This window comes from Rhinatrema bivittatum, chromosome 6, assembly GCF_901001135.1.
Source record: "Rhinatrema bivittatum chromosome 6, aRhiBiv1.1, whole genome shotgun sequence".
In the NCBI taxonomy this organism is placed as follows: domain Eukaryota; kingdom Metazoa; phylum Chordata; class Amphibia; order Gymnophiona; family Rhinatrematidae; genus Rhinatrema; species Rhinatrema bivittatum.
In genome coordinates this window covers 198,199,270-198,487,627 of record NC_042620.1, presented here as the reverse complement: position 1 = coordinate 198,487,627, position 288,358 = coordinate 198,199,270, and the positions used below count along the sequence as shown (strand labels likewise).

The window sequence follows — 288,358 nt, the reverse complement described above, 5'->3', positions numbered from 1 at the left end:
CTAAGGCAAACAGTATCTCACAGAGATTTAAAAAAAAATGTAAAGACTTTCCTGTTCTCCATAGCCTTCAGCTCTCTCTCTACTTCTCAATAGATCCTATCTCACCTCTAATTCGCTGATTACCAATCTTCCTCCTGTGACTCTCTCTTCATCTTATTCTAATTTATATGGTTTATTATCTCTCTTCTTATTATGTTTTTCCTGTTAGGTTTTTAAGTTTCAGTTTTAATTATATATACTTTACATGTAAAACCATTTTTACCACATTCTATTTGTAATGGCATATAAACCCCTTAAAAATAAATAAATAAATAAATATTATTAACTGTTTGATATATTTTTGAAGGACATTGTTACAATGATTGTTCTTCTCTTCAAATCCTGAAGAAAAGAATATAAGGATCTCTCCGTTTAGAAAGATTTTTGTTTGTTTGAACAGAGGGTTATTATAAGTTGTTTGAGGGTGTGTGTAACTGTAGCCGATGGAGTGAGTGATGGCATAGTAATGCATAAGAAAAGACTATGGTTAGAATTACTTAAACAGTTGTAAAAGTAAAATATGCAATGGTAAAGTACTTGACTTTATTAATTAAAATTGTTAAGACATATCCTAATGGTACCAGATGCATGACACCCCAATTTTCCTAAGTGTTTGTAGTTAGAGTTATTCAAACAGGAAACTTTCCTGGGATATTTTAAATTTAAAGATTCAAAATTATAAATGATTTATAGTTTCATTATTCCTGTTGCAGTTTTCTATTTAAAATATTAACATATATTTAAGATTTTTAATAACTAAAAACATAGAATTCCCAAATTGTCTTTTGATCTGGTTTAAAAGCTGAAATTATTCCCAAACAGTCTTATAGAGATTTTTTTGACATTTGTTTATATTTCTGATTTTTGTGCTTTGTCTATCACTGTGTAATCAATCTCTGCCATAATTCCATTTCTGAACTGATTTCTGCAATAATACTACAATCTACATCCTTGCAGCTAACCTTACACAACACTGGATATACGCCAAAGTAATTTGCTCTGTCTACTGAAGTTATAGATGAGGCCTGTAAAGAAGGAGGCCAAAGACTTTGGGGTTTTTTTGCTTGCAACCTTGGAGCAAGCAAATCTGAAACCCTAGGCATATTGGGAGATTAGTGGTTTTGGAGCAAATGCAGTACTATAAGCTAATCTGACTGCTATGGAAAATATACTTGGATCTTCTTATGGTGAAGAGACAGACTAACAGGTTAGCAAAGAGATAAAATAATTTACTATTGTACCTCATTTTTCTTTAAAATTAAAAATATTTTTGAAAAAAATGAGACTGGTTTGAGAAGTTCTTTTTCTGAGAAAGCAGACTAAAGGAAAATTATAGTATCAAGATTAGATTGAGCAAATAAATACTCCAGATTCAGTCTAATTAAGTTTTAAAACAAAAATTACTGCTAAGTCAAATGTGTTTAAAATTTACTTCCTGAAAATAAGTGAAAAGAAAAGAGATTTCCAGAAATAGCTTACACATATGTGATGATTTATGTAAATTTTTATCAGAATTGCACAGATAGTACAAGAGTGAACACTGGCAAAATAAAAAACTTGTTCAATATAGTCAAATTTAGCTTATAATATTCTTTACTGATTTTTGCTATGCTTGCTATGAACACTATTTCAGATTATGTTAAGAGTGAAAGATATATAAATTAGTTTGCACAAGGCTATCCTATTAGACTTTTTGGCTCCATGGACACTAAAAAAGATAATTATAATTAGTAGAAAACAGATATACTGATTTGTGATCCTTTCTTATCATAGAACAAAATATAAGGGAGATAACTAGTATACAACAAACACCAGAAAATTTAACTAGTTAAGGATTATGTTTAGCACCCTATTGAATCTAAATTGTAAATGTTGCTATTTATAATAAAATTTAATTTTTATTGAATTATAAAATGTTTTTTACAAAACTTTTTATTATATAAACAATTTTTATCAGGGAGGAATAGACCTCAGCACTGGCCCAATGATTCTGTTAATTAACAGAAATGCATCCTTATAAGCCGTGTTGGTACAATCACAGGTCTATAAACCTATCCTATTTTTAAATTTATTCTTAAAATTATTGCTCAATAGTGAATCATTTTACGTTGGAGATTTCAATGCTATGAATTTTATCAATTGCCAAACAATCTTGGTTTAATCAGGCAATATATTTCAACAACGAATCCAAGAATCTTAATTGCACTGATGTGAAAAAACTGAATAATATGCCAAAGCTATATTGTTGTTGGTTTAACACATAATTCAAAATTCTTAATATCACTAGTATGAAAAAATATATAGCAAGGCTGTATTATTTAGGTTAAACATGCATCTGAACCTCCATTTTAACTTTTGCGTTGATATAACTTGAAGGCTTTCTGGTAAGAGATGAAAAACACCATTACTGGTTCTCAAGTATATTGACTTGAGCTCTATATCGCAAGCACTTCTGGTAAACAACAGTTCAATTGTGTAAAACATTTCTGATAAGCAACAGTTCAATTGTGTAGATTTGAACACAGAGTCCAACTGGCTTCTGGTAATCTGACTTCCATAAACTGCAATAGTTTTATATTGGTGCCACCCGACAGGAATTACAATAGAGAACCTGTTTATACGATGGCAAACAACCTTTCTTGTTCCGACAATAACTTATCTTGAAATCTTGTAGCCCAGATATCTTATGGGCAAAGATTCACTGAATCGCTCCCTGATGGCGATATCATGTTGTCCTTTGAAAGCCGTGATCCTCCAGCACAGACTGAGTATGTGAGTGGGTGGGGGTGAAGGAGATCTGTCTCCCATGAAGTTGCAGATTGATGACATCATAGCTATTTCCTCAGAGTTGCTCAAGTGCAGTGATATCTGTGTCATTGGCAACAGAGATATGAAAGGAAGTTTTGAGCAGCAAGTAAGGTTGGATTTGAGGTTGGTTCCCATTTTGAATGAGCCCCTCTCAGATCAACTTTCTGGGAATAAGTTATTTTCTTTGCAGGAGATTGTGTCTAGTTTATCTTTGGCTAAGCCCTCCATTGTTACTTTGGACACTATCTGGGAATTGTTGGCTATGCTCTCATTCCAATTAGGTCCGTATGCGTTTCAGCAGCAGAGACATTACAAAAGTGCCAGCAAGATGTTATCTAGGGTACTACAAAAGTTGAGGAATAAGAATATTGTTTGGAATTTAAGGACCAAAATAAAATGGAGTCTTTGGTTAACTTTCCTAGGAAGAATCAGTTCACGCTTTACAAATACTAAGGAGATATTTTTTTTAAAAAAAACTTGCAGAAAACTGGGTGCCTCCTATTGCTAAGGCTTCTTTTTTGTCTATTCTAAAAAAAAAATGCCTCATGGATTCTTCTTTGCAGGATTCCATGGATATTTTCAATTTAACAGATTATTTAGAAATAATCCTTCACAGAAGTTTTTCCTTCAACTTCTGTGGCTTTTGGGTGGACTCTGATAGAGACTTTGTGTTAAAATTATTCTTTCACAACAGACTAACTTCTTTTTTAGACTTAAAGGTTGATATTTCTCCTGATGTTGCTAAGGCAACACAATTTAGAAAGAAGATATTTCTTTTATTAAGATCTGGTGATTTACAATTGGGAGGTCTGTTTTTGCAAAACTTCCCTTGTAAATATGTTGTAAAGTTTAAGGGGGTTAGGTATATCTTTTTTGGTCCACAGTAGTTTGCCGACTTTATTATTTTGAGATAAAGCCAGATAGATTCACCTTCGCCCTTGACTCCAAGGAGCACATCATCTGCGGGAGAATGATGTAGGCACAGGAATTGTAGAACTCCATCTAGGTTTCTTCAACCATTAATTTTCTTAAATGTGAGTTTCCTCTATCTTTCCGTTAGTGGGCTAAATGACAATGTATTAGAGTGGGTTTATTTTGTAATAGTATGCTTTTTTTGTTTGTTGTATACATTGATATCTACAAGATTTTTCTTGGTGATATTTTGATATTCCTATAAATGGTAAGTTCAAAAGAATTTAAGAAATTATTAAGAAAGTTTGTTTAGCAGGCTACAAAAATAAATCTCAGCTTCTAAGTAAATGGTTTGCTAAAAAGAAACTAATGCTGGGCTTAATAGGCTGCTGGGAAGCAGTTCTGTATATTGGAAAAAGTCATTTTGAGATTGGAAACTAAAGTTTTGATCATTTTACAGGATTATTTATCTAGAAAAACCTTGTTTAATATTTAAAGTCAGTGTATTAAACCTTGTTATTTTTGATTACTTATATTGTGGTTTATTTTGACTAAATAGCTTTTGACTTAAGAAAATCTGGAAATACCCTTAAAGTGACAATGAAGAATAAAAGAGCTTATCTTGACAAATGTGCTAGAGTAACTTGAATGGTATGGACTATAACGGAATGGTCCATTCTACATACTCTTTCTCTTCTGCACTTGCATCCACTATTCTCCACTGGGGACAATATACTGGGCTACGAGGACCTTCAGTCGGATCTAGTATGCAAATCTTATTACTAACTTAACTTAACTTAGATTAGCCTTCTATCTGAAATCGGAGCTAACAAATCAACTCTTCAGTGGTTCTCCTCGAACCTATCACAAAGATGCTACCAAGTACTACATAATGATTCCCTCTCAAAGAAAATCAACCTAAACACCAGAGTTCCCCAAGGATCCGCTTTATCAGCGATGCTCTTTAATATCTACCTGTTCCCATTGTGCCACTTCCTTTCACATATGAATCTAACACACTTCATCTATGCTGATGATATTCAAATACTAATCCCTATAAAAAATCCCTATAAAAAAATTTCTAGAAGAAACATATAAATTAACATTCAATTACCTAAACAAAATAAAGGAAATACTAGCCAGACTAAAACTCATTTTCAACTTCGACAAGACTGAATTAATACTTCTAGACAGAAAGAACAACTCCACTCAAATATCACCCCTTAACCTCATGAACCAAAACACAATTATTTCTCCAATCAGTTCTGCCCGCAACCTCGGAGTAATTATTGACAAAGAACTCTCTTTCAAAAATCATATCTCAACTAAAATCAAAGACAGTTATCACAAACTACTTACACTCTGTCATCTAAAACCTTTTTTGTTCAACAACGACTTCAGATCAGTACTTCAATTACTAATTTTCACCAACATAGACTACTGCAACTCTCTCCTACTCAACTTACCTCTAAACACCATTCGCCCACTCCAGATCCTGCAGAACGCAGCTGCAAGAATCCTCACAGGATCAAAAAAGCATGACCACATCTCTCCAACACTCATTGCACTTCACTGGCTACCAATTAGATATAGGATTGAATACAAAGTCCTATCCATTTTACATAAAAGTATATACGAAAAACAAGAAAATTGGCTAAGTCCCTATACACAACTACATACACCTAGAAGAAACCTTAGATCAGCAAATAAGGGACTCCTAAAAACACCACCAATGCACTCAAATCAACTCACCTTAACCCAAAGTAGAGCAATCTCCCTTGCTAGCCCAAAACTTTGGAACTCACTACCAACTGAGCTTAGAACTCAAGAAAACCTAAAAACCTTCAAAAAAGATCTAAAAATTTGGTTGTTCAACAAAGCATACCAACTCACCCAATGAACAACAAAATTACTTCACATTCCAATCCTCCTTCAAGAAATGAAATTCATCACATCTATGTTTCTATAAATTTTCTGTAACATTACACATGTTATAACCTTTGCGTAACAGCAGTTTATATCTTGAAACCCTGTTTAACCCCCTCATCCCTGTAACCTTATATTTTGTAAACTGTTATGATGGCGTTATTTTGACGAATCCGAATGACGGTATATAAAACTCGTTAAATAAATTATAACTTAAAGATGCATACTAACTTTTATTTACTCCCCTGATAAGTAAAACAAATTAATCAATTATCTTATATATATTTTTAGCCTATTTTCTGAAGGGAGGAAAGCTTATGAGATCACCTAGGAGGGGCATCGTTAGCTCTGGGCACATGGGGCCTTTACCCCCAAGCCTTTTCCTTAGTGCACTGAGTCTTCATATCTTCAGCCACTGGCAAAATAAAAGAGGACCTGCAGGGCTATAGATGTTTCCCTGCAGCCAACAGCTGAAGAAGAGGCCTTTCCAAACTTTCGGCATTTTCCAGCAGTCAGAGGCCAAAGAATAGTCACTCTGGGGCCACTGGCATTTCCTGCTGCCTGCTGTGACTGTGTGTGAGTGAGAGAGAGTGCCTATGTGTGTGTGTATGTGTGTGAGAGAGAGGGAGAGAGAGAGAGTGCCTGTGTGATTTAAGAGTGAGATAGAGTACATGTGTGTGTGAATATGAGAATGTATTAATGAGAGAAAAGTTTTTGTGCTCCCCTCCAATCTACGTCAATCTCAGGGTGAATGGGAATGTACAGTTCCCAGGTATGGAGAGTGCGGGATAGCTAAAATCCTTATTACTTTTAATTATTGGATGTGATGTGTCTGCTGTTTTGAAATATTATATTACTGTTTTGAATTTTTTAAACATTTTTGTATTTGTTTTTAATTATTTGGTGTTCTCTTCATCAGCTGATTTGACATATTCTTTTTATTGGTATGGTTGATTTTTTTATATTTCTTGATTGTATTGGATGTTTAATGTGAAATGGTGATATTTCTTTTTTTCCATTGTTGCACTGCATACAGAATATGGCTTATTGTGGCTTCCGGTTCAGTTTTTGTCTGTGCATTTCTATTTATTCTTTATGGTCATTGCATTCTATATTTGCTGAGGTTCTGTCTGTGATCTTCATGTGACCGAGATGAGATATTTTGCTAGCATGTAGTTTCTGTGTAGAGATCTATAGCAGCCTGACTTGTACTGTTTTACTAGAAGGAAGTGTTGTATTGTTTTAGGACCTGATGTAATATTTATCTTTTCATGGGTAAGGTTATTACTGTTTGAGTCTGGCAGTTAGTGTGTATGGTATGGCAGGTTTGATATAGTTTCTAAGCATAATTACAGGGTTCATGATGGTACCTAGGTGTAATAATGTGTTGCTGTTACAGTGAGGTTACATCAGAGTTGGAATAGCATTTTTCTATGGTGAATGGTAAAGGAAAGTGTCCTAGTTCTGTTCTGTATCATTTGTTGAGAAAGGTTCTGTGAACACAGGGTATTGTAGAATTTGAGGTGCAGGTTTTATATTGGAATTCTGTTCTATCCTTTACAGATCCCAGAATTCACTCCCAAAAGAAGATCTTTACGAATGATGCTCTTGAATAACTGTAGTAGTAGTTTTACTAGCTGGTTGAAACTGGCCAGGGGATTCTTTGTTGTATAGAAGATTTTTCTGTCTAATGATGCCACTGACACACATGCCCAACACTTTGCAACAAATAGTGTAAAATGTTTGTAGCAATGCCTCCTATTTGTGAGCAGGGTGTCCCATCTCCATATGGATGGAGGTAAGAGGCAGGTGTGGAGAGAGCTATGGAACCCCTGCTAGGATCAAACTAACTGGGTGCTTTCACTGTCACAGGTCATATGGGATGATTACATGATGACAGCTGGGAACGTAGAACAAAGATCATTTAAAACTGAATATTTAAAAGTGTGAGGTCTGATTAAGTGTTTTTACAGGATTGTGCTGGGGAAAGGGGGAAGCTGTTGATCGTAATGATTTAATTATCAAAATCTCAGGAAGAGTGAAGTAGAGAACTTTTGGACTTGGTCCCTGGATCTTTTAGATTCCTAATAAGATCCCTGTCATCTGGTATGTGTGTGCATATCTTTGTCTGGCTGTAATCTAAGGAAATATTTCTTTACAGAGAGGGTAGGGTAGTGGATGCATGGCACAGTCTTCCCATGGAGGTGGTAGAGACAAGTACAGTATCTCAATTCAAGAAAGCATGAGACAAATTCAGAGGATCTCTAAAGGAGTGGTAGGGATTACAGAACTGATTAATTGGTGTGGATAGGCTGAAATAGTCTTTTTCTGCCAGATTTTTAGGATTTGTCAGAGGAGACTGAGTAGTGAGACTTAGGAATTTTTCCAGATCTACATATTTCATGTAGGTGTGCACAGCTGTAGTCCATAATGACTTTTTGGTTTTGCATCTAATCCACACCAAAATGATCACATACAAGAGAATCATGTCGGGCTATTTTAGTGGGATGCAAGTATTCCGTGAATACAGTATATGCACATAATTATGCCACCTAGTAATTTTCTTGAAGTACATCACCTAATGACTTCTTGACTTTCCATCTGATTGACACAAAATTTTCAGGATGTTGGTGAAGAAATTATGATTCTAATAAAGGTTTTTTTTATCCATATATTTCACAAACAAGTGCATGCTATTATTCCAATTAAAAGCTTTTTAGATTTGCATCTGATCCACACTCAATTTCTAGGAAATCTCAAGGGGAAACATAATTATGATGGTATTTGTTTGATCCACATGGGCAATTATTCCACCTAATAACTCTTTGGGTTTGTATCCAATCCATACCAAATTTTCTGTATCTATCTATCTATCTATCTATCCATCTATCTATCTACATATATATATTTAGAGAGAGAGAGAGAAATGGATACAATTGTAATATCTTGGAGATCACGTGATGCTGTGAGGTTGAGAAGATGATCTCGCTTAAACTCCAGGTGCCACTCCTGCAATCCCAACTATTTGACAGCATAAGTTGTTCAATCCCTGATCCAAACATATTGTGCAACCTCTCTGGAGGTAAATGATCAGACTTTTGGTGAAAGGAGTCTGTAATATGACCTCCAAAGCTCAGAAAAGAGGGATGGGAAAATGGCTGCTTTGAGATTCGCTAAGCCAAACCACTGTGGATGAATCTACCATCGTGCTGCTAACACAAGCGATAGTGACAGCCATAGAAATCAAGTTTGGTTCAGTCAGTCCAATGTGGTTAGTAGGATACAAGCAACAGAAGGTAGAATCTCGCTATTAGAAGATATCTTACTTAATTCGGTGGGTTCACTAAAGCGGCTAGAGAAATGGTTAGAGAAATCCATAGCAGAAGAAGAAGTGAAGCTTGCCAATTTAGAAAATCATTCCAGTAGGAACAAACTTTGCTTTGTTGGAATCCTGTACACTTATAGAGAGAACGGTGAAAAGCAAAAACCGCCAAATATGTCCCTGGATATATCACATATGATGTGATGTGTCCGGAGACATTTTTGTTAGTTTTTGCTTTTCAGCGTTCTCTAAGTGTTTCTTTACAGTAGGCAATTAATATCATTATACCAGTTGTCTTTACTGTTTTAATTGTAAAGAAAATTGTTTTCGGCAAAATTGAACTGTTGAGAGCTATGATTAAAGTTTGGAGCGTACCATGCTATGTGAATTCAGTGAAATTGCAGGCTAAATCACGAAGCGTTGTTGATTCACAAAGCTTCTTTTTATGATGGTCTCAATAAGAAATTTATATTTGATCGTTTTATTGCTTGGTGGTTCCTGTATTGCATTTTGAGAAAGATAAGTGGGCTTTTGAAAATTGCTACAATATATGCCATTGGGTTGTCCACAGAATTTACATGTGTAAGTGCACTTTACGCACGTAAATAGCTTTTGAAAATTGCTATGGTAGTATGCTATATTTACCCATGTAACTTCTTTGAAAATTCACCTGTTAATGAATATGATGTATCTCTTTCATCAGATCTTAAGATGGAATTCACATTTTCCACATATGAATAAATCATTAAAAAACATTTGAAACTTACAAGCACGGAAGGAGGTAGATATGACTTGCCACAATTCTGATCCTTTTCAAGTTGAAGCAACTGTCAAAAATCCAGGAACTTTTCAGTTGCATAAAATTTGCTGTTCTGTAAAAGTAAACATGAAAGAGGTTTTAGGGACTCGACTAAATGTTATAGAAATCTCCAGTATCCTGTTTATGGATAAATCTGGGCATCTAGCTGAACAGAGTCCCAGATGAACTAAGTCTCTTCTTAGTTTTTACATACAGAATGGCATCTGCAAAATAGTAAGATAAGCAAAACTGGGTTCCTTAATTGATTTACTTCTCCTCTCATGCATTAAGGGACCCTAACTCTTTTTTTGCAAATATTATGTCATTTATATAAAGTTGATAAAACATGCTGAAGCTATGCCTTGCTTGTATGCAAATCAACTGCCAGACCCTAGACCTCTGCTGCAGAGGTGCAGGCACAGCACATATCAGAAACAAGAAAGGTTATGCTAACGTTGACAACATCTGTTAATTCATAAAATCAAGATAATACTGCTTCCGGCTCTAATGAAAGCTGAACTGTGTAAGTGCTTCATAAGATAAATGATTTGATAAAGAAGCACATCTTGATATCTGTAGGCACTGCCACATCTCTAAAAATGTTAGCCTACCATCTGAAATTTATTATATTTCAAGCACTTTGGGGACCATGTCTCAGATGTTTAATTAAATGGCAATTAATTTATTTTTTTCCAGTCCACAGCTAGGATGCTAAAGAAAACACCAACATGTTGCGGATCCTGATTCCTTATTTTCCTTTGTTCAATGATAACATAGCACTATAACAGACTCATACAATATTGGCCATGATAGTACAGTATATTTCTATGACCAATACAATAAAAAATGTTCTCCAAAAGGTATAGTGGATGACAGTATAATGTGGTATCTTGGAGCAGTAGTGTTCAAATTGCTTTATTATGACTAAGATGTGCTCCAATATGGTAGAATAAATGGAAATTTTTGGGATCCATTTTCAAAGGGTGAAAGTTCCTAATTTTTGGAATTAGGCCCCTAAATTGACTCTTTTGAAAATTTTCTAGGGATGAATGCCTTTAGACTCCTAGTTTCTCTAACCTTCTAAATTTAGGTATCTAAAAAATAAATGGTTATAGTGGGGGCAGTCATCAACTTAAAGAGCCGCTGGCTCAAAAAACAAAATGGCGGGCAAACAAGGAGGTTGAGATGGGGGTCAGTGCTGATCCCTGTCTCAACCTGGGGCCTCCACTCAAGGCAGCCCCAACTTCCCCAAATTATAAAAAAAGTTAAAATGTTACCAAACGGCGATGATCCTGACCCCCCCTACCCCACCAACAAGGAATCAAGAAAGCATAGGATCCCAGCTGCCCTTCCCATATCCAACTCCCATCCCGAAGGCAAAAATAGGGTCCTAGCCCCCACCTTACTATACCCATCCCCTACCCACAAAGTAAAAATAGGGTCCTGGCTCCCTCTTTCCATACCCAATCCCCACCACTAAGGCTAAAATGCGGTCTCAGTTTCTCCTTCTCCTTCCCATACCCATCCTCTACCCCTTAATGAAAAAATAGGGTCCTGGCCCCCTCTTCCCATACCCATTCTCAATCCAGAACAAAAATAGGGTCCTGAAGACCCTTCCCATACCCACCCCCATCTCCATGACAAAAATAGAGCTCAGCCCCCCTTGTTATACTCACCCTCCAAAGCCCCCCAAAAAATTAGGGACTCAACCCCCACCCCACCCCCGACCCCCCTTGTAGCACCTCTTCCTACACCCTACCTCCTCCCAAACTGCCTGAACCTTCAAATTGAGTAGTGGATCCCTTATCAGGGCTGGGGTGCCCCTAGAACTCCACCTGGTCAGTGCTGTTTTCCAAAATGGTACCGATCTGACGCTGTCCCAGCTATGTGACTGGGTCAAGGTCTAGGAATCAGAACCAGACCACGTGGCTGACATCCTATCCCCGTACCTTGCCCCAATCACATAGCTGGGACAAGGTTAGATTGACATCATTTTCCAAAATGGCAACCCCCGGGTGGGGTGCCGGGGGCACCCCAGCCCTCACAAGGGATCCATTTCTAAATTTGAAGGTTTGGGCAATGTGGGAGGGGGGTCAAGGGTGGCGGAAGGTGCACAAGGAGGGATCATGGGTGGGAGCCAGGGCCCTATTTTATGGGGGCTTTCGGGGGGGGGGGGGCAAGGGAAGGAGGGACCGGGACCATATTTTTCCTTAGAGCATGGCTATGAGAAGGGAGGGCTGGGACCCTATTTTTGCCTTGGGAGTGGGGGGTGGGCATGGGATAGAAGGGCCAGAACACTATTTTGCCTTGGAGGGGTGGATGATGAGTATGGGAAGGTGGGGCCAGGACCCTATCTTTTACTGATGACTTGGGGTGAGGTTGGGTGGCCGTGAGCATTGCCACTTGGCTATATTTTAACTTTTTTTTACAATTTGACAGAGTGAGGGCTGCCTCGAATGATCCCTGCTCAACCTCCCTTTTTGCCAGCTAACTTTGGGGAGGGGTCAGCAGCTCTTTAAGGCGGTGGCTGTATCATGAGGTTGGGGCTGCTATTTCATTAAAGGGCCACTGAGTGCGTTTTCTTTTGCCTGTGATGTTTGGCCCGAGACAAAAGAATACACCATAGAGCTGCAATATTTTTTCATGGAGGGTTCCCACTATTGGCAGCGACACTGCCAATAGTGGGATGGACCCCTTCTGAAATAAAAGATTACTCTTGATGCATCTCGGGGTTAGGGTCCTAAACTTAGGACCTCTGCTTTTTATGAATATTGGCTTCATATATTCTCTAATGATCTAAACATCATAAGAACATAAGAACATAAGAAAATGCCATACTGGGTGAGACCAAGGGTCCATCAAGCCCAGCATCCTGTTTCCAACAGTGGCCAATCCAGGCCATAAGAACCTAGCAAGTACCCAAAAACTAAGTCTATTCCATGTTACCATTGCTAATGGCAGTGGCTATTCTCTAACGGGCGGATTTTAAAAGCCCTGCTCGTGTAAATCCGCCCGGATTTACGCGAGCAGGGCCTTGCGCGCCGGCGCGCCTATTTTCCATAGGCCGCCGGCGCGCGCAGAACCCCGGGACGTGCGTAGGTCCAGGGGTTTTTGGAAGGGGCGTGTCGGGGCCGGGGCCGAACGACGCAACGTTTTGGGGGCGGGACGCGGCATTTCGGGGGTGGGCACGGGGGCGTGGTTTCGGGCCGGGGCGTTCCGTGGGCATGGCCGCGCCCTCCATAGAAACATAGAAACATAGAAATGACGGCAGAAGAAGACCGAATGGCCCATCCAGTCTGCCCAGCAAGCCTCACACATTTTTTCTCTCATTCTTATCTGTTACTCTTAGCTCCTTGTTCTATTCCCCTTCCACCCCCACCATTAATGTAGAGAGCAGTGATGGAGCTGCATGCAAGTGAAATATCTAGCTTGATTAGTTAGGGGTAGTAGGGGCAGTAACTGCCGCGATAAGCAAGCTACACCCATGCTTATTTGTTTTACCTAGACTATGTTGTACAGCTCTTGTTGGTTTTTTTTTTCTTCTCCCCTGCTGTAGAAGCAGAGAGCCATGCTGGATATGCATTGAAAGTGAAGTATCAGGCACATTTGGTTGGGGTAGTAACCGCCGTAACAAGCCAGCTACTCCTCGCTTTGTGATTGCGAATCCTTTTTTTTCTTCACCCCTGTCGTTGAAGCTATGCAGGATATGCGTGAAGCATCAGTTTTTTGTTTTTGTTTTTTTTTTTTTTTTTCCCCCTGCCGTTGAAGCAGAGAGCTATGCTGGAAATGCGTGATGTATCAGTCTTTCTCCCATGCCGATGCAGCAGAGAACCATGCTGGATATGCATGGAAAGTGAAGTATCAGGCACATTTGGTTTGGGGTAGTAACTGCCGTAACAAGCCAGCTACTCCCCGCGTTTTGAGTGCGAACCCTTTTTCTTCTCCTTTGCCGTTGTAGCAGAGAGCTCTGCTGGATGTGTGAAGTATCAGTTATTCTTCTCCCCTGTCATTGAAGCAGAGAGCTATGCTGTATATGCATTGAAAGTGAAGTATCAGGCATATTTGGTTTGGGGTAGTAACCGCCGTAACAAGCCAGCTACTCCCCTCTTTATGAGTGCAAATCCTTTTTTCCATTACCTCTTGCTGTTGAAGCTTAGAGCGATGTAGGAGTCACAGTAAGCATGTGTATGTTTATTTAATAAGGGTATTGTGTCAATAGCCATCATTCTGGCGAGTCACCCACTCTTCATTGGTGGCCTCTTGACTTTATGGATCCGCAGTGTTTATCCCACGCCCCTTTGAAGTCTTTCACAGTTCTGGTCTTCACCACTTCCTCCGGAAGGGCATTCCAGGCATCCACCACCCTCTCCGTGAAGAAATACTTCCTGACATTGGTTCTGAATCTTCCTCCCTGGAGCCTCAAATCGTGACCCCTGGTTCTGCTGATTATTTTCCTACGGAAGAGGTTTGTCGTTGTTTTTGGATCATTAAAACCTTTCAAGTATCTGAAAGTCTGTATCATATCACCTCTGCTCCTCCTCTCCTCCAGGGTGTACATATTTAGATTCTTCAATCTCTCCTCGTACGTCATCCTATGAAGATCCTCCACCTTCCTGGTCGCCCTTCTCTGTACTGCTTCCATCTTGTCTTTGTCTTTTTGTAGATACGGTCTCCAGAACTGAACACAGTACTCCAGGTGAGGCCTCACCAAGGACCTGTACAAGGGAATAATCACTTCCCTTTTCTTACTTGATATTCCTCTCTCTATGCAGCCCAGCATTCTTCTGGCTTTTGCTATCGCCTTGTCGCATTGTTTCGCTGTCTTCACATCATTAGACACTATCACCCCAAGGTCCCTCTCCTGCTCCGTGCACATCAGCCTTTCCCCCCCCATCGAGTACAGTTCATTCGGATTTCCACTCCCCATATGCATGACTTTGCACTTCTTGGCATTGAATCTCAGCTGCCATATCTTCGACCACTCTTCCAGTTTCCTTAGATCCCGTCTCATTCTCTCCACTCCTTCCGGCGTGTCCACTCTGTTGCAGATCTTAGTGTCATCCGCAAAAAGACAAACCTTACCTTCTATCCCGTCTGCAATGTCGCTCACAAAGATATTGAACAGGACCGGTCCCAACACCGATCCTTGCGGCACACCACTTAAAACCGCTCTCTCTTCAGAGAAGGCTCCATTTACCATCACACATTGTTTTCTGTCCGTCAACCAATTTGCAATCCAGGTCACCACATCGGCACTCACTCCCAAGCTTCTCATTTTATTCACCAGTCTCCTGTGCGGAACCGTATCAAAAGCTTTGCTGAAATCCAAGTAGATGACATCTAGTGCTCTTCCTTGATCCAATTCCTTGGTTACCCAGTCAAAAAAGTCAATCAAATTTGTCTGACAGGATCTTCCCCTGGTGAATCCATGCTGCCTCTGGTCCATCAATTCTCCAGACTGTAGATAGTTGACTATTCTCTCTTTCAGCAGTGACTCCATTACTTTTCCCACCACTGAAGTGAGGCTAACCGGTCTGTAGTTGCCTGCCTCTTCCCTGTTCCCACTCTTGTGAAGCGGGACCACCACCGCTCTTCTCCAATCACTCGGCACCACTCCCGTTTCTAGGGATCTATTGAACAGGTCACACAGCGGACCCGCCAGAACATCTCTGAGCTCCCTCAATATCCTTGGATGAATCCCATCAGGCCCCATGGCTTTGTCCACTTTCAGGTTCTTTAGTTCTTCCCACACATTTTCTACTGTAAAAAGATTTTCATCTATTCCCCTTCCCTCCAGTTTCTTGTTGTTTAGAGATGGTCCTTCTCCAGAACCGCCCCTGGGTCGGGTCTCGGCGCACGTGGATTTACGTGGATAAAGGTAGGGGAGTGGTTTAGCTAGGGCCGGGGGGGTGGGTTAGGTAGGGGAAGGGAGGGGATGGTGAGGGGAGGGCGAAAGAGAGTTCCCTCCGAGGCCGCTCCAATTTCGGAGCGGCCTCGGAGGGAACGGAGACAGGCTGCGCGGCTCGGCGCGCCGGCTGCCCAAAATCAGCAGCCTTGCGCGCGCTGATCCAGGATTTTAGAAGATACACGCGGCTACGCGCGTATCTTATAAAATCCAGCGTACTTTTGTTTGCGCCTGGTGCGCGAACAAAAGTACGCGAACGCGCTTTTTTAAAAAATCTACCCCTAAGTGAACTTAATAGCAGGTAATGGACTTCTCCTCCAAGAACTTATCCAATCCTTTTTTAAACACAGCTATACTAACTGCACTAACCACATCCTCTGGCAACAAATTCCAGAGTTTAATTGTGCGTTGAGTAAAAAAGAACTTTCTCCAATTAGTTTTAAATGTGCCCCATGCTAACTTCATGGAGTGCCCCCTAGTCTTTGTACTATCCGAAAGAGTAAATAACCGATTCACATCTACCCGTTCGAGACCTCTCATGATTTTAAACACCTCTATCATATCCCCCCTCAGTCGTTTCTTCTCCAAGCTGAAAAGTCCTAACCTCTTTACTCTTTCCTAATAGGGGAGTTGTTCCATTCCCCTTATCATTTTGGTAGCCCTTCTCTGTACCTTCTCCATCGCAATTATATCTTTTTTGAGATGCGGCGACCAGAATTGTACACAGTATTCAAGGTGCGGTCTCACCATGGAGCGATACAGAGGCATTATGACATTTTCCGTTTTATTCACCATTCCCTTTCTAATAATTCCCAACATTCTGTTTGCTTTTTTGACTGCCGCAGCACACTGTACCGACAATTTCAATGTGTTATCCACTAAGACACCTAGACCTCTTTCTTGGGTTGTAGCCCCTAATATGGAACCCAACATTGTGTAATTATAGCATGGGTTATTTTTTCCTATATGCATCACCTTGCACTTATCCACATTAAATTTCATCTGCCATTTGGATGCCCAATTTTCCAGTCTCACAAGGTCTTCCTGCAATTTATCACAATCTGCTTGGGATTTAACTACTCTGAACAATTTTGTGTCATCTGCAAATTTGATTATCTCACTCATCGTATTTTTTTCCAGATCATTTATAAATATATTGAAAAGTAAGGGTCCCAATACAGATCCCTGAGGCAATCCACTGTCCATTCCCTTCTATTTAATCCTACTCTCTGTTTCCTGTCTTTTAGCCAGTTTGCAATCCACGAAAGGACGCCACCACCTATCCCATGACTTTTTACTTTTCCTAGAAGCCTCTCATGAGGAACTTTGTCAAACGCCTTCTGAAAATCCAAGTACACTACATCTACCGGTTCACCTTTATCCACATGTTTATTAACTCCTTCAAAAAAGTGAAGCAGATTTGTGAGGCAAGACTTGTCCTGGGTAAAGCCATGCTGACATTGTTCCATTAAACCATGTCTTTCTATATGTTCTGTGATTTTGATGTTTAGAACACTTTCCACTATTTTTCCTGGCACTGAAGTCAGGCTAACCGGTCTGTAGTTTCCCGGATCGCCCCTGGAGCCCTTTTTAAATATTGGGGTTACATTTGCTATCCTCCAGTCTTCAGGTACAATGGATGATTTTAATGATAAGTTACAAATTTTTACTAATAGGTCTGAAATTTCATTTTTTAGTTCCTTCAGAACTCTGGGGTGTATACCATCCGGTCCAGGTGATTTACTACTCTTCAGTTTGTCAATCAGGCCTACCACATCTTCTAGGTTCACCGTGATTTGATTCAGTCCATCTGAATCATTACCCATGAAAACCTTCTCCATTACGGGTACCTCCCCAACATCCTCTTCAGTAAACACCGAAGCAAAGAAATCATTTAATCTTTCCGCGATGGCCTTATCTTCTCTAAGTGCCCCTTTAACTCCTCGATCATCTAATGGTCCAACTGACTCCCTCACAGGCTTTCTGCTTCGGATATATTTTAAAAAGTTTTTATTGTGAGTTTTTGCCTCTACAGCCAACTTCTTTTCAAATTTTCTCTTAGCCTGTCTTATCAATGTCTCACATTTAACTTGTCAGTGTTTATGCTTTATCCTATTTTCTTCTGCTGGATCCTTCTTCCAATTTTTGAATGAAGATCTTTTGGCTAAAATAGCTTCTTTCACCTCCCCTTTTAACCATGCCGGTAATCGTTTTGCCTTCTTTCCACCTTTCTTAATGTGTGGAATACATCTGGACTGTGCTTCTAGAATGGTATTTTTTAACAATGACCGCGCCTCTTGAACATTTTTTACTTTTGTAGCTGCTCCTTTCAGTTTTTTTCTAACAATTTTTCTCATTTTATCAAAGTTTCCCTTTTGAAAGTTTAGCACGAGAGCCTTGGATTTGCACACTGTTCCTCTTCATATTGGTAGTAGATCATTAACAGAAACTGCCATCTAAGAATTATCTTTACCAACAAAACTACATTAAATAACCAAGATGAAACAGAAAACACTGGTATTCTGTAATTTTTAGTATGGTTTATGAATGAACCATGCCTATATTATCATACTTAGAAACTCTCTGGATTTGACCCAGAGACTTAGGATTTAGAGGCCCAGGATCTCCGGGATCCTAGAAATCACCACCTCAGCTCAGCTACAGCCTCTTTCCTCAGCTGTGCTGATGAGAGGGCAGACTCTAGGATGGAGTCTGAGGCAGAAGGAAGCTCTGCTGCCAATTCTCTGTCACTGGCTGCTAATTGGCTTTGGCTATCATGATGAACCAATCAGCAGTGAGAGGCAGGGAAGTACTGCCAGTCCTACATGGATCAGAGTGACCAGATGGAGAGACAGCAAAAGAATGTCATGGTTTCGCCTACAATGCCACAGATTTGAATGCTATGCAGCCTCCCCACCAGCAGAGGTCTTTAGTGAGCCTCACTCACAGCTTCCCTAGCCACCTCCTCACTGATCACCTGATGCAGCAGTTCCAGCCCTACTTAATAAGCCTGTCCAGTTCCTCCTTGCCTCTTCTTGGAATCACCTTGGCTCCTTGACTTGGCCAGCCTTGTCTTGCTACTTTGCCTTGTGTCCTACCCATGCCTCCTGCCTTGCTCTTCAGCCTCCTTTGACTTCCAGCCTTACTCTATAGACTACCTTGGCTTCCTGCCTTGCTCTGTGGCCTATCTTGGCCTCCTATCTTGCTCTGTAGCCTACCTTGGCTTCCTGCCTTACTCTCTAGACTACCTTGATTCCCTGCCTTGCTCTGCAGCCTTCAAGGCTCTCCTGCATTGCTCAGTGGCCTTCTGGGCATACCTGTCCTGCCTTGTGTCCTTCTGGCTCCTTTTTTTGGTGGGTGGGGGGTCTTGATATTGGATTTGGGGTGGTGGCGTGGCTTTTTGATGGTCTTAGAGGAAAGAGGGTGGGAAGGGGGGAGGCTGGAGCCTCAAGTTTAATGAATGGACTGGGAAGGGAGCTTCTTCATGGACTTGGGGGTAGGGGGTCAGGGGGCCATTGCCGCGTGCCTAAAGTTTTATATTTTTTAAATTTTCAGGAAGTCGGGGCTGGCTAAACCAGCAGCCCTGGGCTGAGATGGGGGTCAGCACTGACTCCTTCTCATCCTCCTCATTTTCCACTATTTTTTTTCTTGCCACTTTAAATGTGTGTCAGGATCCTTAGGATCTGCATTAAGGTCCCAGGCATCCCGCCACATGTCTAATATATTTCAATAAGCTGTTGTTATTTTATCGCAGCTGAACACCTTCTCGGTTAGCCGTGATAACATATTAACATCAAATTGACTATGCATGATCTTCTTTGCATGCATTTGCATTATTCATGCAAATGCATGCAAATTTCACCATCGCTAAAAAAAAACCCCCACCCGACCCTTTAAATTGACCCCACCCTCCCGACCCCTCCAAAACCTTTTAAAATTTACCTGGTGGTCCAGAGGGGCCTCGGGGAGAGATCCAGGGGGGCCTCGGGGAGAGGAGAGATCCAGGGGGGCCTCGGGGACAGATTTCCTGTTCCCAGGCATCACCTGTTCTAAAAATAAAAATGGTGCCGATGCCCCTTTGCCCTTACCACGTGACAGGGTATCCGTGCCATTGGCCGGCCCCTGTCACATGGTAGGAGCACTGGATGGCCGGTGCCATCTTTAAAGATGGCACCGGCCATCCAGCCCTATAGTATAATAAGGGCTAATGAGTAAAGATGGCCGGCGCCATCTTTAAAGATGGCGCCGGCCATCCAGTGCTCCTACCATGTGACAGGGGCCGGCCAATGGCACGGATACCCTGTCACATGGTAAGGGCAAAGGAGCATCGGCGCCATTTTTTTAAATCAGGTGGGGTCGATTTAAAGGGTCGGGTGGGGTTTTTTTTTTAGCGATGTGAAATTGGCGATGTGAATGTCACATGGTAGGACATATAGTATAATAGGGGCTAATGAGTAAAGATGGCCGGCGCCATCTTTAAAGATGGCGCCGGCCATCCAGTGCTCCTACCATGTGACAGGGGCCAGCCAATGGCACGAATATCCTGTCACATGGTAAGGGCAAAGGGGCATCGGCGCCATTTTTTTTTTATAACAGGTGATGCCTGGGAATGGGAAATCTGTCCCCGAGGCCCCCCTGGATCTCTCCTCTCCCCGAGGCCCCCCTCGATCTCTCCCCGAGGCCCGCCGAGGCTCCCCTGGACCACCAGGTAAATTTTAAAAGGTTTTGGGGGGGTTGGGAGGGGTTGATTTAAAGGGTCGGTGGGTTTTTTTTTTTTAGCGGCACGGGCCTCCCTAAAAAAAAGGGTCGGGAGGGTGGGGGAGGCTAAGGGGGGGTCGATTTAAAGGGTCGGGTGGGTTTTTTATTTTATCGGGCCATCGGCGCCATTTTAATTAGTGGCAGCCAAAATGGCGCTGATGGCCCGAGAGCGGGAGATCGCGCCGGGACACCCCCCCCCCCCACTGGACCACCAGGGAATTTAACATTTTGGGGGGGTTCAGGAGGGTGGGGGAGGGTAAGGAATTGGTTTTAAAGGGTCGGGGTGGGTTTAGGGGTTGTTTTGGTGTGCCGGTTTTCCCGCCCTCCCCCAAATAATTCCTGTGCCCTATTTAACGATACAATACAAATGCCACTGACAATAAATCGGGGGCATTTGTATTGTATCGTGCACTCTAACGATTTAGGACGATTTTAAAATTATCTGACGATAATTTTAATCGTTCAAAAACGATTAACATCCCTAGTGTATATTGTGCGATATCTCTACAGTAATGCTCTAGAATGGAGCCCTAATGCAGCTTGATTAATCATTCTGTAAGTAGATGCCTATTTCAGCCGAACCTAAGGGGTAGATTTTAAAAGCCCTGCGCGCCGGCACGCCTATTTTGCATAGGCTGCCGGCGCGTGCAAAGCCCCGGGACACGCGTACGTCCCGGGGCTTTGCTTGGGGGGCGTGTCGAGGGCGTGTCGGGGCAGCATGGCGTTCGGGGGCCTGTCTGGAGGCATGGCGGAGGTCCGGGGGCGGGGCCGGAGGTTTGACGGCGGTCCGGGGGAGGGGCCAAGTGCTCCAGCACAGTGGCCTATGCCGGGGCAGGGAGCCCGCGACGCGCGCAAGTTACGCCTGCCAGAGGCAGGCAAAACTCAACAAAATAAGGTAGGAGAGGGGGATTTAGTTAGGGCTGGGGGGTGGGTTAGTTAGGGGAAGGGAGGGAAAGGTGGGGGGGGACAAAAAAAAAAGTTCCCTCCGAGGCCGCTCTGTTTTCAGAGCGGCCTCGGAGGGAACGGAGGCAGGCTGTGCGGCTCGGCGCGCACAGGCTGCTGATTTTGCGCAGCCTTGCACGCGCCGACCCCGGATTTTAAAAGATACGGGTGGCTATGTGCACTGTGCATATCTTTTAAAATTCGGCATACTTTTTAAAAATCTGCCCCTAAGTTTTCAGCTGACAATTCACATCAATTTTGACTTCTAAAAGTTAGATCCCTATACGTGGACCTGTTATCCATTTGTCTACATTTAGGACCTAAGACCTAGATTCATCATTCCTCAATAAATATAGCGGAATGATGAGCTGCCGTGAAAAAAGGGGTGGGGGGATGAAAATGTGTAGCCGGCTGCATCACGGTGGTGCAGTTTCGCCCACCACGGGTGTAGCTGTGCCACACACTATCGCCCTCATAGCGCCATGGCAAAAGGTGGTGCCATTTCCTGCACTACTGCAGGTGAAAATGTCCAAAACATTATTGCCCGCAGCAGTGCTGCCACCTAATTAGCCTTAACCCCACCCAAACCCTTCCCTAATTTCACCCCTTCACCTAATTTAAATTTTACCACCACAATGTGCATTAGGTCCTAAAGTTAGCATGATAAACTTATCTGGCTAACTTTTGAATATCTGGGTACATTCAGCAGTGTTGTTGTGCCATTAAATATCCTGGTTAGATTTGTTTATCTGTCTAATAACTAGCTCTGCTAGATAGCAGTTTCTGGACCTCCAGGATCCTAAATTTAGAAAGTGAGCCCTAAGTCAATTTTCTAAAGGGCCAATTTAGGATCCTTATTAGAAATGTCAGATGACTAAACTCTTTGAAAATTGGCCCCCTAGTATTTAGGCATTGTTACTCCAAAAAAATGTCTTACATCTTTCAGTGACCCAGTCACCATGCAAAAATCTGTAAAGAGATTTTGATGAAACATGATGGATTGTCCTTTTTCATTGATCTTAACCTACCTAAGAATTTGCAAGTGGGCCCGATTAGCGTTTGGTACCTTATGAGGGTCTATGATTGCTGCAACTTGTTAGCACTACTGTACTTGAGGGGAATGGCACTTCTTTAACAGCCATGCTAGTTGTGGCATGCAATACTGATAGGGATATGGGGTTAGGGAAGAGCAGCAGGTGTATGTGAAGGGAACGGAAAAGATAAAATTTCTGTAAGAACTATGCTAATCATGCTGTGTAAAAGAAATGGGGCCAGAGAAGATTGTCATGTGTGTGCAAAGGCAGAGGACTGAATGAGTCACAACAGAAACAGGAAGTGTGGAATTTAGAGTAGAAACCTCCTTTTTCTTTTGGGTCTTCAGGTCTCCATTTTATAGTTCAGCTGTATAGAACAAAATAGTGGAACATACATATATTTTATATTTTTTGCAAAGCTTAACAAGTCTTCTGTTTACTAAGTTACTGTTATAGAAGCAGGCTTATTTTTGGATCTGCTCCTGGACACACAGTTATAACACAGTGCAAGCAGTTTTTATTGTGAAAAACATGATAATGCATTACAAAGTATTGCATCAGTATTGTAACAGATACACAGCCTAAAATGGCTGATGAAATCTAGAATGGAATATTTGGACTTAGGTACATGGGGTAATAAGTGATAAGATGCAGATCTCTGATTAATTCTGTTATTGGATAAATGATATGATAAAAATTAAGGTTGTGATGATAGGAAGCTTGTCATCAGAGAACAAGGCATTGATTATAAAATCTTTTAATTAGAAATCAGAAAGATATTATCCCCGATCTAATGCAGACAGTGACGCAGAGAGAGAGTGACTTGCCATTGCATGTAGCTTGTTTTATTTATTTAATTTTTCCTTTGAATAAAAACTATTAAGAAGAAGTGTTGTATAAATCTACCTGGCAACAAGCACCAAAGATCAGGCAAGATGCTCATGTGTCCAAAGCCCCACCTAAAGGGAGAGTTGCATCTTTACAGAGACACTGACAGCACAAAAGGAAAAAGGAACCAGTGTGTGTGCCAGCCTGTCAACAGTTATCAGAGAGCATGAAGTATTTTGCTTGGGTGCTGAGGTAAAATGCAGACCCAGAGATGGGACGTTGGTGGTCAGAAAGGGGGGCTATACTAGGGGTTAAGAAGGAAATGTATCTGAATGCCCTTTTTTTGGTTAATTGGAAATGACAAATTACAAGAGCTCTGGGTAACACACGGTGGGGGAGGGGGGAGGGAGGAGTATGGAGCCTATAGTAAGAATACTGTATATAAGAAAGAGATGCAATAGCTAGCTCTCTGAAGCAGTTTGGAGAGCAGTCAGACACTGCACTTTGTGTAACTGTTCTCTTTCCTTCCACCAATACCTTGTAAACCAAAGACAAATTTTCCTTACAATAAAAATGTCATACATACATTGTTTGTTTTTTTTTAAGTAGAACTGTTTTTATTTGCTAGATAAATTAGATGAACTTAAAGTTACTCCATGGAGATGAGGCATAAATCCGAGATCCTCTATTAAGAGGCTGAAGTCTTTTAAGACCATAAATCCAACAATTGGTGGCAAAACCCGGGCTGGACTGCACATTCTTGGAGCTCTTTTCAAGTCTTATCTCCATGTAAGTATGTTTTTACTTTTTCTCTTTGCTAGTGATTTTTTTTTCCTGCCACTAAAGTAATCCTTTCTCTCCTCGAGCCTCCAACTAATTCTTTTCCTCAGTCTCATTGCCTTTTTAAGGCTTCAGGACTGTCTAAGAGGTGGTGTGTTAATTCTTTAGACACAGATGCCAGAGTTTGTATTGCTTCAGTGATATGAAGTTCTTGGAATTTATGTGTTGGATGCTGAGGTGCACCAGATAAATAGTCGGATATTTAGGTATGAGTCCTAAATTTATGATTACAGTATGAAGTTTCTCTGATTTTTATTCTATGTATGAAGTCTTAGAATTGAAAGTTCTGTGATTTACAGGGGAATTAAGTCCCTCTGATTTATTTGCAATTATAATGATCATCATGGCTCAGGGACCATCAGGGCTCAGGGACCATGCCCGCCGACTGCCCAGAGGAAGCTGACTCTCGCGCCCCTACCATGCGGCCTTTCGACCTGCCCCTCAGCCATGTCATTGCCTCGACGCCAAAGTTATAAAAGCAGGCGCCGTCCTGCCTCCTACCTCTTCTCCTCCGCACCGGCCGCTCAGCACAACCAGCGTCTTGACCCATCAGGGTCCCTGAGTCCTGAGTCCTCGCCATGCCCACCAACTGCCCCGAGGACACGCGTAAGGCCACCTATGCATGTAAATCCCGGGCCTATTTCACTGGTAAACAAATTTCTGGGAACATTTTGTTTCCTCCACAACCTTCTGTGAAACAAGTAGATTTTAACAAACTGAACTCAAATATGCATTTATTATGTCTGTATCACATACCGTTTGCTAGAAAAGTGTGATATACATTAAGCATTGTTATGTGTCTGTAGCGGCATAAGCTATAATGGCAATGTTGGCGCCAGAAAACAAAACTAAAAATATGTTGCAGCAGATTTTCATTTGTAATCACTGTCCAATGCTTCACAGATGAGAGTCCAACAATAGTCATCCAGCATTGAGGGGTTCCACTTGCCTTGATACCATTTCTCCATTTTGACAATGTCTTGATGAAACCTTTCACCATGTTCATCACTCAGAGCGCCAAGGTTGTCTGGGAAGAAGTCCAAGTAGGAATGAAGAAAATGTATCTTCAATGACATGTTGCACTTCGTCAATTTGTATGCCTGAAGCAGATTTTCAACCTGTTCGACATAGTCTGCTGCCCAGTGCCTAGAAAGTTACAAATGACATTCTTGAAGGCTGTCCACGCAACACATTCTGTACCTTGCAGAAGACCATCAAAGTGGTGGTCCTTCATCACAGCTCGGATTTGTGGGCCAACAAAAACATATTCTTTTATCTTGGCGTCACTTATGCGTGGAAACATTTGCTGCAGATAATCAAAGGCTTTACTTTGCTTGTTCATTGCCTTAACAAAGTTTTTCATCAGCCCAATTTTGATGTGCAAAGGTGGAAGAAATATCTTACTTGGATCCACCAATGGGTTGTATGCAAATTTCTTCTGCCCTGGAACCAACTTCTTGTGGAGAGGCCAGACTTTTCTGACGTAATGCGAATCTCTTGCTCACCTGTCCCATTCACAAAGGAAGCAACATACTTGGTGTAACCAAGTTGCAGACCCAGTAGAATTGCAACTACCTTGAGATCACCACACAAATTCCAGTTGTACCTTGAGTATTTAATATGGTTCAGCAGTATGTACATAATTTCTGTACTCAGGGCCAGGGCAACAAGAACACTTAGACTCAGTAAAAGGTATAAAGTAAATTTTATTTGTCATTATAAGTGTTCCTGGGAGATGCTGTATACTGGGTGCCCTTTGTCTTTCAAAAATCACCAGCATCTCATCTAATACAGGAAGTGAACCTTCTTTTATAGTTAAACATACAGTATTGCCGAACCTTCTAGAATTACGTGACTGCCCAAAGACTCATTTACAGAGACACATCATGCTGTTCACATGACAACCTATCCCTGAACTGCCCTGACAGGTTTTTCAGGTGTAGCTCATTTGCCATCACTTTCCAGATACTCCTTCTGTCCTGTAGATGATCTTGTCCAGTGAGGGTTCAACAGAATAGTGCCTGAAGCTCTCGCTGTTGGTTTCTTCTGATCTTCCTTTGATCTTCTGTGTTGTGTAAACAGGTAGTAGGTCTGTGTTCTGAATAGACAGTAGGCCTGAATTCTGTTGCTGGTGCAAGAACTTTAATTAAAGCTGTCTTCGTTCACCTGGCTCCTGCAGATGAGATAGTCATCTATGAGACACAAGCTTGTCGTGAGAACCAAGCTTCCTTGTAGTATGAGTTAAACATTGCCATTGAATAGGCCTCCCTTGTTGGTGCCAGTATGTCTACCTGCTCAGAGACATTTTGCAAGTCATGCTCAAGTCACTCAGAGTTCATTCAGCTCTGACAGGCCACAGAACAGCAGAGGCATCTGGGTATTTTCCTTCTCAATATTGGTTGTCTGATCAAGCATATTCTTCAAGTAGCTGCATGATCTCATACATTTCATTCATATGAACGGCATGTCCGACAGGTATTGATGGATAGATATTGCCGTTGTACAGCAAAACAGCCTTCAAACTTAAGATTAATGAATCAATAAACAGCCGCCATTCTGTTGGGTCGTGGTCACATCCGAGAGCACAAAACAATCCATTGATGTCACAGCAAAAAGTCAGAGGGGCAGATTTCAAAAAAATATGCGAGCGCGTACATTTGTTCGCGTACCCGGCGCAAATAAGAGTACGCTGGATTTTAATAGATACGCGCGTAGCTGCATGTATCTTTTAAAATCTAGTGTCGGTGTGCGCAAGGGGGTGAACATTTGTGCACCTTACGCGCGCCAAGCCCTGCATGCGCTGCCCAATCCCTCCAAGACCGCTCCGAAATCGGAGCGGCCTCAGAGGGAACTTTCCTTCCACCTTCCCCCACCTTCCCCTCCCTTCCCCTACCTAACCCACCCCCCAGCCCTATATAACCCCCCTACCTTTATTATAAAAGTTACGCCTGCCGGCCAGGGAGCAGTTTCGAAGGCCTCGGCCATGCCCCCAAAATGCCCCTGGGCCATAACCATGCCCACGGCCCCGCCCCGGGTGACGTGCCACCGTGCCACGCCCCCGACACGCTCCCCAGGAAAGCCCCAGGACTTACGCGTATCCCAGGACTTGTGCGCGCCGCTGAACCTATTCAACATAGGCTCGGCACACGCAGGGGGAGCTTGGGGCAGGTTTTCGGGGGGTATGTGCGTATCTTATGCGTGTACCCCTTTGAAAATCTGCCTCAGACTGTCTACTTGGTTGAAACATTTTGTCAAATCTTCATGATAGCTGTGAAATACTGAAATTTTCATATCAGATGACAAAAGATTCCATCCTTGCAGCCTTAACCCAAGCAGCTCTGCCTGACTCTTTGATAAAGCCAAATCTCTGACCAGATCGTTTAGTTCTGTCTGAGATATTAAATGAGGATTGCTGGATGTTGATGGCACAAAGTCAGGATCAGCCGCAGCTTCCATCTGCATCGGCTCGCCATCATTGCCTACCTCCTCATCCTCAAGTGTCCACTCCTCTGGCGGTTTTGGAACAGGAAGACTGTCGTCATGCAGCACTGGTCTCATTGCCGATGCAAGGTTAGGATACTCAATAAACTTCCTGTTCTTTGATAAGTATCCTGACACATTCATCATGCAGAAGTAACAGTCAATTATATGATCTTTCTGTTCCCTCCTTATCATTGGGATGGCAAACAACATGGATTGTTGCACACCTTTCAGCCAATCTTGCAGACTACTGGCACAATATGTGCAACATATATGAGGAGCCCATGCTTTGTCCTGGTCACCAATTTTGCATACGAGTATAATTCGTATGCCTTCTTAATGAGTGCAGTCATACTCCTTTTCTGTGTTTTCAGAGTAAACTCTGTGCTTTCAGAGTAAACTCACCACAGATACAACAAAACGTGTCACGGCTATTATGTCATTGGCGCAATATTTCATATAGTATATGAAATTAAATCCATAAGCTTTAAACTCAACAGTTTTAGTGATACGATTTGCTCATTCACACAGACATTGCATAGGAGACTACTCATTGCCGCTGTTTATATAAGGCTGCGTCATCATGGAAACAAGTTGGAATCTTGCAGCTGAGCTGGGGCTTGCCCAAGCAAGTTCTGGCATAATCAGGCAGTGTTTCTTAGTGTATTTTAAAAAAAGTTAGTCTCTGTTACATGTTACGTTGCTTATGGCCATCAAAAATACGACATGAATTTTAAAAATCATAAAAACTACTGTCCAGCAAGAAAATATATGTACGTGAGATTCTGTTATAAAATTTCACAATTATTGTAACACAAAATTGTCCGTGTCTCAAAAACCTTACCTACTGTACAAATTTCGAAGTAATACCTGTGATCAGCATCAATCTATTTAGAACACCAAAAAGCCTGAAGGAAACAAAACCTTAGTTTACCAGTGGTTCAAAGGCCTGGCTGCGCGCATAAAGCCCCGGGACACGTGTAAGTCCCGGGGCCTCAAGAAAGGGGTGGGGAGGTGGAGAGGAGGGGGTGGGGTGGGACGGGGCTAGAGGCCCCTGGCACAGCGGCCATTTCTCACTGTGTTGGAGGATCGTGTGCCAGCAGGGTGCCGGTGCGTGCAAAAGGTAGGACAAACATTTGGGGGTTATTGGATGGAAAGGTTAGGGAAGGGGTAAGAAGGTTAGATTAAGGGGTTGGGAAGTTCCCTCCCAGACCGCTCCAAAATTGGAGCGGTCTGGGAGGGATTTTCTAACATGCGCGTACCTGCACGCGCATGTTAGAAAATCGGGCATCCATGTGTGCATGCCGGGTAGCGCGTGCACATGGGCATCCGCGCACATCTTAAAATCTACCCTTTAGAGTTTTGGTTTTAGGATTAAAAATAATGATGAATACCGTAGAGGAGGAGATACAAGATAAGGAGATTTTGTACAGGCATAGGTCTTAAATTGAGCTAGGTGGTATGGGATATACTTGTCTTTTAAGTACACTTGTGAAATGTTACAGTCACGAGTATGGTGAGTGTTTATTTTTTAACATGGGAGTGTTTCTGTAAAGAAATCTCCAGCCAGTTCAGTGGAAGCTTATATGTCTATTCACCAACAAATAGATAAAAGATATCTGAAAAAATTGCATGGCTTTGTAAAAGATAATGTTAATTTTCAATTTCCATTGGAAGGTACATTTAATTTGGTAGTTTGTCTTACTTGAAATTGAAGAAAAGAAAAAGAAAGATTAATCAGAAGCAGATAGCTACTTTTTCATCATGTTGGCAAAAAGCTGAGAAATGTAATAAAAAATCTATTAATGCTGGACTTAGAACATAAGAACATAAGGGATGCCATACTGGGTGAGACCAAGAGTCCATCAAGTAGGGATGGACTCTTGGTCCATCCCTACTTGGTCCATCCCTACTTGAGGGCAAAGGCGATCGGCGTCATTTTGAGCATTGGCGGGACGGCGATTTTGAGTCTCAAAATGGCGGCAATCGGCACCATTTTGATTATTGGGATCAGGCGGCCGGCATGAAAGGAGGTCGCTCCCGGACCCCTGCTGGACTTTTGGCAAGTCTTGTGGGGGTCAGGAGGCCCCCGCAAGCTGGCCAAAAGTCCCTGTGGGTCCAACGGGGGTCCCGGAGCGACCTGCCGTCCGACGCCAGGCCAGGACTCAAAATGGCGCCGATAGCATTTGCCCATACTATGTCACAGGGGCTACTGGTGCCATTGGTCAGCCCCTGTCACATGGTAGGAGCACAAGATGGCGCCGATGGCCATGTGACAGGGACTGACCAATGGCACCGTAGCCCCTGTGACAAAGGTTATCGGCACCATTATGAAACTAGCACCGAGGGTCTGAGTGAGTTCCCGGATCCCACCGCTGGACAACCAGGGAGTTTTGGTAAGTCTTGGGGGGGTCAGAAGGGTGGGGGGTTGTAGTTAATTTAGTAGTAACGTATTTACAGATCGACAACTTATTGAATTCTCCATACTTCCGCATGAAATGGAATTGACCCCCCACGAATACGGATCGCGTACGCAACGAAAACTTTTTGCCTGCACACCTCTACCATCAAGCCCAGTATCCTGTTTCCAACAGTGGCCAATCCAAGTCACATGCTGCAACCACACGCTGCAACCACGCTGCAACCACGCGCTGCAACCACACGCTGCAATCACACGCTGCAACCTGTCTGATTAAAAACCAAAAGGCTCCCTGTATCTTTTCCACCCTCCCGCTCGCTCCTACCTACCCTCCCCCTCTGCCTTCCTTTCTCGCCCTGCCCTGTGGCTCACTAACCTGTTTGTTTCTGTGTTTTCTATCCCTTCCCTCCTGCTTATTCTTCTTTTTTCTGCTTTTTTTTCTCCTGCAGCTGACGCTGATTGCAAAACCCAAGGAATCCAGAAGACCAGCAAACTCCTCCCCCTTGGCTGACGTCACCGATGCCGGAAGCGTGGCCAAGAGGGAGGATTTAAAGAGAAAAGAAGGACCGGAGGCACCGCACCGGCGCCGCACTCCGAAGGGGCGCTACAAAGGGGCATGCCCCTTTGTACGCCCACTTCGTACACCCATTCACACACCAAAGGAACTTCGATCAATCGTCCAAACCACACAACAAAGGAGAAGGAGAAGTCTCGAGTAAGCAACCAATATCAGTCTGCATGAACAAAGGTAAATATAACAAGAATTTTAAAATGTTCAGATCTAATCACAACAAAAGAGGTTTGCAGAAGTCATTAAAAAAAGAAAACAACTTGGTAGAGATAATAAGAACCACCAAATCAAACACCATAACTATAAATAACTTACTAATGTTAACATTCATCTTAGTAAATGCTCAATCAATCACTAAAAAATTCCCAATCATCTCTGACCTACTGTATGACAATAAACCCAACTTCATTGCAATTATTGAATCATGGTTAAAAAAAAATATTTATTTATTTTATTTATTAATTATTTTTATATACCAACATTCGATCACAATTGAGATATCACACCGGTTTACATTCAGGTACTGTAGGTATTTTTCTATCCCCAGAGGGCTTACAATCTAAGTTTTTGTACCTGAGGCAATGGAGGGTAAAGTGACATGCCCAAGGTCACAAGGAGCTACAGCTGGACTCGAAGTCTGATGTAGTCTTAAAAAATCAAATAGCACACAAAAATTGTGAGGTATTCTCAGTCCCAAGGATAAATAAACGTGGAGGCGGCCTACTACTAATTATCAAAAAAGCTTTTAAATGTAAACTAATCCCACCTCCACCTAACCATGAAATTGCCATCTTCAACACTAACAATGTACATATATGCCTTATATACTGCCCTCCCAGTTTACTAGAGCTAAATATGTCACCACTAATCGAGTTTCTGACAACACATCTAAACATCTCTAAACCTACCATAGTGTTAGGTGACTTTAATCTACACATGGACATCCACCCCCTTTCTAACACATGCCAGACACTAATGGATGCCATGACAGCACTAGGGTTTTCACTAATAACCGATAAACCAACACACAGAGCTGGACACTCACTTGATCTAACATTCATAAATAGCAACTATCTAGAATACTTAGCAACAAGCTACACACAAATTCCTTGGTCTGACCACCTCCTTATTCAGTCCAATATTAATATTCTCAATCCTCAGACCATACAAACTCATAATCCCATAGAATTTAAATATCGACCACCCTATTACAATGATGAACTAAAGGACAAATTAGAAGAAGAACTAAAAGACATAACACTTAATGATTGTAACTCAGCTACAGAACTCTGGTTAGACTCAACCAAAAAAATAGCTGATGAAATAAACCCCATCAAAACAATAACTATCAAAGAAAGAAAACAAAATAACCACTGGCATAATGCAAAAAGAAAAGATGCAAAAAGAAAGCTCAGAAAATTTGAAAAAAACTGGAGAAAACACAAAACAACTGAAAACCTAACCAAATTCAGGAAACATCTAGCTTTCTACAAACAACTGATCCTTAATACTAAAAAAGAATACTATTCCAATAAAATAGAAAAGTTTGCCAATAACCCAAGAACCTTATTCTCCATAGTAATGAATCTCACAAATGACAAACAAGAATCACCTCAAAGTCTTCCTGAACCAAAATGCAATGAATTAGCTAAATTTTTTAGTGACAAAATATGAAACCTAAGAAACAAACTCCCAAAAAACAGCAAACAAGCAATCATAATGCAAAAAAGAGATGTTAACATATGGTCCTCATTTATAGAAATATCAGAACAAGAAGTTGAATCAATGATAAAAAAATATAAACCCTGCTCCACACAAAATCGATACAATACCAACAACTGAGATAAAAAAGATTACCAATGTAGTAACCCCAACACTAACTAATATCATAAACCTATCCCTAACTGAAGAATTAATGCCAGATACACTAAAAGGTGCAATCATTAAACCAATCATCAAAAAGAAAAACAGTGACCCACTAATCCTCATTAACTACCGACCAGTCTCAAACCTCCCATTATTAGCTAAATTAATAGAGAAAACAGTACAGAAACAGTTAGCTGAACACCTAGACAATAATAACATACTGTACCCTTCACAACACGGCTTCCGAAAACACTACAGCACTGAGACATTACTTCTCTCACTAACAGACAACATCTCCCAAAAATTTATTTATATGTTGCCTAGTTCATCATATTATATTATGTTATCTGTTATATGTTATATGTATGGGCACTGCCCAATGGTTTTTTGTTCACTGTGAACCGATACGATGTGTGAACGGATATCGGTATAAAAGAAATGTTAAATAAATAAATAAATAAATAAATAAATAAACATACCAAGAGGTTTTGATAACAGTAAACATTACATCCTTATAATGCTCGACTTATCTGCAGCCTTTGATACAATAAACCACAAAATACTAGTAAAAAGACTTGAAGAAATTGGATTATGTGACAAAACAATAAACTAGTTCAGATCCTACCTAAACAACAGGTTCTTTTAAGTCCAGATAAAGAACACATTATCAGAAAAATTTAAACTTGAAGCAGGAGTACCTCAGGGTTCAGCGCTGTCTGCTACCCTCTTTAACATATATATGCTACCCTTATGTCATCTGCTGGCAGGCCTAGGAATAATACATTACATTTACACAGACGACATTCAATTAATTCTACCAATAGACGACACAATTGAAAAAACATTAAGTCTAGCTAACATGTACCTAGACATAATTAAACAACCACTAAACCAAATGGAACTGGTTATCAACATTGACAAAACTGAATTCCTTCACCTTGAGAGAAAACATACTGAAATCATTCAAACACCGATAACCCTAAGAAATAACCATAAAATTGAGCTAGCCGAAAAAGTAAGGATCTGGGAGTAATAATGGACCCAGAAATCAACCTGAAGCAACACATATCTATAAAAGTAAAAGAAGGCTACGCAAAACTTATGGTCCTCAGAAGATTGAAACCATTACTCACACCTGCCCACTTCAGAACAGTATTGCAAACACTTATCTTTTCCAGCACTGACTACTGCAATGCACTCTTACTAGGACTCCCAAGCACATCGATAAGACCACTCCAGATACTTCAAAATACTGCAGCCAGAATACTGATGGGAAAAAAGAGGAGGGACCATATAACCGAAACTCTAGCAGACTTACATTGGTTACCCATCGAATACAGGATAAAATACAAGGCCTTATGCACCATACACAAACTAATATATAATAAAGAAGCAGACTGGGTAAACACAGCCTTACGAGTACACGTTCCACAAAAAAACCTCCGCTCAGCAAACAAAGCACTACTAACAATCCCTTCAGTAAAGTCAGCAAAATTAACCCAAGTGAGAGAAAGGGCTTTAACATTGGCTGGGCCCATACTATGGAACACGATGCCCCCTGAACTCAGATTACAGAATAATCTCAAAACTTTTAAGAAAAATTAAAAAACATGGCTCTTTAATAAAGCCTTCACTAAAGAGTGTGGAGGGTAGAGAATGAAAGTACAGGGAGGGTAATGCAGATGAAAATGATTTTACTCAATCCTACATTTAAGAAGTAATATCTCAAAGAGATAGTAACTCAATAATATACTTGGACTTGACCAACATTACTCAAATAATGATTTTATTTATGAAATTGTAACCGAACTTTATTGGCACCTGTTAGAATGTACGATATCCTACATTTACTTACCTTAGTGTGTGTGCCTATTTGTAAACCGTTGCGATGGTATATAACTTAGCGACGGTATAGAAAAGTTTTTAAATGAATTAAATAAAAATAAATACTATCACTTATTAATTAATAACAGTTTATGGATTTGTCCTCTAGGAACTTATACAAATCTTTTTTAAACCCAGTTACACTAACTGCTCTAACCACATCCTCTGGCAATGAATTCCAGAGCTTAACTATGCGCTGAATGAAAAAGAAGTTTCTTCAATTTGTTTTAAATGAGCTATTTGCTAACTTCTTGGAGTGCCCCCTAGTCCTTCTATTATCTAAAATAGTAAATAATTGATTTACATTAAATTGCTCAAGTCCTTTCATGATTTTGTAGACCTCTATCATAACCCCCTTCAGTCATCTCTTCTCCAAACTCAACAGCCCTTACTTCCTTAGCCTTTCCAGATCATTTATAAATATATTAAAAAGCACTGGTCCAAATACAGATCCCTGAGGCACTCCACAGTTTATCTTTTTCCACCTTGAAAACAGACCATTGAATCCTACTCTCTATTTCCTGTCTTTTAACCAGTTTGCAATCCACAAAAGGACATCTCCTCCTATCCCATGACTTTTTTCATTTTCTTAGAAGCCTGTCATGTGGGACTTGTAGAATGCCTTCTGACTTAAGGACTTACAAAGAAATAATTAAATATTTTATGTACTAAAATGTATAAGCCATTAGATTATCCCAGAACTTCACTGTACTCAGAGAAAGCCTTGGAAGGGTTGGCAACGGATAATTCAGATTTTCAGGATGATCCTGCATATCTAGGGGGTTATTTAAAAACACCTGCTGCTCCTCCCTGTAGACGATAGCCAATGTTGAGAGGGTGTTGCTGAAGTGGGTTGACGCAACCCGTAGGCGAGGGCCTATGGATCCCCACCATCAGCAGGCAGAGTGGGCTGAAGCTGGAGGCCACTGGAGCTTCATCTATACCAGCCAAAATTCCCCTCAGGTTGAGCCTTTGGGTGCCAGGGCCGGCAGGACTTAGGCGGGCCTCAAGGTTGAGTATAGCTAGGAGATGGTCCAGCCCAGAGACAGCAGCCAGCAAGTGGCGTGGTCCTATCCTGGACGGGATGTGGAACAGGAACTCCAGCACCAAGGGACAAGAAAGAACTGTACGTGCCTGAGCAAAGGAAGGCCGAAGCCTTAATGGTCCACGTCCAGAGGATAGGGACAGAGGCGTCACTGTCAAGGTTGAATGGAAGCTGGTGGCACTTGGAAGGTGTAGCAAGCAACATGGAACTCTGGACTCAAGAAAGTCTGAGGCGAAGTCATTCGTAGCAATGGTCAAAGCACGGAGAAGGCATGTGTGGTCAGACGTAGCAGAGATTAGACTTGGAGAAGGCAGGCGAAGTCAGGCTTGGAGAAGGCAGGTAAAGTCAGGCGTAGCAGAGGTCAGGCTTGGAGAAGGCAGGCGAGGTCAGGCGTAGTGGAGGTCAGAACCAGGTAGTCGATCCTGTAGACCAGGGGTGGGCACTTCCGGTCCTCGAGGGCCACAAACCAGTCTGGTTTTCAGGATATCCCTAATGAATATGCATGAGAGAGATTTGCATGCACTCTGCCTCAGTTGTATGCAAATCTATGTCATGCATATTCATTAGGATATCCTAAAACCTAGACAGGTTTGTGGCCCTCGAGGACTGGAATTGCCCACCCCTGCTGTAGACAGACGAGACGAACACAAGGAACAGGAACCAGGAATTACAGGAACAAGACAAGCGCAAGGCAACTAGAACTCGGAAACTGGAACAGGAGACCAAGGTGACCTGTTGCAAAGGCAATGCTGAGGAGCGCTGCCTGAGCTTTTATATGTTGAGGGAACTGATGTCAACATCCGGGTCCACGACCAGGTTTCTGCCGCAAGCCCTTTGAAGGTTTAACTGGTGCATGCACCCTATGGAGGAGCGCAGCGCTGCCGGCGGTGTCTCTCCGCGAACCCCGCGGAGAGGCCAGATGGATGTAGGCATCCTGGCTGGAGAGCCAGGGAAGCGGAGCAGGACCAGAGGAGCTGGTGGAAGTCCAAGGTCGAGACTGGTGGCCCACCGCCGCCAGCGACAAGGAGCTGGAGCCTGAAGCTTGTGTAGAGAGGTGAGAGGGCCACACCGCAGGGCTGCCGCGGGCAGCAAGCATAACAGAGGGTACTGGAGGAGGGGCCTCCATTGTCAACCTACCTTTTTGGTGATCCTCATTTGTCAGAAGGACAGCATGATAAACAGGGGCCTGGCTCTGGGATACAAGCTTATAGTCAGCAAGTTAAAATTAGATCTTCAGACCCATCTCTGTCTGAAGAATTGCTATTATCCCCAATGATTGATTCTAAGACCCCTAAATCTTTAGGATCTTCAGGACCACATACTGATGACTCAGTAGAGATATTGAGGCAAACTTTAGCTGACCTACAAGGCCTCAAACATACAATAAAAATGTATACATGAGTGAGTTGTTTAAAGAGAATGGTCCAGAAGTTCACTCTACCCCTCAGATTAGATGCTGTATTGACTATCCAGACTGCTATCATATAAACATTTTTTATAATTTGAGGTCTACAGGTCCAGTGAAAGAAAAACAGCCATACTGTTTGTGACTGTACCCAGTGCTAATCCAAATAATAATTCTGCACAGCAAGTGTATGTGCCATGGCCACAAAATAATTTTATGGCAATTAAAAATTCCTTACCTAATTTCCAAAAAGAATCAAGGAAGGGGCAGAGGAAGTGAAAGTAATTATTGATGGGGTTTTTTTAAGCAGCCTTACAACTTTTCCCCCCAAAACAGATTGGACAAAATTTAAATTATGTAAAATGTTAGATAAAGAGCAACCAGCTGACTGCGTAGGCTGACTGATGTATTTATGGTCCATTCTGGGCTAGCAGATCCTACTAGTAAAGCAAATCAGGCAGCTTTGACAAGTTATTTTTATATGGGGTTGCCCCTCAAAATTAAAGAGAAGGTACAAAATGCATGCATTACTTGGGCAACTGAAATGCCAGCCAAAGTCTGTGTCATAGCTCCAGCATGTTATGTGCAGATGAATGTTGTCAAATCTGCACAATCTGATAAATTGATGGCCCTCCAAATAAATCAATTAGATCACTCATGGGGAAATAGTGGACAAGGTAGGGGTGGATAGAGAGGTAGAGGGAGAGCAAATGGAGGGATCGGAGTTCTAACAAGGAGTAAAAAGGAAATCATTTGTTTTTCCTGTCATAAACCAAGACCCATGTACAGAGAAAGTCCTAATGATCCAATGCATGCCCTACCTCCACCTCCACCCCAGCAGTATCTTTCACCTACTGCTCCTGAGTATACTCCCAAAATAGGAATTTGTAGAGACTGTCAGGGCCCTTCCCCTTGCTTGTATTCATCTCTCTCCCATGTCTGAGCCTCTGGTGTTCCTTACAGTCTCTGGTAACCCAATTCAGTGTTTGGTAGACTCTGGAGCTGCACCATTTACACTGCAAATAGCAGCTGCTCCCCACTTGCCAATTTCAACTGATAAACTTAAAGTTGTGGGAGTGACCAATGTTACAGAGATACTGCCAATATCAGAAACTGTACCATGCAATTAGGTCCTTTGCATACATCACATGCTTTTCTGCTTTCAGCATCCTCTCCTATGAATTTGCTAAGACTTTATTTATTAAACAAACTGCATTGCACTATATTTTGCACTCCAAATGGTATTTCTCTCTCTCTACCAGAACTATAACTGTGACTATGTATACATATTAAATATTCTTTTTAGGGTTCTTGTCTTTTCCAAGCCTAAGAAAGGAATTATATTGTCTATGAATGAATAAACATCTAGTTTTATTTTAAACATTAAACTATAAGATTATTTTAGAAAAAAATATGAGGAAAGATTTTGTTTATACTGTCTGTTTTTTATTTTGAAAACTATCTACAATTAGGGATGTGAATCGTTTTCCATATCGTCTTAACGATAGAAATCATGTGGCAGGGCAAGAAAATCGTCTTAGGCACGATTTTTTAGTTAAAAAATCGTTAAAAATCGTTTTTTTCCGATTAGTGCGCACTAACGGGAGTTAGTGCGCACTAACTGGAGTTAGTGCGCACTAACTGGGAGTTAGTGCGCACTAACTGAAAATGATACAATTTGACACTTTTCAGGTCAGTTAAGGTCAGTTTAGGAATGAATATGTATTCCTATTGGCTGCCCTCTTATTTATTCATGTTACCAAGTTTCCTACTGACAGTATATGGGGGATGGGAAATGGAAACAGTTGGTAGCTTGACAAAACAAGTAATGTGATCAGTCAATGTGACTAGAACTTGTGCCCTAACCCTGATACCAGGGGTATTGTGATCTTCCTGCACACAGTGCCCTATCCCTATTAATACCAGGAGTGTTGTGATCTTCCTGCACACAGTGCCCTATCCCTAATACCAGGGGTGTTGTGATCTTCCTGCACACAGTGCCCTATTCCTGATACTGGGGGTGTTGTGATCTTCCTGCACACAGTGCCCTATTCCTGATACCGGGGGTGTTGTGATCTTCTTGCACACATCCCGATATCAGGGATAGGGCACTGCATGCAGGAAGATCACAACACTCCTGGTATTAATAGGGATAGGGCACTGCATGCAGGAAGATCACAACACTCCTGGTATTAATAGGGATAGGGCACTGCATGCAGGAAGATCACAACACCCCTGGTATCAGGGATAGGGCACTGTGTGCAGGAAGATCACAATACCCCGGAGGAGTGAGGGTCAGGCAGCTCCCCCCTGTCTGTGAAGCCAGCCTCTCACTAGTAATGCAGGGAGGGAGCTGTCTCAGACTTCACCATCCTCCCCCCCCCCTCACCCACACACCATTCACTAGCTGGGACATGGGGGAAGTCAGGAGTGAGGGTCAGGCAGCTCCCCCCTGTCTGTGAAGCCAGCCTCTCACTAGTAATGCAGGGAGGGAGCTGTCTCAGACTTCACCATCCTCCCCCCCCCCCCCTCACCCACACACCATTCACTAGCTGGGACATGGGGGAAGTCAGGAGTGAGGGTCAGGCAGCTCCCCCCTGTCTGTGAAGCCAGCCTCTCACTAGTAATGCAGGGAGGGAGCTGTCTCAGACTTCACCATCCTCCCCCCCCCCCCCCTCACCCACACACCATTCACTAGCTGGGACATGGGGGAAGTCAGGAGTGAGGGTCAGGCAGCTCCCCCCTGTCTGTGAAGCCAGCCTCTCACTAGTAATGCAGGGAGGGAGCTGTCTCAGACTGGTATCAGGGTTAGGGCACTGTGTGCAGGAAGATCACAACACTCCTGGTATTAATAGGGATAGGGCACTGTAAGAGATGACTGTAGTAGATTGAATAAAGATCTGATGTTTCTGCTCTCCTCACACCAAACAAAAACAACACACAAGCAGAGAAGCCCTTCTTACAAAGCTGAGCTAGTGAGTTAAGTAGGAGGAAAAGTAAATACTTGTGCCAGTGTGGCTACTTAAAAAATACACTTACCAACAATCAATTACATATATTTGAACTGTGTACAGTTCCAGCCAGGACCACCTTTCTAAAATGCACAGTGATTGGCAAATTCAACATGCACTAGCATTTCAGGTGCCTGCTAACAAAAATAATAAACAAACAAGTTCTAGTCACGTGAGTGCTGATCATTACATTACTTTTTTTGTCAAGCTTCCAACTGTTTCCATTTCACATCCCCCCAACCATTACCTCAGTATTAGCCTTGGTAACATCAATAGATAAGAGCACAGCCAGCCAATAGGAATACATACATACATATTCATTCCTAAGTGACCTTTACTGACCTGGGAAGTGTGAACACTTTGTTTCATTTTCTGTTGGTGTTCGTTAGTTTCCAGTTCCATTTCCCATCCCCCCAACCATCACCTCAGTGGTAACCTTGGTAACATCAATAGATAAGAGGGCAGCCAGCCAATAGGAACACATATTCATTCCTAACTGACCTTCAGTGACCTGGAAAGTGTTTATTTGTATCATTTTCAGTTAGTGCGCACTAAATCGAGTTAGTGCACACTAACGGGGAGTTAGTGCGCACTAACTCGATTTAGTGCGCACTAACACGATTTAACGATTTTTAACGATAAATCGTTAGAATTTCTATTGTATCGTGTTCTATAACGATTTAAGACGATATAAACATTATCGGACGATAATTTTAATCGTTGAAAAACGATTCACATCCCTATCTACAATTGTACCTGCTGAACTATAGAAATTCCTTATCTAAACAATATCTTCCTTATCTAAACAATATGCTTGACTTACTCTGTGTATGCCACTGAATTGAAATTGCTAAATGCATTTCATTGGGGACTAATTCAAAATATACTCATCTGTCCATGACAGTAGCTATCGTTAAGAAAAGTTAAATCTTTTATTTTATTATCTGTCTTGTTTAGGCTTAGGAAGAAAAACATGAATAAGCAAAATGGCTTCTAAAAGCTAGAATGTTTATTTTTTTCCTTTCCTTCAGGAATGTGTAGTAGAGATGTGATTTGGCCGAACCTTTTGGTTCGGCCTACGTTAGCGGCCTGCTGTGGGAAATTTCTTTTCCCGAGGTTCGGGCTGATTTTATTTCATCAGTCCCCGAAACAAAGCCCGAAACCCGGGGAGGGGGCAGATTGGGGGTTGTAAAAAAACCAAAAACAAACCAACCCCAACCCTTCAAATTTAATTAATTGCAACCCCCACCCTCCTGACCCCCCAAGACTTGCCCGACTGACCCCTGGTGGTCCAGGGGGGTCCTGGGAGTGATCTCCCACTCTCGGGCCGTCGGCTGCCAGTAATCAAAATGGCACTGATGGCCCTTTGCCCTTACCATGTAACAGGGGCTATCAGTGCAATTGGCCAGCCTCTGTCACATGGTAGAAGCAATGGACAGCCGGCGCCATCTTAAAAAATGGTGCGGGCCATCCATTGCTCCTACCATGTGACAAGGGCCGACCAATGGCACCGATGTGAACCAGAGTGTTATTTTCTTTCAAGTTCTTTCACAGAACAAGAAATAAGTATAATAATGTCTGCGCAGGATTATCATACTCCTGTTTGGCAAATATTTATAATCCATTCCATGTTGTCGATTAGCTGTCTGAAGGTTCCTTTAAATTTATATCCCTGGTGTCAAATGATAGTTGAAATATTCATGTATTTGGAAAAAAAATCTTTCTTTATTTTCAGTTGTTTAGAAATATTCTTTAAGTTTATATGAGTCTGAATAGAAAATAGCCCCACCCTTAGGAATTCACTCCTGAGGCAAAGAAGAAAGAAAAAAAAAAGAACCTTGACACAGTGTCTATTTATTAACCATGTAAAATTTGTTTTGAGGAACAGGAATGAAGAAGAAACATTTTTTTATTTCTAGATTCATACATTTCTTCATACAAAGTATCTTTTGTGATCTATTAAATTAGAAATTATTCTTTACCTGTTTTTCCAAAAACTATAGAAATTTTAACATTAATGAAATATTGAGTTATTATGAAAAGGACATTGCTGAATCTTGTAGTTATTGAAAGTGCACTGATTCCTATAGAAAATAGCTCAGTTCAAATGGCTGAATTGGTAGCATTAACTCAAGCATATAATTTGGTGAAAGATTTTTGTGGCTGCTATTTACTAGGGATGTGCATTTGTTTAGAATGACTTAGGCAATTTGCCTACCTTTGGGTAAGCGCTAATTTCTTAAAGTAAAATGTGCACGTCTTACGCCCCTTACTGAATAAGGGGTAAAGGAAAATGCATGTCTTTACGATGGTGGTGGCCATCTTTAAAGATGGCGCCGGCCAGCCAGTGCTCCTACCATGTGACAGGGGCCGGCCAATGGCACGGATACCCTGTCACATGGTAAGGGCAAAGGGCCATCGGCGCCATCTTTATGATTGGCAGCCGACGGCCCGAGAACGGGAGATCGCTCCCGGGACCACCACTAGACCACCAGGTAATTTAAAAATGTTTTGGGGGGATTGAGAGGGTGGGAGAAGCTAAGGGGTCATCTTTAAAGGGTCGGGTGGGGGTTTTTTTAATCGGGCCATCGGCACCATTTTTGAGTGGCAGCCAAAATGACGCCAATGGCCCAAGAGCGGGAGATCGGTCCCTGCGCCCCCACTGGACCACCAGGTACTCGTAAAAGGTTTTGGGGGGGTGGGGGAAGGTAAGGGATTAGTTGTACAGGGTCGGGGTGGGTTTAGGGGTTGTTTTGGTGTGCCGGTTTTCCCGCCCTCCCCCAAATAACTACGTTAGTGGACACTAACGGGAGTAAAGATTTTTCACGATAAATCGTGAAAATTTCTATTGTATCGCGCACTGAACCGATTTTTGACGATTTAAAAAATATCGGACAATTTTTTTAAATCATCAAAAAATGATTCACATCCCTAGTACTGTATTGGCCTGTAAATGGTCTTAAATGTTGGTGTTGTATTGGGCTTTAATGTCACATGTACCAAACTCTTGATGTACAGAACATGGCAGCATTCAAACCAAGACCAAGATAATGCAGATTGCACTCTCCATATTAGGTATCTCCATGCTAACTGGTCCAAAATGAAAGGACAGAATACTGTAGAGAAACTATTCCCACTTTCCCAGGATACTATCAGACCTCTGAGCCTGTGATCCCACATCTCTGCCCACCCTCACACAAATGCTTTAGTACTTAATTTAGAGTTTAGTTGGAGCCATTTTGTATTTGTTTCTTTGGATGGAAGGAAGGAAACTGGCTTCCTCCTACTGAAGAAGTTTGGGATGTATGTCTGCTTTTGAGAAAGTATGGAGGGTAGGGGATTTATTTTTTTATTTTTTTTATTTAACACTTTTTTATACCGACCTTCATAGTAATAACCATATCGGATCGGTTTACATAGAACAAGGGTATAACTGAAGCAATAAATAAAGTAATTAACAATAGAAGTGAATAAGGCAAAGTTACATTTAACAAGGAGTAAAAACTTGGAAGCTTAAATAGCTGGAAGAAAGGTAAAGGCAGGAGGTAATTGTAACATAATACAATAAAGAATATGGGAATATGGGAATATGGGAATATGGGAATATTTTCTTCGTTTGAAGAGATGAGGAGGAGCTCCGTCTTCGAGGCATTAAGGACCAAGTTTAATCTATTGAGGAGGCTGGTGATAGATAAAAGGCAGTTATTCCAGTGGGTGAGCGCTTTTGAGATAGATTCTGTAATAGGGATTAGAATCTGCACGTCGTCTGCGTACAGATAATGAGGTCATTTATGGGCTGCAAAAGGCCTGAGCATCTTCTGGAGTAGGGTGTGAAGGCCCAATTGTTTTCCATGGGGAGGGGTGGAAGGAATCTGTGGATTGTCTTCCAAGGAGGAGTTGGGAAGGGAGGTGGTTGAGAGCTTATGGTCTGATTGCAAGTTGGGGGCTTGGGTGTGTGGGTGGGTGAGCTACTGGTACAGAGAACAGATCACATTCTCCTCAGGGGTGGAGACAGCTTGACTGTTCCAGGAAGGTCTTGGAATGTGAGTTAACAACATAGAACACCAGCATGCAAATTAACTACATCTCCTGAGGTTTAGTTAGCTTTTCTATGATAAGTGCCTGCAAGTATTATCCAGTGTCGATCCCTAATGAGGTCATTTGCATAAATTTAGATTTTAATAAGATCATTTTTATGTGTGTCCCAGTAACGCTGGCCTGAGAGAGCCTGCATTTGTTAAATATCAGAAACTAGGTAGGATCAAACCTAGCTAGTACCTGGATTGGGAATCTCAAATGAAGACTGGTGCTGTGGGCTGCAGAAAGCAATGGCAAACCTCTGCAGCATCCTGCCATAGTTCAAAGGCACTGTGATAGTATCATGGTCACCTAACCCTCAACATCCAGAGATTAGTAGAAAGAGGACAGGAAAAACAAACTAAGTAAACATTTGTATGTTACATTATCATGTAGTGATCCTAACAAACATGCAAATAATACACATTCTACATGGCTGTTAGGTAACACCTACATAAACATATAGGGGTAGATTTTATAAATTTACGCACGAGCGTACTTTTGTTCGTGCACCAGGCGTGAACAAAAGTACGCTGGATTTTATAAGATACGCGCATAGCCACGCGTATCTTATAAAATCTGGGGTCGGCGCGCGCAAGGGGGTGCACATTTGTGCAACCTGCGCGCACCGAGCCCGGCACGCGCTGCCTGTTCCCTCCAAGGCCGCTCCGAAATCGGAGCGGCCTCGGAGGAAACTTTCCTTCCACCTCCCCTCACCTTCCCCTCCCTTCCCCTACCTAACCAACCCCCCCGGTCCTATCTAAAACCCTCCCTACCTTTGTTGGCAGATTTACGCCTGCCGAAAGCAGGCGTAAATCTGCGCATGCCAGCGGGCTGCTGGCGCGCCATTACCCGACCCGGGGGTAGTCCGGAGGCCTCAACTACGCCCCCGGGCCAGCGTCACGCCCCGACACGCCTCCCGCCCCGCCCCAAAATTTGTGCTGCCCACCCGACACGCCCCCTTTGCAAAGCCCCGGGACTTACGCGCGTCCCAGGGCTTGCGCTCGCCACCGAGCCTATGCAAAATAGGCTCAGCATGCGCAGTGGGGGTTTGGGGTAGGTTTTCAGGGGGTTGCGCGTATCTTTCTCGCGTACCCCTTTGAAAATCTACCCCACGTTGCATATATTTATTTATTTATTTATTTTGAAGGTTTTTTTAGACCGACATTCATGTGGCAAGATACATATCATATCAGTTTACAGTGGAACACAATTTTGCAACAAGCATTACATAGAACCAGGGTTTTATATATATATATATATATATATATATATCGATATCTGGTGTAAGTGATCGTAAACATCTCAAAAGTGAAAAGAAATGACTGGGTGGGAGGTCTAGGTGAAATGGGGGACTTCAGGCTGAAGAGCCAGGAGGGTCTTCATGAGCTGCAGATGGATTGGATGACTAATTGGTAAAACTGGTAATTTCATTGCTGTCTGCATGTTATAAAATCTCCTGACTTGCCTGTGTAAAATATTTACTCGCGTCTAAATAATGCGATTCAATTTGAAAGACATTCACAAATAAATTTTAAGTATAAATACATGGGTGTATTATTTTTGCACACTTATCCTGCTAAATTCAGATTTAGACAAAAGGACTTATCCGGATAAATAGTGCTTTTTTTTTTTTAAGACATCCAAATATTTTACATTCCCAGTTAAGTTTGAAAAGTGCTAATTAGACAGGTAAGTAGTGCTTTCAGATTTCTCTGGCCAAGTGCCACTACTTAGCTGCATAAATTGGAATTTATCTGGACAAGTGCCACTACATTTCCAGATAAGCCCTAGCTTACTCGGCTTGCAATTTTTACATACACATGCATGTATGCGCTCATATGCACTCATATTTTATCATCTGCACATATCATTTGTGTGCAGGTTATAAAATACAGTAGTAAATTATCATGCGTCTATATACACGTGTATATGATCGCATGAGAGCAGTTTTGGAAAGTTATCCTCCCTGCGAACCAGTCCCTTTATGCAGTTCAAAATATTTTTTATAATGATGACATTTCCAGCACTAGAAGAAGTTTGAAATTGAGATAATTAAGAATTATCCAAGGTAAATATTTCCCAAAAGGATAAATCTCTAGTGCCTTAACAATAATGGATGTAAATTGTTTTGATCATTATTAAGTTTGTTTTTTAAAAACAAACATCAGCTGTATGTGTAAATTAGCTACAAAAGGCATTATTAACTTTAGTCTATTTTAGACATAATTATATGACTTCTAAATAGATGAAATGGAGGTCATTAAAAAGTTTGTATAATCAAAATAAACAATAAATTCATTACACGTTTTATATCTATGACTAATTGCATCATACTTATTTCTAATAATTAACAAAAATTGTGTTTCACTTTATAGCAAGAGTTTTGGTAATAGATCATTAGCAGCAGAAGTCAATTGGTTGGCCAACTCATTCAAATAATCCTTGTCATTAGATTATATAAATTGAAATATCAATTTTATGTTTGAAAAATTATCAGGCCTTAATCTTCTGTATATATGTCATAGAGGTAATGCAAAAAAATCGGTATATGTGCACTTCTAACCCTCTGAATATTCTCTTACCATGCACAAAGGCTAAATATGCATATATATATTTATCTCAATTTTATGCTGTTGCACGCCCCGTCCGCATCCGGCCTACGCAAGGGCCTGCTCACCTTGCTAGCTCCTCTGTAGGTCATGGGTCGGCCTCCCCAGTGGCAGCCGCGAGCTCTTACAGGCCTCAGCGTCCCGTGGCGGCGGTTGCCAGGGCTTCGACTGCGCCTCAGGCCTCACGCCGGAGTTCAGCATCCCCAGTGCCATTGGCCACACACCTACACGCGTGCACGCATGAGGACCACCCGGCCTCTTGTAGGGCCAGGGGCAGGTCCTAGCTTCGCGGCGCGCCCTGTTTGAACATATGATATAAGGAAGTCCCTGCCTGCTCTTCCTTGCCTTGGCAATCGGATCGGCACTGCATGTGTTCTAGTTTGCCTCCGCGTTCACACTCTTGTTCCAGTCTTGTTCCAGCCTTGTTCCAGCATCCTACTGTTCCAGCGTCCTACCGTTCCAGCATCCTACTGTTACAACCTTGTAGGGATGTGAATCTTTTTTTGACGATTTAAAAAAATCGTCAGATATTTTTTAAATCGTCAAAAATCGTTAGAGTTGCGATATAATCGAAATTCTCCCGATTTATCGTAAAAAATCGTAAATCGGGGGAGGAGGGGAGGGCGGGAAAACCGGCACACCAAAACAACCCTTAAACCCACCCCAACCCTTTAAAACAAATCCCCCACCCTCCCGAACCCCCCCAAAATTTTTAAATTACCTGGTGGTCCAGTGGGGGGGTCACGGCGCAATCTCCCGCTCTCGGGCCAGCGGCGCCATTTTGGCTGCCACTAATATAAATGGCGCCGATGGCCCGATAAAAAAAGCCCCACCCGACCCTTTAAAATTACCCCCTTAGCCTCCCCCACTCTCCCGACCCCCCCAAAAAAAACTTTTTACACATACCTGGTGGTCCAGGGGGGCCGCAGGGACCGATCGCCCGTTCCCACGCTATCAGCTGCACTAAAAAAAATGGCGCCGATGGCCCTTTGCCCTTACCATGTGACAGGGCAAAGGTAGCGCCGGCGCCATTTTGAATATTGGCAATACGGCCCGAGTGAGGGGATCGCTTCCGGACCCCCGCTGGACTTTTGGCAAGTCTTGTGGGGGTCAGGAGGCCCCCCTAAGCTGGCCAAAAGTCCCTGGGGGTCCAGCGGGGGTCCTGAAGCGATCCCCTCACTCGGGCCATATTGCCAATATTCAAAATGGCGCCGGCGCTACCTTTGCCCTGTTACATGGTAAGGGCAAAGGGCCATCGGCACCATTTTTTTTAGCGCAGTTGATAGTGTGGGAACAGGAGATCGGTCCCTACGGCCCCCCTGCACCACCAGGTATGTGTAAAACGTTTTGGGGGAGGGGGGGTCAGGAGAGTGGGGGAGGCTAAGGGGGTAATTTTAAAGGGTCGGGGTGGGGGTTTTTTTTATCGGCGCGGGCCTCACTAAAAATTTAGTGATGTGAATTGGAATCGGAACGGATTCCAATTCACATCTCGTAACGATCAGATTTCCTGCCCCCCCCCCTCCAGCCAAACCCGATCGTTAAAACGATCGGGCACACGATTCACATCTCTACAACCTTGTCCAGCGTCCTTCTGCTCCAGCATCCTTCTGTTCCAGCATCTGCCTGTCCTGTCTCCCCAAGTAGTACCCTCAGACTGTCTCTCTGGTACTGACCTCGGCCTGCTCCTTGACTATTCTGTTTGCTGCCTGGATCCTGACCTCTGCCTGCCTTGTGACCTCGTCTGACCTCTGGAACCTGACCCCTGCTTCGTTGACTACTCCTCGGACTGATCCTCGGATTATGACCTCTGCTGCCATTGACCACGTCTCCTGATTCTGGCTTTGTCCCTTGCCTTGTCATTGCCTATGCTGTACTGGCCTTCCTTGCTCCTCCAGACCTACAGCCTAGAGTCCGACCACGCTCCCTTGCTGCTCGTGGGCATGTCTCTCTACTACCTCTCCGGCAGACCCTGCGAGGCCCACTAAGGTCCAAGCAGCCTGGGTCCCTACGGGCTCCACCCGGGGGGACTGCGGGCTTCCAGTGGTGAAGCTCATCCTAGACTCTGTCTCCTCCTGAGCTCTGCCCCCTGGGGCAGGTGCTTCTGGGTCCCTACCAGGGAGCCGTTCTCCATTGTTCCAGGACAAGGGTCCACCTCCAAGCACAACATATGCACACAATTCACACATAATGTTTTCAAAATTGACCCCAAAACCTTTTCTGAGTACTTCAAAAGCAAGAAGTCTGTGAGGGCATAAATTGCACTACCAGGAATCTGATATGCAAAGAGGATTCACTACTTGATTCAGGGCACCTTTCCATTTTTTACCCCTCTACCCCCGCCCCCCGCCCCCCACCCCTCCAACTCCCCCCTCCCTTTTTCTTCCCCACCCCCATATTGAACAGAGTATGTTAAGCATACTGAGCCAAGCTCTTAACAAGTGAGCATTTATAATCTAGCTGTGTGTTGCATATCATATAACAAAATATTTCCAGATAGATATATATTGTGGTACTAAGTCTTTTTGCATGACAGTTAACTTGCTCATAGATGTTGAACAAGAGAAGATAAAGATCGTACTACAGAGTCCTTTTTCCAGTAGAATGCTATATCACCTCTCACTGCAAATATTATTTGGGTTATAAGCTTCATTTTTTTGGCAGCCAAAAGAGAAGAGACGACTGAGGGGGGATATGATAGAGGTGTTTAAAATCATGAGAGGTCTAGAACGGGTAGATGTGAATCGGTTATTTACTCTTTCGGATAGTAGAAAGACTAAGGGACACTCCATGAAGTTAGCATGGGGCACATTTAAAACTAATCGGAGAAAGTTCTTTTTTACTCAACGCACAATTAAACTCTGGAATTTGTTGCCAGAGAATGTGGTTCGTGCAGTTAGTATAGCTGTGTTTAAAAAAGGATTGGATAAGTTCTTGGAGGAGAAGTCCATTACCTGCTATTAAGTTCACTTAGGGGCGGATTTTCAGAGCCCTGCTCGCGTAAATCCGCCCAAAACCGGGCGGATTTACGCGAGCAGGGCCCTGCGCGCCGGTGAGCCTATTTTACATAGGCTCACCGGCGCGCGCAGAACCCCGGGACTCGCGTAAGTCCCGGGGTTTTCGGAGTGGGCGTGTCGGGAGGCGTGTCGGGGGGCGGGGCCGGAGCGCGCGGCATTGCGGGGGCGTGTCGGCAGCGTTTTGGGGGCGGGTACGGGGCGTGGCTACGGCCCGGGGGCGTGGCCGCGCCCTCCGTACCCGCCCCCAGGTCGCGGCCCGGCGCGCAGGAGGCCCGCTGGCGCGCGGGGATTTACGCCTCCCTCCGGGAGGCGTAAATCCCCCGACAAAGGTAGGATGGGGGTTTAGACAGGGCCAGGCGGGTGGGTTAGGTAGGGGAAGGGAGGGGAAGGTGAGGGGAGGGCAAAGGAAAGTTCCCTTCTAGGCCGCTCCGATTTCGGAGCGGCCTAGGAGGGAACGGGGGTAGGCTGCGCGGCTCGGCGCGCGCAGGCTATACGAAATCGATAGCCTTGCGCGCGCCGATCCAGGATTTTAGCCGATACGCGCGACTACGCGCGTATCTACTAAAATCCAGCGTACTTTTGTTTGCGCCTGGAGCGCAAACAAAAGTAGGCTGTTCGCGCTCGTCTGAAAATCTACCCCTTAGAGAATAGCCACTGCCATTAGCAATGGTTACATGGAATAGACTTAGTTTTTGGGTACTTGCCAGGTTCTTATGGCCTGGATTGGCCACTGTTGGAAACAGGATGCTGGGCTTGATGGACCCTTGGTCTGACCCAGTATGGCATTTTCTTATGTTCTTATGTTCTTAATCATCTAGGAATAACAACAAACAAATCTTAGGGTCCTGTAGTATCTTTATGTTAGTAACAGCCATAATCAAATCCTTGGATCTTAGTACACTCCCACCAAATACGGAAAAATGTTCCCTGCACCCCACAGTGACGCCAACATAAGTCAGAGGTGGAGTGATAAATCCTATGTGGTTTAACAGGAGCCATATAACACCTATATAAAATCTTATTACTATTTTCCACAATAAGGAGAGACAAGGAACATATAGCAGCCCACCAAAAAATGTGTCCCACAAGTGTTCATCGAGCTCAGATCCCAAATCTTTTTGCCATGCAACTAGATGCTTAGCTTTACCTACTAGTGGAGGAGAAAGAAAAGGTATAGTTTAAAAATAAGTCCTTCACTTTTGTGGATGTGGAGCAAAGGGCCTCAAAAGCTGTTAAATTTTAGGAAATCTCCTTACCAAGTGATCTCTGAGAGAGAAAATTTCATATTTGTAAATATCCGAATCTATCTTTGTTCAATAAACCAAATTTGTCCCACAAGTCATCAAAACCAAGCATTTTGCCATCATGAAAAAGCTGCCCATGAAGGGGGGGGGGGGTCATGTGATGTTCAGAAATCTGAAGCAGCATGATCGGTGAGCTCCCACTACAATATTGGGACATGATCCTATAAATTGCTGGTAAGCCAACATTTCTTTCAAAATGAGAACTAAAAGCTTGCCAAAATGTTCCATACCAAAATTATGGGCAGAAAAAGCGGCTAAGAAGCAAAATGCCATTGTTAAACTTATCTCATATCATAAACTCCCCAGTGTATACTATTCTAAAAAAGTTTTAATTGAATAATATTACCATATATTTATGTGATTTTCATGCTTTTTTATAATGCTAAAAATAGCACAAAACAATATTTTTGGAATGAGGTGGCAGTTTCATATATTATAAAGTGGACACCATCCAGGTTGTTGAACTTATGGCAGAGAAAGACACCGACAATTCCAGGAATGATGATGCCACCTCTAGAGAGGAGGATTCCGCTTATTCACCACATATCATGGCCTCTGGTGACGCTTTTAAAAAGTACTTTGAAAAATTCTCTGACAAAATAGCTAAAAGTATCGACATGAAGATGTCTATTGCCAAGGAGAAAGTGGCTAATTTAGTCTCCTCAGTATGGGAGAAGGAGGAATACTTGAATATTATAGCTACAAAGGTGTTTGACTTGGAAACTGGGTATGATGTATATGGGCAAAGAATGGATAAAATCAAGAAAAAAATAAAACTTCTGTAAGAACGTGCTGAAGATTTGGAAAATCGCAGCCGCAGAAATAATTTAAGAATAGTGGGCTTTCCAGGGTTAGTAGAAGGCAACAATGCAGCCAAGTTTCTTTCAAAATGGCTGCTGGAGCTTCTTGAACTGACAACAAAAGGCGGCCATTTAAAATCAATAGACCTCATTGTATTCTGGCCCATCCACCAGGCCCTAGTGGTGGACCATGGGCCTTGATAATGCGACTCCACAATTTTTATGAAAGCAACACATTTTGGACAGTTCATGGAAGAAATTGGAGCTGAATTATCAAGGAAAGCGGAAATATATTTTCCACGATTTTTCAGAGGGAGACCAAAAACACCACCAGGAGTTCGCTATCATGAAAAACAAGTATAGGGACAAAGACCTTCTATACATATGAACCCAACAGACTTGCCATAGCTGTTGCTAAATGAACCTTGTCTAATTGGATTACAAATTGCATCCAACATTGCTATGCTGCAGCTGGACTCTCAAATCCGGTTTGAGCTCATAAGTTTTGAGCCATGTGCTCTTCAATCATGCATCTACAAGAAATGCCCATTGAAGACATTTGTAAGACTACAACCTGGTCTTTGGTACATACGTTTATGTTTATTTACTGCCTGGATAGCCTGGCATCTTCTGACAGTGACTTTGGGCGGGAAGTACTGCATCACTTAATCCAGCAATACTCTGCTCTCCACAGTGGAGTCCAGATACTTAGTAAGATAGTAATGATGGCAGAAAATGAACAAATGGTCCATCCAGTCTGCCCAGCAAGCTTCTTATGGTAGTACCTGCCACACTGTGTAGATTATCCCCCATGCTTCTCTTTTACTGGGTAATGAGCCTTCTTGAAAATTCAGACAGTGCTGCTTGTTGTGCATTTCTTATGGACTTGACTGTTGAAGCAGTCCTGTGCTTTTTGCCTTATGTCTGCCTATCAGTACTCCAGCCCAGAAAAGTCAGGACTTATAAGTACATGCTCCATTGCATGCTCCTCAGCTTGGGAGTCCCCACAGATTATAGTTAATTCAGCCTGCTTATCGATGGAAAAAGTAAGTTTGCTTACCGTAAATGGTGTTTTACGTAGATAGTAGGATGAAATAGCCATGAGATGCCCACCCTTCTCCCTAGAGAATAGACTATATACACCTACTAGCTTTGACATGGACTGAGGAGCTTCTGAGGCAACACTCACATGGGAAATCCTGCATGATAAGCAAACTTGCTTTTTGTGGTGGAGATGGGGTGCCTAGAAATGGTACATTGTTGCATGCATGCATGCAATATTGTACATGCTGATTATACAGGTGCACAGCCAAGATTTTGCTAGCATTTAGAACCAGCACTATAAATGACCCAAAAATAGCTGGAACCAAGCACATAGATCTTTTTCCACACCTGCATACAGTTATGAACATATTTATGTGTTTTATATAGCATTGTTCCAAAATGAGATCACAATGGTTTACAAAATCAGTGTTTGGATTCAGGGTCAGTATTCCCATAATTGGTCAACATTCATATTCTGGGTCAATACAACGGCAGATACATATTCAAGATAATATTTTTACATAATCTAGTTCATCACAATATCAAATACATATTCTAGGACGACATATTAATATCGAGGACAAGTTAACTAGGGTGCTATGATGGAGGATTGAAACCTATAATTTTCAATACATTATCCTTCATGCATGAACATATAAGAAGTGCTAAGCTAGGTCAGACTAATTATCCATTGAGTCTAGCATTCTGCCTCTGACAGTGGCCAGTCTGAGTCACGTAGAAGTGCCTGTCAAATCCCAGATAGGAAAGCCCATTTATATTCATCACTCTCAGAAGAGGGCAGTGGAGGTACCTAAGGCTATATGACTAAATAATGGTTAATGTTTTTCTGATTACTTCATATTGTCTGGTTTTTATGTCCATGTCAGACAAATATATTACAATAAATGATTGCGAATTTACTTATTCAACTTTAATAAACAGAATCTTTTATCTGTTTGACAGTGTTTTATATGCAATGCCTATGGTTTCCTGTGGTAGCTCCTGTTGGAGTTAGGAAATATTGCAGTATTTGTATATATTTGTATAATTTATATTACTAATATGCAGAAAGTATAATTTTAATCACAAATTTGTCTATTAAAAGTTTTCATTTTAAAATAAAATATTTTCCAATGATTTTGTGGTTATCTCTGGTTAATTTATTTTATTTCTTTCTCCACTTCACTTGACTCATTTTTATTTCATCTTTCTTTTCCTTTCTTATTTCTTATTTCTTCCCTTCCTTTCTTATTTCTTCCCTTCCTTTCTTATTTCTTATTTCTTCCCTTCACTTTCTACAACCTCTCTCTCCTCTCTCAAATATGACCCTTTACTCTTATTCTCTTCCTCCCATCTATTCTTTTCCAGGAGACGACATAATTGGGAGGTGCCATGGCCCTTTAAATGCGGGGTTGTGGTGCACAAGTGCACTTAGAAAGAACACTGGCAGGAGAGAGACTGAACAGGAAGCAAACCATAGTGTCAGAAGTGCTCCAGGCTGCAGAGGCAAGGTGGCATCCAGCTGGCATCAGAAGCCAGTGCAGGAGACAAGAGTGGCAGCACAAGGCCACGTTGGGAGGTGAGTGAACTGCTTGCAAGTGCCTCCCATAGGCGGAATTGCCCCAATATATCTCTGTAACATCTACTACATTCAAATCAGCTTCTTCCATGACTACCTCTAGATTCAGGTCTTTATGTCCTTTACAATATGTATTATTGTATATCACTTTCTAGATGCTCCCTTTTTTCACATTTTTATACAAGTATTTAATGTTTTAGTGGGTTTTGTTCATCCATCTTTGATGATCCTAGTTTAATGCTTTCCTCAGTAGGCTTGCCAATCTGTGTTGAAAGATGATGCACCTCTTCTTTGTCAGATGGACCCATCTCTGCTCAGCAGTCCTTGACAAATAGTTCAGTTTGGTGTTCACTAAGGAAAACCCTGAGAAAGAATTGTCGCTGGTTAATAAGGCTAATGATGGGGGTGGATTTGATGAAACCACATTTATGGAAGAGAATGTATGGAAAGAGCTAGGAAAACTGAAAGTGGACAAAGCCATGGGGCCTGATGAGATTCATCCGAGGATACTCAGGGAGCTCAGAGATGTGCTAGGGGGTCCGCTGAGTGACCTGTTCAATAGAGTGACTGGAGAAGAGCAGTGGTGGTCCTGCTTCACAAGAGTGGGAGCTAAGAGCAGGCTGGAAATTACAGGCTGGATAGCCTCACCTCAGTGGCAGGAAAATGAATGGAGACTGCTGAAAGAAAGGATAGTAAACTGCCTACAATATGGTGGCTTGCCCGATCCACATCAGCACGGGTTCACCAGGGGTAGGTCCTGTCAGACAAATCTCATTGATTTCTTTGATTGGATAACTAGAGAACTGGATCTGGGAAGAGCGCTTGATGTGATTTATTTGGATTTTAGTAAAGCCTTTGATATGGTCCTGCATAGAAGACTCGTGAACAAAATGAGAAGCTTAGGAGTGAGTGCATTACAAACTGGTTGACAGATAGAAGACAGAGTGTGATAATAAATAAAACCTACTCTGAAGAAAGAACGGTGTTAAATGGAGTGCTGCAGGGATCAGTGTTGGGACCGGTTCTGTTCATCTCTTTATGAGTGACACTGCAGAAGGGATAGAAGGTAAAGTTTGTCTATTTGAGGTTAATACTTAGATCTGCAACAGAATGGACACACTGGAAGGAGTAGAGAGAATGAGACGTGATTTAAGTAAGCTTGAAGAGTGGTCGAAGTCGAAGATATGGCATCTGGGATTTAATGCCAAGGAGTGTAGAGTCATGTATCTGGGATGTGGTAATCTCAAAGAACTGTATGCGATAGGGGGTGAAGCGCTGCTGTGCATAGAACAGGAGAGAGACCTTGGGGTGGTAGTGTCTAGCAATCTAAAGATGGCGAAGCAATGTGACAAGGTGATAGCTAAAGCTAGAAGAATGCTGGGCTGCATAGAAAGAGGAATATCTAGTAAAAAAAAAAAAAAAAAAAGGAAGTGATAATCCCCTTTTACAGGTCCTTGGTGAGGCCTCACCTGAAGTACTGTGTTCAGTTCTGGAGACCATATCTCAAAAGGGATCTGTCCAGGTTGGAGGCGGTCTAGAGAAGGATGACCAAAATGGTAACAGATCTTCATCAAATGACTTACGAGGAGAGCTTGAAAGACCTAAATATGTATACCCTGGAGGAGAAGAGGAGCAGAGGAGATATGATACATACTTTCAGATACCTGAAAGGTTTTAATGATGCACGATCAAAAACAAACCTTTTCTACTGGAATGAATTCAATAGAACTAGGGGTCACGAAATGAAACTCTGGGGAGGAAGACTCAGAAGCAATGTCAGGAAATATTTCTTCATGGAGAGGGTGGTAGATGCATAGAATGCCCTGCCAGAGGAGGTGGTAAAGATAAAAATGATGCAAGATTTCAAAAGGGCATGGGATAAACACTGTGGATCCCTAAAGGTAAGGGGGAGGGGAATGAAGTAAGGCAAGGGGGGTATCTTGCTGGTGTGGTGGATACTATCCTTAGCAAATAAGTTGACACATGGGGGTAACTTACTAGTGTTGCAGATAGACTTCAAAATGTTATGCAACTCCATCATTGCTCACTGCTTCAATGGCAGGAGGAAAAGAAGAAAGGAGGAATTGGATTCAGACAACAACCAACAAAGACACTGAACTATATGGTCTGGGAAACACATGAGCAAGGGGGTAACTTGCTTGGTGGGGGTAACTTGCTTGATGCAGCCGTTACTACCCTTAACCAAAAGCCTGATACTATACTTCTGATGCAACTCTAATATTGCACATTGCTCTCTGATTTAAAGGCGGGGGGAGGGAAATTGGTCTCAAACAGTAACCAACAAGAACCCTGACCTTGGTGGTCTGAGTAACTGATAAGTATGGGAAACTGATAACTATGGGAGCTAGCTGGGTAGACTGGATGGGCCATAAGATCCTTTTCTGCCGTAACTTTCTGTGTTTCTATGTTTCTATGGTCTAGGATGCTGAAATGCTCTTGTTGACACCATCCATACAGCCATCCATTTATCTCCAGAATGCAAGGTTCCCTGATTGGGACTTTATCCTTGACTGGGATGATGAAGGAGAATACTACCTATGCACATATTTGCTTTAAGCTATCTCCCAGAGTCAAGAATTCACTTTTGATATGATCTGTGCAGTATCTAGAAGTATCACTCATGCCAACATGGATGAGCAGCAGTGGATAGTAGTCAGTAGACTTGAGGATTTCTGCAATCTCTACATAATATCTTGGACATGGATGAAGGTCAACATGTTTGGTTGACAGATGGATGCGTCTGTGCCGCTCAGAAGAGAGTCACCAACCACCCCTATATCTTCCACCTCCTATTCCCTGTGGTTGTTGAGTCTGCATCTTTGGGTTTTACATATTTTTGTCCCTTCTCATCCTTGAGATGGTTTCTCCTCCTCCACTGGCAGGACTGCATACCAGTTCTTCAGCTCAAAGGAAATTGAAGGAATGATGTAGGGTCAATTTTCACCTTCCTTTCTGCTTGGCTTCTCCATATTGGACACCTCAATTTGCCTATCATTAATAAAGTTCCCATTCTTCTGAATGCTTCTCAGTCTTGCTATCTTCTCTCTGAGTTCTGCCACTTGTTTCCTGAGGAAGTCAATCTTCAGACATCTTTCACATTGAACCAATCCTCACTGTGGATCAGGACACCTGTCTATACCAATGATTCTCAACCTTTTTTTGGCCGGGACACACCTGACAAATGGTTCTCACATAGAAACATCATGGGGCTAAATGTAAACATGCACTCTGCATCCACAGAAATCCCCTCAACCCCCAGCAATGAGTGCAGAGCAGATCTAGGGCATTACCCGTACAGCTCACCATACAAAAAAGATATTCTGGTTCTGATGACATCTCAGTAAAAGCAAAACAAACTCGCTTTACTACCAGGCACAATAGCCATCCTTATGAAAAGACAGTAATTTACCACTAATGCATATCCTATTGAGAAAACACAACAAATAAGATTGATACAAATGCCTACATGCTAGTAAAATACCTCATCTCGGTCACACACCCAGAACTGACCTTCACCAAGTACAGAAAAAAACACAAATTATAAATATAGAGACAGAAACTGGAATGGAAAACCAAAAAAATCCACTCTGCGTGCAGTGCGAACCTGGAGAAATGGAAAGAGAAATATAGCACCTAACATAATCCCAGGATCTGCAATAATGCACACAAACTAACCCGCACAAAGTTACACCTGTATTATGGAACACACGCAAACAGTAACAACCCTATCTAAGAAACACAACTATTAAACCAGGCCCTAAACACTAATATATTTCCTATTGGGAAAACAGAATAAGCCAAGCTGCTACAGAGCCCCACACAGAAATAATTGTAAAGTTATACCAAAAATGTTACAAAACAGCTGCTGAACAGAATAATATTCAATTAAACACTCATAAAAATTATTAAAACATGTCCAAATAACAATAAAATATTTCAAAACAGAAGACATCGCATAATACCCAATAATTAAAATGGCAGTCAATCAAGAAAAATAAATTTAAAAAGCCACCTTTACTTACCATCTCCGGCAACTCTCCTACTCCTTTCCCTTCCAGGCCAATAGCACTCACCAGAAGCAGCAAGGGCTGCTGAAGCTCTGTCCTCAATCTTCTTCCTTAGCGCCCACAACCAGTCACTCACAACACACACACATCCAATTAGACCCCACGACCAGTCTCGGTCTCTTTCACACTAGTCATCTTCCTGACCAGTCTCTCTCTCTCTCACACACAAACACATCACCTTCCTGACCAGTCTCGCTCTCTCACACAGAAACACATCACCTTCCTGACAAGTCTCGCTCTCTCACACACAAAAGCTCTCACACCCCCACACACAAGCTCTCACCCAAGCACCCATTCATACCCGCACACACAAGCTCTCACCAATTCACACCCCCACACACAAGCTCTCACCCATTCACACCCACACACACAAGCTCTCACCCATTCACACCCACATACACAAGCTTTCACCCAGGCTTCCATTTGCACCTACAGACACAAGCTCTCACCAAGGCTTCCATTCACACCTACAGACACAAGCTCTCACCCAGGCTTCCATTCACACCCACACACACAAGCTCTCACCCAAGCAACCATTCACATCAGCTCTCATCCAGGCTTCCATTCACACCCACACAAGCTCTCATCCATTCACATCCACAGACACAAGCTCTCACCCATACACCCATTCACAACCTCAGATATAAGCTCTCACCCAGGCACCCATTCACACCAACTCTCATCCAGGCTTCCATTCACACCCACACACACACACTAGCTCTCACCCAAGCACCCATTCACACCCACAAGCTCTCACCCATACTTCCATTCACACCTACCAACACAAGCTCTCACCCAAGCACCCATTCACACCAGCTCTCATCCAGGCTTCCATTCACACCCGCACACACAAGCTCTCATCCATTCACACCCACAGACACAAGCTCTCACCCATTCACAACCTCAGACACAAGCTCTCAACCATGCATCCATTCACAGACACAAGCTCTCATCCATGCATCCATTCACACCCACAGACTAAAGCTCTCACCCAGGCACCCATTCACACCCTCAGACACAAGTTCTCACCCATGCATCCATTGACACCTACAGACTAAAGCTCTCACCCAGGCACCCATTCACACACTCAGACACAAGCTCTCACCCATGCATCCATTGACACCCACAGACTAAAGCTCTCACCCAGGCACCCATTCACACCCTCAGACACAAGCTCTCACCCTTGCATCCATTCACACCCACAGACAAAAGCTCTCACCCATGCATCCATTCACACACAGACACACCAGCTCTCACCAAAAACAACTTCTTCCTTCACTGCAGGGATGGGCTCCAGTTCCATGGCAGCTTTAATCGGGCGGGCCTTCTTTTTTTGGTGCCACGGGAATGGGCGCCTCAGTCAGGGTTCGGGGTTCGGGTTTCCTCTTCACTGCTAGGGGTCGGGTTTTCCTCTTCACCGCTTCGGGGATGGGCTCCCGTAGTGGCCTTGCACCGTCGGGGTCGGGTTTTCTCCTTCACCGCTATGGGGATGGGCTCCCATAGTGGTCTTGTACCATTGGGGTCAGGTTTTCCTCTTCACCGCTACGGGGATGGGCTCCCGTAGCGGCCTTGCTTCGACGGGGTTCTACATTCCCATTCCTCCCACCCCACTCCCGGGCTATGCCGTGCCTGCCTCACCAGCCAATCAAAGGCTTCCTCCCGTCTTCCTACTCCCACTGGCAGGTAGAAGGGAGGAGGCTTCTGATTGGCCTGTGCGGGGGAAGGCAGAATGAAGGAGGCTTCCCATTGGGCAGTGGGGGTTGGAAGAAAGGAGGCTTTCAATTAGCCCACGGGGGCTGGAAAAAGGGAGAAGGAAAGTACAACAAGGCAGTGGGACACCTGGAGACGCGACACACCTGCCGGTGTTTGGCGACACACTGGTGGGTCACGACACACCGGTTGAGAAGTGCTGGTCTATACAGCAGTAAAAGTGGTAACAGCAGTGATAGCTTTGGTGATATGTTTCCCAGCCATCCTTCAGTTTGAAGCTTCTGGTACTTGTTAAAAAAAAATAAAACCTACCAAAGACCCTGTTATTTCCTCAGTTGTCCTGCAAATAAAATTAGCTAGCCTGTGGAATCTAACTTCTAACTCTACATTGAACATCTCTGCTTGTAATCATGTTTGCTTGTTTACTTAATGCTTGGAAGTATGAAGTGTTTTATATTATTCTTTCTGACTAAAAATACAATTATAAATCTATACATTATATAGTTTTGTGTTGCTCCCTTTGTAGAATCTTGTTGCTAAAGATATAAAAGTAAACCATAGCAACTCAAAATTATTACCATAAAGATCAAATATGATGCTACCAATTAATCTCACAAGACATTTACACAATTTGTTGACACAAAATTGTTGCGGGAGCATGCCCTCAAATCCTGTTAGGAGCTCAGAGACGTGGTCCTATCTAAAGTAGGAAGTGAGCCTTGGGCAACGGCATGGCTCAGGGAGGAGCCCCAAGACATACCATGGGAGGTGAGCTGGTACGAGCATGGGTGGAGCAGGAGCGAAGCTGGAGTGAAGACAAGGCGAGGATTCCGGAACAGGAACTAGGCAGGCTGAGCCCTCCACTGGACCTACATGCACCAATGAGATCCAGCAATGCAATGCTGATCTCGAGAGTAGCCCTCCGGCCACTTGATAGCCCTTCCGGACCTGTTGCTGGGGAACGACGAGTGCGTGAGGCCAGACGGAGACTGAGGGCAGGAACATGAAGACTCAGACGAAGACTCAGGATACTTGGAGGATTCAGACAAAGACTTGGATACTCAGACTCAGACTTGGATACTCAAGAGACTTGAACGAAGACTTGTATACTCAGGAGACTTGGATGAAGACTTGGATAGTCAGGAGACTCAGACGAAGACTCGAATAGTCAAGAGACTCAGACAAGGATTCAAGAGATTCAGAAGACTCGGACAAGGATCCAAGTTGCTCAGAAGTTTCAGGCAAGGATTCAAGAGGCAGGCAAAAGTACTGGGTGAGAACGGCATTGCAGCGTGCCTTACACAGCCACCCCTGCCTGAATGCGGACCAAGCTGAATGCGAAGCAGACTCCAGATGAGGACGTGGAACTTGAGACTGGAAATTGACGAAGATTCAGTAGAGGCCTGCACCAGGGTGCTCCCTACACAGCCGCCTTTGCCTGGTTACAGACCATGCTGGAGCTGAGCAGGTTCTGGCAGAGTCTTAGGCATGGACGGAAGCAGGCACAAGGGGACTCCGTAGACCAGGAACAAGATACTGAGCAACAAGGCTTTAAAACAGAAGTCTCCCAGAGGCTAGTGCTGCAGATGAGAAGAAGGCCTTGTACCATGAGGCGGCCTATACAGCCATCCCTCGGGCTGGTCACGGACCACAACATGACATGCCAAGAGAAATGGACAAATGAGGGACCTGGGAATTAGACGAAGAGCTGAAGATGAGATGGACGGAGTCAAGACAGGAACATCGGACATCAGGAACAAGAAACATGGCACATCAGGAGATGGGACATCTAGACATGGAACATCTGGAACATCAGGAACAGAAGACAGGTGATGAGGGAGCTCTGACGAGGGACGAGACCAGGAACATCAAGGAGACGAGGTTCAGGAACACAAAGAACATGGAACAAAGATCCATCAAGGCACAGGAGACCACAGAGGACCTGGATCAGAAAGAAGATAACAGACAGTGTGCAAACCTGATCTGAAGGCACTGAAGAATTGCAGCAAAGTCCTTTTATAGGGCTGAAGCAGGAACTGGATGACATCATCTCAGAGGGCCACAGGTCTTTTCCTGCCGCTAGCCCTTTAAAAGTCAGGTTGATGTGTGTGCCCGTGCCTATGGAGAAGCCAGGAAGAGAAGACATGACGGTGGCATCCCAGCCGCGTGGAAAGCGGAGCAGAAAGCGGCTCCCTGCTGCAAAAATGGAGGAAGAGGCAGGCACTGGCAGGGATGGCTTCCCTGCCACGTGAGGACCTCGGCAGCAGCACCAGCCGTGAGAAGGAATCATATGGTTCAGTTCTGCCGCACAGAGCAGGAGGCAGCTGCGGCCTTCGTGCCATGGAGGACGGTGTCAGCGGGCTGCCACGTTCAGAAAGGAAGGAAGGTAGGGGGACTGTCCGTGCCTGTCATGGGTAGGCCCACAACAGTACCACCCCCTCAAAGACCCCCTCCCCAAGCCTCCTAACAACAACTTGGAAGGGTGGAGGATCACTCCATGGCATCAGGGGATGATCAAGGGTCCAAGGAGAGAAGTTGGAATTTCATGGCGAGGAACTGTAGCTATGGAGATACTTATGGCTGAAGACATGGTAGCAGGTCAAAGATCCAGGCAAGACGTAGACAAAACACTGAAGACATGAAACTAGCAAAGGTACAGGATTTGCAGGACAGCAAGGCTTGCATCTCACATTCTCGAGGTCAAGGTGGCAAAGATCAAAGACAAGGAGTCTAGGATAAACAGAAGGTTCAGACAAATGGCAGCATCTAGGAGTAGGACCGGTTCTTGCTTAATGGTGGTCAGAATAAGAGTAGCAAGTAGACAAGCAACATCTTCGCGGAGGTAGCATGGTAAAGACGGATTAGGCTTCAAGCTAGATTCTATGGCTGTGAAGATGGAACTCCAGGAGAGTAAGTAGACAAACGTACAAGCTCCAGCTGCTTTTGGATAGGCAGTGGTACCAGGAGGACACAGATGAAATCCAATGAACATAGTTCAGTCGATGGAGAGTTGATCTTGGAGGCAACCTTTATCTTAAGAAGATGGTTGATTCAAGGCTGAAGAAGGCAAGTATGAAGAAGCTCAGGATTGCGGCTTCCAGGCTTGCAAGGCCAGGTGAGAGAAGTTTCTACAGATTGGTAAAGAGAGAGTTGCATCTTGGCAAATCCAGGAGTTACTACAGGCTTTCACAAGGTGGTGAAGATGTTCTCAGAGGAACTTGATGGTCAGTAGGTGTCACTGGGGCACTTATGCAGTTGACTGTCTTGTTGAAGGGGATTACCCAGATGACTGTGGATATGAAGTTCCCTTTAGGACTGAGTCAAAGAGCCACTTAAGGTGGATGAAGTTTCAAGATGCAGGCTTGAAGACAGCAGAAAATGTCAATGGATACTCAGTAAATCCCCACAGAAGGATTTTATTTTATGTATTTATTTAAAAACATTTCTATACCATCTTTCACAATGAGTATTGACCAAAACAGTACACAAATCATCACAGAACTATAGGGTATCTTAATAAAATTAATATAACAGTTATTAAAAGAAATAAAAATAAAATAAAAGTAAAAAAAAAAAAAAGAGATAAAATAACTGAAAATAAGTAACAAAAAAACAGTAACAGTTAGAGAGAAATACAATTCAAGGTTTAATCCCTATTCTCAAACGTCTCGGTATATATCTCCCATGCTTAAAATTTACAAAAACAAGAAATAGTCAAGAAAGCAAATAAAATAATAATAGAGTTCAATTGTTTAAGGTAATGGCAATAATTGTTTGTTACATGAAGATGTTTATTATTTTATTATTGTTTGTTCTGTTGCCCAAAGCCTGCAAATGCTTCTTTGGATGGTCAAGTGCAGCTGATGGTGAACATCCTTGCAGAAGTAAGTCACTGGTGGAAAACACAGGAGTTGGTGAAAACTCAGTGACCTCGCAGAGCTTTACGGAAAGCTTCCTGGGGTGATGGACTGAAGATAACTGCATGGGATCCAAGGATAGTAAAGTTGAATCGCCATGTGGTCTCAAGGAAGACAGGGTCCCTTCAGGAAGATCAGCAACACAGCAGTGGACAAGCTGGAAGGTGGTAGTGCAGTCCTTAGCTAGGGCGCGAGATAGTATCGAAGAGCAGATGACAGGGAATCAGGACCTTCCAAATCCTGATTCTAGTGGCTTGGAACTCTGGTGCAGAACACTGGAGGAAACATGGCTGCAAGTTCTCTGGATACAAGATGGCTCGTTATGATGATACTGGGTGGAATCCACTTGCACAGAGCAAGGGCTGGATTGAAGCTGTGGACTCAAAGCGACTCTTGGTGTTGACGCCATGAAGGAGAAGCACAGGAAGGTGACATCTGTGAAGAACTGGCTTGGAATCCGTGGCTGGAGTCACCACTTGCAGATGTGGAGAGAAGCTTCAGGCTGAAGATGACCCCAGAGCAAGCACCAGGACATGCAAGCAGGGACTGAGTTGGGATCGCAGAGACGAAGACAAATCTAGGTTGCAGGCGCCTCCTGCAGGTCATAGGAACCCAACGACCTGGAGAGTTGATGTGGAGTACACTTTAATGTGACATACTCCCTAATGCTTGAGGATTCTTGACGTTGAAGATACTGGATGCTGGATGTGGAACCTGGGTGCAGGCACCTCCTGCAGGTCGTAGGGAGCCCAGGGAGATGAACCAACATCATAGTGGGAAGAACGGAGATGGTCTCTGGAACAATGGTAGGCGCCTCCTGCTGGTCATGTAGGTTCCAGGACAGATTGAACTCAGAGATGATCTGGATGAAGGTGACTCCTGCAGGTCGTGGGATCCAGATAGCTGTAGAGGAGAGACAAGGAGTAAAAGAAAAAAAAATTGACTAAAGCAAGGAATTAAATGTCCAGGAAACTGGGAGCAAACATTCTGGACTAGGAACAAGTTTCATGCCTATGGAGAAGCCAGGAAAAGAAAGCTTGACGGTGGCATCCCAGCCGTGTGGAGAGCAGAGCAGAAGGTGACTCCCTGCTGCGAAAATGGAGGAAAAGGCAGGCACCGGCAGGGATGGCTTCTCTGCCAAGTGAGGACCCCGGCAGCAGCACCAGCCGCGAGAAGGAAGCTGACGGCTCAGTCCTGCCGCACAGAGCAGGAGGCAGCCGTGGCCTCTGGGCCACGGAGAACGGCATTGGTGGCGGCCTGCCACGTTCGAAAAGGAAGAAAGATAGGGGGACTGCCTGCACCTGTGGTGGGTAGGCCTACAACAAAAATGACCTTAATCCCTAGCTATCCTTCCTCTTTTTCATACAAACAGTACTTTCTCCAGATGAGGACTAGTAATTTATTCTAATTTATGTTCTTCTCTGTTTATCTATGATCTCTAATAGATCTAGTTCTTATAATTTTGGTTTGGGTTAATTTCACACTTGTTTATCTAAGGTCACTAATAGCTAGTTATACACAATTTTACAAAAATAATTTTTATCTATTTAAGAACCTTTTGCCTTACAGGTTGATTTTAAAATTGTTGCTCACACAAAAATGCCCACATATGTGAAGATGTGGGCCGTGCATGGGTAACATGGATTTTAAAAAGCTGCAGATTGCATGTGTATGTACTCGTGCATGTGTGAAAAATAAGGGGGCAGAAAAGGAGTAGAGCATGAGCAGGACTGTGTAACTCCATATTTTAAAACCAAAAGCCATGGTGCATACCCTAGATATCTGCGTATCTTTACTGCTGCTGCTGATGAGGAGCAAGTCAGTAGATCTCAAGTTTTAGAGCTTACAGGATAGGGTGATGAGTCCAGGTCAAGTGGGCAGCGTGCAGCATGAAGAACCAAGGTAATCTGAAAGACTTGATATTAATTGGATAAACTGGAAGACTAATTGGAAAATTGGGAATGTGCCTCATGCGAGCATGTTTTACAATCTGCTGACATATATGGTAAAAGCCGACCAACTTCTATGGAAGACAGGCGTGTTAGCTGTGCTCGAGTAACCTCTTGAAATTAGGAGCAAACTTACGCATGGTTGCTGCATTTTAAAACACATGCATGCACGATTTAAAATTCCAGCGTATCTTCACTTGCATGCTGATACACTCATGCATGGGTGCACACACCCTAACTTTAAAATTACCGTCTTAGCTACTAAAGAACAAGCCAACTAAAAATAATTATCTGAAGTAATAACTATGGTATTACTAATTAAGCTCTCCCTGAACTTTCCTTAAGTGTTCTGATTTTACAAATGAGAAAATTTATCTCAATTACTTCTTTGTGTTTCTCTGCAAACCAATGTCAAATTATTCTGTGTAGTTCAACCCCCTAATTAGTGGGTTAATATATAAAGTTACAATGGAAGGTAGGGGTGGGTGTAGGAGCTAGGGAGGAGAGGGAACCCTTTCCCTTCTACTATTTCTTAATAAAACTAAACAGTAATAACATCCAACAAACACAAAAGCAATGAAGGAAAAACATATCCCCCTTCAAAATAAGGTCTCCCCAGTTGAATTCAAGCCACCAAAATTAACTCTGTTTGCAGTTGAGCTCCTCCAGAAATGGCAAATCATTCTTAGTTTGGCTGACCTACATAACAGAACTCAAGCCCTGGTACAATTAATATAGGTAATGAGCTGTATTGTTGGAACTGAATTAATTCCAGCTCCCAGGGCTTCAAACAAAACTTTCCCTTTGAACTACTAAATCTAAAGGCAGAAGGAAAATAATAACTACAGCAAGGTAACCTTTCCCTTCTACTATTTTTTTCAAAGTTAAGCAGTAATAATACCTAACAAACACAAAAACAATGCAAAATATTGCTTTTTCAAAAATAAATCAAATAAAAATAATGATGGAAAAAATATCCCCTTAAAAATAAGAGGTCAATTTAAAAAACTTTGCTCACGCTAAAATGCTCACATATGCATGTAAATGGGCCACTTGTGATCAATGCAGATTTTAAAATCTGCAATTTATGCAGATGTGTAAGCAAAAAATAAGGGAGCACAAAATGGGTGGGGAATTGGCGGGGCATGGGCACTCCATGGTGGGGCTAACTATTACACGCTTAACTCAGTATTTTAAAACAGAGGCCGTAGCAAGAGTTGGCTTGTTAGCCTTGTAATTCTACTGCTGCTCCTGATGAGGAGCAAGTCTGCAGATCTCACATCTTTGGGCTTACATGACAGGATGAGGGGTACAGATCAACTGGGGAGTGTGTCTAGATGACCTTGAGATTGACTGGGCAAACTGGTGCACTAACTGAAAAAAGTGGGAATGTCCTTTGTGCGTGCATGGAATTCCATGCCCCCTGATCTGCGCCAGGAACACTGTATTCACAAATTAAAAAAAAAGCTAAAAACCTGGCTTTTTAAACAAGCCTTCCCTTAACTCCCATGAAAGTGTAAATAATACGACTACCTTATTTGTACATAAGTTCCACCATGTTGTATATATTGGCTGTTACATTCCTTGACTTTCGACCTTTCCTCTTTTGGAAGTTCACCGGTTAAATGTATTTCTCTTCCTTGTTAATCTGTTCTGTGTAAACCGATATGATGTGAAAACAAATACCGGCATATAAAATCTTGTAATAAATAAATAAATAAAATCTGCTTGCATACACAGGTTAAAGCTGGTAAACTTCTATAGGAGATACATGAAGTAGGTTTGCTTGAGTAACCTCTTGAAACTAGGAGCATATTTATGCCCAGTATGGGGCAGATTATAAAAAAGTACGCTGGATTTTAAAAGATACGTGCATAGCCGCACGTATCTTTTAAAATCCGGGGTCGGCGTGTGCAAGGCTGCGCAAAACGGCAGCCTGCGTGTGCCGAGCCGTGCAGCCTGCCTCCGTTCCCTCCGAGGCCTCTCCGAAATCGAAGCGGCCTCGGAGGGAACTTTTTTTTTGTCCCCCCCACCTTTCCCTCCCTTCCCCTATCTAACCCACCCCCCAGCCCTAACTAAATCCCCCTCCCCTACCTTGCGCATGTCACCAGCTCCCTGCTCCGGCACAGGCCGCTGTGCCGGAGCACTCGGCTCCATCCCGGACCGCCGTCACGCCTCCGGCCCCGCCCCCAAACTGCCGTCCCGCTCCGGACACACACCCCGACATGCCCCTATGCAAAGCCCCAGGACTTACATGCGTCCCGGGGCTTTGCGCGTGCCGGCGGCCTATGCAAAATAGGCACACCAGCGTGCAGAGCTTTTAAAATCTACCCCACTGTGTATTTTAAATCATAGGTATGCAAGTGTGTGCATGATTTTTAATTCAAGCCTATCTCTGTTTGTATACCAATATGTGCATGAATGGACACATGCACTCGTTTTAAAATTAGCCTGAAGGTTTCTCCAGTTGAATTTAAGCCAGAAAAACTCTCTGTTTGTAGTTCAGCTCCTTCAAGAATGGAAGATCTTTCTTAGGGGGTAATTTACTAAGCATTTTTCCCATAGATACAGAAAGGTAGAAATCCTTTAGTAAATAGGGATCTTAGACCTAGATTTATCATTTTGCTCTAAATTTCACATGAATAGCTCCTGCAATAAAAGGGGTATGGTAATTTTTGAGATACCACAAACCACACTATTTTACTGCAATGCACATTAAATATATGTGTGTGAGAGAGAGAGAGAGAGAGAGAGAGAGTCTTTATATAGCTCTCAGATAAAATCAACTATTTATACCACTGTAGGAGGGTGAATTAGTAACTCGAGGTGAGGTTTTGGTGGTGGTCTAGGGTTTGGGGGGCAGTTTTACATGCATAGTCTAATATACGAAAGGCACAGTTCACATCAGTGAAGATTTGATGTGATTTGGAGTGAGGAAAGATACACAAAGATAAGATTTGTGCAATGTACTCTCACCCTAGCTAGATAACAGCTAGGTAGAGAGTGCATCAAACTAAGTTGAGAGTACATTGCACAAATCTCATCTTTGTGTACCTTTCCTCACTCCAAATCACAGCAAAACTTCACTGATGTGTACTGTGCTGTTCGCACATCTGACTGTGCATGTAAACTGCCCCCAAACCTAGATCACCACCAAAACCTCACATCGAGTTACTAGTTCACCCTCCTACAGGGGTATAAATAATTGACTAGTATGTGTACTACTGCGGAAGTGCTTTCTCTCTTTCTTTCTTTCTTTCTCTCTTTCTCTCTTTCTCTCTCTCTTCTCCTGCCCAAAATGGGATGCAAATCTTGTTTCATGCATACCACCAGGAAAAAAGGTGTAATCATTTCTGGCGATAACATGCATTACGCTATCACACACAATGTTAAAAACCCCTCATTTGAACAAACTCCTCCCTTTTGACGAAATTTTAAAAATTTTCATACGCATCTCACGATGCGATAAATAACGCATGTATTATGATGTTATTGTTAAGGCCCTAATGCATTTTGATGAATGACCCTGTTAGTCTGGCTGATCTATATACAGAACTCTTGTCCTGATACAATTAACACAGGTAACGAGCTCCTTCCAGCTTCCAAGGTTTCAAATAAAACTTTCTCTTTGAACTACTAAATCTAAAGACAGAAGAAAAATATAACTACAGCAAGGTAACCCGTTCCCTTCTATAATTTCTTTCTCAAGATAAGCAGTAATAATACCTATGAAATACAAAAGCAATGAAAAATATCCCTTTTTCAAAAATGAACAAAACAAAAGCAATGAATACAAAAATATTTCCCCTTTCAAAATAAAGTCTCAGCAGTTGAAAGGGAAGAGTAGCCTAGAGGGTGGAGCAGTGGGCTGAAAAACCAGAAAGCCAGTATTCAAATCCCATTGTCATGCCTTGTGAATTTAAGCAAATCACTTTCTCCTATACTGTCTCAGGTACAAAACTTAGATTGAGAGCACTCTGGGGACAAGGAAATACCTACAGTCCCTGATTGTAATTTATTTTCAAGTGGCTGAAAGAATGTATATAAATTAAAATTTGAATTTTGATTCTTGAACTTCAAAAATACGGACTTTGTTGAAATGGGGAAGTAGCTGGAGATAGAACTAGAAGAATGGGAAAAAACGAGAGAGGTGGAACAAAGGTGGGCCAAACTAAAAGGAGCTATTAAAAAGGCAACAAATCTATATGTTAGAAAAGTAAACAAAGGCAAGAGAAGTAAGCAACATGTCTGGTTCTCAAAGGAGGTGGCTGATAAAATAAAAGCAAAAGGAACAGTGATCAAGAAATATAAAGAATCCCAGAAACAGGTACACAGGGAAGAATATCTGGTGAAACTGAGGGAGACTAAGAAAGTAATCAAGAAAGCAAAAAGTCAGGTGGAAGAAAGGATTGCCAAAGAAGTAAAGTGAGGTGACAAAACATTTTCTGAAACATCAGAGAAAGGAGAAAGGTCTGAAGTGGTATAATGAAACTGAAAGGTGAAAAGGATCAATATGTGGAGAGAGATGAAGAAATGGCAGAAATATTAAACAAATACTTCAGTTCGGTGTTCACTAAAGAAGGCCATGTAGAAAGACAGTTGCTAGTTAACAAGACAGTGTATGGGGGTGGAGTAACCAAAACTCCATTTACAGAGGAGAATGTATGGGAAGAGCTAGGAAAACTGAAAGTAGACAAAGCCATGGGGCCTCATGAGGTTCATCCCAGGATACTGAGGGAACTCAGAGATGTGCTGGTGGTTCCGCTGTACAACCTGTTCAATAGATCTCTGGAAATGGGAGTGGTGCCGAGTGATTGAAGAAGAGTGGTGGTGGTCCTGCTTCACAAGAGTGCGAGCAGAGAGGAGACTGAAAACTACAGGCTGATTAGCCTCACCTCGGTGGTGGAAAAATTAATGGAGACTCTGCTGAAGGAAAGGATAGTGAACTATCTACAGTCGGGAGGATTGCTAGATCCAAGACAGCATGGATAAACCAGGGGAAGGTCCTGCCAGTCAAACCTGATTGATTTTTTTGATTGGGTGACTAAAGAATTGGATCATGGAAGACTGCTCGATGTCATCTACTTGGATTTCAGCAAAGCTTTTGATATAGTCCTGCATAAGAGACTTGTGAATAAAATGAGAAGCCTGAGAGTGAGCACCAAGGTGGTGGCTTGGATTACAAACTGGTTGATGGATAGAAGACAGCGTGTGATGGTAAATGGAATCTACTGTGAAAAGAGTATGGTGTTAAGTGGGGTGCCACAAGGATCGGTGTTGGGACAGGTCCTGTTCAATATCTTTGTGAGTGACATTGTGGAAGGGATAGAAGGTAAAGTTTGTCTTTTTGCAGATGATACTAAGATCTGCAACAGAGTAGACATGCTGGAAAGAGTAGAGAGGAGATGTGATTTAAGGAAGACTGAACAGTGGTCGAAAATATGACAACTGGGATTCAGTGCCAAGAAGTGCAGATTCATGCATTTAGGGTGTGGTAATCCAATGGAGTTGTATAGGATAGGAGGTGAAGGGCTATTGTGCACGGTGCAAGAAAGGGACCTTGGGGTGATAGTGTCTAGCGATCTGAAACTGCGAAGCAATGTGACAAGCTGAAGCCAGAAGAATGCTGGGTTGCATAGAGAGAGGAATAACCAATAAGAAAAAGGAGATGATAATCCCCTTGTATAGGTCCTTGGTAAAGCCTCACCTGGAGTATTGTGTTTAGTTCTGGAGATCGTATTTAAAAAGGACAGAGACAGGATGGAGGCGGTCCAGAGAAGGGCAACAAAAATGGTGGGGGGTCTCCATCAAATGACTTATGAGGAGAGGTAGAAGGACCTAAATATGTATACCCTAGAGGAGAGGAGGTGCAGGGAAGATATGATACAGACCTTGAGGTACCTGAAAGGTTTTAATGATGCACAATCTACAAACCTTCTCCAGTGGAAAGAAATCAGTAGAACTAGGGGTCACAAAATGAAAATCCAGGGAGGACAACTCAGAACCAACGTCAGGAAATATTTCTTCATGGAGAAGGTGATGGATGCTTGGAATGCTCTCCTGGAGGTGGTGGTGAAGACAAAAACGGTGAAAGATTTCAAAGTGGCATAGGATAAACACTGTGGATCCCTAAAGGTTAGAGGCTGGAAATGAGGAAAAGAGTGCATGGGGGTAAGTTGCTGGTGTGGCGGTAACTACCCTTAAACAATAAGACTTCATACTCTTGATGAAACTCCATCATTGTTCTCTGCTTTAACAGCAGGGGGAAAAGAGGAAAAAGAGAATTAGTTTCAGACAGCAACCAACAAAGACATTGCATTTTATGGTCAAATAAGCATGAGGGGAACTTGCTGGTCTGTTGCTACCCTTAACCAATAAGCCTTATTTAACGCTTAAAATTGGGTTTTACATGTATAAATGCACTTTACTCTTGTAAATGGGCTTTTGAAAATTGCTACAATATATGCCATTGAATTGTGCATAGGATATTCAGGTTTAAGTGCATGTTACATGTCTAAATGGCTTTTTAAAATTGCTACAATAGTATGTTACATTTACACGTGTAACTCCATTTAAAATTACTTCCTATCGGGCCGATACAATAAAAATCGCGGGAGACCGGGTGAGCACCCGCTCCCCAGCGCACGCACAGGACACTCTCCTGTGTGCGCAATACAGTAATTTAATTTATTTAAATTAGGGCCGGCGGTAAAAAGAGGCCCTAGGGACACTAGCGTGTCCCTAGCGCCTCTTTTCAGACAGGAGCGGCGGTTGTCAGCAGGTTTGATAGCCGATGCTCAATTTTGCCGGTGTCGGTTCTCGAGCCCACTGACAGCCACAGGTTTGGAAACTGGACGCCGGCAAAATTGGGCGTCCGGTTTTCAACCTGCGAGCCGCGGGCCTATTTCAAATTTTTTTTTCTTTTTTCTTTTTACTTTTTTTAACTTTCGGGACCTCCGATTTAATATCGCCTTAATATTAAGTCGAAGGGTGCACAGAAAAGCAGTTTTTACTGCTTTTCTGTGCACTTCCCCGGCGCTGGCAGAAATTAACGCCTACCTTTGGGTAGGCGCTAATTTCTTAAAGTAAAATGTGCGGCTTGGCTACACATTTTACTTACTGAATCACGCGGGAATACCTAATAGGGCCATCAACATGCATTTGCATGTTGCGGGCGCTATTAGGTTCGGGGGGGGGGGGGGTTGGACGCGCGTTTTCGACGCGCTATTACCCCTTACTGAATAAGGGGTAAAGCTAGAGTGTCGAAAACGCACGTCCAATCGCGGGTTAACAGTGCGCTCCGGCAGAGCGCACTGTACTGTATTGGCCTGTAAGTTGGGAGAGTTAGAGTGTATAACACAGAATGAAGTGGTGGATATAATTGGCATCTCAGAGATCTGGTGGAAGGAGGATAGCGAATGGGTTACTGTGATACCAGTGCACAAATTATATTGTAATGATAGGATAGATTACATTTTTTGAGAGGTGGCTCTTTAAAGTAAAGAGAGCACTGAGTCAAACAGGATAAAAGTTTACTCCTGGGGAATTCTGCGCAAAAAAATTAAAAATTCTACACGCACATTCTCTAAATTCTGCAAAATTCTGCACATTTATTTGTCAAAATAACACAATATTTTTTGCAAGTCATCATTCTACATTTCAGAGCAATTTAGTATTTTCATTTAAATAATAGTATAGAAAACAAAGAGCCTTCACATTTTTCTCACTTATGGCCAGATTTATTAAGGCTTTACTGCCATTTTATATCTATTGGAATAAACCTTAGGGTTTGATACTAAAAGCAGCGCGCACACGCTGCTTTTAGTATCATGCATGTAGGGTGGCCAGAGAATCGTGCACACGGGGGGTGGGGGGGATTTTTTAATTAAGCGCGGTGACACGATCAGCCTTTTTCCCAGTTCCCTACCCCCCTATCTACCTTTCTCTCTTCCCCTCTCCTTCCCGCCCCCTAAACCTAACCTAATTATCCCCCAATTGTTTTTTAATTTTTTATTTATCATCTTTTACAATCACAAAGATTACTTTCCTTTGAAACACAAGAGATTACATTGTAAGAAATATATTATCCTTAAAATAATATTCTAATCATAAAAATATTCTCTTATTCTAAATAAATAAGGTGGGGAGGGGGACAAGATGGCTCCCTGAACGGCCCCAATACTGAAACGCTCCCGCAATTCTCGAGTAATTCTTTGAAAAAAAAAAATTATCCTTTCCTCATGCCGCATAAGAGAAAGGGGAGAACTAGGGTTTTCCCATCTGAACCCCAGATCCCCGCAGGACAGCGAACAATACCGCAGTTTGCATCATCCATATTGGAGATGAGGGCACCGAGCCCTGCTGGTGGGACGGGGGAGAGGAGCCCCAATGCCACCTGGGGAGATATTGTTGAGCCCTCCAGAGCCCCGATTGCAGCCGAAAATGTCTCCTCCTAACAGCGTCGAACAAGTTGAGTCGCCAGTGAGTGACCTCACCTAGCAAACGCATTCAGGTGGGCTGCTTGGCACTGCTGTGGACCGGGAGAGGTCTTCAAATGCCTCCAACTTTCCAGAGGACTCAGTGAGCAGTGGAGAGAGAGGAGAACTGCTACCACAGCTGAATACAACAGGTGTAGGAGAAGTGGAGGTAAAAAGAAGCCCTTTACTGAAGCCCCTAGAGATTAAGAAGCCGGCTATATTAATAACACTGGAATCTCTATGGGATTTAATTGTGAGGATGGCTACTGGGCACAATGAACAGGCTCAGCGAATGGAGATAGCCTCCATGAAAACTGACTATGTAGAAAAAGAATGTATACTAAGGAAAGAAGAACAAACGCGGGCCTTAATGGAGGTTAAAAACGATTTAAAAATGGTGACTGATTCAAATGTTGTGCTTATGTGGGAGCAGTCATCTTCAATGTGTAGGCTGGAATCAGTAGAAAACTACCTAAGGCAATTGAATTTGAGATTACTAAACTTCCCCAGAGTGGTGGGAGAGACCCCCCTAATAAATTTTAAAAGGTATCTTAAAGAAATATTGAAAATACCTGAAGACCAGATTCCAGCGGTGAAAAAGATACAATACCTACAACAGAGACAGAGTCAAATACAGATATCACCAACTGGTGACCTGGGGAACTTTAACAACTTAAAAAGAATATTTAGAAAGCTCAGGTTGTGAAATAGCAGAAAGAACTGTTCTTCTTGTTTCCCTATTTTCTGAATATGGCAGGGGTCAAATAATGAAAAATTACTTTAAAAATATTAATGTTACATATCTTGGAGGCTTGATCCGAATTTTTCCTGACTTGTCCAGAGTGACACAATTACTTTGTAAAGCATTTTTGGTAATGCGCCCAGAAGCTATTGTAATGGCTGCAAATTTCTTATTACATTATCCTGCAAAATGTGTAATTAAGTACTCTGGAAACACTTACATATTTTATAATCCTGAACAGCTAAGGGAGTTCGTGATCCCCCAATTTTTTATTTTGGTACTTACTGCTCCTCTGGAGCAGAAGTGATCTCCACGCACCGACCAGCTGCCAGTGCGTGCTTCCACGGGACAGCGTCAAATGGCGCTGACCCGGCCCGCCCCCTCCCCACCCAGACCCTGCCCCCAGGCCCGCCTATTTGGAGATGCCCGGCACTTCGGCGTGTACTGGGATTTACGTGAGTGGCTGGGCCCGTTGTAAAACGCGCATGGCGCGCACAAGGCCGAGCCATGCGAGTAAACCCCCAAAATTTACGCGCATAGCCCATTTCAAATTTACTTGTTAGTGATTTTCTTCTGGCAAAACGTTTCTCCCTGACATGCAATCCCTCTCACAAACACACTCTCTCCCTCCCCTCCACATGTAATCACACAGACACACAAACAGGCTCCCAGGCAGATACCTACCCACCCACACCGGCTCACAGCCAACACACGGGCTCACACATACACTCTTAGGGCCTGAGCCTCTTCTTCAACCACCAGTGGGACGAGGTCCCTGGTGGCCCTTGGGTCCTCTCTCTCTTTCAGCGCAGAGGGGGGTAGAGTGACAGGAGGTAAACAGGGATCAGAAGCAGAGGTCAAAGGATGATTCATACTTCCATTTGTTCTAGGCCAGAAGTTGGCAACCTATGGCATGGCACAGCACGGCACTGGACAGCTGAGCAGACAACGAGCACTGTGGCTAGTGAATCAGGAAGCTAGCTCCAAGCCTCAGTAGTATCGCGTTTAACCAAACATCGTCTCCTGCTGCTGTGGAGCCAGCCTCGCACAGCAGGAGATGACATTTGGTTGAACGCGACTTCCGCTGCAACATATGAGGCTTGGGGCTAACTTCCTGATTCAGTAATGGTGGAAGTTAAGTTTCTGCTCAGCTGTCCAATGCCATGGCACACATGCCATAGACCTCTGCTACTGTCTCTGTTTACCTCCTCACCCCACACCACCACCTACTATTTATTCCCCCTTCTCCCTTTGAGCATCATTATCTAATACATTTACAGCCCATGATCCTCTTTCTCAGACAGTGCAGTAATAATATGTTGCACTCCACTGTCACTTTGTTCTTGAGTCTTCAAGCTGCCTGGTTATGGTTAGTGGATATCCTGAAGGCCCCTGCCCAAGTCTTCAGACAGGCTTGCAGAGTTTGGCTGTAATCACATCTGTGCTGCCTCCCGCGAGCCTGACCAGTGCCACCCTGCCTGCCGCGAGCCTGACCCCTGCAGCGCTGCCTCCTGTGAGCCTGACCCCTGCCGCGTCATCTCCTGTGAGCCTTCCACGTGCTTCCGGGGATCGTGGGGTCCTTCGGTTTATGCCGCTTCCTCTTCCAGCAGGCTCACTGAGTCATTATTGCCGCTATCCTTCCTGCGATGGTGATCAGAGCAATGGTAGAGCATGAATTCTGCAAGGTGAAGGGGGGAAATCTGCGGGAAGGGGGAATGATGCGGAGATTCTGCATTAGCACAGAATTCCCCCCGGGGAGTAAAAGTTCTGCAGGAAACAAAATGCTCTGTAGAATCCTTATGGATTGAAATTCCTTGTGAAAAAAAGAATAAAACTGCACTGGAGCGTATTACCATTTGCTGGGCCAGATTGAACAGACAGACAATGAAATGTTAGCCGAAATTAGGGAAGCTAACAAAATTAGCAGCACAGTGATGATGGATGATTTCAATTACCCCAGTATATGTAAAATAGGGCTTACATGCGAATGCTTCATATACATGCATATGTGCCATTTTTGTATGCATAACTCCTTTGAAAATTCACTCCTCAGTGTTAGAGAGGGTGCCCCACACCTCACTCAGGAAATTAAAAACTGTCCTACTACTTGCTGAGCTAGACCTTGGCAGTGAAAAAGCAGGAGGGAGCATCAAGTCAGCAGCAGAGCAGGAGGATGGCAGATATTTGGGTCATCTCCTATGATAACATGGCACAGCTCAGATTATGCAGCAAAAGGCAGATTCTGCATTTGTTTCCGCAAATCACAGGAAACTGGGGACCCTCATTATATATTATAATGTAGTTTATAATTGGGTGTGGCTAATAGGTGTGACATCTTTACGGGTGCACTTTAATTAAGCAGTTTAGGAGAGTATGAGAATCTGCAATACAATAAGCTACGGTAAAGCTAGAACTGCATTTTTCAGACTGTATTTGCCATCTGAGAGGAGCAGGATAAGTCAAGGCAAGCTGCCAGCACTGCAGCGAGCTGAGATCATCCCATCTCCAGAACAACCAGAGAGATGCCGGCAGAGCTGAAACATTCATTAATTCCTTTTTGCTCCCTCTTTCCCCCTCCAATCAGCTTCTTGACAGCAGCATGTGTGTTGGGATAGAGATGGGAATGAGACATGCTCTGTGATTAAAGGCAAATGATTGGAGAGCCAGATGGAAGAAAAAAAAAGGGGTGGACATTCAATTACTAAGCCTCAGGTCTTCTTACTAGCACAGAGAAAGTTATAAAGGTAGCATCTTGCCTCCAAGTTATCGAGGCATTACATCCCTATTTGGACTTATAACTTAACACTCTGCACAAAGCAGTTTTAAACTGTAATCCAGCTGCGAAGTTGATTGTTCCCTTCAAACCTGTTTCTGCTGCTTTTTTTGTTGTTGTTGTTGTTTCTGTTTTCTGAGCCCCAGGAAAGAAGGAAAACAAAAAGGATAAATAAAACAAAGCACAACACAAGAAAACATTAAATAAAACATGGTAAGACGCTGGCTATGTTACATCTGGAAAATGCTGCTGGCAATAAATGGATGCATGCAGGTGACTGCTCAGGTAAGAACATACTGCTTTCCAAATTATTTTACAAAGAATACATTTTCCTTTTTGTCTATCAGATGCAAGATTTTTCTGTTATAATATTTTTTCAATGCATTTCCCTGTTAATAGGCTTAAATGTATAGAGAAAATTCAAGTTACTATTGGAATAAAACCACTTCACCTCCCATCCAGATCAAAATATCATTTTTATGATTTGCTTGCAAAGCATGATTTTTATGATAACTCTGAGAAGAGCAGGAGGACGCCTTTTTAGATGAAAACAAGATACTGTTTTTTTTTTTCCTTTGACCAAAAGCTCCACTTTAGGAATTAAAAAAGATACATACATCAGAATATTTCTAGGAAGGTAAAGTGTAAAGGAGACATGTATTTAAAGTCTTTCTAATATATTATAATGTCTTTCTGCATGCTGTATATTTTGTTTGTGAAGCAATTGCATCTTGCAGTTTGCAGGTCACAGTAGAACTAGATTGCTGGAATGTTTATTTATTAATGTATGGGTTACTGTATTATTAAGAAAATTCAAGACTATGCATCACTAGTTTGCCACTGTAGCATTTGACGTCAAACAAGTTGATGGTTTATAGAGAACTGAATGTCCTAAAGGCTATAGTGTGTCAGGGAGAAATGCTAGCATTGGATTTTAAAGTATGTCCTTAGGGTAAAATATACATTTCACCTCGGTAAATATCCATGAGCAATACAAGTACAGTGATCTTTTTACAATGGATGCCAAAACTCAGGAAATGTATTCTCAAAAGCTTACACTAGAGGGTGCACCTTTACCTCAGTATGGAAGCAGTTTATATTTTCTGACCCAGTCAATGCTCTAGTGACAGTTGTTTCTGCTTACACTCTCCATAAACTTCTTTAGGTGATTATTTTCATCAGGAAGGGAACAATATGTTTGCAGTCTTCACTGTCTTGATTAGAGCTCAGAGTACTGAAATCTGGTGACATTAGTTCAATTCTCCATTAAGGAACCTTGGGCAAATTCTTTATCCTCCCTCTGCTCAAGCTTAGATGGTGAATGGTCTAGGATCACAATCCCATGCAGTATGTTATGCAGCAGTGAACATGAATTGCTCTCACCGTGAAATCCTTTGCAAGCCACTATAGATTTTAGATTTTGTTTTTTATATCCTGCTTTTCGGGCATTTCAAAGTGGATGACATACAGGTATGTAGGTGTTTCATTAAACAGCAAGTGCAAGAATAAATTCAATTCCTGGTCAGGATTTCAGCAGAAGCAATTGTATTTTTATTCAGGCAACTCCTCAATTTAAACACAGTATCTTGCAACAAGTCCCCCAACACGGACCCGTGTTTCGCCAGTCCGGCTGCTTCGGGGGGGGGGGGGGTGTTTAATTTTAACAACAGCAATCTGTGTCAAGAACAGCCCCCCCCCCCCCCCCCGAAGCAGCCGGACTGGCGAAACACGGGTCCGTGTTGGGGGACTTGTTGCAAGATACTGTGTTTAAATTGAGGAGTTGCCTGAATAAAAATACAATTGCTTCTGCTGAAATCCTGACCAGGAATTGAATTTATTCTTGCACTTGTTGTGGATGTTGGACATATATTGAGTGCAAATGGTGCGCCAGTGTTTTTCTGGTGTTTCATTAAAACAATTTTCATTATGTCAGGAGTTTCACTTTACTAGGAGATATTTCTCAACCAATGTATGTCAGAAACATGAAGGAAAAGTCATCACTTGCTTCACAGAAGGACAAATCATAGCTGTGCCTTTGCATTGCTTCTACTTGATTATATTGGAATACAATTGTGAATACAATTTTTGTCATTTCTAGTTTGAACAAGAGATTAAAGATATATTATAACTTAGTTTTTCCACTAAAGTAAAAGGCTCAGTTGAACTTGTATTAAGAGGAGCTCCATTCCTTCTTCAAGCATTTTGCTTAATTTTAATTATAGCCCCCTAGGGCTGAATTGGTACAAGGAATACACTCAGTTCTGGGGTTAAGTCACAGTCCTTTCAACCACAGGGCATGGATTCTCTCAATGGGGTGGAGGTTTAGCCTCCTGGGCACAAGGCGTGCAGGGGAAAGGGGAATCCACTTGTGATCTAGTCACACTTCCTCTTTCTGCTTTGTACTCAAGGTCCATTTGCTTACAGGGATGGTACCTTTCTTTTTTTGGAGGGGGGGGACGGGGACAGGTAAGACAATGGAGGTGGTGTTCAAATAAAATCTACTGTATCAAAATAAACTTCATAGTTCATTCAAAAATATAAAATCAATGACTATAAGTTTCCCCAAAAATTCAGACACAAAAATTCACAGTACCTGTTCTCTGTTCAATGTTCTCTGAGCCATTAATGCCTGTGGGGTAGGGAGTTTTTTCAAAATCCACACTCCTGAGTGACTGATAGTGGGTTCTTGGCAAAAAGGCCAGGTCTAAGTCTCTCTAAAAATTCTCAGCTCTGAACCATGGATGGCAAAGTCCCAAAACTTCCAAAAATACAACCAAACTGCTTCTCTCAGAAAACATCTCTTCTCTTCTCTCAAGCAATGCACTCAGACTCTCTTTTCCTCAGGCAGTGGGATTCCATCCTGAAGCTGGGATCAAGTCCAAAGATCCCAGAAAAACTTCTATTCACTAAAATCATTCTGTCCAGCAACCTTATCCCTCTCTTCTCTAGACCAGAGGGACCGAGCCAACATCTAACTACTCAACTCCAACACCCTCTGCCTTTTGCAGGTGATCAGCCTCAATAAATAGTGCTGGGCTGACCAATCCCAGCCTTCTGAGAACGATACTTCCGGGTATGGTCTAATAAGTGTTGGTTAACCATGAGTGAAAATATTGTTAGGGATTAGGTGCATTCTTACATACTATTTTGTACATTGGAACTAAACATCACTGGATGAAAAAATACTTTATCAGGGAATTTACTAGAATGATTAAAAAAAAATATCTACTATATTTAGTGACTGCCCTAAAAATAAGATTACTGTGGTATAGGGCTTCCTTCCTGCCTTTAATGCTTTTGTAATTGTGATGCACTATGGGCCTGATTTTAATATCTACGCGCGGGCGTAGATTTATGCGCGCAACCCGGTGCACACAAATCTACGCCCGATTTTATAACATGCGCGCACAACTGTGCGCATGTTATAAAATCCGGGGTCGGTGCGCACAAGGGGGTGCACACTTGTGCACCTTGCGTGCACCGAGCCCTAGGGGAGCCCCGATGGCTTTCCCCCATTCCCTCCGAGGCTGCCCTCGTTAAACCATCAGAAATATGACCACTTTACTTAGCTTTGAAATGTTCATCTGTTGACAAAGTCCTGCTTCGAAAACTCCCACTTCAAACCATCCCATAAAATCCAAAGCAATGTTTTTCCGTTGCCACCTCAGCTTCATAGGTGCTCAAAAAGCCTCCATGTAACGCCATATTTCTGATGGTTTAACGAATTAATAAGAAGAGCGTTTCACATGGGGAAATACATGAATAAAAGTTAAAAACATATAAAAAAAAGTTTAAAGAAAACAGGGGTTTCCCTGTTGTCTAGCTCTTGAAGTTTTTAAATAGCATATTTGCAATAAAAGAAATGGAGGTTGGAGGGTGAGTTAATGATTAAACAGCAAGACACCGAGGGGGTTGCCCATAGACAAAGGTATGAAACCATCCTCTTCCTCCCATTAGATTTACTGGGAATATACCCGGTTTATTGAGAAAGTATTTGAGCAAGGCAACAGAGAATAACCAAAAAAGTTAGTGCCAGGTGAGTTTTAGGAGTGATCTTACATACATTTGGGGGTGATCTCTATTTGGATTTAGTAGTGTTATATAAAATAGGTAGAGCACGCATTTTCATGCATCGGAAATTTACAACCACACTGAAATATATGTGTGTACAGTTTATAAAATTATAGTATTAATTTCTGAATGTTCAATTGCACATGCAAATGTTTGAAAGATGGGATCCCTGTGATTACTGTGTTAAATCTTTATCATGGCTCATAACACATGTATGATACCAGTTGTGGCAATACTGCTATGTTACTAGTGGCAGTAATTCCATGCTAGTGATCAGTGATTAAAGAACTGTCCATGGCCATCATCCCCTCCCAACATTTTCAGAGTCAGCAGAGCAGCAGTGAGTGGAGACTCCTCTTGCCCTGAAAAGCCTGTTGGCAGATGGGGTAGGTGGGGATGGGGAAATTTGGGAAAACCTGGGTAGTGAATAAAAGGGCATTCCTTGGGACTCAGAGCCTCATATGTCTTGAGGCATGGAATATCTTCAATGATCCTTGGGGTGGGGGTGGGTGAATGACATTGGGGAATGAAACCCCTTCAAAGGACTTGGGGGATGCAAAATCAAAGCATGGAGACCCCTTTAAAACAGGCTAATGAGGCTTAAGCATGTGTAAGACATATAGCAGGGCATGCTCTTTCCACATGCTATTTAGCGATTGCTTGTTAAGCTGAAATTTAACACTTGCCTCAGACCAAGTGTAAACTTGCAGCATGCATACCTTGGCATGGGCTCAGCTGAATGCAAACAGAGCACCATATAGAGAAGATGAGACAGGCCCTTGAGGATGGATTTTTTTTTATCACATTTCTCTTTGCCACACACTGTTTTTCTGGAATTAATGCACATACACTTTCACACTACAAATATGTCTTCTCAGACAAAATATTTGCACATCACAGAGGCTTTTTAAGTATTGCTCCACACCACACAATGTACAAGACACAGGAAGATGAATTTTAAAATTCCAGCACACGCATTAATCAGGGGGATGTGAGAATAAGCTGGGCTCGCGTGCACCGAGTGGATTTTAAAAGCCACCTAGATGCGCATGTATCTCCCGCAGCACGCTCATCTCAAAAAGCTGCGGGGCTTCAGCGGGGCCTGGCTGGGACATGGGTGGTTTGGGGCCTGGCCACGAGACACGTGCGTACATACTTATGTTTCCTGGTGCGTGATGAGGTCTCCTACTGAGTAACTTCTGCTATGGATGGCGGGTAAGTTAAAAAAAATAAGATTGAGCCATTTCAGAGGAGTTTCAAAAGTCTGGAATATGTTGGAGAGTACAGGCTAGCAAACCAGGGGATCTGGGGGGGGGGGCTAGCTGTTAACTGGGTGAACTGCTGGACTAACTGATAATCTGGTAATGGCGTCGGTGCGCACCCCTTTTAAAATCCCCCGACTTATGCATTAAAAGAGGGATTTGTGCGTCCATGCATGTGCCTACTTAAAATTTGAAGCACATGTGTGCGCGGCCAGGCTATTTTATAACTTGCGTGCATATACGCACGCAAGTTATAAAATAGCTGCATATTTCAGCTGAGCCCATGCCAAAGTATGCATGCTGCAAGTTAACACTTGGTCTGAGGCAAGTGTTAAATTTCAGCTTAACAAGCACTCGCTAAATAGCATGTGAAAGAGCATGCCATGCTATATGTCTTACACATGCTTAAGCCTCATTTGCCTGTTTTAAAGAGGTCTCCATGCTTTGATTTTGCTGACGCATGTGCGCCTGCGCACTGGTTTGAAAGTTACCGACAAAGGTTTCATTGTAGTGTGCAAATGGACAGTTTCCATGGTATTGTCTTGATTGTCCAGATCATTGCTATCACATCTGTGGTTATTTTGACCAATTTTATTTTGTAACGTGTACTGATGACTTTGACGATGTGAAATTAAATTTCACAAATAAATAAATAAATAAATACATAAGCAAGCACTGCTGGCAATAAGAATCTTGACTATGAATAGAAGTTTCTAAGGTCCCCTGACTAGTACAAAAGCAATGAGCCTTCTCCCAGTTGGCTGCTCCAGAAGCAAGTGACTAGCTACTGGGCTCCCATAGGCCTTCCTCCTCTCCTCAACAGTATAAAAAGATTTCACAGAATACAAAGCAGGACGGGGAAACATGGAGAAAAGGACAATAATGACAGAGAATTAGAAGGAAGTAATAGAAGAAACACTCTGACACATATTTGAATATGTCAAAAATACTTCCACCTTTATTTACATAAGACAAAGTAATAAGTTACCAGAGAATGAAGATTTTTGCTATTATTGACATTGCTAATGTGGCCAAAGACAATTGTAGACATTTAGGAGCTTGAGACTGAACACCAATTTTGATCGTAAATGCTTCTATGAGCTTACCAGTTTTGGCTTGAGTGCAATATTCTTTTCTGTCAGGTTTAAGACACTCTAAATTGGAGGGAATGTCTGTGTATAGTGTCCTGATAGTCCTCTAAGTTCTGTATGGAATTGCTGGTGGAGTCCATAAATTTCAAGAATAGTAGAGACCCCAAGCAATAAATATGAGGGGGCTACATAATTACTGGTTGAAAGTATTTATTTCTGGATTATGGATTTAACAAGTATATTCTGTGCCAAGTCATTGTTCAATAAGTGCTTTAGTAAAGACTTTTAAGTTGGAACACTAGACAAATGACTTTCTGATTCTTTTATTGAGATTAGAGATTGACACACCTAATACCCAGGTTCTTGGGTGATAATCTCCTCCTGTAAAGGAGTGGCCCTACAAACCCGCCTTAACCTGTACAGGATCAGGCATCTAGCCTAGTCCACTTTAAAAGCCATAGAGAGAGAGAGAGAGTTCTGTGGGTGGGTCCCCATGGAGGAGGAATAAAAATGTGAGCCCAGCTAGGAACAATAATATAATTGTACTTTAAAAGATATTTAGCTTATTTGTATTTCTAAAAAGAATGAAGGTGGAATGGTAAAAATACTCATATTACATACTGCATTAAGCAGAAAGGAATCACCCTAAGTCTTCTGGTGACCTTTAGTCAATCACTGTATTTCTATCCACCTACCCTTCATCAAGTTTATTAATTTTAAACTAAACTCTTCAAATTGTATTTTTACCTTATGTCTTTATTTCTTTTACATTTTTCCTTTTCTATGGAATATATTTTTCCTATGTACACCCTTATCAATATATTCCCTGTACTCAATGCAATCCCTGTTCATTGAATATATTTCCTACTATATAATGCAATCCCATCAAAGGGCCCTTTGTTTTATCATTATAGCTTCCTCGGCAGTTGTTATCAGTTGCTATTATAAGAATTAAATTGCTTGTATGTTCAGGGAATGAATAAACTAACAGAGAATTTTTCTTATTATAAGAGTGAACTAAACACTTTTTCAACTCTTTAGGGCATAGATAAAGCAACAGTGACACTTATTTGACTTTCATTTGCCCATCTTATTTCAACATTTCTCTCATCTCAACGTTTATATTCCATAGTTGTTCTCATCATCAATTAATGCATTATATGAACCGCATGTAGTGCTGGTGTTTAGGCTCTGTCTCTTTACCCTGGGTGGTCTTCTGGTTTCTGAACACCTGATTTAACGTTTGTGGGGCCCTAGGGACGAATAGTATCATTTTTTAGCTGCCTTGACTATTTCACATTGCTCGGAAACGCCAAGCTTTGTTAATATTTTGTTACATGGTTATTCACTAGTTTTGGGCTCTTGTCCCTGCCCATGCAGCCAGAGTGATGAAACACGGTCCGTGTCGGGGGACCGATGTTTGTTTCATTTCTAATCTACTGCCTATTAAAGAATAGCAGCAGTGCTTGGCACCTATTGCAATGAATGAAATTTCATTTGAAGTCTAAGGATCCTCAAGTGTGTCTTTGCTACACTTGATTTATTTTGTTTGTACCATTGTGTGCACTGCTCCTCATCTCCATCTTCAGTTTTGCCATATGGTAAATACCTGGATCAGCTTCCCTATATCTCCTCATTTATACTTCTTATCATAATACCTCTGCAAAAATGAATCCTGCTCCAGACTCCAGTGCTGCAACACTTTTGTCAGGTAATTATCCTCCCTCCTCTCTGCACCTTAAAATTTGAGGAATGCCTGACTGGTTAGAAGCCTGTTTATATATAACTGCTCAGCCTGAGAGATTATTAATTCTTGCACAAAGTGGCTGACACAACCACAGGGGGATAGTGCAAGGCATCCAGGGCAAGGAGAGAGTGAAAAGACAAGTGATACAGTGTAGCCAGAAATTAAAGGGTTTTGTGCTAGGATAGGGGGGCTAGCACAGTGCCCCTACAAAAATATAGTTCTGTAACCCTTTCACAAGGTTATCGCATGGAAAGGTGTTCCATTTATATTCACAGTTCTATTTTTTACTGAGAAAGTAAAGATGCTGATTTTAGTCTCCTTTACGACTGAAGATGCTTTGCAGTGGTACTTCATAAGTACTCTCAGGATCTAAAGTAAATGCTCAGGGAGCTTGCCAACCACTCATTCTGCCATGAGATCAGGAATTAACACTCTCAAGTCACCACTGCTTTTTACACACAATCAACACGCCAGGAAAACTGAACAAGTTCCTCTGGAGCATGCTCACATTTATCTTTGGGCTCTAGCACTGGGATTCACACACTCTGGGATATACCACGTGACACAGGAGATACACATACAACCTGGGCCATCGAAAATTGCCCTCCCAGTCTCAGATATAGAAGATTTTAACTTTCTTACTGCATTAGAGCATAAACACAGTGGGGGTAATTTTCAAAAGGAGTTACATGCGTAAATGTAGCTACTATTGTAGCAATTTTCAAAAGCCATTTACTCAAGTAAAGTGCACTTATGTGAGTAAATCCTATAGACAAGTCTATGGCATATATTATAGCAATTTTCAAAAACCCACTTACTCAAGTAAAGTGAATTTACTCCAGTAAACCTGGTTTTTACTCGAGTAAATGCTTTTTAAAATCAGGCCCAGTGAGTATAAGAAAGTTCATGCAACTATGGGCGGGGCTTATTTATAATTATTTATTAATTACGTCATCTTACTTTTATTCAGTATTAAATTGAGATCTTCATTGGATACATTAATTAATATTACTATTGTAAGCCCTCTGGGGATAGGGAAATACCTACAGTACTTGAATGTAATCTGCTTTGAAGTGCCAAAAAGCAAAATATAAAAATAAGCTAAATAAAATAAATATCCCTTTCCCTTCATTCTCCATCCTCCAGGAAGTTCTGCTTCTGAATACATCCTTCCTCAAATAATATGTGATATTAAACTAGGCTAAATTCCTGAATCCAGACATCCATCAAGGCAGAGCATATGGTTATCACTGAGCTCTTGAAACCCATCGTATCTGTGTTTGAATATTTGTTGAGATTTTAATTTAAAATAATCATTTTCACAATAAAACTAGATATCCGAAAGGACATCATTTAGAAAGACTCAGAAGAATAATTGCTGAGCTTTAGAGGCCTACTCATTTTGAGAGCAATATTAAAAAATGTTTGCATGTAAAACACATTTACTTCTGTGAAAACACAGTTTGAATATTCCCTCCTCCAACCATGAAATAACCATACTTTTTTTAAAATTATTATTATTTTATTTTCTGTTTATTCATTTTACATAATTTTCAAGTAACATACTTGAAAGAGTAGGCATATATCATACATTTAACACTTACCAATCAAATTAAGCTTTACACTTAGCTTTACAACAAAAACAAGAATATCACGAATAAGTGCTCTTTTTTTTTTTTTTTTAAAGATATAAACATTGCCCAAGCCCACAATAAGATCCAAGAATTCCACAATCCCAGGAAAAGAAATTAACAAAGTAAATTGGCAGTAAATGGGAAACTACATACTGTATTTAAAGGTTTAGTAGGTACAGCTTATGGAGTTACTGGGCTCGCAATTACAGATGAACTTGAAATACATGAAATATTCTTTTTATTAGTTAAGAATGATGTTAACTGGGAAGGTTGATAGAATAGATAAGACAGACCTTGATGTTTTATAAGATGGATATTTTAATATAAATAAAGAGCCTAACTCAAGCACTTGTGGCTTCAACAGTAAGAACTGTTGTCTTCTTCTCTGAGTATTCTTAGATAGATCTGGGAAGATCTGTACTTTGTGCTTCAAGAAAGGCTCATTACGATATTGAAAATAACGCTTTAAAATCCATTCTCTATCTGTTTCAAGAAACAGAGTTATTACTAATGTCGATGTCTCTACCACTTCTTCATCAGGTTTTTCTAAAATAGCAGATAAGTCCAATTTAGGAGATTCTCATTGTGTCAAAACTTGGAAGTTGTTATTATCTATTTGGCCTTTTTTCTTAGGTGGTATAAGCTTTCAAGACTATAGGTAGCATATCCTCAGTTATTTTCAAGATTTCCACCATATATCTTCTCCAAAGATCTTTAGATGTTCCATATGGGAGCTTAGGAAAATTGATACATCTCAAATTCCTTGCATGTAGCTGGTTTTCTAAGTTCTCTCTTTAAATTGCAAACTTTGATTTTCTATTATTAGTTCTTGCTTGACATCTATACTACTTTGAATTTAACCTCTGTAGCTTGCAAAAGCTGTTCATTCTCCACCAGCCCCTGTTCTACTTGAGCTACCCAACTGTCCAGTTGTGTTACTGCTCCAGAAAGGATGGTCACTTTTGTGGCAATATTCATGTTTAAGTTTTGAATAGCCTCCCAGATCGTTTCAAGTGAAATGGTCTGAGGCCTTACCAGTTCTTGATATGATTCAAAGTTCTATCTCAAGGTATCCTTTCATTGCGGCTGGAATCACCATACTTATTTTCAGGTGAATACTTTTCTCCTGCTTTGATGCAGGTACACAGTTCACAGACACCTTTCACCCGTAGCATATACCGTAGCCTAGATTTCAAAGGGAAACTTCCTCATAGACTATACATTTCTTGCTAGGAAAACTAAAATTTTTATATCATTGTATTATTTTACAACATAGTCTATGTAGGAATACCAATCTCACTCTGTCTGTGTGGATGTTCTGCTAGGGTACTTCCCATTGTCTGAACATATATGATAGAGGTACCCTTAGAAACTGGAAATATATAATATTTCCAAAAAATTGTAGGGCGGATTTTCAGAAGGCTGTGACCTTAGAAAATCCAGGCCTAAGTCCTATTGTCAAAATGTCATCAGCACTCCTGAATTCACTCCAGTGTTAATTTGTTGTACGGCCATACAACATACAGGCCTAAAACAGAATGGTACTTGCTTCAGGGCTAGAAAACACTAGGGATGTGTGTTCATTTTGGATGAATTACGCACTAACATTTAAATGTTGGTGCACACTAGTGAGGAGTTAGTGTGCACTAACCCGAAATTTCGGCTTACCCAAAGAAAAAAAGCCCGAACCGCGGGAAAAATGACATTTCCTGTGACGGGCCGAAACCAAAGTCCGAACCAATAGATTCGGGCTTTGCACATCTCTAGAAAACACTGTTTTGACAGCAGGACCCGGTGGGGTAGGGGCACCTGGGGATCACCAGCTGAAAGTGATTTGGTATAATCACAAATAGTGTAAAAAAAATGTCAAACTGGCAAAAATAGCTGGAGAAGAGCACAGCTGGATCAACATCATGCAAGTGTAGCCCTGAGTGTAGTTCTCCAAGGGTTTTATTCACAGGTAGAAGGTTTTCTGCTTATAGAAAGCTGAAGGCACCTAGCTGAGAAGGAAGCTGAATAGGTGGGCGGATTATGAAAGTAAGACTGGATTACATTATTTGTACTTATATTTGTATTTGTCTGACTGGAATGCCTGCAGCCCTATGCCAATGAGTTGAAAAGTGAACTATAAAGTTTGGATTTTTTCGTGAGAACAAAGAGCTGACGTGTCACGTCTCATGTCTGAGGAAAGGAGTCACATTAAGATCCTACTCAAAAAAGCTTACTTGGAAGGAGCACTGAATTATAGATTCATACCTCAGTTGCTCTCTTTCCCTCACAGAATTTACTGTCTCTCTGAAGCATGGCTTAACTTGAAAAACATTTCCAAAGCCAAGTTTCTGCATGCTTTTCTTACCTTTTTTTTTTTAATTCTATTTTCCAAGTTGATTCCAGGTTCCTTTCCTCCAAAGAAATATTTGAATTCTGCAGAGAGATTGTAATAGGGAGAGGTAAATCTTAATATTTATAAATTATTTCATGCAATTTCTGTGGGTAACTTTTGATTATTATCAATGACTCTACATTAGGAATGTACTTCCATTTTTTTTTTAACAAACATAATTTCAGCAATATGACAAAAATGATTGCGATATTGGGTTGTATGTGGAGCTCTTTGTGTGTAGTAGTGAGTGGTGTGGGAATATAAGTGTTGGGGGTTAGAGGGTATAGAAGGAGGGGAGATAGTGGCTAGGGCCATGCCTCTATAGCAGACAGCAAGGGGGGAGATATCAGGCCCAGGGATTGGGCCTTGATGTATTCACGGGCTGGAATGCGACAGAGGAGGGCCTCTTGGTAGGCCTGCAGCATGGTGGCATACGCGGGGCTGGTCCTGGGCCCATTTCCCTATCACACCTGTTGGGGGCTCGTGGGAGCAAGACCCCAGAACATTCCGCTTGGGCGGATGCGCAAGTACATAGCTAGTGGTACCTGCTCTCACAGAGAAGTGTAGGTAGGCATGCAGGACTCTGCACCCTAATTAGATTTCCATGTTAAGGCATCTAATAAACAGCTGCAGCCATTTGCATCCAATTCAGCTTGAGGTGTGCTATTTATTTATTTGAAGAGTTTTGTATACCGTTATTCGGAAAAGCCATCATAACGGTTTACATAGTGAACAAATATAGTCAAGGAAATTTGAGATATTATTATAACATAGTGAACATTACAGAAAAACATAATATAACAGTTCTAGGAAGTAATGTAAGGTTGGAAGAGGAGGGAAATATGTTAGATTGTATATTATAGTTATTAGTTCATTTGAGAGTTGGTATGAGCAGATGGTTGGGGATCCGTGAAGAATTTGCGAAACAGTAAAGTTTTTAGGTTTTTTTGAAGGTTTTTGTGTTGTGTTGAGTTCTCAGGTCTTCAGGTAGAGTGTTCCAAAGATTGGGGGAGGCGATGGAGAAGGCTCTCTCTCTTGTTGATGTTAGATGAGCATCTTTGATGGTGGGGATTAATAAGTAGTTTGATTTATTGGATCGTAGATTTCTTGAGGAGTTTTGAAGAGTTATGTTAAGGGTGTTTAGCCCTTGATGATCGTTGTTAAGAATTTTGTGGATGATAGTCATGGATTTGTATGCAATTCGTGCAGTAATAGGGAGCCAGTGAAGAAAGGACAAAATGGGTGTAATATGGTCATTTCTTTTTGTTCCAGTTAGGACTCTAGCAGCGGAGTTCTGAAGTATTTGGAGTGGTTTGAGGGAAGAGAAGGGTATTCCCATTAGTAGGGAGTTACAATAGTCGAAGGTGGAGAAGATAAGAAGCTGAAAGACAGTTCTGAAATCATCAGTGTTGAGAAATGGTTTAAGATGTCTTAGGGTTAGGAGTCTGTGGTATCCTTCTTTAGTTTTATTTGAGATGTGGTTCTTAAACGATAGGTCTTTGTCAATGATAATTCCAAGGTTCCTGGTGTGGGTGGTAGGAGTTATATATGTCATATGTTTGTCTGTGTTATTTATTTGCATTCTGTGTTATGGTTAGGGATACGGGAAGGGGGAAAAGGGGGGGGGGGGAGGGAGACCCTGCTGTCCAGACTGCCCAGTTACAGGACCTGTACCCCCTTTTTGGGTGATTTCTCCTTCTTGTCTGCTGCCTCTGCCACTGAGTCTATCTCCTTCACTGCCACTGGTGCCACCACCACAAAATTGGAAGCATGCTGCATCTTTGAAAACCTGCCAGCAGCTATGTGACCACAGCCATATAAAATGTTATCTGGACAATGTTATGTGGGTATTTTGAAAGGTCCACACCTGTAGAAGTCTAAATAGCTGTCCTGGGTGTAGCTGGATATATGTCATCATTTGTGCAGCAATATGCTGCTGAAAATTTGACTTATCCAGCTAGGTTTGGACCATGTCCTTGATACAACATGCCCAAAATGCCTTTTATTTTGTTGGCTAAATGCCGCCGTTCTGCACCAATATTCAGCTATGCTGCCACTGTTGAAAATCCACTTCAGCCAGATAAGACCTATGTAGCCAGCTGGTTTTTTTTAACCAGATAAATGATACCTAACTTTTTTTTAATATGGACCTCTTAATTACTTAAAGTTTGTGTCAATGTTTATAAATTTACGAGTCACTTTATCAGCTGTGAGGCTTTCTTTTCCCTATAAGTAATCATGAGAAAGTTTTGTGCAGGGATATGCATTTGCTGGAAATGAAGCAGGAATGGATGAAAGAATGAAAAAAAACAAACAAAAATTCATTCATTTTTGTTTGCTTCATTAAAAATAAAATAAAGACATCACTAGCAACAAGGGGAAAACCTCTGTTCCCAGAATCTCCCCGTAACCTCCCCAATACAGCCTCCAGACCCTTTTATCCTCTTTTTGAAAACGTCACCATGCAGGAAAGACCCCGATCGCTCCTGCCTTACAGCGGGTACTATGACAAATGGCGCCAATAGACTGATGCCAGCGCCATTGTAAACTTTTGGCATACAACATGGCACCAGCCAGGCTCAGGGTCAGGCTCAGGCCAGTGCCGTTTTATATGGCAACATTTTACAATGGTGCCAGTTTGGATCTGCCAGCACCACTTGCAACAGCAGCAGCTGCATGGCAGGAGTGACTGGGGATCCCCCGCTATTCAGTGAAGAAATTTTCAACAAAGGGGAAGGAAGCTGGGGAAGGCTTGCAAGTAAGATTTTCTTTTGCAACAGACCTTATATTATTTTTTGTCTCGTTTTTCAATTTTCCTTTTTTTTTATGTGATAAAGTATGATCATAGAAAAGGCGTTCATACTTTACACCTCCTATTTATGCAGGCAGCTGAGCAGGGATAAATAGCAGGCATACTTGTGAAACATAAATGATGATGCACTATTTTCCTCTCCTGATCTAGACTCTCCCCTCCCACCCCAAGAATGCATCTTTTTAATCCGTCTAAAAGTACATGTTCTTTTAGCTGGGCAGAGGAAGGCAATTTAAGACAGGCCAGTTTACCTGGGTAAGCGGCTTTGAAAATTACCATTCTCAGTGCTGGGCTCTATTGGTGAGAATGTGAAACTTGTAGGCATTGGGATGCTATAGAGTGAGAGGCATATGATTATTTACACTGATTTGGGGGCTGTCATGGACATGCAGGATAATCCATTTAGCTTTCCCTTATTATCTAGCTATGGATTAACTGGGATTTACGGGTTTATTTTGTTATTGCCCCTTTCTCTCTGTTATGTTTCAATGCTAACTGTACTCCAGCAGCAAATGGAAATGGATGATGTAAGCAATGATGGTCTAAAACACTCTTCAGCTGCACTGTTCATGTTGGAAGGAACTGATGAGTAAGCTTTCCTTTTGTGTCAGTATTTCCAGCTCTGGGCAATATGGCAATTTGTAAATGCCTATGAGACCTCCTTGTTGCAGTTTCTGTATAAGCTAAAGAAATTTATTGAGCTGCAGGCTGAGTGGGATTCATTAACATCCATTCTTTATGAGTGTTTTGTTATATGAAGATGGGAACTAAAATTAATAGTTGAAAACTAGTCCGAATCTACATGGGTAGAACATGGAGGGCTTAGATTTGCACGGATTAGTCCCAGATGTCATGTCCATATCTCCACTCCTTAATTAGAGTGGACTGGGAGGGAACTGGGGAAGGCTGCAATGCGACGCCGTACGAAACTAGCAAAGGTCTACCCCCCTTCCCTGCGCTGCGTGCAGATTAGGCCCGCTGATTTTATAACATGTACGCATGCATCCATGTGCGTGCACTACCCGCCGCGCACGTTATAAAATTGTCACGTGCGCATCGGGTAGTGCACACAGATGTACGCACACGCATACCTATTCAAATTTATCTCTAAGAGGGTAACTTTCAAACAACTCTACACAGTCCCATAAACATGCATATATGGCTGTGTGATCTACTACAGTTTGTTATAACCCGCACATATCAGGTATACACAGATTATAAAATACACAAATGTGTGCCCCTAACATACACACTAATGTTTCCTTATGCACAAATGACTGCAATGCATTGAAAGAGCAAACTGTTCCTACCTATTTTTAAAATGTATATTTTATGCATGAAAAAAAATTGTGACTTGCTCCCTTAAAGCCCTGTTTTATTTGTGGAAGTCAACATATTTTAAAGCATGCACAGGTAATTGAAAACAATAGTTTGCTAAAACCTCTAACAGTTCACCCAGTATTTCTCCAGGTCATTGAGACCCTCCTAGTCTTCAGTCTGAACTTTTCCCAGTTCACCCAGATCTTCCACCCAACTAACAGTACACAATAGATGAATCTGATATCAATTGCATAAGATATTTAGCAGGCATAAAATTACATGAATAACTTGCCAAATGTACACACACTTAAGCCTCTTATGAAATAACAACTTGCATGCATAACTCTTGGTTCCACCCCAGAAAGTCCCTCGACCAACTCATTTTTGCACATGTAAATGTGCGCACAAGACCGAAAATATGCGCATCCTTTTGATGTTTATAAAATATAGTTTATGTGAGTACAAGCTACTTATGTGCATATATGCTAATTTTACACACTTAAATCTTTTGAAAATTCCTTTCATCATTTTTAGCCATTTTGAGGAGGACAGTTTTCAGAAAGACCAACTTAGGGCCTCATTTTCCAAGCACTTTACCGCGTGCGATAAATTCGCAAATCGCGTTAACATGATTTGCGAATTAGTCATTTGGTATTCAGGGGGCGGAGTATATGTAAAGCAGGAACCTGTGTATTGTGTGCGGCGAAACAGCCGCAGTGTTAGCGCTGCTGCTAACTACAACTCCAACCTCGCATTATGGACTGCGTTACGGGCCTGAAAAGGATTACAGAGAGAGAGAGAGAGAGAGAGAGAGAGAGAGAGAGAGTGAGAGAGAGAGAGAACCTTACTATAGTGCCTATGCCCTACATAGGTATTTTAACCCCTATGGGAGGGCCACCTTCTAACTCGGGGTGGGGATTAGGTATGAGCGTCGGGGGTTGGGGGCCACTTTCGCATTCCACATGAGACCTACGGACTGAACAGTGGTCTCTAGTGCAGATTTGCTGGCCGTCGGAGTGAGGACGCTCACTCCAAGCGGAGATTTGGCCAACATTCTCTCCACCTAGCATGTTGTTGCCCAGGTAGAGTGTCCATCAAGCTAGGTAGAGAGAACGTTGCCCAAACCACTTCTTGGAGTGAGCTTCCTCACTCCGACGGCCAGCAAATCTGCACTAGAGACCACTGTTCTGTCCGTAGGTCTCATGTGGAATGCGAAAGTGGCCCCCAACCCCCGACGCTCATATCTAATCCCCACCCCGAGTTAGAAGGTGGCCCTCCCATAGGGGTTAAAATACCTATGTAGGGCATAGGCACTATAGTAAGGTGCTCTCTCTCTCTCTCTCTCTCTCTCTCTCTCTCTCTCTCTCTCTCTCTCTCTCTCTCTCTCTCTCTCTCTCTCTCTCTCTCTCTCTCTCTCTCTCTCTCTCTCTCTGACTATCGTGCACCGTGATAAAAGAAACCAGCAAATATCATGCACTGCAATAAAAGACTGAAAGAATTATTGTGCGGTGCTAATGTTTTCGTGAATGGCGAAAACATCGCCGCACACAATTTTTCCCCACTGCACGAAAGAAGCCTCATTTGCATTGGTAACGCCCCCTAATGCGTTACCAATGCGATATTGGAAAATAAGGCCCTTACTTAGGTAAATTTCTGTTTGTTTACTGTATCCAAAAATTGTCTTCCCAATGTTTCTGATCTGGTGGCTGGGTACCACATGCGTTGCTGCTGTCTCCAAGGCTTATATGGAGATCTTCCTGTTCATTCTTTTATGGGAAGGTTTTATTATTTTATTTTTCTCTGTCAGCTTTAGTACGTATGCATCTCTTATATCTTTGTATTTACTGACTGTTAAATTGCTTTTCTTAATTAGGTTTATTCTGATGACACTGTTACGAAAGAGGAACAGATTTTACTACTTCTGGAATCTAAAGTGCAGTGTGAGCTGAATATCACAACAACCCAGCTGCAGGAAGGAGGTGAATTACCTAAGTTGTTCTTCCCAGTAATTCTAAGGGGGGGGGGGGTGTCTTTTAACCACACTTATCTTTACATTGGCAATAAATGTTTAAATGTGCTGTAGATCCCATTAATACTCAATAGTATTTATAATTCCAATAGCTAATATTTGTATTTCTTTCAAAATTCTAAGTCAGTCTGATTTATATCCCAGTAGTAGACAATTAGATATGATAAGCAATATGGATATGGGTTGGATATCAGTACGAACATTTCATTTTCTATAGGGTACACTTACCAACACTAAATAACGAGATGGTGCTTAAATCCATGCATTCAGCATGTAATGTATACCTTTAGAAATAAATTTCACCAGGGGCTGAGAATAAATAGACAGTTTCTTTATTCCAAGCATCTGTCTCTTAGCTCCAGATGTACTAAGCATTTTTCCTGTGGACACAAAATGGAAAAAAAAAAAACAAACCCTTTACATGTATCCCTTAGTCATAATGCATAACTTTTAAGAATATACCCCATGGAAGAAAGAAGGTGAAGGAACATTCAGTCAGGCTTCCATAATGTATAAGCAGATATCATTAGAAAAAGAAGCTCAAGGGCTAGGTGTTATAATATGAAGCTGGCAAGAAGACTCAGAGGAAAATGTGAGAAAATATTTAACTGAACCATTGCCTACTAAAAGAATTCAGAAATGTTTGGAATGGATTCAGAAGGCAGAAGTGTCACGAAGGGAGAAAGGTGACTGGATACAGTTGGGCCTGCGGTGACAGAATAGGTACAGAGACAGTAGATACAGGCAACATGGCATACTCAGAGGGTCAAGAGGTGCTTACTTGCTGATAGCTACTATGTTAATATGCAAGATAAGGAAGGCCAAACATGGAAATATTCTAGAATCCTGCAGTCAACTATTGCTACTTAAAGTCATAAAAGTACTTTTTGATACAGAGAATAAATAATAATGAGTTTTGGTAGTTTTACTTCCCATGATGATTTACAAAAAAAATCTAGCTAAATTCATTATTTGTTCATATTGTTTTTTCTTTGATTATCTTTTTATTTATCTAGCCTTTCTACTCTAAATTTAATTTTTATTCACATCAGTTAGAATCTGGTAAGTATATTAATAGAATGTGCAACCATGTTACATTGTATCCTACACCAAATCTCATGCTTAAACTTCTTCCCCTAATTCCTCCTATCAGGCCCCCCGCCTGATAGGAGGAATTATCTCCTTTTTCATCCAGCCCAATCAGAACCACTGCAGGGATCTTGGCATCATGAGCTCATCATGAGTCCTTAATTGGAGCGGACTGGGAGGGAACTGGAAAAAAAGCCGATCACATCGCCGCACATAATTTAAAAATCCCCCCCCCCCCCCCCGCATGCGCAAGTTGCAGTCCGCCCGCACATGCGCACATGGATGTTAAAATCTGGCACGCATGTGCGTGCGGACATCAGAATTTATAACATGCGCTCACAGGCGCGCATGTTATAAAATTGACACATCCAAGTGCGCGCACCAGGAACCGCGCACACATGGACACACGCGTGCAGTTTTGAAATGAATCTGGCCCTGAGTTAGCCAGATAAACTTATCTGGTCTATTCAGCAGTAACTGAATATAGTAGCATAACTATTGAGTTAGCCGAATAAGTTTATCCACCTAACTTCATACCTGCTCAATTGCAGGTCTAACTTATCCAGTTTATTTAGCTAAATAAGTCTCAATATCTATTTATTTATTGATATTTATAGGCTACCTATGTCAAAGCCCTAGGCGGCAAACAAGATAGCATACAAAATCATTAAATAAACTAAAACAAACTAAAACAAAATGATAACCAAAAGCAAAACATCTCAGCACTGTAGGTACAATTCATGCCCGATAAACAAACACTGCTATTACAAAAATGCCTGTGTAAACAAGTACGTTTTTAACATAGTTTTAAAGCTCATCATCTAATCCATTAGAAGAAGTTCTTGAGGTAACAAATTCCAAAAAGTTGGAGCTGCCACCAAAAATGCTCGATTTCTTCGCTCTGCAAGACAAGTATGATGAACAGTCAGGACTTCAAGTAAGCTTTTTGAGAGGATCACAAGATGTGTGTACTGTGTAGGGGTAAACATACAGAGCAAGAAATTATCCCACAGAAAACAGTCAACAGCCAATAGCGTGTGGATTATCAGAGCTGATTTATATAATATATGCCACTGAAAGGGCAGCCAGTGGAGCCTAAACAAGACATGAAAGATATGATCCCTCATGCTGCAGCCAGATATTAATTAAACCTCTGCGTTGTATAATAATTGAAGCACTCATAATGCTGAGATGGGGAGACCGATATTCATGATGTTAAAGTAGTCAAGTAAATGTAGAGCAATTCCTGAACAGCTCTCCAGAAATCTTCGGGTTACAACAAAGTTTTCAAACCACGTAAAACTCACCATTTGAAATAAATGGCATGAATTACAGATTGAATTTGATTGTTAAAAGTCAGACCAAAATCAATTAGTACCCCCCAAACTCTACAGAGAAATCCACCTGCAAAATTGTGCTCTCAGTCTTTATAGAAGAGGGTAAGTCAATTGGATTTCCTTACTGGAGAACCAGAATTTCTGTCTTAGAGCCATTGTTTAATGGCAGACATACAGAAGTATACCAAAGATGATGTTTTGGCCAAGGACGAGCGGAGCGGAATACAGAACTGTAAAACATTAACATACAGTCTACATCCCACCCCAAGCCCGGCCAACAATTTAAAAATTGTTGATATATAAATGTTGAATAGCAGAGCCAAGAGGGCAGAACCCTGTGGTACACCAGTTCATTTATTTATTTATTTATTTGATTTTTATTCTGATTTTTGGCACTTCAAAGTACATTACATTCTGGTACTGTAGGTATTTCTCTGTCCCAAGAGCCCACAATCTAATGGGGTTATTTTCTAAAGGCTTATTGCACGCAATACGGCCGTATCACGTGCAATAAGCCTCTAGCGCATGCAAAAAGGGCCTTTTCGCATGCAATATCATGCAAATTAGGGAGAGGGGAGGAGACGGGGAGCGGAGGAGATGGTGCGGGGAGGGGGTGGAGTCGGCGGTGTCTTCGCTGCTGGCAATAAGTTTAGTAACGTTATCGTCGGCAGTAGTGCACCGAATAGCGCTACCTTAAATGGTGGCGCTATTCTGTGTGAAAGCCGGCAGCCGGCGCACCGCTATGGTGCGAAGGCTGCGGGCTTTCACAGGCTGGCCGCCCCCTGCCCCCCGTTTTCGCAGGATTCATCATTCTGTGAAAGAGTGATGAATCCAGGCCTAAGGAGATAGAGCAGCTTTTAAACTAAAACAAAGGGGAAAGCTGACAGTTGCTCAGCAGCGCATGGTTCGGAGAGAGGTATCTTCAAAGGATACTAATGATGCATTAGAATTAGGGCATCCCGACAGTGAGATTCCAATAATAAGAAAAGTAGTCCAAGTGCCTATAACTAAAAACTCACCTGAGCTAAAAAATTCCAACTTATCCCTATCAATTAAAAAGCAGAATGAAAATACAAACAAAAAACAAATTTTGAAATGTTTGTATGCTAATGCCAGATGTCTAAGAAGTAAGATGGGAGAATCAGAATGTATAGCAGTGAATGATGACTTAGACTTAATTGGCATCTCAGAGACATGGTGGAAAGAGGACAACCAATGGGACAGTGCTATACCGGGGTACAAATTATATAGCAATGACAGAGAGGAGCACCCGGGAGGTGGTGTGGCGCTTTATGTCCGAGATGGCATAGAGTATAACAGGATAAACATCCCGCATGAGACAAAATGTACAATTGAATATTTATGAGTAGAAATCCCATGTGTATCGGGGAAGACTATAGTGATAGGAGTATACTACCATCCACCTGGTCAAAATGGTGAGACAGATAGTGAAATGCTAAGAGAAATTAGGGAAGCTAATCAAATTGGTAGTGCGGTAATAATGGGAGACTTCAATTGACTGGGTAAATGTATCATCGGGACACGCCAGAGAGATAACGTTCCTGGATGGAATAAATAATAGCTTTATGGAGCATTGGTTCAGGAACTGACAAGAGAGTGAGCAATTTTAGATCTAATTCTCGGTGGAGCACAGGATTTGGTGAGAGAGGTAACGGTGGTGGCACCGCTTGGCAATGGTGATCATAATGGGGCACATTTTTAAAAAATACGCGAGCGCGTACTTTTGTTCACGCACCAGGTGCGAACAAAAGTACGCTGGATTTTATAAGATATGCGGGTAGTCCAGATGTATTCCACACATTAAGAAAGGTGGAAAGAAGGCAAAACGATTACTGGCATGGTTAAAAGGGGAGGTGAAAGAAGCTATTTTAGCCAAAAGGTCTTCATTCAAAAATTGGAAGAAGGATCCAACAGAAGAAAATAGGATAATGCATAAACATTGGCAAGTTAAATGTAAGACATTGATAAGACATGCTAAGAGAGAATTTGAAAAGAAGTTGGCTGTAGAGGCAAAAACTCACAGTAAAAACTTTTAAAAATATATTTGAAGCAGAAAGCCTGTGAGGGAGTCAGTGGACCGTTAGATGATCGAGGGGTTAAAGGGGCACTTTGAGAAGATAAGGCCATCACGGAAATATTAAATGATTTCTTTGCTTCGGTGTTTACTGAAGAGGATCTTGGGGAGGTACCCGTACTGGAGAAGATTTTCATGGGTAATGATTCAGATGCACTGAATCAAATCACGATGAACCTAGAAAATGTGGTAGACCTAATTGACAAACTGAAGAGTAGTAAATCACCTGCACCAGATGATATACACCCCAGAGTTCTGAAGGAACTAAAAAATGAAATTTAAGACCTAGTAGTAAACATTTGTAACCTATCATTAAAATCATCCATTGTACCTGAAGACTGGAGGATAGCTAATGTAACCCCAATATTTAAAATGGGCTCCAGGGGTGATCCAGGAAACCCCAGACCGGTTAGCCTGACTTCAGTGCCAGAAAAAATATTGGAAAGTGTTTTAAACATAAAAATCACAGAACATATAGAAAGACATGGTTAATGTAAACCGTTGCGATGGTATATAACTTAGCGACGGTATAGAAAAGATTTTAATTAAATAAATAAATAAATAAATAATGGAACAAAGTCAGCATGGCTTTACCCAAGGCAAGTCTTGCCTCACAAATCTGCTTCACGTTTTTGAAGGAGTTAATAAACATGTGGATAAAGGTGAACCGGTAGATGTAGTATACTTGGATTTTCAGAAGGCATTTGACAAAGTTCCTCATGAAAGGCTTCTAGGAAAAGTAAAAAGTCATGGGATAGGTGGCGATGTCCTTTCGTGGATTGCAAACTGGCTAAAAGAGAGGAAACAGAGAGTAGGATTAAATGGACAATTTTCTCAGTGGAAGGGTGTGGGTAGTTGAGTGCCTCAGGGATCTGTATTGGGACTCTTACTTTTCAATGTATTTATAAATGATCTGGAAAGAAATACAACGAGTGAGATAATCAAATTTGCAGATGACACAAAATTGTTCAGAGTAGTTAAATCACAAGCAGATTGTGATAAATTGCAGGAAGACCTTGTGAGACTGGAAAATTGGGCATCCAAATGGCAGATGAAATTTAATGTGGATAAGTGCAAGGTGATGCATATAGGGAAAAATAACCCATGCTATAGTTACACAATGTTAGGTTTCATATTAGGTGCTACAACCCTAGAAAGAGATCTAGGCGTCATAGTGGTGCCCTGAGTATCCATAAGTTGATAATACTCATGTTGAACATCACATCAGCACCACCACCACTTATCCTTCAAGAAAGTAGGACTACCATCTATAAAATCACAAGCATCATTTAAAACCTGTTTAACATTTTCCTTCTTCTTTTTGGCATATTCTTATCCTGCAGATGATAGTTGCCTTTCTGAATGGGATGGATTAGTTTGCTGGCCAAAGGGTACTTTAGGAAAAATGTTGGCAGTCCCGTGCCCTGTCTATATTTTAGACTTCAATCACAAAGGTAAGTCTCTTATGGTCTTTACTAGACTTATCAGATAGCGCCAGATCATCAGAGATGGACTGTGCTAGACCTAATTTCTTTAGAAATATGCAGGGATTTTCAGTTATGATTCAGGCACTGTAACTCCAAGTTAATGAGAAGGGAGTTTAAAATTAGAACTGTTTCATCCTTTCCTTGATGATCTGCAGTTATCAGTTAACATTAAATTTATCAAAGTAATACATTAAAAGCTTCTTTTTTCATGTGGCATTTGGCTGATTTGCCTAATCCTGTGGTTTCACATCCTCACAGGGCTGGCATACAGGCGATGTAACCTTAATGGGACATGGGACTTGGTGCAGACTTTCAACCGAACCTGGGCTAATTATTCAGAATGCCTTCACTCACTACAACCAGAGATTGGCACAACAAAAGTATGGTATACTTTTATTTGCTTATTCATGAAGTCAGAGAGTTGGTAAAATATAAGACATCGTATTTGGAATATCTGAGTGGACGGATATTTCACTGCTGAAACTCTGCTTTAGAAAAATATGAGTTCATAAAATTCAAAAAATATAAAGTTAAAAAAATAAGAATGTAGTTTCAGATTCACAGGAATACAGTACAGTTTGCATTTGCCTTGCTTGAATTCCACAGGAGCCTAAGAATTCTAGGGGTCTACAATAGTTTTATTTGTATTCAGCTTTTAATGGTGAATAAAATGGAAAATGTCATAATGCTTCTGTATCGCTCCATGGTGAGATCGCACCTTGAATATTGTGTACAATTCTGATCGCCGGATCTCAAAAAAGATATAGTTACGATGGAGAAGGTACAGAGAAGGGCGACCAAAATGATAAGGGGAATGGAACAGCTCCCCTATGAGGAAAGGCTAAAGAGGTTAGGAGAAGAGATGGCTGAGGGGGGATAAGATAGAGGTGTTAAAATCACGAGAGGTCTAGAACGGGTAAATGTGAATCGGTTATTTAGTCTTTCGGATAATAGAAGGATTAGGGGGCACTCCATGAAGTTAGCATGTGGCACATTTAAAACTAATCGGATAAAGTTCTTTTTCACTAAATGCACAATTAAACTCTGGAATTTGTTGCCAGAGGATGTGGCTAGTGCAGTTAGTGTAGCTGTGTTTAAAAAAGGTTTGGATAAGTTCTTGGAGAAGAAGTCCATTACCTGATATTAATCAAGTTGACTTAGAAAATACCCGCTGCTATTACTAGCATGGGATATACTTAGGGGCGGATTTTAAAAGGGTTATGCGTGTATATTATGTGTGTAACCCCGAAAACCCGCTCCTACACGCGCCAAGCCTATTTTGCATAGGCCCGGTGACGTGCGCAAGCCCCAGGACGCGGGCAAGTCCTTGGGCTTGAAAAAATGGGTGGGGCGTGGGCAAGGCGGGGCACTCCAGGGATGGGGTGTGGTCATGGCCATAGGCCTCTCCACTGCTGCTGGGCCTGGGGATCGTGCACCGGCACAGGGCCGGCACGCGCTGTCTATACCTGCCTGAAAGCAGGCGTAAATAAAAAAAAATAAAGGGGTAGATTTTCAGAGGGTTACACGCGTAACCCCCGAAAACCTACCGCAAACCCCCCTGCACGCGCCGAACCTATCTTGCATAGGCTTCCGGCGCACGCAAAGCCCCGGGACGCACATAAGTCCCGGGGCTTTCCTGGGGGGGCGTGTCAGGGGCATGTCACAACTGGCGCATCATCCGGGGGCATTCCGGGTGGCGTGGCCACGACCTCCGGACCGGAACATGGCACGCAGCAGCCGGCCCAGCGCGCGCAAAGGGCCAGATTTTCAAAGGGGTACATGCGTAAGATACGCACATCTTAAGATACGCGCGTACCCCCCCTGAAAACCTGGCCCAAACTCCCCCTACGTGCACCGAGCCTATGTTGAGTAGGCACGGAGGCGCGCGCAAGCCCCGGAATGCACGTAAGTCCCGGGGCTTTCCTGGGGGGGAGCGTGTCGGGGGCGTGTCACGACGGCGCATCATCCGGGTGCGTTCTGGGGGCATGACCGCGGTCTCCAGACCAGCCCCAGGACCGGAACATGGCGCGCGGCAGCTGGCCTGGTGCATGCAAAGGGCTAGATTTTCAAAGGGATACGCGCGTAACCCCCGAAAACCTGGCCCAAACTCCACCTGCGCATGCCGAGCCTATCTTGCATAGGCTTCCGGCGCGCAAAGCCCCGGGATGCGCATAAGTCCTGGGGCTTTCCTGGGGGGGCGTGTCCGGGGGCGTGTCACGGCAGGTGCATCATCCGGGGGCGTTCCGGGGGCATGGCCGCGGCCTCCAGACCAGCCTCCGGACCGGAACATGGCACACTGCAGCTGGCCCGGCGCACGCAAAGGGCCAGATTTTCAAAGGGATACGCACGTAAGATACGCACATCGTAAGATACGTGTGTACCCCCCCGAAAACCTGGCCCAAACTCCCCCTGCGTGCGCCGAGCCTATGTTGAGTAGGCTCGGCGGCGCACACAAGCCCCAGGATGCTCGTAAGTCCCGGGGCTTTCCTGGGGGGGGGGGGGGGTGTCGGGGGCGTGTCATGGCCGGCGCATCATCAGGGGCGTTCCGGGCACGTGTCGCGGCCAGCGTGTCATCTGGTGCATTCTGGGGGTGTGGCCGCGGCCTCTGGACCAGCCCCCAGACTGGACCTTGATGCTCCAGCGGCCAGCCCAACGCTCGCACGTTACGCCTGCTTCGAGTAGGCGTAACTTGTACAACAAAGGTAGGGGGAGTTTAGATAGGGCCGGGAGGGGGTGGGTTAGGTAGGGGAAGGGAAGGGAAGGGAAGGTGGGGGGAGGCTGAAGGAAAGTTCCCTCCGAGGCAGACTGCGCGGCTCGGCACGCACAGACTGCCGATTTTGGGCAGCCTTGCTCGCGCCAACCCCGGATTTTTATGGATACGCGCGGCTACGCGCTTATCTATTGAAATCCCACATACTCTTGTTCGCGCGTGCACAAATTTATAAAATCTACCCCAAAGGAAGGGGGGGATTTAGGTAGGGCTAGGGGGCGGGTTAGATAGGGGAAGGGAGGGGAAGGTAGGGGGGGCGGAATGAAAGTTCCCTCCGAGGCCGCTCCGATTTCGGAGCGGCCTCGGAGGGAACAGGGAAAGCCATTGGGGCTCCCCTAGGGCTCAGCACATGCAAGGTGCACAAGTGTGCACCCCCTTGTGCATGCCGAACCAGAATTTTATAACATGTGTGCGGCAGATCGCACATGTTATAAAACTGGGCGTAGATTTGTATGCGTCAGGTTTCGAATATCTGGCCCTTAGTTTTTGGGTACTTGCCCAGTACTTGTAGCCTGGATTGGCCGCTGTTGGAAACAGGATGCTGGGCTTGATGGACTCTTGGTCTGACCCAATATGTCATGTTCTTTTGTTCTTATGTTCTTATGTAATGTGCACTAAATCGAAATAATGACTTTTGCATGCACTATTTTTTATTTGGTGTGCACATTTTTTATGTAGTGCACACTAAATGGTAAAGAAAATAAAACAAATACAAAAGCTCCCAAAATATATAGAATAAAAACAAATACACAATGAAAATCTTCCAGTTTTATATCCCTAAAGAAATCTCAGAAATTAGAAATGCCCATCTCATATCAATTCATTGGGTGAATTGTGAATTAGAGGAAAGTTGAATCATCATGATACCTTAGCAAGCAGGAAGCTTGAACACCAATTTCTTTTGTGCTTTTTAACACTGTGCTTTTTTAACATTTCAAAGTTAATTCTATATATATAATTTGTATGCATTATTTTCAGCATATTAATAGCAATTTTTCTTTACAATTATTTATTAGCTAAATCAAAATGTAAAAATATCAGATTGCTTTTAAGTTAATATCTGATCAATGCCTACCGTTATCATAAAATAAAAAAAGCTTGCTGTAAAGAAAGTGAAACATGTTTGCAAAGAATATAGGAAGTTGCTCACATGCAAATAATTAATAAGTAGACTTGAACAGAGGTCAAATTTCCAGAAAAACTGAAAGCAAAATACTCAATCTTTTATCTGAGATCTAGTGCACTTTTTGAAATATGAATTCATAATAGTTTATCTATAATTTAATAGCCCTTATAGTTGAATTTATACTTGCTATAACTACTGACATTTATTACATTTTATACCTGTTATTTAAAAATGTTAATTGCATATATTAGGTACAGTATGGCCTAATACTGCTGTGCAAACAAACCAAAACGTATAAGCTACAATTTCTGTAGCTACTGTTGCTGCTGCTGCTGTTTCTACTTTTACCATATTTTAGTCCATTTATAAAAATTGGAGGCTGTCAGTTGTTTGCTGGTACAACTGACAGACAACATGCAGTACACAACATTCAGTTCATATGGATACCAATCTGTTCGGGTTCTTAGGATGTCCCTAATGAATATTCATAACATTGATTTATATACAATTGAAGTGCAACTCTATATCATATATATTCATTAAGGTCATCCTGAAACTCAAGTGGATTGGTGACCATGAGGACTGGAGGTTGTCCTATCCTAGAGATATTTCATAAATTTCACTAGAGATCTGCAGAAATCTCAGATGTTGTCTAATTGCAATGGTTTTCCCAGTCCTCAGGACACACCTATCAAGTCAGGTTTTCAAGATGTTCACAATAAATATGCATGAGAAATATTTGTATGCACTGTCTCCATTGCATTCATATCTATTTTATGCATATTGATTGTGGATATCCTGAAAAACTGACCATCTAAATGTGCACTGAGAACGGAGTTGAGAACTGTTTTATTGCTTGGACTTTCTGGAGCTGAAAATACTAGACTCCAGCCAAATATAAAACAAAAAAAAAAATGCTGAAAATTTCAGCAACATCTTGGAGATGTGAAAGGTATGGGGTAGATTTTCAAAACAGTGCGCGGGTGTACAGGTGCGCACAAGTTATAAAATTGGGGGTTGGCGCGCGCAAGGGGGTGCACAATTGTGCACCTTGCACGCGCCAAGCCACGCTGCCTTCCCCGTTCCCTCCCAGGCCACTCCAAAATCGGAGTGGCCTCGGAAGGTCCCTACCCCCACCCCATCTACCCTTCCCTTCCCCTACTTCCTCCGCCCTTCCCCCCTACCTTTTTCTTCTTTTTTTTGTTTTAAAACTTAGTTCAGCCCTGGGGCTGAAGTAAGTTGCGCGTGCTGGCCGACTGCCAGTGCGCGATCCCTGACACAGCAGCCATGTGAAGGCCTCTGGCCACGCTCCACCCTGCCCCGGGACTTACATGCGTCCCGGGGCTTTACGTGCGTCGCCGGTGATAAAATTTGCTTACGTAGATATCTGGTGATTGTGAGCTTTGCATCTTCTTATTCTGTGGGCAAAAGTGAAGGAAGAGAAGAATGCATGCAGCTTTGAAAATTCATATCTGCATGTGCACTTTATTCCCCAGGCCTAAAGATGCCTCTGGGAATGCCCCTTTTTAGTTTAGCAAATGGATGTAAACTAAGGCATAGGGAAATTGCACCTCTAAGATGATTGCTCTGTCAACCTAGGGTTTTAAATTCAAATCCTTAAGAAATATTTTGACTCATAAGTGCAAGATCACTATACTGCATTTCCTTTTATTATATAGGGGGAAAGTTTTCTTTTGGTTCTACATATGAATTTAAGGTAAGTATAAAAATAGGCAAAGCATTACATAGTACATGGTACAGTGCAGGTGCATCTAATGTCAGTTATTCTAATGGCTCTATGCAAAATTCATAGAAGTAATTCATCTATATATAGAGATGCGTGAAACTTGAAGATTTTAGTATGCAAGAAATTCTACAGAAACTCTTTAAGTTCCACTAAATTTGAAGAATTTTTACCATAGCTGGCTGATGGAAAAATTAGGAGGAAATCAGCACAATACTGATAAATTCCACAGAATGCCAGAGATATCTTTAGAATTCTGCAGGCTTTGCTGCAGAAATGTATGCATTTCTATGAAAATCCACAAAATATCACAGAATTCAGCTGAAATGCACTAAAATACACCATTAGGAAATCTGTAGAAATTCCATGAATGCAAACATGATTCATTTTTGCCATAGGATAATGTGCACATCTCAGTTTTTATGGAAGACAATGGGAGATGCCTATAGGCAGCCATTAAGGATCACCTTTGTATAGGTCATATAATTAATAGAAAACTGAACTGGGAAATATGAGCTAGAATTCAGTTATGTGATATATTTAATTTGCATCCCAATTATTCTCTCTCCTTTCCAGAATGAGTTCTTTGAGAGACTCTATGTCACATACACTGTTGGATACGCTGTATCCTTCTGCTCTCTGGCCGTGGCTATTTTTATTATTGGTTATTTCAGGTAAGCAATTGTGAGACTGATACAAAAATGTAAAGCATCCAATAATCTCACAAGGTTGCAAATATACATCAGGAATCAAACCTCATGGAATAGAACTAAATACTGTATTCAAAATATAGTCCACATGCATAAAAGAAGCTGCAGATTTGTTAAGTAACAGTGTCAGTACAGCTTTTCTTCTCTGTCTCCATCTGCTGGCAGGGAGGCAAAACCCAGGAGACTGGACTGATCTGGGGTATGAACAGGAACAACCATTTTAAATACATTTCATTTATTGGTGAAAGCTTGAACATTTGACAATGTAATGTCAAATATTAGCAACTCATTTGTACTACAAAATCAAAACCTCAGGGTAATTATGTACAGGTAAAGATATTGATCTTGCAATATGTTCATATTGCGGTAGATTTTAAAAAATAGCGCGATCGCGTACTTTTGTTCGCGCACCAGGCGCAAACAAAAGTACGCTGGATTTTATAAGATACGCGCGTAGCCGCATGTATCTTATAAAATCCGTGATCGGCACGCGCAAGGCTGCCGATTTTGGGCAGCCTGCGCGTGCCGAGCCGCACAGCCTGCCTCCATTCCCTCCGAGGCCGCTCCGAAATTGGAGCGGCCTCGGAGGGAACTTTCTTCCGCCCTCCCCTCACCTTCCCCTCCCTTCCCCTACCTAAACCCCCCCCCCCCCACACCTTTATCCATGGATTTACGCCTTCAAGAGGCAGACGTAAATCCGCGCGCACCAGCGGGCTGCTAGTGTGCCAAGACCCGACCCGGGGGCTGTTCCGGAGGGTGTGGCCACGCCCCCGGAATGCCCCCGGGCCGGCGCCATGCCCCCGGGCCCGCCCACCAAACGCCATGTCACGCCCCCGAAACTCCACATCATTTGGCGACACCCCGACACGCCCCTTTTTAAAAGCCCCGGGACTTACACGCGTCCCGGGGCTCTGCGCACGCCGGCGGCCTATGCAAAATAGGCGCGCCGGCGTGCGAGGGCCCTGCTCGCGTAAATCCGTCCGGATTTACATGGGCAGGGCATTTAAAATCCGCCCATATATTCAGCAGAAATGAATCATGATTAAATCCATCCAGTTCAAAGAGTAGCTAGGTGGAAATGATTCCAGAAAGTATAGAATACACTTTATCTCCCTCCATCATCCTTTTTTGCTTTGTCTCATCCAGAAAACATCATGTACAAATGGAATAGGGAATGGGGGTGGAGGAAACATAGTGGCCATGCTCATGGAAAAATAGCTAGAAGCTAAATACAGATGTCCCTATGTTTTGTATAGAAAGTTTTGGGAGTGGGCTTTGAGTCCTGGCTCTCCCTCACCATAGGATTTCACCCCAGGGGTCTTTTTCATTCTTATGATAGCACTTTCATTTTGCCTTATTCTACCTTCACCCCCGGGGGATTCTTTTGCGTGCTGAATGTGTCCCTTAATGGCTATATAACTGATATCACTGGTAAACAAAGTTTTTATTTCCTTCAGACATTTTGGTGTTCCAAATAGATTTGTTGATGCTGATCACAGATATTACTTCGAAATTTGCACATCACGTAAGGTTTTTGAGAAACAGCCAAATTTGTGTTACAATAATTGTGAAATTGTGAAATTTTAAAACATCTCACTTATATATACTTTGCTGGACAGTAGTTTTTATGATTTTTAAAATTCATGTCATATTTTTGACGGCCATAAGCAACGTAACATATAACAGAGACTAACTTTTTTAAAAAATACACCAAGAAACTCTGCCTGATCATGCCAGAAATTGCTCGGGCAAGCCCCAGCTCGGCTGCAAGATTCCAACTTGTTTCCATGACAATGCAACCTTATATAAGAAGCAGCAATGAGTAGTCTTCTATGCAACATCTGTGTGAATGAGTGAATCGTATCGCTAAAACTGTTGATTTTAAAGCTTGTGGACTTAATTTCATATACTTTATGAAATGTCGCGCCAATGTCGTAATAGCCGTGACATGTTTTGTTACATCTGTGGTGAGTTTACTCTGAAAGTACAGAAAAGGAGTATGACTGCACTCATTAAGAAGGCATATGAGTTATACTTTGGGTGCAAAATTGGTGACCAGTACAGAGCATCTTGTGCCAGTAGTCTGTGCGTTTGGCTGAAAGGTGTGCGACCATCCATGCCGTTTGCCATTCCGATGATATGGAGGGAACAGAAAGATCATATAACTGACTATTTCTGGTGTTTCTGGTGCCAACATTGCCATTATAGCTTATACCGCTACAGACACATAACAATGCTTAATGTATATCACACTTTTCTGGCAAACGGTACATAATACAGACATAATAAATGCATAGTTGTGTTCAGCTTATTAAAATCTATTTGTTTCACCAAAGGTTGTAGAGGAAACAAAATGTTCCCAGAAATGTGTTTACCAGTGTATCTTAGCCTGCCTCTTACTGTGTGGAGTATAAAATCCCATCACATGCCTCCTTTACTACAGAGCATATCATGGGACATTTGACCAATGTATGGTCTTCTCCTCTTTCAGAAATAAAATTTAAATTTTGATTGTGGCTCCTAATCCAGTTAGTGTATTTTGATGTCATATGACTGGAGTTAGAGGTACCCACATATGATTAACTGATTGGTGGTCTTCATATTGTTACACCATGATAATGGGACATGGTCTATCATTTAGGTGAAAGTTGTATCCTATAAATTATACTTCAATGATTATCGCTCATTTTACTGCCAACTGTCTTTCTCTATCAAGTTGTAATGTTTTTCTTTAGAATAGTTTTCTACTTAAGAAGACAACTGCTCTTCACTCCCTGCCCCACACTCATACCTATTCTGGGATAGTATCATCCCCCAAGTCTATTTCTAAATAATCCACCTGTAGGATGAACTTTTAGGGATGTGCATTTGTTTCAAATGAATGAGTAAAACACAATGACATAGTCCATTTTTGTTTTATTCATGGCCAACCAAAACAAATGGAGGGGTCCCACAATGAAAAAAAAATGGTTCTCTCATTTGTTTGTGTTTCCTATTCAAATCTATGGCAGAGTGCCGCATTGTATCTCCTCTCAGCTGGTCCATTAGAAGGGGTTGATGCATCTGCCTTCCATGCACCTTGTCTTTTGAAGAAATATCTTGCAAAACAATGCAAAGGGCCATTTGGAGGCCATCCTTGAAGGGAAAGTACTGTAAAGATCTGTTGCCAAATTCTCCTCCAGCCTGCAGGTGGTATTGTGAGCTGTTTGGACTATCTAACCTGTGCCCCTCACTTCCTTTCTGAGGCCATCTTGTTTTCTGTATAGACTTGCATTTATACTGAAGCAGTTTCTTCAGTCAACTGCCAAAGCTTGGTTCTACTTTCCAGTCCACGTACTCTGTCTCTATTCCTGTGTCCAAAAGACTTCTTCCTCTCCAGGTTCTACTTTCAGCGATCCTGCCTAATCTTCTTCCTGTTCCTGGATTCCTGATTTGTTCTAACTCCTCGTTCCATTCCAGTCCTCTTGCTCATATTGGGTGCTGTCCCCCATTTCTCATGCCTTTCCAGCCACCAGCACCTGAGGGCTCTACCCAAATGGATAGCGACTGGCATAGCTGGAAGATCGTCTACCATCAGCCACCTGGATTTGATTCTTCTGATACTGGGGCAATCCACGGTCGACAGTCATCATAAGTTGGGTCTACTGGACCATCAGTAATTTTTTGATACATTCAAGTGGGGCCATAGAGAAGGGGATGTTTCACATGGACAATAAGGCTCCTTTAACATTGTGATCTGGTGAATGGCTCTTGGGCCAGCTTTGCCCATTTCCATGACTGAGAATGTGTGAAGTTCCTGGTTACAGCAATGTGCAAATAATTTCTCATACAATTTGGCTACACATGTTAATGAGTTCAAAATTCATTAGCACACCTAGCAAAATTTTGCAAAATGAGCCTCTAATCCATGGTAAATACTATGGATTAGTAATTTGGCCTTTAAATTTGGAGATTAAAAGATATATGGGGCATCCTTTGTTTCTCCAGTCTTCTGATGTCATGGACTAAGTGCCTTCCTCATAATACTCCAGACAAATAGAAGATGGGAACAATGAAAAGTTTTGATTCTGATGAGAAGAAATATAATTGTTATGAGTACTAAAGGGCAACTGAACAGATTGGAAGATGTAGGCCATCATAGCTCCTAAGAAAGAGTTAATACATCTGGAGATAGAGGATTGATTGATGCTATCCTCTGGAAGAAGCCATTAGCCAGGACCAATATTATCTGTAAGCTATTTCATCTCTAGAAATAAGTCAAACTCACATGTCGAAGATGAGTAGCCTGTTCAGTCAAAAGTTAGCCAAAAACATTCTCTTGTCAGTCTTTCAGCTCTAATCTGACTCGGGCTCATCAATAGAGACTACAGCAAGAAAAAATGTTAAAGCAAGAGAAAGATAAGTAGAATATAAGGAAAAGAAACCTTGCCCTAAAAAAGATCCCATAAAAATGATTGGAGCTGTGTGGCATGAATGTAAAAGGCACATGCAAATTTGGGTTGGGTTTGGGGGTGAAAAATGCAATACATACACTGAGTGTCTTTGCAGACCATCTCTTCTATTTGGTCTAAATATCTTTTGCTAGATAGTGAGCAAACTGTTCTATTTTCCAAGCAAATACCTTTCTCTTTCAATCTGCTGCTATTTGACAAAACCCTAATGTCTTGTGCTAGAGGTCAAGTTAATTTCCCTAGTCCAAACATCAAGTGCTATGTAATACAAATGAAACCATAGCTTACATTCAATAGCTTTTTCATTTGTTTTCACTTGTGTGTTGTCTCCCAGCAACACTTCCCTATGATTGTTTTCCAGTTGTGTTCCACCTTACTATCACATTACAAGTCCCTGAGATTGTAACCTTCACATATTTGCTTAGTTTTATATTCTATTAACATTTTTGCATAACACATGTGACTTTGTACATTTATCTAAATTATGTACTCCCTGCAGGAGACTGCATTGCACCAGGAATTACATCCACATGCACTTATTTGTCTCATTCATGCTGCGAGCTGTCAGTATCTTTATCAAAGACAAAGTGGTATACTCTCACATTGGAATGGAAGAGTTGGACTCTCTTATGATGAATGACTTTGGAACTATTTTAATGACTCCTGTACCGGACAAGTCACAATATGTAAGTTAATTTAAAGAAAAAAAAGCCTACATTGTGTTTCCCTAAGCAATTAAAGGCTTTTCCTAACTGAAAAGCCAATGTATGGATATCTTACGATTGCCATTATCTCATAGTATCTCTTAAAGTAGCCCCATTTTACCTGATGGAGTTCCATGTGATGACATGCTGTGAAATGTCACAATGCTATCTACATTATCCTTTAAAATAATTAGAATTCTAGCTGTATTTCTTGTTTGTAAATAAAAAAGCAGCAGGATGTAAGTAAAAAACAAGATTTCAGCTTGCCATTTATTGTGGCTCATGCTGGAGATTTTCTTAAGATTCTGATTTGGAACTAAAATATTGTTTTTGCTATAAATTACATACATTTTCTTGGAATATGAGATTATTTTAATTTCTTAATAAAATATAATTATAAAAATCAACAAATACTCAACTGTTTCTGTTTTAGTTCTGTTCCAAGATGACAGTTGATTGTACTAGTTAGAATCTTGAAAGTTACCTTTTCTTTTGTAGACACATTTGTTTAACTTGAGTTTCTACTCTTTTTACTTCTCTATCAGCATTTAATTTCTGCCTCATGAATACATAGAGCTGGTCATTAATAGAGGGCATGTTTTACAAAAATATGTATTGTTTCTATTTTATTTATCTATGGTGGCATCTAAAATGGATGTAACCCCCTCTTCGGGGCTCTCTCAGAATCCGGGGCATACAATATTCCCCATGGCCAATTATCTTCCTGGACCTCTAAGTCTTCCTTCATCTACACAATCTCTTTGACATTGGGATGCAAGGTTTTTCCTGGGGGGGGGGGGGGGGGGGGGGGAAGGAGGTGGGGACCCTGGAACAGTTTCTCACACTCTCCTCAGTTGCTCTCACAGATGTACTCAAATTGGACACTTAGGCCTGGATTTATCAAAATGCGGTAAATACCGCATGTGATAGCAAAAGAGGTGTGTTTTATGCTAATGTAGCATTTATTGCAATTTGCACTAATTACCTGTGTGAAGAGGTGATAAGTGCCAGACCTATTGTATTTCCTGCATTCAACCACTGGGGGACCAGTTTTTAATGCTCCCAGGAGAGGGAGAGAGAGAGAGAGAGAGAGAGAGAGAGAGAGAGAGAGAGAGAGAGAGACTGGCCATAATAGCATGTCCCATAGGCAGGTATTTGTATCCCTATGATAGGCCCACCTAGTAAATCGAGGTGGGGATTAGGTAAGAGTGTAGGGGGTTAGGGGCCACTTTGACATTCTACGTGACACCTACGAACAGAACAGGGGTCTCTTGTGAAGATGAGATTTGGGCAATGTTCTCTCAACCTAGCTTGATGTTACCCAGGTAGAGAGTCCATCAAGCTAGGTTGAGAGAACCTTGCCCAAATCTCATCTTGGAGTGAGTTTCCTCACTCCAAAGGCCAGCAAATCTTCACAAGAGACCACTGTTCTGTTCGTAGGTGTCACGTAGAATGTCAAAGTGGCCCCTAACCCCCTACACTGTGAGGTCACTAGTTAGAGCAAAGTCTTATTATCCTATAGTGCAGTCTGTGGGGCCTGTCAGGGTCCACTGAAATATCTATTTCTCTCATTCCAAAAAATCAAAAACAACAACTACACCATTACATATGCTCAACCATATTTTATAGGCAGAGCTTGACCAATACCAGCATCCAGAGTGAGGGAAACCTTAGGGTTGGTCTAAAACGTTCCAGAGTTTCTCCTAAAGTTAACCAAGTGGTAAGAGAACAGAGTATTACTTACATGGATATCAATTTTTCCTGACATTAACATTATTTTGCGGCTGTACTTTGGTGTCAGTGGTACTTAACTGCCTTTAATGAAGACACTGCACTCAATAGTTATGTAATAGTTATAAGTGATCTTTCCTACCACCAGAAGAAACAGAGGAAACTTTTATAATATCACAATATTTTCAGTTTCGTGCATTGTTTCAATTTTTTATAAGGCAGTTAGGAACAATTTTCAGATAACCCCCATTTTTGTAATGCTCATAGATACTTTTAGCATGTATACTTTATGCTAGTTTCTCTCTGAAAATTATTTTCAAGTATGCACATTTAAAGCAGCCATACATTTTATACCTCCTCTTTTGTGTGGGTGGCTAAGAGGGAGAGAATAGGACAATTGCTTGTGAAAATATCACGTACACTTTGGGTAGATTTTCAAAGGGTTACAGGCGTAATATACACGTGTAACCCCCGAAAACCTACCCCTGAGCACGCCGAGCCTATTTTGCTTAGGCTCGGCGGCGTGCGCACGTATGTCCAGGGGCTTTGAAAAAGGGGCGGGAAAGGGGCGAGGCCGAGGGTGGGGCAGGGCCAGGGGCATGGCCCGATCTGGGGGTGGTCCGGGGGCAGTTCTGAGTCCTCCAGCACAGCAGCCGCACCGGAGGTTTGCGTGCCAGCTGCTGGCCAGCGTGCGCAAGGTACGCCTGCAAGAGGCAGGCGTAAAAAATAAAATAAGGTAGGGGGGATTTAGGTAGAGCTGGGGGGTGGGTTAGATAGGGGAAAAGAGGGGAAGGTGGGGGGACCGAAAGAAAAGTTCCCTCCAAGGCCGCTCCGATTTCGGAGCGGCCTTGGAAGGAATGGGGAAAGCCATCGGGGCTCCCCTCGGGCTCGGCGCGCTCAAGATGCACAGGTGTGTACCCCCTTGCGCGCGCCGACCCCGGATTTTATAACTTGCACGTGGCAGCACGTGCATGTTATAAAATTGTGTGTACATTTGGTGTGCCGGATAGCATGCACAAATGTAACCCCCACGCATAAGATTAAAAATCTGGCCCATACTGTTTTCTTCCCATTACCTAAACATACCTGCTGGTAGGGAAGGACTATTTCTATACCAGTCATGCCCATCTCTGGTTCTCAAAGGCCACAGAAAGATCGGGTTTTCAGGATATTCACCATGAATATGCATGAGATCGATTTACATAAACTGCCTCCTTTGTATGCACATCTCTCTCATGCATATTTACTGTGGATATCCTGAAAACAAGGCCTGTTTGTGGATCTTGAGGACCAGAGTTGGCCACCCCTGTTCAAGACTGATATATTGTTATTGACCTGGAAAACAGTCCTTCTTCAATACAGCTCCTGATTTCCAAAAATGAAATCTTCTGTACATAATTGCAAAAAACATCCTAACACTGTTTTATTAAGGGTTTTCTCCCTTAACATAGTTGGGATTCTAAAAGGCAGGTCTCCTCTCAACTTTGGACTTAATTTTCAAAATCATTTATATGCATAAACTCTAGTTTTTTGCATAGAAATGGGAAAAAAATGTCCATCTGTCTTGTTTGAAAATAAACTGTCCTCAGTTAATTAAATGAAGGTTTGCCTCAATGTTTAGAAAACTTTTTTAACAAGTCTAACGAGCTCAAATTTCCTCTACCCATACCAGTATTTAAATTGGATGCTTTATTTTATAGTGTATCAAAGCTAAATTTCAAGCACAGTGGCAGTAGTTTACAATACTAAGCAATTCTGATCAATAATAAAAATAAATGTGATTGATTTCTAATAATGCACAGTATTTTTTTCTTTTTAACTTTTCTCTGTATTGAGAATTTCCATTAATATAAAATCCATCATAAAATGTTAAATGTTTTATATGTAGAATATATTAATTGGCACTTCTTTGTACACTCATATGTATTTCAGGATGCACCATAAGCTAGCAATTGTTCACCTTGTAAAATACAGAATTTCATGCTGCCCCCCTTATCCTTAGGCTATATACCCCATTACTGGTACTTGCTGTACATTAATTTTGTGGCCGGATGTTATTTATGACAGGTTGGGTGCAAGGTTGCAGTTGTGATGTTTCTATACTTCTTAACCACAAACTATTATTGGATCCTAGTAGAAGGCCTCTACCTGCACAGCTTGATATTTGTGGCTTTCTTCTCAGACACCAAGTACTTGTGGAGCTTCACATTAATAGGATGGGGTAAGGTTATATGATGCTTTTTATCATTATTAATGAACTTTGTGTACCAAATAGGCAATTTCTCCCATGGATCTTTTTAATCTTTATCATCTACCTTAATGTTGAACTCCCACAGCTTAGCATGTATGTACGTTTATGGTAATTTTGCTAAATTTTTCATGCAAAAATTATTTTTCTGAAGTGTTTGCAGTTTAGTACATTTTCGCATGCAAAAAAAATGCCATTAACACATGCGAAAGCACCATAATGTTTGGTGAGATGCAAATGAGAAAATTGGGGCAGGAATTTTGGCCAAGCTTTAATGCAAATTTTAGCTTTTCATTTACATAAAGCCATGTGAGAGGGCTTTATCATGGTTGTAATGTTTTTTTGCTGGGGAGAAAGAGAGAAAGAAAGAGAGAGAGAGAAAGAGACTAGCCATAATACCCTCATGCTAGATAGGTATTTATATCTTTATGGGAGGCCCACCTAGTGACTCGAGGTGAGGTTTAGGTATTAGTGTAGGGGTTAGGGGCCACTTTGACATTCAAAGTGAGACGTACAAACAGAACAGTGCTCTCTAGCTTGATGGACTCTCTACCTGGGTAACATCAAGCTAGGTTGAGAGAACATTGCACAAATCTCATCTTTGGGTGAGTTTCCTCACTCCGAAGGTCATCAAATCTTCACAAGAGAGCACTGTTTTGTTCATACGTCTCACTTTGAATGTCAAAGTGGCCCCTAACCCCTACACTAATACCTAAACCTCACCTCAAGTGACTAGGTGGGCCTCCCATAGAAATATAAATACCTATCTAGCATGAGGACATTATGGCTAGGTTCTCTCTTTCTCTCTCTCTCTCTTCTCCAGTGGGTGTATGTAGGAAATACATCAATTCTGGCACATATCGCAAAATGCAAAAAAGTTATTGCAATTTGCACTAAGATAGTGCTTCACACAGGTATTAGCACAAATTGTGATAAACTGCCTATTACCATAAAACACACCCCTATTGCATGCAGTATTTAGTGCATTTTGATAAATCCAGGCCTTAGTAAGATACCTAGGTATTTTGCATATCAGCCTCCCTTAGAATCTGTGGCAGCATTTGCTTCAGGCCTTTGGATTTGTCTTCACATTTTTTAAGGGTCACACATAGCCCTGATTTTCAAGAGCATTTCTACACTTAAAACTGGGTTTTACATGTGTAGATGCACTTTGCCTGTGCAAGTAGGCTTTTGAAAATTGCTACAATATATGTCATTGAATTGTTAATAGGTTTTTCCTGCGTTAAGTGCACTTAATGTGGATAAATGGCTTTTGAAAATTGTTACTATAATATTACATTTACATGTGTAACTCCTTTGAAAATTCTCCTGTAAAATTATAAGTATGTTACGCTCGGGTGTTTTAGTATACCCTTGGGCCTCAGCCCGACCCCAGACGGATCCAGGACCGTATCGAGGGTTGAAGGCGTGTTCCACCATGTCTGACAGTCTTACCCTCTGCCAGGCCAGCAAGCTTCCATGGCCAACAACAGATGATGTTGGAATGTGAATGGTCCTCCGAACATTCCGAGCCCTTTCGGACCTGCTGCATGGAACAGCATGGAGCAGCAGGCCTGGCCGGAGGTCGAGGGCGGACGGGCCTTGACACAAAGATATAACAGCAGGATCGATGCAACGGCATCGCGGCCAAAGACTTGACACCAAGGCTGATGCAGATGGCATCACAGATGAAGACTTGACACCAGGATCGATGCAACGGCATCGCGGACGAAGACTTGACACCAAGGCTGATGCAGACGGCATCACGGACGGAGACTTGACACCAAAGCTGATGCGAAGACATCACGGTCCAGTGGTCGATGCGACGGCATCCCAGACCAGGGTCGATGCGACGACATCAGGAACAAGACATGATGCCAAGAGTGATGCAATGGCATCCAGGACGAGACGAGGAACTGACGAAGTCCAGACGAGACGAGAAGCTGGGCAGAAGGACATTGGCACTGTCTCTCAGGGCACCCTACTCAGCCCACCCGCGGAACTGAGTCGAGGACCACCCTGTCCCACTGTGTGCCCTACACCACCCGAGGAGGCTGGTCACAGACCACACTGGGAGTGGGACAAGCGCAGGGAAGGATCCAGTCAAAGCAGAACTCCAACGACGGAGCCGTTGTCGTCCGAAGCTCCAACAAAGGCTGGCAGGACATGACGGCTCAGGAGCACAGGACACACGTCCACCTGTAGGCTAGTCCACGCTCGGGCTAAACATCATCCGAGGGATGATGAAGACGAAGACACAGGAGCAGGACATCAAGGAACCTGGAACATCAGGAAACGGAGGATCAAGGCGAGACACCAGGACACCTGGACAGGGACCTCAGGCAACGAAGACATAACTTGACATGGCGTGACAACAAGAACTCCATGGAGAAGACGAAGAAGACCTGATGGAGGCGCCTCCAGAGTGAAGCAACTCCGATACAAGGCAAAGACTGACTGACGGAGCAGCCCTTTTATAGGGCTGGTAGAGGAAGTCCCATTAAAGGTAGGGCCAGCATACTTCCTGTGTCTGGCCCTTTAAATCTAGCAGAGAGGCGCGTGCCGGCGCCTAAGGAAGCAGCAGGAGCTTGTGCAGGACCACGGACAGTGACCTGCACTGACGTCAGCACAGGAAGAGGCAGGGCTGGCCTGAGATGCAGGCCCCGACGTCGGCAGCGGCTCCCACCGCTGCAGGAGGCCCCGAGGGTGGCTCCAGCCACCAGGTGAGACCGGGGCTTGCGGCCTAGTGCCGCGAAGATGCAGGAAACGTCGGCGGCAATTCTGGCCACACAGAGGAGACAGAAAGTCCGTGGCTCCAGCCATGGTGAAAAGGACAAGTCCAGGCGGCCTCCGGGCCACAGGCAGCAACAAAGTCCACGATTCCCGCCGCGCTGGAAGGCCCGACGTCGGCATCCCTGCAGCGTCGCTTAAGGAAGCAGCTTGGAGTGAGTGCCTGCTCGCCGGGAAACCCGCGGGCAGCAAATTCATAACAAAGTAGCTCCAATTAGCTGTTTTTGCTTTTTGTTATTGTTAAATAATATTATGCTTGCTAATGAAATTATGATAGATAGAGTTCCTGTGTTTTTTTAGGAGGGAGGTTACATGTTATGATGTTCTTTCAACTCATTTTGCACACAAACATTTTCTAAAGCTTGAATTGGATGGCAGTTTTCAGATAAAAGTCTGTATGAAAACAGTAATTCAATCTGAACGGAGGAGACATAGGTTTATTTTTGGTTGATTTTATTTTCTATTTTTTATGGAAAGAAAAAATTCAGATAACTTCTTTGCAATCGCAGTAAGAGCTAACAAATAATTTTGGATAATCTCTAAATACCAGATGCAAACACTGGGTTTGATTCACCCAAATTTTGTTTGAAAGATTTCCAATACAAAGATATTTAATAAGATAATTTATGATTCATGCATTCATTACTTCCAGACCAGGGAAACAAGCATTGTTTTCTTAAAGAGACCAGTTATATTTATTCAAAAGTAATCATCATTAAGTACCAGAAGTGAACTGTATCTCAATACAGGTGTCAGCAAACAAGGTCTTCTCTATCATTCAACCAACAGTACATCATTTTTGTTTAAATACATATAAAACTTTGTAAAGTTTAAAAGTAATAGCTTTACCAAATATCAATATCATTAAATCTGAAACAGATATTAGTGACACATTCCAAACTGATGATAATATATGTTTAGTAGGTAGGAACGCTAATCAAATGATCACATACAGTCCAAATCCTAGCCAATGTCAGCCGATGTTTCATCCTGGGTCTGCTTCAGAGGACTCAAATGAATTAATAGGAACTTATCTGCTATCAATAGCTATGGTGATGAAATGATTACAGATATCTGTTTCAGTAACTCCGGTATTGTCTTGTCCTCTCTGTCTATTGGCTGTGTCTCCATTTATATACTTTTTCTGTGGTGAACTGCCACTGTAGGATTTTGAAATGTTGTGTCTTTTCTCCATATTTTTGTTTCTGTCTATTTTCGGGTTGCTAGGTACTCATCACAAATCATGCTAGTTGGTTGCCAGTTGCTTATAGGTTATTTGTTCAGAGTTTGACTTTTGCTATAAGTCGATTGTCTTACAATTCTAACTGTACTGATGTCCTTAGAGACTAGTTTTGTCAGCCATTTTGGGGATGGATAACAAAGTTATAGGTCCCAACCAGTAATTACTACACTGCCCTTAGAGATCAGCCCTGCATTTCTTCTACCAGCAAGTTTTTGTGTTTTACATCGAAATGACATTTTTGTCTTCAGCCATCTGTATATTAATATTTTAGGTACACAGCATAATATAGCCCAACACCCATCTTACATGACCAGTTTGATCTTTGGGAAGCAGTGAGAGAAAAGAAGTGAATAGGATTTAAGATCAGGTAGGGCACAGGAAGAAGATCTTTGAAAGAGAGGATGGGCATGAAGAAGAGAAGCAGACAAAATTGTGAGAAAGGTGTAAGGAAATATAATATGATTGCTCTCCTGACAAGGTTGGCTTAGGATATATTCTGAAAGTAGGCTCATTGGATTTAGCATTCTCATACTGATTCCACATCACGTAGCTGTAAAAAAACTGAGAACAGAAGAATTAAATGCCAGGTGTGCAGCCTGTATGGTGAGGGAGTTAGAATCGCAAGAGAAAGCCCATATGCGTCTCTCAAAACATGCTTCCTAATGTACAGATGAAAAGGGTATAACTAACAGAGCTAGGGGAAGGAGATGGCAGAGGGACAGATAGACAGAGAGAATCCCAGCATTCATCTTTCCTTGTAATAATCATAAGAAAAGTATTTGTACTACATTATTACAACTATTGCCTTTACTATCTAAACTTTACTGCATTGCTTTCTGGAGTGTAACTTAACATTGGTAACAAAACACTGCTTATCCTGGCATCCACAGTTGTGCTGATTCAGGATGTGAGTGTGTAGTGTTTTGGGTAGCAGGTCCTGTCAAGAAGGCTTGGAGGGTACTCGCTTCATTTGTGTTCAGGGCAGCAGATCCTGCAGAGAGATGCCTGCAGGACACCAGCCTTGTTTGCGTCCTGGCCAGGAAGGGAGCCTGTAGGATGCTGGCTCTTTGTGTCTTTGTCTTTTACGATACCTACACAGAGTGAACCTGTAACAGAAAGGCAGATAGGAAAGATCATGAGTGGAGGGGCATAGAGGAAGATGGGACGGGAAAAGGAGAACTGGGAAGATCCCAGGAGGGTTATGAAAGAAAAGAAAGAAAATAAAATGTCAGGAAAGGATACAAAAATGAAAGCTCAGAAGAGGATAAAAGAGCAAGGATGAAGGAGGGTGACAGGAAGAAAGAGAAAAGATAGCAATCTCAGATCCCTCCTGTAGATTTAAACAACCTAACTGATTTTTTTTAGAGTCATCCAATTATGAAATATCTGAAAGAGCCACTTTGCTAATATCTCTATTTACTGAAAAAGGTCTTAGTATTGTTATGAAAAGTTATTTTAAGAAATGGAATGCACTTTTCATGAGGCAAAAAGTTAGGATTTCTCCAGACCTAACGAAATCAGCCCAGGAGAGAAGGAAGGGATTCTTGCCTTTGCGCCAGGATACCGTAGCTATTAGAGCAACCTTCTTTCTAAGGTTTCCGTGTAAGTGCATTGTTAAATATAATGCAGATAATTATGTATTTTTTTCACCAGAGCAGCTTAAAAATTGTATAGATTCCAAGAAGACTATGCTCCAAGCAAGTAATGTCTAGGTTAATCTTCCTCAATGGAATATGTGCATGCCATATAAGCTATGTCATTGCTATTTTTGGTTTCTGCAATTTTCTCCTTTTTTGCTGATCTTCTCCCCCATTTATTGTGGTCTAATGGGTATTGGGTTTCTTTCCTCTTTACATTAGTCTTTTCTTTCCTTTGTAAATACCGTATTTCTGTACAAAGTGGATACTTTATTTGAAAGTCATAAAATACATTTAAAAAAAAAAAAAAGAAATAGTAGTCATAGGTAAAATCATTCACTGAGTGATGAATGCTCACCTTAGATGCTAACAATTTATTGCATCTACAGTTTTCTTCCTTAAAAGGAAGGGTTTTTTTTTTACTGGAGCCTTGGATTTAAAAATTTAGGGGAAGATTTTCAAAGGGGTATGTGACTAAGATGCGCGCGCCGAGCCTATGTTGCATAGGCTGCTAGCATGCGCAAAGCCCCGGGATGCGCGTAAGTCCTGGGGCTTTGCTTGGGGGGCGTGTTGGGGGCATGGTGCCAGCCTGGAGGCATTCTGGAGGCATGGACGAGGCCTCTGAAACTGCTCCCGGGCCGGGGAATGGCACACCGGCAGCCGGCCCACGCGTGCCAGTTACGCCTGCCTCAAGCAGGCGTAACTTTTAAAATAAAGGTAGGGGGGCGATTTAGTTAGGGCTGGGGGTGGGTTAGGTAGGGGAAGGGAAGGAAAGGTGGGGGGGAACCAAAAAAAAATTCCCTCCGAGGCCGCTCCGATTTCGAAGCAGCCTCGGAGGGAACAGGCAGCGTGCTCAGGGCTCAGCGCGCGCAAGCTGCACAAATGTTCACCCCCTTGCACTCGCCGACCCCGGATTTTAAAAGATACGCGCGGCTACTCTTGTTTGCACAGGGTTGTGCGAACAAAAGTACGCCCGCGCACTTCTTATAAAATCTACCCCTTAATGTATTGCTTTTATTGGGATGAAGCCTACAACTTACTGGCTCCTCTGCTCTGTTTTTTTGTCTGTTTTTTATCATGTCATTTGGAGCTCTTGTACAAATCAGTAGGTGCCAAATCAGTAGGAGCTGGAAATGTCTGAGCGAAACACCATGTTAATTCAATGTTCTCTTTTATTACTGGCTAACATGTCCCCCTTTCTCTTACTCCTCCCACACCCATCCAAACTACTTTCTGTTTTCCTTATATATACTTATCTTGGTGAAGGGGGCAGGCTCTTTCTGTAACATTTCTCATTTAAATTGCATTGAGTATAGGGTTTACTTTGATATTTGGAATATTATATTGCTTAAAGGTTACAAAAAGCTTTTAGTTAACAAAGTATTGAAAAGTGTAAGATTTCTAAAACTGAAATAAAAGGATTTGAATTGATGAAAAAAATAAAGCTCAGTATAATAACTGTAAGGTGCCATCATTAGAAAGATCTTCTGGAGGCTTCAGTGTTGCTTTACCTGTATCTAGCTTTTTGGAATGAGCATCTACAATGGAGAATGCTTAGCTCAGCATATAATTGGCTAGCATTAAATGTGCTTATCTCATATCTAGAGTCCACTAAATATGACACCACTATCACAAAGGATCAAGGAATAAACAGATTAAAATGGGTGCTGAAGGAATAAAAATTGTGAAATGGAAACATGTCCTCCAAATATATATTGTAGGCATGAACCCTTAGACTGAGGTAGAGTTGGCACAATCTGCAGGGAAGAGCCCTGCAGATCCCCACCATCAGCTGGCGGAGCTAGCTGTGGCAGAGGTCCAACTGGAGATTCACCTATACCAGCTCTCGTTCCCCTTAGATTGAGTTCTTGGGTGCTGGGGCCAGCAGGATTTAGGCATGGGTCTCTGTTGACAAGGTGGAGATCCATGGAGGCAGTTGAGCCATAGGTCAGGGTCCAGGGCAGACTGAGTACAGGCATAATCAGAGACAGGCAGTGGTCAGGGCAGGCAGCATTCAGGCGTGGTCGAGAGTCAGGAACGGTCAGAGTCATGAGGAAGTGAACATAGTCGAGAATTAGGCAGCGGTCAGTGGCAGGCACACTTCAATCATAATTGAGAATCAGGCAGTGGACAGTGGCAGGCAGAGTTCATAGTCAAGTGTCAGACAGGCTGAAGTCAGAACCAGAGATCTGTCCGAGGGAAAGGCGGGATGGATAGGCAGGCTGGGAGGTGAGAAACAACACAGGTTGGCAAGATGAGACACTGAAGAACTGAAGACTGACCACAGGACAAGACAAAGAACTGAAGGCAGACCACAGGATGAACATGAGGAACTGAGAGAAGATGACCAGGGACTGCCAAGTTGAGGACCAAAAACACAAAAACAAAAACCAGGAACACAGGAACAAAGACCAGGAAATCGAGGTGGCATCTAGCTAGCACCACATACGTTAGTCGCCCTATTGGCCTTTTAGAGCCCCATGCTGGTGATGTCATCCTAGGGTGCCACTGGTATTTTCCCACCATGAGCCCTTTAAGAGGGATGTCATCGGGTGTGGTCACACCCTAGGAGGGGGCCTGTAGAGGCAGCAGCATAGGAAGTAGGCTGAGCATGGGGGTCTGCCATGCATCCAAACAGAGGCCTTCCCTGGAGTCAGAGGGAGCAGTGGAGGAACCTCGTTAGACGTGGTGGTCTGCTAAGCATCCATATAAAGCCCTTCTCCAGTGTTAGACATAGATGCTTTAGGCTCAGGGCTGGAGATAAGTGTAGCAGTCCACGGGCCTGCCCTGTGGACCATCAAACATAACATAATACTACTATAAAATGCATTAATGGCATAGGCAATACATGAGGAGAAAGAGTTGAAGGTGAAGGCCCTGTTATGTTTTGGTATGGATGTGAACCCTGGGCCGAAGTGAGAGATGACTCCGCCCACAGGGTCTCACCATCGGTAGGCGCGGTCTCAGAGGCTTAGGACACAACTGTAAGGGAAACTTTATTATAGAGGAGAAAGAGCAGAACCCATGGAGTGGGGAACTGCGGTTAAAAGAACAGTTCTTGAGCAGAACCCGTGAAGTGGGAACTGCAGTAGAGATACAGTTCTTGAGCAAGGGGTATGCCCAGGGTGATACCTCAGATGTAGATATCCAGCAGTGGCTCGCGGAGCAGGGTATATCAGGCAGCCTTCTCAATAGTGAAGTAATTACCTCTCATGTGCAGATCCGGTAGTAGCCCGCAGAGCGGGGTATGCCGAGCATAAACTGTACAATGATGGTGATGCTGAGGTAGTCAGAGGTACGGAAGCTCAGAAGGTTCCTGAAGATGTTGAGGCAGCAATCTGCAGTGCAGGGTATGGTGAAGCGAATCCTGCTAAGGAGAGTGTGGTAGTGGCCCTAGGCTCGGGGTACACCTCAGGGAATCCCAGCAAGGCTTGGTGGAGTTGAAATACGAAGGAAGTACTCATAAGGCGTGGTTCCAAGGGAAATCCTGAGAAGTAGAACAAACAGGAGTTCAAAGGCAGGAAGGCCCTCCGAGGAGCGGATAACCTAGGAACACGGAAGAGCCCCCGAGGAGCGGGTACTCAGAACGTTCACACAGCAAGCCAGGAACTGGAACCAATAGTCCAAGTGTAGTGCATTCAGCAATTAGGAAACTCCTTGCTAACTCATCAGTGCATAGGGCTGGTCTGCTTAAGTACAGATAGCGAGACTACGTCATCCGGAGGGGACGCCCCCGAGGTTCCTGCCATGATGTGTACATAGCTGGCCCATGCGCACGTGTGCTTATGTGACTCCAGAAGCAAGATAGCGATCGGCAACGCCCACACCATCCCGGGAATGCCAGGGAGGTTGGCAGTGACTGGCGGAGGCCGCCACTCATCCTAGATTTGATAGTGCAGCGAAAAAAGAGGTGAGCATGAGAGGTCACAGCCGTCTGTGACCGACGGGTGCAACAGGTCCACTGTAAAATTGAACCTGAGGGTAATATTGCAAGACAACAAAAGAGAAGGAAGCACTTCTAGGTGGAGGACTCGGTCATCAGAGGAATGGATTTAGTGTCCTGAATGCACAAAGAGAAGAAGATCAAATGCCTATTAGAACATCCAGCTAGCCACAATGCAAAATACAACTTAGTTTTGCTGGGGTAGAGATGAAGGAAAGATTGATACTATAGTCTGTGGGCTATAAAAAATGGTTAACACCAGCAGCTAAAAGAGAAAGATCTTTGTTTGATATATCTCAGGAGAGTATAATTAGCAGCACGTCAATTCAGGAGTAGTCTCAGAGACCATTAATGTGTTATTAGCTTGTAACAGATATTTGTAAACTGTGTTCTGATAATGTATGATCACCCATTACCATTCAAATTTTTTTACTTTTTCATGAAAGAGCACATGTGAACAAAAGAAAAAATTAAGGACCAGATTTCATAACATGTGCGCGGGCGTAGATTTGTGCGCGCAACCCGGCATGCACAAATCTACGCCCGATTTTATAACATCTCTACTCTTAAACATCTTACAAAAACTCCATAGTGGAAAGATTTAAAATATACATAGAATACACTTTAAAGGAAGAAACAAATGTCATTGCAGAAAAATACAAGAACTAATGCAAAGCATTTCAGAAGAGATAAGCATTTGAAACCTGGAAAGGCAGTTGGAAACTGTGAAATGGATATTAATATTTTATAATTAGAAGTAAGCTCAAACAGAGACTGGAGAATCAAATTAATCTAAAATACAGAGACAAGGCAGGGCTGTTGGTTCAAGGGAAGGGGATAAAAAAAGGTAAAACTGGCTCATGATCCATTCTATGTGACTTCTTGAATTCATAGAACTTGATCCGAGTGTCCTGTATCTGTGTCTGTTTTAAACTCTTACCAAGAATCAGAGCATCAGCTCCCATTCTTATTTCCTTCTTACTCTCTTTGGAGCTCTTCCCCATTCTGAACCTTGTCAAACATTCAACAAACAAAGTAAACGCCACACAAAAGATAAAGATGCCAAAAACCTTAAAAACTGTTACTTCTTCAATAGACAGTTAAAAACAAACTTAGATCATTTGTTCACAAATTAAGTAGCATCATACAGGCATTACCCAGATTTAGACAACAGACACAAAAACATCACCCACCATTGAACTTACACTTAAACATCTTACAATAACTCCGTGTTCATCAAATAAACAGATTCTTCCTGACAGGAGCGTGTCTTCAATTATTGTCCTTTTATTCATGACCATCACTGCAAGTGAGGAACCTCCTTGTTGAAGCTCTACCAGTCCTTTGCTGGTTTCATTGGCTATCTTCTTTTCTCTGGAAGACAGGTTTTTTACAAACATTTCCAGCTCATAGTCTCCAAGGCTGGGAATTAAGTAACACATAAATTTGTAATGGGGTTAGTTATCTTCTTTTCACTCGATGATGGAGATGGATATCTGAATGTTAAGTTGAAGCAGAAGTAATCAAAGCATTGACACAATAAGTGACAGAGAAACTAGGAACAGTGTACCCAAGGGTGACTCGAGAAGGGGTCACGGATGGGGCCAAGGTCCCCAGGCACCAAGCTGTAGGGGGCACCTGGGCACCTTTATTTTCCAGCAGAACTGGTAACCCATGGCCGCCAGGGGGGATCCCAACCCACCTGGCGTCCAAACTGAAGGAGGCACATGAAGCCTGTCACTGGTGTAGGAACTCATCCCGCCCGCTGGCCAAAAAAGAGGATGCCCCATGGCTGCCGGGGAATCACATCCTACCCGATGGCCCAACTAAAAGAGGCCCCACATTGGCAGGGGATCAGTCCTGCTCGCCTACAAGAGAGGCAATATATGTGTGTGAGTAAGCATGTGTACCTGAGAGATAGGAAGCGTGTATGAGTGTTTGTGTGTGTGTGTGCATATTTGCCTGAGAGAGAACAAGCATGTTTATGAGTGTCTGTGTGTAAGCATGTATGCCTGAGAAAGAGGAAGTATGTGTGTGTGTGTGTGTGTGTGTAAGCATGTATGCCTGAGAAAGAGGAAGTATGCGTGTGTGTGTGTGTAAGCATGTGTGCCTAAGAAAGAGGAATTATGTGTGTGTGTGTAAGCATGTGTGTGTGTGCATACCTGAGAGAGGGTGAGCCTGTGTGTGTACTTGAGAGGGAGCACATGTATATGTGTGCTTGACAGAGAGGGAGCCTGGGTGTGTAGGGGAAAAGGGGAATTGGATTTGAACAGCAACCAACGAGCGCCCCAACTTTTACAGTATGGGGAAACAAATAAGCATGGGGGTAACTTTCTCATGCAGCGGTTACTACCCTTAACCAATAACCTGATACTTTGATGCAATGCCAACATTGCTCTCTGGTTCAATGGCAAAGAGTAATGGAGAATTCGATTCAAACACCAACCAATGCGGGCCTTGACTTTTATGGTCTGGGAAATTGATAAGCATGGTGGTAATGGAGAATTGGATTCAAACAGGAACCAATGAGAGCCCTGACATTTATGGTCTTGGAAACTGATAAGCATAGAGGTAACCAGCATGGCACAGCAGATACTACCATAAGTTTGCTGGGCAGACTGGATGGACCATCTGGTCCTTCTCTGCCATCATTTCTATGTTTATGTGTGTGTGTCAGAGTGAGAAGGAGCTAGCATGTAGGTGTGTATTTGCCTGAGAAAGAGTGAGGGAGACTGTGTGTGCCTGAGAGGGAGCCAGCATGTCTGCATGCCTGAGAAAGAAGAAGCCAGTGTGTGTGTGTGTGTGTGTGTGTGTCAGAGAGAGGGAGAAAGCCAGCATGTATCGGTGTGTGAGCAAGTGTAAGTTTTGAAAGAGCGTTTGTGTATATCTGTGTGAGCATGAGGATGAATGTGTGTGAATATGAACGAGGAAAATGTTTGTGCACCTCCCTTCCCCTCCTACTAATCTATGACAATCTCAGATTGACTGGAAATTAGAAGCTCCCAGGCATGGAGAGTGAGTGATTTTTATTTATTATTATTATTATTATTATTATTATTATTATTGATTTTAATTAATTGGTTGTTGTTTGATTTGTATGATATTTTGAAATATTTTATTGGTGTTTGGGAAATTATTAAAAAATATATATGAATTTTTAATTGTTGGATTTCTGTTCATCAGCTGATTTGAAATATTAATTATTATTTGTATGGTTTTACTATTATGATTGAGACTAATTTATTGATGTTTTCTGAGGAATGGTGATGTTTCTATTTTTCCATTAGTGCACTACATATAGAGTCTGGCTTGTTGTGGTTCCTAGTTCAGTTTTGTCTGCATTTTTCCATTTATAATTTAAAGTCACTTTATTTTGTATTTTGTGAAGGTATGTCTTTGGACTGCATGTGTGACTGAAGTTAAGTATTCTGCTAATGTGTCATTTCTTTGTTGGAATCTTTAGCAGCTTGGCTTGTTCGGTTTTCCTAATAGAAGGGGTTCTGGTGTTTTAGAGCCTGGCGTAATGTTTGCAGTTAATGCTGTTTTGGAATGGAAGGTTTCTTATTTTTTCATTTAAATTTAATTAGATCATCGCTTTCTGATGGCCAAGCCCACACCTGACTTGCGTTACAATATTCCTAATACCATAGGTGTACCTAATATCTTTTTAGCTTTTATGCAGGGTTTTCTGGTTGGCACCACATTAATGCATGTAAATATAATATACACACTGTTGTAATACTTTTACTTTAAAAGACTGTACTTAGAGTGTCCTTTTCATGTTAAATCTTTTATTATAAATGCATAATTTTAAATTGTGTGTACAGAGGGCTGTGATGGGAAGGAAGGTCAGGCACAAAGCTGTAAGATTCACTTAAGGGTTCCTAATTCCCTTGCACTGAACCTGATTAGAAAAAGAAAACAAATTAAATGTTATAAAAAACAGAATGAGGAGAGGCTAGCACAGTAATTGTGTGCACAGGGCACACATGTCTATACATGTGTGTGTGTACATTTGTGTTTCCTGTTCCTCCAATCCACGACAATCTCAGGGTGACTGAACATAAAATGTTCCCGGGTATGGAGATGGGGAATTATATTTTCCTTATTAGTTGTATTGTATTGAAATATTGTATTGATTTTTTTTCTGTTTAAAGTTTTTTTTAATCCTTGTTTTTCTTATTAGATGCTCTATTTGTTACCTGCTTTGAAATATTTTTTTTATTAATGTTTTTCTATTATAATTGATTTATATTTCTTGATTTTGTTTTTCTGAGCAATAGTAATATTTCTATTTGTGCATTATTACACTGCATATGTGTCTGGCTAGGATGTATGGGGGAAGGGGAGAGGGGACTGAGGAGCAAGATTGCTAGAGACTGGGAGGGGAGAGGGAGCAAACCTGCAGGGGACTGGGAGGGTAAGAGGGTGATTGCTATTGCTTCTGTTTCAATGAAATAGGAAGTGGGAAGAATTTGATTTTCTCTTTGTCATTTTTGGGAAATGTACATCTAAATATTTCTATTTTCTATTTAAAGTACTGGGAAAATGTTATTTTTATTTACTCCTCTGGTGTTTTACTGCAAGCAGAGTCTGGCTTTTTGGGGTTTCCAGTTCTGCTTTTGTCTTCCTGATTCCTTTCTAATTTGTAGACAACTATTCCGTATTTGGTGTGGGGATAGGCTGAGGTTGAAATGAAGTGTGCAGGTCTGGAAAAAAGAGCACATTTGGAATGGTTTTTCCTTTTTTTCTTGATAGAAGTGGAAAAATTGTAAATTTTGAAAGAATTGAGATTTTACATCACAGACCTTGTTTTGTTTTCTTTGCTTGCAGTACCACAGAGGGAAGGGGCAAAGGAAACTATAGGCAGCCTGTCTGCCCCATAGGCAGTTCACAACAATCTGTCAGTTCATTTCTTTTCTGGGGTTGGTATTAGTGTGACTTTCTGTGACCGCAAGCATTTCTACAAGGAGGATGATGGGGGCGGAGGGACACACAGGGGGGCACTCAGGGAAGGCAACACAAATGCCTTGGCCCCCAGGCACCGGAGACCCTGGGTACACCTCTGCAAAGCAAAGCAATCTAAACAACAAAGCGGGAAACAAAACAAACCTAACACGACACAATAAGCATTTTTTTCCTGCACACCTCTTCTCTCTTATGACCTTATGCATTTTGATGGCCAGTAAAATGTTTACTAATAACTTTATTCATTATTTTAGGATTCCCAGCAATCTTTGCAGTGATGTGGGCAGTGGTACGAGCAACATTAGCAGATACAAGGTAAGTAGTCGATAGTGAACGGGGGGAGGGGAATTGATGGAAGCCGCACTGTCTGGACAATTATAGCACTATTTCAATTTATGAAAATAATCTGATTACAGGAAAGTATTTTCAATGTTCTATCCTAGTGTAACCCTTAGCGGGACACACAAACATATTTATATATTCAAGGGCTGCTCCGGCTAGACTCCTCCCATGTCTTACACTCTCTATCCCAGAGGTGGATTCTTCTTATAGGGGCAAACTTTCGTTTATGGCCCAGACAGTGTTGTGTACATCCCTGTGTATGTTATAGCTGTGGCATCCCCTGGAGGGAGATGCTGGGACAAACTAGGCAGGACCAGGCACTGGGTGTTTAATCATAATTTTTATTGATTGGTCAAGAGTCAAAATTAAAGTCCATTTTATCCATTAATGAATTTTATGCAGACATGAGTGTTCCCTCTGGGTAGGTGTTCTTGGCTTCAACAATCTGAACAGAGCTGCCCATAGTGATGAAAATATGCACAAAAGCTCTCCCAGCAGCCTACCGGGATTCCTATTACAAGGGTCCCCTTCTATCCTGAGTCCTACCTGAGTCTCCAGCTCAATCCCGAACACCTAGCCCTGCGTCCTGGTCCCATATAGGCAGAGATCTAGATGGGGGGGTCTCCAGATGTTACTTGTCTCCTTTAGTTATTTAAATGGTGTCTCCTCGTGTTGAAAGGTCTTCAGGATGAGGAACTTGCTATTACAGCCTGGCTCCCAATGAGGAGGCATGGCCAAAAATCCTCCTCACAGCAAAATGTATATTTTCGAATATATGCTGACGACATCCAGTTACTCTTTCCGTTAAAAAATTCCTGGTCTGAAACTTTTTCTTTAATATCTTTGGTCCTTACTACGATTAATACATGGTTAGAACACAATCGCTTAAAATTGAACCCCTCAAAAACTATGATTACATATCTTTCATCCATTTCAGAATCTACCTTAGGTCCTCCTTCTCATCTAAATTTTAAAGGTATTTCAATTCCGGTTAGTACCTCATCTATTAGCTTAGGTATCACAATTAATTCCAATCTTTCTATGGTTAATCATATATCTAATATTACAAAAAAATCTTTCTATAAATTACATTTATTGAAAAGAATTCGGCCTTTTCTTTTCTTTAAAGATTATCATACAGTATTGCAATCGTTAATCTTTTCAGGTATGGATTATTGTAACGCCTTACTTTTAGGTTTACCTGATTCAGTTCTGTATCCATTACAAATGATACAAAACTCCGCTGCTCGGGTGCTAGTAGGTATTTCACGCCGTACCCATATTACACCAGTTCTACTTTCACTTCATTGGTTACCAATTAAATACCGAATTCAATTTAAAGTCTTATCAATTATCCATTCTCTCATCTACAATACTTCTTCTACTTGGTTATGTACTAATCTTCGCATATATAAACCTGCCAGACATCTCAGATCTCTCTCAAAAAACTTATTAGATATCCCTACTGTTAAATCAGCAAAACTTGAACTTACCAGAAAAAGGGCATTCTCAGTGGCAGGTCCTGTTTTATGGAATTCACTTCCAGATCACATTCGTCTCACTTCATCAATACAACAGTTCAAAAAACTATTGAAAACATACTTATTTCAGAAAGCATACACCTTAACTATTTCATAAACTCAACACTTATTCACTTCAACTGTTCTCTCTTCTTTCAGAAACATTCACACCATATAATATTTACTTTCTGCTAATATCCTTTGAAAAAAATAGCTGGATATGAATATATACTGCACTATGTTAGCTTTTAATTGTTTTATTTTTGTTTTTATTTTGTCAAGTTCATTTATTGTGTATGTTTGGTTGTAAACCGTTTTGATTAATTCTTTTGAATTGTAAAAGCGGTATATAAACATTTTTAAATAAATAAATAAATAAATAAAAGAGAAAAATACTTCTTTGATTCTAAAATCTTCCTTGGATTGTCTTCTGCTGTCACAGGTGCTTGCCCGCATTCATGGTGTGAATGGGCTCACTGATCTTCAGCCCCTGCCCTCTGGGTCTGGCCAGGTGCCTCATCAGGCTTTTGCTTTTTGAAGAGGACCTACACTGTGCACTCCCTTGCCAGAGGGTATCTCTCTTTTTACTTGCAGTAAGGAAACCTTTTTTTTTTTTTTCCAATTATCTTTTATTAGGGACAGCCAAACAGAAAAATACAACTGTGAGGAACAACATATCAAGTACCCGGGGTACACTCCGTCTGTTGGTGCCCCCATTTATTTTTGTTAGATAAAGGCCCCACGCCCCCCTCCCCCCATTACCAATAGAAAAGTCAGTGAAAAAGTCCACGTAAACAATCCACCAAGAAAAATAAAATAAAAGTCCACCGAATGTGTTGCATGCCTCCCTGTCTCATGGCGGAAAGAGAAGAGAAATGTAAAACATAAAACTGCATTTGAACGCTCATAGACCATTGACTTATGGCACTAACTCACTGTTGATTGAAGGCCCCCATGAATGAGGGAGCATCCACTAAAGCAGAGATGCTCAAGTCACATCTAGAGGGGCGATCCGTCGTATCTCCTGAGGAAGCGTCGCATAGTATGTGCCCCAGATTTCCTTGAACAGTCTTTTCTTTTTTGGTGAAAAACATTTAAAAAGAGAACCATATTCCAGTTGAAACAGTTCTAGGAAAGTAAGGAAACCTTTTTGGCCAGACCCCTATGGGACTCCTGTTCCAGGGCTGAAGATCAGTGAGCCCATTCATCCCATGAATGTGGCAAGCACCTATGACAGGCTTGGCAGCGTGAGACATTGATGATCAGATGAAACCTCTTTTGGAAAGGGACTGTATGTTTTATTGTAAACTGCCCTGATCCTTGGGCCAAAGGAGAAAGGTTTATTTATTTATAAATACTTATAAACCGCGCCCTCCAAGGTTCGGGGCGGTTTCATTCTCTATCCCAGAGGTGGATTCTTTTTATAGGGGCAAACTTTCGTTTATGGCCCAGACAGTGTTGAGTACATCCCTGTGTATGTTATAGCTGCGGCATCCCCTGGAGGGAGATGCTGGGTCAAACTAGGCAGGACCAGGCACTGGGTGTTTAATCATTATTTTTATCTGATATCTCTAGCGCATTCCTAGCGCCTCTTTTTTGACAGGAGCGACGGCTGTCAGCGAGTTTGACAACTGATGCTCAATTTTGCCAGCATCGGTTCTCAAACCCGCTGACAGCCACGGGTTCGGAAAATGGACGCCGGCTAAATTGAGCGTCCATCTTCTGACCCGCGGGCCACAGGCCGATTTAACTTTTTTTTTTTTTTTTTTTTTAATTTTTGGGGCCTCCGACTTAACCTTTTAGATCCCGCTCATTGAAGGACTTATTTCCTGATGCCCCTTTTTACATATCTTACTTAACTAGACCCAAATATGGTATAAAAAATTTTTCAAGGAAATCTGACTATGGGTTTTTGAGAAAAACGCATGTCCACTAGTGAAACGTTGGGATCAACAGGAGTCAAAATTTACTTTTTCAAAAATTCTTTATTTTAGGTAATTCTTGTAACATACTGCAATACTACAGCTGATATCATACATAAGAATGAAAATTAGTAAAAAAAATCAAGCATGATAATCTGGAAAACATTTTTCATGTAAACGTTTACCACAAAAGTCACACCACTGTTTTGTATTTTTGGAGCAGACAGCACATCGGCCTTGGGAAGTTGAGGACAAGAAGTGAGGCTGTGATGCCTTTACATCAGCACTTATGGATGCTGTAGGATCTCCTTTCCGGATGCGGTAGCTTGAAAGGCCACATTTCATTGCTACGGTAGATACTTCACGTAGGAAGTCCAAGTGGCTCATTGCTTCTTTTCCAAGCAGATGGCAGTGAATTTTCCAAGCTGCCACAACAGCCATGTTCAAGCCATTTGAAAATAAATTCCACCACCACTTTTTGGAGCAAAGTGTTGGGCGGTAAGCTGCTAAAAGCCGGTCAAGTAGATCAACACCACCCATGCCTTGACTGTAAGCACCAATTATTTTTGGTTGCTTTATTAGAACTTTTTTCTTTTCTTTGAGAGAATAGCGGCTGGCATTTTGAAGTGGAAATGGCTTCATCCAGTTGAACATGACTGTGACCACACTGCTGTCATTCCAGCGGACACAGATGATGTCTCCATCACCACGATAATCAAATTCCCCATGATCTTTCTTGCGCAGTTCTTTAGGTGCCATTAGGGGACATTTCCCAGTTCTGTTTTCTCTGACAGTGCCAATTGCTCGAAATCCCTTTTCTTTCAGTTCCACCATCAAGTTGTGTGATGTGAAGAAATTATCAAAGAAAAGGCAATGATTTCTTGGCTCTTGAATGACTGAAATCAAATCCGAAATTACTCTTGTACCAAGTGGAACTTTTTCAGTGCCTGATTCTTCTGGCTGATGTTTGGCACCTGTATAAATCTGCATTGAAAATGGAAAACCATCTGGACTGCACATCATCCATATTTTGTATCCAAATCGAATTGGTTTGCCTCGAAGGAACATTTTGCACTATGATGACCATAATATGGTACCATTGATTTGTCAATGCTCAGGCTTTCACTAAAAACACCTCCAATCTTCAAAAGCTGAGCAGATAAATGGGTATAAAATGGCTCAACTTTTGCAGCTTTTCCAGGTGGTAGTTGCAAATTGTCAACAATATGAAAATAGATTTTCAGGTCCTCAAAGAGTTTTCTTGACATGGTTTTCGGCACAATTTGGTTGCTCAAATCTTCTGCTGTTGACCAGTATTGCTTTTCTTTTGGAACATGGTGATAGCCACTGAGCAAGAGGATTCCGAAGAAACGAGTGATTTCGTCAGCATTTGTGTCAACGCTTGCCAATTTCTGCCTGGCATATATATTTGTCATGTATGCTAATTCTTCTAAATAATCTTCACCCATAATTTCTATGAAAAGTTCAAATGGTGTCTTTTGAAGAAGATCTGGACAAATATCATCCAACTTTGTTGGGGCATGCTCTTCCATTGTGGTCTTGAAATCATCTGTCTTGATCCATTTTGGCTTTGGCTTCTCTGGTTTTCGTTTTCCTTTGGTATCTCATGATTCTTGACAATAGGTTGATAGCAATTTGTCATCCTCATCCACTTCCTCCTTGCGTGAATCAACTGCAACTTCCACTTCACCACACACATCTGCTGGTACTTCTGGTGCTAGGTCTTCGTCATTGATATCTTCGATATCTGAGTCTTCTAAATTATCTGATGGTGGTAAAATCACAATATCAGCTTTTGTAGCTTCAGAATCGCCCAAAACTTGTTCAACTGCTTCTTCAACAGTCAAGTACTTCTGAGTTTTCATTGTATTCCAAATTAGGAAATGAGCAGGACCGTCGCGGAGCTAGTCTCGCTCGTGCGGCCCGAGAAGAGGACGCCGTCGCGGAGCTAGTCTCACGGGGCCCGAGAAGAGGATGCCGTCACGGAGCTAGTCTCGCGGGGCCCGAGAAGAGGATGCCGTCACGGAGCTAGTCTCGCGGGGCCCGAGAAGAGGACGCTGTCGCGGAGCTAGTCTCGTGGGGCCCGAGAAGAGGACGCCGTCACGGAGCTAGTCTCGCGGGGCCCGAGAAGAGGACACCGTCGCGGAGCTAGTCTTGCAGGGCCCGAGAAGAGGACGCTGTCGCGGAGCTAGTCTCGCGCGGCCCGAGAAGAGGACGCTGTCGCGGAACTAGTCTCGCGGGGCCCGAGAAGAGGACGCTGTCGCGAAGCTAGTCTCGTGGGGCCCGAGAAGAGGACGCTGTCGCGAAGCTAGTCTTGCGGGGCCCGAGAAGAGGACACCGTCGCGGAGCTAGTCTCCCGCGGCCCGAGAAGAGGACGACCGACGCAAGCCTGTTGTGCTCAGTCCTTGCATCCTGAGATGGAGGCCCAGGAGAGAGTAAGATTCCTCATATAGTGTATGGGAGTGATAAGCCTGTGTGTATGTATGTTTGAGAGAGAGAGCATGGGAGTGAAGCCTGTGTATGTGCTTGAGAGAGAGCATGAGAATGAGAAGTCTGTGTGTATGTGTATGGATGAGAGAGAGCATGGGATTATATGTAATTTACCATTTTTTTAAATATTCGTGAACCATTTTTTGCATTTTTATTCATTTTTCAAAAATGTGTATATTTTGGACCACAGAGATACCAACGTTCCACATGTGGAACATGCGAACATAAATTGGTGCTGATCAATTTGTATCTTACCTACAAAAGAAAGATTTATGCCAACATGATCAGAAAACCCTTGGGAACTTGAATATATCACACCTTTATTTACACTCAGTATCATACCAAAAGGAGAAAAGGTCAAACTATGTCAAAACTTCAGTTTTTGACCTACTTTGCATATTCATATCTTTAAGAGTATTCATCTAGGAACATCACATTTTTGGATTTAGACTGTTCAAGTTCTATACTCTCAAGCTAAATGGTTGAAAAATTGATTTTCTTTAGGTTTGGAGTAATTAAAATCATTTTAAAAAATGTTCCACTTGTGGAACGTTGGTACCTAAATTAATATCACTATGATATTAAGTCGGAGGGTGTACAGAAAAGCAGTTTTTGAAAGTAAAATGTGCGGCTTCGCTGCAGATTTTGCTTTCTGGATCGTGCGGGAATAACTAATAGGGCCATCAACATGCATTTGCATGTTGCGGGCACTATTAGTTTCGGGGGGGGGGGGGGGGTTGGACGCGTGGTTTTGACGCACTATTACCCCTTACTGAATAAGGGGTAAAGCTAACGCCTCAAAAACGCGTGTCCAAACATGGGCTAATGGTGCACTCTACCAGAGCGCACTGTACTGTATCGGCCCGAAAGTGGAGTTCTCTGTGAACTACGATTGTAATCGATCCTAAGGCCTTTAAAAAGATGTTGAAAACTTGGCTTTTGAAAAGGGATATGACTCTTAAATTCCTTTAACAGCCATGGCATACTTGTAACATATAATTTTGAGACCGTTTTTTTGCTTGCTTTTACTTTGTATGCTTTTTATTCCTCTTATTTTTCTTTATATGCTTTTTACTTTGTATGCTTATTTGTTTTTTATTTTTACTCTTTTTATCAATTTTATTTGTAACTGTAATGTTTATTGTTATAACTTTGTACACCATTAAGACTGTCCCCACAGATTGACGGTTTATAAAAGCAATAAATAAAAATAAATAAAAATAAACAAACAAACAAATAAATATCCTGTGATTCAGAGAATTCAGGATATGATTCTTCTTCTGAATCAGTACTTTACCAGCCAAAAACTACTGTAGGCATTCAGAGGTTTGATGCTAGACAGTAGTCTGAACCACAAACACTTCTACAAATTTAGCAATTGTTTTGGTTTGAATTCAGCTTTGAGGCACTAGAAGACTGCATTGTCCAGCCATTGTGATATCCACACTATAGGATGGACATAGAGTGGGGAATGATAAAATGCCAGTGCCCTTCTAAGACAGGCAGCAAGAGTTTTCCCTGGGTAACCCCCTTCCATGCAATTTTCTCTCCCCAGCCATATCATCTCACACTGCTATTGGAAGATTCTTATTGACACAGAAGACATGATTGTAAACTCAAATCTGAGTATCCTTAAATGAGACTAACAAAAACATATAATTGTGAGAGCAGAAAAAGACCATACAGCCAATCTAGTCTGCCCATCCACACCAATTAATTCAGTTTTACAAGCCATACCAATCTAGTCTGCCCATCCACACCAATTAATTCAGTTTTACAAGCCATACCACTTCCTCAGATATCTCATGTGTTTATTCATGCTTTCTTGTCTCTACCATCTCCAAGGGAGACTGTTCCATACATCCACTATCTTCTCTGTAAAGAAATATTTCCTTAGACTACTATTGAGTCTATCCCCTTTTATCCTCATCCCATGACTGCTCATTCTAGAGTTTCCTTTCCTTTGAAAGGTTTTCCTGTGCATAGAAACCTTGGAGGTATTTAAATGTCTCTAACTTATTTTCCCAATCTCACCTTTCCTGTACAGTTTACTTGACGTCATAGCAATCAGAACCGGACCGTTGAAAGGCGTGAAGCCAGCAGGCTCCGCGCGCTGAAGGGGCTCAACAAAGGGGCACTCCCCTTTGTGCACCCCTTTGTTCAACCCTTAGTGTTAACCATTCCCTTGTTTTTATCTCCCTTGTTAACAATTTCCATGTTTATTATTATTCAATGTATTGACAAAGGAAAAGCTTGATTTCCTACATTTTTTGTTGAAATGTAAACCGATGTGATATGTAAAATCAAACACCAGTATATAAAAATAAATAAATAAATAAATACTGTGGGGCGGATTTTAAAAGGCCCGTGCGCACCGGCGCGCCTATTTTGCATAGGCCACCGGTGCGTATAAAGCCCCAGGACGCGCATAAGTCCCGGGGCTTTCGAAAAGGGAAGGGGGTGTGTCCGGGGGCGTTCCCGAAACGACACGGCGTTTCGGGGGCGTGCCGGGGCGTTTCGGGGCGGGCCCGGGGGCGTGGCGCCGGCCTGGGGGCATGGTCGAGGCCTCCGGACCAGCCCCCGGGACCGGAGGACGGAGCGGGGCTGCCGGCCGATGCGCGCAAAGTTAGGGGGGGTTAGATAGGGCCGGGGGGGTGGGTTAGGTAGGGGAAGGGAGGGCGAAGAAAAGTTCCCTCCGAGGCCGCTCCGAAATCGGAGCGGCCTCGGAGGGAACAGGCAGGCCGCGCTGGGCTCGGCGCGCGCAGGTTGCACAAATGTGCACCCCCTTGCGCGCGCCGACCCCGGATTTTATAAGATACGTGCGGCTTCGCGCGTATCTTATAAAATCCAGCGTACTTTTGTTCGCGCCTGGTGCGTGAACAAAAGTACGCGCTCGTGTATTTTTTTAAAATCTGCCCCTGTATGTTGACATATGCTTTAGAATGAAGACCATTGATCATTGTAGTAGCCACCTTCTGGACCAACTCATACAGGTTTATATCCTTTTCAAGGTTTGTTTTTCATAATTGTACACAGTATTCTAAATAAGGTTTTCCCCGGGACCTAAGCAGGAGCAATATTACCTCCCTTTTTCTGCTGACCACTCCTCTTCCTATACACCCAGGCATCTTTCTGGCTAACTTTAGATCATCATATATGATGACCCCAGATCCTACTTTTCTTTCACCCTTAGAAGAAATTTACCCTCTATACTGTATCTCTCCCTTGGGTTTTTGCAACTTAAATGCATAATTCTGCATTCTTTAACATTAAATCTTAGCTTCCAGACCCTAGACCATTCCTAGAACTTTGCTAGATTCCTCTTTATGTTTTCCACACCTTCCTGGCTATCTACCCTGTTGCAGAATTTGGAATCATCGGCACATAACAGAAACACTGCTGCCAAGCTCTAGATAATATGATTTCTACTACAGAGATTCCTGGTAGCCAAGAATGATGCTAAGAGTTAACTTCAAATCAGAATTCCTTCTAAACCTCAAAGCTGATAAATATTATAGTCTTGCCTTTTGAGAAAAGCAAAAGGATTATGATACCCTCAGTTAAGGTTACCAGACGACACTATGGGCCTCATTTTCTAAAGTATCCCAGGCCTGCGATACTTTAGAAAATTGCACTAATGGGGGGTGGCAAAACAGGGGGGGCTGTCCTGCGCTAGCCAGCAGTGATTGCACCGCTGCGGTGCGATCGCTGCCGGTTTCGCACCCAATAGCGCCACCATGAAAGGTGGTGCTATTGGGCGCGAAATAGGACGCGAAAAGGCCCTTAACTTTTCGCCGTCCATGCCGTCATCACAGAGTTGGCCCCGGTGACGCCCTGACTCCTCCTGTTCCGGGGCCGACTCCGCCCCGATGTAGGTAGTGCAGGCGTGCGCTACCTTCGCAAGCTATCGCAGGCTTGCGCTGTTAGCGCAAGCCTGCGATAGCCTTGGAAAATAAGGCCCTCTGTTACCTAGGACAAAGAGAACTAGTCCTAATTTGGTCCCACTACATGCATGCAGATGTAGTCCTATTTTTCATATGAAAATCAGAACTGCATCTTCCTGCATGGAATGGTGCAATTCTGTATTAACTTAGTCCATCCTTGGTAACCTTACACAGTGCTATGTGAAAATATTTATCCAGGACCAGTATCCAGTTTTAACTTTATACTTTATGGGGCAAATATGTGCATATTACACCAATTTTATGTGCATAATTCTGCTTTGAAAATTATCCTGATAAAATTACATGCACAGAATTACACTTGCTATTAGTGCATGTAGTTTTGCTGAGAGAATTTAAGTACATACTTTTTAAAATAAAAAGGTATGCACTTAAGTCTCAATCCTTCCAGACCCCCACCCCTGTAACACCTCTCCCCTATATGCATAAAAGCATGAGCATAAAATGTGTATGCGCATAATTTTACTTGTGTCTTGGTTGAACAATTTTCTAAAGGTCATTTCTGCTGGTAAAATATTGCTCTACTCTCAGATGTTCCTTTGCAAATTACCCTCCTTATGTTTTAGACTGAAGTGTACTTTTCACTTTTGGTAGAATGCTGTTTTCTGTATTTGTCATGAGGAACAGCTGAATCAAGCTTCACATGTCTATGGTCACCACCTGCCCATGTCAAACCTAGAGAAGATCTAACATTTCTGGTTTTGCTCCATAGTATTTATTAGGGATGTGAATCGTGTCCTCGATCGTCTTAACGATCGATTTCGGCTGGGAGGGGGAGGGAATCGTATTGTTGCCGTTTGGGGGGGTAAAATATCGTGAAAAATCGTTAAAAATCGTTAAAAATCGAAAAATCGAAAAACCGGCACATTAAAACCCCCTAAAACCCACCCCCGACCCTTTAAATTAAATCCCCCACCCTCCCGAACCCCCCCCAAATAACTTAAATAACCTGCGGGTCCAGCGGCGGTCCGGAACGGCAGCGGTCCGGAACGGGCTCCTGCTCTGAATCTTGTCGTCTTCAGCCGGCGCCATTTTCCAAAATGGCGCCGAAAAATGGCGGCGGCCATAGACGAAAAAGATTGGATGGCAGGAGGTCCTTCCGGACCCCCGCTGGACTTTTGGCAAGTCTCGTGGGGGTCAGGAGGCCCCCCACAAGCTGGCCAAAAGTTCCTGGAGGTCCAGCGGGGGTCAGGGAGCGATTTCCCGCCGCGAATCGTTTTCGTACGGAAAATGGCGCCGGCAGGAGATCGACTGCAGGAGGTCGTTTAGCGAGGCGCCGGAACCCTCGCTGAACGACCTCCTGCAGTCGATCTCCTGCCGGCGCCATTTTCCGTACGAAAACGATTCGCGGCGGGAAATCGCTCCCTGACCCCCGCTGGACCTCCAGGAACTTTTGGCCAGCTTGTGGGGGGCCTCCTGACCCCCACGAGACTTGCCAAAAGTCCAGCGGGGGTCCGGAAGGACCTCCTGCCGTCCAATCTTTTTCGTCTATGGCCGCCGCCATTTTTCGGCGCCATTTTGGAAAATGGCGCCGGCTGAAGACGACAAGATTCAGAGCAGGAGCCCGTTCCGGACCGCTGCCGTTCCGGACCGCCGCTGGACCCGCAGGTTATTTAAGTTATTTGGGGGGGGGTTTGGGAGGGTGGGGGATTTAATTTAAAGGGTCGGGGGTGGGTTTTAGGGGGTTTTAGTGTGCCGGCTCACGATTCTAACGATTTATAACGATAAATCGTTAGAATCTGTATTGTATTGTGTTCCATAACGGTTTAAGACGATATTAAAATTATCGGACGATAATTTTAATCGTCCTAAAACGATTCACATCCCTAGTATTTATGGACTTGCTTTTCCTAGAAAAACTGGGACAAGTTCACAGGAGGAAAACTAGAATTAAATCAACCTCTCCAACAGGACGTGGGTTAGGTGATAATCTTACACATACTAAGGATAATTTTCAAGAGGATTTATAGCACAAATCATGGTTTATGCAGGTAAATTGACTTTTGAAAATTACCTATGGAATTGTATGGGGAGAAATATGTGCATAACTCGATTATGTGTCTACTTTTCTCTATGTTCTCAGTAGGTGTTCTGGTTTGGGGTGGTAGAGTTGGGGTAGGGGAAAATATTTGCACACATTCTTTCTATTTTTCAAAGTATGCACGTAAATGTACAAGTAGAAAGTAGCTTCTAATCTGAAGCAGATGTAACCTCCTGTACATTAGGAATTGTGCAATCAAAAATAGTTTTCGTTCATTCATTTGTTTCATAGGTCACAGTCATTTGATAGGTTCATTTTAAATGAAAACAAAGCTTTTGCTTCTTCATTTTAATTGTTCATTTGTTTACCATTATAGTCAATAGGGGAAGCAATGCAGGCTATTTTGGGCTTCCAAATTGGGATTTTCTAATTATTTCTAATGAAAGAGTTAGATAGATAATCTCTGAAGGATAAAGTCATGACAAAGCATCAAGACTATGTCAAGGTGGCACCAAAAGTAGCATGAAGAGTTCAAGGACCCGCAATGGGGTAAAATGGTACCAGCAGTGGCAGGAGTTTTTCAAGGCACTGTCAGAGGAACAAAACAGCAGCAAGAGTGGCCAGATCACCCCAAGTCTGCAAAAGCGGAGCAAAAAGCACCAACTACATTGACATTAAAATCCAAAGGCTATACAAGAGTGGCAAAGTGGCACCAAGTGTGGCCAGAAGAACTCAAGGAATCATTAAGGGGAAATATAGCATGATAAGAAGCAGAACCCCCCTTCCCACATGGTAGTGATAGAGGTTCAAAGCAACTAAAAGAGTGGCATGAAATTTCAAAACATCATGAGAGGCACAAAGCAGCCACCCAAAGTGGCAAGACCCCCAACCCTTCCCAAGGTTCCAAATAAGGGCCAAAGGGAACCCTCCAATTTGGTTAAAAGTCATAGGCAGAAGACATATGAAATCCCTGGAGGTCTACTGTCATTTCTGTATGCCATCATTAGGTGAAGGAGCTGGCTGTTCAGGCTTGATCTTGGTCTCCAATAGAGGTTAAGATGTTACTGACTAGAGGCACTAAATGTTCTTTAGTAACTAACTGTTTAATATCCTGTGATTCAGGGAATTCAGGACATGATTCTTCTTCTGAATCAGTAATTACAACTACTACATCTATTACCTCATAAGTAGTAATCATGGATGAGCACATTCCTGGTTCTGGGTACTGCACTTCTGCAGTCCTTGCCTTTTGATGTGGTATAATCCTTAGAAGGCTAAATACCAGATGAGACCAATAATCACAAGAAACATAAAGGAACAGAGCTTGAAGAAAATGTCCAAGAAGGCATAAAACCATTAAAGGTAACTGGCTGAGTAAGTCGTGTGTAAAGCATTGGAAAGACAGTGCAATACCAAGAGTCAGAAAATATAATAGGGGAAGGGGATTTTGATGGCACAAAGAAGCCAGATAGAGCAGTGGAGGAAGCACCATAAGGTACCAACACTGGCTTGGAGCAGTAGCAGTAGCAGAGGTGCTGGTAATTATTAAAAACTAAAAAGGTAGAGGCAGAGCAACACAGCAAGAAGAGTAGCCAAAAATCTTGAAGGTGTAACTTGAGGTGGGAGGAGGAATAATGACTTCAAAATTCAAAGGAACCTAGAGGGATAAAGTGGTACCTGGAGTAGCATGAAGGGTCTGAGGAGTGATCTATCAAGCATGCAAAGCAATGTATGGGCAAGGCAAGACTAAGATTCAGCAAATACTGTAGGGGAAGGGTATTTGAAAAGAATCTTGAGACTATCAGAGTTGGGGATGCCTGTCTCATTAGGAGATTTGTGATTGATTCTACCAGTAGCATATGCTTTTGTCAAACTGTAAAGATTGAGGCATGCATGTGTAATGTACACATGGCTGAAACAATGAAACAGTGAATGGTTCATTAAATCTGTTATGGTTTCATCTGTTACTTGTATATCTGTGGTGACTATAAAGCTAATAAATGCCAACATGTGTTGACCTCCAAGACATAGTGCAGAGAATTGCAAACAGACCAAAGTCATCAAAATCCCTAAGGCATACAGTGCATGAAATCTCAAACAGCATGAACGTTTCTAAACCCCAAAGTTTGGAGTGTGGGCCATTAAAAAAACAGATCAAAAGTATCTAAACCCCCAAGGCTTGGCGTGTAGTCCATCAAAAACAGCGCAAAGGTGTCTAAACCTTTGTGCTGTTTTTGATAAATTACAAACATCACAAAGGTGTCTAAACACCTATGGCTTGAAGTGTGGTCCATTTCAAACTGCATAAATTTGCCATAACCCCAAAAGCATAGAGTGCAGTCAGTTGCAAACAGCAGAAAGACCTAGACAGGTCATGACAGCAAGATGGAAAACCAGAAAAGAGTTGGGATAGAAGAAAAAACTTGTATTTTGTTCTTTTTTTCAAAATTATTTTCTAGGGAAAAAATCCCCAGTATAACCAACAGAGAAGCAGGGTGGGAGAACTAGTCTGGGATTGTAGAGGGGTAAAATAAAATGAACAACCTGAAAAGAGATGTGGTCAGACAACAAACTTAGATATTATTTATTTTCAAATGTTTTTGTTTCTGGCAGCAAAACACCCCAGTACAACCAACAGAGAGGTAGGGTGGGAGAACTAGTCTTGGATTGTAGAAGTGTAGAATAAAACAAGAAAAGAGGTTGGGGGGAGGAGAAACTTATATTTTTTTTCTGTTTTCAAATCTTTTTTTCTAGGGGCAAAACAATGCAGTATATCCAATAAAGAAGCAGGGTGGGAGAATTAAAAACAGCTAACAATAGGAGGCACCAAAACTCCCATGCTGGTACATCATTAGCATGGCAGGTAGGCAGAGTAGCAGTATAACCCCCTAAAGTGGTATACCAGGTACATGGCAGGTAGGCATGGGGCAGTAAGACCCCTAAGGTGGTATATCAGGAGTCTTGCTGCCACATGCCTACATGCCATGCTGGTAAAAGACAAGTAGGTAGAATGGTAGCAAGACCTTCAAGGTGCTTTCAGTCCTCTTACCATTCACATAGAAATTCTGAAAAGCCAAGCAAAGGCAGGTTGATTTTCAAAAAGACTTTGGCACCAGCCTTCAACAATTAGGGCTCAAGATGTTCCCTGTCATTGAGAAGATAAGTTCATTGGACTCACTGGTTGGTGGGCAGGAAAGATAATGCTCAGCTACCTTGGTTAGGGCTGGCCCAAATACCAACTAATTTGTTCAATATGCCCGTGCATCTATTGTCCATATACTTGATGGCCTCTGCAAGACAGTGTATCACAGACATTTCTTATGTGGTGTCCTTTTGTGAATTTGGCCCACTCTTGCCATCTGCTTTAGCTATGGCCTATGACAGGAGAGATGGGGTTTTTTTTCGGGCAACATAATTTTGGTATATTGAAGTAGGGGAGGAAGTGATAGCTGAAAGGGTACTGCTCCTGCTCACACTACTCTTTAATTGGCCATTCTTTCCTTTGCTACATACTTTGCCTCTGCCTCTAGTGCTCCTCTTCATATACCCTAGCTACCAGAATCTCCTTTATTAATTTGAGATGCTGGAACTCCCTATCATACATGGATCACATAGTGTAGTAAAAATGTAGGTATTCTTTTCTATGATAGTTTTCAGGCTCTCTTGCACTTTTTGCTGCAAGGAGTCCACAAACCGTAGCACCACTGCTTCTATTCCTTCTAGCTCACAGAAAGCCTTTAATTTTCTCTCCAGAATAGGGATGGCCCCATTCATGGTGGTGCTTTTGTAACTCAGATCCTTTCTGGCATCCTTGAATGGCTTCAGGATTGTATCTAATGGCTAATCACTATCCTATTATGATGCCCCAGGGGTGATTCATACCTATCTCTGTTTCAAGAGACATATCATGAAGGAGTGTCTTCTGCTCCACTAATCTCTTCAGTATCATATAAGTCAAATTCCAGTGTGTGCCAACATCTTGAATCAGATGCTTATGAAGCATCCCACATTCTTTCTGTTTCTTATGGAAAAGCTGCCCACCCTGCACTCTTCGATGGAAATACCCCATTATGTTCCTGCACCTGTCTATTAGTTCCTTCAGGAATAGATTCCCATGGCCCTTCGGTCCCAGCCCCAGGGCATCCCTCTCTGCCAGGTGTAGCACGTGTGCAAAACAAGGGATACACTGAAAGCCCCCATTTTTCACTCGCTTCACATATTTGCAGCACTGTCTGTCTCAAAGTTACCTATCCTGTGTTATGGTTTTGATGAGTTTGTGAACCCCGGGCTGAGGTGAGAGATGTCTTCGCCCACAGGGAGGAGTCCCGTGGGCCTCATCGTCGGTGGGTGTGGTCTCAGTGATGTCAGACACAGCTGTGAGAGAGAGTTTTATTAAGGAGAAAAGATAGTACATAACCTGAGGAGTGGGAAATGTAATAAATACAGTCTTTGAGCAAATTCAGTAGTCAGGATGATGATGTAGATATGAAGGTCCAGTGTACCCACAGTGCGGGGTACACCCATGGATTCCTGCAGGCTAATGTGAATACCTCTGAGTGCAGATCTGGTAGTGGTCCGCAGCGCAGGGTATGCCGAAGAAGCTGCACTATAGATGCCAAGAGACAGAGGTCGGTGATAGAGGTGCCAGGCTGTAGACCTCGTATAGATGGTGTAGTATCCTGAGGCACAGATAGAGTAGCGTAGAAAGACTGAAGAATGGTAGTGGCCCAAGGAACGGGGTACGCCGTAGAATCTTCAGTAAAGTTGATAGAAGTTGGAGAATGTACTCACACAAGGAAGTCCCAGCAGAGATACCCGAGGAGCGGGACAGGAAGTCCCAGGCAGGAGGGCCCTCCGAGGAGCGGATAGCCAAGACGCGGAAGAGCCCCTGAGGAGCGGGTGCTCAGAGCATCCAAATGCCAGGAGGAGAGTCTGGAACATAAGATCCAAGTTAGAGCGGATTTAACAAGCAAGAGAACTCCTTGCTAAATTGTCTTAGCAATGGGCCAGTCCGTGTAAGTACACGAGCGGTGTTGACGTCATCGGGAGGGGACGCCCCTGAGGTTCCCGCCATGATGTATTCATAAGGAGGCCCTGCACGCGCGTGTGCCTAAGTGATGCCGGAAGTAAGATGGTGGTTGGCAGCGCCCACGCTGTCCCGAGGACATCAGGGGAGTCAGCGTTGGTTGGCGGAGGCCGCCATTCTCCCAATGATTGACGGTGCAAGGAAATAAGAGGTGAGCATGAGAGGTTGTGGCCGTCTGCGACCGATGGGCACAAGAGTACCCCCTTTTTTAGGGCCCTTCCCCGGGGGTTTCGGCTTCCTGAGGTAAGCCAGATGGAATTGCCTGATTAGTTCTTTGTCCAAAATATTGCTTGCGGGTTCCCAGCTGTTTTCCTCTGGTCCGAAACCTTCCCAGGAAATTAGATATAGATATTCCCATCGTTTCCCATGTCTCCGCACATCTAAGATGTCATCTACCTGGTAGGTTATCTCTTCCTCCGCAGAGAGGAGCTGCGACTCAGGTGTCTTCTTAGAAAACATGGACAAGATGAGTGGTTTCAGCAGGGAGATGTGGAAGGCATTGTGGATCTTTATTGATGATGGTAACTGCAAGCTGTATGTGACTGGACCCAGGCGACGTAGTATAGGAAATGGTCCTATACCGAGGTGCAAATCGAACTGAAGGCAATTTGAGATGAATGAAACAGGTACTTAACCATATCTTATCTCTGGGCTGAAGTTGTGGAACTGCTCTGTGATGGGCATTATAAAACTTCTTTGCTTGTTGTCCAGCTTTTTGAAGCAGATTCTTAGTGTTTTCCCATAGCTGATGTTACTCCTGTGCTGAAGCTTGAACGGCCAGAGAGGTCACCGATAAAGGTATCAGTAATGGAGATAAGGGCTGGCAACCATAGACTAGTAGTTGTGATCTGCTATGCTGATGGGAGGAGCAAGCAGATGTGAGTAGCAATCTGATAGGATCTACTCCTCCAGAGGGGAGGAGTTAGCAATCTGTTATGATATAGACTGCTGAGTTGGCAATCTGTACCAGCGGAGTACTAGCTAGACAGGAATGTAAATTCACCCAAGGTGAATCCTTGGGTCAATGGCAGATGATAGCGCCCTCAGGAGGGGATCCTGAGAGGGACCACTGGCTAGGCTTGAGTATGGAGACAGACACAGATAGTTCTTTTATTAGACAGATAGTAGAACCACCAGAGGTGGCAGTAGTGAGCTGATATGCCCAGCAGGGCTGAAGTCCCTCAGATACTGGAACTGCGATCCCAGGGTTGCTGAGCTGTAAAGAGACTGTAGATAGTGAATAGACAGGGTATGCTGTTATACATAGCCAGTACTTAGATGATAACTCACATAAGGTCTTGAGAAAGCTCAGTAGCTGGAAAGGTTTAGGCCCTCGAGGAACGAGTACCTGGTTCCAGGGAAAGCTCTGAGAGAGCGGTGGTAATTCACAATAGTCTGTATCTGTAATAGCTTCTAGACAGTAGAGAATCTTCAGAGTGTTTAGGAAAATGGGCCCTCGAGGTGCGAGTGCCGGTTCCTATATGCCATCTGAAAATAGTAACTCACAAATGTCTGTACCTGCGATAGCTTCTAGGCAGTGGAGAATCTTCAGAGTGTTCAGGAACATGGGCCTTCGAGGAGCGAGTACTGGTTCCTATCTGTAATCTGAAATAGCAACTCACAATGTCCGTATCTGCGATCGCTTCCAGGCAATAGAGAATCTTCAGAGGGTTTAGGAACATGAGCCCTCGAGGAGCGAGTACTGGTTCCTATCTACAATCTGAAATAGAGAAAAGAGAGCGAGGCCCCCAAGGAGCGGGTACCCCTGGTAAGGCCGAAGAGGCAGAGTTGCGTAGAGAGAAGCGGGTCCAAATGAATCTCCGCAATCAATCCTTGCTAACTCAATCTGTTAGCGAAAGTAAAGACCTTTTATGTTGGAAGTGGATGACGTCAATACAGGGGAACGCCCCTGAGGTACGCGCCCTTGCTGGTACATACTTTGGAGCGCGTGCGCCCTACGTCATCAGGAACATGGCGGATCCACAGCATTGAGCCTGCCCGGGGACACCGGGGAGAAACGGCATGGAGATGCCACGGCAGCAAGCCGTCCATTAGGCCCAGAGGGAATTACCACATAGGTAGAGAGGGTGGAGCGAGGGCGAAAAGCAGGCATGAATACAACACTAGTTGAAAGGGTGAAGAGCCTGTGGAAGCTGAAGGATGTGAATTCAGCACAAATTCTGCCCAGGGGAGCAGCTCGGCCCAATCGTTCTATCTTGAGTTGATGTAGGCCCGGAGGAACTGCTTTAAAGTGAGGTTCATCCTTTTGGTTTGTCCTTCGGCTTGCGGGTGATAGCCGGAAGTCAGGTCCAGAGAAATATCAAATTTCTTACAAAGAGATCTCCAGAACTTGGCTGTGAATTGTACTCATTGGTCTGAGAGTATGTGTTTGGCATGCCATGTAAATGGAATATATGACAGATAAAACGTTTTGCAAGTTCAAGAGCAGAAGATAGTCCACGTGGAGCCACAAAATGTGCCATTTTGGAAAACCGATCAACGGTAGCCCATATGGTGTTGTTACCATTAGACACAGGGAGATCAACGATAAAGTCCGTGGATATGTGGGTCCATGGTTCGCTTGGAGTGAACAAAGGTTGGAGAAGGCCCCAGGGATGACCAGTAGGTGGTTTTTGTCTGGCGCATGTAGTGCAAGATTCTACGTAGGTTTGGACGTCCTCTTTCATTGAAGGCCACCAATAGTATCTCTCCAAAGTAGACAGAGTTGAGGATTGCCCAGGATAACCGGCGAGATGTGAGTCGTGAGCCCATCTGAGGATATTTTTCCTGAGTGTCTGGGGTACCAAGGTCTTTCCAACCGGCAACTGTGTGTGTGACTAAGAGGAGTACCCAAGTAGGGTCAATGATATGCTTCGGAGTGTCCGGGATATCTTCTGGTGTAAACGAGCGGGAGAGAGCATCTGCACGGGTGTTCTTGTCTGCTGGGCGATATCTCAGAAGGAAATTGAATCTGTTAAAAAACAATGACCAGCGAGCTTGTCTGTGGTACAAGCATGTGCATGAAGCAGATATTCAAGGCTTTTATGATCTGTAAAAACCATTATTTGATGTTGAGCAGCTTCAACCCAAGGGCACCACTCCTCAAATGCCAACTTGATTGTGAGCAACTCTTTAGCTCCAATTCCGTAGTTTCGCTCAGCAGGGGAGAAATGCCAAGAGAAAAAAGAACATGGGTGGAGTGTATGAATATCACTGTGCTGGCTGAGGACAGTGCCAACTCTGACGTATGAAACATCTACCTCAACTATGAAAGGTCGTTGAGGATCAGGGTGGCGAAGACTTGGCTCCTGAAGGAAGGCTTTTTTGAGTTCCTGGAAAGCTGTTACGGCTTCAGGGGACCACTGAGAGGGATTGGCTCCCTTGTATGTCATGACAGTGAGAGGCGCAGTCAAAGTGGAGTAGTGCTGAATGAATGACCTATAGTAGTTGGTAAATCCTAGAAAGCGGCGTAGGGCTTTTAAACCCGTGGGTTGAGGCCAGTCACGAATGCTCTTAGTTTTCTGCGGGTCCATCTGGAAGCCCTGGTTGGACACGATGTATCCTAGAAATGGGACTGACTCCTGGTGGAAGGCACACTTTTCTAGTTTGGCATAGAGACAATTATCTCGGAGTCTGAAGAACCTTGGCAACATCCAATTGGTGAGTCTGAAGATCCCGAGAGATGACTAGTATATCGTCCAAATATACTACTATACAATTATACAAAATATCTCTGAAGATTTCATTCATCATGGTTTGGAATAATACCAGGGCGTTGCAGAGGCCGAAGTGCATGACCAAGTATTCAAAATGGCTGTCGCGGGTATTGAAAGCTATTTTCCATTCATCGACCCAGCGTGTACGAACCAGATTATATGCTCCTCTGAGATCCAGCTTTGTAAATATTCTGGCTCCTTGGAGCCAATCAAAAGTTCGGAGATCAACAGCAGTGGGTAGCGGTCCTTCATGGTGATATCGTTCAAGCCACAGTAGTCTATACATGGGCGAAAGGATCTGTCCTTCTTGCCCACCAAAAAGAATCCAGCTCCAGCTGGAGACTTTGAAGGCCATATGAACCCTTTTGCCAAGTTCTCCTGGATGTAAGTAGACACAGCCTTTGTCTCGGATAAAGAAAGTTGGTATACCCTTCCTTTAGAAGGTTCAGAACCCGGTACTAAGTTGATGGCACAGTCAAAGGATCGGTGAGGTGGTAAAGTATCCGCCGCCTGTTTAGAAAACACATCCTGGTAGGACTGGAACTGTGGAGGAAGGCCTGGAAGAGCGGTGGTAGTAGCCAGGCAAGGCATGGGGGTTACTGTGATAGGGGCCGGCCAATGGCACTGATAGCACCTGTCACATGGTAAGGGCAAAGGGCCATCGGCGCCATTTTGATTAGAGGCAGCTGATGGCCCAAGAGCGGGAGATCGCTCCCAGGACCCCCACTGGACCAGCAGGTACTTTAGGAATGTTTTGGGGGTCAGGAGGGTGGGGGATTCTAAATAATTAAATTTAAAGGGTCTGGTGGGTTTAGGGCTTTTTTTTTCTGTGTGCCCTTTCTCCCCCACCCCCCCCCCCCCCCAAAACGATAAGAAAATTGCACGAAAATTTAATGGGGTTTTCCTATCGCTTTTGGGTCCCGTTCCCCCCCCCCCCCCCCCCCAGATACTTGATGGATTTGAAAATATCGTACAATATTTTCATCCGTCAGAAAAACGATTCACATCCCTAATGATGTCCAAATCCGCTTCCACCATTAGAGCCTGCAGGTCTGGGATTTTGTTGCCCAGACCACAGGCATTTGTGCTCATAGCTTTCCAACTTCTCTCCTTGTACATCTTTTCTGACCTATTCAACTGATTTTTGTTAATTTCTTCACCCACTTCTTGGAGATGTTGGGGGTGACATTTTAATTTCGTTTGCCACCCCCGTCCTCTAGTTTAAATGCCTTATGGTATATGATTTGAAATCTTCACTTAGGATCCTTTTTCCTGCCATAAACAGATGTAAGCCATCTTTGACATAGAGCCTCTTACTGTTCCATACATGGCCCCGGCCTCCAATATATCCAAATATTTCTTCCTTACACCAGGTTTTGAGCCTCTCATTGAAATTATTTATATGGCTTAGCCTCTCCTTCCCCTTTCCATAAACAGGTAACACTTCTGAAAAGGCAATAGTCTTCACCATGTGCGTAATCTGCTTTCCCAGAGTATGGAACTCTCTCTGTATGGCTTGGATGTTGTTTCTAGCACAGTCATTGGTTCCAAGATGGATGATAAGGTCAATTTCAGAGTCTTGACTTTCTTCATTGATTACATTGGCTATTTGATTAGCATTTCTATCAGATGAATATCCTGGAAGGCATTTAATTATCATGTTCCAAATTAGTGCCTCTGATGACTGAGTATCTCAGCACTATGAGCTTTTTCTTATGGTTTTTGGTAGTGTTATAGAATTTCTGTGCACAACTTAAAACCATAAGTAAAAGCTGATTGTGCTTTTGCTCATTGCCCCAGAAGGGAACAGCCTACTCTGAAAAGTCAAATCCAGGCCAGCAACAGTAGATGGACTTCTGCCTAGGCCAGCCACTTCCCTTTAGGTTAAGCCTCTGATGCTGGTGACCAGCGAGACATGAGAATGGGGAAAGTCTCCAAAACAGGCAAAGAGCAAGAGGCCTGACACAGAATAAGAAGCAGGAACTAACCAGAAATCAAGGAAGCCAGGAAGAAGAACAAGAGTGCCAGATGAAGAAGCTGAATATAGAAACTGAAAAACTTGCAGTCTTCTGGAAACAGACGTGGAGCTAGAATACGAGGACCAGAAGGTAGGAACAAGCTCTGACAACTGACTGATAAGATTCACAGCTCGCAGTTCAGCCCTGCAAGCCACTGCACTTATTTATTTATTTTATTTATTTAAGGTTTTTATATACCGGCATTCATGATAAAATCACATCATGCTGGTTTACATTAAAACAGAGGCGCATAGAAAGAAAAAACAAACTGGAACTGTAGTGCGGAAGAAAGCAGTTACAAAAAACAGGGATGCTTAAACTGGGAGAGGAAGGAAAAAGAAAAGGTTAATAGCATTTTAAATATTTACAACGAACAGTTAAATGAGCTGGTTGTATTATAGAACTTGAAGTTGAAGGACATTAGTTGGACGTGCCATGATCTGCCCCAACTCTTCCAATGACTGCAATGCCACTCTCTGCTGCCATGCTCTGGCTCCTCCTAATGGCTTTATTTGGTGTTCAGTGCCTCCTAAAGGCCCGTGGTGCCTTTGGATGATGATGTCAGCAGCCCAGCCCTATATAAGCACTCCTCAGACCTTCCTGCTTTGCCTCAGCAATGGGTCATCTGCCTTTGCAGTGTATGAATTCCTTGTTCCTGTGTTCTGTATTCCTTACTCTTCTTCCTGCCTTGCCTCGTTCAGCCTTGCCTTGTCTAGCCTTGCCTTGTCCAACTTTGTCTCGTCCAGCATTGTCTCACCTTGCCTTCTTTGTCCAGCCTGCCTTGTCCTTCCATCTCATCCAGACTTCAGTGTATATTCATCTACCCCTGGACATGACCATGATAGCTGCCTGGGCCTGATTTTTGCCTGGATCTAACCCTAATTGCCCACCACCTGGACCTGATTTCTGGCTTGGACATGACCATCCCTGTTAGCTGCGTGCCCCGACCTTGGCCTGTCTCTGACTCCATTAGCCTACTGCCTGCCCTGAACCCTGACATGCCATTGGACTCTTGTTCTCTTCACTCCCATAGGTACCCAGTTAAGTGCTGATGGCTGCCAGAACCCAAGGGCTCAACCAGTGGGTGAGATAGCTGGTACAGTTGAAGCTCCAGACTATCCCACTACAGGGCGGTTTTGCAGCTACCAGTGTATGCCTCGTAAGTTTGACTACGAGTCTGCATCAAGTATGCCAGTACAAAGAGCTCATACCCACGCTACCCTTCACACTGACTGCTGAGACTGCTTCAGGCCTATACAGGAAACAAGATGGTCACTGGGGCAAGTGAGAAGCACAGAGCTGGAGGGACTAGACCAACCGTTCAAGCGGCTCACAGTGCTTCCTGCAGGCTGGAGGAACACTCGACAATGGATCCTTACAGGTGCAAAGCAGTTCCCCATAGAGTCAAGAACCAAACAAGGTGTAAAGTCTGGGGTGTGACAATAAGGCAGAGTGACAGGACACTCAAGGTGCAAAATACTGGGTATGGTAGCAACGCTGAGTGGAGGAAAGGTGAAGGGTATAGAATCAAGGCAGAGTGGCATGGGAGATAGCTTGTCTTCCTTTGAAAGTACTGGCCACTTGTCGAATTTCATACAAGAAAAATATCTGTCATCAGTATAATTTTTGTGACATGGGCTTTTATTTTATTCCCTACTTAAGCTTGATCTTGCTACTGGGTGGAATTATAGGTTGCTTGTGAAATTTGCTTTCCAATTGAACATTCAGTGACAATCAGAACATGTAAATAGTTTCTCATCAGTGTGGTTTTCCTGGTAAGTTGTTTCCTTTATTAAAGAAAGGTTTTACCATATTCTATAGCTGAACACATATTGATTTTCTGTTGTTACGTTAGTTCTTTCTTCTTTCAGAAACCTTTGCTACATTCAGAACATGAAAATGGTAACTACTCTGCATGTTTTCTGTTCTGTCTGTATTTCTTCCTTCTAACTACGAGTCCTTGTGGCCAAACCTCCCAGTCTAACCAACAAACAAGGGGAATGTGAGAATGAGGCTGGGATTGAAAAGAGAAAAAAGAAAATTAAGAATCTTAAAACAGGTGGAGGGGGAGGAGAAACCTGTGTTTTTTTAATTGTTTCACAATTATTTTCTGTATAACAAACAAACAGGGTTTGAGAATCAGGCTGGGATTGTTGATGGGTAGAACACAATGAAGAATTATAAAATGGATGGAATATGGAAAAGTAACTTGCTTTTTTTTCACATTTTTTTTTTTGGGGGGGGGGGAAATCCAAACACCCCAGTATAACCAGGATTTGCAAACACAAAGAGAAAGCTCTTTGCACCATAGAATAAACCAATGTGTTTGTGTTTGCAAATAAGGAAGATTATACATTTCTCTACATCAAATACCTACTGTTGGGAGCTTTGCTGTTTTTACACAGAGATGTGTTCAGGCATGTGTTCTCAAATTTCATTTATGGTTCAGTGGTCAGCCTCTTCTCTTCTTGGTTAGAAAAAACAATGGACAATCATTTTATATCATGCAATCACTTTGTCAAGACATGGCCATTGTTACGGTCCCGGGCCGTGCCCCGGTCCCTCCACCTACCTCGGGGGCAGCCCGGGCCATTTTGGGGCTTCCACGGGCCTGCAGGCCCTCCAGCGCGGCTGGCCCCGCCCCCTCACGCGCGTGCATGGGGAGGAGCTCCTCTTAAAGGGGCCAGCACGGGAAAACCCTCTGTTCTGCTGGGGATGACGTCAGACGCCCTCAGAGTATAAGTACCCTGCATCTAGAGCACTCCAGTGCCTTGCAACGAGGTTCCTCAGGTTCCTGATCTCGAGTTGCTGCGTTCTCCTGGATTGCTCTCTGTTCTTGACCCAGCTTGTCTCCTGACTTGTTCTCCGTCTTCGTCCATTGTCTCTGGTATCTGCTTCTGACCTCTGGTTCCAACCCGGCTTCGTCCACGACTTCTCCTCTAGCTTCTGTCCCTGGCTTGGTTCGCTTTGACCTCTGGCTCTGACCCAGCTCCGTCCACGACTCCGTCTTCTGCCTCATCCTTGGCTTGGTTTCGCCTCTGACTCCCGGCTTCTGACTCAGCTTTCTTCCTGGTCTTCACTGGCCCAGAAGATTCACCTAAGTCCCAGCGGCCAGGTCCCTATGGGCGCCTCCTGGGGGGGGCTCCGGCTTCCAGGGTGAATCTCCAAAAGTCCCAGCGGCTGGACTCCTACGGGCTCCTCCTGCGGGAGTACCGGCTTCCAGGGTGAAGACTCGTCAGTCACCGGGGCCCAACGTCGTCCGTCCCTCCGTAGTGTATTTGGATTTTCAGAAGGCGTTTGACAAAGTCCCTCATGAGAGGCTTCTACGAAAACTAAAAAGTCATGGGATAGGAGGTGATGTCCTTTCGTGGATTACAAGCTGGTTAAAAGGAAACAGAGAGTAGGATTAAATGGTCAATTTTCTCAGTGGAAAAGGGTAAACAGTGGAGTACCTCAGGGATCTGTACTTGGACCGGTGCTTTTCAATATATATATAAATGATCTGGAAAGGAATACGACGAGTAGGGATGTGAATCGTTTTTTGACGATTTAAAATATCGTCCGATATATTTTAAATCGTCAAAAATCATTAGAGGCAATATACAATAGGAATTCCCCCGATTTATCGTCAAAAATCTTAAATCGGGGGAAGGGGGAGGGGAAGGGGGAGGGCGGGAAAACCGGCACACTAAAACAACCCTAAAACCCACCTCGACCCTTTAAAATAAATCCCCCACCCTCCCGAACCCCCCCAAAATGTCTTAAATTACCTGGGGTCCAGTGGGGGGGTCCCGGTGTGATCTTCCACTCTCGGGCCACGGGTGCGTTAATAGAAATGGTGCCGGCGCTACCTTTGACCTGTCATATGACAGGGCAAAGGTAGCGCTGGCGCCATTTTGGTTCCTGTCCCCCGACGTCACGAGCACAGGAGATCGCTCCCGGACCCCCGCTGGACCCCCAGGGACTTTTGGCCAGCTTGGGGGGGCCTCATGACCACCACAAGACTTGCCAAAAGTCCAGCGGGGGTCCGGGAGTGACCTCCTGTACTCGAATCGTATTGCCGTATTGCAAAATGGCCATACGGCCGGTGCCATTTTCTATTGCAAAATGCCGTTTGGCCATATTGCCGTATGGCCATATTGCCGTATTGCAAAATGGTGCCGGCGCCATTTCTATTAACGCACCCGTGGCCCAAGAGTGGAAGATCACACCGGGACCCCCCCCCCCCCCCACTGGACCCCAGGTAATTTAAGACATTTTGGGGGGGTTCGGGAGGGTGGGGGATTTATTTTAAAGGGTCAGGGTGGGTTTTAGGGTTGTTTTAGTGTGCCGGTTTTCCCGCCCTCCCCCTTCCCCCGATTTAAGATTTTTTACGATAAATCGGGGGAATTCCTATTGTATATCGCCTCTAACGATTTTTGATAATTTAAAATATATCGGACGATATTTTAAATCGTCAAAAAACGATTCACATCCCTACTGTGTACAATTCTGGTCGCCGCATCTCAAAAAAATATATAATTGCGATGGAGAAGGTACAGAGAAGGGCTACCAAAATGATAAGGGGAATGGAACAACTCCCCTATGAGGAAAGACTAAAGAGGTTAGGACTTTTCAGCTTGGAGAAGAGACGACTGAGGGGGATATGATAGAGGTGTTTAAAATCATGAGAGGTCTAGAACGGGTAGATGTGAATCGATTATTTACTCTTTCGGATAGTAGAAAGACTAGGGGGCACTCCATGAAGTTAGCATGGGGCACATTTAAAACTAATCGGAGAAAGTTCTTTTTTACTCAACGCACAATTAAACTCTGGAATTTGTTGCCAGAGGATGTGGTTAGTGCAGTTAGTATAGCTGTGTTTAAAAAAGGATTGGATAAGTTCTTGGAGGAGAAGTCTATTACCTGCTATTAAGTTCACTTAGAGAATAGCCACTGCCATTAGTAATGGTAACATGGAATAGACTTTTTTTGGGTACTTGCCAGGTTCTTATGGCCTGGATTGGCCACTGTTGGAAACAGGATGCTGGGCTTGATGGACCCTTGGTCTGACCCAGTATGGCATTTTCTTATGTTCATTTAATCCTACACTATTTCCTGTTGTTTAACCAGTTTGCAATCCACAAAGGTACATTGACTCCTTTCCCATGACTTTTTAATTTTCTTAAAAGCCTCTCATGGGGGACTTTGTCAAATGCCATCTGAAAATCCAAATACACCACATCTACCGGCTCACTTTTAGCCACATGTTTATTAACCCCTTCAAAAAAATGTAGGAGATGGTTGTTTCCCATTAAACCATGTCTATCTATATATTCTATGATTTTGTTTTTTAGAATAGTTTCCATGATTTTTCCCATCACTGAAGCCAGGCTCACTGGTTTATAGCTTCCTGAATCATCCTTGGAGCCATTTTTAAATATTTTGGTTACATTTCCCACCTTCCAGTCTTTAGCTACAATGCACAATTTTAATCATAGGTTACAAATTACTAGTAATAAATTACACATGCTCAGACTTCAGGATCAGTATCAGGATCCAGAGATCCACGATAGACTGGATTAGAAAAATGCTTTACTATGGTATTTCTATTTGATCTCCTTGCTAAGATGTCCTGCCCAACCCCTGACAAGGCAATGGGGTCACCATGATTCACAGGGAAAGGCGGGTTGCTATAGTTACTTACGCCTCTTCTCTAATGATTTCTATGGCCATAGATTTCAATGGACTATCGAAATGAATGAGGAATGAAACAGATGGGATGAATAGAATGAGTTTGGAACTCCCTCCATTTTTTGCAGACCCATTTGTTTCAGAATGACCCTACTAAATAGAGTGGTTATGTATATGAATGGACTCATATGTGAATTTTAAAATCTGCATATATTGCATCTGCTATTTATACAGGTGGCTAATTGGTATGAAAAATTTTAAATGAAGTGAATGTTTCTATCCCAAATTAAACATACCCATAGAAATGCTTCTTGTAATACCATCAGTACCTGAATGTAATCCACTTTGAAGTGCCTGAATGGTGAAATATAAAATAAATAAATACATAAATATTATTAAGTATGTTCACTATAGAAGTCTGCATGCACTCATTCAAATAGAGGGCAATTTTCAGCTAGGCTAATTAATCCAGGTAAATACCTGTTTATCAAGTAAATGGCTCTGTAAGTTGTCTTCCTGTCATTCTACAGTAACAAAGTAGATGTCAGCAGAGAAAGATCAATCAACTCATCCAATCTGCCCAGTTATTCCTGTCCATATTGGTATGCTAGCCATAGAACTTCATTGCTTGTAAAATATTTCTTCTTATCCAATAAAGATGTTATCATCTTCTTTATTTGTACACTACCATCTTGGGCAGATGAGCCTACAGCATGCCCAGCTTAGTTCACATACAGCACCCCTCTCATTGCCTAATCAAAAAGATTTGCAATAATCTAAATATTACAATCCAGTCACCATCCCAGACTCCTCGGCGGCAAGCGTTCACTGTGCAGAAGAGAGTCACCATCGAATGTTCTGACACGTGTGATACTAGGACCCAGTGAAGAGGTGCTTATGGTGTGCATGCGCATCAGTGCGCACGATTCGGCGCACATAGGCGGGAGAGTCAGGTCCCCGCCCAATCATGATGTCATGTGTTCAAGACTACTTAGCCTGCCTGGAGTTGGATTTGTTGCCTCAGTAAGTAGGTATCCTGTTTCCTGCTCCTCCTGGTTCCAGTCTTCTGTCTTGCTCAAGCCCTCCAACCTGGTTCTCTCTTCTCAGCCTTCAGCTCTGCTTCAGCCTCAGACTTATTTAAGCTATAAGCCTTGCCTCAAGCCATCAGCATTATCTCAAGCCATCAGTCTTGTTCTTGCCTGGTTTCAGCCACAGATTGGCCTTTGTACTGACATTTGGACTAAATCATAATCTGGCCCAAGCCAAGACTCACTCACCTGCCACTGGTGTGGGTCCTAGGATTCTACATATGAGACTGTGTCACGGCAAGAGGGGCTCATGCATACACAGTTCCTTACACTAAAAATCAATATTACCGCTGCCCAAATATTCATTCTTCCAGTTCTCCTGCATAGCCTGCCAGGCAGAACTAGTTATGTGAGCACTTGTATTTAGACCAGGACGTCTATATATTACTGTCCTTACTCTGCCCAATAGACCCATCTGCTTGTTTAATTCTATGATCACATTGCATCATATAACAAATATGACAATGAAAAATAACAATTTTGCAGTTGATGTGCATCAGCACTGTATCTATCAATAAACCTTTTCCGAAGACCTTGTCTCAGTCATTATTGTTCCATGTTACTATACAAGTCATATTGCTGCTTTATTTCAATAATCATAGTTATACCAAAAGTATTTATTTCTACATTTATGTACTGAATGGTAAGTTCAAAGAATTAAGTCTAATGGCAAATGATAATCTAATGTAATTAATCTTCAAATGGGGATTCTCCAGATGTTCTAAAGGTGAATTATTTATATTTTATCATTCAAGACCTTGAAAATATTCTATGCAATTATTCATTATAGTTAATTATACTTTAAAAGAAAGGGCACTGGATGACTCAGTGAATTGGCATGGGATTACAGAGTCTTTTACCCTTAGGTCACTAATTGAAATCTGATTCAGGTTGATACTGAATAAAACTCATTACCATCTGAACACTGTTTGGTGGCCTATATGAAATTAACTGGTAGTATAAATCTAGTTTCCATGACAGGTGTTTACATTCAAAAAATTCCACCATAACTATTTGGTACCCTCTCAGCAGAAAGATCAATTACTGCACAAATCTGCACTTGCATGTGGGCCTCCAGAGAAAAAATGATGAACATTGGCAGCACAGCATGGGGAAGTTTGTATGCAAGGCAAGCCTAAAAACAGCAATGTATAGTGAGCCTATATGGTATGTGTTGTAGGGATACACAGAGAACTTCAGTTTTCATGCTAACATTCTAATGCCTTTTAATAAGCACCAAATTAATTAAACATAAGCAGTATATATTTTTTAATCTCTCTTTTACAGCTTCATTATGCAATAAGAAAAATGCAAAACCCCATTCCTAGCTTTGTCATTGCTAACAGTGTCTTCAATCCTCAAACTTTGTAACATTCTTCTATACTCTGCACAGTTAGCGGATTCCTCATCCACTTTCAAACCTTCTGAGAAATAATCTCTTCTCCAATGCCTTTATTTTCTGTCCTTTCTCTAGCAAGTCTTATTTGCAGGCTTATTTGCAGGCTATTTATTGAAACAGCTCATATCTTTGGGGAAAAAAGTAAAGAAAACCATGTTTTAGTATAGTTTGTATGAATTGTTTTTGGTTTCACAGGTGTTGGGAGCTCCATGCTGGGGACATCAAATGGATTTATCAAGCACCAATATTAGCTGCTATTGGGGTAGGTTTCATAAAGTGTATGATAGAGTAAATGTTGATAATTCAAATTTCTGCTTTTGTACGGAGGATACTCACAAGCATGGGTACTAATATGCAAAGTCCTGAGTGTGTGAGAAGGGAGTCAAGGAATTTAATTAAGGTTCATAACAAAACTTGCAATATATATATAAATGTACGGTCTAGTCTTCTAAAATCTCAAATGCACCTTTTCTATTATATCATATTTCTGTTTTATAACCACTGAAATTAAATTATATATTTATTGCCTAAGAATCTACTTCTTCACTGAGGAGGTTATTTTCAAATGATTTATGCATGAAAAAATGGCATATACGTCCATATATGAAGCATATGCACTTGCTCTTGAATTCATAAAAAGGCGATATAGGTTTGTATACTCATTCTCATGAGTAAAAGTATGAGCTAATAAAGTGGGAATATATGGGTGAGGCAGGGCATGGCTAGCATTTTAGTGCATACTTTGCTATTTTATAAAGAACTTACGCATGAATGTCTTCAAGACTGTGCAAACACTTTAACTACAGCTAATTTAAGCAACAAATTCAAACTTGCATTCTCTTTTCTACTTGGTGTTTGACAGCTGGCATCTCCCGGTGAGTGGACCTTGCAGCAGAATAGGAGAGGAGGCAGAGGAGGGGTTGCTGGGCAATGAGAGAAATCATGGTCCTAGCCCAGATATGTGATTTCCTGCTATCTTTAATTTTGTCTGGCATGCGGGTTTTCTTTAGGGGAAGCCAGTAAGTGAATGGTACAGCATTCCAGATAGGGTTAGTGAATGTGTGTCTATGGTGACTACAGTATACTGGGTAGGGATGTGAATCGTTTTTTGACGATTTAAAATATCGTCCGATATATTTTAAATCGTCAAAAATTGTTAGAGCCACGATACAATAACAATTCCCCCGATTTATCGTCAAAAAGTCATAAATCGGGGGAAGGGGGAGGGGAAGGGCAGGAAAACCGGCACACTAAAACAACCCTAAAACCCACCCCGACCCTTTAAAATAAATCCCCCACGATTCGACTGCAGGAGGTCGTTCCGGACCCCCCGCTGGACTTTTGGCAAGTCTTGTGGGGGTCAGGAGGCCCCCCCAAGCTGGCCAAAAGTCCCTGGGGGTCCAGCGGGGGTCCGGGAGCGATCTCCTGCAGTCGAATCATTTTTCCGTACGGAAAAACGATTCGCGGTAGGAGATCGTTCCAGACCCCCGCTGGACTTTTGGCAAGTCTTGTGGGGGTCAGGAGGCCCCCCCAAGCTGGCCAAAAGTCCCTGGGGGTCCAGCGGGGGTCCGGGAGCGATCTCCTACGCTCCTGACGTCAGGGGACAAAAAAACAAAATGGCGCCGGCGCTACCTTTGACCTGTCATATGACAGGTCAAAGGTAGCGCCGGCACCATTTCTACAACGCACGGAGGTCCGAGAGTAAAAGATCACACCGGGACCCTTCCTCTGGACCCCAGGTAATTTAAGGCATTTTGGGGGGGTTCGGGAGGGTGGGGGATTTATTTTAAAGGGTCGGGGTGGGTTTTAGGTTGTTTTAGTGTGCCGGTTTTCCCGCCCTCCCCCTTCCCCTCCCCCCCACTGGACCCCAGGTAATTTAAGGCATTTTGGGAGGGTTCGGGAGGGTGGGGGATTTATTTTAAAGGGTCGGGGTGGGTTTTAGGGATGTTTTAGTGTGCCAGTTTTCGATTTACACGATTTACACGATTTACACGATATTTAAAAAACCCAAACTGCGACGATCCGATTCCCTCCCCCTCCCAGCCGAAATCGATCGTTAAGACGATCGATCACACGATTCACATCTCTAATACAGAGTGAGATGACTGAATGGCTTTTTCCAGCCAATAGTTTAAATGGCCATGGATGATTTCATAATTGAATTTCAACTTGCACATGACTTGCTCCTAGGGACTTGCATTTGATAAAAACAAATGCAAAAAATAAATACTAACAAATGAGTCAATTTTTGGTTGGTTCCAAATAGAATGAACTGAAAATAGCCTCTGACAAAAATACTTGAAAATTTTTGGGTTTTGTATTTGTTTCTTTTTTCTACATGGTCTGCCCAAGGCCTTCTTGCCACCCTCCCAGTGAGCCCCCCCCCCCCCCCCAAAAAAAACAAAAAAAAACCCCCAAACAAACAAACAACAACCAGGATCTCCACAGCCCTCTCCAATCCCTTTCCCATCACACTTTTACCCCATTGAACCCCGCCTATCCCTGAAAAAATTTCCAAGGCTGAGGTGGTCTGTGACCCCTACTTACCCCTTCATGTTTGTCCCCCTGTGGTGAAAAGGGTAGGAACAATCCCCATTTGCTCTTGAACTGGCTGGCAGTAGATTTAAAAATGACACCAGCTGCAGTGAGACTGACATCAAAGTGATGTTGCTTCTCACCACCACCAGACCCACTGCTAGTCACACCAGACACACAGCCAGTAACATCACACCCATTTCTATTCACACCAGGCACAGTCTTTTAAATAGAGCCACACACACTGAATGCACCCAAACATAGAAAAAAATAATCCAAAGCCTTAGGCACCCAGATAAACACAATAAAACAAAAAAAACAAACACAATAAACGAAGGACACTTGAAAAAAAATAGTAGACAAATGACCAAAATAATTTGCCACACAAGCATTGCACACATTGTCCAAAAACTCCTAACAATCTGCAATCTCCTATCACCACCAATCACTAGCATGCCAAGCACCAGATCCCAAGAGACAAGTGAGGTTTGAATTTTGCTACTTTAAATAGCAGGTGAAAAATAATCTGTGCATAGTTGCTGACATATATGTGTTCTTCAATTATAAAATCCGTAAATACCATGCCTCAAAATGCCCCAAACCTTCCCATTTAATATGTTCTTATTGTTCCTTGCGATCATGTAGATATTCAAATACTTGCAAGGTTTCTAAAACAGCATATATGTTTGTTTATATAACATAAATGGTTATATACTAATTTTACATATGCTTTGAAAACTACCTCCTTAGTATATATTGTTAATATCATAACTGTCACTTATATTTTCTTGTAGTACATATTTTAACTCTCTCAGTACAGCTACATGAAGACTGTACACTGTGTACATCACAGGATCTTATATATTTTGAGTGCAATATTGAATTACATTTCCTTAGATAAAATTATGTTTTACCCATAGAAATGGGCTCTTGGAATATTGCCCAGCCTGTATGCAATTAAAAAGAACTAATGTATTTCAGCAATGCTCTTACTTTTATCTGCATACTGCAGAGGCATTCCCTGGAGTAGGGAGAGAGTGAAGACTGGAACCACACATGTAGTTTTGTGCCAAAAAATTATGAGCAGGTGCAGATCTCTGCACTTAATTGTTTCTTGTGAATAACCAAAGCAAAACAACTGTCATTTTGCTTTAATTACTGGTACAAACACATGTAGTTTGCACAAATGTGCCCAGTTTTGATTATTAACCCTTAGTATTAAATGTAAACTTGAGTATAATAACCAAATAGTACCTATATATTTATTGTAGCAAGCTACTATAAGCCAAGTTCCTGACCCTACAAGCTTATCATGTGTTGAAGTCTTACAATGTGGACCAAGCTGCGTCTACATCTGAATGATATGTTTTGGACCCCCAAAAAGGGGTTTTCAAACCTGCAGAGACTGCAAGCCACTGCAGCCAAGATAAAGGAATATACAAATACATCAAAAACCCCTATGTGCTCACCTGTGAATGACAAATGTTCTGCAAGAACCAGCATCCAGCACTAACAGTGTTAATAAGTTGGGAAAAGGGCTGTACTGTTTAGCCTGCCCAGAGAACAGCACTACATGGTCAGCAGAGGAGGAAGCCATAAGAATGCTGGGAAGTCATTTCAGGTAGAAAAGGCACAATTTGGCTGGCTCTGTCTGAGTGAGCAAGGCAGGGACAGCCAGGAATTGGAGCCAGGAGCCAGGAACAGAGGAGTGCATATGGCAGCCCTGCAATCAGTTTTTCTCCTAAAGAGCTAATTATCAAGTCTGTACTCTGAGGAAACAGAGAGACAGATAGCTATTCTTGCTTTATAGCCAAGCTACATGTACAATCCCAACAAGGGACAGAGGAGCTAAGAGACTTCCTTTCTAGAGACATCTAGCCCCAGGAGCACATGGCTGGATCACTCTCCTAAGAGACTGAGTTAAGAAATCTAAACTTTGCACATAGAAGGATAGATTTTAAAAAATTGCACGATCGCATACTTTTGTTTGCACAACAGGCGCAAACAAACGTATGCTGGATTTTATAAGATATGCGCGTAGCCTATAAAATCTGGGGTCGGCATGCACAAGGGGGTGCACATTTGTGCAACCTGCGTGCACCGAGCCCAGCGCGCGCTGCCTGTTCCCTCCGAGGCCGCTCTGAAATCGGAGCGGCCTCGGAGGGAACTTTCCTTCGCCCTCCCCCACCTTCCCCTCCCTTCCCCTACCTAACCCCCCCCCCCCCCCCGGCCCTATCTAAACCCCCCCCCCTTACCTTTATTCCATGATTTATGCCTGCGAAAAGCAGATGTAAATCTGCGCGCGTCGGCTGGCTGCCCCGCTCCGTGTTCCGGTCCTGGGGGCTGGTCCGGAGGCCACGGCCACGCCCCCGGAACGCCCCCAGGCCAAAACCATGCCCGCGTCGCCGCCCCCAAAATGCCGTGGCACGCCCCCGGAACACCGCGTCGTTCGGCCACGCCCCCTTTAAAAAAACCCCGGGACTTGCGCGCCAGCAGCCTATGCAAAATAGGCGCGCCGGCACATCGGCGCGCGAGAGCCCTGCGAGCATAAATCCGCCCGGATTTACGCTCGCAGGGCATTTAAAATCTGACCCAGAGTATTTTAGCAGAGGAGGGAGAATGTTTATTTCCTTGGCTTTTGTCCCCAAATATAGTATCTCATCTTAATCACTTCAGTCTTTCAGCCAAAGTCAAGCATAAATCCTTGCTGGCAGGTACTGGGAAAGAAAAGCTGGTGGACCCGACCGTGATCTTTCTGTAAGAAAATGAAACCAGGCCAGCTTTCTATTTAGTACCAAGTAAACCATTTGGAAAAGCTGCCCAGGAGAGAAAGACCTTTTAATGTACAGCAGTGCTCATCTATTTGGTTTGTCATCTAGCCAGCTCTACTAACAAGAGGGACTTCTTCATTTTTTGATCAATTTTTTTCCCACACAATTTTGTGTTTGGGACAGGGTGCACCCTTTACAAACTGGTAACATTGGGGTGGATCTGTTCCACTCCCTTTTATTGAGTACTCAGAGGTATAGACAATTTTGAAAGTTATATACTTCATTGCCTTTCCCCCCACCTTTCTCTATTAACATTCTCTATTTTATTTTATTTTTTACTATCCATATGAGTAAGTTAGTTGCCCTGGTTGATATAAAATAATAAAACTGCACATTTACACTATACTTCACTACTGTACTTTTCCCATTTAAAATTCTGGTTGGATTTACTGTCTACTTACATAATATTAATAAAAGGGTTAGTTATTGTTTGATTCTGGTGTGATGATTGTATCTGGTCTGTGGTGCCACAAGTGAGAAGTTGCTTGGGAAGAGCGCAGAATTGTGGTAGTGGTGTGACTGGGGCCCTGTCTCATCCCCCACTCAGGCTACAAGCCTGAAGATAAATCATATTAGTAAATATAATTTCTCATGTGGTACTTACTCCTCACCCCAAGCATAGGGGGCAATTCATAGTCTGGACCAATGGGGGGTGGGGGGAGGGGCACATTATCATATAGCTTGTTTATAGAACAAATTAGGATAATGGTATCTAGATAAACACAGCAAACAAGTACACAAATATAGACCTGCTGAAATAGTTTGTGGCAAATTGGAGCAGTGATTTGTGTTAAAAAAAAATCAAACAAACAGACTTTAAAATGAATATCACAGCATGCCATGGCAGCCCCATAGAAGTCAGAGCTGTGCTTTCTTGACAGTAGATGAATACATAGGAGGTAAAATTCTGTAGGCTTCAGAAAATGCATTAACTGTGCATATTTATTTAGATGACTCAGTCCCTGTGGGAATGTCAGTGCACAAATTGTAGGGCATTAATGGAGCATCTCAAGTAGCCACACAGTTGTAATATTTTTATTCAGTGAGTTTTTTTCTAGCAAAAAAATAACATAATAAATGATGGTAATTAAAGACCAATTGGCCCATCCAGTCTGCCCAGTTGTCTTCCTCTCTGGTTTTCTATCACATTGGCTAGATAAGCACATAAATTCCCATACTGAAACCAACACTCATCTCCTCCTTCCCACCACTATTTTCTATATCTGTCATAATCATGTTCACCTTTCTTAGGTTTATAACCATGGCTACTCTGTGTAGGTTATCCTGCCTTCTTGGAAGCTTAAGGTAGGCTCCTGTCCCATGGGTTTCAAGCAGCCCATGGGTAAGGGTGTAATCTTGGGGCTCATGGTGGGTCTGGGGGATATTTTTGCAAGTCAGATAGAGGGTAAGTTGATACCAGGTCAGAGGTATTGCCTAGCTCTGTTGGGGGGGGGCTGGAAGGGAGGATGGTATGAGGGGGAGCTTTTCTTGTGAGTGGGCGTTCAAGACCATGAGCCCCTGTGCCGCGACATGACCAACACAACCCCGGGGCTGGATGTGGTCCACGCTGCTGGTGGTTGAGTGCATCCAGGCATGGGCTAGGCTGAAGCTAAAGACTTGAGCCTTGGGACAAACCGAAGGCTCAAGCGGTGGTGAAGACTTGGAACAGGCACACTTGAGACTTGGAAGAGAAAAAAAGAACCAGGAACTAGGACATCTCTGATGAGAGCCAGCAACCCATGCTGGTCTCTGGGGTAGCCCTCCAACCACTCCGTAAGCCCTTTTGGATTAACAATTTAGGAACAGCTTGAGCACAGAACAATTGAAAGCAGAGGACTCTGGCCACTCATGACAAAACAAGACGAAGGCTCTGAGGTTTTGGAACAAGCAGATGGCTGGAACAAAAACTCTGGAAACCAGGGACAGGATGCAGGAATTCAGAACTCAGACTCAGGAATTTGGACTCAGGAACTTGGAACTTGAACTTTAAAACCAAGGACAAGGACTCTGGAGACTTGAACCAACTGAGGACTTGGAATGAAGACTGAAGAACTCAGAAGTCAAAGACAGGAACAACAAATTTGGACCTCAGGTGATGAAGACAGGAATAGGAGACCACTGGAACTCAGGAGACGAAGACTGGAACACCAAACCAGGAACAAGAACAAGAGACCAGGAACATGGAGGACCTTGAAGGCCAGGACCTCCATGAAAGACCAAGGAACTTGAAGACCTCACGAAGGCCTGGAGCAATGGTAGAAGTGGCCTTTTAATGGCCCAAAGCAGTGATGTCATCAGGAGGGGCCATGGGGCTTTTCCTGCCATGGTCCCTTTAAATTTCAAGCAGGGGCATGCATGGGCACCTAGGGGAATGCCGGCTGCACCAACATCGATAGTGAGAGCAGAACGTGGCTCTTTTGCAGGCCGAGAAGATAACAGGCATATTGGCAGCATCTCTCAGCTGCATGGAAGACCGGTGGAAATGCCGGCAATGGGAATCACAGCATCGGAGAGCAGTGAGGCGGTGGCATTTGAGTGCCATGCTGAAGCAGGGCCCTCCTGCAAGTGAAATCGCAACATTCCCTTGGAGAGGGGAATTTTAATTTGGTACTCTAGTGGACAATCTACTCCTTTAAGTATTGTGGCCCAAGGGTGCTACAAACATACATTCTAATGGCCAGGCTTGCTGGAACATTAACATTATGGGTTACATGTTGACTGTGGGAATACTAAATTTACTAAACTGCAGTGCTCATGTACCACGGTTTAGTAAATCTCATGAGAAATTATTTTCATTAAAACATCTCTTTAATGTGCCAATTTAGCATGGCTTAGTAAATAGGCCTTTTTTTGCAGAAATTCATATATAGATATACTTATACATTTGATCTGTTCCTTCTTTATAGGCAAATATATTCACCATAATAAAATTAATATGTTAAGTTTATTTTGATTTTGAAACAGAATCAATTCTTTCATTTCAAGTTATTTAACATCTTTTACTTTCTCTAAGACTGAGAGTAATTTTTAATGAGGGTAATTTTCCAACAACCTGAATAGAGCTAAAACTCTAGCCCAAATTTTCAAAGTGGACTTGGGTGCATAAGTCTGCTTTGAAATTTAATAGGCTGCCCTGCCAAATACATGGACACTTGAAATTCAAAAATATTTGCATAAATCTTTTCCTCATTCCTGCTCAGCCTCTCAGAATGCCTCTTGCATCCAAGCACAAAAGGATGCATGAAATTGGGTTTTAAGCATACTTTTGTGCGCAAAGATGCCCAGCTGATTTTCAAAAGGGCCTTTTATGCACATAAAAACAGATTTTCTTCATGTAAATCTTTTTGAAAATCAACCCAATGGGGCGGATTTTAAAAGCCCTGCGCGCGTAAATCCGGGTGGATTTATGCGAGCAGTGCCTTGCACGCCGGCGCGCCTATTTTCCATAGGCCCGCAGAGCCCCGGGACTCGCGTAAGTCCCGGGGTTTTTCGAGGGGGGCGTGTTGGAGGCGTGTTGGGGGCGTGGCCGATCGGCGCGGCGTTTCAGGGGCGGGACGTGGCGTTTCGGGGGCGGGCCCGGGGCGTGGTTTCGGCCCGGGGCGGTCCAGGGGCGTGGCTGCGCCCTCCGGAACCGCCCCCAGGTCGCGTCTCGGCGCGCTAGCAGCCCGCTGGCGCGCGGGGATTTACTTCTCCCTCCGGGAGGCGTAAATCCCCCGACAGAGGTAGGGGGGGGTTTAGATAGGGCCGGGGGGGTGGGTTAGATAGAGGAAGGGAGGGGGAGGGGAGGGCGAAAGCGAGTTCTCTCCGAGGTACGGAGGCAGGCTGGAGGGAACGGAGGGAACGGAGGCAGGGAACGGAGGGAATGGAAGCAGGCTGGAGGGAACGGAGGGAACGGAGGCAGGCTGCGCGGCTCGGCGCGCGCCAGCTGCACAAAATCGGCAGCCTTGCGCTTGCCGATCCTGGATTTTAGCAGATAAGCGCGGCTACGCGCGTATCTACTAAAATCCAGCGTACTTTTGTTGGCGCCTGGTGCCCCACTATATACAGTGAACACTAATTAGCTCATTAATATTCCCTCTACAGAACAGCCAGAATTCATCTTGAGATCTTCCAATACATTGATTATTACTAGCTGAAATAAGCCATCTTAGGACTGCTAGCCCCAAACTAGCATCTACTGCTGAATATGGCCACCTGATCAGTCAGTGAGAATCTGGTCCTAATGATATAACTGTACCATGCCAACAACCTCTTGTTGTAACATAACCTGTAATATCACTAGACTGTCCAGGTGCCCAAGCCTTGCTGAACAGTGCTAAATAGGGATATGCAGGCCAAAGAAATGTTTCACTTTTTATTTTATTTTTTTTTGGGGGGGGGGGGGGGGTGAATGGGGTATTTCATTTTTTGTTTGCTTAATGTTTATTTTAGTTCAGTTTGATTGCCAAACTGAAATAAACATTTAAAAAAGGAAACCCAAATAAAAAACAAAACAAGGCCCTCCAACTCTCCTCCCACCTACAAAGAAACCTATAGGGCCCATGTTGAGCCCAGCTTAGGCCTCCCTAAGCTCCTGCTATCTCTGGGACTCAAGCCTACCGAGATGAGCTGAGCCGAGATCAGCTGGAGCCTCTCTTGGCCCCTCCCCGCCCCACTTTCTGAGAAATGTGCAAACATAAAACATACAGTGATTCATGAAAATGGTGCCAGCTGGCCACCCCTGTGAGCAGTACCAATTGAACATCATATTGTGCCGGTCTAATGGCCTCTGGTGCCATTTTTTAAAGGGATTTGTGGTGAGGTAGGAGTGAGGGGGCCATCGTTCCTGCTCTTTTCTTGTACTAGGGCCCCCATGTTAGGGGTAATTGTAGCCTTGGGGAATCCCTAGTTCTGGAACATTTCCCGAGGATGTTAGGAAGATCAGAGGTGCCAGGAGAGACCCCAGCTAGGCTCGGCTCAGCTCAGATAGACCCACACTCTTCAGCTTTCATTGGTGGCTGGAGAGGACCAGAAGGGTTTGGGGAGGCCATTTTTTGTAAATGAACCAAAAATACATGAAAACTTTTAGGTATTTTCAGTCAAAGCCATTTTTGATTCATTCTTTTTTCAGTTTGGCTGTGCCATTTGTTTAAAATGAATGCAAACCCCTAGTACTAAGCTCCAGAAAGCCCCAGGACTCTTCACTTGTATCGTTTGTAGAGTCTTGATTTGCTCAGAGCCCACTCTGGAATAATATAGGACTTGCTTTTAGGCTGATAACTTAGAGGCTGTGATGTCATGAATCCCATCAAAACCTAAGATGCAACAAGCAAAACAAGCTAACCCTTTGCACATTTAATGACCCTTCCCCATAATTTCATAAAAAGGGTGGAAGAGTTGGCATGTCAGCCAGTATACACAATGTCAAGTGGCTCCAGCAGATGACTGAAGCCCGGGGAGCCGCCAAAGCCTGGACAGTCTCATGGAGGACAGATATTGGCTGGGTAACCCCCATCCAACCCCCACAGATGAGCTCCGGCTGATATGAGCTGCACTCTTCCAGTGGAAAAACAAACCTGATACACATAGGGAGATATGCACTTTTAAAATCCGCTCCGCACATGCTGGCCAGACATATTCGCATATTTCCCAGTTTTGGCGTGCACCGGGCTTTTAAAATTCACCCCCTAATGTCTTTCTATGTTGTTCTTTGCTATGTCTCTTTGGGACAACACATTTTGGGCCAGATTTTCAAAGGGATACGCGTATACCCCCCAAAAACCTGCCCAAAGTTCCTCCTGCGCGTGCCGAGCCTATGTTGAGTAGGCTCGGTGGCACGCACAAGCCCTGGGATGCGCATAAGTCCCGGGGCTTTCCTGGGGGGGGGGGGGGGCGTGTCAGGGGCATGTCGCGGCAGCGCGTTATTTGGGGGCGGGGCCATGGGCGTGGTTCTGGCCCGGGGGTGTTTTAGGGGCATGGCCGAGGCTCCCGGGCCGAGGCTCCCGGGCCTGGGAATTGCATGCCAGAGGGTTTAGGTAGGGCTGGGGGGGTGGGTTAGGTAGGGGAAGGGAGGGGAAGGGAGGGGGGAAGGAACGGAGGCAGGCTGCGCAGCTTGGTGCGCACAGGCTGCCGATTTTGCACAGCCTTGCGCGCACCGATCCCGGATTTTAACAGATACGCACGACTACACGCGTATCTATTAAAATCCCGTGTACTCTTGTTTGCGCCTGGTGCGCGAACAAAAGTACGCATGTACGCAAATTTGTAAAATCTACCCCTTTATGTTTCCTCTGTTTTGTCCAGTGTAGGACTGCTCTGGGCATTGTACCAGGTGGCATTCAATACTTAAGCTCAAGACAACTCTATCTTCTCATTACTATTTCAGCTTTAGATTGTGCATTTGTCCTAATAAGCAACTTTTTATTTTGAGATTCTTCTTGTACCAAAACTTCTGAGGATCTTCCATAGGCACTTATTTTGGAATGTCTCTAGGTTAATGAAATACTCCTTTTGCAAATGTCCAGTACTTAAAGAGGATAAATTTAAAACCTATTCATATTACTGGATTTGCACGCGTAAATGTACATGCTCTGAAAGTACAGACATATGTTTCAGTATGTATAATTACTTACAATGCATTGAAAGCACATACTTTACCTATTTCATAAATATATGCAAATATGTTTTACATGCAAAAAAAATATATGTCGCGTAAAACCCTGATTTATATGCGGAGGCAGGAAAAATGTTTAAATACGTGCGCGTATTTGAAATTACCAGTTTGCTGAATACCTCCACTAGTTCAACCAGTCCAAGCCTTTCCAGACCCTGCCTAAATCTCAAATCAACATTATCTTCAGTCAGACACTTCAGAATACTGTACATTCTGTAAATAATTACGCCTCGTTCCGTTAATTTATTTATTTAACAGTTTTATATACCGAATTTATTGTAACAAGTTACAAATCAAAACGGTTTACATAATAACAATAACAGTGCCTCAAATATTGCAATTACATAAAACAGAGGAATACAGAACTAGGATCATGAAACTGTTGAAACAAACCAGGGTATATATATATCGAACTATGATACATGGCTGGTAGAGAATGGTTAGGTTAAGACCATGGTATTGGCAAAGGGCCTTGGGAATTGGGGCTAAAGTAGGACATATAGCATTTGACTGAATCGAGAGAAAGCAGGCAAGAGTCAATGAGTTACTGGTGATAGAGTTGATTTAAGATCATCTGGCGTATGATTCAGCAAAGGCCTGCTTGAACAGCCAGGTTTTGAGTCTTTTCTTAAATGTGACCGGGCAATGTTCCAGCCTGAGGTCTGGTGGAAGAGAATTCCAATGTATTGGTCCAGAGGCTGAGATGGCTCTCTTAATTAATGACGTTTTTAAAGGGGGGACCATGAGGGTGTCCTATATGCTGCTCTTACCGGCCTGGATGGTAAGTGAGGTCGGAGAGGGATCATGAGTTCTAGTGGGGTGATATTGGGGTAGATTTTCAAATAACGCGAATAGGCGTACTTTTGCTGGCGCATCAGGCGCAAGCAAAAGTACGCTGGATTTTAGTAGATACGCACGGAGCCACGCGTGTCCGCTAAAATCCTGGATCGGCGCGCGCAAGGCTATGAATTCTGTATAGCCGGTGCGCGCCGAGCTGCGCAGCTTACCCCCGTTCCCTCCGAGGCCGCTCCGAAATCGGAGCGGCCTCGGAGGGAGCTTCCTTTTGCCCTCCCCTCACCTTCCCCTCCCTTCCCCTACCTAACCCGCCCACCCGGCCCTGTCTAAGCCCCCCCTTACCTTTGTCGGGGGATTTACGCCTCCCAGAGGGAGGCGTAAATCCCCGCGTGCCAGCGGGCCGCTAGTGCGCCGGGACGCAACCTGGGGGCGGGTCCGGAGGGCACGGCCACGCCCCCGGGCCACCCCGGGCCGTAACCACGCCCCCGGGCCCGCCCCCGAAACGCTCCCGGCACGCCCCCTAAACGCCGCGACGACCGGGCCCGCCCCCGACACGCCCCCCTCGGAGAACCCCGGGACTTACGCAAGTCCCGGGGTCTGCGCGCACCGGTGAGCCTATGTAAAATAGGCTCACCGGCACGCAGGGCCCTGCTCACCTAAATCCGCCCGGATTTGGGCGGATTTAGGCGAGCAGGGCTCTTAAAATCCGCCCCATTGTGTAGAGCTTTGTGAGTAATGGTGAGAACTTTGTACCAGATTCTGTATTTGATCGGGAGCCAGTGGAGGTTCTAGCTTTCTCTCTAGCTTTCCATCTTCTCTCTAGCTTTCCATCTTCTCCCAGTTTGAACAGCCTTGTTTTATTGTAACTTCTTGGTTTCTTTGCACTCATTCCATGTTCTTGTTTTCATCCACTCCCCTTGTTAATTGTAAACCAGCATGATGTGATTCTATCATGAATGCCGGTATATAAAAACCCTAAAAATAAATAAATAAATAAATAAATCTCCAGATCGCCAAAACTAGATTAGTACTTCACACTGAAATCCCCCAGTTCACCTAGATCTCCCACCCCAAAACAGCAACCAACAGAAGTTTGACATCAATTGCACTAGTTAATTAGAAGGGTAAAATTGCGTGAATAAGTTGCCTAATGTATTTGTGAAAATATCTTATAAAATAGCTACATTCATGTATACCTCTTGGCCCCATTTTGGGACACCCCTAGATGGCCCCTTTTTTGTGCAAGTAAATGTGTGCACAAAACCAAAAATACGTGTGTACTTTTGATGTTTATATAAAATAGAATGTAGGAGAGGTCATGTGATGTCATAGAGGTGTAGGATGTGAGTCTGATCAGCTCTGGATCCCAATCTCCCTTTATGTTTTAAAAACGGGCTAATTTAATAATTACACGCAAATACCAGGAGCTCCTTTTTAGACGACTCTTGTGCAGTCAAAGTGCCAGTTTTTTTGCAGGAGATTGGCAGGTTTTATGGCCTCAAAACTGCAGCACTGAGAGAAAGGGTGGGGGGGTCTGGACGGTGGGGGGATACTAACAAATTCATTTTAAAGGGTCAGGTTGTGTTTTTAGGTTGTGTCCTTTCTTCCCGCCCCCCCCCCCCCCCCCCAATAACGATAAGAAAACCTACTAATTTAATTGTGGGGTTTCCTATCGCTATCAGGGACCCCCCGATATCTGACGATATTGAAAATATCGGACGATATTTTCAATCGTCAGATAAATGATTCACATCCCTAGTTGCCATGTACAGAGCAACTCAATAAAAAACATAGCGAACTTAGAATTGAAAGAGCCCACTGGCTAGGGCCGAAATCTGCACAGAGATTCAGACCACATCCAGTAATAGCTAAACTGTTGAACTCTGCACATAAATTGGATATACTTCAAGCATACCGCAAAAATTGGAAGCTTGTCTATGAAGGAGAGTTGATACTGATTTTTCAGGACTATTCAGCACTAGTCACTGAACAATGCAAGGCTTTTGCACCAACTTGTGCTAAGTTAGTCGAGAAGAAATTACAGTTTATGTTATTATTCCCAGCAAAACTTCAGATCTCTCATGGAAACAAACTCACCCCCTCATTTATCAAAATGCGTTAAGGTGTTTTCGCATGCGTTGAGGGCTTATTGCATGTGAAAAGCCCTGTTAATGCATGCAATAGCACCATATCGTATGGTGCGATGCAAATCTGAAAAAGAGGAGGAGTGGGCTTATTGTTTTGTGAAGCCCTATCACACAGCTTTAATACTGAATTTAGCTACAGCTTTTTCTGGAGTGTTAAGCTGTGTGATAGCTTGTGTTATGGCAGATCACCTGTTGTGATGTGTTTCACAGATGCCACTTTTGGTAGTTTGAAGCTTGCAGGGCATTCACCTAGCTGTTGAGAGAGAGAGAGTGAGAGCATGAGAGTGAGACTAGCCATAATGCCATTACCCTAGATACGTATTTACATCTCTATGGGAGGCCCACCTAGTAACTCGAGGTGAGGATTAGGTATTAGTGTAGGGGTTAGGGGCCACTTTGACATTCAATGTGAGACGTATGAACAGAACAGTGCTCTCTTGTGAACATTTGATGACCCTCAAAGTGAGGAAACTCACCCAAAGATGAGATTTCTGCAATGTTCTCTCAACCTAGCTTGATGTTACCCAGCTAGAGAGTACATCAAGCTAGGTTGAGAGAACATTGCAGAAATCTCATCTTTGGGTGAGTTTCCTCACTCTGAGGGTCATCAAATGTTCACAATAGAGCACTGTTCTGTTCGTACATCTCACATTGAATGTCAAAGTGGCACCTAACCCCTACACTAATACCTAAACCTCACCTCGCGTTACTAGGTGGGCCTCCCATAGAGATATAAATACCTATCTAGGGTGATGGCACTATGGTCAGTCTCTCTCTCTCAGTCTCTCACTCTCTTTCTAGTAAATATAGTCCCCCCAGTGGTTATATGTAGGCAATACCACATTCTGACACTTATTGTTATTGCAATTTGCAGTAACTTATCTCTTTGCATAGGTATTAGTACAAATTGTGATAAACTCCCTATTACCATAAAACACACTCCTTTTCCCATCGCATGCGATATTTACTGCATTTTGATAAATCCAGGCCTCAGTTTTATCAATTGGCTAAAGAATCTACAGCGTTCGTGGAAATGATGTCTACAGAGCAAGCTGGCTGAGAAGGAGTATGGCTAAGGAGAAGGAGAAGAGGAAGACAGGAATAAAAAAGGAAAACAAAAAAAGAGACTGGCTGGGTGACTATTCAGCAGGGGGTAGATTTTTTTAAAAAGCGCGATCGCGTACTTTTGTTGGCGCACCAGGCGCAAACAAAAGTTCGCTGGATTTTATAAGATACGCGCGTATCTTATAAAATCCTGGATCGGCGCGCGCAAGGCTGCCGATTTTGGGCAGCTGGCACGCGCCAAGCTGCGCAGCCTGCCTCCGTTCCCTCCGAGGCCGCTCCGATTTCAGAGGGAACTTTCTTTCACCCTCCCCTCACCTTCCCTTCCCTTCCCCTACCTAACCCATCCCCTCGGCCTTACCTAAACCACCCCCCTACCTTTATCCATGGATTTACGTCTCTCGGAGGGAGACGTAAATCCACGCGTGCTAGCGGCCTGCTGGCGCGCCGAGACCTGACCCGGGGCGGTTCCGGAGGGCGTGGCCACGCCCCCGGAACGCCCCGGTCCAAAACCATGCCCCCGGGCCCGCCCCCGAAACGCCGCATCGTTCGGCCCCGCCCCCGACATGCCCCCTAAAAAAACCCTGGGACTTACGCGCGTCCCGGGGCTCTGCGCGCGCCAGCGGCCTATGCAAAATAGGCATGCCGGCGCGCGAGGGCCCTGCTCGCGTAAATCCGGGCGGATTTACGTGAGCAGGGCTTTTAAAATCTGCCCGCAGAATTTCAACCAAACAGGCTATGTTAGAATTAGAAATACTACATGAGTTCTTGATATTTTTTCTTTTCTGGCTGATAGAGCTCATTTGGAACTTTGTTGAAGTTGAACATTTCATCAGTTCGATTAAAACAGCTCTCTTGCAGTTGTCTTCGTCAGTCTGGGTTGACTATGACAGAAGCCTTAGTGATGATGAATGAAAACGAGTTTATTGGGCCACAGAGTGACTGCACACCGGTACCTCTTGATAATGCAATGGCAGGCAGTCTGGGCCTTTGACAACATGAACTTAAAAATGCTTGGGTAAGAACAAAGATACAAAGAAGAATGTTTTGGCGATTATGCAGCAGAACTCAGATTTGAAACAGTGTTATGGTAGTAACGCTATCCAGTTGAGACATTGGTTAATTTCTTTTTCATCAAGTGCCTGGTACTCAATTGTTTTTTTTTTTTTAATATACTAGACCTTCAGTTTGGTTTAAGAAGTTACCCTACAGTTTTCTTCAGCAGCCTACAAAGCTCAAAAAAGGAGTTCTCAACAATGATGGATGGTACTACAATTTTTTGGCAGCAGAAGGATTGGTAATTGGGTCATATTTGAGGAAACGTTGACTGATAATTTAGACTTCTGATAGGTTACATTCAAGCAGACATAAAAGACACTGGGCTAATACTTTTTTTTCTTATTTAAATCTGCTTGGTACTACTGATGGTAATGGGAGGTGGGGATCAACATGCTAATTACTGGGCATGGGATAGACTCTGTGGATCCCTAATAACCTAAATCTAAGAGCCATGGAGGTTAATAATAACAATTGGGAGCTAAATCCATGAGGCATCGGGGTTTACCAAACAATTATATGACACTGGGTGAGAATGTGTAGACTAGTAATTATAAAGTATAAAACAATTACATACTATACAATATCCTAGCAATACTATCTGCTTCAACAGAACAGGGGGGTGAGAATTGGAACCCTAGTGACTAAACAATGGGCCCAGACTAAAGGTCTGTAGATCCAGTACAAAATAAGATTGCTGGGCAGACTGGATGGGCCTTTTGGTCTTTTTCTGCCATCAATTTCTATGTTTCTATGAAACACACATACAGTACAGACTTTATCCATTGTGCACCCACTAAAGGCTAATTTCAATATAATAGCCCTTCATTTACATGCAGGTGTGCACTCATTTTTCATGTACCTGCTAGCACCATCTGACCCAACTGTTAGTGAACAGCATGCTGCTTTAGCACATGCTGAAAGGTGCTGGCATACATGACATGTTTTAATTCATAGACTCCTAAGAGTCAATAGTGAGTGGGGCAGTGAGCAGCACATTAGCTGGGCCAACGTATCCAGGTCATTTTAGCCAAGATATTCAGTGGCACATGCTCCCACTGCACATATACTCAGTTAAGTTTAAAGTTATCTAGAAAAGTTTACCTGTGTAACTTTACATCTACTCTCCACTATGACTAAGACTTAGCTGGATAAACTTGGATGGGTAGCACTCACTAAATTTAAGCTCCACACCTGGAATATATAGCAAGCATATTATATGGTGGGATAAAAGCATTTAAATCATGCTTTTTAAATTATTCTTGACAATGCAGTTTTCTAAACCATATTACATTATTTTCTTAAACTGATATGACTCTAGGGAATGGATCCAGTTAGGGTAATCTCGCCTATTATTCAGGTAGACTGAGCTGCAGGCAAAAGACCCTTTCTTCCTTCAGTTTCAGGCGATTATATGGCACTTCTGAGATTGTCTCTTAACCATCAATTGGAAATCATATTTATAACATGACAACAAGCATTTTAAATCAAGCAGGTGTTTCCCTAGAAAGTGGGGAAAAGAGACAGACAGCTACAAATGTTACCATTTAAACATGAAATTAAAAAGCACTAATTTTTTTTATATTCAACCTAGGGATTTTGTTTACAAAAGAACCTACATTTTAAAATAATCAAAAATTATATGTATATAATAATTTTATATATATGAAAAAAATACTCCAAAAAGGGTGGGGCAAAAGCATCTCACAAGTGCTTTTGCCCCACTCTTTTTGGAGTGTTTTTTCCCCATGTATCACAAACACTAATTAGTACCACATATTAGTATGCTATCATTATGAAATAAAATGTACCTTAATTGTCATCATACAATGCTGGCTTTTATGTTGTGTAAGCAATTTGCTGTGGCGTGGTAGATATGCTGCAGACTGCCAGGGTAACTCACTGAGGCATTATTGATTTGAATGGCACTGCGGACAGATATCACAGCAATCTGAGACATATCCTGGGATTCTGCTTTTTGATAGCACTATGCAATGGCCAAAACTGCAGTTTGCTTTTCTGTAGTGATTTTCATATATTCAAACAAATACAAATAATCAGGAAAAAGCACTGTTCATTTTGGGGAGATGGGGGTATATGCGATGGTGTGTTTTTAAATACTTTAAAAAACTGATATCTGGGCATCATTTTTAATGGATGAGAAGCTTAGAAAATAGTAATTTCAGGGGAAATATTTCAATACCACTTGAATGGATAAATAAAATGGATTTATGTGCATAAATGGTTTGTTATAAAATTGTGCAGGAGTTGTGTGCAGAAAATTTTTCAAATAACCCAATGTTTGGCACACTTTTATATGCTCAAAAAAGAGGCATTCCAGGGTTCGACACTGGAGCAGAGTTTGATTTACATGCATATTTTTTTATTTTAGAACATATTCACATAAATTAACATGCTAAAGTTGCACCCTGCAAACAGTAGGTATAACTTTGAGCAGGATAGTTTATGCATGTTCTTAGAGATAATTTTCAAAGTGAATTTATGTGCATAATCTCAGTTGAAAATCAGCATAACTTATGCTTTGGCAACACATAAGTTATGTGGACTGTTATAAAATGAACCTTGTATCTATCCTTGGTCTTCATGAAAACTCATGAAAACAAACACACATATCCCCACCTGTCTAATTGACTAAACATTTTGGGGTTCATAATTAGGGGTGTGCATTTGTTCCCTATGAATTGGTAATCCGCAATGTATAGGGCCATATTCGTTGTATTCATGGGGAAGCGAAACGTATCACGATTCTCCACGAATACCATGAATCTTTGCCGAATTATTCGGCCATCTAAAAGAGTCAATTTAAACAAACCCCCCACCCTTCTGACCCCCCCAAGACTTACCAAAACTCACTAGTGGTCCAGCGGGGGTTCCGGGAGCCATCTCCTGTACTCACATCCTCGGCTGCCAGTTTCAAAATGGCGCTGATAGCCTTTGACCTACTATGTCACAGGGGCTACCAGTGCCATTGGTCAGACCCTGTCACATGGTAGGCACAATGGATGGCCGGCACCATCTTGTGCTCCTACCATGTGACAGGGGCTGACCAATGGCACTGGTAGCCCCTGTGACATAATAAGGGCAAAGGCTATCGGCGCCATTTTGAATACTGGCAACCGATGGCCCGAGTGCAGGAGGTCGCTCCTGGACCCCCGCTGGACTTTTGGCAAGTCTTGTGGGGGTCAGGAGGATCCCCCAAGACTTGCCAAAAGTCCCTGGTGGTCCAGCGGGGGTCTGGGTACAATCTCCTGCACTCAGGCTGTTGGCTGCCTGTAATCAAAATGGCGCCAATAGCCTTTGCCCTTCCTATGTCACAGGGGCTACCGGTGCCATTGGTCAGCCCCTGTCACATGGTAAGAGCACAAGATGGTGCCGGCCATCCATTGTGCCTACCATGTGACAGGGGCTGACCAATGGCACAGGTAGCCCCTGTGACATAGTAGGTCAAAGGCTATTGGTGCCATTTTGAAACCGGCAGCCGAGGGTGTGAGTGCAGGAGATGGCTCCTGGACCCCCGCTGGACTACCAGGGAGTTTTGGTAAGTCTTGGGTGGGTCAGGAGGGTGGCAGGTTGTAGTTAATTTAATTTTAGCTGGGAAATGAATAAGAATTAACGTATAAACGTATCGGGGGGCCCCCCTTGCCAAATGCAACGTATCTGCCCCCCCAACGAATACGAATCCCAAATGCAACGTATGGCATCCCTCTGCACATCCCTAGTTCATATTCCAGGGTTGCAGGCAGTGCATGCAAATACATTTCATGCATATTCAATAGAGATATCCTGAAAACCCTGGCTGGGGGAGCCCTGAGGACCGGGTTGAGCACTCCTACCATATTTAGCAGCATTTAGCCAGATAGCATGTTATTTATCTTACTGAATACTGACTTTTGAATATTTTTGCCACTTATCAGGCTAAAGTTTAGCTGGAGAATTCTTTATCTGGCTTAAGTTTAGGGGCATTCTGGGGGTGTTTTTGGGGTGAAGTTAAGTTACTTGGATAACTTATCAAGTAATTCTAGTTGTGCCATAGAACAGTCCTAAAGTTACCCAGATAAACTTATCCAGCTAACTTTAAGATAGTGGGGTGTATTCAGTGGTGCAGCTGTGCCACTGAATATCTCTTTTATCTGGCTAACTTTGCTGGCTGAACATTGGCTAAAAATGGAACCCTTTTTTTTATTCGACTCTAAACAGGCATAACATTTAATTTTCTATCTGTAACACTCATTCTTCTAGAAATGCTATCAAGTTATTTATTAGTGTATTTCCAAGATAAGTTGATATATTATTTGGATTCATGTTTAAACTCTGCACTTTTGTGACTTTCAGCTAAACTTCATTTTGTTTCTGAACACGGTGCGAGTTCTGGCAACCAAAATCTGGGAATCAAATGCTGTTGGCTATGACACAAAGAAACAATATAGGTAAGCTCTTGTCTATATGCAGATGAGCAAACACAGTTGTTTTATAGAACAAAGAAGCGGTACAATTTTTCAGATCAGTAGAAGGTGTTTCTTGTTGTCAGTCACTACCTCATAAAAATGTTGGAATATTTAGGGTGGAAAAATGAAGGTGCTCTCTTATTTGTTCCAAGTCTCAGGAGGTGTCATTCTGAAAATATTACAGGCTCCTTACAAACCATAGAACCATTGAAGATATTAGCATAAGAGGACTACTTAGTTCATCATGTTTGCTACCATCCTTATGACTCTCAGATTTTTGTCTTGGCAGCAGAACTTTCAGTTAGAATCCAATCCCAGATCTCAGCTTCATTATCCAAAATAGCTGCCTGGATGTCCCATCACTATCTTAAAAGCTTGCCTTGACCTTGTTAAGTTTCTTTCTTCTCAAACCCACTCCTCCTGCCTCACCCCCCCCCCCCCCCTTCCCTCATTATTCTATCTCCGTGGATAGCACTGTAATCCTCCTGGTTGCCTTTGTTCACAACCTTGGGGTTGTCTTTGACTCCTCTCATCCTCTGTACTCATCCACAGCATCGCTAAAACATATCGAGGTCCATATTCACTAAGCCGGAGAATGGACAAGTTATCCTGCTAAAGTTAGCCAGACAACTTGTAGCTGATGTTCAGCGGGAAAAATGTCCCACTGAACATACTTTCCTAAATTTATTCAGCTACATATAGCTAGTTCACGTTAAAACCTAACCAGCTTGGGCCTGGTCTCACTAAGATGTGATATTTTATCACAGGAGGTAGAGGCATATCGAGGGGGGAAGGGAAGGCCAATGAACTCAGGTACAGGTCCATAGGTGGGGCACTGATGGTCATCATAGGGAGGTCCATGCGGCCACCTGTGGACCCCATTCTATCAGCGGACAAAAAACAAGGAAAGAGGCCCTGTGGCCGCCGGTGGACCTCGCCAGCAGCTCTGCAGAGAAGTGCGACTTTCTCGTCATCCGTGCCAGCCCACAGTATTAAAAACTCGCAAGGGTAGCACTTTCTCTATGCTGATCTTGTGATGCATGAGACCAGCATGGGGGAAGTGCTAGCCCCGTAAATGTTTTATACCTCAGGGCCTGCACAGAAAAGGCAGCAGAACTTCAATAGCAGCGATTGGCTCAGGTGTTCCCCAACAGGCATGTGGCAGCAGTGACAGTGGCAACAAAAGACTGAGAGAGATTTTCTGAAAATTGCCCACCCTATATGTGGGTAAAAGTATGTGCCAAGATCAACAACATGTGTACATTTATCCATGGGAAACATAGGTGGACTCAGAGGAGGGGTTAGGTCGAGGGAGACAACAACTCACATACAGCTCGATACAGTAACATTCATTTGAAGATTTCTCGTCTGTAACGAGCTCGCTGCGCACAATTCGGACGCGTAAGGCAAACCAGCGATACAGTCTCCAGTTTCGCGCGTCCGTAGCGCTTCTTAAAACAGACGCGTAACCCTTCCCCACCCGGCATGTAAATGAACGAATTAGCTGTATAATGAAGGAATTAGCTATTCCCCTCCGATACCGTAACGCGCGCGCAGGTTATCTCATTAGTAACGCACTGTTTTGCCGCGGCCGTAACGTGTTAGTTTACCGCCTCCCCCTAGTAGGAGTTAGGACTGTGAGTCTAGTAACAAATCCATCGACACCGCTTAAGACACTCAAAAACAATAAAACACAATAAAAAAAAAAAGCGATACAGAGATGATTGAGAAAATGTAATGATGTGGGACACATAAAACCTGTCAGAAAAAAAAATAAAATTTTTTAAATACCTGTCGGAGGGCCGCGTGGGTCCAGGCGGCGGTGGCGGGAGCCGGGTGGTCGCGTGTTAAATCTAGGCCGCGGGCGGGTGGGCGCCTGTTCCAGGCGGCAGCGGCAGCGGCGGTGGGGGGACACGCGTTAGTTCGAGACGGTCGGTGGGCGGCGGGTGGTCGCGTGTTAAATCTAGGCCGGGTCCGCACAGGCGCGCATTCATTCATCCAGGCGGAGGAGCCGGCGGCGAAAGCTGCCGGCTCCGCCTGAATGAATGCTGTGACTGCCTTGAGCGCCGAATCGCAGGGGTCGCACAGGCGCGCATTCATTCAGGCGGAGCCGGCGGCTTTCGCCGCCGGCTCCTCCGCCTGGATGAATGAATGCGCGCCTGTGCAGACCCGGCCTAGATTTAACACGCGACCACCCGCCACCCACCGACCGTCTCGAACTAACGCGTGTCCCCCCGCCGCCGCTGCCGCTGCCGCCTGGAACAGGCGCCCACCCGCCCGCGGCCTAGATTTAACACGCGACCACCCGGCTCCTGCCGCCGCCGCCTGGACCCACGCGGCCCTCCGACAGGTATTTAAAATTTATTTTTTTTTGAACACTCAGGTTTTTACATATTTTGGTATTTTTTTTTTCACTTCATGGTGCCTGTCATTTCAAATGTCATTTGAAATGACATTTGAAATGACAGGTACCAGCGCACCCTGGTTACTGTATAGGCGCTGTATTAAGCGCCTATACAGTAAAATGGGTTACGCGGGCATAACCCTTCCCTACCGCTTTAAAGCCGCGGCATGCATTTGCATGCGATTAGAGGAGAGTATCGGGGAGTTAGTGAAGAGAACTGTGCGTGCGGGGAGGAAGGGTGCGCCTGACACTGCCGCACTGTTATTACCGTGGCCTTACAGGATCGACCTGATAGATTTGCATTTTCAAAACTATGCATGTTGTTTTTCAGGCAAAAACGTATTCACAGAAACAGCAGGTGCAAATCTCCTTAATCAGTTTTCAATAGGAAACCATGTGTGCACATTCCCTTTGAAAATTGGTGCAAAGACCACAGGTTAGAAATACCTGCAGACTTTGCAAATCCCTGCATAGTTTTGAAAATTGCCCCTTAGTGCAGTTATTTTACACTAATTTAAAAATGAAATGGCCTGCATTATTGCTTTTTCAAACTTAACATAATATACAGATAATAAAAATGCCCAAGTATTTTACAATTGCCCCTGAAGAGTTATTTTAATGCATTTTTCTGCAAATTGCTCTGTGATACAACATGTTGAAATGAATTGAATGGAAGCCACCTTCTCATAAGGAAGAGTGACTTCTGGTCAAGTTAAATTGTGTTGTACTGCAACACATTTGTAACAAATTATCAAGACAAATTTGCAATTAATGTATCTTGCTATTTGAGCTGACTTTTATGAAATGGAAATTCTGTGCAGGATTAGGATAATCTTCTTAAGCAGAAGATCTATTTACTGTCAGTGAACATTAAAGATCCATAGTTCATTTTAAAACAATGTTTAGATGAGATGTCAATCCATTAAATTGAATACACTTTGATAAAAAATAATTCTGTATTTTTACTTAGCAGCTTTTAATCAGACAGGATACCAATGCGCTTTATAAGGATAATTTTAAAGGGGACTTCTGTGGGTAAAATAGTGCTTTACCTAAAGAAATGCTCCTTTAGAAAATTGCATGACTGATTTAGTCATAAAATGACATGCATGTACACGCTGGGGTGAATTTTCAAAAGAGTATGCATGAAATAAAGCACATATACACGAGTATGTGACACATTCATACATAATCTGTATTTTAGAATTGGGTCACATACAAATGTATATGCACCTTCACGAGTAAAAGTATGCACATAAAAAGTAGGCGTATTAGGGTGTGGTTTATATGTTCACACATAAGTTATTTTAAAAGCCACTTACATGTGAAAACATCAACACTACACAAGTAGATTTACTACTGTTCACTTATGCGCACAAGTTCAAACTTTCATGGTGATTTGCCACTTGGTGTTTGGACACGGCAGCAGGCTAATGGGTGGGAAGTGAGACATACCGGGCTATACTGGGGGGGAGGAGGGGGGTAACTGTGTCATACTTGGAGAAACTGGGTCATACTGCTGGACAGACAAGGCCCATACTGGGAGTTAACTGTGTCAGACTAGGCCATACTGGGGAGTATCTGGGCCATACTGGTCCATACTAGGGGGGGAAGGTATTAGTGTACCTGAGATAGACTGGCCTAAACTGGGGGTTAACTGAGACAGACTGGGCCATACTGGGGCATGGAAATCAGTAGTACAGAATCAATTTTCAAAATGACTCTAATGGGCTTATGGATACTTATGTCACAACAGTTGAGGAGGGAGAGAGAACAGATGAGGAAGAGGAGGACATACCCCTTACATAGAGCAGACAGGACTAGGACCGAAGACACATCCACACACCCTCCAGACCCCCTGAATCCCCCAAACTATACACTTCAATATACACACACCCCCCAGAACCCCTATATTCTTCCAACTAAACACTTGAAGAAACTACTTGCACTTAAAATGCTGACTAGAAAATGTTAACAATGTTAAACGTTATATTACTAGTTACCATGTTACTGTTAGTAAAGTTAAACATTAACAAACTGTATCTGTTAATGCACAATATTAATGTTATGACCTTTAATGTAAGAAGTTGTTATACCTGTAAACCGGAGTGAAGGCTTGTGCCAAACTTCGGTATATAAAAACACACAAATAAATAAACAGGGCACAGTTTTTGGATCTCTCAGAGATTAAGTCATGCACAGGTTCATATTCAACAAGGAAACCACATTGTAACTATGCTATCAGTTAGAGCAGGATCTGCAACCTTCATCCTCACCTTGCCTGTTCACATCAAGGTCACTACTGCATTGGGATTTTTTGGCCACTAGCACCTTTCAGACACCTCTAGGAGTCATGACTAGAATCAGCCAATCTGCAACCTCCATATCTATAGAGCAGTTCCTGGCTGCGTTTCTCAGGAAAACACACCACTAAATATCTTTTCCTCGGAGCAGACAGCAACAGTTGATTGATTTCTACCAAACTGCATACCTCCCCTCTATTTTAGGGGCTCTCAATTGCACTCACATTCCTATAAGGGTACCAGGGGATGATGAGACCAACTACGGCAACCGCAAGGGCTTCCACTCCCTCAATTTGCAGGTGGTCTGCAATGCCAACAGGATCATCATGGACAAGTTTCTGGGATCTAGTCACGATGCCTGCATCCTCTCACAGTCATGACTGCTATCGGGGGAGCTGGTTTCTAGGTAGGCATGTGCTTATCACTACCACTACACAGCAAATAACATCTTCTTTTTGTCTCCCTCATAAATCTAGGTGGAGTGACAGCATTGGCCCAGGAGGACCACTCCATCATTGTTCAGTAAAATAAACCACTGCCCACCACTAAGGGATATCGAATGCAGTGATTTTTGGTGTTCTCCCCTATGGGTGATAGAGGATATCTACTCCAAACCTGGCTCATGATCCTGCTAGCTAGCACACGGACTGCTGCAGATGCTTACTACAACAGGGCCCACCAACAGACCACAACAGTATTTGAGAGAACCTTTGGCCTACTCAAAACACATTTCAAATGCCTGGACAGCTCTGCAGCATGCCTTTTCTTCAGCCCTGCTTAGGTCTGTGAGATTTTTCTAACCTGCTACATGGTTAATCACCTTGCCAAAAGGGATCTTCTAGTCCCTTCCAGAGGGACTAGAAGATCATTTGGCTGAAGAGAAGTAGGAGGAAGAGACATACAACCAGAGTTAGCATGAATTGCAGGAGATACATCACCCAGGGCCAGTTCTGTCCTGCAATCTATATTTTTAAAAACTGACAAGCCATCCCCTGTCCGCCCAGAACCCATGGATAAGGAAGTGTCAAACCTTACAGCCTTGCACTCCCCCCCCCCCCCACACACAAACTCCCACATCCTTTACAGAAATACACAATTAAATTATGCATTTATAACAAATTTTACATGAAAAAGAACATTCATGAGTACAGTCTTCTGAGGCAAACATATCACTTACAACATGCATATTATATTTACATGCATTCTTGTGGTGCTAGTCAAAAAATTCTACAAAAAAGACACTTGCAACTCCTGTGGAATTAGACTTTTTGTAATGCGTATTGAATGTGAGCTTGGCCCTCAGAAAGCCATGAATAAACAGAATTACCATTACAATATAGTAAACCTCCCATACCAAAACAACCCTAACAACCTTATCTATGAAAAGGCAACACTGCACATATTACACCAGGCCCTAGAACACCAATAAAACTATTATTAGGAAACCAGGCTGCTATAGATCCCTACACAGAAATTACATGCCAGCAAAATATCTCACCTCGGACACATTTGCAGAACACAGAGAGACCCTCACCAAATATAGAATAAAGAGATCTGAAAGTAAAACAGAAACGTGCTGAGAAGAACTGAACTGGAACCCACAACATGCCAGCCTCTATATGCAGAGCAACAATAGAAAACAGAGACAGTACCATTCTTAATAAAACATTAAATAATAAAATCAAGAAATATCAAACAATCATAATAGTAATGCCATATTTATAAAAAGAATATTTCAAACCAGTTAATGAATAGAATATCGAAAATTTCCGAAACACCAAAAAGTTTTTTTTAAATCTAATGAATAAAAAAATCCAATCAAAAAATGTTCTATTCCCCCCCCCCCCCAACAAAATAAATATTTCAAAAGAGCAGAATCATCAAATTACACCCAATAATTAAAACTAATAAGGATTTTAAAATCTGCTTTCCAAACCTGGGATCTGATTTCCAGTCATCCTGAGACTGTCGTGGACTGGGGGAGGTAGGGCTGCACAAATTTTATCTTCTCTCTCACACACATGCACAATAACACATTCATTCTCTCACTCACTCCCTCTCTCTAACATACATAGGCTGTCTCTCCCTCACCCTAACAGATATATTGTGTGTGTGTGTGTGCGCGCATGCCAATGAGCGCCTATATGTGATACACAACCTCTCATAGGCGTAAAACATACACAAACACACAAGTTCTCACACAACCACATTCACAGGAATACAGGTTCTCACACAGACACACACAGAAGCTCTCACACAGTCACACACAGGCTCTTACACAGTCACAGACACACACACTTACATCACACACAGGATCTCATGCAGACACATACATGCACATACAAACTCATTCATACATACATACATATAAGCTCACACACATGGTCTCCTGTCCCGCGGGCCTCCTGTGCTATCTTCAGGCTTTGGCAAGATGAGCTCCATCATGATCCCGCAGGCCTCCTGCTGTCTTCGGGCCATGATGGGATGAGCTCTACCACGGGCCGCGGGCCTCCTGCTATCTTCAGGCAATACAGCCAACCAATCCTCCTGCTTGGGGGGGGGGGGAGGAGCGGAAGCTATGCATGGGCATGTGTGTATGTATGCTCAGATACAGAAAATGGGCCTCTCCTTTTGTCACCGGCACTCTCTCCTTCTTTGGCCGCCGGTTGGTTAGGCTCCTTCGGTGGCCCACAGTCTCTCCTTCTGCTGCTGGCCTGTCACCTCCCCAGGTGTGCCACTTCGTGCAAATGCACGGTATGCACACCCGGTCATGCCAGGCCTGCCATCACCAGACTCAAGAGCAGGCTATACAGGAAAGAAACACTCTGATACAAAAATATTTTAGATGATGAAGGTGAATTTATTTACATAAGTGCTCATTGTAGTGAAAATTAAAGAAATGTAATATGTTTTTGGGCCACCTTCTTTGTATCGGGGGAATCTCCACTGCTTTGGTCTGATCCAATCTGCTGCTCCGCTGCAGTGGTATCTTGTCAAAGCTGATGCTGCCCTTGGAGGGCCAGGAACCTTGGGGCAGTGGCACAGGCTGATAGATGCTGGAGGAGCCTGAAGGAGTGTGCTGCTCAATGGAGGAAATGGGAAGCTGCACAGAAGATGGCCTGGAACAGTGGTGGGCCTCTCATCTTCAGCCAACTGTGTCCACAGAGAGGGTGGAGCAGCTCTCTCTCTGGCAGAAGTGCAGCATCTCCCTCCACAGTGCAGTCTGGGCTTGCATTTCTTCACGAATACCCCTTAGCTCCTGTATCTCCTCTTCACTGAGTGGCAGCATAGGGCCAGTCAATATCTACAAAGAGGAGGATCAGAGGATAGTTGAGGAAAGGATTCTAGTTATGGGCATCTGAGTAGTGTAGAAGACTGAAGAGAGAAAAAGGGTCTACAAGCTAAGGACTAGAGTACAGGGAGGTGCTAGAGGTAAGGTATCCTGCCACAGAAGAGTCATCAGAGTTGGAGCCAGATTCCACTACAAGCAGCCCAAGACTGTAAGGAGAGTGAACATAATCTAGGACAGTGGTTCTCAACCTTTTTTCTGTCGAGACACACCTGACAGATGGTTCTCACATGCGTGACATACTGAACACATGACTGTCACGGGGCTAAATGTAAACATATACTCTGTATCTACAGGATCCACCCTGACCCCCCAACAATGGCTACAGAACAAAACTAGGACATTCCCTGTTCAATTTACCAAACAAAAGAGATATTTCTGGTGTCATCTCAGTAATAGCAACATAAACACCCTCTCTCCTACCAGGTGCAATACCCCTCCTTATGAAAAAACAGTAATTTACCACCAATGCGTGTTCTATTGAGAAAACACAACAGATAATATTGATACAAATGCCTACATGCTAGTAAAATACTTCACCTCGGTCACACACATAGAATCGACCTTCACCAAGTACAGAAAGACCACAAATTACAAATTTGGAAACAGAAACTGGATTGGAAACCCAAAAAAGCCACTCTGCATTCTGTGCAAAACAGAAATATAGCACCTGACAGACTTCCAGGATCTGCAATAATGTACACAAACTAATGTGCACAAAGTTACACCTGCATTATGGAACTCAAACAGTAATAACCCTACCTATGAAAAGGCAGCACTGCAAAAATTACACCAGGCACTAAACACCAATACACCTTCTATTAGGAAAACAGAACAAGCCAAGCTGCTATAGATCCCTACCAAGAAACTACTAGCTTGCAGAACACCCTTAGCTGGGTCACACATGTAGAACACAGACAGATCCTCACCAAATACAGAATAAAGTGACCATAAAGCTAATGTTTTTGTTTTTGCGTTGTTGTACTGCATACAGAGTTTGGCTTCTTGCTGCTTCCAGTTCAGTTTTTGTCTCCACATTTCTTTTTTTTTTTTTTAATTTTATTTTTAATTGCATTTCAATTTTATTTTACAGACAAAAGAAAGAAACAATAGAATAATCTCACAATCATCTAATAGAAATAAGGAATTACTTCCTTCTACCAAAAGATATTAAATATTATCCTATACAGGAAATTTATACTTGAAATTAGAGAACAATTTAAAGTTAAGTTTACATATGGAGCACTATATAGAAACAAATAAAAGTGAAATCACTTAACAACATTGTTGTTCCCACACTTTAAATATATTCCCCCACTTTGAGCCATTCATAAATCATGAGTGAGTATCTAAATATGTTCGAAGCTGTTCTGGAAAATTGAAGACTTATCTAGCCTCTCTATATCTAATGAAACATCTGCATGGATACTTTAAATTAAATTGTGCACCTTTTTCTAACACTTCCTTTTGCATGTCGATAAACTTCTTCCGTCTCATCTGCGTAGTACGTACTACGTCAGGAAAAATTCTTATGGGATATCCATAAAATTCATTCTTCTGATGTTTAAAATGTTTTTTCAAAACAGTATCTCTTTCTATAATAGAGAGAAATTGAACTAAGAGTGTAGTTGGTGAGCCCTGGTCTCAAAGCTCCTATTATCATGTCCTCTTAATTCTTAAACTGATGCCAACCACTGGAGTCGCTTCGGAGTTAATTAACTCCAACGCATCCTCCATAATAGAGGGTGCCATTTTGCTGTATGGCATTGTACCCAGGCATTGGGCCTGGGTCTGTGTCAAGGCTCCTGTGATGAGACCTGGCCTTCGGACTGGGACACAGTGTCAAGCCTGGGTCCAGGTTCCAGCCTAGGCTTGTGCCCAGTATCTCAAATTTGCAAAATGCAAGGAGTAAGGGTAATTTGTTTCATTTGGAGGCTTCAAAACAAATAGTGGGTTCCCCCAGATGAAAGAATCCTTATTCAAGTAATTTATTTAAAACGTCCAGTTTAGCCCAGATCTTGCTTAGGCTTTAGGCCGAAGCCCAAAGCAGGCGTCTCAGCCTATACCTGAATGCAGTTCCGGTGCCTAAGCTCAAAGCGGAGGCCTCGCCTAGGGCATAGATGAGGTCCAAAGTAGGGGCCACAGCTTAGGCCTCAGCATGATACTGGGGTCTTAGAATTGACCTGGGTAAATGCCAGGGCCTTGCCCATGATCCAAACTCCCAAACACTTTTCTGATCTTTGGGTTCCAAGGAACTGGCTAGGCATGGTCCCGATACCTGGGCACAAGCCTAGGCTGGAACCCAGTGGTTGGCATCAGTTTAAGAATTAAGAGGACATGATAATAGGAGCTTTGAGACCAGGGCTCTGGGCTTGGGCCTGATTCTAGGCAGAGGCCCAGGCGACAGGACCTTCTTCAAGGAGAAATACACTCAATATGATATACTTGGCGTTGTAATTTCATCAAAAGCCAACCATGTTATGACACAGATGGAAGTTAGCAGTACAAAAAGGGAGAGGGTTACTAATGCTGTAATAATTAGAAGTCCCAATAGAAAAGAAAGCACTCATATTGCTGAGTCTGTCTAGCAGGCTGCATATGCCTCATGTTGACTGGATCAGTTCAGTAGCATGGGGGTAGTGGAGAGCCATCTAGAAAGGCAAAGGGGACCTAAGAGTCAGGATTTTCAGTTAACAGCCACGCTGGTGTAAGTGGCCGTTTGGATTATCATTGAACCCTGTGGTTGGAAATGGAAAGGAAGATGTAAACTAAAAAAAGGGATCTTGCATGCTCAGTTAACCAGGAGGATATTATATAGTAGATAGAAGAATCTGGCAAAAACTGTCTTGGATAAGAAGTGAAATACTATAGATGTTCATGCTCTATGGTTGGTAGCTGGAATATATACTTAGCAGTATCAAGAGAAATAACTGGGTAGACTGGATGGATGACTTGGTCTTTTTCTGCCATTATCGGCTATCTTACTATTTCTAGAAAGTACGTAATTAGTGCATGCTGCTGCTGTGGGGTCAGTTTTCAACAGGCAGCCTGGTTGGCTACATTATAGTTTAGGTGAAGTTTGAAAGACAACTCAGTCTGCTAGATTGTGAATGAGAATGTGTCTACATTTATCAGACTGACGAGGTTTAAGCCTTCTATCCATGCAATGGGCATAGCTGGCTGAACTTATTTAACTAGTACTAAAAATTCATGTTAGCCAGCTGAGTTCCTTCTCACTACCTGACCAAACCACGCTCCCTGAAGCACCTACATGTTGAAAACGTTTGAGGAGGGTGAGTGGCCACCTGACTCCCAAGGTAACTAGAATCTTTTGAAAATGTACCTATGTATCTATTTGTATTGCATATTATAATTTCTCCTACAGTGACCAGAAATACCATGCTCTGTTGCATGCAGATTCCATTGTCCTTATAGAGAATCCAGGATATTTTTACACAATGCCATTTTTCCAACTACATAGGAAGAAAAGTGATGGACGTACCTAAATATGCTGTATGTAGGTGTTTATCCCTTCAATTGATTTTTAAATGCATTTCATTTCTGTATGAAAGACATTTGCTCAAATGTATTAGAACGCAAATGGAATGCAATGGAAATTTATTTTGGGTAGTTACAGTAAGACTGTATTCTAACAATATTTTACTGTTACATATTTCAGGGCTGCTTTATATAATATAAATCCGAGAAAAGGATTTATAGAAAAAACACAAGCAAATCAAACCATTTAGTAAGACACAAATATGTGCTAGTAGCACAGTGTTATCACTGTATTATATATTTTTCTGTAGTGGATAGTCTAAGGCTGCAGGTAAATGTAATTGTAGCATTAATGAACTTAAGTAAGATGTTCCTAGTTGTACACTGAAATGCAAGTAAATAAAGTCTGCAAAACTAGAGTAATTTAATGTAAATTGTTGATAATACTTAAAAGTAATGCATGAGGGACAGAAGGCACTGAGAATAAATAAACCTACTATGAGAATGGGGGTGATTACAACCTTATGATATCATTCTGTATGTAACTTTGGTATTCATAGTGTATGTATTAAAGACTTGTAACTTTCTATCCATTTTCTCTTTTTCTGTTTTTTTTTTTGTTCTAGGAAACTAGCTAAATCTACGTTAGTGCTGGTGCTGGTATTTGGAGTTCATTACATTGTGTTCATGTGCCTTCCCCAGACCTCTACTGAATTTGAGTGGCAGATTCGGATGCACTTTGAACTATTTTTCAACTCCTTCCAGGTGCCCAAGAAGCAAATTTACTTCATATCTTATTTACAGTAATTTATATTCCACCTATTGCCAGGGCCTATTCTAAGTCTGACATGAATGTTAAAATATAGAATGTTGAGAATATTGAGGTCCATATTCAAACACAGTCTGGACAGCTAAGTTAGCTAGATAAACTTATTCGGCTACCTTTGGAGGCGTATTGAATAGTGCAGCTGAATATAGCTGACTAACTATAACCTGCTAACTTATGGACAGCACTTTGGCCTGACCAGACTTAACTGGCTAATCAGAGTTTGCCAGCTAACTCAACTCATTCCAGTTATACCTCTGGAACACCCCTATCTTATCCAGCTAAATTTTATCCACCTAACTTATTAGCCAGCTAGAATTTAGCCAGACATGTGCCCAAATATTCATTTAGGCCTGGATTTTCTAAGGTCTGCGACCTTAGAAAATCCGGAGGTAACGGAGGGTGGGGGGCGGGGCTGCGAAAGCTGACAGCCATCGCACCACTGCGGTGCGCTGGCTGCCGGCTTTCGCACCGAATAACTACACCATAAAAGGAGTAGTTATTTGGCGCGAAACTGGCGGCGATAAGGGTCCTTACCTTTCGCCACCAGTGATGTGTTCGCAGTGTCGGCCCCGGTACCGCCTTGACTCCTCCTCTTCCGGGGCCGACTCCACCCCGACTCCACCCCCATGTAGTGATCGCACGCGAAAAGGGACGGGCAATGGCTGGAGAAGCCCTCGGGTTTACCCGCCAGTGGCGTCTGCAGTGCACAAACAGGGCAGGAGTCAACAAAAAGGTGCACATCCCTTCTGGCCGTCGGCCACCAGTAGAATCGGGTGACTAGGTCCTGGGTGGCAGCTCGACCAGCGTGACCTCCGGTGAGGGACTCGTGAGCCCAAGACAGGACTGCCCGATGGGACCTCCGAGGGACCACTGGCTTGGGTTCGGGATACGTTGTCGTGGAGGCTAAGCTGACCTTCCGGGGGTCCAGGATAGACCGGAGAGCTCCCAAGGATTCTTTAGGCTCTGAAGGTCGAGCAGGACCTTGACTTGAGCGTTCTGGGCTGGGCTCTCAACTATGCACTTCGACATAGTGCAGTTTCCACATAAAGACAGGGGGCACTCATGTCCCCAGCCGGGGATAGCGCCTTGCCGAAGGCTGAGATGGCTTCAGGAGACCAATTGGCAGGGTTGGCTCCCTTCTTGGTCATAGCAGTTAGAGGGACTGTCAATGATGAGTAGGTTTTAATGAAGGATCGGTAGTAATTGGTAAATCTTAAGAAGCGACGTAATGCCTTCAGGCCTATGGGTTGAGGCCAGTCCTGGATACTCTCAAGTTTCTTAGGGTCCATTTAAAAACTGTTCTTCGAAATGATATATCCCAGGAAAGGTACAGCTTCTTTGTGAAATTCGAACTTTTCAAGCTTTGCATAAAGGTGGTACTCACGCAGGCGTCTTAGGACTTTAACATCCTCCTGATGACTTTGCAGATCCTGAGAAAAGATCAGTATATCATCAAGATATACTACTACGCATTGATACAGTAAGTCCCGTAAGAAGTCATTCATCATATTTTGAAAGACTGCAGGTGTGCTACTTAAACCGAAGGGCATGATGAGGTATTCAAAGTGTCCATCACGGGTGTTAGAAGCAGTCTTCATTCATCTCCTTTTAGGTCCAATTTGGAAAATATTTTGGCCCCTTGGAGTCTATCAAACAGTTCAGATATTAAGGGCAGGAGGTACCTGTCCTTGATGGTAATTTCATTCAGACCCCTGTAATCGATGCAGGAGCGTAAGGTGCCATCCTTTTTTCCTACAAAAAAGAAGCCTGCACCAGCAGGGGATTTGGAAGGTCTGATAAATCCCTTTTGTAGATTTTCCTGTATGTAGATAGACATAGCTTTGGTCTCAGCTACAGAAAGAGGGTAGACTCTTCCTTTGGGAGGTTCTGAGTTAGGCTTCATATTTATGGCACAATCGAACTCTCTGTGTGAAGGAAGCACATCAGCTGCTTGCTTAGAGAAAACATCCTGAAAGGAGGCGTATTGTGGAGATAAGCCACGTAATGATGGAGTGGTAGGCATGCAGATGAGCGGTGAAACTTCAGCAAGACACAGACCATGGCAGTCTGGTCCCCACTGGGACAGTTCCAAAGTAGCCCAATTAAATTATGGCATATGGTCTTGAAGCCACGGCAGACCCAACACCACCGGATGCATGGCTTTTTCCAACACTAGAAAGGAAATTGATTCTGAGTGTAGGGCTCCAGTGCGTAGGCCAATGGCCTGGGTGATCAATGAAACTTCTCCAGGAAGTGGTTCTCCATGGATGGATGACAATAGCAGAGGCTTATCTATTGGTGTGGTAGGAATCCTCAGATGTTCAACCAAGTGCTTCAGAATAAAATTACCTCCAGCACCGGAGTCAATGAGTGCGAGAGTTTTTCTTTTTTTCTTTAAATTTTTTATTTTGCCATTTCAGATATGTTACATTCATATAATCAATAGAATAGAGATTCCAAATATCTTAACATTCAAAAGAAATATACTTATTAGTCATTCACATAATCATATTTCATCTCTAGTTACACAATGGAAATATTGGGAGCCAAAATGTAATACAAACAAAATTATAGGAGCTCAATATGCATATTCAATTAAGATAATAAACCTCTGCATGAGATGCCATCCCCCTACTTTATTGGCTTCAACCTTCATCCTTTTGTTATGCTCAGGCTTGTGAACCCTTGGGCCGACGGGAGGATGGTATACCTTTGGAGAAGATCCATAGGTTCTCCCATTGGGAGGTGAGGCAGGAACAGAAAATGTGACCAGCTGACCCTTGGCACTGTAGACAGAGATGACTGTGGAGGTGGACGAAGTGTCGTGATGTCAAGGAGTGGAAATGAATCTTCGCCACTGGAAGTCCGCGGTCCCCCCAGGAGAAGCCCGTAGGGACCCAGACCGCTGGGACTTAGGTGGACCTTTGAGAGGTCAGGGAAACAGACGTTCGGTGCAAGGGCTGACTGGAGCATCACCCCTGGAAGCCCGCGGTCCCCCCAGGAGAAGCCCGTACGGACCCGGGCTGCTGGGACTTAGGTGGGCCCTTGGAGACGATGGTGAGGGAGAAGTCCGAGGTCGAGTGCCAGAGGGTCGTTGCTTACCAGTCTGAGGTCACACACCGAGGGATCACCGCTTGCCAATCCGAAGTCAATACCAAGAATCACCGCTAGCCAGTCCAAAGTCAATACCAGGAGTCACCACTAGCTGATCCGAAGTCAGGAACCAGGAACACCAAGATGAAACTGGAACAAGGAAACAAGGCACTGGAACTTACCGAAGCAAGCAGACCTGACCAACGTAGGACGTTGCCAAGTCAAGGAATGAGCAGAGGAAGCCTCCTTATATACTTCCTCTGCTCTGGATCATTGGAAGCAGATGAGTCTCATTAAAGGGATCAGGTCCCTTTAAATCAAGCAAGGGGGCGCAGCCTCATGCCTAAAGATGGCGGTGGCCATCTTGGATTTCCTCCGCGGAGGAAAGCCAGCAGAACGCCGTGAGGGAGGAGCAGGGACGGTTCCCTGCCCGGCGGCCAGGCTGTGGACCAGCCCCGGAGTGACAGGAATCGGCCCGGGGAAGTGTCAGAGGTTGCCGCGGTGGGTCACTGCCGCAGTGGAGATAGGGGGCCGTGCCCGTGGATGGCCATGGGCATGGAACACAACAGTACCCCCCTCTTTAGGGTGCCTTTCCGGAGGCCTGGGCTTAGACGGGTGGTCTCTGTGGAATTGCTCAAGCAAGGCCTGGTCCAGGATGTTGGTCAATGGCTCCCAGGTGTTTACCTCGAGGCCGAACCCCTCCCATGCTAGCAGGTATTCCCATTTCTTCCAATGTTTTCTGATGTCCAAGACCTCGCGGGCTTGATAAGTGAGGTCATCCTCAGAGGCAATAGGTTGGGGAGTCGAAGGCATGCTGGAGGGCCATGACAGCACCAAGGGCTTCAGGAGGGACACATGGAACGTATCTTGAGGGCAGGCGGCAGACGAAGCTGATACGAGACGGCACCAACTTGACGAATGATAGGAAAAGATCCAATAGAACGTGGGACCAGTCACGCTGATGGCAGTTTCAGGCAGATGTACTGAGTACTTTTGGCCTGGCCTGAATGGAGGATAAGGCCTTCTTCGCCGATCTGCGTACTTTTTAGCGGCTTGACTGGCCCGGACCAGAGCACGTCGTGTGGAGGTCCACAGGTGGTGTAACTCGTCTGCTGAGAGTTGAGCTACCGGAGACGTAACTGAGATGGGAACTGGCAGCGGCGGGCGTGGCTGCTTCCCATACACTATTTGAAACGGTGAAGACCCGGTAGCCGTGGAGAGGTGTGAATTATGCGCGAACTCTGCCCAGGGCAGGAGACTGGCCCAATCATCCTGTTTCTTGTTGACGTAGAGTCTGAGGAATTGTTTCAGTGTCTGGTTTGTCCTCTCTGCAAGGCCATTAGACTGGGGATGATACGCCAACGTACAGTCTGGCATATCATGGTATGATTGGGCCACGTCAAACTTTCACCAGAGGGCCCTCCAAAACTTGGAGGTAAATTGAGGCCCTCTATCGGAAAGGATGCATCTAGGTAGGTCATGCAGGCGGAAGATGTGCTGAACGAACAGCTGGGCCAGCTGGGGAGCAGATGGCAACCATGGGAGTGGCACGAAGTGTGCCATTTTACTAAACTGGTCAACGACCACCCATATGACCGTGTTTCCATTAGATAGTGGCAGGTCAACCACAAAGTCAGTCGCCACGTGAGTCCAAGGTTCTGCAGGCACTGGTAAGGGTTGAAGTAAGCCTGGGGTCGAACCAAGGATCCTTTTGTGATGGGCACATGACTGGAAGGACTCCACGTAAGCCCGAACATCCTTATTGACTTTAGGCCACCAATAATATCGGCGCAGGGTTTGTAAGGTCCGGGATTGTCCGGGGTGCCCAGAACAACGGGAGTCATGAGCCCAGGCCAGGACCTGTTTCCACAAGTGCGGCAGAACCAGGGTTTTCCCGGGAGGGATGGTCGTAGTAGCGGACAGGAGGATGCGGGATGGCTCAATGATGAACCGCGGTTCCTCAGTACCTTCTGTAGACTCAAAGATACGTGATAGGGCATCCGCCTTAATATTCTTCCCGGCGGGTCTGTAACGAAGGACAAAGTTGAACCTGGTGAAGAAAAGGGCCCAACGTGCCTGCCATGGATTGAGTTGTTGCGCCCGCTGCAGGTACTCTAAGTTTTTATGGTCTGTGTAGACCGTGAACTGGTGTTGCGCCCCCTCTAGCCACGTATGCCACTCTTCCAAGACTACCTTTATTGCTAAGAGTTCCTTATCCCCTATGGAGTAGTTCCGTTCTGCCGGGAAGAACTGGCGTGAGAGGAAGGCACACGGTCGTAATTTATGACTTTCGGAGGTTTGGCTCAGAACGGCGCCTACGCCTTCTGAGGACGCGTCCACCTCGATGACAAACGGCCACTGCAGATCCAGATGCCGAAGGCACGGCTGTAACAGAAGCGCCTCCTTGAGGCGACGGAAGGCAGCCTCTGCTCCAGGAGGCCACTTCTTGGGGTCTGCGCCTTTCCGGATCAGGGCTGTCATCGGGGCAATGATGAATGCATAATGCGGGATAAAAGATCGGTAGTAGTTTGCGAAACCCAGAAACCTCTGGAGTGCCTTTAGTCCTGAGGGCTGCAGCCAATCCCGAATGGCTTTCAGCTTCTGGAGGTCCATACGAAAACCTTATCTGGACACTATGTATCTCAGGAAGGGAAGAGACTCCTTCTCAAAAAGGCACTTTTCAAGCTTCGCATATAACTTGTGCTCTCTGAGGCGCTGTAACACTTGGATGACGTGCTGGCGGTGAGCAGTTAGTGTATCTGAAAATATCAGTATATCGTCCAAGTAAACGACAACGCACTGATACAGGAGGTCATGGAGTATCTCATTCATGGTGTTCTGGAACACCGCGGGGGCATTACAGAGCCTGAACGGCATTAATAAATACTCGTAGTGGCCGTCTCGGGTATTGAAGGCCGTCTTCCACTCATCACCCTCCTTGATACGGATCAAGTAGTAAGCTCCTTGGAGATCCAACTTGGAGAAGATCTGTGCTCCTTGCAACCGGTCGAAGAGCTCGGAGATGAGAGGCAAAGAATAACAGTCCTTGACTGTTATGGCATTCAGGCCCTTGTAGTCAATGCAGGAGCGCAGACTTCCGTCCTTCTTGGCGACGAAGAAGAACCCAGCCCCTGCGGGGGACTTTGATTTCCGGATGAATCCTCTCTCCAGGTTTTCCTCAATATATTCTTTCATGGCCTGGGTTTCGGCCGGAGAGAGGGCATAGGTACGCCCTCGAGGAGGCTCCGTCCCTGGGAGAAAATTGATGGCACAATCGAAGGATCGATGCGGTGGAAGTATTTCGGCCTTTTGTTTTGAGAACACATCCACCATATGCAGCTGGCAGGCCTGGAAGGCTGGTGGAAGCTATGGGGCAGGATACTGGAACCACAGATTGGAGGCAATTGCCGTGGCAATTCGGCCCCCAACGAGCCAGCTGCAAGGTCTTCCTGGAACCAGGGAAGACCCAGGACGATCGGATGGATGGAGTACTCCAGGACGTAGAATGACATCTGTTCTTGATGCAGGACCCCAGCCCTCAGCTGGACAGGAATTGTAGTGTGTGTCACCCGTTCCAGAAGAGGCTTCCCTTGGATTGAGGAGATGACCAAGGGGCGAGACAGTGGAACTTGAGGGATCTTTAAGTGTTCTACCAGGCCTTTCATGACAAAGTTACCGCCGGAGTCCCCCAGGGCCAGGGTGTGGAACTCCCCATCCGCCGCGGTTAACACCACTGGCAGCATTAGTGGAGGTGCAGGAGAGGTACGGCCCAGGAAGAGACCTCCTTCAGGTCCTAGGCCCGAGAGTTTCCCGACCGCGTTGGGCAAATGGCAATCTGATGGCCCGCTGCACCACAGTAAAAACAGAGTCCCTCCCTCATCGGCACTCCTGTGAAGAGACTCTCCCGTGACCCAACTCCATGGGTTCCTCGGCGGGTGCTCGCAGGACGCTTGAAGCGCTCCTAGGGGAGGGCAAGGGCCTTCTCACTGCCTTTACCTCGGGAAGGCGAAACCGCATACAACGGTCCACTCGGTTGGCTAATTCTATCATTCCGTTGAGGTCGTCCAGTAGTTCCTTCGTGGCTAGTTCGTTTTGCAGGCGTGAGGATAGCGCTTCCAAGAAGATCCCATGGAGGCAATCTTCTCTCCAAGTTAGCTATGCTGCTAGGGTGCGGAATTCGGTTGAATATTCGGCCACTGCCTGAGTACCTTGACGCAACTGAAGCAATTCTGAAACGGCAGTGGGTTTACAGACCGGCTCATCAAATATCTGTCTGAAAGCGCCTAGAAACTGATTCAAGTTTTCAAACACCGGGTCTCTTCTTTCCCAGAGATGAGAGGTCCAGATCAGGGGTTTCCCATCGAGCAACGACATAATGTAACTGATTTTAACCAGGTCACTGGGGAACTGCACAGGCAGCAGGGAAAAACGGACCTGGCACTGAATAAGGAATCCCCGACACAACTTCGCGTCTCCGGCATATCGAGAGGGTGCCGGGAGTTGCAGGGGAACTCCGTGTCCAACGTTGCCCGTGGAGGCCTGGACAGCGCCTTGCTGAGTAGGGCAGCCCCCTTGAGCTACGGACGGAGATGGCAGGTTGGGGTTCATGGCCCTAATGCCTCGAGTTGCTGGTTCAGGCTCTCCACAGCAGAGACAAGGGCATCCAGGGTATTTTGCTGCTCCATCATGCGCTGGGCTATTCCCGGAATGGCCTGATGGGCAGTTGCCTCCGCTGGGTCCATGGACTTGGCAATCTGTTATGCTCAGGCTTGTGAACCCTTGGGCCAACGGGAGGATGGTATACCTTTGGAGAAGATCTGTAGGATCTCCCGTCGGGAGGCGAGGCAGGAACAGAAGATGTGACCAGCTGACCCTTGGCACTGTAGACAGAGACAACTGTGGAGGCGGATGAAGTGTTGTGATGCCAAGAAGCGGAAGTGAGTCTTCATCACTGGAAGTCTGCGGTCCCCCCAGGAGGAGCCCGTAGGGACCCGGACGACTGGGACTTAGGAGGACCTTTGAGAGGTCAGGGAAACAGACTTTCGGTGCAAGGGCTGACTGGAGCTTCACCTCTGGAAGCCCGCAGTCCCCCCAGGAGGAGCCCGTAGGGACCCGGGCCGCTGGGACTTAGGTGGGCCCTTGGAGAAGATGGTCAGGGAGAAGTCCTAGGTCGAGTGCCAGAGGGTCGTCGCTTACCAGTCCAAGGTCACACACCGAGGGATCACCGCTTGCCAATCTGAAGTCAATACCAAGAATCACCGCTAGCCAGTCCGAAGTCAATACCAAGAATCACTGCTAGCCAGTCCGAAGTCAATACCAGGAGTCACTGCTAGCCGATCCTTCGTCAGGAACCAGGAACACCAAGACTAAACAGGAACAAGGAAAGAAGGCACTGGAACTCACCGAAGCAAGCAGACCTGACCAACGTAGGACGTTGCCAAGTCAAGGAATGAGCAGAGGAAGCCTCCTTATATACTTCCTCTGCTCTGGATCATTGGAAGCAGGTGAGTCTCATTAAATGGATCAGGTCCCTTTAAATCAGGCAAGGGGGCATGGCCTCACACCTAAAGATGGAAGCGGCCATCTTGGATTTCCTCCGTGGAGGAAAGCCAGCAGAACACCGCGAGGGAGGAGCAGGGACAACTCCCTGCCTGGTGGCCAGGCTGCGGACCAGCCCCGGAGCGACGGGCACCAGCCCGGGGGAGGTAGGGGGCTGCGCCTGTGGACGGCCACGGGCGCGGAACACAACACCTTTTCCATCAAGAAAACTGCTCAACTGTTCCGGTTCAAGGAAAATATACTTCTCATCTTGAAATTTCAGTGAACATTTACAAGAGTATCTTAATACCATACTGGCCCCTCTATTTACCATTTCAGTTCTCATTAGGGATGTGACTCGGGCTTCTGACGATTGAAAATATCGTACGATATTTTCAAAATCGTCAGAAATCGGGGGGCTCCCAAAACCGATAGGAAAACCCCACAAAATTGTTAATGGGGGTTCTCTTATCGTTTTGGGGGAGGGCGGGAAAAACGGCACCCAAAAATAACCCCTAAGCCCACCTCGACCCTTTAAAACTAATCCCTTAGCTTCCCCCACCCTCCTGACCCCCCAAAAAACTTTTTACAGGTACCTGGTGGTCCAGTGGGGGTCCTGGGAGTGATCTCCCGCTCTCGGGCCGTTGGCTGCCACTAATAAAAATGGCGCCAATGGCCTTTGCCCTTACCAAGTGACAGGGTATCCGTGCCATTGACCGGCCCCTGTCACATGATAAAAGCACTGGATGGCCGGCGCCAGATGGCGCCGGCCATCCAGTGCTCCCTCCATGTGCTGCTGATTTTGTTAGCTTCCCTAATTTCTTTTAGCATTCACTGTCTGTTTGTTCATTCTGGCCAGGTGGACGGTTAAGTTTGAATTTGTCCATCTAAGTATTGGCAAAGACGCTACTTAGCTGGATAAGTTGGAATTTAGCCAGATAAGTGTTTATTTTAACATCAAAGTCTAAATGGATACACAAACAGATTTTATATGTGTTATTTAGATGCATTTACCCCCCATAAGTCAGCTTTTACATGCGTAAGTCAGGGGATTTGCTACTATGTGCACAGTAATGAACTAACCAGTTTTAATAGTTAGTCTACCAGTTCATCCAGTCCATCTGCAGCTTGTGAAGAACTTCTTGGCTCTTCAGCCTGAAGTTCCCCATTTCACCCAGATCCCTCTACCAGTAATTTTTTCACTTTTAAGATATTTATGATCACTTACTCCAGATATTAAGCAGGAATAAATGTATACAATTAATGTTTCAAATTTATGTGTGTAATTTGCTTATAAAATAGCAACTTAGTCACACAAATGTTGACCCCCCTCTTCCCAAAAAGCCCATGGTCCACCCATTTTTTACATATGCAAATTTAATCATGGACCCTGATTTACGCAAGCATATTGAGATTTCTGAAACAGCTAATAATCTATGAGATGCTATTTTCACATGAAAATGCTATTTTTTACGTGTGCAACTTTTGAAAATTTGTTTTTATATATTTACATTGGGGCCAATTTTCAGATACTATCCAGCTACACAAGTTTGCCAGATAAACTCATCCTGCTAAGCTGGATGAGATATTCAGTGGTGCAGCCACACCATTGAATATACTCAGCTATCTTATAGTTAGCTGGATAAGTTTATCCAGTTCTACACTTATCCTGTTAACTAATCCAGATAATGATAAATATTGGTGTTTATCTAGTTAAGTTATCTGGATGAGTGACTCCACCATGGAACACTCCGATCCCAGCTCTCAGCCAACTAACCTTTTAGCTTGATAAAAAGTTAGGAAGCTAAGTAGCTGCTGATGACCACACCCAAATATTCAAACAGCACCACTTAGCTGACTGTGCAGCACTGAATATTGGACCCATTATTTTTTTCTGTGACCATTTCTACAAGGGGAGCATAATACTTATTCATCATGTGGATTATGATAAGATATCTATCTTCCAGGAAAACAGCATCAAATACATTTGAAATGTAAAGAGATCATGTGTCAAATATTAAATAATGATGTTCATGTTGTATTGCATTGTTCTGTGCTTTATATTTCATATAGTGCAGTGTCATGTTGTACTATTCTGTACAGTTCCTTTGACTTGTAATATTTTTTCTCATCCTGCAGGGTTTCTTTGTTTCTATCATCTATTGTTACTGCAATGGAGAGGTAAGTCTCTTCTGGCAGAGTATTTACAATTTTGGACTAGGAAGGGTTTTACCTTCATATGCTGTATGTTGAAAGAAAAACATGCACTTATCTAGTCACTTATCCATAGCCTTAGCTGCATAGATCTAGCCCCAGTGTTTGTCTTCTGAATGTCAAATAAAATATTCCCTTTATTTTTATTTCTAATAAGCAGAACTTATTCTAATGTAAGTCTTTAAACTATTTTTCATTATTATAGAAACATTCAGAATAAAACAATTTTATATAATGTAGAGAAGATATACAATCCCATCTGTCTTTTCCACATTTAAATTCCATTTCATAACATTTTGTGTTTTGAATTATCTATTTTGCAGGTAAAAAAAGCAGCTAAAAGCAAATAATTTGAAAATGCTACTGAATAAAAACATGTAGCATTCTAGGCTGGAAAAGAGAAGGGTGAATATGGCAAAATAAGTGATAATGAGTGAATAAGGAAGTATTTTGAGCATGTTTCACTTTGAATCACTGAATGCATTATCTGCCACATTTTCCTCTATGTGAGCCTCTTTATCCATTTTATAACATACAGATTTCCTTAAGTGATATTAGATCCCTATAGAAAAAGAAATAAAAATCATTTTGAGCATGTTTGGGTTGTCATGTCAGCACACTGAAAGACCAAGACACCAACAATGTCTGCTCATATATCTATCATTACATTGCCTCATTTGCATACTTTCTGAAATGCTTATTCACTTCAGAGTCATAGGCATCAAAGTAAAACCCCAGCACTCAAACATGCTAAAAACTGCTTATCACAGACATATAACTATCTTCCAATGCCTTAAAAATCTGGAGTATATGAGAAACGTCTAGCATGCAAGGCCATCATATATTTAAAACAACAGAAACACTTTTTCCCAACTACACAATCATTCTTCAGTAGGGATGTGAATCATGTGATCGATCGTCTTAACGATCGATTTTGGCCGGGGGGGGGGAAATCTGATCGTCATGGTTTTTTGGTTAAAATATCGTTTTATCGGGGGAGGGGGGGAGAGCGGGCCGTATTGCCAATATTCAAAATTGCGCCGGCGTTACCTTTGCCCTCACTATGTCATACAGGCGACGTCGGCCCGTATGACATAGTGAGGGCAAAGGTAGCGCCGGCGCCATTTTGAACATTGGCAATACGGCCCGCATGCAGGAGGTCGCTCCAGGACCCCCGCTGGACTTTTGGCAAGTCTTGTGGGGGTCAGGAGGCCCCCCCAAGCTCGGCCAAATGTCCCTGGGGGTCCAGCAGGGTCCGGGAGCGATCTCCTGCACTCGGGGACATCGGGTGCAGGAAACCAAAATGAGCACCAGCGCTACCTTTGCCCTGTCACATGGTAAGGGCAAAGGGCCACGGTGCCATTTCTATTAACGCAGCCGTGGCCAGAGAGCGGGAGAATCGCGCCGGGATCCCCCCACTGGACCCCAGGTAATTTAAAACATTTTGGGGGGGTTCGGGGAGGTGGGGGATTTGTTTAAAAGGGTCGGGGTGGGTTTTAGGGTTGTTTTGGTGTGCCAGTTTTCCCGCCCTCCCCCTCCCCCGATTTACGATTTTTGACGATAAATCAGGGGGAATTGCTTATTGTATCGCAGGCTCTAACAATTTTTGACAATTTAAAATATATCTGACGATTGTTTAAATCGTGAAAAAAATGATTCACATTCCTATTATTCAGCATCCTTCACTCATAGCTGTCTTCTCTATCAAGAGTCAGAATTCACAGGACATATACCTTTCCCTTACCCACACCATGTAATCCACAACCCTGCCTTGACCTCATTATCACCCAATCCCCTTACACATAGGCTATGAAGGCTAAATGCATGATTGCCTCATCTCTTACAATCTTCAAAGATTGCATCATGTACCCTGCATCCCAATCACCCATGACAGTGGATGCTGCCTTCATCCATCCCACTCTTACAAATACCCTTCTGCTTTCTTACCATACAGCCATCAGACATATTTTCTGGCAGAGTATAGTAGGTTGTGAGAATAGTAGTTTTTGCCTTGCTGTCTGGATCATAAAAAACACACTGACACTGATTACATCTTATGTGAAAGTATGGAAAAGATATATTACATCATAGAACACACAACAGATTTGTAAAAGAAAAAAACTTAATTTACTAAATATTGTAAAATATGATAAAACTCAGCAAAGGCAAACCACATTATAGTAAATATCAATAAAAGCAAATAGCATTACAATAATGAAAGATGAAGATTTATACAAAGAAGATAAAGATTTATAAAGAGATACCTCTCTCTTAGTCCTCCTGTTATAAGTCAATGTATCTGTGAAAAGATTGAGGGACACGGGCCTGGAGAAACATCAAGAAATGGCTAATGGCACTCTTTCTCTGAAGAATCCGAGGAACACAATTAATTACAAATAACCTTTCTGGCTCTAGTTTAGATTTTTCCAAGGCCAGTTGCTCTAATTAAAACTTACAGTTTCAATAGGATTTATGCCCTTAATATCTTAATGTTACAGTATTGATTTAAGATTTTTAATTTTAAAATTCTGAATTTTAGTTTGTTCTAATCACTATTAGCTTTAACGTATGGTATGTTTGTTTTTTATTATGTACATCACATTGATATACATATGTAAGAAATGTGATTCATCAAAATTAATAAATAATAATGACTTCAGACAGGTTAAAAACAGATGTTTCTTGTTCTTATCTTAGCTTGTTAATACTAAACAGACTAAGGAAAAGAGGCAAGACAGCAGGATATAATTTCATGACCAAAATGTCTTATGATTAGCTCTTGTGCAAATTCATATTGATCCTCATTTATTCAATTATTTATTGATGATTGCTTTGTTCCACTATTATTCCCACCTGTGTATACAAAGTTCTTTATGTTAACTAAAATAACTCCCTATTTAGCTTTCTACACATACGGCTGGATTTTAAAACCCCTGCTCATAAAACATGGGGGTTACGCATGTGGCTGGGCCTTGCGCATGCTGCACGCATTTTAGAAGAGGCCCAGCCACATGTGTATCTCACGTTATGCGCACAAGAGCCAGGCCTCTGTGAACAGGTGGTCCCGGGGGTGGGGAGGGGCAGGCTGGTGGGTGGAGCAAGGTGGGCCAGGACAGCGCTATTTCTTGCTGTCCCAGTTGCCGGCATGTGCAAGTTACTTCGGGTCAGACCCTGAAGTAATTTGCCGATCAAAAGGTAAAAAAAAAAGGGGGGGTTTAGAGGGTGGGGAGGAGAGGGGAAGGGGAAAGGAGGTTAGGGTAGGGAGTAGGAAAGTTCTCTTCCAGTCCGCTCCAATTAAGGAAGGCCAAGATGCGTCATCGCATGAAAGTTGCCAAATTCTACACCCCCCCTTGCGCATACCTCCCACGATTTTAAACATGCATGCACTGGCGCACGCATATTATAAAATTATGCGTCCATGTGTGCATACCGGGTAGCGAGTACACACATATTTTATTTTAAATCTACCCCATAGTGCCTTTAAGACCAGAATGCCCTGCATGCTTCCTGTTCTGTTCTAAATAGGGATGCATGTCAGTACTCATGAAGGCAACCATATTGTGAACCAACCAATAGGCACATCTGGAGACCAAGTAGTGGCTGTTGCCACTCATTTTTGTCCTTTCTTTCAAGCTTGTTATTAGAATCACCAAAGCGCACAAGATGTCTGTCAGCTGTACCCAAGCAACACAAATAGCTCTGGCCCCTTTAAATGCTGGTGATATGCAAGCCTAATGATGATACTGAACACATGGTATAAAAGGCATGCATCATAATTATATTCATTGCTTGACTGAAGAAGAGAAGATGATCAGCACTTCTATTGTAACACCAACCATCTTCCACAGACTTTCTTGCTGCTGATCCACTGAAATCAATATTGTGATCAAGAGCAGTACACCTGTCATCTCCTACTCATGTGTCCAGTTTTTCTGTGTGAGACGGGTAGGATACATACCTTGAGATGGATTTTCAAAACATTTTTTAACATAAAATTAGCATTTACATGCATAAGTAGCTTGTACTCAACATGCATGATATTTAATAACCTTCAAAATTCTGCTTGTATTTTCATCTCACACAAACATTTACGCATGCAAAAAAGGGATGGTCTAGGGACATTCCAGGAAGGGGCCAGGAGATACGTGCACAAGTTGCTATTTTATAAGAAACTTACGCAAGGTGCATTTGACAACTAATTTGCATAATTATTCCTGTGAATTATCTTGTGCAATTGATATCAGACTAGTCTATTGTCTATCATTGGTTGGGTGGGAGGTCTGGGTGAACTGGTGGGAATTCAGAGTAAAGAACTAGGAGGGTCTTAATGACCTAGAGAAGAATTGGGTGAAATGGTAGAGATTTTGGCAAATTATTAATTTCAATTACACGTGCATGTTTTAAAATATACCAACCTTGATACATAAAATATTTTGTTGTGGAGGTGGACCCTTGGCCCCCAAGGGTCCCCACTATCAGGAGGCGGGGCCAAACGGGAAGCGGAGGCAGACTGGAGCTTCGCCAATATCATTTCTCGTTCCCCACAGGTTGAGCCCTTGGGTACAGGGCCAGCTGGTCTTAGGCGGACCTCCGCATGGTTGATCCCGGATAGAGTGTCCAAGGCAGGGTATCAGAAAGCAGCGGAGACACAGAGTCTGAAAGAGCAAGGTTGAAGACTAGGCCAAGTTCCTGAAGCCCGGACAGACAGAGCAGGTGAGCAGTTAGGAACAAGTTAAGTCCAGGCTTGTGAGTAGGCAGGTGACTAAGAAAGGCCAAGTCCAAGGCAATCAGCTAGAGATAAGATCAGGTTCAAGCTAAAGTCAGGGCAGGAGGCTGGAGACAAGGTCAGATTCAAGCTGAAGTCAGGGCAGGCGGCTGAGACAAGGTCAGATTCGAGCAAGGGTCAAAGCTAAGGAATCCATCCAGAGCATAGTCAGGAACAAGCGAGGGTCAAAGTCAAAGAATCCATCCAGAGTGTAGTCAGGAACAAGCAAGGGTCAAAGCTAAGGAATCCGTCCAGAACATAGAAACAAGCAAGGGTCAAAGCCAAGGAATCCGTCCAAAGGGTAGTCAGGAAACAGAAAGCTGGAACTGGAATACAAGGACTGGAACAGGATCAGGTACTAGAACAGGAACAAGAACACTGGAACAGGATCAGGTACTGGAGCAAGAACACGGATGAGGAGCAACTAAGCACACAACAAGAAGCGTGGAGACCTGCTGCCAAGGCAAAGACTGAATGGCAGAGCCTGCCTTAAATAGTGAGGCTGAGAGACGTCATCATCCGGGGCCGCGGGAAGGTTTCCCGCTGTGGCCCATTTAAAGTCAGCAAAGGTGTGCGCGTGCACACCTAAGGCGGGCAGGCTGGAATTAGGAGATGGCGGCATCTTCCCTCGACGCACGTGGGGAGACCCGACTGGGACTGGAGGATGCTGCGGAGCTGCCGAAAGAGCCTGGGAGCATAGCAGGAGCATGAGCGCGTAGGCAACTGCCTACCACTGCCAAGGAGGAAGGGCTAGGTCCGGAACCCGGGCATTGGGGGTGAGTGGAGCTGGCCAAGGGCCTGCTATGGCCGGGAGACGCAACAAGTTTTACACAAGTAAATCACAATCTTTTTCACATGTAAAAGATCAAGATGTACAAGTTTTTAAAATAGGAAGGAAAAGTATGTGCTTTCAGTGCATTGCAGATATTTGTACATAAAGAGACATATGCATATTTTATAATCTGGTAAACATAATGATGCAGTACCTCTGAATGTCATTTATGTCTTAAATACAATCAGAGGATCAAACTAAACAATCTTGCAACTTTACTTATACTTTATTGTACAAACTGTTTCCAACATTGCTTATACTTTGTTATACAAACCATATAATCACAGAACAATTTTTTAAAACACGTGCACCCTTAATTTGTATACCTCACCTATATTATTTAAACAATATATCATAAATCATACAAGCATATCAATAACAGATACAAAACCCTTTAAACCCTCATATCCATTCATAACTTACCCCACATTCATACCACACATACCTCATGCCTAACACACTATCCACATATATACCCTCATCTAAAACCAATAACCCCATCACATATTAAAACATCATTCCTAAATTTGTTCAATGATGATTGTGTGCCTAACGATGACAATTGTATACTGTAATCCGAGAGCCTCGTTTCACCCCTCGACTCGGGGCTTCATTAGAGATAACACAAATCCTTCTTAATTCACACAACCATGAATAAATCCCTATGCCTCCTTCTACTTCTCCAAACGCTTTCAATGAACACTTCCTTAAGCACTTTCAATGAGTCCTATTGTTTGCGTGGGTCCACCTAACATACACCCATTCTGGTGTGATGGTCTTTCTTTTTTTTTCTTTAAAGTTTTTATTAATTGTCATCAATGATATTTATATCTTGAAAAACAAGAAAATATGTAATACAATGTAATATACCATTATAATCAAATCAATACTTTCACATCAATAATCATTTAATACATTACACATATACCCTATAATTGGGGAGAAAAGAAATAATCTAACAAAATAAGAAATTTCACAGAAGAAAAAAATCATTTAAGGAGTAAGGCGTTATTACTTATTTACTGGGCTTCTGTCTCTGATATTAATACCTGATTTTTATCTACTATAAATGTTTCTAACTGGGTTGGGTCAACAAAACCAAATTTCTTCCCTTTGTAAGTGATCAAACATAAACAAGAAAATTAAAAAAAAAAAGTAGCACCTAGTGCTACCACCCGATTTTTCAGAGACAAAAAGGTTCTTCTCCTTGCCTGAGTGGCTCTTGCCACATCAGGAAAGATCTTGACTCGATGAGGCATCCCTTTCAATTTGACCTCCATTTTCTTTGGAGGTTTTTTTTAGGTAAATAATACATTTTGGAAAGTTTAGGGATCTCCTCATCTTCGTACAATAAATTCTCTATTAGAAATTTTTTAAACAGCTCCCAAGAGGATAATAAATGAGTAACAGGAAAATTAATAATCCTTAAATTTCTTGCTCTTAATAAATTTTCCATATATTCTATATCTTTATGAATGATCAAACTATCATTAATAAAGGCATTCTCAGAATTTTGCATTAATAGCATTCTATTAGTTATAGAGATCAAGTCATTCTCACATTAAAGTATTTTCTTTCCTTGTTCTTCTATTGAATTCCCAGTATTGAAGGTAACTATAGCCCTGTGATATTACAGGGGAATGTTACCTTGGACGATCTAGGGAAAATGATATTAAAACTTGATAGTAACATATGTTGTGCTCCGCGGCCGTGGCGCCCCACGACCGCGGCCCCCTACCTGATTCGCAGTGCCACGGGAGCACTGGGGGAGGGTTCTGACTCGGGCCATCACGCCCGCGCGGCCTCCGGCGCTGCCCGTTGCAGGAGAAGTCGTCCTGCTTCCCCCCAGCGGCGTCTCTCCTCTGCGGGGGAAATCCAAAATGGCCGCCATTATGCTTAAGCACAAGGCCACGCCCCCTCCACAGAATTAAAGGGACCCATCCCTTTAAATGGCCTCACCTGTTCTCTATCAGCCAGGGCAGAGGAAGTATAAAAGGCAGCTTCCTCTGCTCATCCAGTGACTTGGCAACATCCTCCAGCACTGTCCAGTCTGCTTGCTTCGGTGAGTCCTTGAGCTTTGGATCCTGTTCCGTCTTGGTGTTTCTGGTTCCTGACTTCGGATTGGCTTACGGTGATTCTCTGGTTCCTGACTTCGGATTGGCAAGCGGTGATTCTCTGGTACACGACTTTGGACTGGTGAGCGACAACCCTCTGGCACTCGATCTAGGACTCCTTCAAGACTCTGTCTCCAAGGGCCCACCTAAGTCCCAGCGGTCGGGTCCCTACGGGCTCCTCCCGGGGGGACCGCAGACCACCAGTGGTGAAGACACAGCGCCTTATCTCCTCTCTTCATCGTCTCCATGTTCGCCTCAGTCTCCACTGCCAAGGGTCAGCTGGTCCTGCCTCCTGTTCTGCCTCGCCACCCGACGAGAGAGCCTACGGACCCTCCGAAAGGTATACCATCCTCTCATCGGCCAAGGGTCCACAAGCCTGAGCATAACAACATAATAAAGATGAATGAATCGTTACTAGTTGTGATTAAGGTTAACAGGTCTTACTTTCTCAATCTCAACTCCAGCCACTTAAAATTATAATGAGTATGCTCATCATCCCCTTCTCAAAAATATCTCACGCCACTATTTTCTCCGGTTAGCAAAGTTAATTGTTTCAACATGTAATCTCATCACAAGCCTTTACAAAAATCTTCTCTTTCTCCATGGAATGGGTGTATATTTTTGCGTCGTGGGAAGATGCCGCCATCTACTAATTCCAGCCTGCCCACCTTAGGCGTGCACGCATGCACCTTCGCTAACTTTAAAGGGGCCATAGCGAGAAACCTTCCCATGGCCCTGGATGATGACGTCTCTCAGCCTCACTATTTAAGGCAGGCTCCGCCAGTTCACCCAATACTTCTCCAGGTCATTAAGACCCTCCTAGTTCTTTACTCTGAATTCCCACCAGTTCACCCAGACCTCCCACCCAACCAATGGTAGACAATAGACGAGTCTGATATCAATTGCATAAGATAATTAACAGGCATAAAATTATGGTGTGAGATATTTTTGAGAAGGGGATGATGAGAGTACTCATAATTTTAAGTGACCGGAGTTGAGATTGAGAAAGTAAGACCACCACACACCAGAATGGTGGTGGTGGTCTTACGCCGTCAGCATTCTCATATGGCCCGTCAGCATTCTCATATGGCCTACTCCCATGGAGGAACCTCCGGTTCCTCCGTGAGAGTAGGCCATTTTCCCTGGCCTCACTTGGCGCCTGGAGCCGTCCTCGGTTCACCTTCTGTAGCAGGGAGCCATCATCCTTCCAGGGGCCTGCCCTGTGGCCTGGTTCCTGCTCCTGCAGTTTTCAGCGGCAGAGATGCCACTCTCCAAGGTCCTGTCCATCTTCTCCTAAAAGGTGAATCCGCGCCTCTTCTCTCTTAAAGGTACAGCCAGGGAGTGGTGCACCTCTGATGTCATCTAGGGAGTCTCCTCTTCAGCCCTATAAAAAGGGCCTGGCTTCACTTCCACTTTGCCTTCGAAAGGAGCCAGTCCTCCTTAGGACTTCTCTTCATTTCCAGCTTCTCATTGGCACTCTGTTCTTCGTGGGATCCCGTGTCTTCGTCCAGATGTCTTCATCATGGTCTCTCATTTTGTCATGTTCCAATTGTCCTGATGTTTCTTTGTCCGTCTCATTGGATCTGCGGATGTGTTGTTCTTCAGATCTCCTGGACTTCTCTTCATCTTCCAATGTCTTAATTTCCAGATAAGTTCATCCTGTTCTTCTCAATTCAGGATCCTCTCTGCTACGACAGCTTAACCTCCAGAGGGTTCCAGCTTTTATTGTACTCGCTCCGAATCTCTCATTGAGCTTTTAGCCTCAGGTCCTCCGAGTCCTTGGATCCTGAACCTCTTCTCCTACCGGACCTTCGGAGTTCCCTTTCATTTGTTCCTATGTGGTTGGACTCTCACTAATCCTTGTTCCGTTGACGTCCCTCATGCCTAGCCTTGATTGGCTGTATATGGCTCGCCTCGGTGCAGGCTTCGTCTGAGTTTTCGTTGGATTCTTCTATCAACCTGTGTGGGGAACCACTGTGTGGTCTGTGACCAGTCCTGACTGGCTGTGTAGGACACACCTGCCGGCGTGGTCTGCGACCAGCCCTCATCGGCTGAATAGGGCGTATGATGTGACAGTACCTATTCAGTATGGTGGCTTGTGACTCTGTCGGAGTCCTTCTCTTCTAGCAATTCTGAGTTCATCTCAGTCCTTCTTCATCAACTCTATATATTGATTCATTCTCTTCAATCAACTTGCATTTTGTTATCGTCTCCAAGAAGCCCTCACGTATCCTGTATCTTCATTTGATGTCTTCGTCCTTCAACCACCGTTCGTCCTGCCGCAGTTGCTCCTCCCGTGCGGCAGGTCCGAAAGGGCTATCGAGTGGTCTGAGGATTACTCCAGAGACCAACATTGCGTTGTTGAGTCTCTTTGTTGTGTACAGGTTCGGCAGAGGTCAGGGTGCTACTTCCAGTACTTCTAGCAACACTAGCCCATGCTTGGACACTCTTCACCTGCCTCGGCGCTTGCCGGAGCTCCTCTGCGGCTACGTCATAGCCCAGGGGCATACAATTCCTCAGAAATGGAACCACCTCCTGCATTTCTATAACAATATGTGATGGGGTTATTGGTTTTAGATGAGGGTATATATGTGGATAGTGTGTGAGGCATGAGGTATGTGTGGTATGAATGTGGGGTAAGGTATGAATGGATATGAGGGTTTAAAAGGTTTTGTATCTGTTATTGATATGCTTGTATGATTTACGATACACTGTTTAAATGATATAGGTGATGTATACAAATTAAGGGTCTGCGTGTTATAAAAAATCGTTCTATGATATATGGTATGTATAATAAAGTATAAGCAATGTTGGAAACAGTTTGTACAATAAAGTATAAGTAAATTTGGAAACAGTTTGTAAAATAAAGTATAAGTAAAGGTATAAGATTGTTTACTTTGATCCTCTGTATTTAAGACATATTTTATAATCTGTACATACCTGATATGCCCAAGTTATAAAATATTGTAGTAAATCTCTGTGTGACTATATATGTACATATATGGGAATTGTTTGAAAGTTATCCTCATATTGTTGATGAGTCCATTGTATGTTGCCAGACTGAGAGTACAAGGTACCAGCTTGATTTTAATGTCTGACTTTATATCCATGGATAATGGCAGAGTAACATGTGAGAGTTCATGCTCATGAGGTCAAAATATGATTGGAGCCATGCCAGGAATTTAGTGAATATCTGTCCAGGTCTGAACAGGGAGAGACCCCATAACAGTAAGTGCTTCTAACATGCATACAAGTCATGGGTCACTTCCCTCTTTTGAGATTAACCTGTGTAGTGTAGAGACCCCTTGGGATCTCCACTAGTAAGTGTCCTAGTCTAGGACCAGTCAAGAGCATAGGAGTTAGAGCATACCATTTTGCTACAGCACCCCCAGGATAATGTCTCCAAATAGGTTCATTTTGTGCATGCCTTCATAAGAGTGAACCTAAGACAGGGTATGTTGAGTATGATCTTAATCTCTCAAATTCACTACCTGAAAATGTTTTAATCAGGCCAGTGGTACCCAATACAATTAAGGCTATTTCTGTATCTTTTTGCCACATTTTATTGGTCTCTGATTACACCATTTGATACTTGAGGAACTTCTCTATCTCCATACAGTCCACAGAATAGTCACTTGGTACTGATGAGGTTTATATTCAAAAGCCATTTAGATGAATAATGTAATAGTTATCCATCTATCCTTGGTGAAGATTTGACATCATTTGAAGTGAGGAAAGTCTCACAAAGATGACATTTCTTCTATGTCCTCTCACTCTAGCTTGATGGACTCTATAACAAGGTACCATTAAGCTAGGGCGAGATAACATAGTACAAAATGTCATCTTTGTGAGACTTTCCTCACTCCAAATGATATCAAACCTTCACCAAGGTGTACTGTGTTGTTCGTATGTCTCACTCTGCATGAAAAACTGACCCCTAAACCCTAAAACACCACCAACACCTCACCTCGAACTATTAGATGCCCCTCCTATAAGCATATAAATAGTTGCACACTGTCAGGGCCTCCCCAGAGGCTCACGCTCTCTCTACTCCACCCCACTCCTCTCCTCTCCCTCTCCCCTCCCAAGCCCAGAAATGGCCAAAATGTAATTCCAAAAATTTAGCACAAATTGAGTTACTGCCATTTTGGGCATATTGCACAGCTTAATGCCAGGAGAAAAGATGTAGTTAAAACCATGCAATAGCATGTGTTATGCTATCACACGATGTGATATTGCCCCTCATTTTCATAAATCCCGCCCAACGCCTCCCAAATCCCACCCCTTCACAAAATTTGCATTTGCGCTGTGCGCTAGCATTATCGCATGCATTACAGCTTTAATGTATGCATTAACGCATTATCGCATGCATTAATTCCATAACACATTTTGATGAATGACCCTATTAGTTGGTTATATATATTGGTTGCCTAAAAAACAGATGAATAATGAAGATGACAAGTATGCCATTGAAGTCCTATATGAGTAATATAGCAGGAGAAAAAAAACATGAGCAAAATTTTTTCTTAAGCTGATCATGACAAATCCTAAGGCAACTGGAATTGCTTGTCAAAACAGATGGGTAAAAACGTTCTCCCTCAGGATTCTTCCCCTACTTTATCACCCAGCCCAATACCAGCACTATCTTTACCCCACCATTGATGCCAGAAACAGATCTCATTTTCAGGATATCAACAATAAATATGCATGAGATACATTTGAATATGCTTCCTCCATAGTATGCAAATGTATCTCATGCATATACATTTATGGATACCATGGAAACCAGGCCTGTTTGTGAGTCTTGATGACCAGAGTTGGTCACCCATGCTATATGAAGTCTATTTATGTAAGGACTGAGACAGAACTCCTCCAGATTTACCTATGGCTTCTGCTCACTGTTCAGGATGCTTTGCCATACTCACAATGCTTTGAGTCAGTGCGTCTCAATCCAGTCCTTGGAGCACACCTAACCAGACAGGGTTTCAGGATATCCACAGTGAATATGCATGAGATAGATTTGCATGCATTGGAAGCAGTGCATGCAACTAAAAATCTCAGAGTATAGAAATGTAGAAACTTAATGGTTGAAAAAGACTCTACAGACTAGCCTGCAAACTGAATCCTGCATTGTACTTGGAATACTAGTAGAATTTTGTGTGCTAATAAAACACAACAGATATACACCCCTTACCATACACTTCTAACAAAATAAGATTCTAGCAGTTTTCAGAACTAGACTCAGCAGAATGCTGTAAGGCATGAAGTACACTATCTACCTATATATTGTAGTTTGCAAGCAATATTAGATTTGTAACAGACCTATTTGGTTCAGGAACTGAAACAAAATGTAATACTGGCCTTTTAGAAAATAATCATTCATATAGTAGACAATAGTCAATGGAATGACATCAACTTTCTTATTTCTGTTTTTTTTCAATAATAGTGTGAATATGCATGGAACGTTACATTAGCAATTTTGAACTTCTCTATTGGGAAAATAATGACTAGTAGGGTGTATAGAAAGTGAGGAAATATTACCTTACTAAGGTGGTAGTGGATGCCTAGAATTGCCTATCCACAAAAATATCAATTCAACTATATTTGAGAACTCTAGTGAGAACTCTTTTTGGAAAGATATCTAGCAACCGTCATATATTGCCACAAAATGCTTTCTGGCTTATATTGTGAAGTCTGTATAGCACTGGGCTTGTCTAATCATAGGTTGCGTAGATATCCGATATTCTCCCTTCAGGGCTATATCGCAAGAGCAGGCACTGTATGATATGAAACAACTAATGCGTGCACTTATCTCAGTCCACAAGAAAAATAATGGCGTGTGCAGTCCTGAGGTCCATCCTCCAACACGGCAGTGTTTCGGAGTGTATTACTCCTTCTTCAGGGAGCTCCAGGAAACGACATACTGTCAATGCAATTCTATGTGGAAAACAAACACAGAGTTCTTGTAAGATGCCATACGGCTAATATGCTATAAATGGCTCCTGACTTGGAAAGCTAAACTTACTGAATAGCTGCATACGATCAGACCATAAACAGGTAACAGCATCTGCTTGAGCGCTAAAACAATGATAATTCAAAAATTTGAGATATATCTTTTTCTCTGAGAGAGTGCAACAATGTGAGCTGCTGAACCGATGATAAAAGTACTTACGTGTGCTTCCAGAGTGCAGCCTGCCAGCAATCTGCTCCGCGACTGACAACTGGAGCACGGCAAAAATGCCGTACTTAAAGGGAAATTCTCCGACTGCTGAAGGTAACAACAGGAATTGACGTGCATAACCCCAAATTTGGTGAATGCCATATAGGGAAAATGACGTATGTAGGGAGTTCTTCCATTGTAATAAGATCCATATATGGGAAATGACGTCACGTTCGCGGCCATTTTGAAGGTGCCATTCAGATGAGGGTGAGCCACTCAATTTTTTCATTCAGCCCTTGTGGTTCTGTGGACCGCAGTCGAAATATCCATTGATTTTCTTTAAAATTCAGCAGCGCTGATCTGTGCCCTCCTCTCCAATGTAGCAGGATGTGCTCGAGTATGATCCACTTAAAGTCTTCAAAATATTTATTTATTTATTTAACATTTTTATATACCGACCTTCATGTAAAGATTCATATCAAATTGGTTTACATGGAACATGGGTATATATGTGTATATTCGATACTATGTTGTACCATAGGTGCTTTGACGTCTCGGTTATTAATTTTACTTCGATGCTCGGTAAGCCGTGTGTGAATTTTACGCCTGGTACGCCCTACATAGATTTTTTTACACGGACATTGTAATGCATAGATCACGAAGTCAGTGTTATAATTGACTGCATGTTTACTTATGACTTGAACTCCAGATTGTGGATCTTTCCATATAGAGCCAATGTATGCTGAGGAACAAAATGAACAATTGCCACATGGTGTCTGTCCAACTTGTACTGGAGTTGAATGAACCTGAGAAGCTGCCCTTACCATCCATTGTTTAATGTTTTGGCCTCGAGAGTACTCAAACATGGGAGGATCGTGGAATATTGGATGTGGGCTTAATACATGCCAGTTTTTTAAGATAGCTTCCTTAATTTGAGATGTAAGCTCTGTATACTGCAGAATACAAATTAAACTTGGGGCTTCATTTTGTTGTCTATATTGAAGAAGTTGCTCTCTATCTGAAAATGTAGCCCTCTTATATGCTCTTTGAATGATACGTGCAGGATACCCTCTTTCTAAAAATCTACCTCGTAAATGATCAGCTTGTTTGTGAAACTCACTACTGCCTATCAGCAGCAGAGATGGCAGTAACCAAACCAGTGGTAATTTTTAATCATGCTTTGTCATCCTTTAATCATGCTTTGTTACTTAGTACAGATGAAGAGGGCAGTGATGAGGAAAAGGGAGGGAAATAACCAAATATCAAAAAGGTTTTGCAGTATCATAGTAATCAGGAACAATTGGGTAGACTGGGTGAGCCAGGAGGTTTTTGTCTACTGACAATTACTATTTTGATTACTTCTCATGACCTAATTCTAGTAAAGAAACATGATTCCTCTGATTGTAATCTTTAACATTTTTCCTTCTCTAATTAGCATTTTGGTTTTGCTACAGCTATTTCTAATCCCTCTTACATGTAGTTTTCAAATCTTTTTTTGGTAGGTTCAGACAGAGATCAAGAAAACTTGGACTAGATGGAACCTAGCCCTTGATTGGAAAAGCACTAATCCATGTGGCAATTACAGGTATGGTTCAGTCCTCACCAATGTCACCCACAGCACCAGTAGCCAGTCTCAGATGGTGGCAAGCTCCAGGATGGTGCTCATCTCCAGTAAAGTCTGTCAAAGTGTTAGCGAACAGCCTGAAGTGCATGTGAATTTACCTGGGTATGTTAGAAGCAACTCAGATCATGAATGCTTGCCTCAGTGGATCAAAGAAAAGACTAATGAAGATGAGGAGAAGCAAGTGGATGACATATCACTAAAAGAAACCCTGAGGCCCAGGCAAATGAGTACAGACTCTGAAATAAACCGAGAAGAAACAGAGGAAGTATTGTGAGGGCTGAGAATGTCCTGTAGCATAAGACAGGTCGATGCAGTTTCCTATTATTGCCAGAGAGGTATAAAAATATCTGCCTTCCTGAGTCAAAAAATATTAAAAACATGACTTGCAGGTGAAGCCTCGTTTACAGGGACTATTTACCAATTCCATGCTGCTACTGATCACAGCTTCAAGGGTTCTACTAACTCTGTTATCAAAAGCACAAGTCTCATTAGAAAACTTTATGAATAGTAAAGTGAAATTATTTGAAGAAAAAGAAATTTAAGATATATCTGTGCATGGCCATGAATGTATTTTTGCAAATATTTTTCATGTTAACTGAATGTCAGTGCCTGCATATTTAATATGAATCTCTTCCTTGGCTTGTAAATATTGCACAGAAATACAACTTTTTAAGGGAATTCCCCAACTTGAGTGCTTATACTGAAGCCCTCTGTTTTATCTGTCACAATTAATATCAAGGTACTAATAGCAGACTTCAATCTAAGTTTATGAATTATAATCAAGGTTTATTACATATGTTGGATATTTACATGAAATTAAGTCAGAATTCTACTGGTACCTTAAAAGAATCTCTTTGATATGTATGATGACTTTCCAGTTCTTTAGTGGAGCATGGGGATAATATGTGCAAAGTAGTGCATGAAAAATATATAATTAAATATGAAACATGCCCAAAGACTTGTACATATTGGAGGTATTTTTCAAAGGGATTTACATGAGTACATTTACATTTAGCATGTATCAGAGCAATTTTCAAATGCCCATTTTCTCACTTAAAGGTGAATTTTAAAATGTTTCACATGTAAAAATGAGCATATACACACATAAGTAACCTCTGTTGGTGTGTTCTGTATTTTATAAAAGTCCATAATATGCACATATTTTCACTTTCACAAATACATGCATAAAAAAATGGAGTTATCTGGAGGCGTTTCTTGGCTATTTTTTAACAAAAGGAAAGTGCATTTGCCAACTTACTCGTGTCTATCTGGTTTATCTGGTGTAAGTAATATTAAATGTGTTTACTGAGTAGTACTAACTGGGTGGAAGTTCTGCGTGAACTGGGAGGAGATCAAACTGAAGAACCAGGAGGGTCTTGATGACCTGGAGAAGGACTGGACAATCTATGGACTAATTAGTTAAACTGGTAATTTCACTCATTCACAAATTTTTTAAAATACACAAATTTACGCATGTAAATCCCAACTTTCGTAAGTCTTACTTTATTTTGGAACATAAAATATATGGAGGTGATTTTCAAAAGGAGTTATTTATGTATTTATTTATTTATTTATTTTACATTTTTCTATACCGACATTCGCACGAGACATCACATCATCCCTGCTTAAAACAGGGTGCATGTAAATGCACTTTACATGTGTAAGTTTGCTTTAAAAAATTGCTAGAATAGACATTGAATTGTCAATAGGTTATATATGTGTCCTTTAAGTGCATAAATGGACTCTTGAAAATTGCTACAATAGTATATTACATTTACATGCATAACTCCTTTAAAAATTACCTCCTATGTGCGAATATTTTTAAATTAGGTGGGTAAAGTACATATGTTCAATGCATTGAAATACATGTATTCGGCTCACGCATCGTCCTACATACATGGGTATGTTGTGAGGTAACCATACAAGTATTTTATAACAGTGATATAGCCACGGGTGGGCTATGACCCACCCATTTTGTGTTCTGGCTCACCAAATCAGCATTGCCCAGTGGCCAGAGAAGAGAGGCCCTGTCACAGGGCCACCACAGACTCTGCCACAGGACTGCCATGGAGCTCATCCCACAGTGACTTGAGAAGAAGGGGCCTTGGAGCAAGGAGACCCAGAAGAGAGGGAGAGACCCTGAATGAATGTGTGTGTGTGTGTGTGTGTGTGTGTGTGTGAGAGAGAGTGAGAGAGAGAGAACGTGCAAGAAGCCTGTGTGCATGTGTATATAATATGTATGAGAGAAAGCATGTGAGAATGAGAGTGAGTGTGTGTTTGTGTGTGTGTGAGAGAGAGAGAATGGGAATAAGACGCCTATATGTGTGTGTATTTGTGTTTGAGAAAGCATGTGAGAGTTGTGTGTGTGTTTGTGTGTGGGAATCTGCAAGAGAGAAAGAGCATGTTAGAGCAAGAGCCTGTATTTGAGAGTGGAAGCTTGGGTGAGAGAGAGTGTGTGGGAGGGGGAACCTGTGTGTGTATGACAGAGAGAGCATGCAAGAGTGGGAGCCTGTGTGAGAGAAAGCGTATGTGTGAGAGAGTGCATGTGAGAGGTAGCCTGTGTGTGTGTTTGAGGGAAGAAGGAAAGAAGACAGAAGGAGAGAAGAAACAGAGAATAAAAGAGACCCGAAAAATGAATTAGGAGAAGACGAATGAAGGGAAAAAAAGAGACTGGGACCAACTGATTAGAAAAATAAGATCAGTTAAAGGTAAAAAAAATATTTTTTACCTTCCACAATTGGAATGTGCCATCTTTGGGAATGAGAATTTCATATTCATATTTTGCTTTTTCTTCAATATGCCACTGTTCAGAGTTTAGTTTTTTTGGCCTTTCCATTTCAATTTTGTCCTCATGTTTCTGTTTCTAATTTGTAGTCCCTTATTCTGTATTTGGTAAGGTTCTGTCTGTGTTGCAGAAGTGCAGTATTTTGCCTAGTGTGTAGTAGTTTCTCTGTAGGGATTTGTAGCAATCCAACTTGTTTGCCCAGTAGGTGGTGTATTCGTATTCTAGGGCTTGGCATGTTTGCCTTGCTGCCTTTTCTTCTTTGCTTTTTGTGGGAGTTTGTGTTACTTCACAAAGGGGCAGATTTTCAAAGGGATACGCGCATAACCCCCAAAAAGCTGCCCCTTCCACCCCCTGCGCACGCCGAGCCTATCTTGCATAGGCTCGGTGTCGCACGCAAGCCCCGGGACTTACGCTCGTCCCGGGGCTTTCCTGAGGGGGGGGGTCGTGGTCGGCGCGTCATCGGGGGGCATTCCGGGGACGGGGCCACAGTCGTGGTTCCAGCCCAGGGGCGTTCCGGGGGCATGGCCGTGGCCTCCGGACCAGCCCCCAGACCAGAACATGGCATGCTGGCAGCCAGCCGGGGCAGGCATAACTTGTAAAATAAAGGTAGGGGGGAATTAGTTAGGGTTGGGGGTGGGTTAGATAGGGGAAGGGAGGGGAAGGTGGGGGGCCGAGGGAACGGAGGATGGCTGCGTGGCTCGGCATGCGCAGGCTGCCGATTTTGCACAGCCTTGCATGCACCAACCCTGTATTTTATAACATGCGCACAGCAGCGCACACATATTATAAAATCGGGAGTAGATTTGTTCGCGCCAGGTTGCACGAACAAATCTACTCCCGCGCGCATCTTTTAAAATCTACCCCAAAGTGTTTGGCAATGGAGAAAGTTTGTTATGCTGTTCCTGAGCTGATGCCAGAATTTAAATATATATTTTTTGCATATTGCATTGCAATATAAACTATCCTAGTTCTGTTCTTCACCTGTTGCAAATCTTAAGTTCTTATGATTATAATGATTATTTCTGCTTTATTGTATTTATGAAATTCTCTGCAGTTTTGGAAAGAGGATTAATTGAAGAATATATTGATAATTGTTTATTAAATGACAGAAGCTAATATTTCTATTAATTGTTCTTTGTTTATTTTTTAGATGATATTGTTGTATATTTATATAATGCAATAAATATAAAATAAATTAATACAGATTAATAAGGAATTTTTAATGTTGGTAAATGCTTGAAATAATTGAATTAAAATATTTTAAAGGGTCACTCATGATGGTTGTTGCTGCCTACTTAGAAATCTGTTGTCATGTGACTCAGTACCGGTAACTTTCAAAAGGGCATGCGGGCGCATATATACATGTGTGTGTCAGTGTGCACCAAGAGATGTGGCAATTTTATAACATACAAGCACAAATGGGTGTATGTTATAAAATAGCCTAGGCATGCGTATGTGTACACCATATTTTGTAAGTGAACATGCACAGCTGTGTAAATTCAGGTTTGAACCCACGCAAATTGGGGAATTTTATAACAGGTGCATGCCCATGCCATGACCGGTTTCACCAGTTCGTCCACCAGTTCACCCAGTCTAGAGCTAGCTCCTCCAAATTCCTCTTGTTCTTTAGCCTGCATGCCCCCCCAGTTACCCCAGACCCTTCAAACCCCTTACAGATGCCTGTTTTATTTTTTAAACTTACACCTTTTCCACATCAGAAAAAAAGTTACACAGCACTAAACCTGAGTGCACGCCCAGGTGCACAGGTACTTGCATGCACATCTCTTGGCCCCGCTCTGGAATACCCTTTCTCTGCCCATGCTCTTCCCACTTCACACCCACACCCCTTTCTTGTTCAAAGTGAGATATTCACAAAGCAGGAGATGTGTTGTTAAAATCAGATGAATACGAACAAGTCTTACATGTGCACACATCACCCAATTTTGGTGCATACCCAGCTTTTAAAATTCACCTCTAAGGCATTATTTATCGATACAAGTACAACTAGTAGGGCCCAGACCTGTATGCATACTGTCTATCGATGTTAACCTTGGGCCTCCCAAAAATTCAATTCTGACTTCGGCACTGTTTTATAATATGTGCATATGTGATCTGTGCATGCTATAAAATACTATGGTGACACTACACACAGTCACATACATGGGTAACATCAAGCTGGGTTGAGAGAACATTGTACAAATCTCATCTTTGTGTGAATTTCCTCACTCCGAAGGACATCAAATCTTCACAAGAGTGTACTGTTCTGTTCGTACGTCTCACTCTGAATGTCAAAGGGGCCCCTAACCCTTACACTACTACTTAAACCTCACCTCAAGTTACTAAGTGGGCCTTATATAGAAGTATGAATACCTAAGTACTCTAAGGGCCTTATAGCTAGTCTCTCTCTCTCTCCCTCTCCCCCCCCCCCCCCCCAAACAGCTCAAAATACTGAAAAGGCTATTTGCAAAAAAGCCATATTGCACAGCTTAACGCAAATGAAAAAGGTGTAGTTATTTCCCACGTTAAAACTGTGCGATGGCTTCACAAATTGTGAAGCCAGCTCACTTGCCCAGAAATCCCACCCCAAACTCCTCCCCCTTTTCCAAATTAGCATCGCACCATGCATTATGGTGCTTTTTGTGTGCATTATGGCGTTTTTGCATGCATTAAGGCGTTTTTCGCATGTGAAAATGCCTTAACGCATGCGAAAATGCCATAAAGTAATTTGATAAATGACCTCCTTAGTGGGAAATATTTTTCTGACCCCCCTTCCTTACCCAGAACTGGAAGCTTTAATACCTGCTTCCTATAGATACATTTTCTTATGGAAGGTCCCTGGTTATCCATTTTGAAGAGAAGTTCAAAGGAGATAAGAGGAGGAAGACACACCTGGAGACCCCCAAAGGAGCCCAGGGACACAGGACAACAGCTAGGTTGGAGATCAGGAATACTCTATGGATCTCAGATACAGTAGGAAAAGTAACCCTAACCATTGCTATGACATCCCAACTATGTTGGGACACTTGTCATTCCTTCCATAGAGGATAAGCAAATCTCAGCTTCCTACAGTGAGGGACACTTATACAAGGATAGACAAACTTTAAATCTATACTCTCATACCCTCAATAAACCTGGATATATCTAGACATTATGTTATGTCTACTTCTTAATTGCCTTACAATAAATCATAGTAAACTTTTATTTGATCACCCATCCAGTGAGTCCAGCCTGATTTGTACATGTACCTTACCGAAAGAATCAGAGTAACACACAAATGACTATGGATCTCATTTACTGCCTGGGTCTAGAAGATCATAGTATTCCCCCAATAGAATAGAACCCACCCCTTGGGACAGGAATGTTAGGAGAAGAGTAGTTGAATACAGCCCAAGGAAGAAATGTTTGTATGGTCCTTTGGAATACAGTACACCCACTAAAAATGGTTAGATAGATAGATAGATAGATAGATAGATAGATAGATAGATAGATAGATAGGTAGTTGAAAGCACAGAAAACTTTTAGTATAGTCAAGAATCATTTTCATCAAATTATCATTGATATTGTAGTCTTCCAAGCATACCATACAGGTAAATAAATATTTTAATGAAATAAGCTATGCACTTTTCTGTGATACATCATGATAAACTAAGTTGAGGTCACTTTTCTTATTGGAAACAATGCAATTTACTTACGTTATCTTGCATTATAATACAGAAGGCTGTCAAAATATATGATAAGTTTGCAATTAGCTGCTATCACTGCAATAGGTATACAGATAAAAGTGCTTTACAAAGCAGTTAAGTATACAATTACTGATAATGCAATCACTCAAACTATGCAAGATATACCACTGCAATTAGTACAGTCATCCAAATAATGCTCTATAATCATAGACAGATCAGTCATCCAAAGCACACTACTATTTGATTCACTGTTTCCCCACTCCCCATAGACCCAGAATGGGAGAATGTATACTTAGCGCCTGATTCACTAAAATGTACCATATCTCCATCAGAATAGCCATCCAAAGCACAATACATACAACATGACTGACTGTAGAACCATGCAATCCATATTACTGTATATACATGTAATAATAATAACAATATTTATTTTATTTTATTAAAAGCTTTTATATACCGACTTTCTTGATACAAATCAAATCAACTCGGTTTACATCGAACAAGCAGTAACTATAACCAACCAATAAACACGAGACAATTTGAAGGAGTATAAAGTTACATTATAACAAGGATGCGTTAACTTGGAGTAGGAAATAAGAAAGGGGGAACGAAGATAGAGTATAATATACAAGCGAGTATATGTGAGGGAGGCCAGGAGCCGTCCTCATGATGACTTGTAAGCGTCCCCATGATAACTTGTAAGCATGATTTAGCGTTTATTTGTTTACATAATTGCTGGAACAATTCTAAGTCAGGCTGTCAGACTAGTAGCGGGGAAGGCTCGGCAGAACAGCCATGTCTTTAGTTTCTTTTTAAAAGTTAGTAGACAAGTTTCCTGCCTGAGGTCCAAAGGTAAGGTATGGCGTTCCAGATGGAGGGACCTGTGATGGAGAATGTCCGGTCTCTGATGTTTGAGTGGTGCACAACTTTGATAGGAGGAACATGTAAGGATCCCTTGTAGGCATCCCTTAAAGGTCTGGCCGTCGAGTGCAGTTTGACGGGGTGTAGCAGATCAAGAGGGGTCTGATGGTGAATATATTTGTGGATAATTGTGAGTGATTTATGGAGAATCCTGAAGTGTACTGAGAGCCAGTGAAGATCTTTTAGAATGGGAGAGATATGCGCTCTCCGATTGGTATTCGTCAAAATTCTCGCCGTTGCATTTTGGAGCAACTGGAGGGGTTTTACAGTAGAAGCTGGGAGACCTTGCAAAATGGAATTACAGTAGTCGATTTTGGAAAACAGAATGGCTTGGAGGACAGATCTAAAATCATAATGGAATAGGAGCGGTTTGAGTTTTTTGAGTACTTGTAACTTGTAGAAGCACTCCTTTGTAGTGTGTTTTATAAATTGCTTTAGGTTCAATATTTTATTTATATTCCACTTTTTGTGACACTTCGAAATAGATTACATTCAGGTACTGTAGGTATTTCCCTATCCACAGAGGGCTTACAATCTGCGAAGATAACTTAAACAATTGCACATAGCATATAGGTGCATTATGACCATGAGCAGATATACATAAATATATTTTAACCTGTACATATGATATACATGTATCTCTACCCCAGACATCGTTCCCTCTAAGCTGTGCGCTTGTACGTGGGCACACGTCATGAACGCTGCGCATGTAGTAAAACAGCACGCACAAGAAATCTGGATATTGTTTGCATTATACTGGTTCGTAGAGCACAAATTTGTACTTGGCTTCTAAAAAGTTGCACAAAAAGAAAATTTTTGCACACTTATTTAAAAACTTCTAGGGAACATTGCCCACAACATACAAGTATATGTATGCTTAAAATGCGAATATATGCACTGCATCGAAACCATGTATATCAATACATTGAATATCTGTACTTTTTCTACCTATTTTTAAAATAATTGCACAAAAGTAAAGTAGGACTTACTTGTGTAAGTCCCGATTTGCATGCATTAGTCAGCCAATTTTAAAACGTGTGCATAAATGAAATTAACCAGTTCATCAATTAGTCCACCAGTTTGCCCAGTCCTCCAGGTCATTCAGATCTTCATGATTCTTCAGTCTGAACTCCTCCCAGTTCACCCTGACATTCCACCCAGTCAGTACTTTACAATAAACATGTTTCATATCACTTATGCAAGGTAATTAGCACATGTAAAAATACACAAGTTGGCAAATGTATGCACATGTCTTTTAAAATAGCAACTTAGGCAAGTAAGACATGATAGAAGTCTATAAAATCATTAAAGGTCTAGAATGGGTCATTGTAAATTGGTTATTACTCTTTCGGATAATAGAAGGACTAAGGGGCACTCCATGAAGTTAGCAAGTAGCACTTTTAAAACAAATCAGAGAAAGTTCTTTTTCACTCAATGCACAATTAAGCTCTGGAATTTGTTGCCAGAGGATGTGGTTAGGGCAATTAGTGAACTGGGTTTAATAGGGGAAAGCACATTCTTTATTAATGAAAGCACACCCCTAGAAAATATTGATGTGATGTCTATGGTTTTTATACTTGTTTATCCTGTATGCCATCAAGAATTCTGGATATAAAGTAGGAGCCTTTGAGCAGGGTACCTACCGGGGAAGCTTTGGCAATGCATTTTGTGAAAACCAAAAACAAGTGTATTTACATGGCTTTGAGAATTGTCGAGAAGCAGGACTTGGAATTACCTAGACAGGAACAGGAAGGATTATATGATCAAACAAGGAAAAATGTGATGAATGGCATGGGAGTGAATCCTTAATGCTGTGGTATAGTTGACGTATAGTGAACCTATAAGACTTACGTCTACATCTGGCAAAAGTGCCCTGAAGCGGGACAGACTAGAGCTTCACCTATACCAGCTGCCTCCCCCACAGGTTGAGCCCTTAGCTTCTGGCGGCCGGCAGGACTTAGGTGGATTCCTAAGGTGGTGGAATGAACAAGAGTCCAAGAACAGGCCAGGGTCAGGACAGACAGCAGACTGGAAATATGGGGAACAGGCCAATGGTTAGGGCAGGCGGCATGCAAGCATAGTGAGGTCCAAGGCAATGGTCAGGTACAGGCAGCAGGCAAGCATGGTCAGATCCTAGACAAGAAGTCAGTACCAGGAGATCAGGCCAAAGGATGAATGAGGACAGGAGAGGAGACACTAAACGAGACAAGCTGGGCAAAGCAAGGCTGTACCATCAGAACACAAGAACAATAGGAACACAGGAGCAAAATTCACTGCTCTAGACAGAAGACCTGTTACTGAGGTGGCATTAGGTAGTCCAGGGAGTCCTTATATAGTCAGGCCTTGCTGATATCATAAAATGGTGCCATTGGGCTTTTCCTGATGTGGACCCTTTAAGAGACAATGTGCGCCTTGTGTAAGAGCCTATTCAGACCCTGGGGAGAGGCAGGAGCATGGCAGAGTTCAGGATGCATTGGAGCCGCATTAGGAGCATGGAAGTGTTCAAGTGGTATCAGGAACAACACCACCCACCAATGGCGGGTGTTGTTGTTCCTGCTGCACCGGGAGGTTGCTGGGGTAAGTTGGAGCGTGCAGCTGGTCACAGGCCTACCCTATGGCCAGCCAAATGTAACAAAAAAGTCTTGCATCTCCAATAAGTGAAAATAATTTAGAGTCAAAGCAAAGATTTGAGGAATTTTACAATGTAATTGTGATGGAGGTAGAAAAATTACACTGCCTATTGAGGCCAACCACTTGCTGTTCAGATTTCTTCCTTCTCATTTGTTATGACAGCATGAATTGTTACTTATTCTTTTCACCATTATTTTGATTAATGCAAGTCTTAAACATCCTTGAAAGAGGCAGCAATACATCCAGTAGTAAATAAACAGAATTCTGATATGACAGCAGTACATAATTATTCCCCTGTGAGTAATCTTCCTATTTTTTTTTTAAAGTTTGTTGAAAAAAAATAGTATATCAACAGCTTTTAGCTTACTTGATTGACAAACAGCAAGTTCGTTAATCTTAATCAGTTTTTTGAAATGGACATAGTTTAGAAACAACTCTTTTGGCATTTACAAATGAATTCCATATATGAGCAGGTGGGAAATAGACTCCATTGTAATATTGCATACCCTGTCCCCTGTGGGTGTCACTATTAATTATAAACTATTGTATTGTTGAGCAACATAAGAAGAATTGAAATGGTTTCTGTTATTTCTAGAAAGCCATTCAAAGTGGCTCACTTCTTGGACCACATGGCCCTTTAAGGTGATGGTGGTCTTATGCATGGGGGCCATCATCACAATACAGGCCTCTGCTGCGTTGTTTTGTCTTTCTGATTTCTACCGTGAGAAACATGCTATCTAAAATAAATATATCTGCAATACAGATTAATTATTCTCATAATATCTGGGTTCTCTCAAGAAAGGAGTCAACATGTTTAATCATAAACCCGGCAAAGAACAATGATGAAAGAAAAGCAAAAAACTAAAAAATCCTTTATTGAAAATCGACTATAGAATGTACACACATAATAACCATAGCATAAGAACCCCAACATGTTAATGTTTTAGTAGGTCTCTTCCTATTCAAGGAGAAATTTCAAAAAGATCAATGAAAATATAAATTAAAAGGAGTAAATTAAAACAAGCAAAAAGCAAAAGTGAAAAAAAGAAAACAAAAAATTGTAGATGATGGTACGGAAGAGCAATCTTCATTACCAATAACAGTGACAGGCTGCTGTGCACGATGCAGGGTTTGGCCAAGCACTTTAAAATGTCCAGTGTTACAATCTCCTGTGGAAAAAAATGGTACTGCCTCTTTAAAAGAGGCTTTGGCCATAAGAAAATAAAGCCAGTAATTTTACAGAAAAGAGAAGATTTCATCACATTTCCCTCCCCTGGCACATGATGGAGAAAAATGGCACATATGGCTTAAACTACAGTAGGTTTCCTGTATTTGCCACAAGAGGAAAAACATGTCAGAATTGCTGCCATTGGTTAAAATAAGAGCTACACAGCTGCAGCAAGGGTCCTTTTGGAGATATTACAAGCAATAGTTGGAATAAATATATTCAGGGCTGAAAGCTTTGGGAGGCCAATAAAAGCCATCTAAGCAATCTAGCAAAACTTTGGAGGGTTGAAGTTTACATTGCCAGCACTTTTAAATATCTGGTAGTATTACATAGGCTTTCTAGGACTTGCAATGGCCACAGATTGGTAAACATGCAGAAAAAAAAAAAAGCACAATTTTTAGATATTTCAACATTTTCCATACAATGTAAGATATAATCCTTCGGTAAAGTAGATTTTCAGGATTATTGGGGTCATGGGTACTTTTCTAGCATTTGTACATTATGACAATGGATTGCTAATGGATATAATTCACTGAGAGAGAATTTGCTTTTGATTAGATGATAACATTCTGTTCCAGCTACTCAATTATAATGAATGATATTGTGTGAACATTGTGTACTGAACTTTATGAAGGGTATCATGCTTCAATGAATACGTTTCTCTATTTCCTTTACATATTAATATCACTTTGCATAATCCAATGTGGTCTCCTCCAAACTGCCAGTTCCTTTTTCTGTATTGTACTTTTTTCTGTTTGTTTCGGCATCAGAAGACTTTTGAGTTTGCATTTCTTTATGACATTTCCATTGAAATGAACTGTTCCTTTTCTGACATACCTTTCACTGTTTAGTGACAAGTTTCCTCCACAGTAATCAATGCCAATCTTCAGCTTGTCATATGTTCCCTTGAGCTAGAATTTCTGCATTTTTCCATTTTATTTTTCTTATATACTAAGTAAAGAAAATAAATTGGAATACATTGTATAGTATTTCCACTCTCTCTTTATAGTTACGGAAAGTAAAGATTCCTGTCCCTATATAAGATATAAAGGCCTATCCATTAAAGTTTAGCATGTACATTAAGGCAGATCAGTGCTATGGAATAATGACCTAGCATTAAAGGATTGCCTCGTCCCCATGCACTAATGGATTAACTGGTCCCCAGAAACTTTAGCAGGTATATGCTAACATTCTTGCATACCTGCATGTAAAATAAGTTGTGTAATATGCAAACGAGGCTTTAATGAGTATTGGTGTAATAGTATGTTATGCTATCTTCCAGATATTATTTCACATATACGTACTAAGACCTAAAAGTTAACACCGACCTCAGAATATTTAAAACATATGTACTTTTGAAAATTCAAACTTGTGTTTATAAGCCCTAACTCCTCCCTCAATTCCACCCCTTGGGAGCACTTGTGCTCAGTCCTGATAAACGGACTCTGCATGTACTTGACATATGCGTGCAAATTTACTTGCCTATTGGGTTGGCAATTTTATGATGAGCCATTTTCCATGAGTTTCCCAGTACATCAACCTTCAAAACTGAAAGGGGACTAATCAAAAACTTTATATGCAAGGAAACACTCACTTCAGGGTCAGGCCCACCCAATTGTCCAGGGCTGATAGTCCAGAAGATAGAAAAAATCTGCGAATGCACTGCTGCTAAAGCTGAGCAGATCAGCCAAGCCCATCCCAAGAGAAACGAAATCCAGGGCTGAACCTGGAGCAGGGAGTATGTGCAGAAGGATGGGGTGGGGCTATTGCAGGGCCTGCCTGTGTATGCAGGCTGGCTTCAGGTGCCAGGCTGGATTTCTTTTCTGTTCCTACAGCAGCCAAACGGACCTACCCTGGAAGAAGCACAAAAGCTGAGCAGAGGTTAAAAGCTAGAAAGGGGCTGATTATGCAGGGAAAAAAAAAGATATGAAGGGAGTAGGGAAGAGAGAAGTCAGGGAGGGATTTGTAGAGAGAAATAGGAAGTAACAATAGACTGAGAGGCCGATGCAATACGGTGTGCTCAGCCGAGCGTACTGTTAACCTGCAGTTGGATGCCGGTAGAATAGGCGCTAATCAATCTCCTAATGCAATAAGGGGATTAGTGCATATTCAACGCGCGTCGAATGCGGAGTGAATCTAATAGCGCTCATCACATACAAATGCATGTGAATGAGGCTATTAGGCATTCACTCCCGATGCAAAAAAAAAAATGTGCATCTCGGATGCCCATTTAACTGTCATCTATTAACGCCTGCCTGGAGTAGGCGTTAATAGTTGTGTGCACCAAAAAAAAGTACAGAAAAGCAGAAAAAGAAACAAAAGTAAAAGTAAAAAAAAAAGAAAAGAAACAAAAGTAAAAAAAAAAAAAAATTTGACAATCGGACCCATCATGAAAACAGACACTGAGTTTATCGGCGTCGGTTTTCCTTACCAGTGGATAGCCACGAAAACCGATGCCGATAAACCCAGCGTTGGTTTTCATAACTACCGTTCGCCGGTAAGATAAACTCGGCATCGGCATTCCTTACTGCCATATGCCGGTCACAAAAACAGATGCTGGGTTTATCGGTGTCGGTTTTCGTGGCTGTCCACCGGTAAACTCAGTGTCTGTTTTCCTTACTGCCATATGCCGGTCACGTAAACCGATGCCGGATAAACTCGGCATTGGTTTTCATGACCAGTGTACGGCAGTCACGAAAACCGATTGGGTTCATGTTAGCAAGGATGCTCTAGGGTCACGCAAGCAACCCTAGTGCCTCCTTGCTAATGCGACTCCCTAATTTAAATATTGCATGGCACTCCCCTTGGGGGCGTCATGTGCACGTTAAGAGAGTGGGCGCTGACTATTCAGTGCCCGCTTTCTACGTGACTTTATTGCATCGGCCCCTTGAGTAAGAGCCGAAAGGTGGCCACAAAGGGGGGGGAAGGACAAGAGAATGTGGCAACATGAGGGAGCACTAGAGAGAAATGGTCATATGAGGGGAGAGGAGGCATAGAATGGAGAGAAGTCATGACGGAAGATTAGGAGGGAAAAGGGGTCTTGGGATGTACAGCAGCTACGGTGTGAGGAGGAAGAGGACTGGGTATGAGCTGTGAGGAAATATAGACCTTCCTTCCATGGCCTTTTCCTGCCATTGGCTGACTGAGTTGAGAGTGCCACTGCCAGCAGCACAGCCAACTACAGGCAATGCACTAACCTGGAAGGGGGCTGCCCTGCTCACTGGGTCTCAGAGATTAGGAAGGAAGGGAGAAGCGGAGTCTTGAGGATAATGGGTGCACAAGATTGAAGGAGAAGTGAGGAGTCAGAGATTGGAGGGAGCTGGGCCTCCAGGGGACAATAGGGACTCTGGTTTGGTGGGGGATTCCACAGGAGAGTAAGAAATTAGGGATTGGTAGGCGAGAGTGGGGTGAGAATTGGGTGAGGTTTGGGGTGGGGGGAAGAGTGTGAATTCAGAGAATGAAAGGGAGAATGGGGAATCAGGAATTGAGATGCCATTGGGGGCGGTAGGGGAGGGCACATTCAGTGGGAGGAGTAGGACCACTCAGGGGCCAACATGATTATAAAAATAAAATGCCCAGTCAAACATAGAAAAAAGTATTTTATTTTTAATCTAGTGATTGGAATACGTCAGTTTTATGAATATGCATCTCTGATAGCTTTATATTTTGCTCAGTACAGGAGGAAATGCATTTCTGTTTCTATATATCTAGAATAGATCATGTGCATTATTTTTTTTACTTTGGGGGAGTTGGGGCAACCTCGAATGATGGCCCCGGGTTGAGACGGGGGTCAGCCCTGACCCCCACTCAACCTCTCCTTTGTGCCACGCAAATATTTTTTTTCTGGTATCCCTTTAAGGCGATGCCAGTCCCTGGAGGCTGGGGCTGCCATCATGTTAAAGGGTCTCTAGGTGCATTCTTTTACCCCACGGTGTTTGGCCACGAGACAAAAGAATGCACCATACAGCCATGATGTTTTTTCAGGGGAAGGGCCCCACTATCTCAGCGATTCCACACCCCCCCCCCCCCCCACACACACACGATAGTGGGACCCCCCCTCCCGCAATAAAACTCTGTGGCTCAATGCATCCAGGCTTTAGATTGCAAACCATCTGGGGACAGGGAAATATCTACAGTACCTGAATGTAATTGGCTTTTGAAGTGGAACAGAACTCTATATAAATAGAAAATAAAATATCAGGTGTAATTGTTTGTAGTTTTGGTGGGATAATTCTGAAAGGGGAAAATATATGCTTCATGTATACTTTCCATTTCAAAATGGTCTAATTTATGTGGATCGTTACAAAATGCCTCCCTTCACTGTGTTTCATTCAAAACAGAGGCATAAATTGGATGACAATAACTTGAAACTCTAGGGAGATACTTTTATGTATGCCTCAAAATTGAGTCAACATTCCAGTTTCAGATGATGAAATAGAAAGTTTTACCAAAAAAGTTCCATAGATGAGTTATTAATTTGTGTGTGTTAAAGCACATTTTTCTGAAAAACAAACAAACAAAAAAAAAACAAAACAACCAAGACTGCTATATCTTTGTCTTTTAGTTTCCAGGAAATATTATTCATGGAGGACTATCTGAGCTTTTTTGTCTTCTGCCCTCCGCTGCATCTTTCACAGCAGCTTGCTCTTTCGTTCTTCAAATGCTGCTCCATTTCCTGCCTTCGCTACTGAAAATTGCCTGCCTGAGGAATTAGAATTAATGGGAGACAGGCAGAAGGACTCACAAGCTGTGACTCAGCTTTACCCTTTCTGTTATTCTATAAAGCCAGACTGAAATGAGCTGTGATGGAAATATAATAAACAAGGACCTGGGGTTGTTCTCAATGGTTCTAACAAAGTGAATGTGCCTGCATTCTAAAATTGGTTACTGCATTCTTCTGAACAAGACTTATTACTTTCCTTCAGTTCAGGGCATGCTATTTTATCATATACTTCTTTCAAGTGGTTTGTTCAACAGCAGTCAGCAGATGTGCAATTACTATAAGCTATTTTAAACATGACTTATTACTTTATCTAGTACAAAAACGTAGCATACACAGTGTTCAGGTTCTTCATTCCAAAGTCATCAGTTGCTCTTGCATGCAGCTCTTATTTTAAAATGTGCATCCTCTCTATCATCTATTTTAGGTGGGTAACAACTATATATACATAGTAAAACCAAATAAATCATTTATCATTCATGAATAGAAAATATTAACTACAAAACAAATAAACAGTTGAAATAACCATTTTTAAATACACAATACTGATGTTCATAGACCAGACAGTAATAAGGCATAGAACTTACCATATTTTTTAATACACACATAAAATGCGCAGCAGCAGAGATAATGTCACCTTCAGCTGTCATAGATCTTATAAAATTGGCTGAAATGCCTATGAAAAAAATAGACTTAAGTTGTTTTCTATATCTGTAGCATGATGGTTCAGCTTTTAAAAAGTTGCAGAGGAGGGGGTCAGGCTACAGAGAACACCTTTGAACTTCACTAACAAGCCTTGCCAATCTAAAAGATGAGACATCTAAAAGAGAATGAGTTGAAAATCTTAATCTCCTAATGAGTCTATAAATATTTAAAGCCAAATTAAAACACATTAAGCATCACCATTAATAGCTTTAAAAATGATCACAGGAATTTTATACTCGGTTCTGCACTGAATAGATAATGAATGTAAGTGGCATAAAATAGGAGAAATACGATCACTAATATGATGCAATGAAAGAGTCATATAATTAACTTTTTGGTGCTCAGAGGAAGTATTTTTTAGTGTATAATAGGAGATCAGAATCTGTAGCCTGGGGAGGGCAATTTTCAATTGATATTATCTGGGTAATTTGGAGGCCCATATTCAGAAGCATTTATACAGATAACTCAGAAGTTATCCAGCTAAATGAATATTTGGGCACTTAGCTGGCTATATTTTAGCTGGCTAATAAGTTAACCAGCTAGAATTTAACTAGCTAAGCCCTAGATTCATCAAAATGCTATAAATATAGCAGAAATAGCTCCTGTAATTAAAAAAAAAACCAAAAAGGGGGTGCCACATTCGGGGAGACAGAGATGCCAACATGTAAGTTTACTATTTATACCACTGTAAGAGGGGGCAATGGTAACTCGGGGTGAGTTTTGGGGGGGTGGGTAGGTTTTGGGAGGCAGTTTTACATACACAGTCAGAGATACGAACAGCAAAGTTGACATCAGTGAAGATCTTCTGTCATTTGGAGTGATGAAAGGTAAAAGAAGAGTAGATTTGTACAATGTACTCTCTACCTAGCTTGATTACAGCTGCACTATTGAATATACCTCCAAAATTAGCTATCAGTACTATCCAGACAGTGACTGAATATGGACCTCTACACAGTTATTATCCTTATTATTATCATCATTTGTATAGTGCTATATGTAATGCTTCTTCCACAAGACTGTTTGATTTCCCTTGTAAATATCCTGTACATATATTTCTTAACTTTTATAAATCCTGTGTTTTATGTATTTTTTTGAAACACCTTTATCTCTAATTTTACAGCTACTGTTCCAGGAATTGCCCTGCCTTCCTTTTGTTTCCTGAAAGTCTTCCAGTTATACCTTTTAATTCAAATTTTATAATTAATGTTCCATGTAAAGGCTCTGCCTACCTGTTTTGAGTTTCATTGTACACCAATACGATGTGCAAACGGTTGTCGGTATAAAAAAAAAGTTAAATAAAATAAATAAATAAATAAATAAATAATGCTATAAAAGTGACAATATTTCAAGGGATTTCCCAAAACAACAGGTTATATAAACAACATGAAACAGCGTCAATGATTGGTTTCACACCCTCTTTTTTGCTGTGTGCATAAGAATATAAGAAATTGCCATACTGGGTCAGACCAAGACCAAGGGCCCATCAAGCCCAGCATCCTGTTTCCATCAGTGACCAAACCAGGCTACAAGAGCCTAGCAAGTACCCAAACACTAAGAAGATCCCATGCTACTGATGCCAGTAGTAGCAGAGGCCATACCCTAAGTCAACTTGATTAATAGCAGTTAATGGACTTCTCCAAGAACTATCCAAACCTTTTTTAAATCCAGCTACACTAACTGCACTAACCACATCCTCTGGCAACAAATTCCAGAGCTTTATTGTGCATTGAGTGAAAAAGAATTTTCTCCAAATAGTTTTAAATGTGCTACTTGCTAACTTCATGGAGTGCCCCTTAGTCCTTCTATTATCTGAAAGTGTAAATAACCGATTTATATCTACCCGTTCTAAACCTCTCATGATTTTAAAGACCTCCATCATATCTCCCCTCAGCCATCTCTTCTCCAAGCTGAAAAGTCCTAACCTCTTTAGTCTTTCCTCATAGGGGAGCTGTTCCGTCTCCTTTATCATTTTGGTCACCCTTCTCTGTACCTTTTCCAGTGCAACTATATCTTTTTTGAGATGCGGTGACCAGAACTGTACATAATACTCAAAGTGTGTTCTTACCATGTAGCGAAACTGAGGCATTATGACATTTTCCGTTTTATTCACCATTCCCTTCCTAATAATTCCTATCTGTTGTGTTTCCTCGAAAGGCCTTCATTCTGTTGAGAACGATGTTTTTGTGTGCCCATGGGCCTCAGCCCGGACCAGACCTTCAGGGCTGAGCCACGGGTTGACAGTGGCTCCGCGTGGCTGAACAATCGTGCCCTCGGCCAGGCCGGCAAGCTCCCATGGCAAACATCCAAGGATGATGGAAGGTGAATGGTCCTCCGACCATTACGGGCCCTTTCGGACCTGCTGCGAGCAGCATGGAGCAGCAGGCCTGGCCTGAGGTTGAGGGCAGACGGACCTTGACACGAAGACTTGGGTTGATGCAATGGCATCACATGGCACGAAGACTCTTGACATCCACAAAGGCAACGTAAGGCATGGACATTGGCACTGTCTCTCAGGGCGCCCTACTCAGGCCACCCATGGGCCTGAGTTGCGGACCACCCTGTCCCAGTGTGCACCCTACACAGCCCCAAGAGGCTGGTCACGGACCACAATGGGAGCAGGACAGCACAGGAGCACACATCCGGGACTTGACGGCTCAGGAGCACAGGACAACCGTCCACCAGCAGGCTAGCCCACTCAGGAGTACTACATCTGAGGCACCCCCGGCCTACCGGGCCAGAAGGCTCGAGAGCGTTGAAAGCGAGAAGGAGGCAAAGGAAGGAACATCACGGAAGGCAGGAACACCAGGACGTAGGAGAACGAGACACCTGGACGAGGACCTCAGGCACGAAGACATGACATGGTAGAACAAGAAGACATCATGATGAGGAGCTCCACAAGACTAGAAGACCTTACATGGGCTCTGGCAGGCTGGAGCCTCCAGAGCGAAGACTCAACGACGATGCAAGGCCAGGAACAACAGACAGAGCAGCCCTTTAAAGGGCTGAAGCAGGAAACAGTCATCAAGGTGGGGCCAAGACACTTCCTGTGTCTGGCCCTTTAAATCTTGAGAGAAGACGCGGCCGCGCGCCTAGGAGCAGGAAACAGAGGCTGTGCAGGACCATGGCCAGCAGCCTGCACAGCGTCTGTACGTCAGACGCAGGGCAGGGCCTGAGGAGCAAGCCCTGACATCGGCAGCGGCTCCAGCCGCTGCAGGGAGCCCCGGGGGCAGCTCCAGCCGCCAGATGACACCGGGGCTTGCGGCCTGGCGCCGCGAAGAAGGAAACAACTCCCAGCCCCGAAGAGGGTGGAAAAGTCCGCAGCTCCGGCCGCGGTGAAGACTGGGAGCACAGGTGGCCTCCGGGCCACGTGGGTCGGCCGACGGCGGCGTCCTGCCGCGTCGGCGAAGAAAACATGGTGAGTGGCCTGCTCGCAGGGAAACCCGCGGGCAGCGCGATTCATGACACTATCATTCTGTTTACTTTTTTGACTGCTGCAGCACACTGAGATGACTATTTCAATGAATTATCCACTATGATGCCTAGATCTTTTTCCTGGGTGGTAGCTCCTAATATGGAACTTAACATCGTGTAACTTCTGCATGGGTTATTTTTCCCTATGTGCAACACCTTGCATTTGTCCACATTAAATTTCATCTGCCATTTAGATGCCCAATCTTCCAGTCTCGCAAGGTCCTCCTGCAATTTATCATAATCCACTTGTAATTTAACTACTCTGAATAATTTTGTATCATCTGCAAATTTTATAACCTCACTCATCGTATTCCTTTCCAGATCATTTATAAATAAATTGAAAAGCACTGGTCCAAATACAGATCCCTGAGGCACTGCACTGTTTACCCTTTTCCACTGAGAAAATTGTTCATTTAATCCTACTCTCTGTTTCCTGTCTTTTAACCGGTTTGAAATCCACGAAAGGACATCGCCTCCTATCCCAGGACTTTTTAGTTTTCTTAGAAGCCTCTCATGAGGGACTTTGTCAAACGCCTTCTGAAAATCCAAATACACTGGGGTAGATTTTCAAAGGGGTACGCGCGTAGGATACACGCGCACCCCCCGAAAACCTACCCCAAACCCCCCCTGCGCGTGTAAGTCCCGGGGCTTGCATAGAGAGGCGTGACGCGGCATTTCGGGGGCATGGCGTGGGTGTGGTTTCGGCCCAGGGGCGTTCCGGGGGCGTGGCCGCACCCTATTACCACCGTTACCTCTCTCACCAAGTCCTGTGCTCCACTGAGAATTAGATCTAAAATTGCTCCCTCTCTCGTCGGTTCCTGAACCAATTGCTCCATAAAGCTATCATTTATTCCATCCAGGAACGTTATCTCTCTAGCGTGTCCCGATGATACATTTACCCAATGAATATTGGGGTAATTGAAGTCTCAGAGTACAGATAGTGCAGGTGAATGTTCAATCCTGACAAAATATTCCAAAAGTCATATAAAGCAAAAAGTGTTTTATTCTTTCAATATGGCAACTCCACAAATTTATGCAGGCATCAGCTTAATGGCGTCCCCCGACACGGTCCCGTGTTTCGCCGCGGGCTGCATCGGGGGGGATCGCCAACTCAGGAATTCACACAAAAGCTGTAACATGGAAAATAAAATAAGTGTCAGGATTGTGAGGGGACTTACAACCGACCATGATACAATAATTTACACATACCTGATCAATGTCGGGGGACGCCATTAAGCTGATGCCTGCATAAATTTGTGGAGTTGCCATATTGAAAGAATAAAACACTTTTTGCTTTATATGACTTTTGGAATATTTTGTCAGGATTGAACATTCACCTGCACTATCTGTACTCTGTGATATCGCTTAAGGTGCAGTACTTGCTCATTGTGGTTTCTTGGTAATTGAAGTCTCCCATTATTACTGCACTACCAATTTGATTAGCTTCCCTAATTTCTCTTAGCATTTCACTGTCCATCTCACCATCTTGACCAGGTGGACGGTAGTATACCCCTATCACTGTAGTCTTCCCTGATACACAAGGGATTTCTACCCATAAAGATTCAATTTTGTATTTAGTCTCATGCAGGATGTTTATCCTGTTGGACTCTCTGCCATCCCGGACATAAAGCGCCACACCTCCTCCCGACTGCTCCTCTCTGTCATTGCGATATAATTTGTACCCCGGTATAGCACTGTCCCATTGGTTATCCTCTTTCCACCATGTCTCTGAGATGCCAATTAAGTCTATGTCATCATTTACTGCTATACATTCTAATTCTCCCATCTTACTTCTTAGACTTCTGGCATTAGCATACAAACATTTCAAAATTTGTTTTTTGTTTGTATTTTTATTCTGCTTTTTAATTGATAGGGATAAGTTAGAATTTTTTAGCTCAGGTGAGTTTTTAGTTACAGGCACTTGGACTACTTTTCTAATTATTGGATCCTCACTGTCGGGATGCCCTAATTCTAATGCATCATTAGTATCCTTTGAAGATACCTCTCTCCGAACCATGCGCTGCTGAGCGACTGTCGGCTTTCCCCTTTGTTCTAGTTTAAAAGCTGCTCTATCTCCTTTTTAAAGGTTAGCGCCAGCAGTCTGGTTCCACCCTGGTTAAGGTGGAGCCCATCCCTTCGGAAGAGACTCCCCCTTCCCCAAAAGGTTCCCCAGTTCCTAACAAAACTGAATCCCTCTTCCTTGCACCATCGTCTCATCCACGCATTGAGACTCCGGAGCTCTGCCTGCCTCTGGTGACCTGCGCGTGGAACAGGGAGCATTTCAGAGAATGCTACCCTGGAGGTTCTGGATTTAATCTTTCTACCTAAGAGCCTAAATTTGGCTTCCAGAACCTCCCTCCCACATTTTCCTATGTCGTTGGTGCCCACGTGTACCACGACAGCCGGCTCCTCCCCAGCACTGTCTAAAGTCCTATCTAGGTGACGCGTGAGGTCCGCCACCTTCGCACCAGGTAGGCATGTTACTAGGTGATCCTCACGCTCACCCGCCACCCAGCTATCTACATTCCTACACAAACATATGCTCTCTCTCTCTCTCTTTTCCATATATCCTCATATGCTTGCTTTCTTACATGCTCTCTCTCCCCAGAACATAAAAGCAGCAGCTACCTCTTCCTTGGGCCTCGAATGTCTCTCTTACACACACATGCTCTCTCGCTCACACACACACACTCACACACACTCTCACCCAAGCTTTCACAAACATAGGTCTCTCACTCAATCTCTCCCGTATGTTGTCATATGCTCTCTCTCTCTCTTACACACACACACATACACACACACACACACATATGTTCTCTATCTTCCCAGAATTTGCAGGCAACAGCAACCTCCTCCTTGGGCCCAGCATCTCTCGCAAACATATACACTCTCTCTCTCACCCACAGACATGCTTACATACAAGCTCTCTCAGATGTTCTCTCTCTCTCCCCCATATGTTCTCAGATGCTCTTTCCCTCTCTCTTCTTTGGATGTGCAGGCAGCAGCAGCTATCTCCTTGGACCATGCAGCATCACTCACAAACACAGAAGCTCTCGCACATACAAGCACAAAAGCTCTTACACCTGCTACTGCACTCACACAATCTCTTGCACATACTACTGCTCACACACAAGCTCTCACGTATTCTAATGTTCATACTTACTCCCTCAAGCTTTCATACTCTCTCTCTCCCTCCTCCTCCAGAATGTGCAGGGTGTAGACAGCAGCAGTCTCTTCTCTTAGGCCACAGCCACATCTCTCTCACCATGTGGACTGACCTGGCACCCTTTTTGGCTGCGTGACCCAGGCCCTATGCAGTAACATGCTCTTTTTGGCTGTGCGGCCCAGGACTCAACGCAAGAACCTTCTTTCTTCAGCCGGAAGGTCCATTCAGTAGCCTTTTCTTTTCCACACTGTGGCATGGGCCCGACATGCAGCCTTCTCTTGGGCCACACAGCCCGGGCCCAACACAGCAATTTTCTGTCTTTAACTGCAGGACCCAGGCCCATTCAACAGCTTTTTTTCTTTGGCCTGGGCCTGACATGGCAGCCTCCCCTCAAACTCTACCATGGCCCAATCAGGATTGAAAAAATGTAGCAGGACGCTGAGACTTGGGGCACTGACCTTGAGACTCGAGGCATGGGACCTGTATGCCCAGTCCTAACAATGCCCCTGACTGACAGGATTTTAATATGGATGACTCCCAAATCTAACTGTCACGGTTTTGTCTGCTGTGCAGCCTCCTTGTGCCACGGTTCAGCCTACTGCACAGCCTCCCCTCCACCAGGGGTACTCAGCAAGCCCTGCTCACAGATGCCAAGTTACCTCCTCACTGATCTCCTGATGCCTCAGCCCCAACCCTACTTAACCCAGCCCATCCATTCCCTCAGTATCTCATCATTAAGTCACCTCAGCTCCTTGATCTATCCATCTTCTTCTTACTATTCTATCTTGCCTTGTGGCCTAACCAGGCCTCCTGCCTTGCCTTGTGACGTACATGGGTCTCCTGCCTTGTCTTGCGGTCTACCTGGGCCTCCTGCCTTGCCTTACTGGCCTACTAGAGTTATATTGCCTAGCCTCATGCCTGTTGGGCTTTCTTGTTCCCTGTCTAATCCTGTTCTTGTTTAATCCAGTCCTGTCCTTGTCCAGTTTTGTCTAGTCTGTCCTTGTGTTGCCCTGTCTACTCCAGTCCCTTGTATGTTTTCCCAGGCCTTGCCATTGCCCCTGGTCCTGGCCTTGCTCTTAACTCCAGCATTGTCTCCAGCCCAGCGAGTACCTGGATCCAGCTCCTAGACAGTACATGGACCCACCTCCCAGCCAATGCCTATCTCCAGCTCCCAGCCTATGCCTGACTCCAGCTATGATATTCTGCAGGAGACAAATCCTACTGGCTACTGAACATTGCATCCCTTCCCTGTGAGTAAAAGTACCCCACTAAAACAATGGCACTTTGACCTGTGCCAGAAGAGGGTAGAGCATATGGCAGGAGAGGCAAGGCCACCAACCAATAATTGGGGATTTCATTTTTAAATCCCTGTACATGATTTCCAAGCACTGGTTTTGCACTTGTTTTAAAATCAAGCAATAGCTGGTCTCTGAAATTTCAAAGAGAACTTTATAGAGAGTTTCAATTTAAACATGCGATTGTAGGGCTACAGACACATAGCATCTGTGGGCCTGCAAGCAACAAGGAGATTTAAAAAATTGTTCCTAAAGGGTTAATCTTTTAGGATATTGTTTCTCTGCTTGCCATATCCTTACTTTAAGAATGCAAGGACACTGTACTAATTGCTCAACTGATATGGAAGTCAGGTTTAGATACAATTACTCTAGGGCTGCAAGGAGGAGGTAGGGAATACAAAAGACAAGATAATGAATCACAGCAAAGCTTAAGAAAGGGCATGCAGTTAGGATACAATACACACATAAATATACACGCATGACATTCTAATTCCTGTTTACTTGAAAATGAACCAGAGACGTTGCTAGGTACTTCAAAGATCGGGGCACAGACCCATATGTCCTTTCATTCTTCCACCCCTTCTCCCCCCGGTTGCCAACATTTATATAGGCCAAGACTGGACACTTGAGGAGAGACACCTGACCCTCCCCTCATGTGCATACATGTGCCACTACTGCCCCTGAATCTGCCTTTTCTCTCTCTTCCCTCTGTTCCATTTATTCTAGCATCCCCAGGGCAGTAGCAATGGACAATCTACCAATGGATCAACAGAACTAACGGAGCTATGAATGATGAGTGATGCCCTCATGAATCTATTTGAAAACCCATAAAAATGACAGAGCATAATCTGTATAGATGACTGTATTGCATTAATTGTGTATGCACATCTGATTTATGATGTATTGATCATTTTTCCAAATGTTACGGAAATTATGAGTGCATCAATCATCCACATTCTTCACTAATTCTTCTCAAGGTGCACTCATAGCTGGCTGAAGAAGATACAGCACAACATACAGCCACTTACATTCAGGCTTTCGTTTACAGTACTGTAAAGATGTAAACATTGTGCTGTCTTTAATTTGATGCTGAAAAAAGTGAATTACAATTACAATATAGTAAAGCTTCCATTCCAATATTGCACTAACTGTCAGCACCAAAATAGTAACAACCCTACCTATGAAAATACAACACAGGAAATATTACGCTAGAAGCTACAACATCAGTACTCCCCCTATCAGGAAAACAGAACAAGCTAAACTGCTATAGATCTCTACACAGAAACTGCATTCTGGCAAAATGCCTTATCTTGTGCTGCGTTGCGGATGGAAGGGAGTGCTAGGGGGTGCTCCCCAGTGCGGGACAAGATGTGTGTCCCTGCGGCGAGACGGTCCAAGTCCGGGAACTGGAGAACCAGGGACCTCTTACCGAACCTGCATGCCCAGGTGAGACCATCAACACAATGATGGTCTCTTGAACAGTCCTCCAACCATTCCAAGCCCTTTCAGACTGCCGTTCGGTTATGGTAAGGGTGGCAGGCCGGACAGAGGACAAGGGCGGATGGAGACATCTGGCACAGGACAAAACTCAGGCGTTGAGGTAGATGTGGAAGATTTGGAAGGAGTGCTGTAACACCCCGTGCCCTACACACCCTATCCGGGATGGTCATGGACCACGATGGAGGTGAAGCAGCAAGCTGACATCGACTCCATTACATTAGAGTTCAAGATGGCAATGAGTGCTGAAGAGAAAGGCTGGAAATCCAAGATGAAGGACGTCAGGACAGACAGGTGAAGGTAGAAGCAGGTACAAGTACTCTGAAGACCCAGGCAGGATATGAGAAGAAAGATGAAGCTCGGAGATGGAACTTGGAACCAGGATGAAGTTTGGAGACGGAACTCGGAGCCAGGATGAAGTTCGGAGATGAAACTCGGAGCTAGGATGAAGCTCGGAGGTGAAACTCAGAGCCAGGTTGAAGCTCGGAGGAAAAACTCGGAGCCAGGGACATCGAGACGAAACCCGGTGTAGGAACACTGAGATGAACCCCAGTGCAGGGAGAATAAGAACCGGGGTCATCAGGAAGTGATGTCATCTAGGGCACACTCCCTCACTGGCCCTACAAGAAGGGCAGAGAGAAGCGGCCCGGTGCCTAGGGAAAGGCAGGAAGAGGAAGTCTGCAGGACCCTGGATAGTGGCCCTGCAAACGCCAAAGTCGAGGAGGAGCTGGAGCTGGGTCGTGCAGGCCCCGGCGATGGAGGCAGCATCCTGCTGCTGAAGAGAAGGTCCAGATTGTGATCCCCATCAAAGAATCCATCACTAAAGCGCTAGAACTTTGGGAAAATTGCTTTCAAGAAATTAACGAGCTCTTATCCAGCTTAAATCTAATCCTAAACCAATCAAAAAGTGAATTCATTCTAATCTCTCCAGATAATTGCAAAATCACTACAAACCCGCCAGCCAACTTGCAAACCTCAAAAGTAAGAGATTTAGGAGTCTCCTTAGACAACAGGCTAAATTTGAAATCGTTTATCAACCAAACAACCAAAGACTGCTTCCACAAACTGCACGTATTAAAAAGAATAAAACCCCTATTTCACTTCCATGATTATAGAACAGTGCTCCAAGCAATAATATTTGCGAAAATTGATTACTGCAACTCGATCCTACTAGGCATCCCATCATCACATACTAAACCGCTCCAAATGATACAGAACACCGCAGCAAGAATTCTAACAAACAAAAGAAGAAGAGATCACATTACACCAGTCCTTAAAGACCTACACTGGTTACCAATCCACTACAGAATAATTCATAAATCCCTCACCACAATCTACAAGAATATCCATGGACTGGCTCCACTCCATCTACAAATAGCTCTTAAAAAACACTCCTCCAACAGACCCATTAGAGAATTGCAATTTTCAAAATCCTATTTACACAAGTAAAGTCCATTTATGTTCATAAAATCTTTTGAAAATGGGGGCACCGCCAGGAAGAGAGGAGCATTCAGGGCACTCTTCATCCCCCTGAGAGTTTCCGGAGGCTGATTTCTACCACCTGGCCTGCCCCGGTCCGCTGGGCCTGCCCCGGACTCCTGCGAGGGCGATGTCATCATCCCTGCGACTGCCAGCTCTTTAAATCGTCCGGCCTAACAGCGCACTGCCGCCACCAGTGCGCTGCCTAAGCCACGCACGCCAAAGGGGCGTGTGGCTTTGTTTGATATTTTTTTTCTTTTCCCTTTCAATCGTCGGTTCAGTGTGCTGTGGCAGTCAAAAAAGCAAACAGAATGTTGGGAATTATTAGAAAGGGAATGGTGAATAAAACGGAAAATGTCATAATGCCTCTGTATCGCTCCATGGTGAGACCGCACCTTGAATACTGTGTACAATTCTGGTCGCCGCATCTCAAAAAAGATATAATTGTGCTGGAGAAGGTACAGAGAAGGGCTACCAAAATGATAAGGGGAATGGAACAGCTCCCCTATGAGGAAAGACTAAAGAGGTTAGGACTTTTCAGCTTGGAGAAGAGATGGTTGAGAGGGGATATGATAGAGGTGTTTAAAATCATAAGAGGTCTAGAATGGGTAGATGTGAATTGGTTATTTACTCTTTCGAATAATATAAAGACTAGGGAGCACTCCATGAAGTTAGCATGTGGCACATTTAAAACTAATCGGAGATAATTCTTTTTCACTCAATGCACAATTAAACTCTGGAATTTGTTGCCAGTGGATGTGGTAAGTGCAGTTAGTGTAGCTGTGTTTAAAAAAGGATTGGAAAGTTCTTGGAGGAGAAGTCCATTACCTGCTATTAATTAAGTTGACTTAGAAAATAGCCACCACTATTACTAGCAACGGTAACATGGAATAGACTTAGTTTTTGGGTACTTGCCAGGTTCTTATGGCCTGGAAACAGGATGCTGGGCTTGATGGACCCTTGGTCTGACCCAGTATGGCACTTATGTTCTTAATTGTTTGGTTATTTAATGGGGAAGAAGAGAAAGGCCAGAATTGTCACCTCTTCTCCTATGATCCAGCTTAATCGTGGCACTATGGACGCTCACCTGATCAGCGGTATCGAAATGCCAAATAGTGGCTATGTTGTAGGCACGTCTAGTGCTTCTTTGAGTCTAAGGCACCGGTGCTTCTCCTCCACAACCTCTTGGGGGCCTGTTCGATGAAGATCACAACCAGCAGAGTTGTTGAATTCTCACTGGAATGAGTGTGAGCCCCCATTAGAGATTACTCAATCTGCGAGGATTCCAGCAGATCAACATTTTGAGTAAATTTGTTTTGTCATCTAATATGAATATGGTACACGCGCTCAGATGAGCCCATTAATGTCACACTCACAGATTTGTGGAGGATGCTAGCTAAGCTGGACTCTAATGTCTCAAGTAAATGCTCATCTTTCTTTAGTTAATGCTAATAGATCTTCTATTGAACAAAATAGTAAGAAAATATCTGAGTTAGAGGTATGTCTTAACACTGAATTCTAAAGTTTAGTTGTTGCAAAATGCTGAGAATATGCATTTTAAGCATAGTCTGCTACTTCATACTGAAATGTAAAATGTTGAAAAGTAACTTGATTAGATCTAAAAATCTGCATTTAGTCAATTTTCCTTACACTCGCTTATTCTCTCCTTATGAGATGTTTAAGAAATTTCTTAAATAAATTTTGTCTTATAATGAGTGTAATATTCCTAATGTACCACATATTTTCTATTTCTTTAAGCAGAAAGGTAGCACAATCTCAGATCAGAGGGAAAATGAAGAGATAGTTTCTAGTCCAGGAGTTATTAATTTTTTAGAAGAGTCAGTGGATGTGATATCTAAAAGAGCATGTATTCCAAAAAAGAAAAAACCATGAAAAAACTCTCTCTCGCTCAACACCACTCGAAATTATATCAAAGCATGTATGTTACCGCATCAGCAAGCCTGACGACGTGCTTACCCCTGGTTTGTAAAGGGAAGCCGTCCGGTCTTCTAATCATCTGCAGTGCAAGTCTATTACAATGTGTGTATTGTTTTTTTCAGTTTGAATTTTTCATTTTTATATATTTTTCATATATTTTTTTCAACTCTCTGTGGTCCCAATCTTTCCAACAGGAAGGTATCAGCTCCTAACATGTCTACTTGTTGAAAACCAGTCAAAACTATTAATAAGCACATTCTTTCTTCTCTTCTCCTTTATTTTTTTAATTATTCCAGAATTTCAAAGAAACTGAGTTCCTGTAAAAATGGAAACATCTATAGAACCTAGAATTTGAATTTTGAGGCAAAACACAATCCAGAAATATCTTGGTCTATTTGTGTTTCACTGTCCTGTGGTGAAAAGTCAGTGTTTGCAATCCTCTTTCCAGTGTATTTTGCAAAATAAAATTCAGCAAACATCACTTGGTTTATTTTCTATATTCAAATTTTGCATATGACTTGCTATCCACATTCCTACAACAAATCTGAGGACAGTTTTCAATATTGGTGGAGAATATCTTCATTGCATTTTGACTTTGGGTCTTTTCAAATCACAGTACTTTCTCCAGATGTTTCCACGGGTAATGCAAGTCATGCATAGATGAGTTGGAATGTTTATTCAGTATCCAAATGAAAGCCAACAATGGGAGGACCTTAAAGGATCGGATCCAAAGATATGCCCTGATCCTCCTTAAGCCTCAGGTACTTGGGAATCCTGGTCTGGGCCGAGGTATATACCACGAAAAAACTCTCTCTCGCTCAACACCACTCAAAATTATATCAAAGCATGTATGTTACCGCATCAGCAAGCCTGACGACGTGCTTACCCCTGGTTTGTAAAGGGAAGCCGTCCGGTCTTCTAATCATCTGCGGTGCAAGTCTATTTCAATGTGTATGTTGTTTTTTTCAATTTGAATTTTTCATTTTTATATATTTTTTATATATTTTTTTCAACTCTCTGTGATCCCAATCTTTCCAACAGGAAGGTATCAGCTCGACACACGGCTGATGTTTCGCTATACAGCTTCTTCAGGAGCTGTTGATGTTAAACCTTTCCCACCAACTTACTTTAGGTAATGAGGGGTGGGGTGCCGAAACAGGGGGAGGTCCTGTGATAGCCGGCAGCGATCGTACCGCCGCGGTGCGATTGCTGCCGGTTTCGCACCCAATAGCCCCACCATAGAAGGTGTAGCTATTGGGCGCGAAATAGGATGCGAAAAGGCCCTTACCTTTTCGTCGTCTGCGGCATCTTCACGTAGTCGGCCCCGGTGACGCCCCAACTCCTCCTCTTCCGGAGCCGACTCCACCCCCATCTTGTTATCGCACGCGATAAGGGACTTTTAGCGTGCGAAACATCGCTTATCGCGTGCGATCCATCTGGTAAATGACCCCCATAGTTCTCGCTTTCATTCAGTGTTCATTTCTCAAAATCCTATATAAACAAAATACGGCTTCCCTTTACAAACCAGGGGTAAGCATGTTGTCAGGCTTGCTGATGCGGTAACATACATGCTTTGATATCATTTTGAGTGGTGTTGAGCAAGAGTTTTTTGGTGGTTTTTTTCTTTTTTGGAATACATGCGTAAGTTGATGAAAAAACATTAAGCTCCCCTTTGTTTCTATATCTAAAAGAGCTACATTGTTTGTCTCATTCTGCTCGGAACAGGAAAAAGATCTAGTGTTTCAGAAATTTTTTAAGAGTAAAGATGTTTCATTTTGTGGTCAGAGGATTTTTTTTAATTTCTCGATGTCTCTAGGCATTTCCTATCATTGAAAAATAGAATCTTAGCTATTGGTGCAACTTTTTTCTTTAAGTTTTCTTGCAAATGCTTTGTTACCTTTCAGGCTAAGGGGGTCATTTATCAAACTGCTATATGGTGTTTTCGCATGTGTTAAGGCATTTTTGCATGCAAAAAATGCCTTTAACACATGCCTTTAACACACTCTACCTATTATTAATTTTTCCTTTCTCCCCCAATTTATTGGGTCCAGCTATGCAGGCTTAATATTTGTTGTAATAATTTTTATCTTGTCCTGTATGTGTTTCTTACTGCATAATCTGCTTTTCTTTTACTCTGTATATTAAATATATTGAAAATTCAATAAAGAAAAAATGATCTCCAAACATTTTTATCCAGTTCCAGAACAAAGGTAACTAATAAAGTCCCCTTTTTTGGAGCAAGCCAAGGGCCTCATTTTCTAAAGTATCACAGGCCTGCGATACTTTAGGGAATGAGGGGCGGGGGGCCGAAACAGGGGGCGGGCCTGCGCTAGCCGGCAGCGATCGCACCGCCGCGGTGCGATCGCTGCCGGTTTCGCACCCAATAGCACCACCATAGAAGGTGGAGCTATTGGGCGTGAACTCGGACGCAAAAAGGGCCTTACCTTTTCGGCGTCCGCGGCGTCTTCGTGGAGTCGGCCCCGGTGACACCCCGACTCCTCCTCTTCCGGGGCCGACTCCGCCCCCATTTTGGTATCGCACGTGATAAGGGATGTTTCGCATGCGAAAAGTCCCTTATCGCGTACGATCCGTATGGAAAATGAGGCCCCAAGAGAGAGAGAGAGATTTCTAATTCCTGGGTATGCAAAAGCACTTATTGGGGAGAAGTAGTTTGAGCTGAAAGTTTCAGCTATAGAAGACAAGTTATGCAGTAAAAGTTAACAGTATACCAGATAGCTTTTAAATAACTCCAGGCCAGAAACAGAAATAAACTGAAGAATGTTCACAAAGTTAATATTCTTCTGTCTCACAAAATTCTGTAAATTCTCAATCTTTTTAGCAGAAATCAAGTTTTCTTTAACCAAATTCATTTAAAAAGTATCCAATTCTCGCACTATAATATTCTGATATGATAGATTAGTTCATGAAAATTCTAGTGAAGACCAAGACATAATAATCCAGACTTACTATATTTGAAGGGAAACAATATATTTCAGTTTCTATAGCATTATTAGAGTACATTTTCAAAGCCATTTACTTAGATAAATAGCCATTTAGCATGCTTGTGAAAATTACCCTCCATCAATCCGGCTGAAAGCACTCACTGGGATTCTATAGCAGTCATATTTTAGCTGGATTAGGAGAAGAGGTTCCAGAAATAACACAAGTAGATTGAAATTTCATATCTATGCACATTATTTTCTGGGAAGATGTTGCCAAGGCTAAAAGCAGGTACAAAAGCCCACAGGTATTTTCCAACTTGGGTAATTTTCAAAAACAAAGTATATTGTCACGATCAGGTCCCTCCGCTCAGCGTGCTGTGGGGCTTTGCTGGGCTTCAGGCCTCTGGCTTCGCTCCTATGACACGTCTTGTCCCCTTGCACAGCTCAAGCATAGCGCTGCTATGGACTCCTCACAGCCTCTAGTCAGAGTGCCAGGCCCAGTCCTGGCACTCCCAAGCAGTACACAGAAAAAGGATCTTAATCAATAAGGAGTTTAATGTGGTGCTGTAGCTCAGCGGCTGCAGCCTTATATTAATGCGGGGTTGTCCTTACAAGCCCCAGGGTACACAGCATTTAAAACACAATTCCCTTCCCGCCTGTCTCATACATCCATACAGCAATACAGGATTTACCATCCCCCAACCTCCTGGTTATTCCACCTCCATAGAGGAACAGCTGGAGCTTTCCTCTCCCCAGCTTACCTCCATCTCCTCCTCCAGAGACTCCGAGGAGCCGGGCTTTTGTGGCCAGGTCCACCACGGGGGCACGCCCTCTTCTTCAGCCTCCATAGAGCATGCTGAGTCATAGGGATCAGTCCCAATTTCCTCCACCTGTTCCTGCTCAGGCTCCAGCCAGGGGTCAGGTGTTGGTTCGGGGAACCTGGGAAGTGTAGTCTTTGCTACCTTCCTCAGCGCCCTCCGGTGGCTAAGTTTGGTACCACTAGCTTCTGCTCGGCTGTGTCTCAGCTGTTTCTGCCCCGGGCCAGGTCGTACTGCATCACAATATGTAGGGAGAAATCCTTTCAAACAAATGCAGATGGCAGCTTAAACGCATGTATATACTGGGAGCAGCTCTATGCTAGTATTTTATAACTATAATGAGTGGTGTGAAAGTGAGCCCTTTGTGCTGTGGTGCAGTTGATGCACTCTCATAGCAAACTTATGAGGTCTATGCTGGAAACTGGCGAAAGCGACTTTTAGCGGGGCAGTCTGGAGCTTCACCTATACCAACTGCCTCCTCCGCAGGATGAGCCATTGGGTTCTGGCTGACAACAGGAATTAGTCGGGTCACTAGGGCAGTGAAAAGAGCAAGAGCCCAGGGGCACACCGGAGTCCAGACAGCCAGCAAGCTGGAGACATAGAGACAGGCTAAGGGTCAGGGCAGGTAGCAAGAAGACGTCCAGACAAGAGGTCAGGTCCAGGCAAGAGGTCAAGATCCAGAAGTAAAGCCAAGCTGCACTGAAGACATGGACAAGACAGACAGGGCAAAGCAAGGCTAGATGAGTATGGAGGAATGATGAGGTTGGTCTAGGCAAGGCTGGAGAAGGAAAAGCAGGATGAGGCAAGGAAAGACGTGGCAAGCCACAGGAACACAGGATACCTGGGAACGCAGGAACAACATTTAGAACTAACATAGGAGACCCGTTGCTAAGGAAAGGCAAGAAGGTCTGAGGAGCATTTAAATAGGGCACAACTGCCGATGTCATCCAAGGGCGCCATAGAGCTTTTCCTGTCAAGGACCCTTTAAGAGGTGCCATGCACCTAAGGAAGTTGTCAGGAGGAGCAGGAACATGGCAGCAGGGAGTAGCATCAGAGCCGATAAAAGGACTGGAGCTACTTTGGAAGAGAGTGAGGTGACTTGCGGATGCTTCCCACAAGCCACCAATCATAACCCCCTCCAAAGCTCCTTCCTCCTTTTCCTGGGTTTGGGTTTTTTGGGGAAACCACCTGTGAAAGTCCCTGAGCAGTAGTGGGGCTAGGAGATTAGAGGTTGGCTCCCAAGAGTTCTCCTCTGGTCCAAAGCTTTTCCTGAAAATGAGTTACTGGATTTGGTTCCTCACCCTGCGATAATCCAAGATCTCCTGGACCTCATACTGGGTATCTTCTTCAATGGGAACTTCGGGAGGTTGGAAGGGTGGTCTGTCCAGCCAAGAAAGAATTGCGGGTTTCAGCAGGGATACATGGAAGACATCATGGATCTGCAAAGATAACGGTAATTTGAGTTTGTAAGCCACAGGACCTAATTGTTGCTCAATGGGAAATGGACCCACAAATAGCAGTACAAACTTCAGAGTTGTCATCTTAAATCTCAGGTTCTTCATGCTGAGCCAATCCAAGTCTCCCAGGTGAAGTTGGGGTGCAAGGCGATGTTTCTTGTCTGCCTGCTTCTTGAACACTGCTGCTTGCTCCAAGTGATGATGTGTCTTCTGCCAGAGCTCCTGGAGTTCATGACCCCTCAGATTAGCTGCAGGGCAAATGGCTGAAATTGGAACAGGCTTCTATGTACGGGGATGGTGCCCAAACACTATGTAGAAGGGAGACGACCCAGTGGAGTTGCTCACAAGGTAATTGTGGCAGAATTCAGCCCATGGGAGCAGGGGTGCCCAATTATCCTACTGTTGGTTCACATAGGCTAGTAAAAAGACCTTGAGACTCTGGTTTACCCACTCTGTTTGCCCATTGTCCTGGGGAAGGTAGGCCGAGGTGAGGTCCAAGTTAATTCCAAGCTTCTTACACACCAACCTTTCCAGAAGCAGGTTGTGAACTCCACTCCCTAATCCGAGAGAATGTAAATGGAAAGCCTTTGAGCCAATTCAGGTGCTGAAGGAAGCCATGGGAGGTGCGTGAAATATGCCATCTTAGAGAATCAATCTACTACCACCCATATGGTGGTGTTGCCGCCAGAGAGGAGAAGGTCAGTGAAAAACATCAGTGGTCAAATGGGTCCAGGGTGCCTTGGAGGATGGCAGTGGCTGTAACAACCCCCAAGGTCAAGCTTGGACACTCATATATTGAAACTATGGGGCAGGACTATAAGTACTGCTTCTCATCTGTTGCAGGAGGACAGCACCTACCCTGAGGGAAGATGCATCTATGTCCAGAATGAATGGCCTGGTAAGGTCTAGGTGATGTAGATACGGATCAATGGTAAACTCCTCCTTGATACACTCGAAAGCTTGAATAGCATCTGAGGCCCAGTTTTTGGTGTCCAAACTCTTCTTGGTAAGGGCTGTGAGTGGGGATGCCAAAGTGGAGTACTCATGAATAAATTACCTATAATAATTTGCGAAACCTAGGAAACACTGCAGCACCTTGAGGCCCATGGGTCGGGGCCACTCCAGTATAACTTTCAACTTGCCTGGGTCCATGCGGAGGCCTTGGCGAGAGATGATATATCCCAGGAAGGGAAATTCTTCCTGCTCGAATGTATACTTCTTTAACTTGGTGTTAAGGTGGTGGTCATGGAGTCTCTGGAGTACCTGTTTCACATGATGTCGATGCTCCATCAAGGACTTAGAGAAAACTAGGATATCATCCAGATAGACCACCATATGGGAATAGAGCAGGTCCCAAAAGATATCATTGACCATAAATTGGAAGACTGCGGGGACAATACACAACCCGAAGAGCATCATTAAGTATTCATACTGTCCAATGCAGATATTAAAGGCAGTATAAGTACACAACATAAGATATGCCATACTGGGTCAGACCAAGGGTCCATCAAGCCCAGTATCCTGTTTCTAACAGTGGCCAATCCAAGTCACAAGTCCCTGGGAAGTACCCAAACATTAGACAGATCACAAGCTTCTATTGCTTATAAATTACTAGAGTTGTGAATCGTGTGCCAGATCGTCTTAACGATCAGATTCGGCTGGGGGGGGGGGGGAATCTGATCGTTAAGATAAGTGAATTGGAATCGTTTCCGATTCCAATTCACATCGCTAATTTTTTTTTAGGGAGGCCCGCGCCATTAAAAAAAAACAACTCACCCGACCCTTTAAATTGACCCCCCTTAGCCTCCCCCACCAAAACCTTTTAACATTAGCTGGTGGTCCAGGGGGGCCTCGGGGGACGATTTCCCGTTCCCAGGCATCAGCTGCGCTAAAATAAAATGGCGCCGATGCCCCTTTGCCCTTACCATGTGACAGGGTATCCGTGCCATTGGCCGGCCCCTGTCACATGGTAGGAGCACGGGATGGCCGGCGCCATCTTTAAAGATGGCGCCGGCCATCTTTACTCATCAGCCCCTATTATACAGGGGCTGATGAGTAAAGATGGCCGGCGCCATCTTTAAAGATGGCGCCGGCCATCCCGTGCTCCTACCATGTGACAGGGGCCGGCCAATGGCACGGATACCCTGTCACATGGGGCAAAGGGGCATCGGCGCCATTTTTTTTTAGCGCAGCTGATGCCTGGGAACGGGAAATCGTCCTCCGAGGCCCCCCTGGACCACCAGCTAATGTTAAAAGGTTTTGGGGGGTCGGGAGGGTGGGGGAGGCTAAGGGGGGTCAATTTAAAGGGTCGGGTGGGTTTTTTTTTATCAGGCCATCGGCGCCATTTTAATTAGTGGCAGCCAAAACGGCGCCGATGGCCCAAGAGCAGGAGATTGCGCCGGGACCCCCCCCCCCCATTGGACCACCAGGTAATTTAACATTTTGGGGGGGTTCGGGAGGGTGGAGGAGGGTAAGGAATTGGTTTTAAAGGGTCGGGGTGGGTTTAGGGGTTGTTTTGGTGTGCAGGTTTTTCCGCCCTCCCCCAAATAATTCCCGTGCCCTATTTAACGATTTAGGACAATTTATGACGATAAATCGGGGGCATTTGTATTGTATCGTGCACTCTGATGATTTAGGACGACTTTAAAATTATCTGACGATAATTTTAATCGTTCAAAAACGATTCACATCCCTATTAATTACTGTCATAGCAGTTTATGGATTTATCCTCTAGGAACTTATCCAAACCTTTTTTAAACACAGTTACACTAACTGCTGTAACCACACCCTCTGGCAATGAATTCTAGAGCTTCGCTATGTGCTGAATGAAAAAGAATTTTCTTTGATTTGTTTTAAATGAACTACTTGCTAACTTCATGGAGGGCTCCCTGGTCCTTTTGTTATCTGAGAGAGTAAATAACCAATTTACATTAACTTGTTCAAGTCCTTTCATGTTTGTGTAGACTACTATTATATCTCCCCTCAGTCATCTCTTCTCCAAACTGAACAGCCCAAACTTCTTTAGTCTTTCCTTATAGGGAAGCCCTTCCATGCCCCTTATCATTTTGGTCGCCCTTCTCTGCACTTTCTCCAGTGCAGCTATATCCTTTTTGAGATGCGGTGACCAGAACTGCACACAGTATTCAAGGTGCAGTCTCACCATGGAGCAATACAGAGGCATTATGGCATCCTCATTTTATTTTCCATTCCCTTCTTAATAATTCCTAACATTCTGTTTGCTTTTATAATCGCCACAGCACACTGGGCCAATGATTTCAATATATATTATCCACTATGACGTCCTATTCTCTTTCATGGGTAGTAACTCCTAAGATAGAACCTAACATTGTGTAACTAGTAACTACAGCAGTGGTTATTTTTCCCTATATGCATCACTTTGTACCTGTCCACATTAAATTTCATCTGCTATTTGGAAGCCCAATCTTCCAGTTTTGCAAGGTCCTCCTGCAATTTATCATAATCCACTTGTGAATTAACTACTCTGCATAATTTTGTGTCCTCCACAAATTTGATCACCTCAGTTGTTGTACCCCTTTCCAGATCATTTATAAATATATTAAGTACAGATCCCTGAGGCAATCCACTTTTACCTTTTTCTACTGTGAAAATTGACCATTTAATCCTACTCTCTGTTTCCTGTCTTTTAACCATCTTGCAATCCACAAAAGGACATCACCTCCTATCCCATGACTTTTTAGTTTTCTTAGAAGCCTCTCATGTGGGACTTTGTCAAACGCCTTCTGAAAATCCAAATACACCACATCTACCAGTTCACTTTTGTCCACATGTTTATTCACCCCTTCAAAAAAATGTCGGAGATTTTAGAGGCAAGACTTCCCTTGGGTAAATCCATGCTGGCTGTGTCCCATCAAACTATGTCTATCTAAATGTTTTGTAATTTTATTCTTTATAACAATTTTAACGATTTTTCATCGCACTGAAGTCAGGCTCACCAGTCTAAAGTTTCCTGGATCACCCCTGGAGCCCTTTTTAAATATCAGAGTTACACTGGCCATCTTCCAATCTTCAGGTACATCAGATGATTTTATTGATAGGCAACAAAATTTTACTAATAGATCTGAAATTTCATTTTTTAGTTCTTTCAGAACTCTGCGATGTATACGATTTGGTCCAGGTGATTTACTGCTCTTCAGTTTGTCAATCAGGCCTACCATATCTTCCAGGTTCACCGTGATTTGGTTCAGTTGATCTGAGTCATCACACATGGCTGATGAAATTTAATGTGGACAAGTGCAAGGTGTTGCATATAGGGAAAAATAACCCTTGCTGTAGTTACACGATGTTAGGTTCCATATTAGGAACTACCACCCAGAAAAAAGATCTATTCATCATAGTGGATAATACTTTAAAATCGTCGGCTCAGTGTGCTGCAGCAGTCAAAAAAGCAAACAGAATGTTAGGAATTATTAAGAAGGGAATGGTTAATAAAATGGAAAATGTAATAATGCCTCTATATCGCTCCATGGTGAGATCGCACCTTGCATATTGTGTACAATTCTGGTCGCCACATCTCAAAAAAGATATAGTTCCGATGGAGAAGGTACAGAGAAGGGCAACCAAAATGATAAAGGGGATGGAACAGCTCCCCTATGAGGAAAGGCTGAAGAGGTTAGGGCTGTTCAGCTTAGAGAAGAGACAGCTGACGGGGGATATGATAGAGGTCTTTAAGATTATGAGAGGTCTTGAACGAATAGATGTGATTTGGTTATTTACACTTTCGAATAATAGAATGACTAGGGGGCATTCCATGAAGTTAGCAAGTAGCACATTTAAGACTAATCGGAGAAAATTCTTTTTCACTCAACGCTCAATAAAGCTCTGGAATTTGTTGCCAGAGAATGTGGTTAGTGCAGTTAGTGTAGCTGGGTTCAAAAAAGATTTGGATAAGTTCTTGGAGGAGAAGTCAATTAACGGCTATTAATCAAGTTTACTTAGGGAATAGCCACTGCTATTAATTGCATCAGTAGCATGGGATCTTCTTAGTGTTTGGGTAATTGCCAGGTTCTTGTGGCCTGGTTTGGCCTCTGTTGGAAACAGGATGCTGGGCTTGATGGACCCTGGGTTTGACCCAGCATGGCAATATCTTATGTTCTTATGTTCTAAAACCTTCTCCGGAACGTGTATCTTTCCAATATCCTCTTCAGTAAATACTGAAGCAAACAAATTGTTTAATCTTTCAACGATGGCCTTATCTTCTCTAAGTGCCCCTTTAACCAGTCTTCCATTCGTCGCTTTCTCGGTTCCTGATCAGATTGTATGCCTCCACAGGTCCAGCTGGGTAAATATCTGTACACCCCGAAGGCGGTCAAAGAGTTCGGAGATCAAGGAAAGAGTATCGCAGTTCTCAGTAATGGAGTTAAGATTATGATAGTCAATACAGGGATGTAACGCCCATCCTTCTTCTCTATGAAAGAGAATCCTGCCACAGCAGGTGATAAAGAGGAGTGAATGAAGCCTGTGTCCAGATATTCTTTAATATACTTGATCATAGCTTCAGTTTCTGGGACAGAGAGCGGGCATACCCTGCCTCTGGTGGTATCTTCCCAGGGACCAATGAGGTGACAGGACCTCCACCTGTTATTTGCTAAACATATCTGCAAACATGATGTATTGTGGTAGAAGGCCTAGAAACTCAGATGTAAGTGTGCAAGCTAAAGGTACAATAGGTGAGGCATTGCTCGTGGCAGTGAGAAGTCTATTTGGCAATCTGGAGAGTAGCCCAATCGATGTGGGACTGATGTAACATGAAGCATGGTAGACCCAAGATGACTATGTTGACTGCCTTAGGCAACACATATAGACTGATTTGTTCTTTATGCAGTACACCGGTTTGCATGGTGAGTGGGATGGTGGCCCTTGTGACATATCCCGGCAAAAGCTCTCTGTACCCAGATGAGATTGAGAGTGAAGTATCCAAGGGAACTGTTGGGATCTTATAGTGATGGATCAAAGCTTCATGGATGAAGCTGCTGCCAGCGTCAGTATCCAGGAATGCAAGAGTGTCCACGAGGATGTCCCCAAGCAAGACACATACTGGAGCTAGAATTTGTGGAGAGGTGCAGGAATGATCTAGGGTGCCTTCTCTTACCAACCATAGGTCCTAAAGTTTCCCAGATTAATTGGGCAGCAACTTGTGAAGTGCCCAGATATGGTACAATATAGGCACAGTTTGAAATTATGGGGCCTCTGCTTCTCCTCTGAAGATAGCTTGAAGTGAACAGTCTATATAGCCTCCACTGGTACTTGTCCCAACTCTGGAGGTGAGCGGGAAGCCACTGGTTGTTGGAAAGTCAGGGCAAGATGGACGGGGTGATGAGCCGAACCCCTCTCTCGAGCCCACTCTTGGAACCTCTGGTCCAGACCTATGGCTAGGCTAATTAGGCCCTCCAATGTATCAGCCAGCTCACCCTTAGTCCACTCAAAGCCCTTGCCTGAAAATTGTGATCAGGCTATCACTATCCCACTGAAGCTCAAAGGTTGGGGTACAGAAGTGCACTGCGTACTCCCTCATGGACCAGGGACCTTGTCTGATCTGCAGGGGTTCAGATGCCTTGGAAGCCGTACAACCAGGCTCCTCAAAGATTTATTGAAATTCCTGCAGGAAGCAATTCAAATTTCCTAGAAGTGGATCCTCTGTTTCCCAAAAGGGTGAGGACCAGGCCAGGGCAGAGCCAACCCACATGGGACGAGAGGTCCTTTCAATTCAAATTGCATCTGACATTGGATTAGAAAGCTTCTATGTTTGGCAGGACCCCCTCCTGACTTGGAGGTGGTGGGACATGAAACATGGAGGCCATAAGCCATAATGGAGATGTCTGAGCTGGGGCTGCAGGAGCTAGATGGGCAGCCATGCTCTGAAATTACTTGGACATGGTATTCAATTGGTTTTGCTGTAGTTTTATCTTGTTAGCTTGCCTGGCAATGGTAGAGACCTGGGGTGAGTTTGCAGAGCTCATGGCCTCAGCAAACTGAAATAGTCAGTGTGAAAGTGAGTTCTTTGTGCTGTGGTGTGGCTGACATAGCCTAGTATGCAAGCCTACGAGGCTTACGCTGACAGCTGGTGAACGCACCTTGTAGCAGGATAGTCAGGATAGCAGCTGCTTCTCCAATAGGTTGAACCCTTGGGTTCTTATGGCCGGCATGACTTGGATAAATCACTAGGTTGGTAAAGAGAGCAAGAGACCAGGCCAGGCAGCAAGCTGGAGACACCGAGACAGGCCAAGGGTCAGAGCAGGCAGCAGGCAAACGAGGTCAGGTCCAGGCAAGGGGATCAGGTCCAGGAAGCAGGCAAACAAGGTCAGGACCAGACAAGTGGTCAAGTCCAGGTAGCAGGCAATCGTGATCAAGAGGTCAAGATCCGTAAGTCAGGCCAAGACACACTAAAGACGTAGATAAGACAGATAAGGCAAGGCTAGATGGGGATGGCTAGACAAGGGTAGCTGGACAAGGCAAGGGTGAATGAGGCAAGGCTGGAGAAGGCAAGACAAGATAAAGCAAGGCACAGGAATGCAGGACACTCAAGAACGGAGGAGCAACACGCACTGCTAATGTAGGAGACCTGTTCCTGAGGCAAGGAAGGAAAGTCCGAAGAGCACTTAAGTAGGGCAGGGCTGCCGATTGCATCCAAGAGTGCTGTGGAGCTTTTCCTGCCACAGGCTCTTTAAGAGGCGCTGTGCATCGCACACGTGCGCATCTAAGGAAGCCGTGAGGAAGAGTATGAGCATGGCAGCAGAGAATGGCGTCAGAGCCAACGAAAGGACTAGGGCTGCGTCGGGGGTGAGTAAAGTAGCTTGCAGGGGTCTCCCGCGAGCCATCGATCATAATAATATCCCGCACATATGAAAGATGTGCTTTTTATAAAATACAAGTACCTCTACCAGGAACATACGCATGTATGCAGGCTTACATGCAAATACATGGAATGCATTGAACACGTGTACTTTTCCTACCTATTTTTAAAATCGACATGTATATATTGCATGAATGAAAATAAACTAGGACTTATTCACATAAATTAGTGTATTTTAAAACATGCACGCATCAAGGAAATTACCAGGTTTACCAATTGGTCCCTCCAAGTCACTGAGATTCTCCTGGTTTTTCAGCTTGAATTCCCCCAGTCCCCCTAGACCTCCCACCTAATCAGTACAACACAATACATACTATTTAATATCATTTATGCCAAATAATAAGATGTAAAATTATCCAAGCAACTTGGCAAATTTGGGACAATAACTTTAAAACGAGCTTTCGTGTACCTACATACACTGGAATTTTAAAACGTACATGCAAGTGCACACATATGATTTAAAATTACACCTAAAGCATGTATGTATGCTCCTAAATTTAAGAGTTATGCAAGGAAACATTTTTCGCATATCTTTCCTTAGGACTTGTCTGCTTTAACACGCACAAGTGAGCTAATTTTAAAACATGCCTGCATGAAGGAAATAATCAGATTGACCACTTAGTCCACCAGTTTATCCAGTCTATCTCTAGGTCAGCAAGACCCATCAGGTTCTTCAGCCTGAACTTTCCCCACTTTATCCAGACCCCTCACCCCGTCAGTTTTTGGCTTATGATTTTATTTCAGGCTTAATTCTAAACAAGAGCAGAAGTAAATATGGGCAGGTAACAGTCCGACACGCATTGCGTTTGATACTTTCAAAATTGGGATTTATGTGCATAAATGTCTCTGTCTCAGAATGCCCTGACCCACCCCCTAATTCACCCCTTTTTATCACACCTGCTCTTGAGCGCACATGCACATATACATGCATAATTTCCCAGTTTTAAAATATGAGTTGCTTATGCTCAGTCCATATACTCATGTATATGGGCCTTTTAACATAAACAACTCTTTTAAAATTCATCCCTAAATGCATGTCTTTTAAAATAGCAACTTGGGGGGTAATTTTCAAAAGGAGTTACATGCGTAAATGTAGCTACTATTGTAGCAATTTTCAAAAGCCATTTACTCAAGTAAAGTGCACTTATGTGAGTAAATCCTATAGACAAGTCAATGGCATATATTGTAGCAATTTTCAAAAACCCACTTACTCAAGTAAAGTGAATTTACTCCAGTAAACCTGGTTTTTACTCGAGTAAATGCTTTTTAAAATCAGGCCCTTACTGTGTAAATGTTGGTCCCTCTAGACCAACATGCACATTTTGAACTTCTATAAAATGCAGAGTATGCGAGTAGAGACTTCTTACACATGTATATGCGCCTTTTTATCTGTCAGATTTTGAAAATTCACCCCATAGTTTCCCTTTGCAACTTAGTGCAAAGCCCACAGGTAAAAGTACCATTGGACTTTTTACCAATGCAGACAATCTGAAAATTGCTCCCTTACTCACAAGGGACTTTCTAAATTATGCTCACTTAATATATTTTTCTCAATTATGCCTCATTATACTGTAGCTATAGATTTCATCTGAAAATGTACAGATTGAAAACCAGTAATGTATTATTATGAAAAACTAGTGTATTGCTCCTTCAGCTGTAATGTATTAGTGCTTTTTCTCAGCTTATGCCTGATTACATTTATGTATGAATCCATTAATTTAAGTGCACAGGGCTGTTTAACAGTCATGAATGCACCCTTTTGCACCTGTTTGCCTTATTATTGTATAAGAGTAAAAAAACAAACACGCCAGATACTGTTTTCAGCTGGCTGCATTATAGTCATGTTTCAATTGCTGGATACTCATGATCTTGATGCCAAATTATCACTCTATAATTAGATGAGAAAAACGACATTGATTTATTTAAATGGAGTGTGAGATGTTACAGTAGTACTCATAAGTACAGCCTCATCAACAATCTTTTTACTTGTTATAATAATTCCATGTCTTTTCCCCATCTCTTAGTTCTATTTTGGGTCTTGATAAAAAAAAATTATTTTTGCAGACAATTCAAATTTGGAATGTGGACATCAGGGAGAATAGGGTGGGGGAGGAAGAGAGAGTAAACAGGGAGTGAACAACAAGCTCTAGTGGTTGATCACTGGCAGTCTTGACCTCCGTGGAGCAGAGGGCAGACTAAAAGGAGATAATGGAAGGCAACTAATCTTTTGTTACAGATATAAATAAAGGGAAGAGGGAAAGAGACCATTATGGTCTTATAAAGTAGTAGCTGAAAAGGTAAAGGTGAAAATGTTAGCATTCATAAACTACAAGAGATCGCAGAAAGAGGAAGACAGGCGACAATATTTGGAAAATTTAAGAGAAGCTGGGAAAGTAGTCAGGAATATAAAAATTCAAATAAAAGAAAAAATAGCAAATACGGTAAAACGGGGGACAAGAATTTTTTTTAGATATGTTAATGTTAAAAGGAAGTGCAAAAGTGGAATTGTGAGATTCAAAGATGAATGGGAGGAATATGTAGAGGCAAATGAGGAAACTCCGAAATTGCCTAACAAATTTTTCTGTTCAGTGTTCACTGTGGAAGGATCTGAAACAGGACCAAATAAAAAAGACACAAATAAGATTGGAAGTGAGGTAAACATCAGTCAATTTTCAGAACAGTGTGTTCATGAGGACCTAACTGTTGCACTTGGCGGTCTGTGCAGAAAGGCCGCAGCCTTCACGCTCACCTGTTCTCCTGATGCCAGGCCAGGTTCCCCACTCCATGATGCGGCTGTCTGCTGAATTCTGGCAGGCCCGATGTGGCCTGCAGCAGGATGCTGCCAACTGCGCCTTCCCCTTCCTCCTAGGCGTGTGAGCGTCTCTTTGAGATTTAAAAAGCCCACGGCGGGAGATCCCCCACGGCACCCTCTCCAACACTCCACAGACGCCTCGGCAATAGGTCGACTCTGTTTGGAAAAGTGTTTTGCTTCCACGTTCCTGGTTCCTGTTTCCTACTCCTTGCTTCCTGGTTCCTGATTCTGCTGTGTGTCGTTTCTGAGTTCCTGGTTCCCTGGCAGTCCGGTTTGTCTTCTGAGTTTTCTCCTTCATGTTCAGTCTGCCCTATGTCTGTCTTCAGCATCTCGTCTTGTTCCTGTGGTTCCTCGTCCTTCTTCCTCCTCTTTGTATCTCGTCTCTCCGGATTGGGCTTCTGACTTGACCTTGGATTGGGCCTTGATGCTGCTTGTCCTCCTTCTGCCTCTGACCACAGCCTGCTCACCATTATTGTTTGTATTTTGCCTGAATCATGACACTAAGTGAACTCCACCCACCTCTGATCACAGCCTGAACCTGACTCCGTTTGCCTGCTGCATGTCCAGACCGCTGCTTTTGCTGACTCCGCTTTCTTCACTGTGCTGGCCTGAAACCTCTTCTACGTGATGGATCTTTTCCTCCACAGTGTCCACATCTTAAGTCCAGTCGGGCCCAGTACCCGAGGGCTCAACCTAAAGGAATGATTGCTGGTACTGGTGAAGCTCCAGTGGGGCCTCTGTTCCAGCCAATTCCATCTACCGATGGGGGGGAATTGCAGCACTTCTCCCTGTGAGTTGTGCCAACTCCACCTAAGCCTAAGGATCCAATCCTGCAAAACTAACTACCCTTAAAGTAGATAAGGCGATGGGGCCGGATGGGCTACATCTCAGGGTACTAATTTAGAAATGTCCTGGTAGCTCTGCTGGCTGGCTGCTTCTTTAGAATTTGGAACTGTTCTGGAGTACTGGAAAATGGTGAATGTGATTCCTAATCTTAAAAGTAGAAGTAAAGAGGAAGCTGGGAACTATAGGCCACTAAGTCTGACTTCTGTGGTGAGCAAACTAATGAAATCACTGCTAAAACAGAGGATAGTGCAATTTTTGGAATCCAATGGCTTGCAAGATCTGAGGCACCACAGTTTTACCAGAAATAAATCTTGTCAGACAAATCTGATCAATTTCTTTCATTGGGTGACCAGAAAGTTGGATCAAGGGAGAGTGCTAGATGTAGCACACTTAGATTTCAGGAAAGCCTTTGACACGGTTCTGCACAGAAGACTTATAAATAAATTGTGTGTCTTGGTATAGATCTAGAGTGACCGATATTACGTTTGACAGTCTGAGACTGCAGACTGCCCCCATGAACTGACGCACTTACCTTTCTGGCTGGACCATCTTTGTAGGCTCTCAAATTGATCAAACAAAACTGGCTCTCCACATGGCAGGGTGCCATGCTCCAATGCAATGAGATGCTGCCAGCTCTTCACGTGGCTGGACACTGCTGGCCCCATCCTGCTGCACTCTTCCTTAGACATGCATGCGCTTGATCTCTCTCTATTTAAGAGGTGCATGGTGGGTGGGAAAGCCCTGCAGCAGCTACTGATGATCTCACAAGCCAAGTCAATAAAAGCTCTTCCTCCTGTCCCTCCCTCACAACCTCAGCAGCAGGTCCAGCTACTCCATAGTAGTGCGTGTTGCTTCCTGCATTCCAGTCTTCGTCCAGCCTGACTTCAATCTTCATCCAGCCTCTCTTCAGTCTTCGTCCAGCCTGTCTTCAATCTTTGCTCCAATCTGTTCCATCCTTCATTGCCCGCCTTGTCCAGCCCTTGCTTCCCTCTGCCCTATCTGTCCCTTTTCCTCTTCTATGAATAGATTTTGTTTTGACTTCAGCTCGGACCGGGATACCCCTGACCACCACCTGCCTCTGACCACTGCCTGGACTTCAAATATGCCTGACCGCTGCTTGCCTATGAATATAGCTAACTATGGACCTTCTCTATTGCCATCTGCAGAGACCATACCTAAGTCCTGCCGGCCATGGCTCCCAAAGCTGAACCTGAGGGTAACGTGCACTGGTATAGGTGAAGGTCCTGACCGATCTCTGCTTCATCTGGGTCCACCTGCCAATGATGAGAACCTGCAGGGCTGCTCCCAATGGGTAGCTTCAATCTTGATGCAGCCCAAGAGTCCGAAGATACAACAAATTTGCTGAGGCCATGGACTCAGCAGACTTGACCTCACTGCAGGCCATCTCCATAAAAAAACTGCAGGCTACAAGACCAACAGGGTGTCTTGGACCTCCTGGCTGCAGCAATGGGCCAACTGACCATCCACTTGGATGCCCTGATCAATCCCATGGCACCACCTCCACCTGCACTAGTACCGCTACCTCCTTCAATCTCCAGTTGGCCAGTTATTCAGCTGCCAACTCCACCCTGGTATGCTGGAGACCACAAGTGATGTTGGGGATTCCTTAACCAATGCAGAATGTACTTCAGTTAGTCTCTACTAATCCCCGATGACCAAGCATCTCTTTGCTTGATGGAACAGCACTGGCCTGGGCTTCTCCCCTCTTGGAGAGAAGGAACCCTACCTTGCTCAACCTACAAGAATTTATGGAGCAGTTTTGCATTGCTTTGAGGAACCAGGTTGGGCAATGGTGATAGCCTCTGATGTGTTCCACCTCTGACAAGGCTCCTGAATCCTATCCAAATATACGGAGGAATTTCAGACATTGGCTTCTGAGCTAATCTGGTGAGAGAACAGCTTAGTCACTATTTTCTTAGAAGGCCTCTCTGGGAAAATCAAGGACGAGCTTGCCACTCAGGACCTTCCCACCCTGCTGGAGCCTCTCATTGCCCTAACCGTAAAAATTGATAGTTGTTTTCAACAAAGGGCTCGAGAGGTGCATCTGGCATGAAGGAATGTCTCGTTGGCACACCGATTTCAATATCTGCTCTTGCCCCCGGCTTTGACCTCTCTTCCTCCAGAAGAGATGATACAGTTGGGATGCTGATGCCCAGCCCCAGAAGACAGGGTCCAGCACAGACCACAGGGCCTCTGTCTCTACTGTGCGGCCCAAGGCTATTTCTTAGCCCGATGTTCACAGAGGTTGGGAAACTTAAACACCTAGGGTCATTTGGGGAGATGACCCTAGGCCTCATTGTTCCAGTTCCCCAACTCCTCCTGCTGGTCATACTGGCTCTGGGCTCCACACATTTCTCTACCCAAGCCTTTGTAGATTCTGGCTCTGGAGGAAACTTCATCTTGCAAGAATTAGTCAACGAACTCCAAATTCCCATGGTCCAGATTACTTATCCTCTGGTGATCTCCTCTGTCTACAGAGACTTGCTTCCAGGTTTGGTAACCTAAACCACAGTGCCTATAGCCCTACTCACTGGTCTCTTGCACATAGAGAAAATCAGTTTTCACTTATTCTCCAGGTCTGCTGTGACTCCAACATCAATGACACTTTTACTGGTCCACCTTACAACTGGACCTCTGGGGCCATGGATGTACGGATTCCTGCTTGGTGCCAGTAGAACCTCCTCATCCAGTGATTGTGGCTTTCTGGATTACAAGGATGTCTTCTCAAAAAGGAATGCAGAACTCCAGCCTCCTCATCGTATGTACAACTGCAGCATTGAACTTATTCCAAGAGCCATGCCTCCGCGGGTCTGGGTTTACCCCCTCTCTCTCCCAGAGACTTAGGCATGTCAGCCTATATTCAGGAGAACCTGGAACGTGAGTTTATCCCCCCTTCCTCCCTATCCCCCTATCCCCCCTTCCTCCCTACCCCCCTATCCCCCCTTCCTCCCTATCCCCCCTTCTTTGTAATGAAGAAGAAGCCAACCCCTTCTTCTTCATTACAAAGGGGGTTGGCTTCTTCTTCATTACAAAGAAAGACGGATTTCTCAAGCTGTGCATAGACTACTGCAGCCTGAATGGCATTACAAGAAGGACCATTACCCACTACCTCTAATAGTGGAGCTCTTTGATCACCTACAGGGCATCAATATATTTACAAAATCGGATCTCAGGGGTGCTTACAACTTCAGCCGCATCAAAGCTGGTGATGAATCGAAAATCGCTTTAACTCTCGTGCTTTTACAATGCCCCATCATTTTTCCTGAAAATGATCAATGAGATCGTCCACGATCTACTCTACATCTGCGTGGTCATATATTTGGATGCCATTTTGATCTTTTCCCAGACATTGAGCTCCCATCTTAAAGATGTTCGCACTGTTTTGCAACTCCTGTGAGAGAATAATCTTTACACCAAACTGGAAATATGTCTCTTTGAATAAGAAGAGCTTTGCTTTATCGGGTACATAGTCTCATGAGACAGTTTTCAGATGGATCCTGCCAAGGTAAAAGCTATCATGGACTAGCCTCACCCTGTGGGGCTCTGATCCTTGCAAAGATTCCACAGGTTTGCTAATTATTATCACCAGTTTATTCCAAATTTCTCCTCCATGGCAGCCCCTCTCACTGCCCATACTCACAAAGGTGCAAATACCAAAGATTGGCCATCACAGTGTATGGAGGCTTTCTAGAAGTTAAAGAACACCCTTGCTGATAAGCCTTGCCCATTTCATCCGGATTCCACATGACCCTTTACTTTAGAGGTAGATGCCTCTACCCTGGGAGTAGAGACTGTCCTTAGCCAACACATTCTAGAAGGGAGTCTTCGTCCATATTCTTCTTTTAAATTGTTCTGCCTGGCTGAATACAACTACAACATTGGAGATTGAGAACTCTTGGCAGTCAAACTGGTTCTCTAGGAATGGCACCATCTTCTCGAGGGGGCTCAACACCACATCACTGCATACATGGATCACAAGAATCTTGAACATCTACATCAAGCTCAGCAAGCCAATCCGAGACAAGCCCATTTGTCCTTGTTCTTTGCTCTGCTTCGATTTTGAGTTACAGGATAGTCCAACACTTAAGAATCTATGAGCAGACATCCTCTCTTGCTCCTTCCAAACTGAGGATGTCGCAGAACCTCCTAGGCACATCATTAACCTCATCTGACCCCATGGAGTGGTCCACTTGTAGATTTCCTAGCTCTTCGCATATATTCTCTTCTGTACATGGAATTTCATCTACCCCATCTCGATTTACGATCTTGTTAACCAGCAACAGTCCTTCTCCAGGGTCTTCTTTAGTGAACACCAAACTGAAGTATTTGTTTAATATTTCCGCCATTTCTTCATCTCTCTCCCCACAGTGCTTCTCGTCACCTTTCAGTTTCACTATACCACTTCGGGCCTCCCTTCTTTCTCTGATATATCTGAAAATGTTTTGTCTCCTCTCTTTACTTCTTTGGCAATTCTTTTTTCCACTTGACTTTTTTGCTTTCCTAATTTCTTTCTTCATCTTCCTTGTGTTCCTTTTTTTTTTAGAGATCCTTTATACTTCTCGAATGCTGTTTTTTTTTGTCTTAATTGTTTTCAGCCAGCTCCTTAAAGAACCATATAAGTTTCTTTTTCCTCTTACTCTTTGTTACACCCACTGGCCGTGGCAACCCACGGCCGGCACAACTCATCCCGTGCCTCACTTTCTTCCTAGCTCCTGATGCTCTCGCTGCTGCAGCCAGCCACCGCCACTATACTCCACTGCGGCTCCGGGACTCCACGTGGCAGCCGGGATGCTGCCAACTGGCATTCTGACTCAGGCCCTCCCTAGGCGTGCACACATGCCTCCAGCCCTCTTTTAAAGGGCCAATGGCGGAAACCTCAGAACCATCCCCAGGTGATGACATCAGACCCCCGGGCTATTTAAGGACGGCCTCTTTCCCCCACTAACTGACTTGGCAGCGAGTTCCCTGGTTCCTGCTTCGGAAGTTCTGCCTTTGAGCTCCTGTCCTGCTGTTCCTACTCTACGGGTTCCTGATTCAGCGCTCCTGCTCCACAGAGCCTGCTTCAGTGGTTCTACTCCACGAAATCCTGCTACTGCACTCCTGTTCCACAGAGCCTACTTCAGCACTCCTGCTCCGTGGAGCCTCCCTTAGCACTCCTATGCCACGGGATCCTGCTTCAGTGCTTCAGCTCCACGGATCCTGCTTCAGCGCCCCTGCTCCACGGTGCCTGCTTTACTCTTTCCTAGAAAATACCACGACCTCAGACTGGACTTGACCCTCGCTTCTTGCTGCCTGCCCTCAACCTTGGACCGGATCTGACCTCCCTGGTTCTCCCAGTCTCATCTGGCTGCTTCTCTGGGACCAGCCACACAGAGGCCCACCTAAGACCAGCCGGCTCCGGCACCCAAGGGCTCAACCTGCGTGGAACATGGGCTGGTACTGGCAACGTTCCTGTTGGCCTCTGCTTCCTGGCTGGTCTCGCCTGCCAACAGTGGGGACCTGTGGGGCTCAACCCCCTCAGGTAGAGCCAATACCACCTCGGGCCAAGGGACCACAATTCCTAACAGACTGCCAAGTCTATGGACCCAGCAGAGGTCTCCTCATTACAGGCCATTCCGGGCCTGGCTCAAAAAATCATTGAACAACAAAAGGTCCTGGAGACCCTTGTGGCAGCAGTGGATAACCTCAGCAATCGCCTTGATGCCGCCGTTGCGCTAACTCAGCCGCCTTCAGCCCCTAGCTTCTTGGCTCCCATGCCAACATCACGGCCGACTGTCCCGCTTCTGGTGCTCGCACTTTTCTGGAAATCCACTAATGTGCTGAGGCTTTTTAAACCTATGCAATATGCACTTCTGCCTCCAGCCAGCCTTCTTCCCAGACGTAATGACAAAGACTACTTACATCCTCTCCCTTCTGGATGGGAAGGCCTATGCTGGGCCTCACCCCTGTGGGAGCACGCAGATCCCATCCTCCAGGACCTGCCTGGCTTCTTTGCCCTCTTCTGCTCCAGGTCGGCAGCCAGCATCGGGATCCGTGCTTCTTCACCTTCGTCAGTGCTCCCGATCCCTCATGGACTACGTCATTGAATTCCGAACCCTGGCCTCTGAACTGCACTGGGGTCCGGACTGTCTCCGATCCATCTTCCTCGAGGGACTGAGTCCCCAGATCAAGGATGAGCTCGCGGCCTGCGAACTACCAACCTTGCTGGACTCCCTCATCGATCTCGCTGGGCGCATCGACCAGCGGCTCCAGGAACATTCCCACGAATTACAATCTTCAAAGAAACCAGCCACGGCCTCCCGACGCGTCCGGCACTCCCCCTAACCTAAGTTGGACCAGGCTCTACCAGCCATGACCAGAGAGGAACCCATGCAATTGGGCCGGGGCAAGCTTACCCCTGAATAATGTCTCCATTGCCGGTAGTCTGGCCTCTGTGTATACTGTGGCATGTCAGGTCACGTCCTGGCAGCCTGCCCAGAACGTCCAGTAAACTGAGCCTAGGTTCAGTGGGAGGACTGCTACTAGGCCTGACTTTGTCATCTCCTCCACTAACTCTTCCGGTGACTATCACCGTGGACAATTAGGAATTGCATACCCTGCTCCTTGTAGATTCGGGAGCTGGGGGAAAAATCATCTTAAGGCAACTGACAGAACACCTCCGGATTCACACTATCCGCTCCTAGGTGCCTTTGCTCCTTTCATCTATCCATGGTGAACCCCTGCCAGGAAGGGTCACCCACACCACGGCTCCACTCCATCTCCACACGGGGTCCCTACATGTGGAGTCAATCACGCTCCATGTCCTTGACAAGCCATACACCCAGTGGTTCTAGGCCTGCCCTGGCTGCAACAGCAATCATCCCAGTTCAACTGGGCCACTCTGCAACTCTCGCAGTGGGGACCCTCCTGCCACTCCACTTGTCTGGAGATCGTCGCGCCTTGGTCCTGCCTCAGAACTTCACTCCTACTTCCGGCCTACCACCACAATATGCCACCTTTGCAGACGAATTTTCAAAAAAGGCCACCGATACTCTGCCGCCCCATTGCTCCTACAACTGCGCCATCATCCTCCTACCCAACACTGAGCCTTCCCCGAGGCAGAATCTATCTGCTGTTGCTCACAGAGACCCAGGCGATATCAGAATACATCCGCAAGAACCTGGCCAAGAGATTAATCTGTCCCTCCACGTCTTCTGCCGGAGCGGGATTTTTCTTCATGGGGAAAAAGGACAGGATGCTCCGCCCCTGCATCGACTACCACGGATTGAATGCTATCACCCAAAAGAACTGTTACCCTTTACCACTCATCGCAGAGCTGTTTGATAGACTTCAAGGGGCCAAAATATTTTCCAAGTTGAATCTCAGAGGAGCCTATATCCTGGTCCACATTCGAGAGGGTGATGAATGGAAGACGGCTTTTAATACCAGGGACGGCCACTATGAATACCTTGTTATGCCGTTCAGTCTCTGAAACGCCCCAGCTATCTTCCAGAACTTAATGAACGCTGTGTTCTTTGACATGCTATATTGATGCGTTGTGGTGTATCTTGTGACATCTTGGTGTTGTCTAAAGATTTGCAAAGCCATCACCGTGACGTCTCCCGCGTCCTCCAGTGTCTCCGAGAGAACCAGTTGTTTGCAAAATTAGAGAAATGTTCCTTTGAGAAGGAGACCGTCCCTTTCCTGGGCTACATCGTGTCGAGCCAGGGATTATGGATGGACCCGGAGAAGCTCAAAAGCATTCGAGACTGGCCTCAATCTACTGGTCTTCGTTCCCTTGCAAAGGTTTCTTGGCTTTGCTAATTACTATCGATCCTTTATCCTCCACTATTCTATGCTGGTGGCCCCCCTTACGGCCCTAACCTGCAAGGGGGCGAACCCTTCACAGTGGCCACCTGAGGCCGTCACTACATTCCAAAATCTCAAGGCTGCCTTTCTCCACGAGCCCTGTCTCTGGCATCCTGACCCTTGGCGCCCATTTATAGTGGAAGTGGATACCTCCACTGAAGGAGCTGGTGCGGTCTTGAGCCAGTACTCTGCCAATCACACCCTGCATCCCTGCTCTTTCTTTTCCAAGCATTTTTCCCCAAGAGAGCGGAACTACACCATAGGGGATAAAGAGCTTCTGGCCATCAAGCTAGCCTTTGAGGAGAGGCGTCCTTGGCTAGAAGTGGCCCAGCATCAAATCACCATGTACACTGACCACAAGAATCTTGAGTATCTGCATCAAGCACAACGCCTCAACCATCGCTAGGCTCGCTGGGCCCTTTTCTTTACATGCTTTGAGTTCCTGCTGTGCTACCGGCCTGCCAACAAGAATCTCCGGGCTGATGCCATTTCTAGATCCTTCAATTCGGAGGATGCACCAGACCCACCGTGACATATCATTGACCCCGCCAGAGTCTTGCTGGCCGCCACCTTCCCGGTTCCACCAGGGAAGACTGTGGTCCCTCGCAGGCTACGCAAGAAGGTATTACTTTGGGACCACGACTCTCTTGTCGCGGAGCACCCTGGACAGTCCAGGACCTTTGCCACCCTCCAGCACTTTTACTGGTGGCCAAATATGAAGAAGGACATGCAGACCTTTGTGAAGTCCTGCCCTACCTGAGCCTGCCACAAGCTTCCAGTGAGACGCCCCTGGGGATTATTACAGCCTCTACCTATCCTTAGCAAGCCTTGGACCCACATCGCAACTGACTTCATTGTCAACCTCCCGCTGTTGCAGGAGCCCTAGGGAGTGGTCCCGATTCTGGGGAGATTGGTCTGCCTTTGGACCATGGTGCGGCTGCAGAGAGCTCCGTAGAAGCACTGAGGCAGGCAAGATGTGTCCAAGCATGGGCGGAACAGGTTGACCACTGAAGCCCTGACCTCTGCCGCACCTGCACGCACCGGGAGAGACCCAGCAATGCAATGCTGGTCTTTAGGGTAGCTCTCCGGCCACTCGATAGCCCTTTTGGACCTGCCGTTTGGGATGGTATATGCGACAGGCGATGGCACCCGAACTTGGAACAAGACAGGAACTCGGGGACTTGGGAAAGGCTTGAAGACTTGAACAAGATGAGGACTCTTGGAACTTGGAACTCAGCTGAGACGAGGACACTTGGAACTTGGACAAGACGAGGACTCAGGATACTCAGAGATTTGGACAGGCACTGCCCCTCAGGGCACCCTACACAGCCAACATGTTCTGGTCACGGACCACCCTGTCCCACTGCGAGCCCTACACAACCTGAAGAGGCTGGACATGGACCATGCGGAGAGCGGGTCATGTGCAGGACTGAGGCTCAGGATGAAGGAGGCATCCGGGCAGTGCTTGAGGAAGGATCCAACAGGAAGAGGACTCCAGTTACCAGAAATGGACACCGGATCGATACGGATTTACACCCAGGAAGGTCGGCTGGAAGCAAGGTCCGAGGCGAGGCAAAGCTAAACCCAGAGCTTAGAAGTAGCAGTTACTTCAGGATCAGGACTCAGAACTTGGAACTCAGAACTTGGTGCGACTGCAGAGAGCTCCGTAGAAGCACAGAGGCAGGCAAGGCGTGTCCAAGCATGGGCCAACAGGTTGACCACCGAAGCCCTGACCTCTGCTGAAACTGCACACACCGGAGAGACCCAGCAACACAATACTGGACTCTGGGGTTGCCCTCCGGCCACTCGATAGCCCTTTTGGACCTGCTGTTTGGGACAGCAGATGCAACAGAACGGACAGAGGTCAAGGACAGGCGATGGCACTGGAACTTAGAACAAGACAGGAACTCGGAGACTTGGGCAAGGCTTGAAGACTTGAACAAGACGAGGATACTTGGAACTCAAACGAGACGAGAATTCTTGGAACTTGGAACTCAGACAAGAATAGGTCTCTTGGAACTTGGAACTCAGATGAGACGAGGTCTCTTGGAACTTGGAACAGACGAGATGAGGACTCTTGGAACTTGGAACTCAGATGAGACGAGGATTCTTGGAACTTGGAACTCAGACGAGACGAGGACACTTGGAACTTGGAACTCAGACAAGACGAGGACTCTTGGAACTTGGATGAGATGAGAACTCTTGGAACTTGGAACTTGGACAAGACGAGGACTCAGGATACTCGGAGATTTGGACTGGCACTGCCCCTCAGGACATCCTACACAGCCAACATGTTCTGGTCACAGACCACCCTGTCCCACTGCGAGCCCTACACAACCTAAAGAGGCTGGACATGGACCATGTGGAGAGCGGGTCATGCGCAGGACTGAGGCTCAGGACGAAGAAGGCATCCGGGCAGTGCTCGAGGAAGGATCCAACAGGAAGAGGACTCCAGTCACCAGAAATGGACACCGGATCGATATGGATTTACACACAGGAAGGTCGGCTGGAAGCAAGGTCCGGGGCAAGGCAAAGCTGAACTCAGAGCTTAGACGTAGCAGTTACTTCAGGATCAGGACTCCTTGCGAAGACAGACTGAAGGAAGGCCCTCTTTATAGGGCTGAAGAGGAAACGCCTCGGGAACGTCAGAAGGAGGAGCCCAGGAGGACTGTCCACCTCTGGCCCTTTAAATGGAGGAGAGAGGCACGGCCGCACGCCTAGGAAGGGGCAGGACCTCGGACAGCGGTAGCCATGCCGCGGATAAGAAGCTGGAGCTGCATTAGGCTGCAAAGCAGGGCCCAGTGTCAGAGGCAGCTTCCAGGCCACTGGAGGAATGACGGCGGCGGCCACTGTGCCACGAAGAGGAGGCTGGAGGTGGAGACTTCCTGCACAAGGGAGATGATGATGTCAGCGGCCTCCGGGTCGCATGGAAGCACAGCAGAACATCCCGCCATGCAGAAGAAGGATGTGGGCAGCCTCCTGCCCACAAAGGTCTGGTCGGTGGCGGCTCATGCCATGTGGAGGCAACGGAGTCAGCAGCAGCAGTCCCGCTGCGAACAGTGGCGGCAGCAGCGGTGATATCAGTGACCTCCAGGCCACAAGGGGATGGCGGCAGCCTCGAAGCCACAATGGGCGGCGTTGGGATGTCAAGCTGGCAGTGGAGAGGTGAAAGGCTGCTTGTGGACCTATCCCACAAGCAGAATCGTAACACCCACCCTCCGGTGGCAATACCACTATCTGGGTAATAGTGGAACGGTTCTCAAAAATGGCCCATTTCATCACTCTACCTGGCCTTCCAACAGCCCCTCAACTGGCCCAGCTCTTTCTCCACCATGTTTTCTGACTCCATGCACTGCCTAAGCATATTCTGTCCAATCGTGGGGTCCAGTTCACTGCCCGTTATTGGAGGTCTCTCTGCAAAAAATTCAACATCACCCTAGACTTTACCTCCACTTACCATTCCCAGGCCAATGGGCAGGTAGAGAGGACCAACAGGACCCTCAAGAAATTCCTCCACGCCTATGTGAACATCAGGCAAAATGACTGGGCAGAGCTGTTCCCTTGGGGGGAATTCGCCCTTAACTCACATCCGTCATCAACCACCGTGTTATGTTCTGTGTGTCTTGAACTAGTAGTGGGCACTTGGGTCATGGCAAGTGAAGATCTACCCACAGGAAGGAGCCCTGTGGGCCCTTACCACAACAGGCAAGGTCTCAGCAGTGATGGACAACAGAGGAAACAACTTTATTATACAGCCAATGGTGATCCAAGGAGCAGATCAATAGAGTCAGTCCCAAGAGGGTGACCTGCAGCTGGTCAATCCGAGTAGTAATCCTCAGCATGGAGTAGTTCGGTGAATACCTTCTCTAGGCGTAGCTTGTGCTGGCAACTCCGGTAGTGGTCCACAGCGCATTAATCGGGTACAGGAGTTATTTGGGGGGAGGGCGGGAAAACCGGCATACTAAAACAACCCCTAAACCCACCCCGACCCTTTAAAACGAATCCCTTACCCTCCCGAACCCCCCCAAAATGTTTTAAATTACCTGGTGGTTCAGCGGGGGGGTCCCGGCGTGATCTCCCGCTCTCGGACCATCGGCCCCATTTTGGCTGCCACTAATAAAAATGGCGCCGATAGCCCTATCTAAACCCCCCCCCCCCTTACCTTTGTCAGCAAAGTTACGCCTGCTGAAAGCAGGCGTAACTTTGCGCGCGTCAGCCGTCTGCCCCGCTCCGTGGTCTGGTCCCGGAGGCTGTTCTGAAGGCCGCGGCCATGCCCCCGGAACGCCCCCGGGCCGAAACCACGCCCACAACGCCGCCCCCAAAACGTTGTGCCCCGCCCCCTAAACACCGCGTCATCCTGACACGCCCCCCGACAGGAAGCCCCGGGACTTACGCGCATCCCGGGGCTTTACACGCACCGGCAGCCTATGCAAAATAGGCACGCTGGCGCGCGAGGGCCCTGCGCTGAAATCCGGAAGGATTTACACGCGCGGGCCTTTGAAAATCCGCCCCTGTATTTTTATAAACTTCAGAAAGTTTCCAGCTGTAATCCTAATTTTTATTTTTATTTTTATTTGTTTTTTAATAGAATATGGTTTAAGGGTTTATAACTTTTCTATATTTTTTCTCTTTTCTACTTTTAATATTTTTAAATAATTTTTTGCTCTTAACTTAAAAATATATAATATTTTTATTATATATTTTTAAAGAACTTTATTTTAATTCATTCTGTATTTTATTTTAATATTTTTTAAAACATTGGCTTGCAGTCTTTTACCATTATCACTTTATTTTCAATTTTTAAGAATCTTTGAAGCACATATTTGGAGATCTAAAAAATGTTGGTTATTTTAATTAATTTAAACTTTTAAATTGCACTTTAAGGTGCCTCATAAACTATAATATTTTTAGATTGAGAGAGTAATCCATTTTCATTTCACATTTTTATTTCACTTTTTCAATGGGAGCTATGCATCGCTAAAATGATTGACAACAGGAGAGAAGGAAATGACGTCATTTTTTTTGTGCATTTTTGGAACGCTCAGATATCGAATATATAAAGAATTACTGTGTTAGTTGAGGTTACTTGCTATTTTTTATACTATTGATTGGAGAAATATCATTGTCCCTTTGAAGTTATCTTTAAAGGTATGTGGGCAAATTAAATTGATTTTGTATGGCGTCTTATGGCTATAAGTTATCATGATAATGCTGAATATAATATATATTGGGGCGGATTTTCAGAGCCCTGCTCGCCTAAATCCGCCCAAAACCGGGCGGATTTAGGCGAGCAGGGCCCTGCGCGCCGGTGAGCCTATTTTACATAGGCCTACCGGCGCGCGCAGAGCCCCGGGACTCGCTTAAGTCCCGGGGTTCTCCAAGAGGGGCGTGTCGGGGGGCGGGCCCGAACCGCGCGGCGTTTAGGGGGCGTGCCAGGAGCGTTTCAGGGGCGGACCCGGAGGCGTGGTTACGGCCCGGGGCGGCCCGGGGGCGTGGCCGCGCCCTCCGGACCTGCCCCCAGGTCACGTCCCGGCGCGCAGAAGGCCCGCTGACGCGCGGGGATTTACGCCTCCCTCCGGGAGGCGTAAATCCCCCGACAAAGGTAAGGGGGGGGTTTAGACAGGGCCGGGCGGGTGGGTTAGGTAGGGGAAGGGAGGGGAAGGTGAGGGGAGGGCAAAGGAAAGTTCCCTCCGAGGCCGCTCCGATTTCGGAGCGGCCTCGGAGGGAATGGGGGTAGGCTGCGCGGCTCGGCGCGCGCCGGCTATACAAAATCCATAGCCTTGCGCGCGCCGATCCAGGTTTTTAGCAGATACGCGCGGCTCCGCGCATATCTACTAAAATCCAGCGTACTTTTGTTTGCGCCTGGAGCGCAAACAAAAGTAGGCTATTCGCGCTCCTTTTAAAATCCGCCCCAATATGAATTACTTTGGAGAACCTTAGTATGGTTTGTTTTTTTACTATTGCACAGTCACCAGAGAAAATAATTTAAACATTGCCACCTAGATGGGAGGATTAATTAAATACGCCGAACCAGAGACCACCCAACTTTTTATTTTTTTTTTATAGGAATAGGTTGGGCGTTACCGTTGCCAAACAGACACTATCCAATTGGCTAACAGATTTCTTTTACCTGTTATACCCAGGAAGGACTGCATCTTGTGGGTCATTTATTTATTTATTTTTTATTTTTTTTATACCGATCTTCCTGCATTAAATACAAATCAAACCGGTTTACAAGGAACAAGAAACTGCCTGAACGGCGATACATAGAACTAAGAACATACAATATAAACAGGTCAACACAGTTAAAATTTAAAATTTAACTGAACAGAGAAGAGAAATATTTACAATGCATAGTCATAAATATCCTTAAGCATTCAAAGGAGAAAAATGTGATTAGTTAAATTAAATTAATTAGTTAAAATTAGTTAAAAAACCACTTGTGAGCAGTTCCTGTGGAGGAGATCTGCAAGGCTGTGACATGGAGTTCTCTCCATACATTCATATCTCACTATTGCTTGGATAGGGATGGCCGACACAACAGTAGGTTTGGCCAATCTGTCCTTCGGAATCTGTTTGAGGTGTAGAACCCAACTCCCTCCTACCTAGGGCCCGTTGTTTGGGTTCAGGCTGTCTCCCCCCTCTTGTTACCAACAGCACCATTGTTGTTGTGCCTGTTGGTACCTGCTTGGGTGTCTGTTGGTCCCCTTTTATATTGGAGAGCAGCCTGTAGCTAGGGATTCACCCATATGTGAGGCCCACCATTCTGCTTGCCCTCAGAGAAAGCAGAGTTGCTTTACCTATAATCAGAGAACTGGGCAGGGAGGCACTACCCTTAAGTGGTTTCAATCCTTTTTGTTGGATAGATTCTAACAAATGCAGATATGGTATAACTGCTGAGAACCCTAACCACTTTGCTATGTAGTCCTGCCAATATATTTTGTATTACTGAATCATGGCACCATGGTTTTGATCTCATTCTCCTTAATGAGATCTGTCCTCTTGGGTATGCCTATGTTCATCAAGCATGGATCCATAAAAATGGTGGAGGTGTGGTATTATTATACAGACTAAAAGTCTGTTGTCGAGAATCTCCAATTTCAACAAGCTGGGAGTTACTTTTAGTTAAGATTGAGGACTGTGTTTTTTGTGTAGTGTATTTTCCACCAGGTCAGGTCATTGAAGAAATGAATAACCTGTTATGTATTCTAATTTCACTTGCAGTTAATTATCCTAGGTTAATAATGTTAGGTGACTTTAACCTACACATAGATGACCTTAATGCTAATTGGGCACAAGATTGTCTTTATAGTATGACTGCAGCTAATTATAAGCAATTAATTACAGATTCAACACATAGAGCAAGGCATATATTATATTAGTTGTTTTGCAGTCAGGAATGTGAAGATAGAATTTTAGTTCCTGGTATGAAAAAAATATTATGGTCCGAACATTACCTCATTTTTTTTTAACTAGTGAGTATAAAAAGTTCAAAAAGTATGTCATCTTTTGAGAAAAGACTTTTACATTCTCAAGTGAGTTTTGAACAGTTTGAGGCTGATTGGATTGGAGAACGTAAAAAGTATGACTGGGATGAGAACTCAGTGTCTCAATTAGTAAATAATTGGAACTAGAGTTTATCTGCAGCCTACTAAAAGCAGTCACATTCATGTTTAAAATTGGCTAGGACTGCACATAAATACATAGCTTGGTTCACAAGGATGTTAATGAATCATATGAAAATTGTTCATTGTAAAGAAAGAAAATGGAGAAGGGATAAGGATGTTAATTTGAAATTAGACTATCAGGAGCATTTGCCAGAGTGAGAAAGAAATTGTTGCAGGCAAAAAAGGATTATTATGCTAATGTTTTTCAGACAGCTATAAACAAGCCTTTAGAATTGTTTAAGATAGTGAAGCGTCTGACATCTAAACCCTCGAGAGGGATGTAATCAGAGCATCAACCAAATGTTATGGCTGACTATTTTGATTCCAAAGTGGCCTGCTTACAGAGTCGGATAAGACAAGATTTGATGGACGATAGCTATCAGAGGATAGTGGGGAATGCAGTGTAGTCTAGTTTTGAACTAGTATCAGAGAAAGAGGTGGTGTCTGTTGTTTCCAGTCTTAAACCTTCATCTTCAAATTTGGATCCATGTTCTTTTTCTTATGTAAAATTGATGAAAGCGCACTTATTCCAGTTTATAACAAAAGTGATGAATAAAGGTTTAGAGGAAGGTGTGGTTTGAGAATCCTTGACGAGGGCAACTGCAAATCCAATGATTTCTGTTATGGAGTTATCTAATAATCGACCTATATTCAACCTTCCCACTTTGGTCAAGGTTCTGAAAAAATGTGTGCTTACGCAAATCAATGATTACCTAAATGATAATAACATTCTTGTCAATATAGTTTTCAGAAAGGTTACAACACTGAGCTGCTACTTATATCCCTGCTTGATACACTAGTATGTAGTATTCAACACGGTGGGAGTGGAATCTTGGTACAACTTGATGTATTACCTGTTTTTGATACTGTTTGTTACAGGTTGGCCAACTCGAGATGGTTTAGGGTTCTTAGGAACTGTAATGAGCTAGTTTTGTTCATAGCTTGAAGGTATCAAGCAGCAGATATGAATTGAAGCTAATTGCTCAATGTGACAGAGTTTAGATTCAGGTATACCACAAGGATCTGCGCTTTCATCGATTTTGTTTAATCTCTATCTAGTTCCTTTAGGTCAATTGCTACATTCTTTGGGGTTAGCGTATTTTTATCTGGAGATGATGTTCAATTATTTATACCTAGTGTTGAGTGCAATATGGTACCCATAGATAATTTGTGAAATTATATGAGACATATCCAAGAATGTTTAAGTATGAATGGGTAGATTTTAAATATTAAGAAAACTAAGTTTATGTGGGTAGGGAAAGATAGTCCAGAAAATGATGTTAAAACTATTGGGTTTGAAGGTCACCGGCTTCCAATTGTGATAGAAATTCATAGCTTGGATATTATCTTAGACTCCAACTTAGTTTTAAACCACAATTTGGTCAGTTGGCAAAAATGACATTTTATAAATTAACACTCCTTCGTCTACCTACCAAAATGTTTCAGACAGTGCTTCAGTCCCTGGTGTTGGGACATTTAGACTATTGCTGTACATTATGGTTAAGTTTGCTGCAAAAATTACTTAAACGGTTGTAGCTAATACAAAATGCTGCTACTAGGGAACTGTTGGGAATTGTCTCAACATGAACACATTACTCCAGCTTTAAAATCATTTCACTGGTTGCTTGTGAAAAGTAGATCTAAGTTATTGGTAGCTGGTGATTATCTACAAAATTTTGAATTTAGATTGGAGGTGTTCATTGAAAAGGTTGAGCAAATTTATTAAAAGTTCTGAACTCACAATGCTACTTGTTTGAACAGACCAGGTCCAGGGCTTTCTCTTTTCTCCCTCCGACTATGTGGAATTTGTTGCCAGAGCAGTAGAGAAAAATATAGCAAGGAATTCAGGCAGCAGATTAAGGCAATACTGTTTAAAGAAGTTTTTTGTGACTAGTTTTAATCATTATTTTATTGACATTGGTTTTTGTATGAACAGTTTTATGGTGTTATATATTTTATGCATGTAATGTCAATCCCATTGAAAAATATATTTATTGGATTTTGCAGGATATAAGATTTTAAATAAATAATAAAAATAAAGATTTAGCACTATCTCCTACTTTGTTTAATATTAGGGATGTGCATTTATTTGAAGTGAATGGGTAATCTGAAACAAAACATTGCATTTTTTTGTTTTGTTTCATTTGAAATAAAATGAATGGACAGTGCCCCGAAAGTAACAAAAATGTTTATTTTCATTTATTTTTGGATCCATTCAAGTCTATGGGCAAGAAAAAGTGCAGGGGTTTTTTTTTCTGCTTGAGGCAAGCCACTGAAGCTAGACAGAACAGAATCAGGGTGGAAAGGGACAAGGAAGGAACAGGATTAATCAAGTCAAACATTATTTCAATCAACCTATCATATCTGGCACCTGCATAGATTGACGATGCATTACTCCTTTTTTTTTTTTTTTTTAGTTACTAGGGGTTGTACCCCTGCTCGCTTGGTTCACAGACCCTGCCAGTCAGCTCTCAACTTTAGACTCCATGAGTGTGCCTAGGTGGAAAATGTAAGGGATGGTTGGGTGGGGCAAGTGACTAATGAAAAGAAGGGTGGGGAGTGAGCCAGAGAATCCTCAACATTGCCCCTCCTTTTTTTCCCGGTTGTCTAAGGGAACCCCCAAAAAGAGAAAGTGATAATTGCATAAAAAGTGTGTTTTATGACTCCATGACCTGGATTTACTCATTACTGGAGTTTTTTCTTCCCTGTTGGGGTGGAGGAATGTGGGTAGATGCCTGCCTGTGTGTGTG

The 288,358-nt window shown here is 43.4% G+C and overlaps 1 protein-coding gene across 1 annotated transcript; it reads left to right on the top strand.

Annotated features, from left to right (window-relative positions):
- The first annotated feature begins 62,254 nt into the window (after positions 1–62,254).
- On the top strand, positions 62,255–224,061 carry PTH2R (parathyroid hormone 2 receptor). The gene is made up of 15 exons (XM_029607921.1): positions 62,255–62,408; positions 63,296–63,417; positions 63,850–63,906; positions 96,074–96,179; positions 102,094–102,204; positions 102,496–102,617; positions 108,454–108,551; positions 113,538–113,724; positions 117,541–117,694; positions 132,557–132,617; positions 163,716–163,782; positions 184,952–185,046; positions 197,245–197,383; positions 208,218–208,259; positions 223,666–224,061. Exons 1-15 carry the CDS (start codon positions 62,255–62,257, stop codon positions 224,059–224,061), a joined length of 1,911 nt encoding a protein of 636 aa, XP_029463781.1.
- The last annotated feature ends 64,297 nt before the right edge of the window (positions 224,062–288,358 follow it).

What these genes read in the sequence shown, in the direction of transcription:
- PTH2R (XM_029607921.1), top strand. Translation starts at nt 62,255, where the DNA reads ATGGCTTCCCTGCCACGTGAGGACCTCGGCAGCAGCACCAGCCGTGAG. An exon ending in CTTCACATTAATAGGATGGG is followed by an intron (nt 117,695 to 132,556) that starts GTAAGGTTATAT and finishes TCATTATTTTAG; the next exon opens with GATTCCCAGCAATCTTTGCA. An exon ending in CAATATTAGCTGCTATTGGG is followed by an intron (nt 163,783 to 184,951) that starts GTAGGTTTCATA and finishes TGTGACTTTCAG; the next exon opens with CTAAACTTCATTTTGTTTCT.